Genomic DNA, 243,793 nt, shown 5'->3' with positions numbered 1-243,793 from the left:
GGCTCCTGCAGTTTTAACTTTTGTGATGAAGAGGGAATTTCAGCAGGTGCTGCATGCAGACAAATGACATCTACTGAAATTCCCTTTTCAATACAACTGTTAAAGATACAGGAGCCCTTTCCTCCTTTCCATACGGTCACCCTATCTACAACCACATGAATCCTCTTTTCTCAAACACCTGGGTGAGGTGAAAACTAAACCCTCTTAACTGTCAAATACAGTTCAATACTTATCTTGTGTACAGAAGAGAATTATCTTTTTAAAAAAACAACAACAAACCACCAGATATGCTCTGGTGGAATAAAGAAAAGAAAGACCAGGATAGGGAAGGGAAAAAGAATAAAAGAATAATGGCAATTGGAAATGGAATGGGTAGAAAGAGAGACAGAGACAGAGAGAATATTCCTCAACCCTAGTGGCTTGGCAGATTTGTAAGGGTAGCACATACTTAAATTTACTTTATGTGGTGAGGTGGCATTTTCTTGCTTTTTAAATCTGTAAAACCTATTTAAAAGCCCCAGCATGTCCTGGATTATGACATCACATCTGGAGGGCACCACATTGGAGAAGACGGAACTAAAATAAGTGTGCTTTCTTCTTTTTGCCACTCTGCAAAGTGTTGGATCGCATACAAATGTCTCTTGCAGAAAGGAAGCAAAAGAAACCATGACACTTGCAGACTTGGAGGCCGAGAGCGTATTCGGCCAAAAAGAAACAGAAGGAACTGTGTGGTTTGTTTCATCTGTTCATGTTTCTGCTGTGCTCACCCAGCACTACTTCCCCAGAGTAGCAAATAGACACTTGGGAGTAGAGGAAAGAGGGCAAGCAGCCAGCCTTCACAACACTCTATGTGGATTTTTTCCCCACTCATGGGTACGCAATTGCCAGAGCAAGCCAAACCTCAGCTTTTGATGTTTGTTGTGTTAATTCGGTCAGCGGCAGAAGCTGCTGCTCCCGTCTTTGGAATAATAATAACAGTGGCACTTTTATTTCTGCAGGGACCCTATCCAAGGACGTTTTCCTCTCCCCCCAGGGTGTCCCACACCTGTTGTACATTGTATTCAGTTATCCTACAAGACGCCTGTTGGGCGCCATCTTGATAAGAGTTATGTCAATCAACTAAATGCAAGCGTTTTGCTTTGCAAAAGAAACTGCAAGACTAAAATTCTGCAATCGATCCAGTTCTGTATTTACGGAACGGTTGCTGTTCAGAGCAACACATTCAGAAATATTTACTACTTGCGTAGGTAGTAATAGACAGGACCAAAGGGAAATTGTGCACCTACAGTTGAGTATGTATCAGCCATTGAACTGGTTTTTGCCTCACAAATGTAGCTGCTGTTAAATGCCAGTTGTCTAGGCTGACCATATGAAAAGGAGGACATGGCTCCTGTATCTTTAACAGTTGCATAGAAAAGGGAATTTCAGCAGGTGTCATTTGTATATATGGAGAACCTGGTGAAATTCCCTCTTCATCACAACAGTTAAAGCTGCAGGACTTATACTAGAGTGACCAGATTTAAAAGAGGGCAGGGCACCTGCAGCTTTAACTGCTCTGATGAAGAGGAAATTTCACCAGGTTCCCCATATATACAAATGACACCTGCTGAAATTCCCTTTTCAATACAACTGTTAAAGATACAGGAGCCCTGTCCTCCTTTTCATATGGTCACTCTACAGTTGTCCCACACCTCTGAAAAGCTACCCAAAATGACATGTTGAAAAGTAAAACAAAACAAAATGGCAGACAGGTTGTGTCACAAGTTTTATTGACATAAATGCCACAAAGGCTACTGTACACACAGAACAAACCCAAAGGCTTCTTCTCTGCCTTAGGAAAGTTAATGAGTAAATGGTCCCGTCTTTTTTTTTAATGCAGCGAATGAATAAGCTACATTAAAACTGCCCACAACATAACCCAATTAAATATAAATCCACATACTGCATATAAACATAATTCCATTCTACTCTATGCTTTACAAACACAAAAACATCCACTGGAATAGTTTCTACTTATCTCACGGATGATCATTTCTGTTGCCTCTTTAAATACATATAATTGTTTTCAGTTCAGCAGCCATTCATTAGTTCCAGCTGTCTTCGTCTAAGTAACTAATCTCATGTACATACGTCTTTAAAAACAACTGCATCACTACTTTAATTTAACAGTTATGCTAAAATCTTTGGCAAGTATTCCCTGGAACTTTGTTTCATACGTACTGACTGATCCGGTTTTATTATACATGGTAGCATTAAATACCTTCTCTTGGAGAATTTTCTTCACATTTTTAGACCAACGGAAACCCATGTGCATAACGCTAGAGCGCTATGCAGACTGCTAGAGAAAGTGCCATCGACATAACGGCATTGCACCTGTGCAGGACTGCTCTGATTCAGTCACGTAGAAGTAATAAGGCCCTACATAGTAGGAAAACACTGAGAAGCACATTGTGCAAATTATGCACACGCTCAAAGCTAAGACACAGTACTGTTTTGAGAAAAGCTACATCTGTTAGCATTTTCAAATGTGCTAAACAGAAATTAAGGGGAGTATTTCACACTCGGGTAGAGCAGGGGAAAGAGAGCTGAATAGCCGGCTGAGTGTTGGGATGGCCAGATGAGAGCATTCAAGCGTGGTGGCAGGGCTGAACGTCTCTACATTCTCCAGCCAAGATTTTCAGAGTGGAACCCTTCCAAAGGATAGGACTCCAAGTGTTCCCAATGATACAATTTCTGGATGTGACAGACGGCCCCCGCTCTAGGGATGAGAGGCCAGGCGCTCAGCGATTCAGAAAGTCTTTCCCCAGCCCCCTTACAAAAGGCACTTATGGAGTTAACAAGCATGACTTTGGACAGCCCAGCCTCAGCCTTGCCACCACTTTGTGTGGTCCAAAGACTATCGCCGGCCAACTATCGCTTCTCCAATCCTTCAGCATACTGGCACAGATTCTGCACTGAGGCGTCCAGTGTGATTCATGGGACAGAGAACAGATGATCCAAGAGGATTTGGCAACGTCTCATCCTCTGAACACACACAGAGGGAACTGCCAGAATCACAAGAGGAGGAGACACTAAAGTCAGGGTTGTCTTTACCAGACAGGGTTTTTTTTTGTGGGGGGGGGGGACCAAAAGAAAAAAAAAACCTACCTATGTACAGAATGTTCAAGCTCAAGGAGAAACTGGATGCAATGACAGCAGAATGGTGTGTTTGAATCTTAACCTACTGCAAACCAGGTGGAAAACAGAACTAGAGTGACCATATGGAAAGGAGGTCAGGGCTCCTGTATCTTTAACAGTTGCATAGAAAAGGGAATTTCAGCAGGAGTCATTTGCGCACATGCAGCCCCCGGTGAAATTCCCTTTTCATCACAACAGTTAAAGCTGCAGGAGCCCTCCCCTCTTGACCAGATACAGAAGAGGGCAGGGCTCCTGCAGTTTTAACAGTTGTGATAAAGAGGGAATTTCACCAGGAGCTGCATGCATACAAAGGACACCTGCTGAAATTCCCTTTTCTTTACAACTGTTAAAGATACAGGAGCCCTGTCCTCCTTTCCATATGGTCACCCTAAACAGAACGGGGAGGTCAAGACACACATCTGGCCAAGGTGGGATTTCCTCCCAGCTGTTTACCTGCTTGCAGCAGTGACCCTTCATTTCCAGGTTCAGAGAGGGGAAAGTGGCACGGGGAGGGGGGGTCAATTGCTCATGAACCATCCAGTTCATCAATTGCTCATGAACCATCCAGTTCATCAATTGCTCATGAACTGGAGCGTCTCTGCCCCTCTCTGGTTTTTACATGATTACAGCAGATCAATTAAAAACTCTGCCGCCATCTCATCTGACGCGGCTCTCAACTAAAAAAAAAAAAGTTATTACAGCAATGAGCATCTTCACAAACTTGCTGCAATACAGTTTCTTTGCTTATACATGTTTTAGCATGATATATAATGAAGGGTCTCTTCAAATTACCCTTTGCAACCCAATCAGAGGAAGAGTATATGGGGAGAGGGGGAAAAGAGCTAGAAGTTATACATGATGATGCTTTCATCATGAAGTGGAATATATAAGGAATGAATAGAATGAGTGCCAGTGTCATAGTTGCATAGGCGCATTACATTAAAAGCGCAGAGTATGCATGACTTCGGTTTTATATGCAATTAAGAAAATCTAGGGGCAGCGTATGCACACTACCAAGTCAAGAGGTAAAGTGGCACGGACATAGGAATCCTAATCCACCGTATGTAGTGTGAGCACCGTGTCCGTATACAACTGCACGCACAGCGATCTGATTCTTTCTTCCTGTCTAAAAAGAGGGAAGATGCACATTAATCAAGCCTAATACAGGCAGGAAAAGGGGGCATAGATCCCAGGAGGGAGAAGCAGACCCCCAGTTGGGTTAGGATGTAAACTGGCCCTCAGTGTTGTATGAACTATGGAATTCTATCACGGCTGCTGATGAACATGCAAAGCAAGGGGGAATGATCAGTAATGCAGAACCCCACAACAACATTTCAAGGAGCAAAGGACAAAATCTCCTAAGTTCCTAAAATCTTTCATGGCTTAGTTTGTGAACAGTGCAAAAACCTTGTACGCAAAGATCTGTGTCGGCCTGCTGTTCTACTTGCTTTCGGCCACTTCCCATGGAACGTTCTCCTATTGAAATGAATGGGGACCGCACAAGGGCAGCTCATAATAATTTCAGTGGAGATTCTGCATGGGCAAACTTCCCATAGATGGTGACCAAAAGTAAGCTGACAAACACAGATTTCAGTTCACAAGGTGTGTGTTGTTTTTTTGCACTCTTCACATATTACAGGATGAGTGTTTTTAGGAACGCATTTACATTTAAAGTCCAATTTATTTCAACAGGGTTTAAAATGATAGATTGGATTAAAACTTAGTCATGCTTGGAGTAGACCCTTTGAAATCAATGGGACTGACGTTAGTCGTGATTGAATTAGGTCCCATTGATTTCACTGGACCTACTTTGACTTGAGTCTGGATTCATCCCATTAACTTTTCCAATTACACCTAAAGCATCCACACACTACCAACAGTTGTTTCCTTTAAAAAGTGAATGAAAACATAAAATGAACTGTAACACGTTATTTCCACTTAAAGTGGAATTCTGCAGAAATATATCCTTTGTAATAAACAGTGCTAAAGTACAAATATAGAAGTGCTCTGTAGAGTTAGGAATAAATAGAAAAATACAGCAATTTGCAGATGTAAAGTTGTAATTCCTTATGATGGGGGCGAAATAGCTTGAAAATCTTACGTGGCCACTCAATAATGGCTCTCTTCTTCTAAAAAGAACTAAGTAGATGTTGCATGTGCAAGATCTCATCACTGCTTTTGTTTTTTGTGTCCTGTAAGAAGACCGTAGTGATGAAGACATAACCCCCGAGACATACAACTTTTCAGATATTAGGAGAAATGGTTGACATGTCCATTGTTCCCATCTCTCTCTCTCTCTCTCTCTCATTACCTCCTGCTTTGGATGCTGTAAATTTAGTTACACCACGTTTGGAAGAGCTGTTTTCATCGGGAAAGAAATTGTAGCAAGGGAGCTACCTCAAGACCTGGTAACTTGGAGAGCTGAAGGGGTTTGTATAAAAACTACATCGGTATTTTTTTCCGTAAGTCTTAATTTCTGTGGAAATTACAATGGAGGAGGTCTTGACAGACAGACATTAGTCACACAACTGAAAAGTCGATGGAGGTGACCACCTCGGTTTGAGCCAACTAAACATGATGTCAGGATGGTTTTTTTTGCTTTTTGGTCCCATTTGCAAACGAATACACAGGTGGCCACGATGCTTGGAAAGCGCGCTCTTCCCTGGATGGAGTGCTGAGGAGGTCAAGCGGAATGGAAGGAAGAGAGAGAGAGAGATCTTGGTCTGAGCAGTTTTACATGTTAGACAGGAGTAAGTTTTCAGAAATTCATTCTACCATCTTGAAACCTTCACATTTGGAATCTGTCATCATCATCTTTGGTTCTCAAGTACGTCCATAGTTAAGTAACTCAGGAGAGTCATGGTCTTCCAACATTAATTAGTACCCCTGAGCAAGGGTACTGAAGTATTGAAACAGTCAGTCGTGTCTGTAGCATTAACAGAAGCCATGGCAGTGGGACAAATAATCTCTTCTATGCTCACATATGTGCCGGTTACAAAACCAATCACTCCAAGGGAGGCGATGGAAATATCTTTCAGTATTATCCACGGACTTTGTTTCTCCTTATAAAAAGTGAAGATTTCCACCAACGGCGGCAAGATCAAGGCCAAAGTGCTGCTGCTTACAGCTCCGACTAGGGCAATCACTATATCCAGACGAGGGATAGAAACTGCTAGAGCACCTGGACAGAGAGAGAGAGAGAGAGAAGGCTTGTTATTTCTTTTTTCTTTTCTTTTTTAAATGGTATGTACCTGAAGGGAAGCAAACAAAACTGAATGAGTCTCAATTCCGAGAGCTGGAGGAATCTTGGTGGTCTGAGAAATCACAGCTTATTCACTCGAACTGCATGGCTAGCAAGCCACTGCCTTCAACAGCAGAATACAGGTCAAACTTCAAAAGGTAAAATGGAACCATTCCAGCAACTTGAATAGCAAAAGAACACATAAAACATTAGGCAGGAAATGCATTCAGGTTGAATGAATGTCCAAATTCCTGGGATTCCTTCACACTTCCTGGAAGCTAGCCTAATCAGGAAAAGGAATCACGGGTCCCATTCTTTATTGTTGCCAAAGCTCTTGGGATACAATCCTATGCATGTTTAGACAGAAAAAAGTCCTACAACTCCCAGCATTCCCCAGGCAGCCAGGTTGGCTGGGGGCTGCTGGGAGTTGTAGGATTTTTCCGTCTAAACATGAATAGGATTGTACCCTTAGTGACTTAATTAGTCACTAATGCTTATCATTGCATTCAATGGGATGGAGTGAACTGGCTGCCATCTGGGACCCCACTGAGGAGGTGAGGTGAATCTGCTTCTCCCTCTTGACACTAAGATCAGCATGGGTAGGCTTCAGACAACATTGGTACTGGAGCTAGAATGCATCCCTTACTTTCTTCTGTACAAATGAGTAGCTTCTGTTTGGAGAGAATGTTGGGGAGGAGGGGAACCAGCACTGTATACCATAACCCTGGGCACAACAACAATAATAATAATAATAATAATAATAATAATAATAATAATAATAATAATAATACGTTACCCGCCTTTCCCTCTGGATCGAGGCAGGGTACAACACAAATGCAAACACCATAAAATACATATACCCAATTAAAACATTTAAAACTAATACATTATTAAAAGCAGCACATTATTTAAAAAAAAGCATCTTAAAATTCAACTGGGTAGGCCTGACGGAAGAGATCGATCTTTATGGCTTTCTTAAATTCTGGAAGACTGTTAAGTTGACGAACAGCAAGCCATTCCACAAACTGGGAGCAGCAGAAGAAAAGGTCCTCTGGGTAATAGTTGTCAGCCTTGTTTTTGTGGGCTGGAGTAAATTCTTCCCAGAGGACCTGAGTGTGCGGGGCAGTTTGTACAGGAGAACAACTGTATGGGATTCCACAATTGGCCCTTGTGTTATGTACCCACCTCAACCCACAAACAAGCAGCTATGCTCATCTTTTTGGCTTAAAAAAACCCGACAATGTTTTTCCCCCCATCTTGTCCTACAAACTGGAACTGTCAAAGTGGCCAAGAAAATTAAAAACAAGAATAAAATATTATCTGAAATAATAATGAAAACACAAGTGGGAGAGATGGCAGACGTTGCAACATGGAGTGCTCCTGGTTCAGGGTTCTATCTGGCCAGCCATGTCCTCTTCCAAGATACTAATCCATTCTATTTCCTCTCCCCATTTTCCATTTCTCTTTTTCCAAATGACAGTCAATAAGTGCATGCTATAACGTCATTCGCCTGTTTTATTTGGGAGCAGGGAGGTTGCCACACACACACACACACACACACACACCTTAGATTGTGGTTAAGTGTGGTAAATGTGACTACACACCTTAGGAGCTTTTCATGTAGCCCACGCATCACATCAATCAGGCCCAAGGACTTTTGAGAGGAATGAAGAAGGTTTCGAGATGACAAGCATAACTTCCCAATGGGGTTGTGCACATTCTGACACAGTCATAATACTTTTGCCTAATGCAAAACACAAAGCAGCTCAGGAGGTTCCTACTTAGGTAAAATACCTGAGAAATGTCAGAGACCCAGAGCAGTTAGACAAAACACTAGCAAATTGCTCAGGGAACTTTTTAATCTGCCCTGACAGTGAAGGACATCTTGTTCTCCGTTCTCAGCACTCTGTGACTTCGATTTTTTTGTAGGTTCATCTGTCATGGAGGTGGGAGGACAAGATCATTGGCATGCTTGTTCCTGCCTTGTGGCAGATGGATGCACTGGATGGCCTTTGTATGTTGGTGGCAGGAAGGGAGAAACCTGCCATCTTTATTCTAAGACAGCCTTCCCAACCCTGGTGCCCTCCAGATATTTCACACTAAAACTCCCAGCCTTTGTGACTGGGGCTTGGGATGTTACAAATCAGCAAAACTCACGTTCACTGAATTTCATTTTGAAGTTCGTTCCGACCGGAGTCCTTATCAGACTGAGACTTCCCTCTTTTTTTCCCACACAAAAATCCGTCCATATTTTAGTGCGTAGTTTTGCAAATGTACACGTCACTGTTACGTAGTTTTGAAACGTATGGCTTCCTCTCCCATGGATTAAAGCGTATTTGCGAACATCTTTTCAAAAGCACGCATTTTTTCGTGCACGTGTTTCAAAAGTACACATAACGTTGAACGCATTTTTAAAATCCGAAAATCACATTTCATGCTCAGAAATCTACGGACGTCAACCATAGATTGTGTCCGAGAAAGCGTTCAACCTAAGTTTTACTTAGATTCACTACTACAAGTCCTAATGTTATGTAACCATCGGATATTAAGGCAGATGATTATTGCTGATGTGGAATTTAATGTCATTATAAGTCAAACTGATTTATTAAAGGACTATTTTCCTTTTGTTATGCCCCATATTGTCTAGTATATTTCACACCAGACCATATCCGATACAGTCTTGTTAGCACAGATTGGATAGTATAGACCTAGTGTTTTCTTACAGGATCCATTCCTTGTTTGTTCCTTCAGTGAGGGCTCCTCCCCTTATTTGCAGTGGATGGTGGAAACTGCATAAAATACTGATCAAAAACAAACTGAAATGAATGTCCCATATACTGTATCTCTAGGCCTGGATCTGAAGTCCCAAACACCAAGGGTACCCCACTGGAGAAGACTGTTCTAAGAAACACCACCCCCCAGTCCAGATGTATTAAGCCCCAGGGAGTCAAATGATGTAAAGTCTGCAAAGAAACCACACCGGAAAGTGGTAAATACGCCGATATATTATGCATTTATTTAAACCTCCTACCATATCCCAGATTACCACACTTTAAAAGAGACACAGAGAGAATAAACCAAAGAAAAAGAAATGAAACTCTCAGAAACAATAGCAGGTCCCATGCACACCATGCATCCTACCCCTCACAAAATCTAAATCCCAGCTAACTCATCCCTACGCCTCTGGGAAATTGTCTTGATTCACTGTCTTTGGGCCTGTTCAGACAACACGCCATGCTTAGGCTACTAACCCTTTTGCATCAAATGGTTAGTGAGCCTGTTTAAACCATGGTTATGTACCCCACCATGGTTAGGAATGGTTCACACAACGCGCTAAACCATAATGTTTAGGTCAAAATGCTTAAGGACCGTGGCTTAGCGTGTCATCCAAACAGGGTCTTTGATAAACATTCCTTCCCTTCCCCAACCACCCCTGGAAAAAAAAGAAAAAGAAGGAAAATCTATGATCCAGCATTTTTGTACTCTAATCATTCAGATGTCTATAGCAGGAAGATTATACAATTGTCCCGGTAGGTGAACAGCAATTATGAAGTCATCTCAGCCTCCTTTAATCGGATATGAAATTCAAGTTGTTTTATAAAATAAGAAAAATAATTACAATGCATACTTTACTACTTGGGGCCGTGTGCAGAAATACCTCTTGCATTTTATCTCTCTGCCACCAGGTGAGCCATGACTGAGCTTCAAGGCCAAGTAGCAATTTGAACCCAGATCTCCCCAGTTCCAGTCAAACTCTATCTGCTACACTGCATTGCTTCTTTCCTGCGTATGCTCGTGGCAGTGTCACACAGTACACCTGGTGCATTATTAAAGACTGAACTACTGTATTTCTTCGATTCTAAGACGCCATCGATTGTAAGACGCACACTAATTTCAGTACCACCAACAGAAAAAAAGCTTTGATTCTAAGAAATAATTAACGCACCCGCGATTCTAAGACGCACCCCGTTTTTAGAGATGTTTATATGGGGAAAAAGTGTGTCTTAGAATCGAAGAAGTACGGTAGGTCTCCCTTCTCTAAAAGCACGTATAAAGAAATCCACAATATTGTATTGGAAAAAATTACTATCGTTGCCAAAACAACATTTCGCAAAATTATGCTTGTTGTATTTGCAGAATAGAGAAGGCTGGGTACAATCTTGTAGGTGCCTGATGTTGAGCTACTCAATCCCCTTAGCAATGACAATGCAGGATGTATCCGATCATAAGATCCGAGATATTGTGTTTGGTGAAGATGCCAAAAGAGATTTTGAATACATAAAAAACTGTAAATTTGCTACTTGGTATACGAAAATCAAAACAGATCATAAAAGAGCTACTTATTTGCAAGAATTAACCTTTTTTTCCCCCATTAGGCATAGAATCATAGAATAGCAGAGTTGGAAGGGGCCTACAAGGCCATCGAGTCCAACCCCCTGCTCAATGCAGGAATCCACCCTAAAGCATCCCTGACAGATGGTTGTCCAGCTGCCTCTTGAAGGCCTCTAGTGTGGGAGAGGTTTTTACCCAGCTCAGTTTCAAATGATGCCCACTGAGAATCTGGCTGGAAGATTTTCTAATAGTCCTGTAAAAGAGCGCTTTTGCATATGTGAAGCAGGACATATTGAAGATCTCGTGCACTATATCCTATACTATCCATTATATAATTCGCCCAGGGCTAAATTTATTCTCCCTTTCCAGACTACCTTAAAAGGCCAATCAGACAATTTTAAAATTAGATGGCTGTTGGCTAATGAGGACAAATTCATCAGCTATAGAATAGCTTTATTTGAGCTAGCTGCAAGAAAAATAAGAGCAACCTTTCTAAATCATACCACTGTCAAATCCTAAAGGGGTTAAACAGAAGGAATGTTTTAAATCCTGATCATTTTATTGCATTCTTGTTTTATTGTATCAAATGTTTTTCTGTTTTATACTTGTGTGTTTTTATTGTCATGGCCATTGGCTACAAACAATAAAATCTTGAGTGAGTACATTGCTTCTTACCAATGCCGCAGTACACTTTCTAAGTAGGATACTTACGCTAGAATGCATTTTTAAAACAAAATCAATGCAGCCGTTGTACCCTGCCTTTCGGCCTTAACAAAGTCCCGGAGGCAGCTTACACATAAAACTGAAACATGCACAACTAATACAATAAAATCTGAGCGCATAAAATTTAGCGTGGAAAAACAGGAATTGGCACATTAAATACAAAAGCAGGACCACAGCCAACTGATTGATGTTCATTTGGCCATGGTATGGAGGAAGACCTTCTCTGCTGTGAGGCCCACCGTGTGTAATGATCTCCCCATTGAGAGTAGGCGTGCTCCTAGTGTGGTGTGTTTCTGCCGAAACTAAAGACATACTTGTTTGCCCAGGCATTTCCCTGTTTGCACTGTCAGTTACCCCTAGTTATTTTAGTGAGATATTTTTATTATTATTACTGTTCTATTGATTGATTTTATGGTATTTTATCTTGATATTATCTTGTGAACCACTTTGGGATTATTATTTTTTTTAAAAAAAAGGCAGTACAGAACTTTTCTGAAAACACACACACAGAGCAGGGGAAATCTCCACAGGAAGGATTCAACCAAATGCACTTAGAATCCACCTTCATACTTTCCTGAACATGGGAAAGTTGTAGATGTATCCAGCATGTGCACCTCATTCCCTCTCCATGGGTACAATTCAATAAAACCTGCTGGCCTCCAGATGTGTTGGACTGCAATTCCCATCATTCCCTGGGAACACAACTGGAGGGCTCTGAGCTTTTACAAATCTAAATGTTTTCAATTGCCATGTCTTTATTCAAAATAGGTCATCATAGAATCATAGAATGATGATGATGAGTTGGAAGGGCCTATAAGGCCATCGAGTCCAACCCCCCGCTCAGTGCAGGAATCCACCCATAGAATCATCAAATAGTAGAGTTGGAAGGGGCCTATTAGGCCATCAGACATAGGAAACCAAGCTACCATGACCCTACAAATATCACTCTGGCCATGATACATTTTTCACAGGGAATGCTACTTACAGACTTCAAGCAGTAGCTAATATGCTACACTTGTGAAAGTATGGAGAGCCCGCATGGTGTAGTGGTCAGAGAGTTGGAGCAGGCCTGGGGAAAACACACACACACAGAGAGAGAGAGAGAGAGAGAGACTGCCACATTTACCTCCATAAGAAACACACTCAGCTGATGTTAGGAAAGTGCTGAACTAGCCTTATTACGGGCCATTTTAAAGGCTTAATTAACTAGAAAAGTAATTATATAAACTAGTTTAATATAATTAATTAGAGCTGGGACTTACGGATCCCACTGAGACGACAGAATGAGTCCCAAGTGGCCTCTCCCCTGCCATAACGTCATTAAGTGGAACAGAAATGGACGATTTGCTGCTTAACCATTCAGAGACTAAACTTTTCTGAGGGACTAAATCAGCGTGCTTTCTTCCGTGATCTCTGCCTACGTGGAAAGAACCAGATCTATAACTCTTCTCTGATCTTTTTCTGGATAAAGAACTTGATTTCTAAACCAACCGCTGCTTTTTTTATGGAATGGGAGTGTCTGTGGGTGTTTCTCCTGTGCCCTCATCATAACCTGGACCTGGACCATGGGTTGTTTGTTGAATAGGGTGACCATATGAAAAGAAGGACAGGGCTCCTGTATTTTTAACAGTTGCATAGAAAAGGGAATTTCAGCAGGTGTCATTTGTATATATGGGGAACCTGGTGAAATTCCCTCTTCGTCACAACAGTTAAAGCTGCAGGTGCCCTGCCCTCTTGTAAATCTGGTCACTCTAGTATAGCTCCTGCACCTTTAACTGTTGTGATGAAGCGGGAATTTCACCACGTTCTCCATATATACAAATGACACCTGCTGAAATTCCCTTTTCTATGCAACTGTCCTCCTTTTCATATGGTCACCCTAGGTTAGCATGTTGTGCCAACCTAGTCATAGGGTCACTTGCCTAAGGCTGCCTAGTGAGCTTCATATATGAGCAAAAGAATTTGGATGTCTGTTTTGTACATCCAAAGGCAAAACAAAACACACACACACACACAAAACCGAGTTTTGATCCTCCGGAATACTACATGGAATAGAAATTAGAAAAATTAAAAACAAACTCACACTTGGAGAGTAATAGCCTTGGGCGATGCTTGTTTTACAAACTCTTCAGCATCTCCCACGGCTTGCAAAGAACAAGGTTTTAAAAACAAACTAGACACTTGTTAACTCAAGGGTGCTTTATAAGAAAGGCTAGGTTTACTAATTGCTCCCATGGTCTTGACGACTCGCTCTATATCACCGGTCTTAAAGGAATTGCACTGCCTGACAATACGCTTCCGGTCAGAATTCAAGGTGTTGGTAATGACATTTAAAGCCCTAAACAGCTTGGGACCTCGATACTTGAGGGAGCGCCTCTCCCTATATCTGTCTACCTGAGACCTGAGATCTGTCGGAGGAGCCCTTCTCCATGCCCCACCAAAGCAACATATACACTATGGTGGGATGTGGGGAAGGGCTTTCACTGTTGTGGCACCCTGGTTGTGGAATGCCCTCCCACTGGAGGCCTGATTGGCGCCGGCAATGGCTTTATTCCGGCGCCAGGTTAAAACATGGCTAATTCACCGGTCTACACACTGTTTTGTTTCAATTGGATTTTACTGTTTTAAAATGTCATACTGGTTTTAACCTATTAATGGTTTAATTCATTTTAGAATTGTATATTTATTGTTCTATTTTATATGTATGATTTTATCTGTACACCTCCCTGAGATCCTTGTGATTTAGGGCGGAATATAAATGCATAAGTAAGTAAATAAATAAATAAATAAATAAATACCTTGGTTTAAAAAAAATGTTGCTGAGAAGACCGCAAATTAAGATAATTCACTTTTTTTTTAAAAAAAAAAAAATGACAGCGTTCTATGCATTAAAAAGTATAATGTGCATTAAGATGGTTCTGCTGAGAAGAACATAACTTAGTATTTATCTCCCCCTTGCAGTTACCTCCATTTAACTTACAGTGGGTGGTGGGAGATCTTTTTCTGTTGAGGGCCACATTTCCTCGGGAGGAATCTGTCAGGGCCTGCATGTCAGAGCTGGGTGGGACCAGAGAGAAACGTGAGCAGGGTCACAACTTTCTCTTTCTTCCTCCCCACTCAACATGGTGCTTTTTGCCAAATGTCCATACTGATTAGTTGCAGAAGGCTGCAAGAAAACTAGTCCAAGGACCACAGGACACCCACCCCTTAATGAGTTTAACAGCCTTAACTTCGTTATGTCCATGCAAAGAGTTAAAAGCCAGAAAGGACTCATCTAGGCTTCAAAATAGCCACTTGCCTGTTTGCCTCATGTGGCGCAGAGCGGTAAAGCAGCAGTTTCTGCAGCTGAAACTCTCCCCATGGCCTGAGTTCGATCCCAGCGGAAGCTGGTTTTCAGGCAGCCGACTCAGGTCGACTCAGCCTTCCATCCTCCCGAGGTCAGTAAAATGAGTACCCAGTTAGCTGGGGGAAAGGGAATAAAGGCCGGGGAAGGCAATGGCAAACCACCCCGCTATAAGGCCTGCCAAGAAAACGTCAGCGAAAGCTGGCGTCCCTCCAAGAGTCAGTAATGACTCAGTGCTTGCACGAGAGATTCCTTTCCCTTCCTTTTCCTGTTTGCAAAGAAATAATTGCCTCCAGGGGACGCAGCTAGAGATGCTGACATTGACTGATTTGATTTGTACCCCACATTTTTACCAAGGAAATGGTACTCAAGGCGGCTTATGGTCATAGATAAATGAAAACTTAATTAAAACAAATACAGCAAAACACATTTGCAAACATAGGCATTTGTGGGTTGGTTATTTTGGTGGATATATAAAGTAGATATGCTTCTGTTCTCTCAGAAGCAGAACACAATGAAATGAGGAATGGAGTTTGGGGGACACGGCGTGCAAGATAAACTCTGCTTGCATATTCAAGCAAAAACAAAATAAAACAGTTACAGCTAATATCTTGAAGTAATCATCTCTTGGATGCTGTTCCCAGAGAAAGACAACCTCTTTTATCCTTATCACTGAGTAACAAACAATATCACAAGGGAGACAGAAATAGTCCTAACATGCCCCTACGATGTGTTCTTTCCCAGTGTTTATGACTGTGCTGTTTTAGTTTACCAAAGTAAGCAAAGGGGTCATCCAAAGGAAAGTGGCTTAGAATTGCAATAATTGGATAAAATCCACCAGTCTTCTTGGTTTCTATGCTTGGTCGTGGGAGGGTAAAACTGTGTGAACAAGTGTGTTTCCAAGAGGTGCTTAAAATTTGCCGCTATCTCTGCTTCTCAAACCACAGATGGGAGAGAAGGTTCCAAAGAGCAGGTGCTACCACTGAGCAGGCCCACTTAAGTATCGCTAGCTGGAGACATTCCACTGGCTGTGGAATGTTCAGTGAAGCCTCCTCAGAAGATATTGTGTTGGCTGGGTATATCTAAGAGAAGACACGGTCAGTTAGGTGTCCTGATCCCAAGTTGTTTAGGGCATTTGTTGCATGTCAAGAACTAAATCTTGTAGATGGCTTGGACATCAAAGTCCACTGCCAAAATCACAGTGAAGAGAAAGATTCATACCACAGGCAAGAAGATACTATCATGCAGGTGGATAAAAGAAAAATCCCCCAGCAGAACCTATGTTCTATTTCAAGATAACAGCATTTTTGTTAGATGCCCTTCAAACAGGGTAAATTAATTCAATGTATTCATCTTTAAATATTAACTACTATACATTTATTCCATAAGTGCTGTACATGTGGGGGCAGAACGACGGTGAAAAAACACCTCCAGCAAGAGTTATAATTATGATCATTTATCCCTTAGGCTTCTTACATTATCATTTCATAACCAACATTTTTACATCTCTTCCTATTAGGGGTAATTAAAAAGGAGCAAATGACAAGAGATTTTAAAAAATAAAATCTCTCTTCTAACCAGTTCTCTTCCTAGCAGAGTATTAGAGTAGCCCAAAATGGGATGTTGATAGTTGTGGATAATTTATTTTCTCTAATTGCCACCTTAGGAGTAAAGTATATTTAATAAGAGATTAGGAAGAAGGATTTTTAAAAAATGATGAAATATGAAGGATCTCTCTGGCGTGCTCCTGGCAAGACTGCCCCACTTTCATCATTAATAGTTTTTAACCTTCAAACTGTCCTTGCTGTCAGTCTGTGGCTTCTGTTAAAATGGGGGGGACACGCAGTTCGAGGAATGGGAGATGATAGCACTGAGATTCTTTAACTTATTAAAAAAAATAGAGGTATCAGAGTTTGAAGAGAGAGCCAACCCGAGGAAGAGGAGGAGGAGGGTCTTCAGTTCATACCGAGGGGTAAGAAGAGACAGATTCATTCATTCCCCGCTTCCACATTAACTCAATTCATGCTATGCATGGAAGGCACTCGAATGAGTGCATGGGATTTACTGCTCCTTCCGATATTGGAGCACAGTGAGGGGGGTGGACCTCTCTGCATAACAGTGAATTTTGGAAGCCGGAGGGCCAGGGATGGCCCACAAAGAGCAGTAGCCAAAATATGTCGGCAATGAAGGAAACCTAGAGACAAGTGCCGAAATAAAGGGCATGTGCTAAGGGAAATTGATGGGCCCTGCTTAGTCAGTCTCAGTGTTGGACCGGGATGTATGTGTGTGTGTGGTGTGACTGGGAAAGTGGTCAGAGATGTGGTGTGGCTGGGTGGCACTTTGGCTCTGGTCAGTGTTCAGCTTGCACTGGGACCTACCTCCAACCTTGGCCTAAACTACACCAAGCAGGATATTGCACTATGAAAGTGGTATGAAAGAGGAATATAAAAGGCAGGAGCCACATCAAGCAGGATATAGCACTATGAAAGTGGTATGAAAGTGGTAAATGGTATATTCACACAGCACATGGTTAAATTATAGAACTCACTACCACAAGATGTAGTGATGGCCACCAATTTAGATGGCTACTAGCCCTGATGGCTGTGTGCTATCTCCAGTAATCAAGGGAGTAAGCCTGTGTGCACCAGTTGCTTGGGAGCATGGGTGGGAGGGTGCTGTTGCACCATGTCCTGCTTGTTCATCCCTGGTCAATGGCTGGTTGGCCACTGTGTGAACAGAGTGCTGGACTAGATGGACCCTTGGTCTGACCCAGCATGGCTCTTCTTATGTTCTTATGTCAATGGGCCCCAACAGTTGTTAGTGCACTTCAATATCACTATAAAGCAGTAGTGTGGCTCCTGCCTCTTATACTTTAATTTATTTATTTATGTATTACATTTATTACACCGCTTTCATACTTCTTTCATAGTGCAATATCCTGCTTGTGTAGATTAGGCCCTTGACAACTAATGAGCTGAGCCTGATGGGCTCTTCAGGGCAAGGTGTGAAGGAGAATCTCTTCGTTCTGGTCTGTTCCCAGTTCTATATTGGGTTTTTGGTCTGGACTTTAGTATCACCCACTCTTCCCGCCCTCCCACTCCCTTGCTGGACTGCTCATCACCTCACTCTGACTAAAAGCAGCTTCCAGTGAATGGAGCTGAGAAGACATTTTTACCCACAATCCAAATGGCTTCCAGCCTTCTCAGATGCTTTGGACTACAACTCCCCTCAGCCCCAGCCAGCATGGATAGCTGGTGAATGCTGGGAGTTGTAAGACTTTTTTTCTGTCTCAACGCGCATCGGAATGTACCCTTAAAATACTAAAAACAGAACAAAAAGGTTTTAACAACCAGCCTAAAACCGAACAGAGATGGGGCAGCCTAAGATACTTTGGCTTCAGAGAAGGCCTGATCCTTTGTCCCCACTGGACTTAATCTTGCCCTCCCACAGTGCCCCTGCCCCACGCTGTAGGCATAAGTGAAAACTATACAGACAACACTCAAGCACATTTTGACCTGGCTGAAGCAAAGACTTTTGCTGGTTGGTATGGGAAGGTTCTTCCTACAGAGTTATAAAGCTCCAAGTGAGAAAATTCAGGTTACCCAACGCAACGCTAGCCAGGTTGGTACTTTTAGCCAAAGTAGGGCAACGTTACTCTTGCAATGCACAACCGCAGACGAGAATAGAAGTTGTACCAAACGGGAGGCATTTTATTTATTTTTAAAATAACTTTGAAGAGCTTTCCCTCTGAAAGGAAGAAGTGATGGCTGAGGCAAGGACTGGCACAGCAGCGCTTCCTTTCATCTTACTCTTCTGCTATGCACAGAAGTATCTCCCTTTGACCTCTGCTTGAGGGCAAGAAGGCCCAGAAATGACTCCATTACATTCGGGGAGAAAGGAAGGAAGGAGAGAGAGAAAATGAGAAATGGGCATGTCGTTTTTCTGTTGAAAGATTCTAGGTTATAAGCGGGTCGGCTGACAAAGCAAGACACTTGAAGCAAATAGAGAGTCAACGTTACTTCAGGTTCTGGGAGTAGAACAAGCAAGAGACCACACTGTGCACTCAGAGGGGCACGCAGTACAAACCTATGCATTCAGAAATAAGTCCCATGGTAATCCATTGGGCTTACTCTAGGTAAGTGTGCGCAGGAGGATAGCTTAAAAACACTCTAAATTAGGGAAGACTGACTAGAGGCCCACAGGAATTTTATCTGCCTCCCCCAGCCACACGACCAAACATAAAGTAAAGCTGGTGTAAAAAAATTACCCAACCTTTCAGACAAGTTTTTCCCCCCAGTAGTTGTAAGAGAAAACGGGAAAGTCCTTGCGCTGGATTGCACTTGTGTAACCACTGGTGAGGTATCACGTTTTTGTGGCAACACACGTGTTTAGTGCCAGACCACTGTCTGGGGAACAGAGTGGCAATCTATGCAAAAATTGTTTCCTAGAGTTGTATAAAGCAGGGCCGGCCAAAGTATTATTCTTTCTTATTCACAGAACAAGAACTAAAGCAGAGTTTCTTGACAAGCACCCACCGAGTGTGGCGATGCATCAGTGATGCAGCTTTACAAAGAGTCGTGGATTTATCTAGCCAAGAGTTGCATGCTCCAACTAGCAGAAACTGCAGGGCGTGCAGTTCTGTTGGTGGTGGTGCCAGCCCCGGGCACACAGGATCCACCACGCCTCATAGAAGGGCCGGCCCTGAGACACTACAATATTTTCCTAAGGCCATGAAATTTAGTTGGTCGATCAACTGGATTAAAACACATTGGTTTTAAACAAAGGATCCCTCAATTAAAATTGGTCAACATGGTGATTGCTTAAAAGAGAGTCAGATATCAAGCAGTAACTTTAAAAAGTCATTCTTCTGTATGTCGGGGGGGAGGGAGGGAGAGGAGGAAACCTGAAGCTTGCTGAAATGTAAGTATGCGTGTTTTTTTCCCTTCCACCCATAAAGGTAGCCTAAAATAGATTTAAAATGATTTTTAAACAAGAGCTAAAAATTATTGTTTTTTTCTACTAGCTCCTGCAATTAGTAGACCATGGTTTCATTATGTGGGCAAGATTCCCAATATAGTTAACAATTCCATATACATCCTGCCTTCTTCCAATGGTGTTCAGGGTTGAGTAGGTGGAGTTCCTGGGGAAGACTTCCAGGTACTGACCAGACTAGGGTGACCATTTGAAAAGGAGGACAGGGCTCCTGTATCTTTAACAGTTGCATAGGAAAGGGAATTTCAGCAGGTGTCATTTGTATATATGGAGAACCTGGTGAAATTCCCTCTTCATCGCAACAGTTAAAGCTACAGGAGACCTGCCCTCTTCAGCTAGAGTGACCAGATACAAAAGAGGGCAGGGCTCCTACAGCTTTAACCGTTGTGAAGAATAAAGAATTCCACAGGTGCTGCATGCATACAGATGGCACCTGCTGAAATTCCCTTTTCTATATGACTGTTAAAGATACAGGCGCCCTGTCCTCTTTTCCATATGGTCACCCTAGATCAGACCAAGACCTGCAGCTTCAGTGCAGTTGTTCTTTCAAGTAACTATCTAGGCTTTAGAGGCCTTACTTTCATGTAACCGTAAAATCATTACAGATGTGAGTCTCACCATCCAAGAAAACAGCCAACTATTATAAACCTGAAGTCTATGGTTCTAAGAAAAGATGTGATCACCTTACTGATGCACTCATTTCAGTCTCTGGATATAAATTTCATCTTTGGCCAGGCCACAGGGGGGAACCCTCATGTGTGTACAACCAAGGAACTTGCATAATTAACAATAATACAAAGGAAATCTTGAAAAGCATTTCTAACAGCTACAGTGGAGTTAAAAATGTTTAAACTTTAAATCCGTTCTTTAAAAGGATTTCTTAAAAAATGAAATATCCCACGCAACATCAGAAGACCCCAAAGAGGCAGGTTTTCTGATAAAAATCTTTAATTAAAGTTTAATTTAAATCTAGTATTATATATTTACTTTCCTGAATAATTAATCAATGAACAGACAGTTAAAGGTAATAGGATTTTTCCCCCTTTTCTGCTGATATAAGCCACTCTGCTACTCTGAAGTTCAATGACAACATAAAAGGACATGTTAAAAGGAGACAATTACATCAATGTTTGGCTTCAGTATGGGTGTTCAAAAACTGTGGAAGTATCCGCTAAAAGGGCTCAAGAGTGGCCCAAGATGATTAGCTCTGGGAATCCAGCTGTTACAAAAAGAAAAAGAAAAGAAGAAGCGGGTCGGGGTGACTCACCAGGCCAGAGAATCTACCAGCCACATGGGGCAGCCTGTGAGGTTCTCAGTAATACTTGGGGACGGCTTAATCTATGTTTTAAAGCTAAATAGGGCCCTTTCCCCCCATCACTGCAGCATAAGTGAAACTTGACGGTGAATTTGGCGGTGCGGTGGGGGTAGTGGCGCAGCTCCTAGCGAGTTCTGGACCCCAGAAGTTGCTCCAACTCTGCTGTAATGCAATGCCTTAGAAATTAGGCTGTGAAAGGTGGCAATAAGAACATAAGAAGAGCCATGCCAGATCAGACCAAGGGTACATCCAGTCATAGAATCATAGAATCATAGAATAGTAGAGTTGGAAGGGACCTAAAAGGCCATTAAGTCCAACCCCCTGCTTAATGAAGGAATCCACCCTACAGCATCCCTGACAGATGGTTGTCCAGCTGCCTCTTGAAGGCCTCTAGTGTGGGAGAGCCCACAACCTCCCTAGGTAACTGGTTCCATTGTCGAACTGCTCTAACAGTCAGGAAGTTTTTCCTGATGTCCAGCCAGAATCTGGCTTCCTGTCACTTGAGCCCACAGGACATGAGTCCAACAGCATCCTCCCACCCATGTTCCCCAGCAACTGGTGTATATAGGCTTACTGCCTCTGATACTGGAGGTAGCACATAGCCATCAGGGCTAGAAGTCACTGATACCCTTCTTCTCCAGGAATTTATTCATCATTTCATTGGTTTCAATCTCACCCTTCAAGAAATGATATGTTTCTAAATTCACCAATGCAAACCACCAAAGTAAAAATTTTGCAAGCTTAGGCCTAATCTACACCAAGCAGAATATTACACTATGAGAGAGGTATGAAAGCAGTATATGGTATGTGTCAATGGGCTGCAACAGTTGTCAGTACACTTCAATACCGTGGCTCCTGCCTTTTATATACCACTTTCATAGTGCTATATCCTGCTTGGTGTAGAATAGGCCTTAGTTGCGCCTCACATCTTGCACAGAGATGCACATCTGTCTCTTGTACATCTATCTCTGTAGTAGAGATAGTTCCTCTACTACAGAAACGTTTTTTAAGCTTAGACTTCAGTTCATCCAGATAATCAATCATGCAGATTTTCCCCGGTGGACTATATGGTTGCTGGAATGTTAATACCAACACAGCACTGGGAAATAAAACAAAAATTAAAGCTAGCCAATTTACAATGAACATACAAATCCAATATAATGAACAAATAAAGAAAAAGCTCATTCTGTGGCTCTATGAGGTAACCTGACATGTTTTCAGTACAATCTATTTATTCATCTTTTTTTAAAATGGGAACGTTGCTTATAAGTACTGATTCCATATAGGTACCACCTGTGTTCGAGTGGACTAGACCTGAATCGAAATGCCTGCTGTGTGTTGCACCTCAACATAGTCTACCTCGCAGGGTTGTGGCAGGGTTAAAACTTGGCAAGATCCTTTGAAGAAGAGCAGGACACTCAAATGTTTGGTCATGGGAGGGTAAAACTGTGTGAACAAGTGTGTTTCCAAGAAGTGCTTAAAACTTGCTGCTATCTCTGCCTCTCAAACAACAGATGGAAGAGAATGTTCCAAAGAGCAGGTGCTACCACTAAGAAGGCCCACTTACGTATCACTAGCTGGAGACATTCCACTGGCTGTGGAATGTTCAGTGAAGCCTCCTCAGAAGATATTGTGTTGGCTGGGTATATCTAAGGGAAGACACGGTCAGTTAGGTGTCCTGATCCGAAGTTGTTTAGGGCATTTGTTGCATGTCAAGAACTAAATCTTGTAGATGGCTTGGACATCAAAGTCCGCTGCCAAAATCACAGTGAAGATAAAGATTCATACCACAGGCAAGAAGAGATGACCATGCAGATGGAACACGCTAAGCCATGGTTAGGCCACTAACCCTTTTGTAGCAAATGGTTAGTCAGCGTGTTTAAACTGTGGTTATGTAGCCACCATGGTTAGGAATGGTCCACACGACAGGCTAAACCATAACATTTAGCTCAAATTACTTAACCACCATGGCTTAGCGTGTTGTCTGAACAGGGTCACAGTGGGACAGGGCTATCCAGAAGTTCAATTTTCAGATCGCGGAATGGTAAGTCCCCTTTGTACCATTTACACTTTTGGTCACGGAATATGATCTGGTTTGCAATGCACAGTTCTCTGTAAGATTCTGCAGATGTTTAATGGTTGTGTGCATTCACATGTGCATTCCGAAACATGTACATTCTGACACAAGGAAATTCAAATAACTGAATTATAGGCATGATCTTGTACTGGCCAGTCTGAGAAACTGCAGGGTGCCGAGCCAAGCTGAACAGGGCTCAGGAGTGAGCAGTACAGACTGGGCCACTAATACCAGACCCCGAGTCGCAAGTCCAGACATTAAGACTGCCTTCCCCAATGGGGTGCAATCATCCCCAGCCAGCAAGGGCATTGTCAGTTGGGGATGATAGGTGTAGTAGCCACTACATTTGAAGGGCACCAGGTTGGGCAAGGTTGTAGTAAGGCAAGACATGGGAGAGCTCCCAGGCAAGAAACAGGTTTCAGTCAAGGTTGGACCTACAGCCCAAAGGGCCCCGGCTAAAAATGGGTCTAAAAATTAGCAGGGAGACTTGCGGAGTGGAATTCTCCAGGAGGCAGGCAGCTGACAGTAGACCAAGCTGCAGATTTGGAATTCTTTTTTCAGGAACCAGGACCCCTGAGAAGGGAGTTGAGCCAAAAAACATGCAGGTGAGACATACCTGGCCAGCCATCCTGGATCATGGCCATTATAACCTTGCCGAACTTGACTGGAGAGCTTCAGCAAGAAAACATCACCTTGGTTTAATTTATTTGTGCCACCTCTGGACAGCAAGCAAGCATGGTCTAAATACTGAATAAATTCTTTGCAATAGGGAAGAAACCCCAGCAGGAGTGCATGCGTGCTTCAGGACAAAGGAATTCCTCTCTTGGAGAGGGGACAAAATGCTTTTAGTTAGGGTGACCATATGGAAAGGAGGACAGGGCTCCTGTATCTTTAACAGTTGTATTGAAAAGGGAATTTCAGCAGGTGTCATTTGTATGCATGCAGCACCTGCTGAAATTCCCTCTTCATCACAACAGTTAAAGCTGCAGGAGCTATACTAGCGTGACCAGATTTAAAAGAGGGCAGGGCACCTGCAGTTTTAACTGTTGTGATGAAGAAGAAATTTCACCAGGTGCTTCATGCATACAAATGACACCGCTGAAATTCCCTTTTCAATACAACTATTAAAGATACAGGAGCCCTGTCCTCCTTTTCATATGGTCACTCTATTTTAGTGCAAAACCATTCACATTTTTAGGCTCGACTGCAATACGTTACACACATCAACGGGTTTATAAATAGCTTCCTTTTAAAAAACAAAAATAGATATTTGTAGAGGTAGATACAGCCACAGTCAATATGCTTATTTTCGCCTCTGCTTTCTTGGGTTGTAGCCAGTAATAGCCTAGTTAGTGTAGTTATTTTCAAACAGCTATGACCTCTCCATAACTCCACATAACTTCGAGTCCCTGGCTAGATCACCCAGCTGTTCATACCACAAAATTTAAGAAGGGGGAAATGCCATGTTCTCCCACGCCCCCACCTCTTCACCCAAAGTATTTCTTTAAGAGGCTGAACTACCAGATCTCTTCCTTGGTCCCTGAGTCCTTCCCCCATATATATAGCCAGTCAACCCCTGAGATCTTCCAAGCCTTACTGCGGCCAATGAAATGTTGCAAAGTGACAGCACCTAAGCGGGCCTTCTCGGTGGTGGCACCCTCTCTTGGGAACACTCTCCCACGAAACATTCAAGGGACAGTGACCAGTTTTAAATGCCTCTTAAAAACGCACTTCTTCCTTGCCTTGTGAGGGGCTCTAATGCTACTCTGTTTTACTATTTATGGTGCTGTAATACTTTTACCATTTTAATTTTTTAGTTATGTATTCTCATCTTGTTTTTAAATTGTTATACGGTATTTTTCTTAGGGATTTTAATATACTAAGTGGTATGAAAATATTTAAAGAGATAGATAGATAAATAGACAGACAGAAGTGCAATATTCGCATTGCACCCATGCTTAGGGGCAGTGTTTACCTCAGCAGCCATGGGTCTTAAAAGAGCGCACAAACACCCCTTAAACTATCTGACATACACAATGGTTGGTATTTCAGATAGACAATACTGCCACCTACTGATACTTGGAAGACTTCCAGACTGGAGTTTTCTTGACAGTGGAAGCTATAAATTAAAGCTGAGATCAGCCAACCATTACCTTTTCACTGGAGTGGTTCGCTACAACAAAAACAGGCAGGGGCGAACCCTGGATGATCCCAGGATAAACCTTAGGTCTAGCTGTGGCCACAGTCTCACAAAATCTCCTAGTCAGCTTAGTCTCTTTCGGAATTGTTAAGCAGATGGTTCCAAGATCAGATACTGACCTGGTGCCCACATCACAACAGCCCTGTGGTTTTCTTAAAAAAAAAACTTGGGTTGTTGTGAATGCAGCAGTGTTAGTGCAAGCTGCAACAGTCATGGCAACCCTGGTGTATCATTCTGTATGAACCAGGTTGTAAGGTAGGGAGCTTTTCCCCTGTGTTAAATCCAAGAAAGTATTATTATTTAAGTGAAATAGTTTGAAACTGGCACGTACATCTCTTTATACAGAGTAGGTTTGAGGGATTTTAAAAAAATATTTCTGGGGTATATTATTAATGTAATATTATACGGCTATTGGTAGCTGTATATTATCACTCGTAAGTTTCTGTAGACTCATGCATGTGGAAATGCAATATAATAAATAAAGGGGGGAACTATCTTCACATAGTCTAGTCCACTTGATTTCTCTCAATGATATAGGCATTTTGAGAAAATTCTAAATATTTAATTTTCTGAGTATTTAAATATTAAAACATTTAAGGACTTGTTTTAAATATTTAAATATCCGGAGTCCCCTGCCAAGACTGTCAACAGCTTGGTAGGTGGAAAACTACCACCAACAGGATTTTTACCAGGACCCGTATTTCTTCGATTGTAAGACACCATCGATTGTAAGACGCACATTAATTTCAGTACCACCAACATTAAAAAAAAAAAAAACCTAAGACACACCCGCGATTCTAAGACACACCCCATTTTTAGAGATGTTTATATGGGGGGGGGGGGGAAGTGTGTCTTAGAATCGAAGAAATAGGGTATTTCTGTGGGTCCGCAACTTGGATAGATCCTTTAGAGTTCCAAATGGTTCTGACTGAAACCCAGAGCAGATCCACTGCACCACTGACATCGGAGCCACCAGCCTTCTCTACAATATCCCTAGACTGTAGAATAGGTCTACACAAAGCAGACCATGTGGCAGGTAAAATGAGATTTTGAAGCCTTCACACGCACACACGCACATCAGATAATATTCCTCTCTACGTGTAAAAAGAATGCTAGGTTACCATCCTTTCTCCTGCAGCTAGTTTTCTGAGAGCAAGGAGGAGGCATTCAATCTTGCGATCTCCTCCTTGACGTCCAAAGTGGTACCGTCCAGGAAACGTTGGAACCATATTTGCAGAGACCGGGCCTTCAATGTGCAGGAAGTTTAGCTTAACTTCCCCACTTGAAAGTCTTTGCTGCAGTTCAGCTAAGGTTCCCCATGCAAGCATATGAGAGAAAAATCAAGACAAGGTTTAATTTCCTCCTGCAGCAATATGCAATTAAAAGAAGGAGCAAGGAGGGGAGTATCTGAGGGGGAGTTGCAGAGGCAGCAATATGAAGCTTCTCGACAGGTTGTCAAAGAGTCCACGACTTCAGAATATTGTATCATCTCCTCTGGCTCTATCAAGATGTACGTTTTTCCTCCCAACTTCATTCTAAAAGGGGGTTCTCTGACACCGCACTGCATTCCCTCACAGACACTCCGACTGTGTCCGGATGTCATGATGAGTCATGGCCCATGACCATGGTCTATCAGGATGGGAATGAGCCACTATGAGCCTTGGGTTCATGCACTCACCCGCCCCCAGCCGAAAAGGAAGAGATTCCAGTTTTGATTAACCACAATTTAGTGTTGCATCAAAACCTTAAAGCGACGTGCCCGATTTTTAATATGGGCCTAAATGATAGTAGATAACTAGTTTTTATCAAGGGTTGTTTTTTCTTAGTTAAGAATTTGCTCAGTAGGAGCCAAGACTGACAGATATGCATAATATTGTAGCTACTAGAACAAAAAAATTATATTATCACAGATATCCAAATTTTAATTATATTTGTATGGGTGTTGTTCTTGTTCTTTATCTTTTATATTAAATAATGGTTTTGTAATCTATTTGTTTTAGCTCCTGAGGAAGGATTCCTCTGAATCCGAAACGTCGAGCATTTTCACATCATTACAAAAATAAAAAGTTCGTTGTTTATCTATACAAGGCACCAAAGCTCGTCTGTCTTTCTTCCACCTTCCTACTGGTGCCAATTCCCTTCATCTACCAGTGCCTAATCTACACCTGCCATTCATCCCGGGGTGGTCAAGAGGTCGTCCCTGTGCATCCAAATGACGCACAGCTGATCCGGGGGTGAACCGAGAATGAGCACTCAGTTCTCCCAGGATAGCTGGGACTATTTTTTTCCTGTTTTTTTCCACCGTCTCAGGACCATCCTGAGCTCTGCGGGCGGTGTGGCTCTCCCTCCCGGGGTCCTCCCTCTTTCCCACGAGTAGCAGGGCTCAGGAAATGGGCAAGGAGCTGTGCGGGGGAAGTCCATGGGCATCGGGGGTCATGGGGAGAGCATTTTCGGCATCTTCCAGCCCCGAGTTTGTTGGGTTGTTGGCTATATTTTTTTTAAAAAAATCACCTTCGTGCAGGATTGCGCCTGTGCAATTGCGCAAATGTCTCCTCTTTTTTTTAAAAAAAAAAAAGTCACCCTGGAATGTCCCTCTTTACTTCCAGGATAACTCGCTAGCGTCTGGGCCCTGAGGGACAATCCTGGAGGTGTAAAACTCCGTGATCATCCCTCCCCCTCCCCAAAGGGCTGCAGGTTTAGATGAGCCCACGTTTTGTTGAAACAAGGCAGCCCCCATTACCCGTGGTTTGAAGTTGGCTTGTTTCAAACAGAGTTAAGTTTAACCACCTTTTGTCAAGTTTAGAAAAAAAATGACAAACTGCGGCTAACGAATATATAATTTCTTACATTTATATCCCACCTTTCCTCCAAGGAGCCCAAGGCAGTGTACCTGATCCTCCTCACCTCTGTTTTATCCTCACAACTACCCTGTGAGGTAGGTTATGCTGAGAGGCAGGAACTGGCCCAAAGCGACCTAGTGAGCTCATGGCCAAGTGGTGACTAGAACCCAGATCTCCTGAGTCCCTGTCCGAGATTTTTACTACTATACCACATTGGCTCCACACAATACCAAATTTCCATTTATTTATTTGCACAATTTATGTACCGCTTTGCATCTGATAAAATATTTGAATGGTGAACAATAAGAAGGGAAACAAGAACAACAACGGAAATATAGAATTGAAACCTTTAAAATCAGATTGTGCCAATAAAACTATGGCGGGTTTAAATAAAAACGTCTCCAGCAGGCATGAAAAACACAACAAGAGTTTGACAACCTCTCTGACATCAACAGGAAGTGGAAAGAAAAGCTTGGCTCACTTGGCTCATTCCCAACATGATAAACCATGGTTCCCTGTGATGTCTGAATGCAGCCTTTGTTAGGTAGTGCCATATACCTTGCTCAGATCAATTTGCAGAGCGAGCCGTAATCTGAAGCGACATAAATGCAGCGGCTGCAAAGATGGAACACTACACCAATTTGTGCATTTGACCGTCTCTCTCTCTTCCTCTACTTCTCAGTGGAAGCTCTGAACTATGGACTAAGTGACAAAGAAAAGGAAGGACACATGCCAAGCCCCTCTAATACAAGAGGAAACCAAACCACTAAGTTGATTACCTTTCGAAAGGCAAGCATTGTGGGGAATTACCTATTACAACAAGCATTCAAAAGCGGCAAAGAAAATTTAGAAGTGCTTGTTTCTCTCTCTCTCTCTCTCCTGTTCCCATCATCCTAAAAAGAGTTTTAGCTACGCTGGGAGGGTGTTTCTGACTCTCTGGAGAACAGTATCTAGGTGTTTCAAACCGAAACCAAAAATTGAATCTAACAAGAGCTGACAGCCAATTTAGTATTTCAAGTAATACAAGCTAACAAAATCAAAGGTGACATTGCATTTGCTTGGCACTACAAAAGAGCAACTAAAAATCAAACCAGCAGGGCTGTGAAGCGTTCCTGTTCAGGGCTCCAGGCACCTAGCCAGCCCCGGAAAACCAGGAAGCTTAATTGGCTGCACTCCATGGGAGAAGACGTTCAGGAACAATTGTGTCAATGGCCTGAGCTATTTCTCTATTTCAGAGGACACCCAGGACTTCAGCAGAGCCAAGAGCAATCAGAAAACCATCAGGATCCATCAGTCCCCTGGAGCGGACCATCTTAATGCCACCCCTGCCTCAGCAGAGGTTCCATGTCCGAGAAAGTCTAAACCCCACCAGGTTGTGATCTGTCCATGATAACAGAACTATAGAAAGTTTCTCCACCCACAGATCACCATCATCTAACTCTACACAGAAAACAAAATCCAATGTGTGCCCTGCTGAATGAGTAGGACCAGATACTAATTGGGATGGACTCATGGGTGCCATGGAGGCCATGACATCCTCAGCCTCTCCTGGGCTGGGTTCACACAACACGCTAGCCATTTTGGATTATTGTGTTGCCTAAATGCAGTATGTTTTCAACAGGGTGGGTTATCCTGTTGCCTGAATGCAGTGTGTTTTCTGCAGAGTGACTTGTTAACCATGCAGTGTGGTTTATTTTTCTCAAACAAGCCACCTTGAGTACTCATGGCTTGTTGTTGGTTTGTTCAGCATAGTTAACAAGCCACACTGCATGGCTAGCAAGCCACCCCATGGAAGATGTGTTGCAATCAGACAACAGAATAACCCACGCTGCAGAAAAAACACTGTGTTCCGACAACACAATAACCTACCCTGTGGAAAAAGCGCTGGTTCCGACACCACGATCGTTCAATACAGTGGGTTACCTTGTTGTGTGAACCCAGCCCTAGACTTGCATTAAGCTTAAGGCAGCTACATCTGTTATTCAACACACCCAGTTCCCATGTGAATGCTGGTTGTGCTTTGTGATGACACAAACAGGGCAAAATCCAACAGAAGTCCTACTTAGAGTAAACCCATTAACACAAATGGGAGGTGTTCGCCGTGACTAACTTCAGTTCCATTTATTTCAATAGGACTACTCTAAGTAAGACCAAGGTTGGATGCTCTCCACCATTTGGAAGGGTTGCCCCATAATATGAAGTGTCCAATGAACTTTCAACTGCAGAGGTCTGAAAGGGACATTCTGCTGGATGCATCATGAGAGGTGAGGAACGCCAGCAGGTGCTGAACCGAGGGACCCTTCCTTGTCGAAGTTGTGCAGAGAGCAGAAGTTGTTTGCCTGATGGCAAAGCCGTTCCCATTATTTATTTCTCTGAAGCCTTTTCACCTCGCTCTTCAGCTGAAAAAGGCTTACGTGTGTGTGTGTGTGTGTATATAAAAAGCGCAGATACACACAAGACAGACTATGGCCTCAGGCTTACAATCTCAAAGACATGACACAAAAAGGAAAGAGATTGGGATGGAGATGGGGGGAAACAGACACGGGCACAAGATCTTAGTTACAAAGTTCTTACAGAGACCTTGAGACCTGCCCAAAGTAGCTGGTCTTTCAGCAGAGCCAATGGAGTGGCCCCTCCCTCTGTTGTAGCCTGGTGCAATGGCTCCTGTCTTTCCATATAGCATAGGGAGATGCACACTCTGCAGTGGGGGGCTCCTACTTCTTCTTCTTCCATTGATAGCCCACTTTTTTTCCTCCAAGGAACCCAAGGTGGCTTACCTGATCCTCCTCCTCTCCATTTTTATCTTCTCAGCAACCCTGTGAGGTAGGTTAGTCTGCAAGTCATACAGCGAGCTTTGTGGATATGTGGGGAGTCCCAGCCCAACACTCTAACCGCTACCCTACACTGGCTCTCACACTGCTTAGACTTCTCTCTTCCTCCCATTGCTCAGAACTGAAACTCTCAAGCTGCGTTCCCACTGGCGGAGTGGGGGGGAGGGGAATACAGGGATTAGTCTGTATTCAAGAGGCAGCTGGACAACCATCTGTCAGGTATGCTTTAGGATGGATTCCTGTATTGAATCCGCCCTAAAGACTCGATGGCCTTATAGGCCCCTTCCAGCTCTACAATTCTATGATTCTATCATGTGGACAGGTGGTATCCCAAGTTGTCGTAATACTGGGATCTCCAAAATAGTGCCTGTGGGTATCATTGTGCCCAGAAACACCCTGGCACTCCTGATTTTTATTTTAAGAACATAAGAAGAGCCATGCTGGATCAGTCCAAGGGTCCATCTAGTCCAGCACTCTGCTCACACAGTGTCCAACCAGCTGTCAACCAGGGAACCACAAGCAGGACATGGTGCAACAGCACCCTCCCACCCATGTTCCCCAACAACTAGTGTATACAAGCTTACTGCCTCTGACACTGGTGGTTGCTCTTAGCCATCAGGACTAAGTAGTTTTTAACTGGCAAATGGGGATTTTCCAGAGATAACTATTATTTAAGTACAAATACAAGACATCTCACCACAATGGAGAAGACTAGCTAGGTGACCTGTCCAAATGCTAACCTTTGGTGGATAATTTCAAGGCCTCCCCATCTTCCCTCTTTACACTGCTTTGGCTTGAACTGTATAGATCATTAAATAGAATATACCTTTAAGCAGAGGACTGTCTCCTGCCAGCTCTATAATTTTTTAATTTATTTATTTGAAATATTTCTTGGTCGCCTTTCAGGGCTGACATCAATAAAATACATAAAATCAGTTAAAATATTTAAAGCAATAAAAGCATAAACACAATAAAATAAAAACAATAAAAGCCAACAATAAAAACCAGCAAGAATAACAATGGCAATAGCAGCAGCAACAACAGTACTCCTATCACAGCCTTCCTCAACCTGGGGCGCTCCAGATGTGTTGGACTGCATCTCCCAGAATGCCTCAGCCAGCTGGGGCATTCTGGGAGTTGTAGTCCAACACATCTGGAGCGCCCCAGGTTGAGGAAGGCTGTGATAGGAGTACTGTTGTTGCTGCTGCTGTTGCTGCATGAGAAGGCCACAATAAAATAATAGGCTTCTTAAAAGCCTGCAAGGATGGTGCATGGCAGACCTCCGACAGAAGTTTGTTCAAAAGGTGTGAGGCCACTGTAGAGAAGGGCCTCTCCTGTGTGATCACCCACCTAATTGCTCTCTTGGGTGGGCAAAATGAGAAGGGCCTCTCTTTCTGATCTTACAGTGCGGGGAGGCAGATATGTGTGAAGGCGGTCCTTCAAGTAACTTAGTCCCAACCCATTTAGGGATAAACCGGTTAGACTTCTTTCATGGAATGTTGCCGGATGGCTAAATAAGGTTCAAGATGTTGATTTCCTTACCTACTTACAGTCATACAAGATTAGTTTTTTTACAGGAAATGTGGGTTAAAGATGGAAGTGCAGCTGAATTACAGGGATTTACTTATTTTTCACCAGCACTAAAAGCTGCAAAGTCTGGGAGATCAACTGGAGGACTTACAGTGTTAGTGTCAACATCACTTAATCCTTTTATTCATCACTGTCCATCATTAAGCTCTTCTAATTTCTTGGTATTGTCCATTTCCAACATCTTCTTCAAAACTGTTTACTGCATTTGTGTGTATGTGTCCCAACATTGAAGTCTGGCGTAGAAGAACGTTCTCACTGGGAAAGGCTTGATCAAATATTGGAGGAAATCGATTTTTTATCCCCTAGGTGGTGATCTTAATGAGCGAATTGGTTCTTTCTCTCCAAACAATACAGTCTTTTGGGTTAAGTTTGGAAGATATACCAGAAATTTGCCAACCCATTTAGGGCTTTAAAGGTCAAAAACATCAGTTTGAAAATAAAGGACTATCCTCTGAAAAATATGATATCCGGCCACCCTACCAAAGCGAATAGGGTGCTATTGCTAAAGTAGACAATATCTGCAGATCGCCAGGTTGGGGGAAGACTGCCCTACCACAGATATCAAATAAGGGTTGGGGGGGGGAACCAAAGCAAGAAACCAGGAGAAAAATCAAACCCACAAATCCCCCATCAGTGCAAATCAGACTCTATGCAAAGGGAATATTCTATCCAGGCATAGCCTTCCACCAGCAGGGAATCAACCACTGCAACTTGAAGAGCACGCATTTCTTCCATCCACATTCTGTAAGCAAAAAAGAAAGCAGGGGAACGCCCTCGAGAACAGCTTAAAGAAAATCTAGACATGACAGAATTCACTGCGAAAAGCCTTCTTTGCCACCACATCCCTCTGAAATCCCTTTGGACACCACATCCCTCTGAAATCGCCGTCCTTGTTTAGAAGGCCGGGGGGGGGGGGGGGAGGAAAATCCATTCCAGCTCAGCAGTCTGTAAAACGACACACCGCAACCTTTTCGAAGCTGCTTTAGAAAGCATCCAAAGCCATTTTGCTCTTGCCAGTTTGAGAAGAAGAACCTCATAACAAAGCCAGGCTTGGAGCTGAACTGAGACTTTACTCCTGCTTTGAGAAACCTGCAATCCGAAGACGGAGAAAGCGCCGGCAGCCCGTCCCTCCTGCCCACGTTTTATTGATGCTACTGGGCACCTCTATATTTGGAAGGCATTCCATATACTTAAAGTACAGAGGACCAGCCTCAACCGCTCAACAAGCCATAATCAGCATGTTAAAGGAGTTTCTAGTTGTGCCTGGATCTTTTGTGTGGGGGGGGGATACTACATTTCGAAGCAACAGCTGCATTTCGGTGGGTGGGTGGGGACACAATATAAAGCCATGTGAACAAACTAACATATTCTTTTTTAAAAAAATAAACCATTTCAAGCTTTGGCAAAGCAACTCTGCATTAAAGATAAAAACCAGCTTTGTGGTCATCGAAGTGGGATGCCTCATTGCAGTACAAGAAGCAGTGGACTCCGCGTGAAAAAGGCAGAGGGGCTGTAGCTCAGTGGTAGAGCACCTGCATTGCAGGTAGAAGGTCCCAGGTTCAATCCCTGGCATCTCAAGTTAAAAGTTCAGGAAAAAGGGAATAGGAAATACCTCTGCTGGAAACCCTGGGGAGTGGGATGGGATTGCCCCCCAAAAGGAAAGACATCACCAAAAAAGAGGACAAAGGCACGTAGTTTCATTTTTTGTCTGTCTCTTCTGCCAAGACTCTTGTCCATGCATTGGTTATTTCTCAGTTGGACTACTGCAACCTTCTTCTCACTGGCCTTCCTTCTTCCCACATCAGTCCGTTGGTTTCTGTTCACCACTCTGCTGCTAAGATCATCTTCTTGGCTCGCCGCTCTGACCATGTTACTCCACTTCTGAAATCTCTTCATTGGCTTCCAATTCACTTCAGAATCCAATATAAACTTCTCCTGTTGACCTACAAAACTTTTCACTGTCTAGCTCCTTCCTATCTTTCCTCTCTCATCCCACACTATCGCCCTGCTCGTGCTCTTCGCTCCTCTGATGCCATGTTTCTCGCCTGCCCAAGGGCCTCTACTTCCCTTGCTCGGCTTCGTCCATTTTCTTCTGCTGCCCCTTATGCCTGGAACGCTCTTCCAGAACATTTGAGAACTACAAGTTCAACCGCAGCTTTTAAAGCTCAGCTAAAAACTTTTCTTTTTCCAAAAGCTTTTAAAACTTGATTTTGTTCTGACTTTATACTGTTAGTTTTACCCTACCCAGTGCCTGTTTACCCTACCCTGTGCCTGTTTGCATTCTCTTCCCCTCCTTATTGTTTTATTATGATTTTTAGAATGTAAGCCTATGCGGCAGGGTCTTGCTATTTACTGTTTTACTCTGTACAGCACCATGTACATTGATGGTGCTATATAAATAAATAATAATAATAATAAATAATAATATACAGGGATTCTGGACATTAGTACATAGAAAATTAATGGTTATTACTAGAAAAAAGACTGGATATGATCCAGAATTATTTTTATTATCAATATACAAAGTATCTAATAAAAGTTTGAAATGTAAGGATTCATTATTATTCTTACTAATTGCCGCTCGCCAGACAATTACACAGCAGTGGGGAAAAACTGGATACTTTGAACTTATCGACATGGTACCGAAATATACAGTCAGTGGCAATATCAGAAAAAAATAACTCATGACTTGCTTCTACGTACTGTAATCCAAGGAAAAACAGAACCACTACCTTTTTATGCTATATGGTGGAGATTTATTCGACATGAGTCACAACCAAACTTACAACAAGCTGCTTCAGCTTTGAGAATTTGGACAAGAACAAATGAAGATTATACGGCACACATATTAATTGAAAGTTGAAAGTCTGAAAGTTTATTTGTTGTTTCAACCATTATGGTCATACCAACTTTATAGTTGCAACATATTCATTAATATAGTTGTTTAGTTTTCTCTTTTTCTCTTCCCCCCCCCACCTTTTTCCTCTTTTCTTTCCGTCTTTGTACTGTTTCCCCCCTAAAATTGTATTAATTAATTTTATAGAGCAACTGTTTAGACATCAATTTTTAGGGGGTTGTTCACTCTTTGGTTACAATTAAAAATAAAATCATTAAAAAAAAGAGGACAAAAGCTGGTACCAATTTGCTTATGCACATGTATATGTATAGGTGTAGATTTAGAAATAATAATTATTAAGTAGAAAGACATCTCACGACACTGGAGAAGACTTACTAGGCGACCTCTGTCCCTGCTCATCAGTCTGCTATCCAGATACTAACCACTGGTGGGCAATTTCAAGGCCTCCCTCTGTTTTCCCTCCTTACGGTCCTTTGATCTGAACCCAAACTTGAACGGGGTAGCCCATCAAATAGAAGATATCTTTTAACAGAGGACTGTCTTCTGCCAGCTCTCTAAAATACAGAGTCTATCCTCTGTAAAGTATAGCACAGCCCTTCCAAACAGTTTCTACCAAAGTAAACAGCACTAGATGGTACGACATCAGTATAAGGTAGGCAGATTTGAGGTTCAAGTCCTGGAACTTCCATAGATTCACTATGGTAAATACAGGCCATTGTTTACCAAATGGTAACTTAGCCAGAAAGTTACCCTTAGTTACCATAGAATCATAGAATAGCAGAGTTGGAAGGGGCCTACAAGGCCATTGAGTCCAACCCCCTGCTCAATGCACGAATCCACCCTGCGAGCTGGTGGATTCCATGTAAGCTGGTCATCTGTAACGCCTTGCCAAGACTTTTATCACACGTTTGCACCTGATCAAAACACTGGAGCAGCAAGGGAGTGGTAAAAGCCTCCCTCCAACCCTGAAGGAAAACATGAATTAGTCCCAGTGTGCAAGCTTCGGATGTGCAAAGAGGTATTTTTATGCGCGGGGACATTCAGATATTTGATCCCCACTCCTGCAGCATTCTGGGATGGCATACCCCAAGCAAGAGATACATCAGAAAGGGCTGCTGGGCTGTTTTAGATTTAACTAGTAGTTGCATGCACTGCTTGGCAAAAGGTTGCCTCTGTTTATCCATTGCATTCTCTCTCTCTCTCTCTCTCTCTGTCTGGCTCAGCATCAGGCATTAAAGCAAAATAGCGGTTTACTTATAGGGTCATTGAAAAGGAAATAAGATAAAGTTTGCCACTTCGCAAATTAAAGGTACTGCTAATTTTATATAGCCATCTCACTTAGGGCCAAACTATACATTACATCTAATACACATCATTATCTCTGTTTTTACTTTAAATTAAAGGAAAGGATATATTGGGGGGTGTTTTTCATCTTTGTGAGCTTCAGCTATGGGGCAGCACAGAAATGTAATAAATGAAATGAAAAATGCTTAACCACTGTGACTTAGTATGTCATTTGAACAGGGTCATTGAAAATGGTAAGGATCAATCTAATTCCGTGAACTGTTCAGATGGCACACTAAGTCACAGTGGTTAAGCATTTTGAGCGAAACATTCTAGGTTAGAGTACTGTGTGAACCATTCCTAACCATGGTGGCCACATAACCATGGTTGAAACACGCTCACCAACTATAAGAACCTAAGAAGAGCCATGCTGGATCAGACTGAGGGTCCATCTAGTCCAGCACTCTGTTCACACAGTGGCCAACCAGCTGTCAACCAGGGGCCAACAAAGCAGGACATGGTGCAACAGCACCCTCCCACCCATGTTCCCCAGCAAAAGAGGTAGTGGCTTACCCATGGCTTAGTGTGTTGTCAGAACAGGCCCAAAGAGTACTCTAGAGTAGTGGCGGCCAGAAAATCGTTCTCCAGATGTTTTTGGACTACAAATCCAAGAAGCCACTACCAGCACAGGTAATGGTCAATAATTCTGCGAGTTGAAGTCCAAAACATCTGGAAGTATTCTTTCTACCCACTCTGCTCTAGAGTAGGGTGACCATATGAAAAGGAGGACAGGGCTCCTGTATACAGTTGCATAGAAAAGGGAATTTCAGCATGTGTCATTTGTATATATGGAGAACCTGGTAAAATTCCCTCTTATCACAACAGTTAGCTGCAGGAGCTATACTAGAGTGACCAGATTTAAAAGAGGGCAGGGCACCTGCAGCTTTAACTGTTGTGATGAAGAGGTAATTTCACCAGGTTCCCCATATATACAAATAACACCTGCTGAAATTCCCTTTTCTATGCAACTGTTAAAGGTACAGGAGCCCTGTCCTCCTTTTCATATGGTCACCCTACTCTACAGTACTAAATGTGAAGAATATGGAGCCCTGCTTTGTAATTCCAATAAGGTCTTTCCCTTAATTTTCAATCTATCTGTTTGTCACCAGCTGTGCCAAAGAATAAATTAGCTTGGAGAGTTGCTATATAGTGAGGTGGCTATATACTTCTCCTTCACATTTCCTGTTGACAACATTAACATTTCAGCTAAAGAGTAATGATACAGTTTGTGCCCTGAAGGAAGAGCCAGCTCAACCATAATGGTTAAAGCACAAACAACAATTTGAATGTGCATCCAATTAAGATTCCGTTTCTGAACCTTAATAATAAAAAGCATCCATACATGACTTTTTACTGGGTTTTTTTTACATACGCGGGGAGAAAGAAAAAAGCATAGTAGGAAGATACTTACTCATGTGCAACATGAATTTGCAAACCAAGTTGTATTTTTAAATCTACACTGGTGCTATCACACTCTGTTTTATTATATTTTCATGTATGATTAGGGTTGTAATCCCCCTTTTTAGCCCTGGTGAGGGCTGAGACATGTCACATAATAAATTATATAAAATACAGACTATTAGCTATGGCAGCTGAATCTGACATCTACATTCAGAAATGGGATACTACCCATTCATAGGCATGGAGATCAAGCAACTGGGAATGGCCACCTCTCAGGGGCATCTGCTTGGCCACCATTGACAACAAAATGCTGGACTACGTAGCCCATAGTCTGCTACAACCTAAGCAATAATTATCAGCATTATTATTTAGAGAGCATTTCCATATATTAAGCACTGAACATAAAATCACAATTTGCACCAAAAAACAACCAGGAGACAGCAGGCTTGTCCAACTCAGCACGTTCAGAGTCAAGCCAGCCTGCTCAGGGATCCATGAACTGGAGTTTGAGGGGCAGGCTAGCAAAAATCTGCCATCCTCCACCCCCTCCGACATCCCAAGCTCCAGTTGTTCAATTAATCATGATATTTTTGTCTTGATATGCCAGATTCAGAATCACCAGCACCGAACAGGTTTTCAAATTGTACTAATAAGATGGTTTATTCTTCTGATTAGTTTTCTTCTTCATGAACTACAGCATTAACAAAACATGCACGTGGATTTTTGAATGCTTCATTATTTCACTTTTTAGATAAATTATTTAAAAAATAAAATTTAGGCAGTTTCAACCACAGCAGGTACAGAAACAAAATATTCCCAAATGGGGTGTCTTTTACAGGCTGCTGCCGCCATGCTACGTATTTCCCTTCTATAGTGGAGGACACATGCAGCAGAAATTTCCTCCGGAGTCAGGACTGCATGTCTACATTCTGTTCAGTTTTGGTTTCACTTTCTATTCCCCTCCCCTGTCCCTTGTTTTTGGATTCAGACTCCTCCTCCTTGTTCAGATCTACTCCATCTACCCAAATTCTCTATTCATTTACCTTTTCTGTCTTGGCACTAAGAAAGAAGAAAGGCCTTGAGAGACAGACAGAGACAGAGGGCATGTCTACATGGGGCGATATCCCACATGACATACAGGGAATCCCGGGAGCAGGGAGGGAAGATCCCTGCATTTCCCCGGGATATTGCCCTACACTTTTTTCCTGGTTTTTCCCGTGGTCCTGGGATGATCTCAAGATCACGGGAGGTGCGGGCGGCCATTCCAGTTTGTCCCAGCTCCTAGCAAGTAAACACGAGGAGCCGGGAACCAGGCATGGGGCATAGAGCTCTTCAGGAGCTCCGTGACCATCAGGGGTGGGGGGATGATGATGATGATGATTAAAAACACTCGCTTTTCGATGAAGCGCTCATGAGCTCATTTTCAGTAAAAAACCAAAAAACAAAATGGCGGGTGTGACGTCCTCCTTCCTCCCGGGACGTTGCGCACTGTATGTGGACTGAGGGGGAGGATCTCATGATTAGCATATCATGAGATCCTCCCCCCTCCTTCCCGAAAAGCCGGGAGGTCTAGAAATGCCCAGAGACAGAAAGAGAGAGAGAATGCACTTCTGTACACCATCTGCAGTGCATAATAGGACTGATCAGGTTATCTCCCATCACCATAAACTGCTGTTAACATATTCATAGAATATAATTAGAAGTTGTATAATTTATCTAGACTCTTATTTTACTCATTGTTTTAAGAAAATTTCAAAATCTGATTCAAATTTTAAAAATCCATTTGTATGTTTTTTTAGGAAAAAAACACATTGAATTTTATCACCTGTGGTTCTGAACTTTGTGCAAGAGAGGAATCCAACTGAAGTTATGTCTGCACAAGAACAGTTGCATAAGCAGTTATGCATAATAATAATAATAATAATAATTTATTTATGTATTACCCGCTACATAAAACTGATTAAAACATATAAAAACTAATCCATTATTAAAATAACATAATTAAAATTATGCTTGTGTAACCCGTTTTGCATTACTTTTTTGCAACCCGTAATGCAACAGTTTCGACAAAGCTCCGCTAGCGCTATTTCAGTTTGCGGAATGGCAGCGTTAGATACTGTCCCTTGGAATTTATCTTTTAGACCCAACTTCTTAAGTAATACTTCTAATGCTTTCTCCTCTACTTCCTCTGGATAGCTTCCTGTTTCTTAAAACCAAGCTCTGATAACAACTGACCCTCCTCTTCCCTTGCTTTTCTTACTGCATACTGTATTTCTTCGATTCTAAGACGCACTTCCCCCCCATATAAACATCTCTAAAAATGGGGTGCATCTTAGAATCGCGGCTGCGTTTATTATTTCGTAGAATCAAAGCTTTTTTTCTGTTGGTGGGACTGAAATTAGTGTGCGTCTTACAATTGATGGCGTCTTAGATCGAAGAAATACGGTAGTTTTCGCCCATCAAACTTTGGAAGAGAAAGGCAAAGCCAGCCAGCCAGGCAGAAGGATTTTAAAAAGTGAAAGACCCAAGATTTAGCAATTGAGTCAAAGAGATACAGTCAACAGGTGTCAAAAGATAGGGTTAGCTTCAATTCCTTTCTCCTCACATTCACTTAATTGCTAAACTTTGGCACTTTCATCTTCTTTTAATATCTATTAATTTAATCATTGCATCTCAATTTTGAGAGGTGGGAGAATTATCTCGAAGAAGAAATGAGAGAGACGAAATGAGGCAGCGGGAAGCAGAAGCTCCGTTTTATCAGAGTTCAGGATTATTGTTTTTTTAAAGCAAGAAACCATCAAGGAGAAAATGAAATGAAAACATTAGAAATCTTACTTTAGGAAGAAGGCAGCTGATCTGTCTAAGACCATCTGCACAAGAATGGTTCTGGGGATGAAAAGAACAAATGCAACTAAGAACGACAATAGAGAAAACACAGAAAGTAAAGTGAGAAGACAGTGCCTTTGGAAACACCAACAGGTAGCAGAAAAGAGAAAGAATGTACAGATAGTGGAAGAGAGAGAGAGAGAGAGAGAGAGAGAGAGAGCAGTGTTATGCCCTCACACCACTCTTCAACTACTGTTGTCACACAGAGGAGGGTCAGAATGTCTTCTCGATCATTCCAGAGTGCAGGACACGGAAAAACAGGCTCAAGTTACAGGAACATCAGGCTGGACATCAGGAAAAACTTCCTGACTGTTAGAGTAGTATGACAATGGGACCAATGACATAGGAAGGTATTGGGTTCTCCCACACTAGAGGCATTCAAAAGGCAGGTAGATAGCCATCTGTCAGGGATGCTTTAAGGTGGATTCCTGCATTGAGCAGGGGGTTGGACTCGATGGCCTTATAGGCCCCTTCCAACTCTACTATTCTATGATGCTATGGACATCTAGAAAAATCCATTCCAAGTTCACAGACAGTGCTCTGACTTCAAAAGGGGGAGTTGAAGAACTGCTCCCACCCTGTCCCCTCACAGCCAGCTTGGAAGAAAACCGTGCTGGCTGCCTCTCCGAGGTCCGAAAACCGTCCTTGGAGAAGGGGAAAAGGGGGCATTCTGGTGATCAAGGTGGGGAGGAGACCGGAGAGGCCAGGATACGATTTTTCCTCAGCCTCCTCCAGCCTCCTTTCCTCCTTCTCTAGACAGATGACTTCTTTAGTCTTGTATCCCACTCTGTCTAATAGTCTCAGAGCGTCTTACAGCAGCTGTTCTAATTGTCAATAGTCCCATCTCCTAAGTTTGTTGCAGTGTTGAAGAGGAACAGTCCTTCCTTCCCAAAACTCCCCTCACAAATGCCTCCCATGCTGCAATTAGGCTTTTAAAACACCTAAACGCAGCCTGGAGGAGGAGAAGCATAAAATCTCTTATCTCCCACCAGAGATAAGAGATTGCTTGCCTGTATGAGGAGGGGGGAGGGGGGGCTGAAGTTAGCATTGTCGGAGGCATCCGTTTCGGTGAGGAGCTTGGCAGGTTTTCACCAGTTCAGCCCCCAGACTCTGGCTCAATCATCCATGACTTCGCCAAACTTGGCACGCAACATGGATTTGTGGGGGGCGGGGAGCGTTGCACAAATCACAGCAACAATTTGTGCAACATCGCGGCTCTAAATTGTTTAATTTGCGCAAATTAGGCCATTTTTGACCACGATTTTGCACAAAAACACTGGTAAAGTTCCTGCGTTTTTGGAACTTCCACACCGCCTAGTGTAAGAACTTAAGAAGTGCCATGCTGGATCAGACCAAGGGCCCATCTAGCCCAGCCCTCTGTTCACACACTGGCCAACCAGCTGTTGGCAACAGTGGCCAACCAACAAAGCAGGACATGGTGCAACCACACCCTCCCACCCATGTTCCCCAGCAACTGGTGCACGCAGGCTTACTGCCTCGAATACTGGAAATAGCACACAACCATCAGGGCTAGTAGCCATTGATAGCCTTCTCCTCCAGGTCCATCGCCAGGTCCATCGTGGGGATCTGTTGGACCCAAAAAGAGCTGGACAGCCCCACGACAGACAACCCTACCTGAGGGAGAAGCTGGGGTGTAAGGAGAACGTCGAAGGACCATGTGTGGCCCGTGGGTCAGAGCTTCCCCACCCCTGCTCTAAGGGCTTAAAATCAAAGGTTGTCAAGAAGAGGGGCAAGAAGGATGCAATGATGCTGACACAAAGTGATCTAAACTAGAAGAGAACCGATGCAAAACGTAGAGCCAACATAATCCAGAAAACTGAGGTGGCTTAGTCATGAAATCGTCCAACGTATATTCTTAATTAAGATGCGTGTGGTGCAGGAATATTTAGTTAGCAGTGAAATTCTACAGACAACGAGCCTCAAACAATCTATTCTAAACCCATTAAGAAATTATTTCAAGCAAATTAAACCAAAAACAAAAAGGCAATTGTGTTAGCAGAAATCAACCAAAACAGAAATTGCACAGGATCATATTAGTTCAAGACTTAATTAGCATTAGATGAAAACTTACATTCATCTGTAAATGAAGCAACCACTGTTGAATACATCTGATATTTATTTTATGTTGTATTGTATTTTTAATCCATCCAATAACCACTGTTTTCTAAGCAGAGTAAAACAGCTACAAGAGTACAACGCCACACAGACCAGTGTGGTGTAGTGGCTAAAGTGTTAGTCTGGGAGTCGGGAGATCCGGGTTCTAGTCCCCACTCAGCCATGGAAGCCCACTCAGTGACTTTGGGCCAGTCACAGACTCTCAGCCCAACCTACCTCACAGGGTTGTTGTTGTGAGGATAAAATGGAGAGGAGGAGGATCATGTATGCTGCCTTGGGTTCCTTGGAGGAAAAAAGGCAGGATATAAATGTTTTGGTTTCAAAACATTTTGAAGGCAGATTTAGTAGGTAGCCCCATCTTTTTCTGAACCTTCGGAACAGCAGGGAATCTCAAATTCTTCAAAGCAGACTGCAGAAAGGTTCATAAAGCAGCAAGATGTCTCCCTGGTTCTCGGGTCTCTCTAAGGCTTGGTAGAAGCTTCTAGCAAGATCTCATGCTCTTCTCCAAAGTCCAGACAAAGTAGAAAGCTGTGATTGCCAAGGCCGTAGCTCAGTGGTAGAGCACCTGCTTTGCATGCAGAAGGTCCCAGGTTAGATCCCCGGCATGTCTGGGTAAGGCAGGGAAAACTCCTGCCTGAAACCCTGGAGAGCCACTGCTGCCAGTCAGTGTGGACAATACTGGGCTAGATGGACTTATGGTCTGACTCAGTCTAAGGCAGTTTCCTATGTTCCAAGAATCAAGGCCCAACCAGCACATTTGGACATAGAATCATAGAATAGTAGAGTTGGAAGGGGCCGATAAGGCCATCGAATCCAACCCCCTGCTCTATGCAGGGATCCACCTAACTAAACTGTTGCTCACTCTGCTTTTCAATTATCCGTTGCCCTGCATGCAGTTAACTACTTTAGAAGGAGGAGAAGTTCTGTTAAAGTTACACTGTAACTTTCCCTTCCAGAACGACTAAGTGCTCCGCTATCAGAAATGCACAAGCCACAACAGCCAAACCATAAGCTACATCCATTTTTAAAGCATAATATGTTATTAGGGGCCATCAAAAGTATCCTGACAGTAAGGGAAAATAGCTGGCATGAATTGCCCAGAGAATAGGCACAACCTAAAGGTATCTTCAAGCTTTTGCCTAATGCATTATCTTCTCTAAACAGCTTCCCTACAGGCCAGTTCTGTCTCCTCCAAGGCTAAAATAAATACGTGAAACAGAATTCAAATCCAAATTAACTCCTGGGATAAGCCGACACAGCAACGTGCCAGCAATCTGTAATATTCCCAAAGACATGGGCATTATTCTTACACATGTTCTTGATGCCTGAAATGTTAAAGGGAGCATATCATTAAGTCAAGCTAACTAACTTTTCCACAGCTGCTGGTATTACAGTAGGAGAATTTACAAGGTGACAAATCAAGGAGAAATACAAAGCGAAGTCCTGAAATATCCAGAACCTCTGCCTTCAATTAGCATCTTTTTAAGGAAAAAATATATATATACACCGCACCTCCTTAGCGAATTCCTTTTCAGGGCTGCGTCACATCGTAGATCAGCAATGGGAGACTCCAAAGTCAGGTCTTTTGGGTGCTAACTACTTATCCCCCCCCCCAATCCATCACCAGGTTTTCAACCCAGGGGGGTGTCTTCACAACGCCACTTTGCCCCTCCTTCATACTGAAACCCTGTAGTATCGCTGCTGTGGGGTGGGGTGGGGAAATCCCCACAGCAGAAGGGAGCGCAGACTTCCCACCCCCTGCCCTCTCCATGGTGGCTGCGAGTTGGCAGCTGCGTCGTGTAACTGAGGCAGCACCACTGCGCAGCCACCGCGGGGGCAAATAAGGCGTACAGACAGACAGCCCTCCAGAGAGGAGGGGGTTATCGATGGTGCTTTGGCTCGCAGCTCACCTTAGTCACCCTGGCCCATCATTTTCCATGGACAAATAAAAGGAAGTACTTCTTCACACAGCACATAGTTAAATTATGGAACTACCACAAGACGTAGTGATGTCCACCAATTTGGATGGCTTTAAAAGGGGGTTGTATAAATTCCGGGAGGAGAAGGCTATCAATGGCTACTAGCCCTGATGGTTGTGTGCTATCTACAGTATTTGAGGCAGTAAGCCTGCGTGTACCAGTTGCTGGGGAACATGGTTGGGAGGGTGCTGTTGTACCATGTCCTGCTTGTTCATCCCTGGCCGATGGCTGGTTGGCCACTGTGTGAGCAGAGTGCTGGACTAGATGGACCCTTGGTCTGATCCAGCAGGGCACTTCTTATGTTCTTATCTCCAATAAAATTAGTTGATGACCAGGGTCAGGTGTGCTCCAGATGTGTTGGCCATTGGTCATGCTGCCTGGGGATGATGGGAGTTGTAGCCATTTTGGGACTAGCGGGTTGGGGAGGCTGGTTTAGTTGATGCAGCATGTGTGCCAGATGTTCCACGTGATGCTAAGAGCAGCTTTCCTCAACTGGGCCCCCTCCAGATGTGTTGGATTGGGCATGTTTAGCCTAGAGAAGAGAAGTACTCTTGAAATACTTGAAAGGTTGTCACACAGAGGAGGGCCAGGATCTCTTCTCGATCCTCCCAGAGTGCAGGACACGGAATAAGGGGCTCAAGTTACAGGAAGCCAAATTCCGGCTGGACATCAGGAAAAATTTCCTGACTGTTAGAGCAGTATGACAATGACCTAGGGAGGTGGTGGGCTCTCCTGCACTAGAGGCATGCAATAGGCAGCTGGACAGCCATCTGTCAAGGATGCTTTAATGTTGATTCCTAGATTGAGCGGAGGGTTGGACTCGATGGCCTTATAGGCCCCTTCCAACTCTACTATTCTATGACTATAACTCCCAGCATGCCTGGCTGGGGAGTGCTTGGAGTTGTAGTCCAATACATCTAGAGGGGGTGGGACAGGTGGAAAAGGCTGTTGTGGAGTAAAAGGGCAATAGAATGTGCTTCTTCAGTTAAAATTGCCTTTCATGTCCAGAGCTTTGGAAATGAGCTGTGAATTCCCCATTAGCTCCAGAGAATCAGTTACACACACACACACACACACAGAGAGAGAGAGAGAGAGAGAGAGAGAGAGAGAGAGAGAGAGAGGCAGAGACAGAGAGACAGAGACAGAGAGACAGAGACAGAGAGGAGGATCAGGGTGGCGGTAGATGGATTTCATAGTACCAAGGTTCAGTTTACACAACAGCGGGGAGGGGGGAGAGCTGTCATTTCAATGAGTCAGAGATGTGGAAATTAGCACTAATTCTCCAGCCTTCAAAATGCATCAGGCAATTATACACCTCCCAAGAGTCTTCTGACAAGAAAATAGGTGGTGTAGGCAGAAAGTCACCAACTGAACGTTTTACTTGCTCAGCAATGACCGTCATTTTACCGGACTTGCCAAAGCAATCAAACGTAAGGCCCTCCTCAGGGCACACAAGACAGAGATCAGCCATTTGCCAAACCAAAGTTGCCATGAAGATTTGGGGTAAAGCAGGACTCACCATTCTGAAGAGTAAGTTCAGTCAAAAGTTGGGAACTTGGTCACATTTTCCTTTCATAGTATTGGGAATGTGGGGGAAGAGAGATCTCATTTTGGAGACTTGCAATAAAATCGTTACGTGTAGGATTAGCACACCAAATCCGCTGCCACCACCCCAAAATAGGTGCAGAATAGTGGCTAGGATCAAGGGGGCTTCCCACACTTCCTCCTCGGCATTCAGCACACACACGCACACACACACACACACACACACACACACACAAGCCACTCCAAAATACTAGGACACCTTCCAAAGCAGGTTTTTGTGGAGCATAGGGGGCTGCAGCTGGGGGAGGGGAGAGATCGCCCCACTCCTCTGCCACCATCAGATTGGTCAGCCTCCGCTCCTCCAGCCAGCTGGCCTCTGATCATGAGATCGGCTGGGCTCCACCAGCTGATCTCGCGACCTGAGCCCAACCGATCCAATGGCGCTGGAGGAGCGGGGTGATCTCGGTGGAGGAGGCCTCTGTTCCTGGGCCATGGTAAGTACAGCCCTTCCAGGCACTGCATGCTGGGAGTTGTAGGCTGTATGGGGGCCTAGGGCTCTGCATGAAAATGGAGGATCCGTCATAAAATGGCCATCGAGATTCGAGTATTCGAATCCGACGGCCGGCTTTGCACAGCCCTACTAGGTATAATTGCTAAAAAGCTGCATGCATTAGCGAAAGGGGAAATTCGCACAAATCCCCCACCCTCAAAGTTTGAAAATCAGTCTGCAAAATCCCCAGAAACCGCGTGACTCAGAAAAAGCTGGTCAGCTGTGGAATGCACAGGTTCAGAAGAATCCTTAATGGATTATTCCGATATCCCTAATCCGAACAGATGCAAAACACTGAAAACCGGTACCCAAAGTTCATTTCATTCTCTCAAAATCCTCTGTTTTGTGTCTTCTCAAGCCAGCTACCTACTTGGCCAGTTTCCCTGCTTCCGACGCATTCAAGGAAGACATTTTTTTAACATAGTTTTAATGTTTTTGGCAAGATGGTGCCTCAAACTCTTTTCTCACATGCCCTGTTATCAACGTAACTTCTTTTACAGCTTGTACTCCTTTTCAAAGGATGCCTTTTTGCCCGTTAACCACACTAACCTCTTGCTGGTTAACCACACTGGTATCTGTAATGTATCTTTTTCTGAGCTTCTATTATTATGGCTTTAAATAACCTCTCCAAGACTCCTGGAGAGATTTCATTCCCTTCCCCCTACCTGACTCTCCCTTTCAACTTTCTTTTTAAGAAAATCCCCTAATTTTGAGGAATTTCCACCTTTGATATTAATTAATTTATTTATTTATTACATTTAAATAAATGTAATAAATATTACATTTAATAAATATTAATAAATATTAAACGTGACCACGTTAAGACTTCCTGGGCAGTTTCCCACTTAAATATATATTGCATTCAGTGGCACTATGGCCAGTGGTCCATAGCCCTAGAATACTTACATCATAAAACAGGTCCTAGTAGTAACTACTCCCCTGTAGAAAGCTCAATGACTGTTCCAAGAGAGTTATTTACCACATCAGGAAAATGTATTTGTGTCGTGACCTGAATGTACATTCTGCAATAGTTGAAGCTACTAACCCTCCTTTGCTGAACTCCTCAATTTCTCTTTACTTTTGGGGCCCTAGATAGCCCCCTTCACAGAATTATGGTGAATGGAAATACCAATGATTCTGTGAAAGAGACTGCGCAGAAACGGGCAACCCAAATGATCAAGGGGCTGTCACAACTGTTCTATGAGGAAAAGTTACAACACTGAGGGCTGTTTAGCTTAAGAGAAAAGGTGACTAAGGGGAGACATGATAGAGATGTACAAAATTAAGCATGGTGTGGAAAAAGTGGATAGGGAGACATTTTTCTCCATCTCTCATAATGCTAGAACCCAGGGTCATCCCATGAAGATGACGGGTGAGAGAAAAGAAAAGACCTCTTCACATGGCATATAAACTATGGGCTTCACCTCCACATTGATGGTGCTATATAAATAAATAATAATAATAATAATAATGATGGCCACCAGTTTGGATGGCTTTAAAAGGATAAATTCCTGGAGGAGAAGGCTATCCATGGCTACTAGTCTTCATGGCTATGTGCTACCCCCACTATCAGAGGCAGCAGTATGCCTATGTACACCAGTTGCGGGGAAGCATGGGCAGGAGGTGCTGTTGCACTCAGTTCCCACAAGGAGCTGGCTGGGCACTGTGTGGACAGAACGCTGGACTAGATGAACCCATGGTCGTAAGGCCCTAAAATGGCAGAAAAAATGTTTGTTGAAAGGCTACAGAAATGCTACTATAATTAGTACTTTTTAAAGAACCCTGACCACCTGTTATGATCAATTTCCAACTTCAGTTAAGGGCAAGGGGGAAGAGACAGGATAATGCTTTGCTCTTATTCTATTTAGAACAGTTTCCAGTAAAAACTACCCTCTGTTCCAGCTTAAACATGTCATTCCTGTCTTTCTATCAGCAACACAAAGCCTCAGAGACATGGTTGTGTGTTCAAATATCAGAGACAAAGTTAAAGTTACATAGAAAAGGAAAAAACAAAAAAGAATTTGAAATCAGAATAGTGAGGTGAAATTTAAGTACTATGAACAGTGAGGTTTCTGTAGTCACACGTTAGGGGACTGCTTCTACATAGGCCATCACCATCACAACATTCAAGAATATTCTGGCTATTTAAAATGGCAGGTTCAGCTTCTGTAAGCCATGGTGCTCATTAATTCATTGCATTGATAGGTGAGAAGCCAACAGGAAGTGGCCCACAGCTCTGCAACAGAAAGTTCAAGGCTCAATCCCTGGAATTTCCAGTGAAAGAGATCTGAGGTAGCAAGGCTAGGAAACACCTTGGGAAGCAGGAACTGCAAGACCTGGGAGAACTCCAAGGAAGACCATAGTCAAGCCTAGACTATATACTCCGCGTACAGCCTGATGCCCACCGAAGTCCCAACCTTAAACCAGAAAGGGGCAGCAGTCTGACTTGAAGCTGTTCACTAATACACTGCTGAATAGTATTTGATAGTGTCTTGTCATATGTCATGGGTGGAGAACCCCCAGCCTGTGGTCCTAATCTGGCCCGCCAGGCTCCCTAATTTGGCCTCAGAGTCACCTCCAATCTGGCCTCCAAGTCCTGCCTCCTGGAGGATCTGAACTTTTCCCTCCCTACCCCCCACAGGAGAGAGATCTGCTGTTTTCTCATACCTGAGATCAGAGAAAGCAGTGGAAATTCCCGTGTCCCACATGCTCTCCCAATTGGGAGGACCTCTGAGGACCTTAAGAAGAGCTAACCACCTTGGGTGATTGGTGGATCAGGAAGGCAGAACGCTGCTTTACGCCAGATCAAACCATTGGACCATTGCCATCCATTCCAAGTAGCAGCAACTATCCAGGAACTTAAGCATAGGTCCTTCCCATCACATGCTACCTGATCCTTCACATTGAAGGTGCCAGGGTTTGAACCCAAGATCTTCTGCCTGCAATGCATGTGCTCTTCCACTGAGCCACGGTCCCCTACAGGGAAGCAATCCCACTTTTATTAAAATAGGTGGTTTCTGATATCCTGCCTGAAAGCTCCAAGGTGAATTTGGAGTCTGGTAGCTCTCCCTCTCCCAAAGAGAGAGTATTTGATGGGGAGATTCCAGGCCAAAAGCATCTTGTACAAAGAACAAGTTTTCTATAGATATACTTACTTTACTCGTTTACAGTATCGTGTGGCGCAGAGCGGTAAAGCAGCAGTTTCTGCAGCTGAAACTCTCCCCACGGCCTGAGTTCAATCCCAGCGGAAGCTGGTTTCAGGCAGCCGGCTCGGGTCGACTCAGCCTTCCATCCTCCCGAGGTCGGTAAAATGAGTACCCAGTTAGCTGGGGGAAAGGCAATAACGGCTGGGGAAGGCAACGGCAAACCACCCCGCTATAAGGCCTGCCAAGAAAACGTCAGCGAAAGCTGGCGTCCCTCCAAGAGTCAGCAATGACTCAGTGCTTGCACGAGAGGTTCCTTTCCTTTTCCTTCCTTACAGTATTTATATACTACCCAAAATTCTCTAAGCAGTTTAATATATAAATTAAGACCATCAAGAGTATTAAAACATAAAATCTTAAACCTATATGTTTTGGTGGTATTTTCACTATGGCTGTATTTTGTTGATTCAAAGGTTTTGTACACCACCCAGAGGACCTTGCTAATGGGTGGTATTGAAATCACATAAATAAGTAAAACAAGGTGAAGCCTGCTGAAAAATCAATAGAAAAGTGAAAGCATTGTTATAGATCTCAAGTGAGGTTTGAAACAACCGGGCCGGGGGGGGGGGATATAGAAACTTTTTGGGGGGAAAGCAAATCAGCCAAAGCAAAATAAAAAATAAAAGAAAGAAAAATTATTTATAAACAGGGAAAAGCAAATGTGGTGCCTGGCATTGCTGAATGGGAATTTACAAAGCAGAAAATAAACTATGCAATTACATTGTAATTTTCTCCTATTTTATACAGCAAAATGACTGGGAAGAGAGGGAGTTTTTTTAAAAAAAACAGACTCAAGGGATAAAATCCTGTATAATCAAATGGTAGTTTAAGTTAAATGTCGACTAATTAAACAGGGCTTAATTAAATGGGGCTTAATTCAACTGAGAGTCACAGCGACTTCTTCAGCTTCTGTGCTGTACTTTGTAATCACAGGGAGATTTCTTTCCCAGTGCACAAAAGCTCTACACCTGTGTTTAATTTATTTATTTTATTTATTACATGTATATACTGCCCCATAGCTGAAGCTCACTGAGCAGTTTACAAAAGTTTGGATCCAAGGCGAGGCAGACTGGGTCCGAATTGATCCGAAGCGAATCAGGCTCAATTTGGAAGGTCTGAATCGGGATCCAAAGCGAATTGGGGGAGTCCATGCACAGCCCTACTTAACAGCATTTTATATATGTATAATATAACTATTTCTCCACATGCACATATTAAAAAGACATTTAAAGGAGAATAATTGTTACTTGCTTTGTAGCATCAGAGCAAAATCAGAGAATTTGCTGGGAATGGCTAAAAACCAATGACATCTGACGGCAGTGAATTCTGTAAATTCGTTGTGTGCTGTGTATACGAAAGCATATTTGCTCTGAATCCACTGACGATCAGTTTGACCAAGACTTGACCACGAGGTTTAATATTAACAGAGGGGGGAAATTCTATCAAAACCATTCGTAATTCTATACGCCTCTTATAAAAAGAGAAGAAGCTGTGGGATATTGTTTGTTGCAGACTAACAAAACCAGTGCTATAAACTGGTAGGTCAATGGGCAGATTATTGTCCTGGGGAGGAAGTGGGTGGGGACTGGAATAATTGTTTGGGATCTTCTGTGCAAAGAAAAATGGATTTTTTAACCCTCTGAATGTTAAACTGGATATATCTGCATTCCCTGCCTTTTTTGCATGTAGACCAAGTATAAGAACAAACAGTGCTCCAGTAATACTTTTTTCTCTGCATCAGCATGTGTAGCTAATCCACAGCTTTTGATAGCATTTCTCTCATATTAACCTTAGATAATAAAGCTTTCTAAGCAGAATCTGGCAGGAAGCCAAATGAAACTAGGAAATTGGAGTTGGGGAAAGTAAATCTCCAAAGCAGAAAGAGATTAGAGTAACAAAAATCAGATGAAAACTGTCCAAACTTCACAGGTGCCGTTGTAAACCAGCCAGTTCAAGATTCCAAGTAGCTGGCCACATTATATGCATGCGATCTCACAAAGATGGCCCATTTCGATACAAACTGGGACCCACTTCCTAGCATGGGAATTATCTGAATCTCACTGAAAAGGAGTTTTGAATAAGAGGAGTCGTTTAAAGCATGACATTTGGATTACATGCCCAATTCTAGGCTTATGTTTATTATTATTATTATTATTATTATTATTATTATTATTATTATTATTTATATAGCACCATCAGTGTACATGGTGCTGTACAGAGTAAAACAGTAAATCGCAAGACCCTGCCGCATAGGCTTACAATCTAATAAAATCATAGTAAAGCAATGTACATTGATGGTGCTATATAAATAAATAATAATAATAATAATAAGGAGGGAAAGAGAATGCAAACAAGCACTGGGTAGGGTAAACAGGCACAGGGTAGGGTAGAACTAACAGTATAAAGTCCAAGCAACATCAAGTTTTAAAGGCTTTAGGAAAAAGAAAAGTTTTTAGCTGAGCTTTAAAAGCTGCGATTGAACTTGTGGATCTCAGATGTTCTGGAAGAGCGTTCCAGGCGTAAGGGGCAGCAGAAGAAAATGGACGAAGCCGAGCAAGGGAAGTAGAGACCCTTGGGCAGGCGAGAAACATGGCATTAGAGGAGCGAAGAGCACGAGCGGGGCAATAGTGTGAGATGAGAGAGGAGAGATAGGAAGGAGCTAGTCTGATGCAAGTCTGCCACTTTCTGTGGCAATTAATCCCAAGGAAGTTCGAATACGATTGTAGCTTTTAGATACTGTCCGTGCACTATCCTTGGAATTGGGTAACTTTTTTCAAGAACATAAGAAGAGCCATGCTGGATCAGATCAAAGGTCCATCTAGTCCAGCACACTGTTCTCACAGTGGCCAAACAACTGTTGACCAGGAAATCACAAACAGGACATGGTGCAACAGCACCCACCCACCCATGTTCCCCAACAACTAGTATCTACGGGCTTACTGCCTCTGATAGTGGAGGTTGTGCTTAGCCATTAGGACTAGGAATTTATCCAACCCCTTTTAAAGCCATCCAAATTGGTGGCCATCACCACATCTTGTGGTAGTGAATTCCATAGTTTAACTATGCTCTGTTAAGGGAAGTCCATCTCATCCAAAGCATCAGAGTCAATGGTGGGGAAGTCTGGCCTTCCATATTTTTTGGACCACAAATCCCATCATGCCTGACCACTGGCCATGCTGGGTGGGGTTGATGTGAATTGTAGGCCAACATCATCTCGAGGGCCACAGATTCCCCACTTCTGCGTAAGTGCTAGCCCAAGCAGAAAGCAGTCCTGCATTTCAAAAGACTTTCAGACCCAGTCCTGACATTACATGTACACAAGCACAAAATGTACACACCCCGTCTGTACACTGAAACTGAATGCCCCAAAGGCAGGATTGATCCCAGGTTTCTCCAGTCTTAATCTTTTAGCCTGTTCGTATAATGAACAAATGACTGTGATTTTACGGTTTTAAATTAATGATTGTCGGTATTGTTTCTATTGGGCCTGTGACCGCATAATAAAAATCTATCTATCTATCCAGTCTTAATCAAGCACTCTGGGTGGGATCCAGGCTGATCCACACTTAGAGTGGACCAATTGAAAACAATGAGAACCAACTTAAGTCCCGTTGTTTTCAATAGATCGGCTAAATCTGAATCCAGTCCTGTATTCCCAGTACTACCCTGGCTCTCATTGGGGGAGGAGAGTCTTATCTGCCTCTCTTAAATATCCAAAGATTTTTAAGCGATGGCACTAATGCAGATATTATACATGAATCATGGCTGAGTAGAAAAAGGGGGGGATAAGACTGTATGGTTGGAGGAGGAGGAGGAGAAGGAGAAGGAGAAGGAGAAGGAGGAGAAGGAGAAGGAGGAGGAGAAGGAGGAGAAGGAGAAGGAGATCCAGCATTTCTGAACCTGGTGCCTCCAGGTAGGTCTGATTACAAGTCTCATCATTCTCAGCCACCACAGCCAATATAGTACAATGCTGTACTAGCTGGGGATGATGGGATTTGCAGTTCCAAGCAGCTGGAGGCACCAGAGTGAGGAGGGCTGATCCAACTTATTTGCCACTCTATTTCCTGAGAAGGGATCGCAGGTGGGATTTCTGGACAGTAATCAAAAATTATTTGCTGTTTCAGTGATCTCTCTTCCCCTGCTGTACATATGTGTTGCCTAGCTATATCCTTAAAGCATGCTGCTTCGTGCAATGATTTCATTGTTCACAAACTCAGATCATAATACCCTTCTTTGACATGGGAGCATAGAGCAGGGTGTTCTTGGTTGTGGCACACATTCAATAGATCTCACCACCAAGACAAATATGCCAGAATCCATCCTTGGGACTCTTTTCTGCCAGAAAGTCAATTTACTCCTTTCAGTTCAAATAGTCCTAAAGGCAGTTATTGTAAAGGACTCAGCTGTAGCTCAGTGATAGAGCACATGCTTCACATGCAGATTGCCCCAGGTTCAATCTCTGCTCTGGGTATTTCTAGAAAAGCAGGAGATAAATACATTATTGTGATTTTTTCATTATTAAACATCCCTGGTATCTCTAAGGAGGGCTGGGAAAGAATACACACACACACACGGACAGCACAGCACAAATACCATTTGTGCTAAAAAAAAATTCTACCAAGCCAAAAAGCAGCAATGAATACCTTTCACAGCTTGATAATTCTGCACAACTCACATTGGTTCCAAGGGATGTAAAATTAGTTTAGGTTTGCCTTTCCTCGGGCAATGGTTATTGGATAATTTTTTCTTTATGATGGGCTCACTTCAGAAAACAAAACATTTTTAAAAATCCCTTACCAATTTCTTTTAACATGATTAAGTTCAGGCTTTCAGAACAAAAAACTTTCTCTCCTCACCCCCGCCCTTCCCATTATATGCAAAGTCTGCATCTTTTAAATACCCGTATCTTGAAGTTTGAAGTATTGGGCAGTTTAAAAAAGTTTTTGATTCGTCTTGTTTTAACTAGCTCACTCTTAAAAAATTTTAAAACCAATGTATGGTTTATGAATTTATTGTATTGGTGTCAAACTGTGAGTTCTATATTGTAAGCTGCCTTGGGAACACTGCAGTCTTGAACGGCCGATAAAAACACATTAAAAAATAAATATATTTCATTGGATGATCCAAAGTTCTAGCAACACAGAGAGAGTTGGAGAACAGTCTTCCCCCACACACAGAGTGTGTAATTTTCCAAACTTTACAATCTTCTACCATGCCCACCCATAGTATTTTTTGTACTATAACTAAAAAAACAAAACAAAGAACTCCAGTACGTCAGTCTTTTCACTGTAAAGACAAGGGGTACCCCAAGACACCAACACTTATTTTATTTGTTCCTCAAGTGCGCCTCAGCTTGTCGTGCTGCTAGGAGAGGACAAGAGAGCGACTTTGGGATCGCCTTCCAGTTCCAGCTTCAGCGTTATTATTTTCTTGGCCTCTGGCTTCCTCTAGGCCAGCTTTCCTCAACCTGGGGCGCTCCAGATGTGTTGGACTACAACTCCCAGAATGCCCCAGCCATTCTAGGAGATGCAGTCCAACACATCTGGAGCGCCCCAGGTTGAGGAAGGCTGCTCTAGGCTGATCAGTCACATACAAACGACCAGTATAACTTGACAACCATTCCACCAACCCTGCTGAAGGCCTCCCTCATGGAGGCTCCTCCTCCCTTAACTGTCACCACTAGCAGCCATTCCAGCAGGCTGAGCTTAGGGAGATGAGAGGGAGAGCACAGCTGTTCAACCAGCCCTGCTAAAAGAATTTAGTTTTTTTTCCCCCTCTTCCCTCCCCGTTCCGTTTTCCTTGTGTGTCGTGTCTTTTTAGATTGCGAGCCAGTGGGCAGGGGACATCTTGTTTAATTAGTTAGACGTAAGCCGCTCTGGGAGACCTTTTTGGCTGAGAAGCAGCATAAAAATACTTCAAATCGAGATATCAATCAATCGATTGTCATCTCATTTGCTCATCAGTCCAAGGAGGGCCTCTCAATTACCAGTTCACTCCAGCTTGGGGGGCACAGCGGGGGAAGTCTCAGAGCTGAGCCTCGCTGCGTTCTCCTCTCCACTCAACTATTTGTCATCACACTCACAAATTCTTTTCAGAAAGCATTTCTTGTTTTTTGCATTAAAAACGAGAGGGCTTAATCAATATCAAACAAAAGGAAATAATTTCCGTGCGCGCTGAGACAGCCCACTTCCTCAGTTTGAGGCCAGGCGCAACAGACCGACATGCAAGAGACGAAGAAAAAAAGGGGTAGGCTGAATATTTATTCTCATTCACGTACAAATTTACGTGACGTTAGAGCCTTGCCAATTATTTTATCACTTGCATTCTGTGGGAGGAGAGGTTGTCCCGGAGGATCGATCGTCCACAATGAATTTCAAAGGCCATTGTTACATTCGGGTGATGGCTCTCTGCCCTTTCTGTTACCCAGGCTGCTCTATCAGTGTCACTTATTTCCCCGCATGTCTTGTGGCAGAGTTTAACACAGCAAAACTCCTTCAATTTGCCAAATGGCAGCCACTACTAAGAACAAAAGGGAATGATAAGAGTTTCCCAAGCTCAGAAAATGCAGGCACAAAAGGTAGTCAATGTTCCGACCCATGGATGGCAAGCTGAAAAAGCCAAGGAAGGTCAGTTAGATGTAAAACCCACCTTCAAGGCAATAAGGCTGTATACACCGGTTGCTGGGGATCGTGGGTGGGAGGGTGCTGTTGCACCATGTCCTGCTTTGTTGGTCCCTGTGTGAACAGAGAGCTGGACTAGATGGAGCCTTGTGGTCTGATCCAGCATCGCTCTTCTTATGTTCTTATGAACTGTTTCATTGGGATAGAGTTGGGAATTTGACCCATCAAAAGAAATTGGGTCAATGGACCTGTATCAAATAACGACCAAGTGTTCTAAAAGCACTCCCGTTGTTATAACAACAACAAAAATGACTTTAAGGATCAAAATGTCTGACACTTAAAATGGCAAAAAAAAACCCAAAATTAGTTAATTCAAAAATAAGTTAACTTTAAGTTAGAAGTTGTTGGATTTCAGTCCAATCCCTCACCACACACAAAAAAGTGTTAGGTGGTAAAATTGCAATACCAGTCAAAATACTCAAAAATTATATATGAAATGGAAGGGAAATCCTCACCACCTTCCAGCAGTTGATGAATGACGCTGTGAGAGGGGCCTCTCTCAGAAGGAAGTTCCGGAGCTGCGATGCAACCACCAAAAAGGCCCTCTTTGGGATTTTCGGGACATTCAGGAGAGTCTCTGAAGATTATCATAATAGGTGGGCAGGCTCATATGAGACAAGGCAGCCCTTCAAGACACTCTTTCCAGCATGTTTTAAAGTTCTTCGGTTTTTATTTTTGTTTTTAATTAAGGTTACTGTATTTTCTAGTCAAATAATATATGATGCTACATGAGGTCACATGTGTTGTCTTCGTGCATAACAGTAAGCTATGGTTTATGTTAACCAAGGTTTGTTGATTTAACCATTGCAGAGAAGCACACAAATTGCAACTTGTTTTCGTTTTTTCTGGTTTGGTCGTTTTGCCAGCCTTCAGAGCTGTTTCATTTTCAAGCTGTTCTTTTTGGACACCCCTGCTTCAGGGCAGACAGCATCACAAACAAGCAAGGAATAAGCCATGGTTCTTGGCTTAAACAAGCCAGACTTTATAAGCCAACAACAAACCATGATTTATATTTTTAGTTCATAAGTGGTTAACAAATCAGACACAACAAGCCAGATTTCAACAAACCATGCCATGGCAGGCCTACTACCCAGGTGAATTTCAAACCTAAGAATTTTAAGATGTTGTGATTGTTATTTTAATATTGTATTGGTTTTATATGCCCTTTTAACCAGTTTTATGTATTGTACTGTTGTATTTAATGTTGTCCCCCACCTTTTAACCAGTTTTATGTATTGTACTGTTGTATTTAATGTTGTTCCCCACCTCGATCCAGAGGGAGAGGCGGGTAAGAAATAAAAATATTATTATTATATGGCTTAGTGTTATGTGCAAACCAGTGATTACCTAGGCAAATATAAACATTTGCTACATGCTCCGGTATTGATTATTATTATTATTATTATTATTATTATTATTATTATTATTTATTTATATAGCACCATCGATGTACATGGTGCTGCACAGACCACACAGTAAATAGCAAGACCCTGCCGCATAGGCTTACAATCTAATAAAGTTGTAGTAAACAATAAGGAGGGAAAGAGAATGCAAACAGGCACAGGGAAGTGTAAACAGGCACCGGGTAGGGTGAAGCTAACAGCATAGAGTCAGAACAAACTCAATGTTTAAAAGCTATAGGGAAAAGAAAAGTTTTTAGCTGAGTTTTAAAAGCTGTGATTGAGTTGGTAGTTCTCAAGTGTTCTGGAAGAGTATTCCAGGCATGAGGGGCAGCAGAAGAAAAAGGACGAAGCCGAGTAAGGGAAGTGGAGGTCCTAGGGCAGGCGAGAAGCATGGCATCAGAGGAGCGAAGAGCACGAGCGGGGCAATAGTGTGAGATGAGGCATGATTTTTAAAGCTCTAATTATATTGCACCCTGCTTTATTATTTATACAGCACCACAAGGTGCTTTACACAGAAATATAAGCAAAGAAGGGGTCCCAACAAGCTAAAAAACTTACATGTTGACAGTGAGAGACAGCATACCCCCAAGACAGATTTGCCTTGCTTCACCACATTTACAGACAGCAGATAACTACCCATCCATTTGGGGGTTTTAATCTTTGAATTTCTATGCTACCTTTTCTGCCCTCAAAAGGATCCTCAAAGCAGATTACCATTTAATCAAAAGGCTCTCATATACACATCCACAATTAAACTCAAAATATAAAAGGGCATAGACAAAGAACTTAAAGCCCAATATTTAGAGCAGGGGGAGGCAGCTTGTGGTTTTCCAGATGTTTTGGCCTACAACTTCCATCAGCCTTAGTCAGCACAGCCAATGAGGAGGACTGTATGCTAAAATATCTGGATGGCCACATGTTGACCACTCCCGGGGGGAGAGAGAGAGAGAGAGAGATTCTGGCACCACAGTCTTAATCCATGAAAATAATATCCATGTAATAAAGTAAAAGTCTCTACCCAAATGTATAAATTGCAGTGGATTTGGTGTATTGCGTTGGAAATGTCCCAGGGAGGCAACTCTCGGGAATGACTGATTTCTGAAAGCAATGTTAGGTGTTAGTTGGTCCAGGGAGCTTCCTGTTACATTTAATAGCGGTCTCTTGCCATCTAAATCCATGGAGAATTACTCTCTACCTATGACAGGCACACTCTATTTATTTTTTTTTACATTCTTCAACTGGGCCTTATCATAGAAAACCCTTCCAGGAATAACAATCACAGGCTCAGATTAAGATGTGATATGATTTACAGCAGCAAGGATTTCAGAAAAATAACTTCAGAAAAGTGAGTTTAGCAAGGCATTCTGAATAGACTGAATTATTTTTGATATTCTTGTGGCTTCCTCACACACACACTTTTCTAGGGGAAAAGAGGCTGTCGACCACTTTAGACAAATCTTAGCTCATTTGTTCCCTGCTCTGATTAATCAGTTAAGTTTGCATTTGTAGATTGCATTTGTAGAGGAGGAATATTATATATGCCACCCTGGGTTCCTTGGATGAAAAAAGGTGGGATATAAATGTAATAAATAAATAAATAAATACCTCAGAAGGTTGTTGTTGTGGGGATAAAATATAGAGGAGAAGAATAATGTATGCTACCTTAGGTTCCTTAAGGAGGAAAAAAGGTGGGATATAAACGTGAATCATCATCATCAAATTCGCACTTCCAATTGATATATGAACCAGAACGTTGCTCTCCTTTGATATTTGCAAAGGAGCACATACCAAAACTGGTGTCAGAAAAGCTGCCTATACCAGTGACAACAAGGTACAAAACAGCATGTTAAAGAAAACCGCTCACACAAAAATACAGACATTAGGCAAACTTGCATACAAATATGAAGTCGGGTTTTTGTCCAGGTTTTGTTTAAAGTGGGACACTGATGGAGAAACTAGTTAAGATGAGAGAAATCAACATCGTCATATTCGTCTATACATAGCTAACACTTCATGCACAGAAACTGCAATCCAATTTAAACAAGGAACATTTATTTATTTATTTATTTATTTATTTATTTATTTATTACATTTATATCCTGCCTTTTTTCCTCCAAGGAACCCAAGGCGGCGTACATAATCCTCCTCCTCTCCATGTTATCCTCACAACAATAACCCTGTGAGGTAGGTTGGACTGAGAGTCTGTGACTGGCCCAAAGTCACCCAGTGGGTTTCCATGGCCGAGTGGGGACTAGAACCCGGATCTCCCGACTCCCAGTCCAACACCTTAGCCACTACACCACATCCCTCCACATACATGCCACCCAGCATGTTTAAAACCAGGCCTAACTTTATCATTGCAACTTGCTGAACATGTGAAATTTTGTCCAAGAAGTTTTGGGGCAGTATTTCTCAGCCCAGCCTATGTGTACCTCAGAGCTCTTAACATTCATAAGAGCCACAAAGGTTCAATCGAGTGAGAAAAAGAACTCAATGCTTCCAGAAAATGTTACGTGGAGACAAGAGGGAATTGCAGTGGAAGCGAAGTTTGCATACTTTCTGTGAATGACTCATTGAAAATAAAGTTATTTCAGGGAACGGGTACTTTTAACCTTTTTTCGCGTCTCCATCATGAGACAAGAAATCTGTCAGATTCTTTATGACATTTATATCCTGCCTTTCTGCCATGATGAAAACTAAAGGCAGTGGACAGAATTCCCAGGCTGTCTGACATCCAGGCACTGTCCAGATCTGGATCAGCTGAGATTCAGCATGGTCGCTGCATTTTGTGCATTCAAAGTATGCTCTTATGTCTTTTGTACCAAGTGCAGCCCTATGCGGAGCAGCCTCTGGTGAAACACCGGGAATTCAACTCTTTTTTACTGTGACAAGATAAGAAGTTCTGAGGAGATGGTGAAGAGGAGAGAGGATGGTGAAGAGATGTTCTGAGGAGACTGAGAAGATGATGAAGAAGAAGAGAGACTGGGAGTGAGGTTCTGAGAAGTACTGAGAGACGCTAGGGAAGGACAGTGCCCACAGGAGTAGTCTGTGATTTCCCCACAGTTTTGAGCCACCAAACGTCAGCAACTGAGGCCTACAGCCACTTCCCATCTTGATTGCAAGCCCTCCCTCTGAGATGTGAGACAATAAAGAAGTCTGCCGTGAAATTCACAAAGTTTTATTCGGTAAATAGACACCTCTTCACACCTGAAGGGAGTGTGAATGCTAGGAGTTATCCTCTAAGCTTAATTTGCCTAACAAAGCAAAGCAGTTGCCTATCAACTAAATGGACAGTTTCCTGCAGTGCCCAAAAGGCTTTAACCGAAGCCCTCCCTCAGTGCAGGTCTTCAGTTGTAACCTCTGGCGAGTGGCTAACCTAGCGGACTGCTTCGCACCTCCTCTTAACTTCACCTGTTTGACCCTGCAGGATCTGTCAATTCCAATGTTCCCGCCCCCTCTGACAAAGACTGAGTTCCCATAGGTGGGGAGGATGATCTCTGAGCCTGGGCCTCCTGTCCAATAAGGAGATTCCTGGGAAGATTCCTCCTTGACTCCTGGAGAGCCTTGGAGAATTTCCTCCCCCGCATCCTGTCTTGGCTGGTCTTCTTCAGCCTCCGAGTTGAATTCGGGATACACACCAGGGAGATTCGGCCTGATCCTGACACTTTGGAGCCCAGAACTGCCCAGCCAGAGATGGGTGTTAAGTGACAATCCATCATGGCTTTTCTTCTTATATCCATCTTTGCTCAGTATTGTCTAGGGCAGTGGTCTTCAAGTGGTGCAGACCTGAGACCCACCTCGGACTCCCAACCTGCAACATGGGACCCACTTTCACAATTGCCCAACATGGCGACAACAGCTTTGCTGAGACCCATCTGGGCTAATCTCGTGACTCACTTTTGGGTCACAACCCACCAGTTGGAGTCCGCTGGCCCAGAGTCTACACACTGACTGGCAGTGTGTTGGTCAAGGGTTAGCAGGGACTGAAACAATACTTTTAACAACCATAATTTAGAAGAGGGGATTTCGACAAGTGCAGCTTGTCAGGCCGCCGTTTGAAAAGTGGCAACTGATTAAATTCCTTCCTTTACTTAACTAATAGAAAAGAGTAAGAGAGCCCCATCAACATTCGTTGAGGAGGAAGAATTGGCTAGTAAGAGTTATGCCATTTTGTATTAGCCCAGAGCAGGTAAAACACTGCTTGTATTGTTTCTTGAGTAAGAGCATGACTGATTCATTCATCTGAATTTCACACACATTTGTTTCTGAATGACATTCATCTTGAACTCAAAAATGTCTTATGGTCACAAGCCTATAAAGCAAGATGGTAGGTTACATAATGCCATTAAGCACTGTCTACGCAAGAGTGTTGGGAGACCAACGTCTAGGGGTCAACCCTCCCGCAAACCCAAACAACCTGTGTGTTGTTCTTTTTTATGAGCAAGATAGCCAAATCAGCCCATAAGGACGTAAAACTTTGAGCAGTTGGGTCATGGCTGCGGAAATCAGCCCAATGCAATAATAAAAAAAAGCTTAGCTCGACACCCCAAGTACAAATATCACAACATTACTGCAATAAAAACCAATTCATCAAATTAATCGCTATCATTCAACATTTCAAATTCATTCAAGAGTAAAAACTGACAAGCATGTTTCAATGCAGAATCCATTTCAGCAGCAGCAATCTTTTTAAAAAGTCAGCCCAATTTTTTTTCAGTACAACTCCACCTCCCCCCGCCCCATATTCATTGGCCTGGTTCACACATACTGCCAACCCACAGTTTATTTAACCCATGGTTTGTTGCTCTACTTAGGGTTTGCCTGGCAGATGATCAAACAAATGATAGTTTGTTTTCTCAATTTCTGGCTTACTCTCCTACTTTAACATCTCCCTCCCTGCGTCCCAAATGCCTTGGTAGCACTATAGTACTAGCATGCAGAGTGGCTGTTTTTGTTTTATTAACCACTCTTGCCCACCAACTTTGTAGCCTGGTAAAACAACCCATGGTTCTGGGTTCAGACATAACTACCCATGGTTTAAACAACCCAGAATTCACAACCCAACAACAAAGCATAGGTTCTCTTTCTGTATTGTTCATGGTTAAGAAACTATGGTTTGGCACTGCAGCTGGGTTCACACCCCATGACAACCCAGGATTCAATAACCCATGAGGTAAATAAATCATGGGTGAGCATTATGCGAGGCAATCAGGTCGAAGTTCTTGCTGCACGAAGTTTTAGGGCCAAACTAGACATGATGTTTGTGACTTACTTTGATTTGTTGAAAAAAAAATAGCCTTTATGAGGACCCTGAGCTGGATCAGAAATGGGAGAGGAGCTTTAACCTTTTGCCCCTGATGTGGTCTCAATTGACAATCAAAACAACCCCACCCTTGCTATTCCTAATCGGAGGAAATCTGCCCTCGGTGCCAACTCCAGCTTTACTCCCGTTGTGAATAGCAGGTTCAGAGTCAGGATCCTAGCATGGGAAAAGGATAAAAGTCCTCCTAAAAGTCTTGATCTAACTCAAACTCCCGTGCAACATTTTTTTAATAGTTATGCCAGGGTGAGCTATATGATAAATGTCGTATCTAGCCTGGCCCTTAAATCAGAATTTTAAGGAGTTACAAGCAGAAATGAATGACATTCACCATTTTCTGGGCTGTGTGTGAGAGAGGGGAGGAAGAGAAAGACAGTTGACAATGCTCAGCACTTTTTATTTTTAATAAAATAAATCAGTGCATTTATATCCTGCCTTTTTTCCTCCAAGGAACCCAAGGCAGTGTACATAATCGTCCACCTCTCCATTTTTATCCTCGCAACAACCACCCTGTGAGGTAGGTTGGGCTGAGAGTCTGTGACTGGCTCAAAGTCACCCAGTGGGCTTCTATATCTGAGTGGGGACTAGAACCCAGATCTCCCGGCTCCCAGTCCGACACTTTAGCCACTACACCACACTGGCTCTTCTAAGACCTTAGGATTCTGTCTGCCAACCTTTACTTTCTGTATAAGCTGGGTTCATTTACTACTGGAAGGAAGTCCTCTGTGCATGTTAAGAGGCACTCTGTACTTGTTAAGAGACACTCTCTTCTTTACTACATAGCATTTGCACACAAAGATCTAGAGCTGCAAAGAAGCCTCAGGAGCTGAATCAGAGCAAGCCCTGATTCTACTACACATAGAATCATAGAATCATAGAATAGCAGAGTTGGAAGGGGCCTACAAGGCCATCTAGTCCAACCCCCTGCTCAATGCAGGAATCCACCCTAAATCATCCCTGACAGATGCTTGTCCAGCTGCCTCTTGAATGCCTCTAGTGTGGGAGAGCCCACAACCTCCCTAGGTAACTGATTCCACCATCGCACTGCTCTAACAGTCAGGAAGTTTTTCCTGATGTCCAGCCGGAATCTGGCTTACTTTAACTTGAGCCCGTTATTCCGTGTCTTGCACTCTGGGAGGATCGAGAAGAGATCCTGGCCCTCCTCTGTGTGACAACCTTTTCAAGTATTTGAAGAGCACTATCATGTCTCCCCTCAATCTTCTCTTCTCCAGGCTAAACATGCCCAGTTCTTTCATTCTCTCTTCATAGGGCTTTGTTTCTAGACCCCTGATCATCCTGGTTGCCCTCTTCTGAACACGCTCCAGCTTGTCTGCATCCTTCTTGAATTGTGGAGCCCAGAACTGGACACAATACTCTAGATGAGGCCTAACCAGGGCCGAATAGAGACACAGAGAATACACACACAGAGAATACACACACAGAGAAAGAGTGAACTGAACATTTGCCACATAAAAATCCTGATTTACTGTGGTGTGATGAATTGTTTATAGCAAGTCCCCCCCCCGCCCCAATTTCCCCTCAATGGGAACCTCTGCCTCTAAACTGGTTGTGAGCAGGAGCTCTGCCGCTGTTACGGAAAGCAAACTCTCAGCAGAGCCTGACGTTCCCGTCTTTTTCCCCCCCTCCCCATTTAGGATCATTTTCAGCAAGAACTCTCTGAACCGCTTGCCCAGGTGTCAGTCAAAGTATTACAGAGATAACGGCTTCAGGGTCTGAATACAGAAATCAGAGCACACTGAACTGCATCCAAAGAGCAAATCTACCAAGCAGCCAAAATAAGGCGTACCGTAGGACCACATTCCAACCGTTGCGATCAGAGCGTTTTCAAAGATCTTCAGATTTTAGGGGGAGGGGGTTGTTAGAGGAAGTAACACATCTTGTAGCCCCCTCTAGTGTTTTTACTCTTGTGAACAGAGTGCACCTCGGGCACTTTCATTGACAGAAGCATAGATTATGATGTTTAATGGGTAATTTCAGAATATAAGGGCAGCTGTACTGAGCTGGGCCAAAATCCTATACAGTCAAGCCTTTTGTTCCCATAGTGGCAATCCAGATGTCAACAGAAAGTCTACAGGCAGGACACGAATGCAACAGCACCCTCCTACTTGGGTTCCCCAGCAACAGGTATTAAGAGGCATACTGTCTCCGAGGGAGGTTGTGGGCTCTCCCACACTAGAGGTATTCAAGAGGCAGCTGGATAACTATCTGCTAGAGATGCTTTAGGGTGGATTCCTGCATTGAGCAGGGGGGTTGGACTTGATGGCCTTATAGACTCCTTCCAACTCTACTTTTCTATGGTTCTATGATTCTATGAGACTGGAGGTAATATCTGAGATAGATAGGCTACAGACAAGGTTTTTGAGGACCCTTCTTCAACTCCCAAAGTGTGTCCCTAATTCTGTACTTTTGTTGGAAACCAGGGAAAGGTCTCTGTCGCTTAGGGCTTGGTGGTCTGCCTTAAAATTTTGGATGGAAGTTAGTCTTTTTGGGAGGGGCTCAGGTCTGCTTCTGTGTCTGGCTCAGGACAACTATGTGAACACTGGTCCAAGCTTCTTGCCAGGAAGGCAGCTTCAATCGGTCTCTCCTCTTCCTTCCTCCTTAATCTGGGCTTGAATTTTGCTTTTAAATCTGTTAAACAAAGACTGTGGGACATAGCCTTCTGCGACTTATGCACTCGCTCTTAAGTTTCTTGCTCTCCCAGTGCATTGCACGTTCATTACGTTGGGCCTCTTCAGCTGGCTATTTAAAGAACCTGTCAGTGGCTAAATATCGTATTGCTTTCTCCAAGGCCAGATGCAATGTTTATTCTATTGAATAACTTCGGGGCAGATATTCTGGTGTCCCTTATCAGGAACGACGGTGTCCCTGTAGGAATATGGAAGTGGAGACGATGGAGCATATCATTCTGTCCTGTAGCTTTTATAATCAGGCCCATCATCTTATGATCACCTCATTGTTGAGTAAACTGTCCAGAAGTTCAGATAAATTGTATGTTAAGTTTCTGTTGGAAGATAAATTCTCAAAAGTAACTTTGGTTGTTTTACAGTGGTGGCCAGGATTAGAGCTCTCTGTGTATAGGACGAAAGTTGACAATAGCTCTAACTGTCTGATGTTTCATGTTTGATTCGTTTTTTCATGGATCTATGGATCACAATAAAGATGTATGGTATACATAGCCACCATAATTAGTAGCCACTGATAGACTTATCCTCCATGAATGTATTTAATCCTCTTTTAAAGCTGTCCAAGTTCACTCCATCTTTTGGTAGCGAATTCCATGGTTTAACCATGCACTGTGTGATAAAGAACTTCCTTTTATCTGTTCTGAATCTCCCACCATCAGCATCACTGGATCACCCCAGGTTCTAGTATGGCAGAGGAACTGCTCTCCAGCATAAAAGTCAAGAGTAATTTCTGTAATTCTTCTGTGGTTAACCATTACAAAGCTTTCTAGCAGCGGAAAACTCTGTATGAAAAAATATATGAATGCATGAATCAATACATACACTGGAAATGTGATGGGAATAGTGCAATCTTGTCTGCAGGTTACTGGAAGGGGGCGGTGTTACAGTTAGTTAATTCATGAGAATTTTGATCACAGCTAGCATTAGGTTCTCCATAGCCTACAATATGGTTTTCCTGTGATTTCTTCCATTTGTTTCTCCCCTTCCTTCCCTCTCTCCAACTTCCACCATTGCTGGGAGCACATGTGTTTGCTCCCTTGCTCCTGCCGGTGTAATGGAACACAAAATGGGCTGAACAAACTCTTTTGAAACTCTATGCTGTATCTGCGTTTTACTATTTTCCCTTTCTTCGCCAAAGAAGGACGTGATCTCCTTTTAGATAGCCTGTATGCATGCGAGACTGGTAAACACTCATTCTGTTCTGCCTTTTGCTTTTTCTCTACTCATGGCCTTTCTAACAAGAGACATCATCATTAAATAACCCCATCAAAATGTATGTAGGCTGAGCTCATTTGTGGTTAGTACATATTGAGATTTTTTTTCTATACAGTGCCCAGTTACATGACCACTTGTAAGTTGGAAAAGTTGCTTTGGAGGAAGGTATACTTTGATTACAGGTGGTGTCACTCAGAAATCAGTTTTGGGACCTTGGTATCAGAAGAATCGCCTCTTCCTATATATACTTACCCATGGTTTGAGATCATCGTCTAAGGCCCTTCTTTGAGTGCTACCACCATATAAGATAGTGTGGGTGACTACAAGAAGGTCCTTTCAGCGGTGGCCCCTAAGCCCTTCCCAGAGAAGTCCGCCTGGCATCTTATCGGCAAGCCAAGACCTTGTTGTTTTCCCAGGCCTTTCAAACTTGCTGTGCTGTAGCCTAGCATTATTTCTGCTCTATAATATGTTTTACTTCTTTGCTCCCCATTTGAACAGTTGCAGTGGTGAAGTTTTTTATTATTATTATTATTATTATTATTATTATTATTATTATTATTATCTTCTTGTTTTTAAAGTGACTGGTGTGATTTCTTTTCTTCTTTTTTTAAGGTGCATTTAAATCGCATTTAAGCAATAGCGATTTTATGTCATCGCTTTGCCTTGTACGCAAAATCAGGGAGCCATTTACAAGGGTGACTTATCAAATTGAACCAAACAAAGAAATCTGGTTCCCTTCCCACTTATGCAAGCATGGAGACTTCAGGGAGAATGCGTGGCTTATGCAGAAGCTGCCCTTGATCTTCCTCATTTCTTTGGAAAAGAAAAAAGGGGGGAAAGAAGAGTGCGAGGACAAGTTTGTACGTCATGCCTGAACTCAGGTTGCATCACTGCTGGTTTGGAGAGGCCCTTCACGCATTCCGGTTCATCTGCCAGCGTACGCAGCAGGTAAAGATCTCCCCTGTCATGCTCAGCCTAATCAACCGCTACCTAGGAAATCATCTTGACACATTTGCACACGAAATAATCGAGTTGCGCTGTACAAAACCAGAGCAGTTCTCACTCAAAGTACAAAACATAACAACCTCCAGCAGCACTTCTGCTTCGTTGGGCTTCATAGCTGTGATAACTATGCTCGCCTTCTCCCCACACACAGACACACATGCACACACAATTCCCCCAGCGATCCGGAAGCACCTCGCTGGTCGTAGCAGAGAGGAAAGAGCAATCTGTATCAGGATCGTGCGCATGTGTGCATGCATACAAGTGCAGATGTGGGCCAGAGCTGGCATTACATGTGGCCCTGGGGGTCAAAAAGGTTGAACACCGCTGCTTTAGAAGAGCATAAAAACGTAAGAAAAGTCGTGCAGGATCAGACCAAGGGTCCATCTAGTCCAGCACTCTGTTCACACAGTGGCCAACCAGCTGTCGACCAGGGACCAACAAACCAGGACATGGTGCAACAGCACCCTCCCACCCATGTTCCCCAGCAACTGGGGTAGGCTTACTGCCTCTGAGACTGAAGACAGCACACAACCTTCAGGGCTAGTAGCCATTGATAGCCTTCGCCTCCAGGAATTTATCCAACCCCCTTTTAAAGCCCATCAAATGCCATCACTAAATCTCGCGGTAGGAAATTCCACAGTACGCGCTGTGTGAAGAAGTACTTCCACATTTGAGTGGTACATTTTGTATTGAATCTCATGTTGCTAATTTGGTGGAAGAGAGGGCGTGCATAATGAAATTAAAGTTAAATTAATTAACTTTAATTTCATTAAGGAACCCATTATGCAGAAATAGGAACTTCTCTAGTATCAACATGCAATTTGAAAGCAGGTTTAGTGACACTTCCCATTCTAAAATGGTTTAGGCAGTATCCAACAGTTAGCAACTAGTAATGTAAATTACATTGTGCTAGCGTAGACTACACTAGCACAACACCAATATTATTACCTGGCACACCAATTAAAACGGCGCACCAGCTAACGCTATTGGTGCTGCGCTAGAGAAGTGCCTGCTAACACAACGTAGTTTACGTTACCAGTTGCAAACCAGTGGATACTGCCCTTTATAACTAATCGTTCGGCAATGTTTGTCAAATTCTCTAATAAAACACGTTTTTAGGGGGAAAAACCTCACTATTGTGTTCTATTAGCAGTGCATACAGGAAATTCTGATCATCAATGACTGTGATCAATGGTCAGTCCATATGTTCTGCTTATTCTGTGGAAAGCCTTGGAAACCACCTTGGCTGTAGCTGCCATAAATGTAACACTGAGGGCCTCTCAAAGCATTGAGTGGTTCATATCAAGTGAAAATATAATACTCTAAGAAAAGCCATGCTGCATCAGACCAAAGGCCAATCTAGTCCAGCAATCTGGTCCCACTGTGGCGGAAATAGCACCCTCCCTGCACGTCCTGTAACTCCTCAATTAACAAATTTCCTCCAAATTTGAGTAAAGCTGCTACAGAGGTCCATCTCAGCCACAGCAGGAACTGGAAGCCACATGGAGGCCTTTTCCAATGCATTCCACTTGCAAGGTATCACGTACAGACTGGAACTGCATATTAGGTGAGAAGGTGCTACCAAACACAAAAGCACTGTATTGACTTATGCTCTGCAACATGCAACTCTGTTTGGCCGTGCTGACTCCACCACTGGCAGCCAATTCTTGTATTTGGTAAATGCCTCATGAAATAGATTTCCCCAGGCATTGTGCAGCTCAGTTTAAAACCTGTTGTAAAAAGGTGAAGTGCTGCAAGATGGTGTTCCAAGATGGTCTCTCTCTCTCTCTCTCTCTCTCTCTCTCTCTTGCTTGCGAAAATGTGAGAACTTGATATGGAGGGCACTGTTTAATGGTATCCGTGTCTCCTGTATAACTTAGCTTTGCCCTAAGGCAAGACGGTCAAGGTTAGGGATGGACAGACATACCCTCGTCTGGCTCTGTCGGAGCCTCCATTGTATGTAACAATGGAAGCTCCGGAAATTCTGTATTTCCTAAATGCGTAAATGGTGCCTTCATGGCCACCATTTATGCAGAGTGGGAAATACACAATTTTCCGAGACTCCACTGTTGCACACAATGGAGGTTCCGGACAAGGATGGAGGGATGGAGGGATGGCGGTCGGCCACAGAGCTGCAGGGCATTCGAAGAGCAGACCTGCAAATGTGCCACGGCCCAGCAAGATGGATCTGGGGGAACAGACGCAGGGGCATCCACCAGAGTCCTGGACCCAGTCGGGCACCTGTGACATCCCTAGTCAAGGCAAACTTTGCTACCAAGCAGCCACTGAAATTCTACCAGAATGTCTGCGGAGACTCCTGATTTGGCTATACATGTACTGCTTTAGCAGTTAAAGGGCTGGTCTCTGGCAAGTTTCTGAGTGAGCTTTTGTACAAACTTATTTGGGGGCCAAAAAACCCTCTGGAAACTATTCACCTCTCCTCTGGTTCACCCATATTTTTTTGGGGGGGGGGGAAGCCTCCACTCTTTTACAATAGAAGGGAAGACACCATCGATATTATAGTGCTACTGAAAGCTGCTCAGTGTCAACGTTTACTTAACTGATCAGCAACTTAAGAACTCATTTCCCACACAGTGCATCAAAGTCAACTCAATTTAAACAGCAACCTTTCACAAGTTCAGCCTAAAATTTCCAAAGCCCAACTGGAAGCCAAATCTAATTTGTTGGGTACTTCAACCCCATTTCAAACCTTGGGCTGTCATTTCGAATTCTCTCGTCGATCCCCAATAACCTCCAGCTGAGGCTAACTGATCATTGAGAAGACTGCCTGCGTCAACCACCTACGTCACACCAAAGGAAATGATTGCATTTAGTAAGCTAGAACAAACACACTTCAATCCTTCGCAACACACAGCGAAGTTTATTTTCTATTAACTTTACCTGTTCTGACCTGAATCCAGACTTGGGTCTAAAAACTTCCCACCCACTATCCCTGGACAGGGCAAAGTGAGCCATCACACCTCCAGGAACACCTTAACTGGTTTTCATTGGTCCCATGGGGGGAGGAGGGACATCACCTTATGATTTCTTTATTCTTAGAGTCTACAGAGTTATCCAAGTTTATTTATGTATATACCACACGTAGAAATAAACAGTAAAAAAGGAAGATCAAAAAAGCAAATTAAAATTGTTCAATTTAAAAAGGACCAGTAAAAAACAGTAGCTAATCAGTTGAGGGAGGCTTCTCGAAAGAGAGTTGTTTTCATGAGGTGCCGGAAGCAACCTAATGTTGGTGCCTGCCTGACCTCCAGAGGCAGGGAGTTCCAAAGAGAAGGGGCCACCACACTAAAGGCCCTTCTCCTGGTGGATTCCAAATGGGCCATAGGTCCATGTGGAACCACCAGGAGCATTCGTAAAGGCTCTCGCCCCTTTTGCTTTTCTTATCAAAAATAAATCCAGGAATCTTTGGTTTTAAGGATTGATGCTGGCCTCACTACTGATCACTATTTATTCAACTTATCCTATCATGGAACTTAAGGCAGTGTACATGGAGCTCCCAAGTAGCCTCCCATCTAGGCAGTGAACAGACCAGTAGCTGTGTCATTTGGCTTCGGATTATGCTAAGAAAAGACTTCCCCTGTTTAAATTACTGCGCACGGAAGCTGTTAAGAGCACAAGACCTGATGGTGCTTTCCAGTAGATCAGCAACACTAGCAACTGGTGCAGCTTATAAACTTATTTATTTTATTTATTCATTGCATTTATATCCCAACTTTCTTCCTCCGAGAAACCCAAGGCAGCATACATAATCCACCTCCTCTCCATTTTTATCCTTACAACAAAAACCCTGTGAGGTAGGCTGGGCTGAGAGTCTGTGACTAGCCCAAAGTCACCCAATGAGTTTCATGGCCGAATGGGGACGAGAACCCGGATCTCCCAAATCCCCGTCCAACACTCTAAGTGCTACACCATACTTAAACTTATGGATTAAGAGATCCATTAAGAGAACACTGCTCATTTGTGAGCCTCATCCAGAGATACCTAGACTCCATTTACATGATCCCAGAGGGAGGGAAGGTAAAGTATTCACAGAGCTGGTAGGGGTAGGAGAACCAAGACACATGCACCCAACACACGACCATTACCTCACAGGCTCCCATGGGTTACTTACTCCTCACCACTCCATGGATAAATTCATGACCTCCCGGTGGGTGCTGCAGCACGACTCAGACCACAGCGGCCTCCCCAACCATCAAAAGGGCCACGTGACCATAGAAAAAGTCTGCAGCGGCAAGAGTGTTCTAATATATACAGAGTGCCCAAAGCACACAGCTACAAGACATACATTGAAGGATGGACAGTGATAATTAACCTTGTTTATTCAGAGATGTGATGGTTACAACTGATGCAACCCCTGCATGGCAAAATGACATGGTCCCCATGCAGGGAATGCATCAGTTATAACCATCATATCTGTGAATAAACAAGGTTATCACTGTCCATCCTTGAAAGTATATCTTGTAGTTGTGTGCTTTGGGCACTTTGTATATGTTACATCATTCAACTACTGCCTTCCTTTTTTTTGAGTGGCAAGAGTGTTGCCAGAGGAAATTGCTCTTGCTGGCTGACTCTACGGTCGCTGACATTTTTTTGTAATTTCTCCACCAAAACCAGGCCAAAACGCCGCGGAGTTCCTGCCAGATGACACGAGAACTACTGTGGAACCCCCTAACCATCCTGCAGAAGGTTGGTAGACGTCGTGGATACTTGACCCATCGTAGAGAGGGAAATCTCCCTCCACACAACACGTTAATCCATCGTGTATCATGTTTTTGAGCAATCCAGGGTGGGTTAGTGTGCCGTCTGAACATGCCCCTACTCATTTTCAGTCTATGCCTGCATTGCTTCTAGCACCAACCTGGGTAGCTCACTAAACCCCAGTTCATATACTGGTAGTGCCAGCACCTTCAGCCCTAACAAGCTGAAGGTAAGATTAAGTCCATAGATTAAGTCCATGGTGGCAAGAACATCGCCGGAAGTGGCAGTCACTCTTGCCGGCAGACACTCCAATTGCTGCCATACTTTTTTCTTGTTGAAATGGGCTGGAATACCCGCAGGGATACCGTCAGATGACACAGGGCCCTCAATAAGATGACCACTGTGGGGAGGGAGTTCTCCCACCACACCACAAATTAACCCACTGTGGACCACATTTCTGAGCGATCCATGATGGGTCAGCATGTCGTCTGAATAGGCCCTTAGAGTTCTACATACAAATTTATTTATTTATTTATTTATTTATTTTATTACATTTATATACCGCCCCATAGCTGAAGCTCTCAGGGTGGTTTACAACAGTTAAAAATGGTAAACATTAAAAAGTATACAAAATTTTAAAAACCATCAGAAACATAAAAACAACAGTATAAAAACAACAGTATCCATTTCATAGAATCATAGAATAGCAGAGTTGGAAGGGGCCTACAAGGCCATCGAGTCCAACCCCCTGCTCAATGCAGGAATCCACCCTAAAACATTTAAAAACAACAATTCTGGCGTCCATTAAAAACAAACTTAACGTTGTTAAATGCTGTTAAAATGCTGTTAACATGTTAAAATGCCTGGGAGAAGAGAAAAGTCTTGACCTGGCGTCGAAAAGCTAACAATGTTGGCGCCAGGCAAGCCTCATCGGGGAGATCATTCCACAGTCGGGGAGCCACCACCAAGAAGACCTTCTCCCTTGTTGCCATCCTCCGAGCTTCCTTCGGAGTAGGCACACGGAGGAGGACCTTAGATGTTGAGCGCAGTGTACGGGTAGGTTCATGTCGCAATACCTGTTCCATCAGGTATTGCGGTCCCAAGCCATGTAGGGCTTTATAGGTTAAAACCAGCACCTTGAATTGGGCTCGGAAACGTATAGGCAGCCAATGCAAGCGGACCAGAATCGGTGTTATATGCTCAAACCTCCCAGTTCCAGCTATCAATCTGGCCGCTGCATTTTGCACAAGCTGCAGCTTCTGAACTGTCTTCAAAGGCTGCCCCATGTAGAGGGCATTGCAGTAATCTAATTTGGAGGTTACCAGAGTATGGACAACTGAAGCTAGGTTATCCCTGTCCAGACAGGGGCGTAGCTGGGCCACCAACCAGAGTTAGTAGAAAGCACTCCATGCCACCGAGGCCACCTGAGCCTCAAGTGCAAGAGATGGTTCTAGGAGAACCCCCAAGCTACAAACCTGCTCCTTCAGGGGGAGTGCAACCCCATCCAGAACCGGTTGAACACCCACCATTCGATCAGAAGAACCACCCACCAGCAGCATCTCAGTCTTGTCTGGATTGAGTTTCAGTTTATTAGCCCTCATCCAGTCCAAAGGCTTCCTCACCCCAGACATGGTGGGACCAGGAGGAGCCATGGTGGGACCAGGGCTGGGGGATTGATGGTGTGGCCCCACGGACCCTTTCAATGCCCTCTGCCCCTTCACATGTGATGCTTAAAGCCACAAGACCGGTTTTATGCTGAACTAGTTTAGGCTCAAGAGCCAATTCGTGGGTTGCTCTATAGCGCTGCACAGCATGCAGCAAATGTGACCTACAATACAATGTGCAAGTCTCAGAATGAGAAAGATATTGGCACATCACACAAATTCATATGTTCCTTGGCCAATCCATGGTCACACTATTTGTTCACTTACTTTGTGGACAAAAGGTCAAGCCAAATGCTAGAAAATCCTAAATACAATCCACCTTCTCTCTTCCACCCTGCAGGAACTCCAAGATAGCGTTTGTAAAAGGGATTGCCAAAAAGGAAGCCTCTGTACTTACAGGTTAGGCAGACCAGGAACACCCTCATCATCAGCTCACAGAACAGTTTCAGCTTCTGCTGCACTCTAGCGGCAACAGCTGGCACGATGATCTCAGCTGGAACGTAGAATTGAATCGAATAGGTCACAAAAATCCCAAAGGAATAGAGAATCTTGACCATTTGGTACAGCCTGCGAAAAACCATTTGGACAGAAGCCAGGTTGGTCAAAAGAATACGAGAACAAAGTTTGCTGCGAGGAAAAGGAATTGCATCAAAGCTTATTTGGTGGGTCTCGAAATCTTTTTCTTTTCTTTTCTTTCCCCTGCCTTTTCAGAGAAACATTTTTGCCTTGCTGGATCAAACCAAAAAGGTTTGATTCCTGGACCAGCAATAGGTCTCTGAAAAGCTCACAGGCAAAGCAGGGCATACCTTCACCCATCAGGTCATTTTATGTAGGGAATTGGATGGACACACACCCTTCTCCAAAATAGTTTGAGGCAGGTTACAAGCAAGAACATTAACTAAAATGAGCAATGCATAAAACACTATAGCAGATAAGGAATTAATCAAGGTAAAGTTCCAAAACTTAAAAAGCAAGAGCAAATAAAGAATATCTGGCACCAACAAGCCATAAGAATAATGAGAGGTATGTACTACACCCAAATATGGAAGTAATCTTCCCCCCACCCCCGATTAAGGCTAGAATTAGAATAATTTTAAAAAACATCTATGCTAATCCATGACAACCAACTCCCAATATTCCTGACCACTCGCCATGCTGATGTCTGGAGGGAAGGCTGCCAGAGTGCAATGAATTCCACAAGCTCTGTGAAACATTCTTGGCAAGCAGGTACAGGAGAAACATCAGCTTCCATTGCATGACTCCATGTTTCAGTGTTGCGGAAGTGTGAATGATTTCTCTGTCCCAGGGGTGGGCAACCGAGAGCCCTCCAGGTATTCTTGGACTCCAAGTTCCATCAGCCACAGCCAGCATGGTCAATGGTCAGGGTGATGGGGGTTGCAGTCCAACATTTGGAGGGCAACGGGTTCTGAATTCTAAGCATTCATAATGTTCTTTTTTTAATCATCATCATCATCTTCTTTGCCCAGCCCAATTTTCGTGAGGCAAGGTGCCTATCTCACAGAACGCTACAGGTTGGAGAATTCTAACCCGATTGAAGAAGCAACAAAGTAATGTGACACATGGTCTGCCACATGCTTAATCATTCAACCTACCATGTGCTCAATCATCTTAGTATTTGGTCCATGAGTCCTTATTACCCAGACTACTGACAGGAGGGGGGGGGGACAGTCATTTCAAAGATTGGACTCAGATCTCTACCCTACACGGAAGGGTTCAAAACTAAGGAAAGGAAATCACAAAGAAACTAATGGGTAAAAGATGCAGAGTGGTTGGAGTACTTCAACCATGAAGATGATGATTCATTTGGAGCCGACGTGCGCATTCAGAATCATCACATGGTACAGTCCTATGCAGTGATGGCCAGGGGAGAAGATACATGTGTGAATGTTCTTCTACTTATATTAATATAATTCCTGCACCCTGAGGTCAGGCCTGTCTGAAAGAAGGCTAGCTAGGGCCCTTTCTACACGTAAGGATTATCCCAGGAAAATGGCGGGATCATCCCTGCCTGCTCTCGGGATCCCCTGTGTGTCATTTGGATGCACAGGGATGATCCCGGGATGATCCCGGGGGGGGGGGGGGAGGCAGGTGTAGAAACACCCTAAGTAAAACTCTCCTTCACATGTAAGTTTTCCTGAAGTTGGAGGTTGCCTGAATATGTTATTCTCAGAAAAGGAAAAAGGAGAAAAGACCATTGTCCTTCCATTTTTTTAGGGCTATGTTTAAATCATGCATGCCCACAAATGTTTTTATTCCACTGTTTCGTAGCCAATTTGCAAAACTAAATCGACCTTTTTCCTCTATCTGCAGCATTTTGATTCCAGATTATATTTTGCAAGAGACCCAGGTGACCCAGAGATTTAATAAAGTGAATAAGGTCATAAGCCAACCATTCGTTTTTGCTCCAGCTGTAACAATGTTATTTGAAAAATTAACAGGACTGAACACCCTGGTGTGTGTAAGCAACGTATTGAGAGCCTAATAAGACCTGGGCCTCCAGGAGCCTGGAAAATTTTTTAAGCAGGCTCAGCGTGCACAAAAATCAATGACCGCAATGCAAAATGCCTTTTGCAACATGTTGTTCAGGAAGCAAGTCTTGTAGCATACTCTGTACACAGAGTAATTACAACAGGCATAAGTCTGAAAGGGGAAATATAACCACCAAGTTATGCACCCTGTTTGATAACATCTTCCATTCAACTTTAACAATTCAGCTTTAACAATGACTTTTCGGCAATAATTCAGCCTCTTGATTCAAACTTTTCTTTAAAAGAAAAATGGAAAGTAAAACAGAGACAAGTTTCTAGTCCTTATGACAGCAAAGGGCCATTTGAAATAACATGGGCAATGCAAACTGAACTTTCAGAAACCAGAAGGGTGGCAGAATAAGGTTTCCAGTGCTCAAAGGGTTAGATGTCAGTGCTATCATTAGAAGAGTTATTTAATAATTATTTAAGCAAATTAACTTGATTTGCATACATGTAGGGCTTGTTCAAACAACACGCTAAGCCATTGTTAGGCCGCAAACACTTTTGCAGCATATGGTTAGGGGGCATATTTAAACATGGTTATGTAGCCACCATGGCTACATAATTCACATGACATACTAAGCCATAGTTCAAACTACTTAAACACCACCACGGCTTAGCTTGTCGTCTGAACAGGGTCTTAGACAGGTTGCTGTGTTCAGTTTTTCTTGTAACAAAACCTGGATTACACTGGTGGCGTGCTTGGCTTATTAAAAGCACAGAATCTGCACAGTTTTATAAGTCCATTATCTAGCTTGCCAAAATTAAATTAAATTGTATTTTTAAGAATTGTTGTAAACTGCCCAGAGAGTTTCAGTTATGAGGCGGTATAGATGATGATGATGATGATGATATTATTATTATTATTATTATTATTATTATTATTATTATTCAAAGGATGTTTCCAGCCTGCTCTAATTTGAGGAATCAGGAGCATCTTTGTAGTACGTCCTATTTCAATTGCCCAGGTAGTCAGTCGTAGTCCGGAAAAGTCCACACAGTTAAGCACTGTTACTGTTTTGACAGCAAGGCCACAAAGGGAGCATTATTATTATTATTATTATTATTATTATTATTTATTTATTTCTTACCCGCCTCTCCCTTTGGATCAAGCATATTATCACCACAGTATCCCACCTTAGAGCAAACTGACTTTAATGGGTAAGTGACAGATGTAGGCAGAATATTACAACACAGCTAATGACAAAAAACAGAGCCTCTAAGAGATTATGGTCAATGGCAAAACCCCTTTAGAGCATGTCACACCCAAGAGAGTTTGCCATGGTGAAGGTAGATCTAAGGTTGCTTATAAGAGGTGTTATGGAGATAGTGGAGAAAGACAGAGGGGAAACAGCTTATTAAAAAACTTAACCTAAAAAAGGAATTAATTCAAAAACTTCAAAGCTTAAGATACAAGTTGACTTCAAAGTAAAACAACTCTCCAATCTAACAGAGTAAGCAAGTTTCCAGCATGAATTTTTTTTAAAAAAAAAAATCTCATATTAGCTAACTATTTAAAGAAATAAATCAATTTTACTGTTATTTTATTCGCTTTTTCCAAGCAGGTTAAAATCATCCTTGACTATCTCTTAAAAAAGTGGTGAGGGGAGTCATTTGTGACTTTAACAAAGAATGCTTCTAGTTCCTTAATGTCTTCATTTTAGCTCAGTTGGGTTGCACTGCTGATTTGGGGGGCGAGGGGGGTGATGTATTATAGGCTGTACCGCACCTAGGAAAAATGGGAGGCAGGAAGATATGTATAATTGCTGACACATCTTGTCGTGTCAAACACTGCCTCGGCCATTGGGCAGTATAAAAATGTAATAAATAAATAAATAAATAAATTTTTAAGAAGTTAGAAAAACTCATTAAGTTCAGCAAAACAGACTTATTATTATTATTATTATTATTTATTTATTTATTTATTTATTTATATAGCACCATCAATGTACATGGTGCTGTACAGAGTAAAACAGTAAATGCAAGACCCTGCCGCATAGGCTTACATTCTAATAAAATCATAATAAAACAATAAGGAGGGGAAGAGAATGCACCAAACAGGCACAGGATAGGGTAAACAGGCACTGGGTAGGGTAAAACTAACAGTATAAAGTCAGAACAAAATCAAGTTCCAGCCTGAAATATCAGCTTCACCGAGGACACACAATGCTCAAATCAGCAAAACACACCGCGAACTGTTCCATCTTCCTCAAAAGTCAGATTTCAGCAAGTTTCCGTTAGCGCAGCATAAAAGGGTTAAAAACCTTCAAGCAGCTTTTCAAAATGGCACAACACCATTATAAGTGGCTTGGGAACTTGGTCAATTTATCACCCACCCAATTTTATACCCCACACTTTCTCCGGGTAACAAGAACAGTACAGTAGTGCAAGATTGTATATTATGACAATCTGGTTTTAAAAGTGCCATAAGCTTCCCTGAGTAGAAGGACAGGATAGGAATTTTTCATATGGATAAAGATTAGAGCTGACATTTGACCAGTCCAAAAGAAAAACAAGACACACAAGTTGGGTTCACACAACACTCTAGCCCACCATGGGTTATTGTGCTGTCTGAACATAATGCATTTCTGCACGATGCGTTAACGTGTTGTCTGATGCAGTGTGTTTTCTTGCAGGGTTGGTTATCATGTTGTCTGAATGCACCGCGTTTTTGGCGGGGTGACTTGTTAACCATGTCGTTTGGTTTATTTTTCTCAAACAAGTCACCTTGAGAACCCATGGCTTGTAGTTGGGCTGTTCAGGGTGGTTAACAAGCCACACTGCATGGTTAACGAGCAACTCTGTGGGAAACACGCTGTGTTCAGACAATCCATCCAGTGGAAAATGCACTAGGTTCAGACAAAACAATAACCTACCCTGCGGAAAATGTGTTGCGTTCGGACAACACGATAAGCCACGATTCAACAAGTGTCGTGTAGTGGAGAGCCAATGTAAATGAACCCAGCTTATAAAGAAAGTAAAGGTTGGGCGACAGAGCCCTAAGGTCTTAGAAGAGCCAGTGTGGTATAGTGGCTAAAGTGTCGGACTGGGAGTCGGGAGATGCAGGTTCTAGTCCCCACTCCGCCATGGAAACCCACTGGGTGATTTTGGGCCAGTCACAGACTCTCAGCCCAGCCTATCTCACAGGGTTGTTGTTGAGAGGATAAAATGGAAAGGAGGCAGATCATGTACGCCGCCTTGGGTTCCTTGGAGGTCAAAAAGGCAGGATATAAATGAAATAAATAAATAAACAACAACCCACACCGGATTGGTTAGCGGGTTGTGTGAACCCAACCATAGACATTAATTAATTAGTACTGTCCAGTGCAGGTTCCACTAGAGGGCAAGAAGACTTAAGTGAGAGGTTCTCAGTCCACCTATCTTATCCTCCCCATCACTGTTGCCAGGGCCTACTTACTTGCCTCTAGCTCTTGGCCCAATCCACACCATCTCCCAGAGAGGGAGAGGAGGTTACTGCTCCTTCTCCTCACTCCTCTAGCTGCTTGGTCACTTGGAGAGAACAGGTGAATAGGCTGCAAAGAGGAAAAGCAGCAGGGCTGTAGCTCAGAACACCTGCTTTGCAGGCAGAAGGTCCTAATTCAATCCACTGCTTCTCCAGGTACATCTAAGAAAGAATCTTGACAAAAATCCTGGAAAGCTAACTTTTCTCTTTGGACAGTACAGGGCTAGTTTTGCCACGGCATGTTTGTCTACATCAGCCTTCCTCAACCTGGGGCGCTCCAGATGTGTTGGACTACAACTCCCAGAATGCCCCAGCCAGCTCTGCTGGCTGGGGCATTCTGGGAGATGCAGTCCAACACATCTGGAGCGCCGAAGGTTGAGAAAGGCTGGTCTACATTAACCATGTCTGATGAATGAAAACGTGCCCGAGTCTGTCTTGCCTTTTGCCCTAATGGCCTCCATTAAAGTCACAATGTACTTTTGGGCCGTAGAGCCTATTCAAGATCATCAAGGACACCGAGGTCCGTTAAATCTGGGTTCTACTTACCATTGATCTTGCGGCAGGTTCAGGGTGATGCTGCCTTTGATTTCATCCCCAAAGCGCATATACCCCATGGTGGCCAGTGTGATGTACAAGGTCATCACAATCCCCATGCCAATGTTGAGCGCCAACGGGAAGCGATCGCTTTCTTTCATCCTGTTCTGGAGGGGGAGCACCTGAGAGAAGAGAGGGCAACATGGGCATGCAAGATAAGCAGAAGGAAGGGTCAAAGATGAGCTTTTCGTTAAAGCCTCTTTGCACATGCTTTGAGGAATGGCTTAAGCCATTCAGGCAAAATATCCAAAACAAGAGGCATCATTCTGGAATGACCACTAGCATAATAATAATAATAGTAATAATAATAATAATAATAATACATTTATTTGTTACCCGCCTCTCCCTCTGGATCGAGGTGGGGTACAACACAAATGCAAACACCATATAACTAATTAAAACATTTAAAACTAATACATTATTAAAAGCAGCACATTATTAAAAAGGCATCTTAAAATTCAACTGGGTAGGCCTGCCGGAAGAGATCAGTCTTTATGGCTTTCTTAAATTCCGGAAGGCTGTTAAGTTGACGAATTTCCTCCAGCAGGCCATTCCACAAACTGGGAGCGGCAGTTTGACAAAAATCAAACTTGCCTCCAGCTCTTGGCCCAATCTAGCTGGGTTTAGTTTAAAGATCAATCCTCTGGATAATATTTGTCAGCCTTGTTTTTGTTGGCTGGAGTCCATTCTTCCCAGAGGACCTGAGTGTGTGGGGCGGTTGTACGAGAGAAGGCGATCCCGCAGGTAGCCTGGACCCAAACCATGTAGAGCTTTAAAGGTGATAACCAACACTTTATACTTCGCCCGGAAACTAATTGGCAGCCAGTGAAATAATTTTAAAACTGGTGTAATGTGGTCACCCCAGGTGTACCGGTGACCAACCTGGCTGCCATATTTTGAACTAGTTGTAGTTTCCGAACTAAGCACAAAGGTAGCCCTATGTAAAGCGCATTGCAGAAGTCAAGCCTCGAAGTTACCAGCACGTGCAGTACCGTCTTTAGGTCTTCCGACTCTAAGAGTTGGGGAGGGGGCAAGTCTCATGTCCTCCCCCGCCCCCCAGCCCCACTCAATGCAGAGCTGGAGCATCCTCAATAGATGGCTGTCCAGTGTGTGCTTGAAGGGAAAGTCCACCATTCCATTCTCAAATTGCTCTTACCGTCAAGACATTTCTCCTAATAATTAACTGAAATCTACCCTCTTGTAACCGAAACCCATGAGAACTAGCCCCTAATCTCTGGAAGCAGCAGAGAACAGGCCTTTGACCTCTTCTCTGTAACAGCTCTTCAGATATTTGAAGAGTGCTCTCAAGTGTTCTACCCTAGTTTTCTCTTCTCCAGGCTAAACAAAACCAGTTTCTCGGGTGGGTGTGTTTTCACATAGTAGTTAATCATACTAGTTCACCATTCCTAATAAATTTCCTTCCTCTATTGACCAGCCACAGTTTTTATTGGTAATCTGTTGCTGTCATTGTGTTTAATTTTGAGTATGGTGTTTTATGACTTTTATCTTTTGTTGTTCACTACTCCGGAAACTGTTTAGATCTGGAACAGTATATAAATAAATAAATAAAACAATTAATAAATAAACCATATACCGGTGATCATCTTCATTGTTCTCCTATGAAACTGTTCTGAAGGGTAGTATCCTATTGGAGCCGGCCGTTCACAGGATCCACGGCTCACGCAACCGGGCTTTTGCTATTGTAAAAATAACCCTTGAAAAGAGCAAAAATGCTTGTTTCTGAGATGGAGCAGGTCAGCACAGCTCACAAAAGGGAGCTCCGGTGACTGGTTCTGATCTGGAATCAGCTTAGGCTAATATGCCAACTGCATCCTTATCTGGACAGAGATAGCCTAGCTACAGTTATCCATGCTTTGATACCCTCTTAGGGCTGCCACTGAAAATAGTCCAGAAGTTTCAGCTGATAAATTCCTGGAGGGGAAGGCTATCAATGGCTACTAGTTCTGATGGCTATGTGCTACCTCCAACATCCGAGGCAGTATGCTGGGGAACATGGGTGGGAAAGTGCTGTTCCACTGTGTCATGCTTGTGGATATGGGAAGAAAGAAAGAAAAATAAAGGAGTGTTGTTTGTATAGATCAATATTAAGCTGACCAAAGGGGGAAAATTCCTGACAAGTAGCAGCTTTTAACTTTTAAGCACCAGCATTAATAAGACCATCTGCATCACCCCTCAAGATCCAAGTCAGCAACATTTTGAGGATGATAATCCGTCTTTTAACGATGAGAAGGGAAATCAGTCCTTTAGCCATTTGCGTGCTATATACAAAATATCACGTTCTCTCTGAAAAGCTGAGATATCCCCAATTTTAAAAAGAAGAAAGAGACTTTGAGAAGATATTAGTTTAAAGAAACAGGCTAAGGGGAAGAGAAGCCTCATCTCTCTACTCTCAGTTTCAGATCTAAAAAAAAATGAAATGTTTTCTCTTTGCTTAGCTCATCAGCTCCAAAAAACACCTCCTGGGGGCGGGGAGCAGCCAAAGATTGCAAAACATCACTTTTAAATTGGATACAAGGTTCACCTAGTTTTGTTTTAAAACTATAAATCATCCCCCCCGCAAGTCAGTTTTAGCAATTTTAAGAGCATATCTCAACACCAGCTTACAAGTTAGTAGCAAGGTAGCCATTGCTTTCATACAAAGATGTGTCTAATACATTGCCAGATTAAATTGCATCTGTGCAAAGTTAACATGCAGCAAATTTCCCTTAAAGGCAAACAACTTCTGTAAGCCCAAACCATTTACCAACAGGCACACCCACAGGATTAATTAGTAACGGTTCTTCCTGGGAAATTTTGAAGAACGTAACTATTAACATCTTTTTAAAAAGTAATCTGATCTCATTTGATTCAGTTCAAACACATGGAGTAAAAATTGCCATATCACAGGCAAAGGGTCGAGCCTGATGTACTATGTTTCTACCTGCAGGGTGTATTAAAATATAGAACTCACTGCCACCCGCAGTATGAAATACTCCAGTCCAGGAAAAGTGCTACCACTTGGCTCGGTTGAACAAATCTGGCTTTTGTGTGCTGATGAAGGGGTTGGATCATGCAAATAGAAATGGCCCCAGTTATCAATGGCTGCCATTGAATTCTATTGAATCTTCTCACATTCCTATGAGGGATCCCAGGGATCCCTGGAACGTGCTTTGAAACTTGTGGCATTGTCATTTAGTCTTGGGAAACTGCCAGCATTTTCAACTGCAATGTTGGCCGCTTGTAACAAAACCAGTAAGAAACAGACAGAGAATATTCCTGGCAATTCTTACAGCAACAACTTTTCTGAATCACACTGAACACTCAGAGTGCTAAACAAATGCCAGACCCTCTCTCCACTGAATTTCCTTTCCTTATCACACTGATTTTTTAAAAAAATCTGTTTAGTTTAAATGCTTTTACATAATGGCTCCTGTACACTCATCTTTCTTCTTTAGTTTATCTTAATACTCCTTCCAGAGCTCTGTATTGTCCCCAAACCAAAGATTACATCTCCATCCACTTTCTGAGGCAGCACCTTATCTTTGAGACGCATTGCCTCCATATAGTCAGATGAGTCACTCACTCCCACCCACTTTTTAAGAAAGCTTCAAGACTTAGTTTTGCCAAGCCTTGCCTAATTCATTGAGATTTTAATAGAAAGTGTCTCTACATTAAAGGGGGGGGGGAACTGTATCTTTACCGGGGTTTCTTCTTCTGAAGTCTTTCCCTGTTTAAAACTGGCTCCTTTACACAGCGACCACATGATTTTGAATTGAAAACTTCCCCTCTTGGCAATGATATTCTGTTCAATGAAACAGCGCCATCTAGTGCCAGCTTTACACACTGGGGATATCCTATGATAATTTAAATCCTGTATTATCTCTGATTTTTTTAAAAAAGCAAGGTTACTGGGGGGAAAGCATGGGAGATGTTCTGGAGGCTGATGGCGTTATGTAAAGGAACCACAGACTTCTATGAGTGGCCAATCACGAGCGTGCAATAAATTGCTAATATAAAGAAGCTCTTAGTCACTCTCTTTCTCTACTTTCTTCCTCTTTCTTTTTCCTCATATGTCTGTTTAGATTGGGTCGCATCCAATGTCAGTCCCACTTACATTGAAATGAATGTGACTTCAGTTAGTCATGGTTAACTTAAGACCTATTCATTTCAATGGGTCTACTCTAAGTAGGACTCACATGGGATACAACCCGTTATAAGCTGGCAAGCAGGGTTTTGTGACTGTTAACATTATCTGCTGCATAGAATCATAGAATAGCAGAGTTGGAAGGGGCCTACAAGGCCATCGAGTCCAACCCCCTGCTCAATGCAGGAATCCAACCTAAAGCATCCCTGACAGATGGTTGTCCAGCTGCCTCTTGAATGCCTCTAGTGTGGGAGAGCCCACAACTTCCTTAGGTAACTGATTCCATTGTCACACTGCTCTAGCAGTCAGGAAGTTTTTCCTGATGTCCAGCTGGAATCTGGCTTCCTGTAACTTCAGCCCGTTATTCCGTGTCCTGCACTCTGGGAGGATCGAGAAGAGATCCTGGCCCTCCTCTGTGTGACAACCTTTTTAGTATTTGAAGAGTGCTATCATGTCTCCCCTCAATCTTCTCTTCTCCAGGCTAAACATGTCCAGTTCTTTCAGTCTCTCTTCATAGGGCTTTGTTTCCAGACCCCTGATCATCCTGGTTGCCCTCCTCTGAACACGCTCCAGCAGAGCGCCTTGTTTTCTAGGCACTTACTATTTATTACATTTTTATACCGCCCAATAGCCGAAGCTCACTTTTAAAAAAATTAAAAAGTTACTGAGTGTCTGTAGCGACACAAAAGAGGAGGTGCAAATATAAGGATGCTGAAAGGGGGGGGGGGAGAGAGAATAACAGTTTCCAAACATGGCCGGATTATACTGCATACAAATCCTTTTCTTTCGTTGCTTCCCCCGCCCCCTCCTTGTCCTTCTCACCATTTGTATGCGGCAAATTAAAGAGGACTGACCAGAATGTAGGCCTGCTGTCAGTTCTTCCTGTCAATATCCCCCAAGTCATTAGCAACCTGCTGCCCTGACATTTAAACTTTGCAAGAAGGTTAAGGTCAGCAGGTAACCTGTGCCAGTTGCTCAGTGGTGACTTCCCTCCAGCTGCAACTCGAATAGGAAGGAAACTACAGAAGCCCTAGGGCGCAGCAGCGTCCCATAAACTAGGGTGACCCTATGGAAAGGAGGACAGGACTCCTGTATCTTTAACAGTTGAATCGAAAAGGGAATTTCAGCCGGTGTCATTTGTATGCATGAAGCACCTGGTGAAACTCCCTCTTCATCACAACAGTTAAAGCTCCAGGAGCCCTGCCCTATTTTGTATCTGGTCAAGAGAGCAGGGCTCCTGTGGCTTTAACTGTTGTGATGAAGAGGGAGTTTCACCAGGTGCTGCATGCATACAAATGACACCGGCTAAAATTCCCTTTTCGATACGACTGTTAAAGATACAGGAGCCCTGCCCTGCTTTTCATAGGGTCACCCTACACAAACAGAAACAGTCCATAGCAGGTGCCGCTCTGGCGTTCTATCCCTGGCGCCTCTCTTTTCAGCAATTAAGCTGTGCAATGCAATATGGCCCCAGCGCAAACAGGAACGGGGGCGAGGCTTGTTAAGAAGTCAGTCTCCAAGGCCATGGCGATGCAGAAGGTCAGGGGGGAAGCAATCTGGGCCAGCACCGGTTTCATGTGCCCTCCTAAAGCATTTCTTAGTTTCACGGGCTCTGAAGCCAATCTTAAAATCAGCCTGGGTATGATAGGGTGACCCTATGGAAAGGAGGACAGGGCTCCTGTATCTTTAACAGTTGCACAGAAAAGGGAATTTCAACAGGTGTCATTTGTATGCCTGCAGCACCTGGTGAAATTCCCTCTTCATCACAGCAGTTAAAGCTGCAGGAGCCCTGCCCTCTTTTGTATCCGGTCATATGGTCAACCTAAGGTATGATCTCTGGCATATTTTTTCTAAAAAATAATGTTTTTATTAAAGATTTTCATACATTCAACATATCGCAAACACTATAATATAGTATAATATAATATACCTACCTACCTCGCCCAAATGAACAATAATAATGATGATGACGATGAAAACAAATTAAGAAAACAATGGAGTGAAGCTTATTGCCCTTATTACATTTTTAAAGGCAAAAAATATATATTCTTGCAATGCAAATGTAAAACCCACGTCAAGAATTTACTTTAGGGTTGTCAAAAGTAGAAACAAAACGTAGGTGTAAACTCCATTTCAATTCATGAAATGCGAGGCAGAAATAGGTTTCCAGCACCGGTTGCGGGTTTCTCAGTCTTGAGAGGAAAAGAGCAATTAACCTTTTCCCTGCCTTTAGCTTTTCCTCAGAGACACTTCTCCTCATTCACCCCAATCCAACTCCTTTTATTCACAGCCTGGCTCAGAGAAAAGGTTTCCCAGTCCAGCAAGGAAACATTGCGAAGTAGAATATAAAGTACACATTCCCCTCCCACCTGCTTCTCACCTGCTAATACCCACCCCCAGATCTCCATGTCAGAGGCACACACAGGTCTGGGAATCTCATGTTTCCCAAACATCTAGCTCTGCCATTGCAGTAAACAGGAAGATAAGCTTTTTTAAAATAAATGCCATCACATTTAATATATGTTTAATTCTAAAGCAGGCATAGGGAACCTTTGGCCCCGGGGCCACATTTGGGCCACGGAGGGAGAGGGTGTCTCCATCCAGTCCACTAGTTTCTTCCCCAAACTTGCTCTTCCAGCAAGGAAAAGCACTTGGCTCTGATCAGCAGCTGATCAGAGATAAGAGCTTTTCTCTGTTGGGGGAGAAAGGCTAGGGCTGTTGCGTGATACAGTCCTCCTTACTTCTTAGGCTTGTCCTGCTTACTTCTGAGTAGATTTGGCATTTGGGTTGCTATTTAAAGGCTTGCAGAGTGATTCAGTCCTGCATACTTCTGCGTAGGCATAAAATTGTTAAGAATCACAATGTTGGCCCTGTCGCCCAGAGACCTTTCCCAGATTGGAAGTCTGCCCTTGAACTTACAAAGATTCCCCAGCCCTGTTCAAAAGCAATACTTACCACCCCTATTCCTTCGAAAGCAAATATAGCCGTGCCGAAGAAAAGGGGAAACTTCTTCCAGTGGGCCACCAGAGGCAGTTTTCGAGGATCGGGCAAACCCTGGCAAGAGACGTGTCACAGTGAGGACAGGTACCATCCAGTGCTACCTAGCATTTTGAAGAGTAGCGCCCTCTGCAAGTAAAAGGGGTGCAAGCAACCTCCATAGCTGCCTATTACAGCCAACAAACACAATCACTTATCAAGGGCAGCAAGGTCAAAAGAAAGTCAGAAGAGCCCTGTTGAATCACACCCAAGGCCCATCTAGTCTAGAATCCTGTTTCTAACAGAATGTGTGGGCAGATATTTCCAAAAGCAGGGCTTAAAGTCAACTGCCCACCGCCCCAGCAATTGGGTTTCATCTACTACGGGCACAATCCTATCTTCCCCTTTGCGATTCTCCCACTCTGTATTTTAGCTAGGCAGGCTTTTTCACCTGTCCAGCTGGGGTTCTGCGGAGCGGGAGGGAAAGAGGCTGGGGAGGCCCAAGGATACCTTGTAAGCTGGCCTCGCAGTCCCCTCCCCTCCCCCTGGTATGCTTCCTTTCCCTCCTCTCCAAGGTCTCTTTTGTGAGATCGGAAAAGCAACCAGCAAGGTTTTCTACATGTCGGCTGCGAGGAGGAGAGGGAGAGGGCAGGGAGCTCAGATTCCTAGGTCTGAGGTCAGAGTGCTGTCTCTGACCTCGGATCCAGGAATCTGAAATCTCCTACTGCCCTCCCAGACTCTGTCCAGGGGCCATAGGATTGCTCCCTAATTGTTTCAGGACCTGGAGTTTCTATTTAGCTGCCACGGCTAACAGACACTGATAGACTTATCCTCAATGAACATGCCTTTTCTTCTTGTCAAGACTTCGTTACACCTCCCGGCAGCAAATTCCAGAAGTCAAACATGGATCTTGGCAGAGTTAGGTGCGTACGGAGGAGTCCAATTGCTCTGCCATTTGACCAACTTGCATATCCAGATACATCACCTCTTAACAGGTATGTGAGAAGTGACCAACATGATCAAGAGGCTGGAGCAACTCCTCAACGAGGAAAGGATACAGCATTTGGGGGAACTTTTAGCTTCAAGAACAGTCGGGTAAGGGAGGGACATGATAGAGGTATATAAAATTATGTGTGGTGTGGAGAAAATAACGTTAGAACATGGGTGCATCCAACAAAGCTACAGAGGGATTCGGGATAGATAAATGGAAGCATTCCTTCACGAAGTCGCAGCAGGTTCTTAATTCATTACCAGAAGGCGTAGAGTGATGGCCACCAATTTAAATGGCTTTACAAGGGGATTGGGCAAATTCCTGGAGGAGAAGGCTATCAACAGCCATTAGCCCTGATGGCTATATCCTACTTCCAGTGTCAGAGGCAATATGCCTATGTTAATCAGTTCCCCATTGGGGAAACAGAATCCTGGACTAGTAGGCCTTTAGTCCAATCCAGCACAGCTCTCCATAAGAATACATAACACGAGGCAAGAACCCAAATGCTAATAAAAGTGCACAACTTGCATTGAGGATTGAGGATTCAGCAGTTTGTTCTGTATTCTGTATACACATTGTAATGGATTTATCAACAAAAAGCTTTTCTTTTTCTTTTCTTTTTTAAAAAAAGCATCCACTTTTCAGTAGTATTTCAGAACTGACACGTGGTTGGGTTGTTTGTCCAAAAAGAGAGCAAACAATGTTTTGGCCATATTAGCTGTTGTTCTGTGGGCGTGCATATCCTGGCCTACGTCAAAAACCAAGCTCAAGGCAGCTTACAAGTAAAGATAGAAAAATCAAAACAAAAAATAAACACAAAGCGAACGTAAGATGACACACAAAACAAATAGCAGTAGAAACATCATTTAAAACAGGGGTCCCCAACCCCGGGCCACGGACCGGTACTGGTCCGTGGCCTGTTAGGAACCGGGCCACGCAGGTGAGCTGCATTCACCCCTCCACCCCCACCTCAGCGTACCTCGGCACGGGCCGCCATCTCGCCTGCCCAGCCGAAGTGAAGCCAGGACGCAGGGGTGGGGCGGTTTCGGAACAGCGCTCCCAGCCAAAGCGAAGCCAGGACACTGGAGTGGGGGGGGCGGGGGGCTTCCCAAAACCATCCCCTAAACCCCACCCCCGGTCCGTGGAAAAATTGTCTTCCACGAAACCGGTCCCTGGTGCCAAAAAGGTTGGGGACCGCTGATTTAAAATATATATATCAACGGCTCAACTATAAATCCATGCAAGAATAAAATAGTCTTAAAAGCCCATTCAAAAGCAGGCAAGCTTCTCTCGGGAGGGTATTTCCTCATTTGGGCATCACAACCAAAAAGGCCCTCCTCTCTCTTGTTGTTCCCATGGGCAGAATTAGAACTAATGGGATGAAGTTACAAGAAAGTAGATCGCAGCTAAATAGGAGGATATACAGGGGAACAGTCTGCCTTAGTAGATAATGGGCTCTCCTTCGCTGGACCTATTTCAGCAGAAGTTGGATGGTCATCTGTCAGAGATGTTGTAGCTGCGAGCTTCCTGAACTGAGCCAGCAGGGGTTGAACAAAATCATCCCCTTCCAACCTGGGACGCTCCAGTTGTTTTGGACCACAACCCTCAGCATCCCCATGCATTGGCCATGCTGGCCAGGGCTGTTGGTGTTGAAGTCCAAAACATCTGGAGGGCACCAGCTTGGGAAAGGCTGAACTAGATTATCGCCCCAAGATGCCTTCCAACTCTAAAATATTACTATGCTTCTCCCCACCAACTCTACTTGTTTGCAAAAGGGATAGAGATGAAGGCCTTAATGCAGGGCCAGATCTACACCAAGCAGGATATGACACTTCGAAAATGTTTTGAAAACTGTGTATGGAGTGTGTCCTGGGCCCCAAGAGTTGTCACTACTGTTTAAAACCATTTTAAAGCAGTAGTGTAGATCCTGCCCAAGTGTCAAGTAGCTTCATATGAGAGGAGGTTCCTATGATACACCAGTCCTGGGCTATTAACTGTTTTAAAAACACTTTGGATTGAGCCTGGAAGCAAAGTGGAAGCCAATGAAATTGGAACAAAAATTGATCCAATATGGCTTCACCCAGACATGCCCAGACACAGAAGTTTAGCTGCAGTGTTCAGAACCATCTGAAATGTCTGGACTGTCTTCAGGAGAAGCTCCATGCATGATGCATTGCCAATATCCAAGGGGAAATGACTAAAGCATGAATAACCAAGGAAGGGTGCAGAAGGTAAACCAGATACACCCACTCTTGGCCACATACTTGTGATTAGGCTAGTTGTCTTAGTAAGAAACTCTTGAGTTTCTTGTAAGAAGAAAAGATGGACAACTTGCATCTATCAAGCCATTTGGAATGCCTATAGCATAACCAAATTTCTACAATATACCCATGCCAAAAGTTGGGTTTTGACTGCTCTTCACCGTAGTTAACACAAAGCGCGACACCCAATCATAAAGGGGGTGCGGAAATTCACACACAAGGAGAGGAGCAGGCAATATCACCGCCCAATCTGGATCTCTTAACCCCAGCGAACAGCCAAGCCAGCATGGTCCAGGGCTGGCGGAGGGAAAGGAGCCCAAGGGAAGAGGCAGTTATGATGCATCTCCAAAGTCGTGGAATTTGTGAATCATAATGACCTTTAGACAATAGATGAGTGGATTTGGACAAATCAAGTAAAGGTCATTGTCATTCACCAGTGTTAGTTTTGGCTTCCCACCAGATGCATCATGCAGGACTGTTAGCTTTCTCTCATTACTGCCGTTAATCTCTGCTATGGACATTCCATCGTAGCCTACACAAACGCAACTGGTGGCTGAAAGGTTCAGGATACCTAAAACGAAGGTGGATGGGGAATTAGGTTGAGAACCTTTGACAGCCAACCCAGACCAATAGACAGGCGGAACCTTTCTATCTACGTACATATATACACATCAATGCATGCCAAAATGGGTATCGCCTGGAAGCCAAGATACAACCACCAAATGTAATAATGGAAGGCAAAAAGTAGTAGAGAGCCACGTCCTTACTCACCTGGACAACATATTGATAAATAATGATAAGGCTGACGGCCATAGAAATGTTCGCAATGAATGAGAATACAGACAGGCTCTTAAGGTCGCGGATGAATACCAAGAGGATTATAAAGGGAAGGAAGCACAGCATATATATCCGCAGATCAATGGACCTTTTTTCTGAGGGCCCACTGGTTCCCGTGGCATTCATCGCGGCAGATTTATTTTCAACGTGCCCTTCAAAAACCTACGTGGAAAAAAGATAACATTTTTTAAAAAGAGATTTATTTTTTGAATATTTCAAGCAGTGTTAATTTTCAAACGAGCCTCGTGTGGCGCAGAGCGGTAAAGCAGCAGTTTCTGCAGCTGAAACGCTCCCCACGGCCTGAGTTCGATCCCAGCAGAAGCTGGTTTCGGGCAGCCGGCTCAGGTCGACTCAGCCTTCCATCCTCCCGAGGTCGGTAAAATGAGTACCCAGCTAGTTGGGGAAAAGGTAATAACGGCTGGGGAAGGCAATGGCAAACCACCCCGCTATAAAGCCTGCCAAGAAAACGTCAGCGAAAGCTGGCGTCCCTCCAAGAGTCAGAAATGACTCAGTGCTTGCATGAGAGGTTCCTTTCCTTTTCCCTAATTTTCAAACACACCAACTTCCAAAGCGAGGGAAGATTCCAGGTTGCCTTTATATTTTCAAAGGCATCCAGTTCCTACACCTCCTGCAGAGAGGTAAACAGCAGTTCCCAAAGCTGGAAGTATATCCTGGAATTGAGAGACATGCAGAAAAAAGAGGTCACTAGAATATCAAAATGATCTTCACACCTCCACAGCCAGACATACAAACACCGGCTGTATCTTGGAATTTGACCAGTTTATTCCTCTGAAGAAAGGCTTAACAAACGTCCTATTCAATTTGCATGTTTTGTGGCTTTTCAACATAGGCAATAACAAAGATTTTTCACAACCAACATCCTGTTACTTCTTCCTACCGCTCCCGACATAATAAAACCTGTAGGTGATGGTTGAGAAGTCAGAAGTTCGTTGGGTTTGCATTTTAATGAGAACTTACCAAATACCAACTTCCTGAACCTGTGCATGAACTGCAACGCAGGTATATGTGTCTATTCGCACTTTTCAGCATGTTGCAATGTTGTTCAAAAATTTAAAAATGTACACACAAGTGCTTTTAAGAGGGGAAAGGGCATGCAAAAATGCATTATATGGGGGAAAATATGTGCAGTGTGGGGAAATACGGACTGCCTCCATCCATATCAGCCTGCCTGCACTTTAAGATCACAAAGACCCTTCTCATTTGCCCATCCGTGAAAGCAGTGACAGGAGTGACCACACATGAAAGTGTCTTCTCTGTGGTGGCCCCACACCCCTTGGAACAATTTGCCATAGAGGTCCGCCACTGCAGGATTTTAAGAAGGCCTTGCAAACATATTGTTTTAATTTGGTCTTCTCATGATATGACTGCTGTTGTTGCTATTATTTCCTTTGTCATAAGAACATAGAATCATAGAATCATAGAATAGCAGAGTTGGAAGGGGCCTACAAGGCCATCGAGTCCAACCCCCTGCTCAATGCAGGAATCCACCCTAAAGCATCCCTGACAGATGCTTGTCCAGCTGCCTCTTGAAGGCCTCTAGTGTGGGAGAGCCCACAACCTCCCTAGGCAACTGATTCCATTGTCGCACTGCTCTAACAATCAGGAAGTTTTTCCTGATGTCCAGCTGGAATCTGGCTTCCTTTAACTTGAGCCCGTTATTCCGTGTCCTGCACTCTGGGAGGATCGAGAAGAGATCCTGGCCCTCCTCTGTGTGCCCTGCTGGATCAGACCAAAGGACCATCTAGTCCAGCATTCTGTTTGCACAATAGCCAATCAGATGCCCACAGGAAACCAAAAAGCAGAACATGAGTGCAACAGCACCCACCTGCCTATGTTCCCCAGCAACTGGTGCCTCTGATACTAGAGCCATCAGGAGTAGTAGCCATTGATAGCCTTCTCCTCCAGAAATTTGTCTAATCCCTTTTTAAAGCTGTCGAAAGTAGTGGCCATCACTACATCTGGCGGTAGTGAATTCCATTGTTTAACTATGCGCTGTGTGAATCTCTGAATTTATCTTTCCTGAACCATTTACAACACAATGCTATGCATGTTTAAGTAGGGGAAAAAGTCCTACATCTCCCAGCATTCCCCAGCCAGCATGGTTAGTTGGGAAATTCTGGGAGTTGTAGGACTTTTTTTTCCTATTAAACATGCATAGAATTGTACCCTAAAGGAGGAAAGCCTGCACTGTTTTGAGATGAAATCTGTGTACATCGCACATCTTAGAAAAGGCATACCCTCTTAGGAACATCTAGTCCATCTAGGCTGGTACTGTCGACACTGACTGGCAGCAGCTTGCCCGGGTTTCAGGCATGATTCTTTCCAGTCCTACCTGGAGATACCAAGATCAAACCTGGGACTTCCTGAGTGGAAAACATGAACCTGGGACCCACTGGGCCTGTGCAAATTAAGGCAGGAAAGGCAGGAAACACCTAACCCATTAGGAACTGCTGATGGAAGGCAGAATTTGCATTAAAGAAGATTTATCTTTTAATCTTCTATATAAATAAAAGGAAGAGCTTGTTTGTATGTCCTTGACGGACTCGAATGCTGTACATCCAATTGTTATGAAAGTTTTAGGGTTCGTTCTACCTCTGTCTGGGATGGTCCCAGGCATGGTGAAAATTCCGACTGCCATCTTGAACCAAGAAGGCAGTGAATCAAAATCAGTAAACATATACTGCTTCTATCCCGTTTGATCGATTTCAGCCAAACTTCCCATCATGATTCAGCACTGAGCAAGTAGATTTTAATCATACAACATTGAAGTTTTTCATGTTTTTTAGACTTTAAAAAATAAAATCTCCAAATATTAAAGGGGGAAAACCTGTCAATATATGGGGGGGGGGGGGGAGGACAAGCACGGTTTGGAGCCAGGGAAGATTACTAGGCTGAGTTATAGGCCTGCCCCCTCCCCTCTGCTATGGGGCAGCTCCATCTAAGGGGGATGGAGTGGACAGACCCTTCCCTCAGGGGGCTACAGGGGTGGGCCATGTTAGGGGCCGTGCCTAGGGGTCCCTGCAGGTGTGCCTTCACTCAGGTGGGGCAGGCAAAATGTGTCCAACTGTGACACCTGTGTATGTTTGCTTGAAGGCTTCTCTGTATCAACCTAAAGGTAATTCCAATCCGTGCGAAGCAGGGTCCTTTTGCTAGCATCTAGATAAAAGTATTGCCCAAATAATCAAGGATGCTTTTCAGTGAAGGCTGCAATCCTGCGCACACTTCCCTGGCAGGAATTCCCACTCTATTCAATGGGGCTTACTTCTGAGTCGACACGCACAGGATGGCACAGCAAAAGGTTTTTAAACTCAATTAATCCGACCGATCCGTTGAAAAAGCTTGCGGTTCTCACTTTCTGCTCCCAAATCGAGTCACTCACAGAGCCCAAGTAGCCAAGAACAGAGAGCAAAGCAGTCGCACTTTAAAAACTTCACGAATGGACCTTGCGTCACGCTATCATCTCGGCCTCAGATTTGCCAGTCGCAGCGCAACCGGAACTAAAAAAAGAAAACCAAAAAACCCTGAATAGTTAAACGCAAGACCGGCATAAGAAGTTAACAAAAACAGGAAAGAGCAGCACGCCCCCATTCCCTCCCCCACACATCGTCTGGGGCAGAGCAACAGTTTCCTGCTGATTGCAATAAGATGATCTCTGTAGATGACTCATCTTCTGCCTAACCTACTCTCCTTTGCAGTGTCAGACTTAATATCATCATCAACTCCAGCCACACGGTCACCATCACTTTGAGGCTAGGGCAACCTCCTCCAATGCGTCACTACATGAAAGTCGTGTTGAGGCAGGGTATGGTAAACATTGCCCCCCTCGCCTTCTCCCCCCACCTTTAACTGCCCCAACCACGCTCCCGAAACTAAGCCAGAAGTAACTTAGCAAAAGCAAAGTACCTAAGGTAAAAGTGACTTTGAGCATCTCTGCATTAAGCAAAAAAAAAAAGCCCTGTTTTCTTCTTGCACAGCCATTCTGGGATTACAACGGGCACAAAAAAAAGCATGTCTCCCCCTTTCCTCCACCCACTGTTTTTGGGCGGTTCCCGTGGTGGGGAGTTCCATATGTTCTATTTAAACAGCCAGCAGATGGCATTGCAATGTTACAGGAACATTTCGCTATCCAGGAAATACACCAGCTCTTTCAGAGCAGTGTATATTGGTTACAGGGTTTTCAGCGAGTTAAATCTCAGCGGAATTAACTTCAAAAATGCTGGGAGAAGCACCCGAGGATGATGACGTCATGAAAAGGATCCGAAAGCTTCCATGAGTAACCGATCTTGATAGCACTATACACACTCCATGTGAAGGAGCTCTATATCCATGCTGTTCACAACCACAGTTTAAGAGCGCTTGCCCATTCTCAATCCAGCATAAACCCTTCTCCAAAGAGACTTCCTTTTAAAAATAAAAATTACAGTCAAGACCAATTTTGAAATTTTACACACTGCCTTTCCAGTTGGGTTGCTGTCGTGGTTCCAAGCCCCGCTGCCAATACAAGACAATAAGACCGCCATGTAATCCACAAAGCTTTAGTCAACAAACAACATCTCTTCTCAGCTGAAGGATGTGTGAATACTAGGAGCTATGCTCTAAGCTTAATTTAACTAACAAACCACTGTTTAAGGTGTAGGCATTTCAGAGACCTCAGGGGATGGCGCGCAGCTATGTGAATAGCTATGTGAATGGCCGCGAGATCACATTACACCAGTCCTTTTACAACTTCACTGGCTGCCAGTCCAGGTCCGGGCCCGATTCAAAGTGCTGGTATTGACATTCAAAGCCCTAAACGGTTTGGGGCCAGGTTATTTGAAAGAACGCCTCCTCCCATATGTACCTGCCTGGACCTTAAGTTCATCTACAGGGGCCCTTCTTCGTGAGCCCCTGCCAAAGGAAGTGAGGCAGGTGGGTACTAGGAGGAGGGCCTTCTCCGCTGTGGCCCCCCGGCTGTGGAATGAGCTCCCCAGAGAAGTCCGCCTGGCGCCTACACTGTACTCTTTTCGTCGCCAGCTGAAGACCTTTTTATTCTCTCAGTATTTTAACACTTAATTTTAACTTAAATTTAAATTTTACTGTTCTAACTCTGTATTTTAATCTTATATCAATTTTTGCTGCATGGTTTTATCCTGGTGGTGCTTTTGATACTGTATTTTTTGTATTTGTGTTTTTAACCTGTTGGTTGTTTTATTATGGTTTTAATTTTTGTGAACCGCCCAGAGAACTTCGGCTATTGGGCGGTATAGAAATGTAATAAATAAATAAATAAATAAGCTATGGGGGCGATCACCCAAGTTCTCTGAAATGGCTACACATCCCAGTATGCCTTGCCCAGAGCTGCCCACATCCACTAAGAGCTGCTTCCCTCCACTCCTCAGCGATACTATGGAACTCACTACCACAAGATGTAGTGATGGCCACCAGTTTGGATGACTTTAAAAGCAGATTGGGCAGATACATGGAAGAGAAAGCTATCAATGGCTACTAGTCTTCATAGCTATGTGCTACCTCCAGTATCAGAGGCAGTAAGCCTATATACATCAATTACTGGGGGCAATGGGTGGGAGGATGTTGATGCAGCATGTTCTACTTGCAGGTCCGCAGGTGGCCCCATCCTCTGAGAGGTGCTTCTTCAACAGTTGCTGGGAGTTGTAGGCGTCAGTGTAGGGTTTGTTTTAAATTGTTTAAACATAGTTAAACCGCAAAAAAAAAAATGGTATTTTGGGGGTACATTGCACAGGAAGGCCTATCAGCACCCCAAATTTCAAGTTTGCAGCTCATCATTTCTGGACATACAAACCCACACACTTACATTCAGCTTTATATATAGATAGATAGAGATATAACTGAGAGGCTGGCATGCTGCCATTGCAACTCTATCTTTATTTGGGTTCAAAAGAGTATTTTTGTGTTATGGAGCAGAGATGGCACTTCTCCCTTGTAACATAGGTTCTTGGGCGAGATATTTTTTTTGGAGTCTCAGCAGTTTGCCTTTAGGGAAATGTACATTTTATGAATGGCCATGATGTGTGTAGAGGGGAATTTCATTCTGTGGAATAAGTCTATGTTCCAGGTGAAAGGTTAAGAATTCCCCCCCCCAAACATTCCTTCATGGCGGATTCCATGTGCATCTCAGACAAAGGAAAAACTTTCAACCAATCAGCATCGAATGTAAGCTATGACGTATGAATTATATTCACCTTACCTTGTATTGGCAATGTAACCTAGTTTGATTAACACAGCACGGACCAGTAAAGTCCATTAGGGATAAGCACACTGACCAATAATATTACTAACAAAGTGATGTAATTAGAGTCTATATATTCAAGAGGACCCCTTTGTTCGGAGAACTCTTAATTTGCATTTTGCGCTGGAGTTCCATGTTGCAACATCTATTCATTAATAAACTTTAGCTTGCATTCTCCAACCTGGTGTGTTCATTGGCAAAGTACACATTGAGGGAGCGGACGTACTTGGCTCCCAGTTTCAGGAGCTAACAGCCATGCCCACCATGGCAGCCATTTTATGACTAGGTAAGCCTCCCATGGCAGCCATTTTGGAAGAGTGCCCAACGCACTCACTCAAAATTCCAAACCTGCCAAAGAGGTTGAAGCAAGCAAGCATGGTTACAATCCAAGTGTTTCGGAGAGGAAATTGCTCGGCTTACATACAATATTCTACCCAAGCACATCAACTTCCTCTTGGACCGAGGAGATTTTATGATGGTCCTGTATAGTAGTAAAGTTCTGGCAAGATAAATACGCCCTATTATTATTATTATTATTATTATTATTATTTATTTATTTATTTATATAGCACCATCAATGTACATGGTGCTGTACAGAGTAAAGCAGTAAATAGCAAGGCCCTGCCGCATAGGCTTACAATCTAATAAAATCATAGTAAAACAATAAGGAGGGGAAGAGAATGCCAACAGGCACAGGGTAGGGTAAGCAGGCACAGGGTAGGGTAAAACTAACAGTATAAAGTCCGCACAACATCAAGTTTTAAAAGCTTTAGGAAAAAGAAAAGTTTTTAGTTGAGCTTTAAAAGCTGCGATTGAACTTGTAGTTCTCAAATGTTCTGGAAGAGCGTTCCAGGCGTAAGGGGCAGCAGAAGAAAATGGACGAAGCCGAGCAAGGGAAGTAGAGGCCCTTGGGCAGGCGAGAAACAACAATCTCAAAACATCTTCGGTGTTGTTTATATCTTTCTTCTGACATTATAGGCTCACCAAGGAATTCCTCAGGACCAAGCTCCTGCAGGAAGTAAGTCTCTTCCAGCACACAAATCACAGCGCAGTGGAGGAAGGCATGCATGGTTTTAAACAGAGGTGGAGAGTGAAGATGTAAGAAGAGTTGAACAGTGATTTATAATTTGTAAGCATGGGTAATTGAGTGCGGTTGACATATACGCGCTTCAAAAAAAAGTGTTCCCTCTGAGGAACAGGAAGCTGAAACAATACCAATACCTGTCCCTTTGGCTCCCCCTACAGGTTAAAATTAATATTTAAGTCAGTATCCAAATTCCATAAAAAGCAGATCTTCTATTGCAGCCTTTCTTAACCTGGTTTCTCCAGATATTTTGGGATGCAACTCCCATAACTCCCAGCCAACATGACCAAATTGTTACGGTTAGAGTAGCCGTTTCCCCCTTTTAGAATTGGATTTCCACTCCCCCAACTTAAAATGAACGGTTAACAAAACAAACCATTTGTATTGTCCTTTTACAGCAGAAAGTTCCATTTTTTTTCTTTTCTTTTCTTTTTGTTCCATTTGATACTGTCAAGGGAAGACCCGGAAGCATTTACTGCCACTGCTCAATCCTCTGGATTAAATGTTAACAGGAGAGTTTAACGGGATGGACATCTGAGATCACATGAAGGCTTTTGGTATTAATCTGTGGTGTGAACTGGGTTTTATACATGGGATCCTACATTATCATGGGTGGGCAACCTTTTTTTTTCTGTTGGGGGCCACATGCCCACGTGGGAAATCTGTCGGGGGCCAAAGCCAGCATTGTGCCAAGCCAGAATGGGAGGGGGCGTCACACCTTTCTCTTTCTGCCTCTTCCTTTTCTCTCCCACCTTCTCTCACACCCAGTGGATTGCCAAGAAAAAGATAGATTTCTCTTGCCCGAAGCGTAACTCAATCACAGAGCACTCTTGAAATTAAGAACATGTGAAGAGCCCTGCTGGATCAGACCAAGGGTCCATCTAGTCCAGCACTCTCTTCACACAGCAGCCAACCAGCTGTCGACCAGGGACCCACAAAGAGGACACGGTGCAACAGCACACTCTCACCCATGTTTCCCAGCAACTGGAGTATTTATTTTATTCTAATTTATTGATACCCTTATCCTCCATAAATGTGTCTAAATCCCCTTTGAAAGCCATCCAAATTGGTGGCCATCACTATATCTTCTGTTAGCAAATTCTATAGCTGAACTATCCGCTGTGTGAAGAAGTAATTCCTTCTATTTATCCTAAATCTCCCTGGCCCCACTGGCTTCTAGTATTATGAGAGAGGGGGAAATGTCTCCATATCCCCATTGCAACACTCCACTTATGAGGATAGAGGCTTTTCATAAGAAGAACCGTGTCAAAAGGGATAAAGTACAAGAATATTACACACCAGAATTCTCATTTCTGAACAGGTTGTACTTACCTGTTTCACATTTTCAGCTAAGAACACAATGTAAACGCTACAAAAGCCCAACTGCGTGACCACAAGGAAGAAGTCAACAATACACCTGCAAGAACACAGTAAGAAGGAGAGTAAATCCACCTAAGTAAAAGCTGGTTTGCAGAGAGGCAAGGATTTTGAGGATGCACCAAATTCACTGAAGAAGGCACATGTATTCAAATGAAGCTATTTCTGCAAGACAGCAATTCCCTATCTTATTTCTAGAGCACCTACGTCGACTAAGACATGTACATAAATTCAAAAGCAACAGTGAGTGTCTTTTGAAAGCTTTGCTATCATGCTTACAAACGCCCAGTTCACATGACACAACAGCCCACCATGGGTTATTTAACCCACAGTAAGGCTGTGGTACATGCAGGCCTCATTTTGCATATCGAATGCCTACTCAGAAGTTGTTGTGTCATATGAACCCAGCAAGTTTGGGTTATGGGTGGGTTGAACAACTATCATATAACCCTGGAACAGACCATGGTTGTTTAACCATTGCACAACCTTCACTCATCGGGTCTGCACGACACAACAACCCCCAAGTGAAGGTTGGATATGCAAAACGGCACCCATGAGTGTTGCGGCTCAGCCACAATGAGCCAAACTGTGCCGTCTGACCAGGTCAAAGTCACACACAAGGAAAGAAATAGGAAGAGATCAGTTTGACAGTGCCAGAACAGAGATAAAGAGGCTTGTTTCCCTTAAAAGAGACACTGGGGCTGTTCACACAACATGCTAACCCCCCTCAGTGGTTGAGTGTGGGTTGTTGAACCATGGTTTTTTGTTGAACCATAGTTTAAAGTGTAAACTGTAGCCTAGCTACAGTTACCCATGCTCTGATAACCTCTCATTTGGATTACTGCAATGCGTTATACGTGGGGCTGCCTTTGAAAACGGTCCGGAAGCTTCAGCTGGTACAAAACAGGGCAGCCCGTTTACTAACAGGGACTGGCTGGCGAGATCACATTACGCCAGTCCTTTTACAACTTCATTGGCTGCCAGTCCAGGTCCGGGCCCGATTCAAAGTGCTGGTATTGACATTTAAAGCCCTAAACAGTTTGGGGCCAGGTTATTTGAAGGAACGCCTCCTCCCATATGTACCTTAAGATCATCTACAGGGGCCCTTCTCCGTGAGCCCCTGCCAAAGGAAGTGAGGCAGGTGGCTACTAGGAGGAGGGCTTTCTCCGCTGTGGCACCCCGGTTGTGGAATGAGCTCCCCAGAGAGGTCCGCCTGGCTCCTACACTGTACTCCTTTCGTCGCCAGCTGAAGACCTTTTTATTCACTCAGTATTTTAACACTTAATTTTAACTCAAATTTAAATTATACTGTTTTAACTCTGTATTTTAACCTTATATCAATTGTGCTGCGTGGTTTTATCCTGGTTGTGCTTTTTTATATTGTATTTTGTATTTGTATTTTTAACTTGTTGGTTGTTTTATGATGATTTTAATTTTAGTGAACCGCCCAGAGAGCTTCGGCTATTGGGCGGTATAAAAATGTAATAAATAAATAAATAAATAAATAAATAAATAAAGTGTTGCCTGGACTCAGGACATTTTCGGCAGGGTGGCTTCTTAACCGTGCAGTCTGGCTTATTAGCCATCCTAAATACCCCAACAACAAACCATGTGATCTCAAGGTGGCTTGTTCGATAAAAATAAGCCACACTGCATGCACCATACACTGTGGTGAACCTTTGACAGAAGACGCTTGCACCAGCAACGCATGCACACAGCTCCAAGCAGCTGGGATCTGGGATGTATGGAATGTATGATGAAAACATTCAGAGTCCTCGCCATAAGTATACAAAGGTGCACTAGTTGAGCTAAGGAAATCAACAAGCAGTCATCTATAATGGGGTCAGCTTTCCCACGTCATCTGTTTTAACGTAATTTAAAAAGTACTAATAATTGGAACCTGGGATTTTGACACTTCCCTTGGATTTCTGTAGACCATCACAACAGGCTCGCTTCAGTTCATGCTTAAATAAAGTAACCCTTTGGTTTACAGTCCTCGTCCCACTGCTTCCTGCGTAGATGCACTAGGTCAGTGTTTCCGAAAGTGGGCGGTACTTGGGGGCGGTGGGATTGCATAGGGGGGCGTTAAGTAGCAAGGGGGTGACAGGAGGGGACTAAGAGGCAAAGGGGCGGCAGAGGGGCATTCGAGGTGGTCTTTTCCATACCAGGAGTTTTGGTTACAGAAGGAAATTTCTGATCGCTATCCTGCACTATGGAGAGTGGTTCAGAAGCTCCTGGTTGCATTTCCAGCATAATGTTTGGTGGAATGTGGTTTTAGTGTGGTCTGCCTACCTCTCTCCAAGCAAACAAATCGACTCAAGATTACCAAATGTGGTGATTATAGACTCATGTTAAGTGACTTTAAACCAGATCATCTTCTTGGCTCGCCGCTCCGACCATGTTACTCCGCTTCTGAAATCTCTTCATTGGCTTCCAATTCACTTCAGAATCCAATATAAACTTCTCCTGTTAACCTTCAAAGCTTTTCACGGTCTAGCTCCTTCCTATCTCTCCTCTCTCATCTCACACTATTGCCCCGCTCGTGCTCTTCGCTCCTCTGATGCCATGTTTCTCGCCTGCCCAAGGGCCTCTACTTCCCTTGCTCGGCTTCGTCCATTTTCGTCTGCTGCCCCTTACGCTTGGAACGCTCTTCCAGAACATTTGAGAACTACAAGTTCAACCGCAGCTTTTAAAGCTCAACTAAAAACTTTTCTTTTTCCTAAAGCTTTTAAAACTTGATGTTGTGCAGACTTCTACTGTTACTTTCTACTGTTAGTTTTACCCTACCCTGTGCCTGCTTACCCTACCTGAAAAGGTTTGGGAACCACTGCACTAGGTGAAGAAAGCCACCGCCCCAAGACCATATCCTTTCCAACCTACATGTTAATACAGTGCAGAAAACTGGCAAGCAGCAATAAAGCAAATGGACAGGGATTGCTGAAGAGCCACCAAACACAACCCAACATGCTGAGTCTAAGTGCCATGCATTAGCTTTCATTATTTTGTGGGTTTTCACTTCAATGGTTAGCTTTTTTGGTTCACCCTCCTTCCTCCGAAGCTCTTTGCATTTAAGTTGCAAACCCTTTTACAGGCAAGGATGCGCCTCCTTTTGCGCGTAATGGTTTCCACCTTTCTTGAACGCCACACCCCCACCCCTCCAGTACACAGCAGGCAGCCAGTCTCAAAGACTTTACCTTTTCCTATTTTCCCTGCTGCCTTCCCATTCCAGAGTGGCCCCATTTGGTAATTGGCACAGAGTAAGTATGTCACAGTGGCCCTATTTCAAAACGGTCACATCACCTCTGCTGGATGCTGAACAGAGTTCGCAGTCAGAGTTTATTAACACCAATAAGTTTGACTCTGGTTCATTTTAACAGGCCTAGAATATCCTAGGCATGGTGATCTTGCAGGATTTCTTTTGTGTGTGTGTGTGTGTGGATGCAGAGCCTGGGGGCAGAATTGGGGTGGGGGGGTTACACTTGCATCCCTCATTTAAAAACCAGCAACTCAGTCACCCATTTAATAATTCTCTGTGTTAAAGGCAATTGGATTAATGCAGAAATCAGCTTACCTTCCCCATGACGCTCGTTTCTGTAATGAGTCAAAGGGACCCACTTCCATCGCGTAGCTAACTGTGTCACTATACCCTAAGGAAGTCTTTTTCAATCTAATAAGAAGGGGAGGAGAGAGAGAAAAATAGTAATTATTTCCCCCATGCAGCATTAGCGAACAAGATGCAAGTTTGCAAAATGGGTTTTGCCTCGTTTGAGAACCCCAGAAAGCGGAGTTGGCTTACAGGTATTTCACATTCAGCAATTAAGTGAAATGGGGCCACAGGACTGGATAAAACCAGCTGTCGCATCCGTAAGCCTCCTTCCGAGATCAGAAAGGGCTCAGAGAGAAACTAAAGCCTAGAAATAAACGATGAAATGTGCATGGGGGGGTGGAATGAAGGCAGCTATTTACCACGCAGAAGGAGCCCTGTCATTTAACAACTCACCCGGCAGCCAGGTCTTCTGTGCAGGTGAGCGAGCCCACATGGTTGATATGCTAGTTGCAGAAGATATCAATTCTCTTCCTCCACAGCCAGCATGGAAATGCAGCTGGCTAGATCGCACCATCCCAGCTAGGGAAGTCAGAGGAATCCGGTTTGGGGGTAGAGAATGGCAAGATTTTGCCAGCTCAGCTTCCCGGATGCCAGCTCGCAGATCCCTGAGCTGGCTTGGCTCAGTGCATGCCGAGTTGGGCAAGCTCGCCATTTCCTGTTGCTGCTGTTGTTGTTATTTATTTATTTATTACATTTTTATACCGCCCAATAGCCGAAGCTCTCTGGGCGGTTCACAAAAATTAAAACCACAAAAAACATCCAACAGGTTAAAAACACAATTACGAAATACAGTATAAAAAGCGCAACCAGGATAAAAAAAAATGTTGTTTTTGATTTGTGCAAATCCAGATTTGCACAAAACAAGATTTGTGGAAATTCGTGGCCGAAGCTCTCTTTATCCATGAGCCACAATTCGCGCAATTTGCGGCCAGCAATATTTACAGAAATCTCAATTTGCGCAAAACGTGGCAGTAAACAGCGCGATTTCTGCAAAATTGCTGGCATAAATGGTCCTTTACACCTACAAGTTTATGCAAATCATGCTATTTAAGGCCACGATTTTGCGCAAATCGCGATTGACGTAAATCCCGCTGGCCGCAAATTGCACAAATTGTGGCTCATGGATAAAGAGAGCTTATTGGGTGGTATAAAAATGCAATAAATAAATAAATAAAAGATGCGAGTTTTCGCCGGATGACTGAGGACCATCTGGTGACCCACCCTACACGCCCACCAGGATTGGGTAACCGGCAAGAGTGTGGGGCAGCATGCCCATCCCTATCTCCACCAGTCCACTTTCCACCCACCCAAATTAAAAATCACAACGTTTCATACTGGCTGCAAAGGAGGGGGCTTTCCCTTCTCTAAAGCCAGCGTAGCAATGCTAGCTGTCACAAAGGTCTGCTGGCAAGTCATTATACAAGGCTGCCCAGTGGCCCCTGACAAACTGAATTGGTTCCACACTTACCTTTGAGATAGATACTGGCTGCATTGTACCAAGATGTGCATGCAGTGAATCGACACGATCCCAATGAACACAAGACTGATGGGGCCGAGCTGCAAGGAAGAAGGAACAAAGACACCGTTCGTAATAGCAAGCTTACAAGGAGTTGGGCCCTATCCTGCACTGTGCCTGAAAGCTCAACAAGAACCACCATCTTGGTGTAAGGCAGTATTTAAGCTGCCATTCCCTAGGAATCCGGAACTGGTATTAGGCACAAAATTTAAGAATCAAAGCTCTTATTTAAAAATAAATGGGGGCAGGAGGCAGGGGGCAAGTTCCTAATCCTTATCATTGCAAAGTTACATTGGAGATAGTGGGGCTATCTCCTCTGCGGACCAAGTGCCGCTCCGAATGCAGCTAAAAGGCTTCATCTACAAACAAGAGAGAGGTATTAATGGGGCTGGGGGTTTGCAGAAGTATGAGATATTGTTTAGGGAGGCAAACAAGTTAAGGACGGTGGAGGCTGGTGTCTCTGGGCTTCAGCCAGAACCATTCAGAACTCTAAGGAGAGTCAGTGTGGTGTAGTGGCTAAAGTGTCGGGCTGGGAGTCGGGAGATCTGGGTTCTAATCCCCACTCGGCCATGGAAACCACTGGGTGACTTTGGGCCAGTCGCAGAAACTCAGCCCAACCCACCTCACAGGGTTGTTGTTGTGAGGATAAAATGGAGAGGAGGATTATGAACACCACCTTGGGTTCCTTCGAGGGGAAAAAGGTGGGATATAAATGCAATAATACATACATACATAAAGGAGCTATCCAAGATGCTTAATCCAACTCTCCCCCCACCCCCAAAAAAATAAGTTCAGCCCCTTGGATAGCTTCTTTCGCATTCTGGCTGGTTCTGACTAAACCTGGAACAGATTCACCATCCTGCTGACAACAAAGCCACCAGCCTCCACGGCTTAAGGGGAGGGGGGGAGAAACAGGCCAATGAAGACTGAGCATGCTCAGGGGCCACAGAACGTTCGAGAGGGAAGGAAGCGATGGAGTATCCTGGTAAAGAGCATTGCTGGTAGAACCCTGAGCAGGAGCACTCCATGTTACAACATTTTGTTGCAGCTCCCACTTTCTCGCCCTTCCCCAACCCAGAACAGACGAGCACTTACCGCAAGGCCTGAATTTTTTATTGCAAGTGGGAGCCCTAGAAGTCCAGTTCCAATGTTTCCTTTGAGGAGATGAGTGAGCGTTTGTATAAACCTATAGGGAGGGGACAAAAGAATAGCACTTGTAAACTGGTACCATCCAAACAGCTGGAGCATAAATGTAAGGTGACCATATGGAAAGGAGGATAATGGCTCCTGTATCTTTAACAGTTGCATAGAAAAGGGAATTTCAGCAGGAATTTAATTTGTAAGAATGCAGCACCTGGTGAAATTCCCTCTTCATCACAACAGCTAAAGCTGCAGGAGCCCTGCCCTCTTTTGTATCTGGTCACGCTACGTAGGTCACCTTACATAAATGCCCCAGGAGAAAGATATTCTGCAACAGCAGAGAAAAGCAAAGCGTTGCTTTTATAACGCTTTTTGTTTTGTTACTTCTAAGTGGGAATAAAGTACATACGTAATGCCCTCTTCCTTATCAAGCTGATATTTCTTCTCAGCTGGCAGCAATTCATTTTCATCATCATCAGTGTCTGAATTATCATCTTCTATTAAAGGCTTCATTACTTCCAGGTCTATAAAAAACAAATCAAATTGCCTTTTACCCTTATTGAATGAACAGCACCCAAGATGTTTTGAGATTGCCAGGCCATTTATCCCTCCAGAAAATTACTATTACACAGGAGCATCATAAAATCTCTTGGGTCCAAGAGGAAGTTGATGGGCTTAGATAATTGCATCGAAGCCCAACAATTTGCTCTAAAATATTTGTCCCTTAACCAAAAAAATTACTTTTTTGCTTGCTTGCTTCAATTTTATTATCTATATATCCCTCCCTCTTTCACTATGCTAGGCCCCAATAACCCAATTCTGTTCCCTTTTCAGAAACCAACAAATAACAATCTAGTATCTTTAGTGGTTTTGTAACACTCCCTCTTCTTTCTTTATCCCTACTTTGTACTGTTTTATATAATGGTGTATCTTCTTGTTTTATATTATATTGGTCTGTTGACTGTAAATAAAGAAATACAATACAACTTAGCGTTCCAGATGTCCTTTGGTTTCCAATGCCAGAGCACTTCGGCCTAGTTCACACATACAGCAGGCGAAGCAGGAAATGTCTAGGAATATAGGAAGCTGCCTTATACCGAGTCAAACCATTGGTCCACCCAGCCCAGTATTGTCGACACTGACTGGCAGTGGCTGTCCAGGATTTCAGGCAGGAGTTTTTCCTGCCCTACCTGGAGACATCAGGGATTGGACCTGGGACTTTCTACCGGTTCTGGGATTTATTATTATTATTATTATTATTATTATTATTATTATTATTATTATATTACATTTATATACCATCCCATAGCTGAAGCTCTCTGGGCAGTTTACAAAAGTTAAAAACAGTGAACATTAAAAACAAATATACAAAATTTAAAACCATAAAAAGCATAAAATACAATCAAAAACAGACAATATCCATTTAAAACAACTATTCTGGGGTCAGTTAAAAAACTCAGCATATGCTGTTAAATGCCTGGGAGAAAAGTCTTGACCTGGCACTGAAAAGATAACAATGTTGGCGCCAGGCAAGCCTCATTGGGAAGATCATTCAAAAATTGAGGGGCCGCCACTGAAAAGGCCCTCTCCCTTGCTGCCATCCTCCGAGGCACTCGGAGGAGGCCCTTAGATGTTGACCAGCCAAGAGTCATCCCACTTAGTCTCCAGTGGTGTTGATTAACCTACAAAGCGCTAAACAGCTCGGGACTCAGCAAACTGGAAGAGCCTTCAGTCACATAAGCCTGCCTACGATCATCTTCAGATGATGCAGGGAGTGAGGGAGAGAAGAGAAAACGTGGCTCATTTTAAAATGGTGTATTTATATACTGCTTTTTGGCCCAAAGGCCCCCAAAGAAGTGGGCAGCATTTTTGCACAACAAAAGGTACAACAGAAGCACCACCCGTCCAAACAATACAAAGGGTAAAATCCAAGTCGGTCCTACTAAGAGAAGACCCGTTCAAATGAATGAGACTTTAGACTAACTTGAGCCTCATTTATTTGAATGGGTCTACTCTTAGTAGGACTGGTGTTGGATTTTACCCAAATAAAAAGAAATAAAATCGGAATATCGGGAGACAAGGGGGGGGGGAAGTGAAAGTCTTGAATGGTGTTCGCGCCAGGCTCTATATTTATTTATTATTGCATTTATTTATTCATCAATATCTCACACACTTAGGAGTAAAAACCTGAACAGATAAGGAGAGTAAAAATAAAAATGCTGTAGTCCAACACATATGGAGGGCTCCAGTTTGGGAAAAGCTGAAGTAGGCCTTCATCCCTTATTAAGCTCCCCTGTGCAGCTCACAGCGATAGCAGCTATTTCCAGTTTCTATCCAACCCCTTCCCCGAGTAATTAGGGTTAAATTAATATATATCACACAGAAGTTACTTCCTTATCTCCACGCACACAACACTTGAAGGTTCCAGTGTGACAATGGAATCAGTTACCTAGGGAGGTGGTGGGCTCTCCCACACTAGAGGCCTTCAAGAGGCAGCTGGACAAGCATCTGTCGGGGATGCTTTAGGGTGGATTCCTGCATTGAGCAGGGGGTTGGACACGATGGCCTTGTAGGCCCCTTCCAACTCTGCTATTCTATGATTCTATGTTTTGCTGCCCTCTGTGTACGCTGAATTACATACGGATTCAAACAGGAAGATTAAGTATTTCCTCTTCAGGACCTCTGAAGGCCACATACTAACTGGATGGCGCTTGGCTTGATGAGAATCAAAGGGTTTGGAGCCTTTCTAAGATGGAGACCCGGTAGCTAGTGCTGCTCCTATGGTTACCAGCCTTTGCTTGCAAAAGCACTTGGCTACTCGGGTCAGGGGGCGGAGCTAGGGCAGAATCTAGGGGGCTAGGGGGCGGAGCCTGATGGAACCTTGAGTCCACTGGCTTTTCAGAGCCCAGTTCTGAGGGAACGCTTCTACTGGTTGGCCATTGCAGCTGGGCTCCTCTGGAAGACTGGGCCGGCCCTACCATTAGGCAGAGTGAGGCCGTTGACTCAGGTGGCAGATGCTAAGAGGCGGCAAGAAGGTGTTGGAGGAGAGAGTGGTGCGTTACGTGGTCTGCACTGCGCCCCCTAAGTCAGCCTGCTGCCTTCGGATGTGGTGGAAGACGCTACCCCATTGCCAATGTTGAAGCAAGATTCAACTGCCACTCCAGCTGGCTTTTAAACGTGAAATGCAAGGGGCGCCATCTTGTCCTTTCCTTCAGGCGTCAAAATGTCTTGGGCCAGCCCTGAGGGGCATCCTTTCATCCAAAAACGGAAATCAGCCATAAGCATGATCAGGAACAGTGGCCATATGTCCCACTTTACAGAGGATGGTCCTCTATTTGAAGACATCCTTTATTATTTAGAGGACTGACTGGTCAACATTTGGTCTAAAGACAAAGAATGCTAAGAAGAGAGAGCAACAGGACAACTGGATGTCACACTGAGGAGAAAATTAGCACATTCAAAATTTATGCAAACCTATGTCCTCTTTTTTGGTAATTCAGTAGCAATTTTTGGCAACAGTCAAAAAAACCTCCACCGTTGAGTGGAATTTCCCCGCCAAACAACACATTTCTTAACATCTCAAAACTCCACTGTGGAGTTCTAAAACCTCCGTTTAGAAACGTGTTGTCTGAACTGAGCCAGTGTGTGGCCACCCTGTTGCGGAAACCTACAGGCTAATTGTTTCTTCTAGATCTCCAAGCTCCTGATAGGAGAAGTTTTTGGCAGAAGCAAACGAACTGATCCCTCCATTATGGAAATTTCCTCCAAGGCACCTGCAAGGCCACAGGGGACTCTGAGGCAATCTCTTATTTCTCAATGAGGAGGGTGAGGGAAAGAGTGGAGTGCAACTCCCGTGGGCTCCCTTTAACCTCAGCAATGCTGAAAGAAGCACAAGAGTATTCGTTTATTTGAAGCATTTTTAACACACGCTTCAAACCAAGAAGAGGCTTACAAAGGTCAATAATAAAGCAGTCCCTGCTCTCAGATTTACAACCTGAAGGAGGAGGGGGGAAGTGACAACACAAAAGGAAAACAGGTTGGGAAGGAGAATGAAAAAAATCTGACTCAGGCACTAGTTTAGTGCTTATAAAGGACCCTCTAGGGTGGAAACAGTTCAGGAGAGGAGATGCACCAGAAAAAAGCACCCAAGAGCTGTGGAGTGCAACTTCTGTTCATTTTGGCCCTGCCAGCGCCAACAAGGTCACCGCTGCACGGAAGGAGTTGGGGTCGGGATAAGGAAGGGAACTTTGTTTTGTGAGGACCAATGTTGCCATGGTCACATGCTTGTCTGGGGCCCACAAGAATCTGGAGCCAGACTCTGTTCCAGCTTTCCCTAATCCAGCACCCTTCCTGATGTGTTGGACAACTACTCCCATCATCCCCATCCATCATGCGCAGCCCACTGACACTCTTCCACTGTTTGGGGCTGCAGCTGCTCAAGCATATCTATTCAGACAAGTGAATGGTTGGAAAAGCCAGGGTAAACAAGTACGTTTTTAATAAGCATCGAAAGCACATGATCATCTGTGCCTGACATATTCATTTATTTATTTATTTATTTATTTATTTAAAACATTTATATCCCGCCCTATATCATTAAGATCTCAGAGCGGCGTACAGATAAAAACATACAGTATAAAACAATAAATATGCACAGTTAAAAACAAATCAAACCATGATCCATGTTAAAACAATATATAATTTAAAAGCATATCACAGGGGGGAGGTCATTCCAGTGGGAGGGTGCTACCACAGAGAAGGCCCATTACCATGTTGCTGTCAGGTGGAACTCTGTAGGATGTGCTTTGGATAAGCAAGGCCTCTCCTGAAGATCGTAGCAATCTAATGGGTCTACATTAGAGAAGCCCTCCTCCACGTCCCACCAACGCGAGACATCCGCTATGGTGGGACATGGGAGAGGGCTTTTTCTGTTGTGGCACCCCGACTGTGGAATGCCTTCCCCTTGGAGGCCCAACTGGCACCAATGCTGACTTTATTCCGGCGCCAAGTAAAGACATGGCTTTTTAATAAAGCTTTTGATGGCTAAATTCACCAAGCTTGTACACTGTTTTAACTGTTTTAATTGGTTTTACTGCTTTTAAATTCTATACTGGTTTTAGCTTGATTAATGCTTCAATTTGTTTTTCGGTGAGTATATTTATTGTTTTATATTGTTGTATAATTTTATACTGAGATCCTGGCAATATAGGGCGGGATACAAATGTTTTAATAAATAAAATACATACATACATATGGGGAGATGATCTCTCAGGTACCCTGGTCCTAAGTTTTCTGAGTGCTTTATATATTGGTTGTGTCCCTACAGCTAATCAGCATCCATTAAGCTATTGCACTTTAGGCTATTCATGCACACAAAAGGACCGCTGGAGTTCTGTAAGCTTCCAAGGGGTCAAATTGACTCCTTCAGACAAAAAGCACCTGAAGCCATGTTTCTTTGAGATGATACTAATCTAAGGCTGCAGATTTACAGAGGTAAATACAAAGACACTTTGTCATGCAATGCCCTAATTAACTTAGAGCTGCCGGGTCAAGTTAACTACTTTGATCTTGCAGACATAACGCTTTCATCCCGTCTTGGGACTATGCACAGCGGTCTCCAAATTTTGGCTAGGCTTCAGCCCACTGCATACAGACGGCACTTCTGCTCTGAGAACTGTGGGAGAAGCGAGGCCAAGCAACGTTTATCCAGTACATTTGTGGTATCTTCACCAATTACTGGTTCTTTGAATCATCGAATAGTAGAGTTGGAAGGGGCCTATAAGGCCACCGAGTCCAACCCCCTGCTCAATGCAGGAATCTACCTTAAAGCATCCCTGACAGATGGCTGTCCAGCTGCCTCTTGAATGCCTCTAGTATGGGAGAGCACACAACCTCCCTAGGTAATTGGTTCCATTGTTGTACTGCTCTTAACAGTCAGGAAGTTTTTCCTGATGTCCAGCCAGACTCTGGCTTCCTGTAACTTGAGCCCATTATTCCGTGTCCTGCACTCTGGGAGGATCGAGAAGAGATCCTGGCCCTCCTCTGTGTGAAAACCTTTAAAGTATTTGAAGAGTGCTATCATGTCTCCCCTCAATCTTCTCTTCTCCAGGCTAAACATGCCCAGTCTCTCCTCATAGGGCTTTGTTTCCAGACCCCTGGAACAAGGAGGTTCGAACATATAACACCGATTCTGGCCCGCTTGCATTGGCTGCCTATACGTTTCCGAGCCCAATTCAAGGTGCTGGTTTTAACCTATAAAGCCCTACATGGCTTGGGACCACAATACCTGATGGAACGCCTCTCCCAACATGAACCTACCTGTAGGTAGGTTCAACATCTAAGGTCCTCCTCCGTGTGCCTACTCCGAGGGAAGCTCGGAGGATGGCAACAAGGGAGAGAGCCTTTTCGGTGGAATGACTGTGGAATAATCTCCCCGATGAGGCTTGCTTGGCACCAACACTGTTATCTTTCAGGCTCCAGGTCAAGATTTTTCTCTCCTCCCAACCATTTAACAGCATTTAACAACGCTAAGTTTGTTTTTTAACGGACCCCCAGAACTGTTGTTTTTAAATGAATACTGTTGTTTTTATACTGCTGTTTTTATGTTTTTGAGGGTTTAAATTTTTGTATACTTTTTTACTGTTTACAGTTTTTAGCTTTTGTAAACCGCCCAGAGAGCTTCGGCTATGGGGCGGTATATAAATTTAATAAATAAATAAATCATCCTTGTTGCCCTCCTCTGAACATGCCCCAGCTTGTCTGCATCCTTCTTGAAGTGTGGTGCCCAAAACTAGACGCAATACTCAAGATGAGGCCTAACCAGGGCCAGCTAGAGGGGAACTAGTACCTCACGCAATTTGGAAGCTATACTTCTTTTAATGCAGCCCAAAATAGCATTTGCTTTTTTTTTTGCAGCCACACCACACTATTGGCTCATATTCATCTGGTTCTCTTTCAGCAAACAACTGCCCCGCAGCAATAATTACAAATTATTCCCGTTTCTTGCCATCTCTTGGCCCTCAGATCGGTGACAGCTTTGCAGCTCTTGTCTGATTCCCGCAGCCAACACGGAACAAACGTCAGTCTCTAAACCTGGTTGGGGTCCATTTGGCATCCTGAAGCCAAAATAAGCTCTTGATTTCTCAATTTGTCACTGGGTCAGATTTTCTCTGCTGCAGATACCAAACTCCCTCGTCTCGTTCGCTCAGAACAGTTGTTCCCAAACAATGCTGTTCCTAAGAAACCTCAGATGCTTTAGAAGTTTATCCTTGGATGAAATCAATAAACGGTAGGTGAAGCGTTCCCAACTAGCACCTTTTCCAAAACTCTCCTGTGGCTTCAGGTGGCAGGAGAAGGCTTGGCGCGTTCCAGGAAGTGATCAGTACATGTCATACAACAACAGAACTTACATAAGAACATAAGAAGAGCCCTGCTGGATCAGACGAAGGGTCCACCTTGTCCAACATTCTGTCTACCCATTGGCCAACCAGCTGCCCATGGGAAACCACAAGCCAGACAGGAGTGCAACAGCACCCTCCCATCCATGTTCCCCAGCAACTGGTGTACATAGGCAGACTGCCTCTGATACTGGTGGTAGCATATAGCCATCAGGACTAGTAGCCATGGATAACCTTCTCCTCCAGGAATTTATCCACCCCCCTTTTAAAGCCATCCAAACTGGGGGACATCACTACATCTCGTGGTAGCAAATGCCACAGTTTAACTACGTGCTGTGCAAAGAAGGACTTCCTTTTATCTGTCCTGAATCTTCCAACAATCAGCTTCATGGAATGACTCTGGATTCTAGAATTGGTGGAGAGGGTTAAAATGTCTCCCTATCCACTTTCTACCATCCCCTGCCAGCATGGTCAGCCATATTGAAGGGTGCCAGTTGAGGAAGATTGTTAAGAACCTAAGAACTGCTGTGCTGGATCAGACCAAGGTCCATCTAGAAAGCATTCTGTTCACATAGTGGACAATCGGTCACCTGCAGGATACCCAAATGACACGAGAGCAAAAGCACCCTCTTGCCCATGTTCCCCAGCAACTGGTTTACATAGGCATACTGCCTGTGATACTGGAGGTAGCATAGAGCCATCAGGCTACTAGCCATTGATAGTCTTCTCCAGGAATTTGTCCAATCTACTTTCAAAGCAGTCCAAATTGGGGGCCATCACTTAATAGGCCTGGACACCACTCTGTATAAAAGCCATCCAAATTGGGGGCCATCATTTAATAGGCCTGGACACCACTCTGTATAAAAGCCATCCAAATTGGGGGCCATCACTAGATCTTGTGGTAGCAAATTCCATAGTTTAAACACACACACAAGTTCACATTCTGGTGCAATACTTCCGGAACCTAACCAAGCAGCCCCTGGCTAGAAGGCTGGTGATATCATTTCTCCCAGTAAAGGTTTCAGCAATAGTAGTGGTTACAATCCAACAGGTAAAGCAAGGCAGAGAAAAGCTGGCCAATGGTGATAGCAGCAGCATTTGGTCAGTACTGAGCCACAAGCCTTCCCAGGAATATCTGAATTCTTGTGAAGATGTCAGGGTCAGGCCATTGACCAGGGTCAGGCCAACCCAGGGTCAGGCCATTGACCAGCACCATCTACTCTGATAGCATCTTTCTAAGGAGAGAAATTCCCTAGATCTACTATGGCCCCTATAGACTTCAGCAGTGAAACGTATGCTTTGTTTGCAGAAAGTCCGAGGTTCAAATCCCACCATCTCTAGTTTTCTTCCACACAGACACACACACACCATGATCTCAGGTAGCAGGTTAGGAGAGTTTTCTGCCTAGGATCCTGGAATCTCATCACCATCCAGAATAGAAAGTACTTGTTATATGGGCCAATGGTGCCACTCAGAAAGCAGCTTTGCACTTTTCCCATCCTGTTTTGCCAACACTATTTTGCATGTAACAGAAATATGCTTCTAATCACTCTGGTTAGATATGGAACTTTTCCCCATAGAGAGCTAAAACTAAACTAAACTTTCTCATTGATCCAAATATCTATCACCTATGAGATTTGGACACATTTTCCCCAGGTCTACTTTACTTCCAGTTCCTCCTTCTGCTTTTCATTCTTCTTCCCTAACAAAGTGCTCTCATCTCCTTAAGTTGACGGGCAAGAAGCTTTTCCCCCAGCGAAAGGAATTGTTTCCTAGTAAATTGTAAGAAAGTATTTCCACTTTGCAAAAGCCGCAAAAAGAGTCACACAATTGTTCTGTTAAAAAAAAAAGAAAGGCATTTCTCCATGTGAAATCAATGGAAATTACATCTCTACAATTTGATCCCAAATTATAGTTGCCAAACTTAACTGACTCACTTTACCCATTAGACAAGTAAATCTTAACCATAAATGCAAAACTTAGTAGATTTCAAAAGAAGTGATTCAAGCACTGAATTTGATTTCAGGGGTGGGAGTAAGAGAAGCTGTTTAGGACTCAACTGGAAACAGATTTGAGGAGGAGGAGAAGGAGAAGTGTCTCCAGGCACAGAGGTGAGATCAAGGCAAGATTTCTGCATCATGTAGCTCAGCCTTCCTCAACCTGGGGCGCTCCAGATGTGTTGGACTGCATCTCCCAGAATGAAATAAAAGAAGGCCGTAGGTTGCACGGCCTGGGGAGAAGAGTATACTCTTCTACAGCTTTATCCCTTCGTGTGCATAATTACCAAGCCACAATGGCAAAACGTAAGCTCTTTTTATGGGGGAAGATTACATCTCTCTCCGGATTCTTGCCAGATGACCAAAGGGAACTGGCAGATGGTTTTGTATTGAGGCTATGAGACTTTCTCGACAATAGCTTAATACAGCACGCCACGCTACGGACTGCGCCTCAAAGCCATGGTAGTTTCCATTGCGCTACGAAGGCATGCGTAGCTGAGGTCCGCAGGGCTGTCCCAGCAGGCACGCACCTGCATAGAGGATCTGCCGTTCGATGGAAGCCAGATCTAACCACTACTGTTAGAGTCCCTATGGCTGGCCTCCTCGGTAGCAATAATAACTAGGTTATTATTAGTACGCTGAAGCCTCTCGATACCGAGACTTGCAACAATATAATTAGCTTCTTCAGTGCCTAGCCTGTGACCTCTCGGTACCTAGATTGAAGCCTCTCAGTACCGTGACTTGCAACAATATAACTAGCTTCTTCAGTGCCTAGCATGTGACCTCTCGGTACCTAGACTGCTCTCAATACCGAGAAACAATATAACTAGCTTCTTCAGTGCGGAACCTGAAGCCTCTCGATACCAAGTCTGGCAACAATATAACTAGTTTCTTCAGTACCGAGAATGAATCCCTCAATGCCGAGACCGGCAACAATGTAGCTTCTTCGGTACAGACTGGAGCCCTCGATACCAACAGTGGCAATTACATAACTAGCATCTACAATGCAGACGCTGGAGTTCTCTATGCTGACACTGGCAATGATGCCACTAGAAGCCAGTTGTCTAAATATAGGTAGACTTTCACCCTGTGTAGGCAATGAACTGCCATATATTTTGCAAACATTCGGTGGGCTGTGCTTAGGTCCATAGACGCACCCAAACTGGGACATATCGGTACCTATGATAAACCCAAGGTACCTCTGGCGAGTGTTCTGAATGGCTATATGCACAGGGCAGAACCTCCTTTGGAGGACTTATACCACTTCCCGGTCATTGAGGATGACCAGGCTTGGTATTGAGACACATAACTAGGAAAATAAAGTGCAGGATTTTGTATCTCATGCTGTATGTACTGAGAAGCCAACTCCAGTGTCGATATTTTTCCTCCCAGCACTGCTTCTGACAGTTAAACATTCCTGGAAGGCCCTTCTTTGATGGCTCTGACATTGGAAAGTGCAGAATCTTTAAAGTGCAGTAATGGACATGGGTTTTTTTCTTTATGCACCCGTGTTCCAATTCTATATTAGTTCTGGGAGTTGTAGTCCAACACATCTGGAGCGCCCCAGGTTGAGGAAGGCTGAGTAGCTAGCTGATCATCGTCCACTGGCCTTCAATTAGTGGATTGAAACAATGGTGCTGTTTTGTTTTTTATTTGTGCTGTTGTTTATTTCCTGGGGATGCACCACATTTTGACACCAATGAATATTTTGACCCATTTCCCCTTTTTCGTTTGTTTTTGGTACACTGATCAGCAGCTGTTCACTGCTGCTTCTTTGCCCAACATGCCGCTTTGGCACCTTTTAAAATACAGGTTTTTATCACTGAGGGATTTCATCAGCATTGTGATGCAAACAATTATATTTGGCATTAGCATAAAGCCAGTTCAGAGTAAAGGCAAGAAGCACTGCCCTAACTCTGAACAGGCTTGCTGATGATGCCATATAGCTAAACAAACATGGCTGCTCGATGACCTTAACTAGGCCACGTCAGAGCGAGGGCAATACTTCTGCCCTCATTTTGAAAGGGCAACGTTGTTTGGCCTTTCGTTTGAAGGGTGGGGTTTCACAAAACATGCTCCCATTCTGACTCAGCCCTATGGTTCTCCTCTTTAGTACATACTGTTCAAAAATAAATTGGGGGGGGAAACGCGGAATTTAAAATGGCTGCAGCTAAACACTTTTATCAGCAGTTGCTGGCTGAGTAGGAAAGTGAAGAACGATGGTTAGAAATAGGTCTCCCTAAAAAAGAGAGAAGCCAAATGGAATCTCCAGTTGTGGGGGGCGGGGAGTCTAAGGAGGCTGCAGGACAGGGACCAGACTCCATCGTAAAAGGAAAGGTTACAACATTTGACTATATATATTAAGAGTGCCCCAACTGGTTCAACAAGTGAACCATAATCAGAGCTGGACTCACTTGCTAAACCAGTTAATTGCTCATGGACCATTGCCAGCACCTACCTTACAGAGATGCACAGCAGGTTTAAAAGAATGTGCCTAGAAGAAACTGGACAATGCTAAAGCAAATAAGAGTTTGAAAGAGTATATTTCACCACAGAGATGAGGAATAACTGTTTATTTGATGAAACGTGCGTCAGTGACACCCAGCTTTTAAACACAGTTGAAGGCAGCGGAAATCTTTATTGCTGGGAATGAAGGACAACTCCAATCCACAGGCCATGATGCACCCATCACAATGTAGCCTAGAGGCAGTGTGGTGTAGTGGCTGGAGTGTAGGACTAAGGAGTGGCAAGACCCAGATTCAGAACCGCACCCACGTCACACACTCTGCCACTGGGTGACCTTGGGCCACTCTCCCTCAGCCTAGCCTCACTCACAGGGTCGTTGTGAGTGTAAAATGGGTAGGGGGAAACCATGTATGCCCGTCCTTGGAGGAAGGGTGGGATAAACATGTAACAAAGAAGGAAGAGACGAAGGTAGCTACATGACGAAGTAACAATGCTGCAATGAAGGTGGAAGCAGGAATGAACACTAAGTAGTAACCTCATCTCTAGATAGCCAGTGTGGTGTAGTGGCTAGAGTGTCAGACTGGGAGTCGGGAGATCCGGGTTCTAGTCCCCACTCGGCCATGGAAACCCACTGGGTGACTTTGGGCCAGTCACAGGCTCTCAGCCCAACCTACCTCACAGGGTTGTTGTTGTGAGGATAAAATGGAGAGGAGGAGGAGTGTTATGTACGCCGCCTTGGGTTCCTTGCAGGAAAAAAGGTGGGATATAAATGTAATAATAATAATAATAATAATAATAATAATAATAATAATAATAATAGCTCTGCTTAGATCATCGTCATATCCTAAGTAGAGCTTCCCACCACTCTCCATATCCAATATTCAATCTCTCTGCTCTCTTTCGCTCCTCAGTCACCCTATCGCCATGTTGCTTCTTCCCGTACAACATAATATCTACCTCTCCATCTGAAATGCTAAAATTCTAGTGAATTGCTTTAGCCTTACTCTTGTGAGTCCACAGTCCTCTCATCTCTATCCAGAACTCCACTGCCAAATCATTTGCCTCTTTTGACCATTGGACTATGTGAATCACCTCCTCAGACCTTTACAATGGGTTCCCATCTGCTTCTACCATCCGGCACGATCTCCGTGCCCTTATCTATAGCACTCTCTGTGGATTTGCCTCACTTTCTTGGTATGACCCATGATATTTGCTCCTTCAATGCTCTCCCCCACACATAGTTCAAGAGGCAGAAACTGTGGTAAGCTGCAAATGCCTCCTGAAGTGCCTTCTTCACACAGGCTTTCCCCTGGCCTGCAATGGATTCTGTCACTGCCCAGTTTTATTGTCATTTTTTCTGAAATGAGTTTAATAATTTCTTATTTTGTATTATATTATAAATACGCATTTTAATGGGAACAGTTTGGGGGGGTTGTGTGTTTTTTTTAAGTATTATATATAATATATAGAAGTACAGAAGTATTATAAATAAATAAATAAAGTTCTACCATCCTCAGCCACCCTCAAAATCTTAGGACAGACTAAGGGAAGTGAATAGAGTGCACTTTGGGGGGGGGGGAGTCACATGATTAAATCGAGTCTTTCTGAGTAGTGATTTAAATTGATTTAAATCACATCCACCCTGCCTACAACCCCCAGCATTCCCTAGCAAAACTGACTGGAGAATTCCAGGAGTTGTAGGGCTTTCTTTTCTGTCTAAACATGCATAGGACTGTGTCCTTAATCAAATCCTGCTGTAAAATGGATACCCGTGAATCTAAGAGCAGAATGAAACCACATTTTTAGCATCTTAAATCAATGTTTGTATTCTTATATCTAAAGGAATACATCAGAAACATTGCAAATAAGTAGAACATTTTACTAATTCATTAATCAAATGTAGAAGCCAAGTGTTTCCATAGGCCATTAAACTGGAACGATCTTGGCAGGAACTCAAGTACAAGATCCTGTTGACTTGGTTTATAATCTCCCCAGGGCCCAACTCACTGGATTACATAGGGAGGGAAGCTTCTTTTGATATATCAGCTCTACAATTAAGCATTTGTGCCTCCATTTAGAACCCAAAGCACATGACAGTGTTTTGGTTAATCCGAAGATGAGAGGTCTATGCCTATACAACAGCAGCTCATTGTCTTGCATTCAGCTTCTGCACATGAAGAAATCAATGCTGTTCAGACCAAGAGATTGAAATGATTTAGGAAAGGTGAGGGAATAGGGCTCTAGCTCAGAGGTCGCCAATCATTCAGGGCTGGTGGGCACATTTGGAATGTTGACAAAACGTCCTGGGCACCATCACAAAATGACTGACATGGCAGGCACAGCCAGTCACAAAACACCCGTTTCACCAGAAGTGAAACTGATGAAGCTGAAAGACCACTACAGTGCTCAAGAAACTGACTACATGGCAGAAGTTGGATCTAAGCCCCGAAAACACCAACCCACTCCTTTGAACCCATAGTTCCCTCTCTCATTTAGGATCAATACACACACACACACACACCTCACTCTCTCACTTCATACTCCCAGTACACAAGATCCAGTCACTAATTTTTCTCTCTTTCAGAATCACCACTGTAAACGTACACACCCAACACATATACTCCCTGCTTTTTCCTCCCTGCTAAGTAGTCCCACAGGCCAGCAGAAGCTGATGGCTCCAATTTCAGAGAGCCTGTGAATCCATTCCGGGTTTCAGTCAGAACCAGCCAGAAATCTAAAGGAGATATCCAAGGTGCTGAACCTATTTTGGGCCCAGCACCTATGATAGCTCCTGTAGAGTTCTGGCTGGTTCTGTCTCAAACCCAAAATGGATTAACAGTCCCATTGAAATCTGGGACCACCAGCCTCCACTGTTTCCTCCCACATTTTGGGTGCCCCCCAGCAATTCCCATCTAGCCCTCAGTCTCTCCCACTCCATCAGGTCACCCCAAAGCCCTCCCCTAGTTTCTCTGCTACCATCCTCAAGACTTTCCCTTACCCGCAGCAACAAGGCGTCTGTCCTTTTCTTCCTGGAGAGGGGGGAAGCACTTCAAAATGAAGCTCTGGTCACCAGTCTCATTCCATCTTTGCTTCCTGAGAATGCCTTTGGGTCCATAGGAGGCCCAGAGCCATTCTGAGAAATAAAGATGGCAGAACACTAGAGTCCAAAATTTCTCTTTGAAGCACTCCCAGCCACTTGGTTTGTTTGTTTTTAAAAAACCATTTTTAAAAAAATAAAATAAAAAACCAAAATGTATTAACAAATTGCACTTTGCAAGGGGAAGGTGCCTGTGGGCATCATATTTCCTATCCCTAGGTAAATAGGGGTAGAGTTGGCTCATATTCAGCTTGTGTTGTAGATCGCAAACTGAATATGAGCCAACAGTGTGATGTGGCTGCAAAAAAAGCAAATGCTATTTTGGGCTGCATTAATAGAAGTATAGCTTCCAAATCGAACAAGGTCCTGGTTCCCCTCTATTTGGCCCTGCTTAGGCCTCATCTTGAGTACTGCATCCAGTTCTGGGCGCCACACTTCAAGAAGGACGCAGACAAGCTGGAGTGTGTTCAGAGGATGGCAAGGAAGATGATCAGGGGTCTGGAAACAAAGCCCTATGAGGAGAGACTGAAAGAACTGGGCATGTTTAGCCTGGAGAAGAGAAGATTGAGGGGAGACATGATAGCACTCTTCAAATACTTAAAAGGTTGTCACACAGAGGAGGGCCAGGATCTCTTCTCAATCCTCCCAGAGTGCAGGACACGGAATAATGGGCTGAAGTCACACAGATTTGGGCTAGGATCTTTTCTCGATCATGATTCTATGATTCTATGACTATGCTGGCTAAGACTGATGGCGGCCACAGGTCAAAACACCTGGAGGGCCACACATGCTCCCCCACTCTTGCAGTAGATGTTAGCCAAAATGAGAGAATGGGCCTGATCAGTCAACATGCTAAGCCGTTAACCCTTTTACAGCAAATGCTTAGTCAGTATGCTTAAGCCGTGGTTATGTAGGCACCATGGTTAGGAAAAGACACATGATACGCTAGGGCACAATGTTTAGTTCAAAATGCTTAACCACCTTGGCTTAGCATGTCATCTGAACAGGGTCGATCGCTACTGGAATCAGCCAGTTGATTTATGGCCTGGGACCAGGCTAACTGAAGGACTGCTATCTCACTACAAACCTGCCCTTCACCAGGATCATCCAAGTTATAACCATGATTTGTTATATTTTACTACTGTTGATAGTATTTGCATTGGAGTTTGTATGGTGCTTAATTCATGTTATTCTAATTAACATTGTGAGCCATCTTACCAAGCTTGAGGTGGAAAGGCAGGATCCAAACAATTTAGGCCACAATCCAATCTACTGAGCTCTCAATTACTGTAAGCCCTCAAACTTAGGGTGACCATATGAAAAGGAGGACAGGGCTCCTGTATCTTTAAAAGTTGCATAGAAAAGGGAATTTCAGCAGGTGTCATTTGTATATATGGAGAACCTGGTGAAATTCCCTCTTCATCACAACAGTTAAAACTGCAGGAGCTATACTGCAGCTATACTGTGACCAGATTTAAAAGAGGGCAGGGCACCTGCACCTTTAACTGTTGTGATGAAGAGGAAATTTCACCAGGTTCTCCATATATACAAATGACACCTGCTGAAATTTTCTTTTGAATACAACTGTTAAAGATACAGGAGCCCTGTCCTCCTTTTCATATGGTCACCCTACTCAAACTCAAAGGCTTCTGATCAGGGCGGGAGGAGTGGCAGAGGGAATTTTCATCTCCCCATCCTTCCACCCTGCATTTTTCATCTAGCAAAGGCATTTCAAAGGCAGAAGGAAGGAGGTTGGCAGAGGATCAGGATACCTCATCGCTGGCCTCTCCAGTTTCTCTCCTCGGCGCCCACTAAAATGCCCCCTTTTCCAAGGCTGGAAACTTGCCGGAGGGCCATAGGATTGCTTCCTTAAACAAATTAAAGTTGCAACCCTGGACACACTTACTTGAAAGAAAGACCTTTTGGACCCAGTGGGACCCATAAGACACTTAATTTTATAAGTTGTAATACAGAGGAGGGCCAGAATATCTTCTTGATCACCCCAGAGTGCAGGATATGGAATAATGGGCTCAAGTTACAGGAAGCCAGATTCCAGCTGGACATCAGGAAAAACTTCCTGACTGTAAGAGCAGTACGACAATGGAACCAATTGCATAGGGAGGTTGTGGGCTCCCCCAATTAGAGGCCATCAAGTTGCAGCTGGACAGCCTTCTTTCAGGTATGCTTTAAGGTGGATTCCTGCATTCAGCAGGGGGTTGCAGTCGATGGCCTTATAGGCCCCTTCCAACTCTACTATTCTATGATCCATGCATGCATAGGATAATGCTTCACCTAAATAAATTGGGGGTAATTGGGCTCATTGTTCAAGTTAAAGTTGATTCCTTGCAGCAATAGCCAATCAAGTGTAGAATTCCACTACCACCCGCTTCTACCCAATATGGAATGACAAGGCCCAAGGACGGCCAGCGTTACTAGCACCTCAGGGCTATAAATATTTTCTTGCAAGTTAACCCAACATATTTTACTTCCATATTAAACATGCTTAGGGCAGCTGTCCTAGTACTTGTCGTGTGACTCACCCCCTGACTCAACCCACTGGAAAGTTACAGAATTCCAGGAAAACTTTGGTTAGTTAAGACAGAAGTGATAAGGTAGAGTTATGAAGTGATAGGGTAGAGTTAGCACAGTGCCTGTACATGTGAACACGCTTGCACATTGCATACGAGAGGCAAGATCCATCACCGCAGGTCATTCCTCTGATTGCCCCATACCCAAAGTGATTCTGAGAGCTGACGACCAGTGCTAATATCCACAAAAAACAGTACTACCACATCAAAATACAAGATATGCAGACAGCCCTTTAAGGCGGCCTCACTTCTCAGCCTCAGGACACAACTTCCTCTACTGCTTGGTCTGAATTTATCCACCCACTGGATTGCCAAATGTCCAGTTTTTAACAGCTACCACCCTGATCAACCCTCATCCTGTCACTGTGCTGTTTAAGAAAGAAAGAAAAATCACAAACTTCAGCCACCAATATTAAAAACTCAGCCACACAAAAAGGAAAAAAAACATATTTTTTTAAGCTATCATTTTTTATCCATCCTGCCTGTCTTTCTTAACTCTTCTGCCTTACTTGGTCCATCTCCACTGCCAGCACAGAGCAAGAGCAACACCTTTTGCACCTGTGTCTTTAGTCAGAGAAACAGAAAGCCCAGAACTTCCAAGAGCTGGCAGTTAGGTTGGGCAGAGCCACCATCCTCACGAGTTGGAAAATAGAAAAGAATAATGCCTACGTTTTGATGGGCAGGAAACTTTATTTTTATGAGATTGTAAGTGCAGGATTGGCGTCTTTATAATGAGATTTAACTACTTTTTTTTTTAAGGGCGAGAGAAACTTAGTGTTTCATTATTACAAATACAAAATCCGATTTGATTTTCGATTTTTTAAAATTGGAGGGGGATCAGCTCTACATCGTCCATTTAAATCCACATTCTTCTATCTACCTTAGGGTGACCATATGAAAAGGAGGACAGGGCTCTTGTATCTTTAACAGTTGTATTGAAAAGGGAATTTCAGCAGGTGTCATTTGTATATATGGAGAACCTGGTGAAATTCCCTCTTCATCACAACAGTTAAAGCTGCAGGTGCCCTGCCCCCTTTTAAATCTGGTCACTCTAGTATAGCTCCTGCACTTTAACTGTTGTGATGAAGAGGAAATTTCACCAGGTTCTCCATGTATACAAATGACACCTGCTGAAATTCCCTTTTCTATGCAACTCTTAAAGATACAGGAGCCCTGTCCTCCTTTTCGTATGGTCACCCTAATCTACCTAGTCTCCTTTTTTCTTTTACTTTCTTTCTTTCTTTTTTTTTCTTTTGCAAGTGATCAATGCATATATTTTGCAGCGATAGTCAGCCTTAAAGCCGGCTCGGCTTTGCAAACGCTGAGGGAGCCTCGACGCACCTGCCTTGATCTTGCTACACCTGCGGCGGAGACTGCAGGATGCCGCAGGGTCCGCAGCTTCTAGCAAGCAAGAGCTGTGAGGAAGGGGCTAGGATCTTGCTTCCAATCAACCTCCCCCTCCCTGGAAGATGGTTTTTCCGACTCCGTGGATACGGTAAACCCAACGGGACAAACCATGACCCGTTTTAGGGGGGGAGGATGAGAAGAGGGGAGATACTCATCCAATCCCCCCGCCTTAAGCCTACGTCCAATACCCAAAAGAGCTACTCCCACCACCCCCACTTTAAAGCCTGTGTCCGTTCAGACATCCCTCTCCGCACATCCTTTTCCAGAAAACGGTACCTAGTTCTTCTCTTGCCGCCGTCTCCATCTCTCCTTCTCTCTCTCTTTCTCTCTATGGTTCCCTCCGCTCCCTTTTCCGCCAATGTGGAGCCCGAGCACCGCAAGGAGCCACTGCGCGTGCGCACTCAGAGGCTGCCCGTTTCTTCTGCCCCTTGCCGGCCTCGCGTACCATAGACAAGCTACAAGGTGCTAGACGGGACACAGGAGGCGGCCATCTTTATGTGGGGATCCGCCGAGCGGCCATCGCTCTGTTGGGGTGAAGGGAGGAGGAGGGAGGAGGAGGAGGAGGGACGGGGAGGGAGGAATTCCACAGTGAGCCTCTGAAGCAGTGGCGGCTGGTGGCTCCAGTGTCAGTGGGGCTGCGAATCCCAACTGGGTCTCAGTCAGATCCAATCAAACTCTGAAGGAGCTATCTAAGGTGCTGAACCAATGGGTTCAGCACCTTGGATAGCTCCTTCAGAGTTCTGCCTGAAACCCAGAGCCGGTTCACTGCCCCACTGACATCAGAGCCACCAGCCTCCAATGCTCTGTAATAAACTTTCCAGGGTTTAAGATTGTTGCACAAAAGAACATTGTTCTCTTTCGAAAAGTTCGTAAATTTCAAGAATCCTAACCATTTCTTCTCCAATGTCTGTTCTCTTACATACATTTTATAAACAAATAACTTATAAGTGCACAATCCTATGCATGTTTAGATGGGGGGTGGGGGAGTCCTTCAACTCGCAGAACTCCCCAGGTGCTCATTCTGGCTGTGTAATGCTGGGGGTTTAAGTATTTTTTTCTGTATAAACATGCACAGGATTGCTCCATAAATATATAATCTCTTACTTTCTCTGCCTACATCGCTCAGAGAGTTTGCAGCTAAGAACTTTTTTCTGTCTAAACATGCACAGGATTGCACCCTAAATATATAACCTCTTACATTCTCTGCCTACATCGTACTGAGACATTACAATTAAATTTAGCAGGAGAACTAAATTTAAGAGACAATTCTAAGTATGTTTAGACAAAAATGTTCTGTAACTCCCAGTATTCCCCAGCCAGCAAGTTGTAGGACTTCTTTCTGCTTAAACATACATAGGATTGCTGCCTTAGAAACAATAGCTTCTAATATTTATTGGTCACTCTTCAGCCATGGTTCATACACCAGCTCTTAGAGTAGCTTGCAGTTAAGACTTATAAAATCCTAAAACCATATTTGTGAACTCTAACAGCCAGCAGCCAGCTCAAACGTATCATAAATATCTGGTCAAGCAATAAACAAGCTGTTCAACATTCTCCAAGCCAGCATATTCCTAGTCAACTAAAATTCCTTTTGATTGTTTAAAGTTTTGTGTGTGTGTTTTATGAAATAAAAAGACTTCATTAGGCAGCAGCAAGACAGTAAGCAGCAGCCATGTCAGCCCGTATTTGTATAGATGTGAGCCGGGTTTTGGGGTGTGGGGAGAGAGTAAGGATTTTTTTTCAATTTTCAAAATATCCCTGGTTAAAAAGGGGGGAAAGTCTCCCCACTTTCATTTTTTCCCAGCCTTCAGATCTGTAGAGTTGATAAAGAAAAAGGGTGCCCCAGATAGAGGACTCTTCGCACTAGCTCTATTAGTCAAAACGCATTCTGCAGCTATACTGATTTTGGGGTGGGGAGAGAAGCAGTGGGAAAACACGGGAAGGTTACCAATAAAAGACTGTGTCTGGACCCTCAGTAAAATTCTTTGAATGAGCCAGAATATTTGCATGATAAAAGCTAATCTAGAAGTACCCATACACTGCGCCCAGTGCTAAAAAAAATCCCCTGCTCAGCACCCTATCTAATCGCCAGTCCATATTTTGTGCAACTGAAAACAGGGATTCACTCCCAGATCGAAAGGGAAGAACTAGTGTGCCTTTTAAAACATTTATTTGCATCCCACTTTCATACAAATACAAAGTTAGCAGACACCAAAAATCGAAAACAATAATATCACACACGTTTACCCAAAATCCAATTTAAAATACAAACAAACATAGCTGAAAGCAATTTAGGCTGCAATCCTACACCCAGCTCCCTGAGGGTAAGCCCCATTGAGTTCAGTGGGATTTACTCTTATTTATTTATTTATTTATTTATTTATTTATTACATTTCTATACCGCCCAATAGCTGGAGCTCTCTGGGCGGTTCACAAAACCGCCCAGAGAGAAGACACATATGGGATTGCTCTGTAAATTCAGACAGGAAGTTGTGGACAACACGTTATCAAATCACTGGGAGAATAAAATAATTTTGACTTAATCCTAAAGTCACCTCCAGGGGAACCACTCCAGGGAGGATGTTCCCTAAACCAGGTGCCACCCTAGAAGTACTCTTATTCCCAGTTGCCACCAACACCACGTCCGATAGGTAGAGACAAGCAGAACATTGCCTCAGAAGACTATTATAGGATTCATATGGGAGAAGGCAGTCCTTCAGATGCCATCATTGGAGCTTTGTACTTTAAACAATCACTTTGAATTGTGCCCATAAACAAGCTGGAAGCCAGTCAAGATCTTAATATCATTGAGTGGTCCTCAGCTTAGTTTGTTGTTTATTCGTTCAGTCGTTTCCAACTCTTCGTGACTTCATGGACCAGCCCACGCCAGAGCTTTCTGTCGGCTGTCGCCACCCCCAGCTTCCCCAAGGTCAAGTCTGTCACCTCCAGAATATCATCCATCCATCTCGCCCTTGGTCGGCCCCTTTTCCTTTTGCCTTCCACTTTCCCTAGCATCAGGGAAAAAATTCCCGAAAAATCAATGGATGAACGGATCTGTTTCAAACTTGGTGTGGCTAAAGCTCTACCTAAATCCTTTCATGGTGCAAAGTTTCATCTCTTTATCTTTTAAAATGACGATTTAAAAAATAATAATGTTAAAACCTCAATTTTTAAAAAAATCCTAAAAAATCAATGGATGAACGGATCTGTTTCAAATTTGGTATGACTAAAGCCCTTCCAAAGAGCTACCATTGTGCCAAGTTTCATGTCTTTATCTTAAAAAACGACGGAGTTATAAGCATTTTTGTTAATTCCCATTAGATCTGCTCTTTTTAAAAAATCTGGATTTCCCCTCCCCCTCCCGGATTTGGCATCAAAAAAACCCGGGCAAATCCGGTCATATGGCCACCCTACAGTAAACGAAGCTGACACTAACAGGGCTCACAATCCACCGTGGCTTATCGTGAAGTGTGGACCCAGTCACTGACTGGCATTGGCTGTGCAGGGTTTCAGGCAGGGGTTTTTCCAGCCCTACCTGGAGATGCCTGGGACCTCAAAGCAGGTGGTCTACCACTGAGCTACAGTTCTATATAGGCATCCTGGCTCACATAGGCCTCTTTTGTTCCAATGATTTGTCCAATCCCTCTTTAAAGCCACCAAAGCTAGTGACCATTAACACACCTTGTGCCTCTGAATTCCATAAATGAATGATGTGTTATGTGAAAAACTATTTTCTCTTGCCTGTCCCAAATCTCCTGCCGGTTGATTTGATCAGATAACCCCAAATTTAGTGTTATGGGTGAGCAATAAGAATGCCTCTCGCACCACGTTTTCTACACCAGCCTTCCCCATTCTGAAGCTCTCCAGACGTTTAGGACTACAACTCCCATGAGCCCCAGCCAGCATGGCCAATTGTCAAGGCTTGTGGGAACTGTAGTCTACTGTAAAGCAGCTGCGGGTTGTAGCCCGAACATCTAGAAGGCACCACATTGGGGGAAGGCTGTTCTATTCTATGCATTAATTGTAACCATAGGCAAGAGATTGACCAGCATTACAGAGCAATTACATTACCCTGTAATTAGCAAGCTAAAACAAAATATATTAAATTCTGACATGCTAATGAATCTGTTCACCCCACAGCTTTGGTTTTCAGTGGTCTGCGGTGTTTGCACTTGAATGTCAGTTACATAAAGGCGTGCGTGGCAACCCACAGGAGCAAGTCTCTTAGCTGAACAAAAGGAGAAGCTGACATCTATTGTCTTACTTCTGGAATATTTATCAGCTTTCATCACTTTATTCATCAGTACAGTGTGCCACCTCTACTGCCTTTAAAAAAAAAAAAGTCTTATTTTCTTAAAAGCTTCCCAAAGCACTGATGGGGATAATCCAAATATCTGTGTGAATTTTGCTGTTGCCCTGTGTTTTGCAGAACTGTAAATAGTAATTAGGGTATGTCTAATACTTAAAACTAGACTCAACTCTGGACTATTTCTAAAAAGAAAAGAAAGAGACATGTAGGAAAAGATGATTCACTTTTCCTTATTATTCAGATGATATACTAACAACCCCTGCTTATAGTCTTCTGCTAGTGTTCAACCCAAGGCATTACCCTCCTGTGAATGGCAATGAACGAGGGAAATCCTGCATCGTTTCTGACCTGCTAAGCCAAGGGGTTGAACCTCTTTCAGCCCAAGGTCTGAATTCAGTTTCGGAGAAGTTTTTAGGGCAGTACTACAAATGAGAAGGATCTTGGAATTGTTGTAGATCACAAGCTGAATATGAGCCAACAGTGCGATATGGCTGCAAGAAAGGCAAATGCTATTTTGGGCTGCATTCCAAATCATGTGAGGTACTGGTTCCTCTCTATTCAGCCCTGGTTAGGCCTCATCTAGAGTATTGCGTCCAGTTCTGGGCTCCACAATTCAAGAAGGACGCAGACAAGCTGGAGCGTGTTCCGAGGAGGGCAACCAGGATGATCAGGGGTCTAGAAACAAAGCCCTATGAAGAGAGACTGAAAGAACTGGGCATGTTTAGCCTGGAGAAGAGGAGATTGAGGGGAGACATGATAGCACTCTTCAAATACTTAAAAGGTTGTCACACAGAGGAGGGCCAGGATCTCTTCTCAATCCTCCCAGAGTGCAGGACACGAAATAACAGGCTCAAGTTAAAGGAAGCCAGATTCCAGCTGGACATCAGGAAAAACTTCCTGACTGTTAGAGCAGTACGACAATGGAATCAGTTACCTGGGGAGGTCTTGGGCTCTCCCACACTAGAGGCATTCAAAAGGCAGCTGGACAACCATCTGTCAGGGATGCTTTAGGGTGGATCACTGCATTAAGCAGGGGGTTGGACTCGATGGCCTTGTAGGCCCCTTCCAACCCTGCTATTCTATGATTCTATAATTCTGTGTCAGTGAGGCAGTGAACCTGCTCTGGGTTTAGAGTTTCTCCACACAAGCAATGTATTGCACACTCAAAACTGGTCACTTACGGAAGTTTACGGGTCCTTTTCTTGACGTCGTCAACCTCCGATGCCTCTCCCACCGTTTTCAAGAGAGAATCTGTCATTTTATAAAACTGTGAAAATATAGTAATAAATGGGAAATGTGCTATAAGACATCGCCATCTGCTGGTAGTAGAATTGAAACATTTGGGAAGGAATTGGCAAAAATAAGAGGGAGAGCGCGTGTATTGTGCTGATTGTTAAACCCACAAAGATTCCAGAAGACAAAGCCCCGGTAAGGATGCGGGATTTTGGATGAATGTGGAGAAGCCCTGAATCAGAACTCTAAAGGAGCAATCCAAGGTTAGAAGGTTCCAAGGTCACCTCTACCTACCAAAGAACCTGTGTTTCATTCAAGGTTTGAGACAGATTTCTGGTTAATTACTTTTATAGTTCCAAAAATTGGGAAGCAGCCATGATGTGTCTCCTGGTCCCCGCAATGCTAGATGTAATCTGAACCCTACATAACAGCATACCTAGCGGAGCCTAATTTTATTTTTATTTTAATCACATCTGCCTGCACTCCATTTTAAGACTTCGACCGAATATAGACTTTTCTGCTTTGCAGCTCGACCCACCCCCTCCACCTCTACTTCCCTGCACAAGCTTTGGCTAACATCCAACCTGATGAAGCATTTTCAAGAACTCAAAAGCTTGCTCCCAATTTTGTTTGTTTTGCTTGAGTCCTAATAAAGGTATTGCCTAATCATTGTGGATTTTGGAATTGTTCTTATGGGACAAAGCCTTTTGTTTTGTTTTCCAGTATTATGTGATATGTACACATGATCAAATTCATAGCCGTCACCAACATCCTTCTGCCTGGCATTGCCTCTTCTCAGTTCTCTCATATGTCTAGAGAAAGGATTCATATGATGGCCATCTGTCACATGACTCAGGTCACATGACTAAATGGAGCACTGCAGAATCAGTGTTAACAATCAACCTATTAGAATAATTTGTCTCCAGCTGATCTGCATAGAACGTGGCACAACTGGAGTCTATAGTTTTCAGTAAAGCAACCTACTTAAAGGATCCCTGTGTTCATACACTGTTTCTTTTTTCTTGGGAGGATTCCATTTTGATATGGTTCAGCACAATCAGGGCTACTTTTTGTAGATGTGTAAAAGACCCCTTAGACACAGTTTGCATGTTGCAAAATGCCTGACAGGGAAAAACCTGGAACCTACATCTAAATGATCAGGGCTGGCCCTGCCATTAGGCAGTGTGAGGCAACTGGCTCAGGTGGCAGATGTTTATTCTCCCAGTATTTTAACAGTCTATAAATAAATTTTAACTTGGTGTTTTAAATTTGTAATTTTGCATTGCTGCTGTTTTTATCTGGTTGAGCTTTTATATTGTATTTTGTACTATGGTTTTATACTGTTGTTTTATACTTCGAATGTTTTTAATTTTTGTGAACCACCCAGAGAGCTCCGGCTATTGGGCGGTATAGAAATGTAATAAATAAATAAATAGGGGGCAGCAGCAATGCTCTCATCTGTTCCTTTTGAGCCCCCTGCCCCAGCCATTCCCATCTGTTGGGAGGCAAAGTTCTGTGTGCCACATGGCCTGTCCTGGGTCCCCTAAACTAGCCTGTTAACTGCTGGTCCTCCAGGGCCTCTCCTGTGCTCTTCAACCATTTTAGCAGGGGGTGGGGTTCTAACATGGAAAGTCTGGTATTATTTGTGAATGGCGGGATAAAGCCTAATGCGATCACACAAATCCGCTATGCCACAGTGCCACCTAGTGCTTGTGTAATGGAACATAAAGGAAGAGAAAGAAAAACATAGGGGGGGGGGACACACATGCAAGACCATCGGAGCCAGTGGAGGCTGGTGGCTCCAATTTCAGTGGGGCTGTGAATACATTCATCCAGAATTTTAAAGGAAAATATACAAGATGCCTGAACCCACTAAAAGTAACGATAGGGGCTGGTGGCTCTGATTCCTGTGGGGCTGTGAATCCATTCTGGATTTCAGTCAGAACCAGCCAGAACTTTAAAGGGGCTATCCAGCACTTAGGATCGCTCCTTTAGAGTTCTGGCTGATTTGGACCGAAACCCAGAATGGATTCACAGCCCCAGCAAGATCGGAGCCACCAACCTCCTCTAGTCAGAGGAAAAAGAGAAGACTCTAGATTGGATAGCAGGGCTTACTATATCCACTTCCCAGTGGCTTTCAAGATAATGGCTGAGCCACATCTCCCTTTAGAGAACAGGAAAGGGGATCCCTCTTCCATTCACAAAAAGGTTGCTTTGCTGTTTCATTTTCCTCATCAGAGATTTCTGCAGCTGTCATGCTGCATGACAGCTGCAGAAAGAAGCACTGCTTTTGGAGAGAATATTTAAATATAAAAACAAAAGTTTCTCAACTAAATATTTACAGGCATTCATTGAGCGACTGCATTCAGCAGCGGCCTTTTATCTACTCCTTAGAACGTTTTCAAGCCATTAAGGGAAGGAGATACCCGCTACCAGTCAAGAATGGCCATCTGAGCTTGCTTAATGAGGGAGCCCTCAGGAGTCCTCCATTCCATCAGAGGTTGCAGTTCTGTTCTTCTTACTGATGTAAGAACCTGGGGTCATCCCATGAAGCTGATCGGTTGGAGATTTAGGACAAATAAATAAATAATGTCTTGCCCGCCTCTCCATTTTGATCAAGGCGGGGAACAACAATAAATGATAAAATAAATAATAATTAAAACATAATATACATTGTTAAAAACTTCCTAAAAAACATCCTGAAAACATTTTAAAAACATGATGGGATCTGAGCTGGCGATGACCAACCGAGAAAGAGATCTTGGGGTTGTGGTGGACAGCTCAATGAAAGGAAGTCCTTCTTCACACAGCGCATAGTTAAGCCATGGCATTCACTTCCACAAGATGTAGCGATGGCCACCAATTTGGATGGCCTTAAAAGGGGGTTGGATAAATTCCTGGAGTAGGTCATCAATGGCTATTAGCCCTGATGGTTTTGTACTACCTCCAGTATCCGAGGCAGTAAGCCTGTGTGCACCAGTTGCTGGGGAACATGGGTGGGAGGGTGCTGTTTCACCATGTCCTGCTTTGTTTGTCCCTGGTCGACAGCTGATTGGCCACTGTGTGAACAAAGTGCTGCTGGACTAGATGGACCCTCGTCTGATCCAGCTTGGCAGTTCTTATGTTGTTTAGAGATACTTTCAGTTGGCACCTTGTGTAGCAACCACAACAAATGCCCACTGGTTTTATTTAAGCTCAGTGTAACTTCCAGCAAACAAACTAGTGTCAGATAGTAAGTCAAATAATAAGTGTTCCTCAGTGTGGCATTCGAATTCCCTTCCTCTAAGGTGTTTCTCACTCCAAGCAGGAACCTCCTTCTCTCACAAACGTTCGGTTTCACCGCCACCAGGACCTTTAAGGTTCAGGCCCAACTCTTACTCAATCCCCTCTCTGTGAGGACACACAGACTTCAATGCTTCAACCTTATATTCTCCCTTTATTACCTCCCCCTTACGCAGCCACAAGCAGGAGGCATAGGATTTTATAAACAAATGTTAGAAATGGATAGATATGTTACTTTTTCATATATTGTAATGTTTATCATAAAGAGAAATATAATTAATGCATTATTAAATGTATTATTAAAAGCTTCAGAATACAGTCGGCTCAAAGGCCCGGTTATAACTGAAGCTTTATAAAAAAACAAGAAAGCATAGCAAGTGTAGGGCTTCGGTTGAAATAGTAAGAAGTTGTGGTCAGGCTTGTGGTAAGAAGAGGTGATAAATAGAACAAAACTGAAACACACATCTGTTGTTTCTGAACTCATGACCTTGTGGTTACATGATAGGAGGGGAGAATAATAAAGAGTGATTAAGAAAGTATGCTCAGAGGAATCAAAACCAAATATGGACATAAGTAAATAAGAGTGGGTAGAATATCAAATGAAGGAAGCAGGGAAGTAAACAGGGGAGGGGCCAGCAGGCGTACCGGAATAGGCTGTAACCCCTTGAGTCTCTAACCAATGGAGTGATAGGGGAGGGACCACTTCGGCCGGGCTAAGGTATAAAATGGTTTTGCTCTAACTGGTAGGTGTGCCTACCTGCCTAGGCACCCAGACTTGCAAGTTTGCTCAATAAAACAGAGTGTTTAAACTTTCACCATTTGTCCTTGAATCTTCATTTCAAAACGTGTTTCTAACACAAAGAAAGCTTTATTAATTACAATAACAAATTGTTGAATAATAAATAAGTAATTCTTAAATGGCTCTATCTATATAGGCTCTCTCATACACAATACTCTAAAATCAGTCTAAACATTCCTTGCACAATCACCACAGTCCCCCCTCTCTCTAACTATCTATCTCTCAGTTCTCAAACCTAATATCCTATCTCTGATGTAAGCCCTCATATATTAATTCCCTACAAAAATGAATTAGAACCTATACAGAATAACTTTTTGCGCATTCTCTTGGCAGTGGCACATAATATCCCTGGAGCACTATTAAGAACAGAAATAGGCCTCCCCTCCCTGAGAGCTGATGTACATAAATCTGTCATTCTTTATATGAAAAAGCTCTGAGCAACACCTGGCAAAAATGTGCTTTTTGGACCTACAGGATAGGGAGGCATGGGTGCGTACTGGTAGAAGTTTAATGACATCCTATTCACCTCTCTCAGACACAACCTTACACGGCCTACCTGCTCGCCAAATCCGTGATATAATATTCAGTAATGATATTGGGATCAACCTTGAACAGGTTAGGAAATGTAAGTTGGCCATCTGGTATCCTAAGTTCAAGCAGGACCACAAAATGGCTTCATATCTTAAGGAATTAACCTTTTTCCCTGTCAGGCAAGCGTTTACGAAATTAAGATTTCAACAGATGCCTACGGAACTCCTGAAGGGGAGCTATGGTAACTGTCCCGTAAGTGAGCGTTTATGCATATGCGGAGCAGGCCAGGTTGAGGACTTGGCTCATTATGTTCTTCACTGCCACTTATATAAATCACCACGGACCAAAATCCATCCTCCCCTTTCTAAACTTTCTTGAAGGCCACACGCAAGAGTTCAAAATCAGGTGGTTGTTGGCAGATACGGACAACTTTGTAAGCTACAGGGTGGCCCTATTTGCCGTAGCAGCATTAAAGTTAAGGAGAGCTTTTGTGGCGGGTCTGGATTCTGACCTTGGGCAAGGTAGATAATAACACAAAGAGTATGGCATTGATTCAAGATAACATGTTTTATTGCTGTTCTACTTTGCTTAATGTGTTAACTTGTTTTACTGTTTCAACGGTTTTAATCAGATTAATGTTTTAATGTTTTATGATGTTGTGGTAGCCATTGGCTACAAACAATAAATGAATGAATGAATGAATGAATGAATGAATGAATTCCCTTTCTCTGTTCTAAACCACCTCTCATCAAATCCCTTACTGCCTCACACAGGCACAGCACCTACACTTCACCTCCTTCTCACTCTCAGCCAATCAGCTCACACATGCAAATCCACCATTTTTACCCTAGAGATACTTACCAGGCCATAGATCTATAACAAGAATACACAGAAATAAACATAAATTCAGTATGGACAGATGTGCAATGTCACACTCAGCAACTGTACTGGGTGCTTCCAGCAGCTATTCCATTTTTCTCTCCTTAACAGGTTTTTTATTTAAAGAAAGAAAACTGATGGGCAAAGCAGTAGGAGAACATGAGAGGTTTCCAAGTGGAAGACTATGTAATCTGGACGCCCTGTAAAAATGCCATTAATGGGTGTAGTGGAAATTCACTATGATCAATAAAAAGGTTGATTTACTAAAAGAAGTTCACCCTGTGTTGGACAGGCAAAAGTAGAATGTGCAAAGTTGGCTGTCTCTGATGACCAAGAATATGGTGCAAAGGGAAATGTATGGTCAGCTATTTCTTAAGACTGAGACATGTGAAGGATGAGAGCCAAAGGGAGATACAGCTACTTTCCATGTAACCAGGCAACAAGTTATGTCATGCTTAAAACACTGTAGGCTTTGTGATTGGACAACTGACCTCTGCAATAAGGCATGCTCTAATTACATATGTAGGCTGTAGAAATCTATAAGAATGTTAGACTTCAGGGTGGTGGCTAGTTCTCTTAGTCGGCGTGCTAGGGGACTCCATTGCAACGTGTGGCCTCTGTGTTGTTGAATAAAGCAATTGGTGAGCAAATGCTACCCGAGTCGTGACCTGTCTCTTGACCATGTACAGAATTCCATGACATGGGGCAGGACAATTGCATGAAAAACCTCATCTGGAAGTACCCATTGGTTCTTGTCCACTCACACTAACCCCTCCTCCTCTGCCATCTTAAGAAGTCCTACCTAGCAGAATTCTTTTTTTCTTGTAACAAGAGTGGAATTATATAGGCTTGCAAAATAATAAGAAGAACTTTATTGCTGCTCCCAGACTATGGAATGGCCTGCCGGAGGAGATTCATCCTTGACAGTCTTTTAGAATTTAAAAAAGCAATAAAGACTGATCTATTCCGGCAGGCCTGTCCAGTGAAATTTTACAATGTTTTCAGGATGTTTTCAGGATGTTTTAATCATATATGGTATGTTTTTAATCGGTTTTCAGTGTGTATTTTATATCATGTTTTCATACTGTTTGTTTTATACTTTGAACGGTTTTAGTTTTTGTGAACCGCCCAGGGAGCTTTGGCTATTGGGCGGTATAAAAATGCAATAAAGAAAGAAAGAAAGAACAAAAACGATCATTGCAGGGTCATTATAATTTCAGTGGTTTTATCACTGCAAGTATTTTATTATCTAAACAGCGGTTGCGCATTCTGAGGTGAGGGAACGAGGCCTTCACCCAACTAGCCTTTATAAAGGGTTCTATGGTCATGGTACTCCAAGGAAGGGTGAGGGGTCATTCCACGAAGAAATGTGTCTATTCTAAAATGGTTGTAAATTCACTATATGGAGGTGTATAACAGAGCTTCTCCTTGGTGTCATTCAGGAAGAAGAGGTAAGGCGCTGAAGATTCTGTTGGCACAAATCCATCCATTTTTACCCCTCTCGGTATCCAGAAGTTTTCTTCTTCTTTTGTTCTGCATTCCCTGAACTTCACAGTCCTTGTCAAGTTTTTAGCTTCCTACACTATACATGAATGTCAGCAATCAGGTTAGCTTGCTTACGTACGGTTGCTAAATGTCAGTTATATAAGCTTGGGGGGGTGTAAGCAGAGGGGAGACTTTTTTTTACCCTTCCCCCACCTACAGCTGTATTTACAGCTGTATCCCCACAACCCCTTTTCATCGAAAATAGTCAACCTCCTCCTCTCCAGCGTAACACACAGCACTTAGAAAGCATGACGCCAGCCACTTTGTAAGAAGCAGCGCTGTGAAGTTAACGATTTAATGCCTCAGGAAAGTGTGCTGTTATTATTGGTGTGTGTGTTTTACTTCACAGCTTTGTTCGATGTAAAGCTATGACAGAAGCTGTTACAGAAATGTAAAAAGATTCAGTGCGGGGAGCGTCTCTTTTTTAAAAAATGAAATAAATACCAGAAGTCCTGATTTATATGCATACCTGGGGCTCACTTATACTTACAAACCTCCTCCCCTTGACAAAATTGTTTCACGGGTGGCATTGTTGTCTTTTGGAAAACTGACACATCTGCTCAATTCCAACTCAACCCCAGACAAAAAAAAAAAAGCAACAGAAATCTGGACCCTCAACAGCTGGGGAGACTTGGGCAACTTTCAAGGGCCTAGGCACGTTGCAAGGTATTTTGCTGCCTGAGGGAAAGATGGCACTCCCTCCTCCAATTCCAAGTACAGAAGCAAACTGGAATGAGAGTTGAGTTTTATTTCAGCATGGGGACATGTCCTCCACCTCACTGAGAACATCTGGCTGGTTTAGGGGGTGCAGGATGAGCGGCCGATGTGGCACTCAGAGCTCTGTCCTCCAGTAAAGAGGGGTAGCTGGGGAACTGCCACTGCTGCTTCCCCAACACCTGCCGCCTGAGGCAGCTGCCTCATTCTGCCCAATAGTACAGCCGGCCCTGCCAAGGAGCCAGAACCCACTGCTGATACCTGCCCTGAGCCCCCCTTAATTTTATTTCATAGAAGCATAGAATAGTAGAGTTGGAAGGAGCTTATAAGGCCATCAAGTCCAAACCGCTGCTCAATGCAGGAATCCACCTTAAAGCATCCCTGGCAGGTGGCTGTCCAGCTGCCTCTTGAAGGCCTCTAGTGTGGGAGAGCCCACAACCTCCCTAGGTAACTGATTCCATTGTCGTACTGCTCTAACAGTCAGGAAGTTTTTCCTGATGTCCAGCCGGAATCTGGCTTCCTGTAGCTTGAGCCCGTTATTCCGTGTCCTGCACTCTGGGACGATCGAGAAGAGATCCTGGCTCTCCTCTGTGGGACAACCTTTCAAGTATTTAAAGAGTGCTATCATGTCTCCTCTCAATCTTCTCTTCTCCAGGCTGAACATGCGCAGTTCTTTTAGTCTCTCTTCATATGGCTTTGTTTTCAGACCCCCAATTGTCCTTGTTGCACTGCTCTGAACATGCTCCAGCTTGTCTGCATCCTTCTTGGTGCCCAGAACTGGACACATTACTCAAGATGAAGCCTAACCAGGGCTGAATAGAGGGGAGCAAGTACCTCGCGCGATTTGAAACCTCACCCAGGTGTCTGGTTCTAGCCACCGTTTTAATTTCCCACTGTCATGCTTGCCCTACTTCTTCAAGCAGAGAGAAGTTTCAGGACGCAGGCCTGAAAGGATTTGGGTTTGCTTTGGGTTTGATTTGGAAAGAGTTTATTGCAGTCTTATTGACCTTTTGTAATATTTGATTATATTTACAAATATGCAGGCTGACCTGTATGTTTAAAGCCCTGATTTAAAGTAACACCATAGTATGTGTGCATACACCGTGCCCCTCGTTGCCACCGCTGGTATATCTCATGGCTTGTGTACAGATGTACGGACATAGCGCCAGTAGAGGCTGGTGGTTCTGATTTCATTGGGGCTGTGAATCCATTCTCGATTTCAGTCACAACCAGCCAGAACTCTAACAGAACTAGCCAAAGTGCTGAACACTATCCCCAAAATAGAGGAGCCGGTGTAGTGGCTAGAGAGTTGGACTGGGAGTCAGGAGATCCAAGTTCTAGTCCCCACTCGGCCATGGAAGCTCACTGAGTGCCTTTGGGCCAGTCACAGACTCTCAGCCCAGCCTACCTCATAGGGTTGTTGTTGGGAGGATAGAAATGGAGAGAAGGATTGTGTATGCCACCTTGAGTTCCTTGGAGGAAAAAAGATGGGATATAAATGCTATCAATCAATCATTAGACAATTCAGACTGATCTGTGCAATCTTGAGCACCTTCGAACAGCTAAAAAAATCAACCAGCATCTAAATACGGTGGTCTCTGCTTTTTCCGCTGATCAGCTTTCAGACCGTTGTGAATTCCACTCAGCCAAATCCACTGGGCTAATGCTCATTCTCGGAAACCTGAAGATCTGTAGAAAGCATCAGACGTGCCTCTTGCATCGACGGAATTTTGTAGCCACCATCCAAGACTCCGACTTGCTAACCCTTGTCAGCCAATGACAGCAAAAAGATGCTTGTGCCTAAGTGCAGATACAAGCACCGTCAGAAGATGACAGCCCTGACGGGCTTCTATCTATGCAGTCTTGCCCATATTTCCCTGCTGGTCTCGCTCATTCTCAAATCCTTGACCTCTGTCAGGATGGCCTCTGTCAGGCCACTTTGAACTCTTTAAAACACTCCACCAAATAACCAGAGATTTCTGGTGGTAGACACATGAAGAAAGACACACCGTGTTATGTTACCTCCTGTGAATTGTGTGTTCATGTGAAGGATCACTCTGGGAAAGCAGAGGGCCTGGTACCTCCTGTGTCAACTCCAGATGGACCCTGGGAAACAGTGACCCTAGACGTTCATACAGAGCTACCTAAGCCTCAATAACACACAGTCAACCTAGTGGTAGTTGATGCCTTTATTTTGTACCATGCACAGGCTCTTCTACACTAGAGGGAAAAGAACAACTCTATTTCCAACTAATATTTTCATAAGACCTCCTGGACCAGCTGGTGTATTTTTCAGTCATTGGCTATAAGACAGTTCTCCTCTGCTCATCATCCTCCAACAGATAGGCAGATGGAATAGACAAATCAACCTCTGGAACCGCATCTGCGTTGATATACGACTGATCCACATGATAACTGAGCCTCACCAACTCATTCAACCCATGAATGAGTTGGCCTACAACAATGCTGTCCTTGCATCTATGCAGTGAAGCTCATTCTTCTCAAATGATGACTTCCATGCCCAGTATTTCCCCAATCCCTGCCTACATCCTACTGGACCAGCAGATGACCAATTCCTAGAAGAGTTTCACGTGTCCAGAAGGGCCATAGAGAAGAATGGGAACAAGCAGAATAGTCGTATAAAGCCCAGGCTGAAAAGAAGCAAACCCCAGACCAACCCTGAAAAATCAGAGATAAAGTTTGGCTCTCCACTAAGTATCCCAAAATTGTTCATCCCTGTTGAAAGCTGGATCATCACATCCTGGGACTTTCCCCCATAATCCAGATCATCATTCCTGTGGCTTTCGATCTCCACCTTCCCAGTTCCTTCAACATTCATCCAGTGTTCCATCTTTCCTTATTCCCTTCACAGCTGACTCAGACCCACATCAGTATCAAGCCCCGCACCTCCAATACAAATCAATAGAGAAGAAGAGTTTGAGATCCAGGATATTCTGGACTCCTGGGTACAGTGGACTGACTCCAATAGCTGGTTGACTGCAAGGGTTATGGACTAGAAGCACAGTCATGTGAGCCTCCCTGTATGTCCAAGGAAATCAACACATCCAGAAAGTTCATGAATGATATCATCAAAGCCTGGATCAAGTCAATCCAGATGGGGTCTGCCTAGAAGGGAGTGCCTGGTCCCCTCCTTTTGAGGCTCAACAACACCCTGAGGATGACTCAGATAAAATAGACAGCATGCAATTCCAGCTTGGGAGGAATCCTGAGCACCCCCTTCTATATCTGTTCTTCAGCCACCAAGAGCATGAGAACACGGAAATTGAAGCCAGTCCATTAAAAACTGCAGTTAGTATGCAAACCGGCTGCAGCCATTGAAGGATCTGCCTCAGCCAGTTTTCTTAAGGCCCATCTTGACTGCAGGACTTCATCCAGTTCATGGGAACACCTCCATCCTCCCCCCTCAACTCTACGTCCAAGTGGCACAAAGACAGGTGCTTGGACTGGGAATCTGCTGAGCCTGCAACACGGGACAGACAGGGGAAGTCAAGTGAGTACTGGAAAAAGGCCATCTCACATCAAACTCATTCTCCTCTGCACAAGGCTCCTCCAGCATTCTTCTGGCTTCTCTTGACTGCAGACCTTTGCCTGAAGAACAGCTCAGAGAGGAACGTCAGCCATTACTTCCAGCTCTCCAAGGCCCTGCCCTGCCTCGAGCGTGAGCTGATGTGGATGCTGCCCTGCTGAGAGTAACAGAAGAGACAGGGGTCACTGTGTGATGACCACTTCCTTGGGGCCTGGACTGGAGCTTCAGGGGAAGGATTCAAGGCAAATGCCTCCTCCCCTTCATCCGGTTCATGGGAACACCTCCATCCCCCTCAGTCAACTCTTGAGTCCAAGTGGCACAAAGACAGCTGCTTGGACTGGGAATCTGGTGAGCCTGCAATGGGAGGCGGAGAGTCGAGGTCAAGTGAGTATTGAAAAAGGCCACCTCACATCAAACTCGAAACCCACCATGCGCCCATCCCATAGTCAGGTGGTTTAGCCCCGCCTCTGCCAGAAGCCCCACCCCATCCCCGGAAGCCCCACCCAGATGGAGGCATCTCCTGACGGGGGCCATGTGCCTCTTCTAACAGATTTGTCCCTTTAGCCCCCTGCCATACAAGTGGGAGGATGGAAGCACTTAGATATAGGCGTTAGGGATGTCCAAGTCGAGATTTGTGTGAATTCGGCTATAAATTGCACATATTTGCATAAAATTAGCAGAAATGCTTTGTGCACCAAAAAAACACAAAATTGCAGAACTTCCACCAGCTGGCCTGTCTTCTTGCCACAGCTGGTAGAAGAGGGAACAGAGTCTGGGGAGCGGAGCTGACAAGAACATGTGGAGCTCCACCCCCCCAACTGGATCCCTCCAACATCCCTAATGGGTTCAGGCTAAGGTAGGAGGGGTCGACACAGCAGTCAGAGGGCAAAACACAGCCAAGCAGTCACACACATTACACAGCCCAGAAGCAGAGTCACAAAGTTTCCACGTGCCAGTAGAAATTAGCAACAGCAACAGGGCAAGGTCCGGGAGGGAAGGCAGCAGACCCTGGATCATCCCCCACCCCATTTCAAGACGTCCCAGTTACAAAAGTCCTTCCCTGGATGGACGGCATCCCTGATGGGGTGACCTGACCCCTCTGTGACCTCCTCATGCTCTTGTGGCTGAAGAGGAAGAGGCCGCATGATGGGTTTGTAGACAGGTCACCTGACCTCATCGGGTGATCCCTCCCTCCAGAGTAGGACTTCTTGGCATGGGGTTGGAAATGACCCATATGGGGTCACTTCCAGTCCCCCACATGTACAGCAGGGGTCTACGGCCTCATCCCATTGGTCCATGGGGTTATGATGAGTTTGTTGAGGAGTCACATGACCCCCATCTGGTGATCTCTCCTTCCGGGGCAGGACTCCGGATGTGGGACTTGCGGGGATGGGATCGGACTTCCGGCAGGGGCAGAGTTAACCACCTCTCAAATTAAAATAAGGCGCAGGGTTTCCAGTTTGATGCGATGTCGCCTTTTCCCCTCCTCTCATGTGTTTGGTGTCCAATGTGTGGGGGAGAAGAGACCTCTCTCTGCCCCATTGCAGGCTCAACCGGCCACAGAGATGGTGACCCGAAAGGGGAGAAAATACCACAGGAGTGCAACTCCTGGGATGCCCCTCTGAGCCATCTCTTCTAGCACTGGAGGAAGGTTTGGAGCTTGGGAAGGCAGCCGTTGCTGGAAGAGGCAGTCTATCATGGAGGAGTCCTCAGAGGCTGATGCGCCAGAGAAGGGAAGGAAGGAAGCTTTGGTGATCCAGCAATTCCAAATCTTCTGCAAAAAGTGCAACAGTGATTTTTTATTATATTAATAGACGTTCCATACTCCCCTGCGTAAGTCAGACTTCACTTTAGAAACTGTCCAGATTTGGCACCACCCTTGAAGAAAGCTTGAGATAAATTGAAATAAGCTCAGCGAAGGACAACAACAAGGATCAGGGACTGGAACCTGAGTCCTACAAGGAAAGATGGAAAGAATGGGTAATATTTAGCCTTCCGAAGGTGGATATGATGGCACTTTCCAAGTATCTAAATGGTTGTCCTGCAAAAGAGGTCTGCAACCTATCCTTTTCTCATCCAAGGCAAGAAATAACAGGCTTAACTTAGAAGAAGGCAGACTTCAGTTGAAACTCAAGAAAACATCCCTAATGGTCACAGCCATCGGAAGATGGAACGAGATGCCTATGGAGGTGCTGGGCTCTTCGTCACTGAAAGTATTCAAGCAGAGACCAGGCATCCGTCTATCATGGATGCTTGAAACTGCATCCTTGCGTTAAGCAGGGGATTGGCCTCAACAGCCCCCTCCTTGTCTACGATGCTACGATTCCTGATTCTACCATCAAGGCACGGAAGAATTTTACTCACAAGAGAATGGCCATGGATGGGTCTAGCGGTGTCTGAACGCTAGAAGGGATGGTCGTTATGCAGGGGTTTCATGGGCACCGTAGACCTGCCCCAGTTCCCAAGACCCATTGGAGGGTGTCATCAGTGACATGCAGACTTCCATCTTGCCATGACAGGAGAAGAAGCAGAATGACTTCTTCCAACACAAACAGTTGTTGGTCTATCTTATTTGTTTTTTTATTGGCTATTTTATAGATTTTCTTGTTTTAATAATTTCATGTGAACTGCTTTGTGAGGTCAGTCTGTAAAGCAATGAATAAACACCCTTCATAACTCAATACCCAGTTGCTCACTGCGTGAATGATGTCATGGCTAGTTTTGCCCTTAGATTGAAAGTTTCTGGAAGGCCCTTGTAGCTGCAGTAAATCTAATCACTGGGCTTTCTCTCCAATGTAATCCCACTTTCCCTACCTACAATCCTGTGAGGTGGTGGAAGTTATGGGACCTCCATTCATACAGGGGTGAAATGGGTGAGGGAGAAAATTGCTGACCCCAAACCAGACTGAGCAACCCCTCTAAGAGGAAGGGACATTAAATAGAGGACTGTCCTCTGAGGGACCTTCAAATAGAGGACTATCTTCAGTAAAATAGCACTTGACCTAGCGTTTGGAGGTGTTTAAGAAAGGTTTGAAAACCTTTCCTTTCGAATAGAGGGGGCTGACTGGTTGTTTCTGAGATAAAGCATGCTGGTGGTTTTTATGGTGGCCACGAGCCATTTTATATGGGTTTTTAAAAAGGTTTTATTGTTATATTCTTTTATTTTCAGTTAAGGTCTTTTATTAGAATTATCGTATTTATTCCATTTTTGTAAAGTCCAGACCTATTTTATCTCATGTACAGTTTTAGAAAGTGCCAGAAAATGCCAGGTATCGAACTTGGGACCTTCTGCATGCAAATCAGATGCTCTACCACTGAGCCACAGCCCCTCCCCTATTTGTAAACAGACATTACTAAGGTAGAAGGCATCCACAAAGAACCCTTCATATTGTTCCTGTGGGGAAGATAAAACTCTAAGGCTAAAGCTCTATTCCTCCATGGTCGATCTGGAAGGAGGTTTTTGACAGCTCCCCACTAATTATATTGGGCGGGGAGAATAAAGCCACCTACGCTTAGGGGCGGGGGAAGTCGATGTGACACCACAACACTTTAAAAGCATTTTTTTAAAAACCCTATTTCCATCATGGTAATTATTCGTTTGGGTGGACAATTTGGCCCTCAGGACTTTGGGAGGGAGGCAGAGGGCTGGTAGATACGAATACAGCTTTGGCTTGGCAAGAAAATTATACACTGGGCAAGACTAATATAGGTTGCATTGGGTCTCCATGGCTGCACTGTTTTTAAACATTTGTCAGATGTTCACTTCAAACGACAAAATCTCTCATTTTCAAGCAGAATGGAGCTGAGTTTCTGATGCTATGTTTTAACTGAGAGACGAGCAAAAGAAGGGAAATGAAATGACGCAGTTGAAAAGAAACAAAAGCATTGTGTTTCTACTTTTCATCCTTTCATTTTATTTATTATGTGGATATCCCACTTTTTTTCAATGGCAGACACAAGTAAATGATGGGGTCTCCAATGTGGTGTGTGTGGGCACCAATGGGCCCATAAGAACATAAGAAGAGCCCTGATGGGTCAGACCAAGGGTCCATCTAGTCCAGCACTCTGTTCACACAGTGGTCAACCAGCTATCGACCAGGAACCCACAAGGACATGAGTGCAACAGCACCCATGGACACACTCTTAGCACCTAAAAGGATCCCTGCTCCTCCTGATTTTTTATTCCATTTCTTTAAACCAGGAGGTTGGATTGCTGCAAAGTGAAGCATTACCCTCCAGTGACATTTTTATTTGGGGTCAAAATAATTTCTTTTTTGGTGTTTGGAGCTCAAGCACCACCTCTGCTTTAGAATCATAAGCCCGGTTTGCACATAATGAAAAGCCACAATGGATGGATTTCCTTGTAGGAGTTTTCGTTGTGTCAGCAGTCGCCATTTTGAATATTCGGGGCACAGTGGGGGCATGTCGTAGCTTCTCATTATGTGCAATGGGGGTGGGTTGTTGGGGTGATTGACAAGTTACCCACAACCCTAAAGCAGCCCATGGATTCTGGATGACTTATCAACCACCTGAACAACCCACCATCACCCCCACTATGCCCAGAATATTAAAATTAGCCACCACAATGAGAAGCCCTGAGGGGAAATTCATCCATGCTGGCTTTTTATTACATGAGAACTGGGCCACTGTGTTTTAAAAGTTAAAGCCATTCCCCTCTGTGGGAGGACAGAGATGTGTGTGCCTCAAAGTCTCCCCCCACTTAAACTGGCTTCCTACTTTCAGGTGTGGTAGAGGACACTGTCCCATCACCAAGGTTAAAGTAAAATTGACCTGCCAGTTAAGTTGGCTTCTGTACATGGATTCAGGTGGGGAGGCATCATCTTTGCCTTAGATTTTATTAGTGGTTTGAGTCCCTAGTTCCAGGTTTTGAGGAACCATGGACAGGGTGTTCTCACTGCGGTCCCCTCCTTGAAAGCCCCTCTTTCTCTTCCTTGCCACTGTTGCCACTGCCTGTTCACTTGCCTCCCCCTCTGGACCCAATCCCCACTGTCTCCTAAATGTTGGGTTATTTTGCTAGAACTTTTATCTCTCTGGAACTCTGTTTGTGCTCAGAAACAAACACACATCACGCAGGTCTTATACAGCAGAGCTGGTTTATTTCCTTCAGGCTTCTGTGCAGTTCAATTCAGATCAGTTCAGATCAGCACACTGAGGCATACACAGAGAGCAGTGATCAGAGAGCAGTGATCAGTAAGCAGTGATCAGTTCCATTTTACACAAGTGAGAAACTATATACAGATCTACACAATTCTTATCTACATTACATACAGCTGTGATGAGGCTAACTTAGAATCTTGGCAAGGTTCCCAGAACAGCCTCTATCTCAAGGTAATTGCTCACAGATATACTTTCTCTGTTTAACTCTGAGATAGCCATACACACACAATTTTAATGACTAAGCAAGTATTTCTTTTCATATACTTAACAGTTTTCTTCTTGCGCATGTTGTTTAAATTGTGTTACAATCTGAGACCCAGCTTTAAAAGCATCTCTTTGTGTTTTATCATTGATATTGGTTTTGTGAATAAATCAGCTAACATCATTTCAGATGGACAATATTCAAGTTTAATCTAGCTCTTCTGAATTATATCTTTCACATGAGAATAACGAACATCCACATGTTTAGTTCTTGGTTTACACTTTTCAGATGTAGCTATACTAATACATGCCTGATTATTTTCAAATATGGTTACTGGTGTCTCAATTTCTAATTTTAGATCAGCAAATAATTGTTTATACTACTCAATCTCATTACAAGCTAGAGATAAGCTGATATATTCTGCTTCTGCACTAGAGGTTGCTACACAATTTTGTTTTCTTGTATACCAATCAATCAAGGATTGATTGTAAAAGAATGCTGCTCTACTGGTAGACTTTCTATCAATTGCGTTAGCCCAGTCAGCATCTGCATAAACACAGAAATTTCTATCTTTGTGTGTAGATATTTCTAATTTGTGATTGATTGTATTTTTTAGATATCTCAATACACGTTTTATAGCTGTCCAATCAGTTACAGAAGGTTTTGTCATTTTTCTGCTTAAAAGATTTACAGCAAATGTAATATCTGGTCTACTTAGGTTTGCTAGATAAAGTAAACTTCTAATCACACTCTGATATTTCTGTATGTCTTCTATTTCAGTACTGTCTGTCTGATTTTGAAAATCAGTGACCATAGGAGTGGCAACAATTTTACAATTCTCTATGCTGTGTTTTTCTAGCAATTTTTTAATTTTGCCACTTTGTTCAATCAGAAATGACTTTGTGTTAGAATCTTTTGAAATTTGCATTCTTAAATAACTTTTCACTGAACTAAGGTCTTTTAACTCAAAATGTCTTTGCAGCTGGTTTATAAATGTGTTTTTTTGTTCTTCTTCATTAAAAACCAGTAACAAATCATCTACATAAATCAGCAAATACACTACATTTGAACCATCTTGTTTTGTGTACAAACAATGATCAGCTTTGCTTTGTTTAAAACCTATTTTGATCAATACATTGTCTAGTTTCTTATTCTAACACCTTGCTGCTTGCCTCAAACCATATATGGATTTTTTCAATTTACAAACTAACTCTGGATTTTTAACAAAACCTTTTGGTTGAGTCATGTAAATTTCTTCTGTTAAATCTTCATATAAGAAAGCTGTTTTGATGTCAAAATGAAATACATTCAATTGTTTTTCTGCTGCAATTTTTAACAAAAGTTTTACACTTGAGTATTTTGTTGTAGGTGCATAAACTTCTTCAAAATCTATTAGATATTTTTGAGCAAATCTTCTTGCTACCAATCTTGCTCTGTAACGTTCTACCTGTCCTTTCTCATTTTGTTTTATTTTGAATACCCATTTACAGGTAATGGCTTTACGACCTTCAGGTAAAGGTACTAGCTCCTACGTTTCATTTTTTTCTATTGCTCTGATTTCCTCTGACATTGCTTCATGCCAGCCCTGAGCTTCTGTAGGTTCCATTTCCTGAATTTCTTCAAATGAAGTAGGTTCATAGGCTATTAGTAAAGCTCTATGAGAAACCTGTTTGCTTTGGTATTCATCTGAGTAACGAATTGGAGCTTTGCGTTTTCTTTTTGATCGTCTTGGCATAGTTACAGGCATAGTTTCTTCCTCTACAGTTTCTTCTCCCTCCCTCTCTTGCTGAGATTGTTCAGGAATTTCTTCTGTTTCTATAGCTTTTTGTTCTACAGGCAAACTTACATATTGTTTTGTTTCCTGCATTTGTTCATGAAAAACTACATCTCTGCTCACAATTACACTTTTGTGATATGGAGACCACAAACGATAGCCTTTTGTTTGTGTATCATATCCCAACAGTTTACATTCCAAACCTCTCTGAGCTAGTTTTTTTGGTCTGTTTTCTTTCTGAATATGAGCAAAACATTTACTTCTAAAAACCCTTATATGTGACACTCTAGGTTTTCTTTTGTAAAACATTTCATATGGAGTTTTTTCATGTACAGAGTGGTAAAGCCTGTTTAACAAATAATTTGAGGTGGACAAAGCTTCTGCCCAGAACAGGTTAGACAATCCTGACTTTTTCAATAGAGCTCTTAACATGTTCTGCAAGGTTCTGTTTTTCTTTTCTGCAACTCCATTTTGAAATGGTGAATATGGAGCAGTAAGGTCATGTTGTATACCCTCATCACTGAGGAATTTTTTAAATTGGTTGCTGAGAAATTCACCTCCCCGGTCCGTTCTTAGATTAGCTATAGGTTCTTTAAATCTATTTTTATTCTACTTAACAAACGCTTTAAACTTTCCAAAAGTTTCACTCTTCTGTTTTAACACATACACAAATCTAAATCTACTGTAATCATTAACAATAGACAAGAAAAATCTGTTTCCTCTTTGACTTGTCTCAAAAGGACCTGCAAGATCTGCATGTATTAATTCAAAAATTCTTTTTGTTGTTCTCTCACTATGTTTTGGAATGTTTGACTTATGACACTTGGTTTCACTGCATACATTACATTCTATATAGTTAGAACATGGTTTGATTTTCACCCCTTCACACAATTCTGGAATCTTAGAAATTGTTTTATAGTTAGCATGACTAAACCTTTTATGAGTTAAATGGATGCACTCTTGGTGTGGTTTGCAATTGGCTATTGTTTTTGTTGTGACTTTGCTGGCTACAACTTCATTTTTTGTACAAGTATTAATCACATACAAAGAATCTTTCATTATTCTCTGCACACACACCTTGTTTCTTTGTTTTATAGTACAATTTTCTTCAGTAAAACAAACCTCATACCCCATTTCTGTTAACTGAAACACACTTAGAAGGTTTGTTTCTAATTCTGGTACATATAAAACACTTTGTAGTTCAACTCCTAGACAATCAAAATATACATTACTCACACCACAAATCTGGATTTTTGTTCCATTTGCAAGGGTAACACACTTTTGTTTTGAAGTAGAAGTTTCTAAGGTTACAAATGAAAGTTTGTCTTTTGCCATACTTATTGAAGCCCCAGAGTCCAAAAACTAAGGATTCATTGTTTCTTTGACTCTTGCTAGAAGACACTTCTTTGTTGATTCAGCTTCATTCATTTTGTTTTCTTCTCTCTACTTTGCTGTTGACTGCTTTTTCTTCTTCTTGTTGTTGCAATCCCGCCGTAAATGTTCCGTGGAACCACAATTAAAGCATTTCTTTGCCTTTAATGCAGCCACCACATCAGAAGATTTATGGCTTTGTTGAAATTCAGCTACAGGATGTTTAAGGCTCTGTTGTTTTGAAGCTTGTCTTCTTTCATAGGTTTCCAGTAGTTTTCTAGCTACATACTCAAGGGTTAAATTTTTCTCTTCTTGACTTTCCATCATGGTGACAACCGCATCGTACGATGAATCAAGACTTGACAAAATCACATAGACTTGGTGTATAGTTGTAAACTCCATCCCTCGTGCCCTGAGTTGATTGAAGATTTCTCTCATGCTTTTCAAATGGTTTGACATAGACTCCCCTGGTTTCAGCTTCATTCCATACAGTTTCCGGGTTAGAATTACTTTACTGCCCGCTGTTTCTCTTTGATATACAGCTTGTAGCGCATTCCAGCACTCTTTTGATGTATTCAAAAACTGAATGAAGGAAATTTGAGAGTCTTCTACAGCTAATGCAATAACTGCCATTGCTTTTGCATCGTCCTTAAACCATTTAGCATTCTGTGGATCTGCTCTATCTGGTGGATCCTCTGTGACTACATACCACAGTTCAGCCTGAATCAGATACATTTGCATTTTGTAAGACCATAATGCATAGTTAGAGTCATTCAGCTTTTCTAACAATTGATGCAAACCAGACATATTAGCTCTTGCCATTCCCTCTGCTTTAGGAATTGGTATCTCACCGTCCTCCTGCTCAGAGTCCTCCTCAGAGTCAGCCGACTGAGATTTTTCTTCACTTTGCAGCACTGGCTTTAGCTTGATGTCTTCCTCCATCAACAGTTTTCTGTTTTAGCAGACTCCTGGTTCTGATACTGCACCGTTCCCATCAAGTTCTGGTTCTTCTGCCTGGGTTAGGCTGGCGTAGACTTGCCTGGACTGGACTGGGCCCATAACCTTTGTTGGGTTATTTTGCTAGAACTTTTATCTCTCTGGAACTCTGTTTGTGCTCAGAAACAAACACACATCACGCAGGTCTTATACAGCAGAGCTGGTTTATTTCCTTCAGGCTTCTGTGCAGTTCAATTCAGATCAGTTCAGATCAGCACACTGAGGCATACACAGAGAGCAGTGATCAGAGAGCAGTGATCAGTAAGCAGTGATCAGTTCCATTTTACACAAGTGAGAAACTATATACAGATCTACACAATTCTTATCTACATTACATACAGCTGTGATGAGGCTAACTTAGAATCTTGGCAAGGTTCCCAGAACAGCCTCTATCTCAAGGTAATTGCTCACAGATATACTTTCTCTGTTTAACTCTGAGATAGCCATACACACACAATTTTAATGACTAAGCAAGTATTTCTTTTCATATACTTAACACTAAAGACAGAAAAAGAGAGAGTGGACAAGGAGAACTGGCAGCAATAATGGCAAAGTAGAGGAGCCATTTGAGAGAGGAGGCTGTAAAGATGGGCAGTAGGCCTCTACTGGTACATCGGCAGGTACCCAAAAGTGTCAACCCTTTTGATGCCACCTCTGGTTGGTTGGTTTGATGGTTGGTTTTGGATGTCACTTTTTTATGATGGAGTTTTTAACCCAAGTATTAGCTCCTTTGAGTATATATAATATTTCCTGGGAGCATGATTACGGATTCTCCTTGGGGCATGAACTCTCGCACTTCAGATTTTATCACCATAGCACTGACAGACAATATTGAGGCCCATGGACCAATGGGCGGCCTTCTAGGAGATGAGTGAGTACAGTACAGCATGTGAAATTACACCTGCATAGTACCGACTACAGCTCTGCTAAAAAACATTACCTTCAGTCAAAGTCTCCTTTACAAATATAAGAAGCCACAAGCTATTCTCTCCTGCTTCTCTATCAGCTCCTCCTCCCTCCTTCTGTAAACCACAAGTGAGGGTCAAAAGGGATGCCATTGCTGCTTAGATGTGGAACTCAAGTGCCGCTGTTCCTGTACAAACAACAAGCCAAGTGTCCTTGTGAACTGGCTGCTGTCTCGAAAATTGAGGCCTACCTTCGTTCTAATAATGGCTTCCATACACAGTTCCCTTTCTAACAATAGGCTGGGATTCCTTTTATTGCAACTAGTGTCAGTGCTATGAAACGACAATTGAGACAGAATAAGTGAGCTAGTAGAAAAACGCTGAGGGTCTCTAAATATACCATCATCTGAGTACTTGTTAAATTACTGAACTATCATCTTTGGAGCTTACAATCAGCACACACTTTTCTGTTCTTCTGGGTATGTCTCTTCTTTTGCTTTCTGTTCTAAACATTATTATTTACATCGGGACTGGAAAGTTGTAGCCCTCCAGTTATCATTGGACTACAACTAGGGTGGCCTCTTATGAATCACACAAAAAGAGGAAATGAATCACCCACCCCAAAAGATGGATTTGCACAAAATGTGCATATGCTGATTGATATGTATGTATGCACATTTAGAAAGACTTACTATAATTTAGTTAGAAATACAGTACTTCTCACCATAGTGTGGATGACTGTATTGTTGTTGTTGTTGTTATTATTATTATTATTATTATTATTATTATTATTATTATTATTATTTATTGCATTTGTATACCGCCCCATAACTGAAGCTCACAGGGCGGTTCACATAGGTGAACAGGTGACCTCCGTCCCTGCCCGTACAGATGCTAAGTGTTGATGGACATTGTTTATTATGGTTCTTTCTCTTTAAAACAAAACTGGACCACACACAGACCTTCAAATAGAGGACACACAGGACCACACACAGACCTTCAAATATGCTTTCAAATAGAGGACAGTCCTCTGACAGTACTTTAAAAAAAGGATATATGACCTCCCTGGGCCAATGTGGGCCATGCTGGATTGGGTAGGTGGACGTTGGAGGACCATATCTATCCCTGATATACATGGTCATGAAATTTTCTCTCTTCTCTTCTCCGCACGCAGTTCTCATTGAATTAAAGCAATTTGGATGGCTTTAAAAGGGGGTTGGATAAATTCCTGGAGGCGAAGGCTATCAATGGCTACTAGCCCTGACGGCTGTGTGCTATCTCCAGTATTTGAGACAGTGTGCACCTGTTGCTGGGGAACATGGGTGGGAGGGTGCTGTTGCACCATGTCCTGCTTGTTCATTCCTGGCTGATGGCTGGTTGGCCACTGGGTGAACAGAGTGCTGGACTAGATGGACCCTTGGTCTGATCCAGCATGGGCCTTCTTATGTTCTTAATTGCAAAACCTACAAAGCAGGTATGACATCTTAAGGAGAGGAAAATTGCAAAATAATGTGGAATGTGTGTGATAGCAAAGGCATTCCCATTAAAACACTGCTAATAATAATCTGCTATTGCATTCTTTTCTTTTCCTCCTCTCCTCTCAAGGCCTGAGCTGTTAGCGGGAGGGCACCGCTGACTCTTCTTTAGAGCTGGCTGCTTCCGATATTTTTTTTAAAAAAAGCCAGCCATATGGGAGAAATGACAACACACAGGGTAGACAGGTCCTGCTTGAACATTCAGGTCTGAATCACAGTTGAGCAGCTTTATTCAACATCAAGATGGCTACGTTGGAAAGACATCATGAGCCTCTGGGCCACAACTCATTTGCTCTTTTAGTTGCACATAATTGACAAGCCCCATGTGTCATTTTTATAAACCCAGCAGATGCTAAACTAAAGCTGGTGAATATTATATTGCATTCACTCACGCTTATGTTGGTTGGAAATGGTTACTTTCCAATATGAAGGACTTCAGTCCAGAGTGGGGGTGATAGATATATAGACTTTGAAACAATGTTTCTTTATTTCCTGCCACTTTTGCTTTCATATTTACAAATTTGCCCCATGGGTTGAACCCTGGGTAAGTTTACTCAGAAGTAAACACTACTAGGTTCTTTGGAACTTGCCTGCAAGTAACTACATAAAACTACTGTAACACAGAACCATTCTATGCATATTTCAGCTGTGTCCAATGGAGCTTTCTTCCAGGCAAGCGTTATAGGATTGCAGCCTAAAATCTCTCTTTTCTTAAAAAAAATAAAAATAAAAAGTAAAACAAGAACCATGTATTTTTGCCCTAAACAACATAACTGAATCTGTGCTTCCTTTTTTGCTTGTTTCCACTTTTTGCCATCAAATTTTCAGTATCGTCCCAGCAGCTACAAGGGATTTATCATTAACTCTTTTCTCACTGGTGGCATTTTTTCTAGATGAACATGACAGGCTTTGCCAAGCCATGCTGCCTCTTACTGAATTAGAAATTTCCTGACTATTAAACATATTATTATTATTATTATTATTATTATTATTATTATTTTACACAAACAGAAATAACAGTTGGATCTATTTGTTTCCCATCAGTGAGGCAGATCCAGCTCCTGATGCAACTTTAGCGAGCTCGGTACAAATTTTAATCAACGTGTGGTCTAAAAACATTGCTCATGCTCTCATTGAAAAGAAATACACCACAGCCTACCTGTGAATTCTGTATGAATTTGATTATCTTGTTTCAAGCTCAGCTGCATTCTGAGAAGACAGGGGACCCCTTGCCTGCCTCTCGATGCCCTCTTCACTCATAGTTAATGACCACATAACATCATCCAAACACATGCTCTCCATCTTGTGAAGCCCATGGCCAACTCTATTCTAGAATCTCATCATCTGTGAGGGGCAGATTGCTCTAGCCTAGCGCCTCCACGTGTTTTGGACTACAGCTCCCATCAGCCCCATCCAGTATGACCAATGTTTGGGGCTGGTGGGAGTTGCAATCCCAAACATCTGGAAGGGTCCAGGTTGGAGAAGGGTGGTCTGGAGGATACCCTGACAGTACTGAGATTCTCCTTCTATTCAATCAATGCTAAAGATGCAGGAGAAAGAAATTCACACATACACACACCTACATCACGTCTGTTAGTGCAGGGATAAGGACCTCAGGCTTGCAGGCCAAATCTGGTATCCCTGCTTTCCCAATCCTGCAATATCCCCCAGTGGGCCATACCCCCCTTCCCCAGCTGCCTATCATTGATGGTTTTCCAGCTTTTACTAGGTTGTTATTGAACATGTTTATACCATGGTTATGTAGCCACCATGGTTCACATGGCATGCTAAGTCATAGTTCTCACGATACACTAAGCCATAATGTTTAGCTCAAAATGCTTAACCACTACAGTTTAACATGTCATCTGAACAGGCTCAATCCATTCCTGCTTACCTCTGAGGCTTACCCTGCTTACTTCTGAGTAGACATGCTACTCATTCTTGCTTCTAGGTGAACATGCTGGTCCTGCTGATTTCTGTGATGTTATTTGAGATGCTATGCTGCTGAGTGATTCAGTCCTCCTTACTTCTGAGTAGACATGCAGAGGCTTGCCCTGCTTACTTCTGAGTAGAGTAAATCGCTAAGGGTACAATCCAGGGCTCCAACCTTGGTTCCCAGAAACTGGGCTTCTCTCCCCCTCATAGCTGGCAGGATTCTTGCCGGTCACAAGGGCAAAAAGCGGATGGCTGGAGGGGTCAATGGAAGAGCCAATTCAGTTCTGGTGTTTGAAACACATCTCACTTCATTCCATAAAATCCAGTTCATTAAAATGCCTTCACAAATAAAAACGTGTCATCTTGGCACCTAAACAATAATAAAGTTGTGTTAGGTACTGTTTGTTATTTTATTGGTTGAAGTGCAATGTCATCAATGAAGTGACATATTTCAGTTTTCCATTTTAATCTTTTTTTAAAAAAAAGTTTGTTGTCTCATTGCCATGGACTTTGCTGCCACCATGTGGAATGCCAAATAATTTCTACTTGCATTAGACAGCATTTGTCATAGATTGCTGCTATAGTAATGTTGGATTCGAAGAAACATACTAGTTTAGCATGCCAAGGTGGGGAAGGGGGATCTGGGCTTGTGACTCAGCAAATATTTTCAAAATTCAAAGGCTGTTCAAGAAAGGCAGTGTAGCGTAGTGGTTAGAACGTTGGGCTAAGACTGGAGAGAACCAGGTTCGAGTCAGTGGTAGAGCACATGCTTTGGATGCAGGATGTACCAGGTTTGATCCCCAGCACTTCCAGATAGGTCTGGAATAAAACTGCCTGCAATAATGGTGAGCCATTGCTGCCAGTCCGTGTCAGCAGTACTGGGCTACATGACGCAGTATAAGGCAGCTTCCTGTGTTCCTATGTTTCTAAATCCTCACTCTGCCATCAAGTTCGATGGACAACCACAGGCCAGTTACTATCTGTGTAGTCTAACATACTTCATAGGGTTGCAGTGAAGATAATATGGAGGGGTTTAGAGGGCAACTAAAATGGAGCATCTCCCCTGTGAGGCTGGAACTTCTCCCCTATGAGGGAAGGTAACAACAGCTGGGATTGTTTAGCTTGGGGGTGGGGAGAGTAAGGGAAGACATGATAGAGGTGTACAAAATTATGCATGGTGTGGAGAATGTGGACAGGGAGACATTTTTCTCCCTCTCTCAAAATACTAGAACCCGGGGTCATCCCATGAAGCTGATTGGTGGGAGGTTCAGGACAAATAAAAGGAAGGACTTCTTCACACAGCGTATAGTTAAACCATGGAATTCACTACCACAAGATGTAGTGATGGCCACCAATTTGGATGGCTTTAAAAGGGGTTGGATACATTCCGGGAGGAGGAGGCTACAATAGCAACTAGTCCTGATGGCAATGTGCTACCTCCAGTATCAGAGACAATAAGCCTATATATACCATTTGTTGGGGAATATGGGTAGAAGGGTGCTGTTGCACCATGTCCTGCTTGTAGGTCCCTGGTTGACATCTAGTTGGCCACTGCATGAACAGAGCACTTGACTAGATGGACTCTTTGTCTGATCCAGCATGGCTCTTCTTATGTTCTTATATTCTTGACCATGGACAACCTATTAGGAACATAGAAATGCTGCATTAAAGTGAATCAGACAGTTGGTCCATCTAGCCCAGTATTGTCAACACTGACTGGCAGCAGTGGCTCTCCACGGCTTCAGGTCAGTTTCTTTCCTAGCCCTTTTTGGAGAAGCCAGGAATCGAACCTGGAACCTTCTGCATGCAAAGCATGTGCTCTACCCATGAGCTACGGCCCTTGCCTGTTTTGTGCTTCTTAGGTGAATAAAGGTATAAATGAAAACAAAATGATGAAGTGGCTTCCTCCCCATCACTGACCTACACCGCAACATTACAAATTATAAGTAATGTTGGATTTAGCAATGTTAAGGAGGAAATAATTTCTTTTTTGTGAATCCATCAGACTATTCTTTTTCTAGTAAAATAATATAGTTGCCCATAAGTCATTGGGCTCAGCAATAACCCACAATATAAAGTACAAAAATGTACACTAATAGTAAGTAGGGTGTAACAAACCCGCCATTTTTCAAACATTGAGCAATTATCCTAGCATATAATATGGTTATAACAGAAGTGCGAGTATAACAATTAGGGTGACCATATGAAAAGGAGGACAGGGCTTCTGTATCTTTAACAGTTGTATTGAAAAGGGAATTTCAGCAGGTGTCATTTGTGTATATCGAGAACTTGGGCAGGATCTACACTACTGCTTTAAAGCGCTTTATAACAGTTATAAAGCGCTTTAACTGCTTTTAAGCGCTATAAAACTGTTATAAAGCGCTTTAAAGCAGTAGTGTAGATCCGGCCCTGGTGAAATTTCCCCTTCATCACACCTGTTAAAGCTGCAGGTACTCTACCCTCTTTTAAATCTGGTCACTCTAGTATAGCTCTTGCACCTTTAACTGTGGTGATGAAGAGGAAATTTCACCAGGTTCTCCATATATACAAATTACACCTGCTGAAATTCACTTTTCTATGCAACTGTTAAAGATACAGGAGCTCTGTCCTTCTTTTCATATGGTCACCCTATAACAATGCAATCATCATGAGTTGTGAATTAGTGGTAACAACAACACATCTCACAGACCTTGCAACTACTGAACATGCTACCTGAGCAGAAGTGGCAGATTTCAGAACTGTCTGAGTAGGCTAGATAAAATAGTTACATGCAGCACATCATGGTCGCCATTTTGTTTTTATCATTTTGGCCCCACCCCATTTGACTTCAGCCCTGTCCACCCATGGAATGCAGCCCAGAGACCTTCTCTAAAAAGGAATTTGGCCCATGGGGTGAAAGAGATTCAAAACCCCTGGATTACACTATCCTGTCTTCTTGGTGCCAACAGTGGCAGGCCCTACCAATTCTTCAGGTGCATCTCTTGACATCTCAGGCTAGGTGGCTACATGACAAGACTCAACACAAGGTTTGATCAATTCTAAATTATTATTATTATTATTATTATTAATTGCATTTTTATACTGCCCAACAGCTGAAGCTCCCTGGGCGGTTCACAAAAACTAAAACCATTCAGAGTATAAAACAAACAGATCCCAAAAGATACAATTTTGGGGGATGTTCACAGCACTGTGGGTTGTTCAGCTTCCCAACAATATAGGTATTTAGCCAGGCAATGTCCAATAGAAAGATGTAAACAGGGGGTCCCCCAAGGATTTCTATTGGATTGAGTACTTTTTTTACTTTGGAGCAAAGAGCTCCAAAATGATTTCTCCAAACTGGGGGAAAGGGCATTATAATTGCAAATATGGTTCAGTGTAGGCAAGTGAAAAGTGAAGCATATTGGCGCAACTCCACCCACCTACCCCAAATCCTAATCACAAAGATGACCATATGAAAAGGAGGACAGGGCTCCTGAACCTTTAACAGTTGTACTGAAAAAGGAATTTCAGCAGATGTCATTTGTATAGATGGGGAACCTGGTCACTCTAGTATAGCTCCTGCAGCTTTAACTGCTGTGATAAAGAGGGGATTTCACCAGATTCTCCATATATACAAATGATACTTGCTGAAATTCCCTTTTCTATGCAACTATTAAAGATACAGGAGCCCTGTCCTCCTTTTCATATGGTCACACTACATATACACTGGCAATGCTGGTGACTGACCAAGAAGGAAATCTTGGGGTTCTGGTGGTTAGCGAATGAAAACCTTGACCTCAAGTGTAACTTCTGTGAAAAGGGCAAATTCCATTTGGGGATCATTAAGAAAGGAATTGAAAATAACATTGTCTGTCTAAGAATGCCACTTGGAATACTGTGTACAGTTCTTTAAAAGGTTATTGTAAAGCAGGAAAAGGTGCAGAAAGGGCAACTGAAAATGGCCAAGGGTCTGGAGCAACTCCCCTATGAGGAAAAATTACAATGCTTGAGGTGTTTAGCATAGAGAAAAAGTAAGCCAGGCAGGGAGGGGGACACAAGGCAGAGGTGTATGAAATTATGCATTGTGAGGAGAGAAAGTGGATAGGTAGGGTGACCATATGGAAAGGAGGACAGGGCTCCTGTATCTTTAACACTTACACAGAAAAGAGAATTTCAGTAGGTGTCTTTTGCATGCATGCAGCACCTAATGAAATTCCCTCTTCACAACAGTTAAAGCTGCAGCAGCCCTGCCCTCTTAACCAGATACAAAGGAGGGCATGGCTCCTGCAGCGTTAGCTGCTGTGATGAAGAGGGCATTTCATCAGGTGCTGCATGCATACAAAGGACATATTCTGAAATTTCCTTTTCTATACAACTGTTAAAGATACAGGAGCCCTGTCCTCCTTTTGGTACGGTCGCCTTACGGATAGGGCTAATCCCTCATAATACCAGAAACAGGGGCATGAAGCTAAACGGTGGGAGATGCAGGACAGATAAAAGCAAGAATTTCTTCACATAGCACATAGTTCACATGGAATTCATTGGCACAAACAACGTTCCCAACACAGATCTTTCTGTGAACCCATTGTTTACAACCCTACATTGAAGGAATTGACCATTTATTCTGACTTTCTGCTTTCTGTTCATTCACCAGTTACTGATCCACACAAGGGCCTTTCCTCATATTCCATGATGGCTAAGTTTTCTCAGGATTCTTTGATGAGGGAGATTATCTCTTGCTTTGCCTCAGATGGAACAGGTCCTCTGAGGCAGCTCTTAACACATGGCCCCGAATGATGTGGAAGGACTGTCATCATACCTGCATAGACCTATTTTCAGGATAAAACTGCTGACCCAGAAATGGCTGTATTTTTAACTCTGCACCCAGTGCACCAGATCTGGGACATCAGAGTTTCCTTCAAACTTTGGTGGTCAAAAAAGAGTGATTTACACCTCATAGATTCTTCTCACGGCTTCCCTCGTCTGCTTTTATAAATGTTTCTTTTAATGAAAAAGTGATGTCGCTGGTTGCCATGGTATGCAACCTCCAGGTCACTTACGGTTCCACACTTTCTTTTGAGCCATCTTCATCGCAGATTAATTGCATGTGTAGGTGGCTATTTCAATTGCCTTTCAAAAACGTGGAAAATAAAATGTGCCTTTGTATAATAGTACAGTGTTTCAAACATACAGATGCATGCATATCTTAAAATGGAGAGTTTATGTTCCTGTATTAAGGGATAAAATGTGCTTATGTTACATAATGAGAAAAACAAATGAGACTATACAATCTCTTGAATAGCTTAGATGCTGTTTGTTTTAAAAGTAGTGGATAAGAACGATAGCGAGTAAACGGTAAAGAGGGGAGGATTTTATAGCCATTGTGTCCCAGGCTAATATGAAGCCTCTGAATTAAATAAGCAGGCTAGTACAACCTTCCCCTATCTGGTGCCCCTCAGATGTGTTGGACTACAACCCATGGGGTTGTAGTCCAACACATGTGGATGGGAAGCCTGGGCTAGTGAATATGTCTTGTTTTGTGCCTGACCAGATGTTCAGCAGAGACTTAGGCCTTAGCTAGACCTAAGGTTTATCCCGGGATCGTTCCGGGGTCATTCCTGCCTGCTCCTGGGATCCCGTGTGTCGTTTGCATGAACAGGGACGATCCCGGCATAAACCTTAGGTCTAGCTAAGGCCTTAGTTTTGCCCAAGTTTAAAAAGTGGTGTGGGAGAGTGTAATTTAAAAGGGAGAAGTGGTTGGTAGGGTAGGAATGTTTGACCCTTCTTGTGCTCCCTGCTTTTTCCCTACACTCACCTCCACCTGCTGCTTTCCTCCCAGCTGGAATTATGTAATGGCCATCGGGGAAAGGTATCAAAATCCAGTCTATGAGCTATTCTACATGAGGCTGTTAATCTGTTGTATCTACTTTTGGTTTTGTCATAGAACTGAAATTTGAGCACTAGACAAATATCATTTCCTTTCCTGCTTTTGCACCACATAACCTCTAGCTGGCACTGTGGTAGAATGGAATAGAGCAAATACACCAGAGGAAATTGCACTTTCTTTCAGTTTCACAGTTGAATGCTGCATTTTCCCTTCTCTAAAAAAAAAAAAAAAATACCACTTCATCAAAAGTGCTCATTAGAAGCAAAACTGAAGGGTCATGATAGTGTCTAAAAAAAACCCATAATAATCATGATTAGGAAATGATGAGTGCACTATAAATGCCTTGCTACGAAAAGCCCTATAAGAAGTTGTGCTTATTGCAGGGAGTGGGAGATCTCTGAAGTTTGTTATGGTGTCATAGGGTAAAAAAAAAAAAAGATAATTTTTAAATCTGTCAAAGACTTCCTTCCCCTGGAATTGATAGAATCTTTTATCAGAGATTAGCAAATTCAGTGAAATGGCAATAGACAAGAAAACAGCATGATGTCTGGAAACAAGAACGAACCAAATCCCAAGTCTTGAGCTCGTCTCCCTTTGCTGCTGTCATCAGTGCTTTCTTTTAAAGACCTCAGCGCAACGAGATAAAAATAATCTTTGTCAGTTGCTAAATAATTAGGATGCCCTGGGGTTCTGGCAGCCTGGACCATTCAAGTTCAATATCTTTTTATTTTGTCAGCAAGTAATTCAAGAGCTAGAATTCACAACTGACAGAGAACCACAGCCGTTTTGCCACAGATCCTATCAAACACCTTCACTCCTTTACCTCTAAACAAGATGATACAAATCACCTATCTGTCCTGGAGTATAAGCTTTTCTACATTAGTCTTTAATCAGCTGTTAATCGGCTGTATCTAGTTTCGGTGTCATTGAAGAATTGAGATCTAAGTACTGCACAAAGAGTGTTGCCTTTCCAGTTTTTTTCATTATGTAGCTTCTAGGTGGCACTGTGGTACAGCAGATTAGTGCAAATACACAAGTTTAAAAAGTTGTTTCTTTCACTTTCACAATTAAATACCTCACTTTCCTGCTCTAAAATCTCACCAAAAGTGCTCTCTAGACACAGCAGCGAAACTGGACGTTCACGACGTCATCCAAAAAACCTGTAACTTTTGGCGAGTTTTCTTTTGCCCTAATGACAAGAGCACAAAAATGCCTTGTGTAGAAAAGCCCTAAGATCATTCAGCCTGGGGCAGTTTTGTCATCATCACTCTAGCAGTGAACCCAGGTGACCAGTGCCTGCCAACAGGAATGAGGCCACTGAGAAACCACAAGAAGGTATCTGTATGCTTGGAGACGCGCTGAAGTTTTCAGCAACTCCCATTAAAAAATAGTCAGCCCAGTGTTATCTGAGCATGCTGAGTATCCACAGAATGCTGAGTATCCATGGGAAAAGAAATCTGATGTATGAGGGAGAAAAGGGAATGGAATATCCTGGAGGGTGGTGCCGGTGGCTAGCTGGAACCCTGAACAAGAGGACTTTTCTTAGGAGGAACGAATGCATTGCAACGTTTTGTTGCAGGTCCCACTTGTTCCCTCTAATAGTGAACTGGGGTTGTTAAGTGACTATTGGTTTGGAAGTGAAATGGGGTCACCCCAAAATAAGGGAGTGGTTTCTACATACCCAGGTGTGTTCCTAGGTACACAGATGTATAAAAACTTGTAAATGAAAAAAAAAATGAATTCATCCTGAAATGGCCTGTGAGCTTGTGAGCTTCCAAGCAATATGGAACATCGTGGTGTCAGCTGAAGAGAAAAAGAAGAAGAAAAGAAACTAGGGCCTTAGCTAGACCCACCTGCTATCCTGCAACGGAGGAGGGAAGATCTCACGTTCTGTTTAGCGCGAGATCCCTCATCCGTTTACACGCAATGCGTGACGACCTCAGAAGGAGAGGTGTTGCGCCCGCCTTTTTTTTTTTTTAAGGGAGAGCAGCGCATGAACGCTCATGCACAAAAGGTAAGTGTTCTTTTTTTAAAAAAAAATATTTTCCCTACCCTACCACCGATGGCTGCAGCACTCCTGAGGAGTGCTGCGCCCCACACGTGGCTCCTCGCGAGGAATTGAGTGGAGCTGGGTCAACCTGCGGCAACCGGCCACTTTATTTATTTATTTATTTATTTATTACATTTTTATACCGCCCAATAGCCGAAGCTCTCTGGGCGGTTCACAAAAATTAAAACCATCATAAAACAACCAAATATTCTGCGGGCTTGGGCTCAGCCAGGGACCGTGGAAAAACCGGGGCCAAAGGGGAGGGCAAAGGAGGGATGATCCCCTGTGCGTCCTGGGATACAGCCCCGTCTAGCTATGGACTAGAAGTGGTAGGGAAAAGAAGAGGGAATTTGCTTGTTCAAGCCCTAACAACATATAGTAAGAATTGGGGGGGGAGGGGGGTTGATTAGGATTGGGGTAAGTATATTTATTTATGTGTTTGTTTCATTTTTGTACCACCCATTAGCTGAAGCTCTCTGGACGGTTCACAAAACAAAATTAAAAACTAGTAAAACATAATATGAAAACCATAAGTTTAAAACAGTATATGCATTTTATTGCTGTAAGCCGCCTTGGGAGGGCTTCTGCCGTGAAAGGCAAACAAGAAATATTTTTAATAAATTAAATAAATAAATAAATCAGAATAAACCAAGATAAAAGCCGGCAGCAGTGCAAAGATCTAAAAATGCCCTACGGGCACAATCCTATGCAAGTTTAGACAGGAAAAAAAAGACCTACAGCTCTCAGCATGCCCCAGCCAGTGTACGCTAGGAGTTATAGGCCTTTTTTCGATCTAAACTTGCATAGGATTTTGCCTTTACACAATTTTTAAGCTTCAGCTATGGGGCGGTATATAAATGTAACAAATAATAATAATAAAATGACAATAAAAGCCTAGGAAAATAAAAAGACCACAATGTAGGCATCAGGCGAGGCTCTCTGGGAACCTCATTCAACAGCTAAGTTGCCACAGTAGAACAGGTTCTCTCCTTTGTAGCCAAATATGCTATGGGTTAAATAAATAAATAAATAAATAAATAAAACCTCCTCTCCCTTCTTCTTTTAGGAAAAAGGAAAGAGGGAAAAATACATCTTTTCCCTTTCCTATTCTCCAGAATGACAATGTCCCCCCCCACACACACACGGGAGGGGTTAGTGTGGCTAGAATGATGGGGTGGACACAGGATGCTTTTTATAAATATTTATTTATTCATTCATTCATTAGTAATATCTCTATGCCGCTTACTATTACAAAATCCCTAAGCAACTTACATAGAATTATTTTTTAAAACCACTGTTAAAATACAGATATAATATGTAACAACAAAGGTAAAATAAAAAGAAACCATAAAATAGAGCAGCGATATGATGATCAATTATAAGCCATGGAATTTTTGCATAAACTAGTATGTTTTCAGGAGAGTTCTGGGTTCAGGAATGCAGTGAGTATGTGGTTTTCGGCTTTGGTCCCAAACACCACTGGCCTGCGGCCCTCAGAAGGTTACCCCTGAGGTGATGAGACCTTTGGGATGAAAACAGTTCCCCACCTATGCTCAAGGGTCTCAAATAGAGGCCTTTCACATCACCTGTTATCTGCTTATTTTAGCACAGCAGGGAAAGGCTTGGGGACCTGGGAAGAAAAATATCCTCTTTTTTGCTCCCATTCCTGAACCCATGCCCCTCCACAAAGCCTGATCAGGACTACTAAGGTGACCGAAAGCCTGAACGAAAGCGTTCCTCTTGGGGCCTGGGGAAATCTGCTGCAACATTTTGTTGCAGGTCACATAGATAAAAACTCTAACACCAGCTCCTCACATCCTGAAGGATGATACCTATTAACCACCCAGAGGGAAGCAAAAAGAATATTCTGAGGTCTTCTCTTTGCAAGAAAACATTTCATGCCAGCTTTTCACAAAGTTCTGCACTTTTAAGTTATAGGCAAATCTTTACTTCAAAAGTTAGATTTCTATCCCTCTCAGGCTTTTTATCTGAAAGACTGAAAAGAATTCCCAGTAGGTACTATTTCTATGGTGCTATTTCTACATTTCTCATCTCTGTCCTGTTTTCATCGGCTGGAAAAAAAATCCTTAGCTACAAGGGCTGGGGAACAGTTCCTTGAAACATCCTGAGGTAGCAAATGGGGGTTCAAGCTTTTGCTCAAAAATGTCACGCTTTTATCAAGAACAGGACCTCTTTGAATTGTGCTAAGATTTGGGTACCTTGGGGGACAGTTATAATGAGTGCCAGTGTGACCTACTGGGTAAAAAACTGAAGTGAAAGTCAAACATCCTAATCCTATTTGCCATATTGGAGCTGCAGCACCAAGTCATTTCACTGTGGTAGACCTCCTTGCTGAGGACTAACAAATTTCTACCGTCTAAGCCAATGTGGGGAAGGAGAAAGAGTAAGGGGTGTGCAGACTTTTTGAGACTTGGGTCCCCAGTTGGTGTTGCTCTACAAATCCCATCATCCATTACCACTGACCATTTGACTGGGGATGATGGAAGTTGTGTTCCGATGGCATCTGGTGACCAAAGGCTGGATTAAAGTTCACTATCACCATGCAGTGTGGCTTGTTAAGCACCTTGAACAACCCAACAACAAACCTTGAGTTCTCAAGGTGACTTGTTCGAGAAAAATAAGCCACACTGCATGGTTAACAAGCCATCCTGTAGGAAACACGCTGCATTCAGACAACACCATGGTACAACTTCAGATAACATGTTGTTTGAACATAGTCACTTTGTGGTTTTTTAGCGTTTCCTCAAAACTTGTAGCCTGAGGAAGGACTTGTCTCTTAGTAAACTTGGAGGGGAGGGGATTTTCCATTGAAAACAATGGGAAGATTGGGCCCCAAATCTTTTAAGATCCTAGCAACACCCCTGCTCCCAAATAAGTGCCCATAGGACAGCGGTCTTAATTCTGAGTAAACATTCATTGGATTGCACTGCCTGGTTGCAACGCAATGCACACTTACCTTGTAGTAAACCCTGTTGAAGTCAATGAGACTTACTTCTGAGTAAATAGGCATAGGATTATGCAGTAAAGGTGTACAGAGACTGTGTAAGTGTGGAGGTTAGAGTGTCAGACTAGGACTGGGGAGACCCAGGTTTGGATCTCCAGTCAGCCCAGAAAGCTTCCTTGATGATCTTATGCCAGTCATGCTTAGCCTAACCCTGCCTGATAAAGTTGTTGTGAGGATAAAAAGGATGGGTGTGTTGGTTGAAGAAGTATATATGTCACCTTCAGCTTTGGGATATCAATGTAATAAAATATAAGAAAACACTAACCAATAGACACAGCTGGATAGTTTGTAAATGATATAGTAACAAATAGCCTGTTATTTAACTTGTTGGTTGTTTTATTATGGTTTTAATTTTTGTGAACCGCCCAGAGAGCTTCAGCTATTGGGCGGTATAAAAATGTAATAAATAAATAGGGGAAGCTGGATAGCGTACAATAATTACACGTATTGTTAGGTCCATTGCAGCCTTCTTCAACCCGCCAGATGTGTTGGACTACAACTCCCATCATCCCCTAGCCAGCTATGATTATGGGAGTTGCAGTCCAATACATCTGGAGGAAAACAGGTTGGGGAAAGCTTGTAAGTATTGAAAAATAGCACAGGAAGTTTGTGATGTGTAGGAATAACCGTCAAACAGAGGTGGAGAAATCTGTGGGACGCCCCCTGCTCAGCACCCCCACCCGCTCCTCAAGTTGAGGCCCGGCCTCGCCTAGCAAGCGCCCTTCTTCCAGGCCTCCCCGTTCCCCTGGCAACGGGAGAAGCCTGCAGGCCCCTCCTGCAACCGCCGCCCGGCCAATGCGGGTGGGGATGAGGAAAGGCGGTAGTCGCGGCGGGAGGGCTGGGGGGTGACCGGGCTGGCAGGCTCCTCCCCTGCCGGAGTGAGCAGAGTCGCCGCGTGCAACGGCTGGGGAGAAGAGCCCACCCAGGTAACCCCCTTGCCCTTCACCTCTTCTTCCATGCCTCGTTTCAAAAAGGAGAGGCTCCGGGGCTCACGCCTTCCTGGAAGGCTCTCGCAATGCTCTGAATCTCAGGTGTGTGGGGGTGCTGGCAGCAGTTCATCAGTTGTGAGACAGTCTTCAAGAGAAAGGGACCTCTGCTTATGCTCAGAGGCCCTCTTTCTCCATTCTCCCCCCCCCCCGCACGCATTTCTTCCACCCCTCTTTTTGCACATTCTCTAGAGCAGAACACTGAGAGCATCTGGAGAAAGCCACTCTACCTATACTCAGAGACACTCTTCCCCCTCACATGCTTCAGAGCAGTGTACTGAATGTGTCTGGGGAAATCCTCTCTGCTTAGGCTCAGAGGCCCTCTTTCTCCATTCTCCCCCCCCCCCGGCACGCATTTCTTCCACCCCTCTTTTTGCACATTCTCTAGAGCAGAGCACTGAGAGCATCTGGAGAAAGCCACTCTATCTATACTCAGAGACACTCTTCCCCCTCACATGCTTCAGAGCAGTGTACTGAATGTGTCTGGGGAAATCCTCTCTGCCTATGCTCAGAGGCACTCTTCCCCCCTTTTTGTGCATGCTCCAGAGCAGAATATTGAAAGAGTTTGCAAACAGCCCCTCTGAATATGCCTCTGCTTTTAATTATGGGTCTTCTGTACAATGTTTCTCTCCCCCCCCCCTTCATTTTAATAGACTGGATAAAAGTTAAAATGGAGAAGAAGCTAGAGGTGCTGCAGGAACAAATGACTAGGTAGGTTGATGATCAATAATCTTTTGGCAGTTCTTGATATGTGTGCATGTTAATTAAGATGTAGAACATAGATCCTTACATTTCAGGATGGCAAAGTTCTTTGGTCTTTCACCTTTGCTGCCTTGGTTCTGTCATAAAGAACTCCTAGCCTGGACCACTTAGGGAGCTGCTGTCTAGAGCAGAAATGGACTGTTTCTGCTTTCTCAGGGGACTTCTGCTTTATTCTTTGGTGAGTGGATTGGGAGCCAGAAGAATATTTTACCATGCAACCAAGTGCCCTCTCAGTTTATCAGGTTTTGTAACAAAGTCGGCAACATGCAGCACAAAGAACTTTGCTGCATAAAGTAGATGCATTTAGGTGATATAAGGTCACCTGTTGGGAGATGGTGTGTGGATGTCCTTCACAAAAGATCCCAAGGAGTGGATGTTCTTCACAAAAGATTCCCTCAAGAGGGAAACTAGCAGTTTTTCTTTCCCATACCCTAACATGCATCAGACAGCAATACAATAGAACTAAGAGAGTGAACTATAAATCTGGAAGTCCCAGTTAGAATCTCACTTGGTGGCTTTGGGCAAGCTATTCTCTCTCAGCTTCACGCCCACCCCTTCAATATGGGGAACAATAATACCAGCTTACCTTAACAGGGTTGTTGAAAGGATTACAGCTGGATAATGCATGCGAAGCCACTTGTCAGCACTATACAAATATTAAATTTTATTATTAAAATTTTATATGAAATACATGAGCTGTTCCATTGCTTCTCTGAATGTTTATTTGCAATGGCATTACAATCAAAATCTGAAAAGATCTCTCAACATTTTTGAATACAATTCTTTGACAAGTAAAACTGGGAGGAGGAAGGTGGAAATTTGACCATACATTGATTGAAATTATTTATTTATTTAAAACATTTATATCCCGCCCTATATCATTAAGATCTCAGAGCAGCGTACAGATAAAAACATACAGTATAAAACAATAAATATACACAGTTAAAAACAAATTAAACCATGATCCAAGTTAAAACATTAAAAGCAGTTAAAACAATGTGCCAGTGAGTTTAACCATCAAAGTCTTTGTTAAAAAGCCATGTTTTTACCTGGCGTCAAAATAAAATCAATGGTTTATGTTTCATAATTTATGAAAATTCTGTTTTCAGGGACCAGATAAAATTGCTTTGTAGGTCAGATTTGGCTCGCTGGCCTCTTGTTGGCCATCCTTGGTCTAGACTCAAGCAGTGGTAGGAACCACTGGTCCTCCAAATGTTGGACTCCAGCTCCCATCAGCCCTAGCCACCATGGCCAGTAGACAGGGATTTTGGGAGTTGTAGTTCCAACAACTTCTTAAGGAAGTTATACAAGTTCTCCACATTTGGTCTAGACCCTCAAATTTATGGAGTATGCAGTATAGCTAAATGTTAGTCTCTTTCCTAACAGTTTTTCTTCTTACAGCCTATACTCAAGCTCCTACCAACTCCAGCAAGTAGCCTGTAGAGAGTGTTGGATGGTTAGGGAGAACATATTGTTGTTATCTAGCAACTAATGTCGGTTTACTAGCCAGAATCTTAAACTATGGTTTGTTCCTGGTTTTGATCCTGATTAGTAAACCAATACCAAACCGGGGGGGGGGCACCCCCTATTTCAGATGTAATGGGGAACTCTGGTTTTAACAGACCACGACTGAAGTACTGGAGCTGGCACCTGAAGGGTGAAGGCAAGAGAGGAGCACAATGGTTTACCACTTATTCCCAATTTGCTAGGTCATAGTTTAACAAGTCAGGATTGTTATATCCAAAGGGTTCAATGGGGATTACTCCCAGATAAATTGTGCAAAGGATCGCAGCCATAGTATTATGAAATACTTTCCTGAAGAAGTTACCATACATTACCTCATTCTTACACCAGCCCTGTAAGACTCTTATCATATTATAGATTTGGGGTGGGGCACTGAGGTTGGGAGCTAACGGTTTGCCTTTAAACCCTCCATGTGTTTATGGTTGAGCTGAGATTTGAGCTGGCTCTTAGCCTATGCTTTCAGCCATGACTGTTCTGGTAACTACAGTCGCCAGTGACCATTCAATTTATTCCACTTTTCTCTAAATAGGATGCAATATTGGAAAATCTCTCTGTAGACTAAGCATGAAGGTTGGATAAAATCAAATATGCAGAGCTATATTGATTACTCTAAACTGTGGGTTTTTTCGTGATCTGAAATCTTATTAACCTCAGTGGCATTGCATATCCTTAACTGTGAGAAAAACTAAATAGGAACAAAGGAGAAAAGAATGTGAAATAGCCTTATGTATATACCCTACGCAGCCCCCTAGGATTGTGGGAGATTCTAGAGATTTAGAAAGAAAGTATATTGTGCCACTGTTACAAATAGATAACTGAAATAAATCTGTTAGCTGTAGCCACCATGTTTCACACAGATCAGTTTAAGATTTCAATTGTTAGGCAAACCATGAAGCAGTAATGTGACTGACTGCTTTTAATAAAGTGTGCATCCTTAATTGACCCACAGTTCTTGTTGAAATTACTTTTCAGGCCTGGTCAGAGCAGGAGAGACTTCTGTTTAAAACCTTTGGCATGTATAACCTTCCTAATTAGGAAATGTTATGATCTGGAAATTGCACTGTAAAACTCTCACCCTCTGTCAAAAGAATCCTATTGAGAAGAATTTTTTTTAATCATCACCTAATTAGAGTACTTCAGAAGCCCTAATGTAAATGGAATAAGATTAGTGTATCATAAAGAAGATATTTGCTGATGCCCAAGAATTAAAAACGGGGGGGGGGAAATCACAATTCTATAGAGGTGAAGCCACTGACCTACTTAAGGTTTCTTTTTCTTTTTTTAAAAAATGGAAATGTTTGTAGCTGTACAATCCTATGTTTGTTTACGCAGAAGTAAATCCTACTCAGAAGTAAGTCCTGATCTGGGTGAAATTTACTCCCACGTAAATAGGACCACTGTCTTATAGTAATATAGTCCAATTAGAGGCCTAAAGTCAAGGATTTGGCTGATGATTTGCAAATTAATCTGTGCAAACAGCATTCCTGATCTTTGCAGCTCCAGATCATGCGCAGTTCACCTCTTTGCCTATTCTCTCTCCCAGTTTCCCTTCCTCACATGGACACTTCCTGTTGGCTTCCTCCTAAGAATTTAGAAAGCTGCCTTTTATCCAGCCATACTAGTCCATCTAGCCCAGTATTGTCTATTCTGACTGGTAGTGGCTGTCCTGGCATCAGACAGAGATCGTTTACATCACCTGCTACCTGGTCCTTTTTTTAACTGAAGATGCCAAAGACTACATGTGGGACCTTTGGTGCAAAGCACATGATCTACCACTGAGCTATGATTTCCTCTGATTCCTCTGTACCACTCTCCTTTCCTAGCTACTCCAGATTTCTTTGTCCTGCTACATCCTCCTTTCCTAAGACTTTACTTCTTCTGTGCACCACTTTTCCTGGACCCTTCTGCCTGCCCTGTCCCTACTCCCTCTAAAGTTGTTTCCAGATGAGGGAGGCTTTTCTGTGCTTCATTCACACAAGTGTATGTGGGATCCAGATGTTGCCGTCTTTATTCGTGACCATCCTATGTTTTCTTACTGCTTCTTCCATCTCTTTCCTTAACACAAGGGGGTAAAGACAGAACAGCTGCAAAATGCCTTCTTATTGCTAGCAATGGGAGCCTTCCCTCTGTAAGCACCCTATGACCTGAGCAGCTCAACCAAGGACAGCCAGAGCTCTTTCTGCCTGCGTTGCCTCTCTTTAACAATAGGATAGCTTAGCCAATCTCTACCAGAAGATTCAGCACCACCACCAATTCTCTTGATACATAACAAATAACATATTTGCCTATTCCTCCCTAACCTGCTCTAAGAAAATAAGAAGTCATGCTAAATTAGACCAATGGTCCATCCAGTCCAGCCCTCCATTCTCACAGTGGCCAACCAGCTGTTGAACAGAAACCCACAGATGCAACAGCACCCTCCCACCCATGTTCCCTTGTAACTGGCGTACATAGGCTTACTGCCTCTGATACTGATGGTAGCCATCAAGACTAGTAGCCATTGATAGCCTTCTCCTTCAGGAATTTATCCAACTTCCTTTTAATGCCATCCAAGGGGCTATCTTGATGCCACTGAGATGGCGCCATGCTCCCCCCAAACCCCGCACTTTTGCTCCTCCGGGATTGCACCAGATAATCCCCACGCTAAGGAGTAAGCATGGCGTTTACAGCAGTCATCCACACCCTCCCACTTCCCTCCCTGAGACAAGAAAAGAGACAAGAAAAGGCATAGGGTGAGAAGGAGGTAGCAGCAGCTTGGGGAAAGAAAATAGTTTATTTGAGGAGGTGGCTGCAGCTCAGGGGAAGAAAATAATTTATTTTCCTAAACTCTTCTCCTCACAGCAAAGCAGCGCGGGGTGTTCCGGCGGCCATTCCCTTCACCAGCAGAGGGTGACCAATCAGGGGTCATCATCTGCTGGGAATGCCCCCGGAGCAGCTCCTGAGCAACCACAGACCTGTAGAAGTGCTGGGCTGCCCTCGCTCTGGCTGGTAAAGTCGGGGTAAGTCCAGTGTGGCTTTGAATCTGCAGCTGCATCACCTAACCGACGCCACGCAGATTCGGAGTCACCCCGGGACAAAGAAGCCGTAAAAAAAGCCCCCAAATTGGTAGCCAACACTACGTCTTTTGGTAGCTCTAGCTCCATAAGAACATATTACTCTAGCTCATAAGAACTCATTGTCCAAATCCAAAAGCTGAACAAGTACAAATAGAAAGACAAGTTATGTCACTGATGTAGAAACTGGTGCAACAAATCATGCCCATCTTCAGCTCTGCCCATGGATTAGTTTTCTTCCTTAAAAAAATTACTCCTCCAAGGCCACAGAAGTAGGATAGTTTTAGCAACTAACCTTTTTCCCCTGGGAAGGGTTATTTCCTTCTTTTTTTCTTTCCTTCTTTAGCATACTTGGCTGCTTTAATTCATTTCCTTTAGCAATTTTGTGCTGTCAGATTTTCACAGCAGGTCATGGCTGTGCACAGCTTGCCATCTGACCTGGTGTGCAAACAGAGCCCCGCTGTGGCTGTTGAAAGCATAATTCAGGAGCACTGAGGAAAAGATGCCAAAAGGAGAGTTGGTGCAAGGACACACAGCCCTGTTTCATTCTGCTTTTAATTGCAGAGCTCTCAGACGGACGGTGTCAGGCCTATTAATCGGGAGGTGCAGTCAAGGCACAAGGCTGATTGCCAGCATGCAGCAGGCTGAGGAAGGGGACGTTGGCTGGGCAAGCAGAGAAGCGGTTGGGTACTTGTAAGCTGGCAAACGGCTTGGTCTCTTCTCTAAAGGCAAATTGTTCAAGCCAGCGTTGGAGACTTTACAGGGACAGGTGAAATCTCATTGGCTGTGTGGCACCTAACAGTCTCTTGGTCAGCAAGCCTCAGTGTTTCCTTCTGGTTTTCTGCAGTAGTGGCACCCAAGGGCTCTGGGTAACAGTAGACTACAGACTCTCCCTCCCAGCAAGCTGCTATAGTGATGCAAAGAATAGGGGTCTTTAAATTTATTGATTACATTGTTATCCTGCTGTTTCTTCAAGGAACTCAGTGTGGCATATATGGTTTTTCCCTCTGCCTGTTTCATCCTGACAGCAACCCTGTGAGGGGGATAGCAGCTAACTATATTAGCAGGCTAAAATTTGTTTGTAGCAGGCTAAAACTTGTTTGTTCCAGCAGGCCTTTGGAGAATAATCTGTCCCTCCATCTATGTTAATTGACTTATAATTTAGTTGTGTATTTTAAACATTTTTTTTTCCTTTTTTCCTTTTCAATGTATGTTTTAAACTTTGTAAGGCCGCCTTGAGGCCCAATATTGGGCAAAAGGCGGGATACAAATAATAATAATAATAATAATAATAATAATAAAAAAATAGCCTTTCCGAGAGATCATCAGCTTTCTCCAAGGACTTCGGGTACATATTGATCTGGTTCCTATTTAATGAGAAGTCACGGTGGTTGAATTTCCTGCGGAGAGTTTCGTTGCAGTGGTTGCTGCCATTTTGAATATTCAAGCCACAGTCGGGGCAGGCCGTAATTTGTTATTATGTGCAAACCCAGCGAGGGTGGGTTATTGGAGTGTTTATCAAGCCACCCAGAACCCATGGGCTGTTTTAGGGTTGCGTGTGAGTTGTTAAGCACCCCAACAACCCACCCTAGTTAGGTTCACATGTAGCAACAAGCTACAGTGTGCCCCCACCTCACCTTGAACGTTCAAAATGGCCAGCACAACAAGACGCTCCCTGGAGAAATTCACCTACAGTGGATCCTCATTACATATGAATCGGGCCATAGACTGAGTTACCATGATTGACAGACCGTTAACAAGCCACGGTGTCTTGTCAGCTACACTGCACGTGCTGGTTTCATGCCAGGGGAATTGGCATAATTCCCCTTGCAGCGTGGCTTGTCATGCCGTACCCACGGCAACAAGCCAACCAGGCCATCTATGAAAGAAAAATAATGGGATCTTTCACATTAAAACTTCAATGGTAAACATTATTTCTGAACTAAATGGGGGAAAGGTTACTTTAAACCTACACCACAGAAGGGGAGATTAGTTTTAATTTTGAAAAATATTAATTTGTGGTTAGAATTTCTTTTCTTTTTCTACTATTAGGCATCCCGTACATAAATAATAATTTAAGTTCTCCTGCATGTCAGATGTTTCTTTCCCCTTTCCCCTCAGTGGACTGGTCTGTTGGCATCTTGAAGAGTATGTCAATAGCTGCAAAATGTGTGTCAATAGCTGCAAAATGTGTGTCAATAGCTGCAAAATGTATGTCAATAGCTGCAAAATGTATGTCAATGGTTGCAAAATTTGTTGCCTCAAGAGCTGCATCTAAGCCGAAGATGAAGTACAAAGATGATCATATATGAATGTAAGTGTATATACGTGAAAAGTGCCTTCCCTTCAAGTAATGACAGGAGTCCAGCAATGTGGGGATGGGGAGGTGGTTGGGTGGCGAGTTCCTTGTTTGGAGAGGCACTTGTTCCCCACCCCCACTAATGCTGCCCCTACAAATAACTTCAGTTTATTGGCCGTCATACAGCCCACCACTGCCTACAGGCACTGGCACAGCCTCACCTGATTCAGATAGAATGGAGTGATAGAGCCGGGTGTCATCCGCATATTGGTGCCACCAGGCTCCAAATCCCCAGATGACACCGCCAGTGATTTCATATAGATGTTAAATAGCATGGGAGACGTGGTGCAATTTTGGAAGAACCCACAACATAGCTGCCTGGAGCTGAGCAGAAGACTCCCAGTGCTACTCTCTGGTAACAGCCCCGTACTTAAGAGCAGAACCCCTGTAATATAGTGCCTCTTACTCCCACCCCACTGAACATTCTGTCTATCTGTAGAACAGACCATTTTGTCTATTCTATTGTAATTCCTGCTTCCTTTTATTATGTTGATGTAGTTTTGGTGTCTGTTGTATAATGTATTGTTTGTATTAGACTTGTATGCCATCCTAGTATCCACAACAATGAAGGACAGTTTTAAAATACTAATGCTAATAATAACAAGTGGCCGAAGGCTAAGAACATAAGAAGTGCCGTGCTGGATCAGACCGAGGGTCCAGCTAGTTTAGCACAGTGGTCAACCAGCTGTTGACCAGGGCCCAACAAAGCAGGACATGGTGCAACAGCACCTTCCAACCCATGTTCCCCAGCAACTGGTGCACACAGTGCATACTGGAAGTTCATGACTGAGTGGCAATTTGAACCTAGCTCTTCCCAGTCCTAGTCCAACTGTCTCTCTTTGCCCCTTTGTTTGTGAAACTGCTATTTGCTGGAAATAGCAGCCGGTGGGGAGATGATTTTCAGTGGGAAAATGGCACTGGGGGAAGGGGTTAAATCCTCTCTCTTGTATCGCAGTCTTGAATGGGATCAGGATCCCTCATGGCTGCTTTTGGTTTAAAAAAAAAATGAGGAGGGGAATCCCAAGTGTGGGATTCAAGGATGTATTTAAGGTAATACCTTTTTTATCCTATGGCACTTCTAGAGTCCCTGGTTTAAAACCCCTGGTGCCGCAGATGCAGATCCATCAAGCATCCAGCAGATCCATATTCTACTATACCTATGGAGAAATGAGAAGAGACGAAGACCCAGTACACATAACATTAAACTTTAGTTTGGTTTAACGTTGGTTTGTTGACTAAGCCAGGATCCATCTCGCAGATATTGTTTTAAAAGACAGCTATCATTTCCTTTATGGCCCTTTGTTGTTGTCATCACCCCAATGCCTTTGTGAATACCCAGCTGGCATCCCAAAGCCAGAGGGCTGGAAAGGCATTGCAACGTCTCCAGCTTTCTTACCATTGGCCAACTGCAGAAATAGGTCTGGGAAAGTGAATGCTTGGCAGAGCCAGCGCTGTCATGAGCCATCATGACCAAAGTGGCTCAGGCAGTGGATCAGTAAGGGGGCGTAGATTGTGTCCCCCAATCCTACACCCACAGGGCTGCCCATAGCTGATTCCACTGCCAACCAGTCAGTTGTGGACTAAATCTCCCAGCATTCCTGGCCATTGGCCATGCAGGGTGGGGCTAAAGGGAGTTGAAATCCAAGAAGGTACCAGATTGGGGAAGCCTAGTTCAGTTAAACCATGGTTTAGCATTACATCTGAACTGGGCAAAAGAAACTTAAGAAAAAACATTCAAATAAGTGATCCAATTACGCTGAAGTAAAAGTTAAACTTGTTTTAGAAAAATGTCATGACCTAGATAAAAACATTTTTCTTTGCTCTATACTTTTTTTTTTAAAAAAAATGAATGAACTTGTTTTCAGATCTGTGCCTTGTGATGCTGAGCTTCAAGAACTAATGCATCAAATTGATATAATGGTAAACAACAGGAAACTAGAATGGGAAAAGAAGATGCAAATATTAGAAGCAAGAATGAATATTCGGGATCAGGAATTAGCAAGTGCCCAAAACAAGTTAGATCAGAAAGGCCAAGAGGTATGGTATACAAATCTCTTTTGATGATACAGCATTGAATTGACGGAGCTACTTAATAGTTTGCTTTATGAATATACTCATTCAGTACACATATCAAAGGCCACAATCCAGTACCCAATAATGCATTCAGTTTATTCCCCTGGAACCTGTATGCATGATGAGATCAGAATCAAGTGCCTGGCTCTTGTGCGTTCTCCATATGTGTAGAACGTAATTTCTCAACTGGTAGATACAATTATTTGAAGGTGGGATCTCCCCAGCTATGCAATGCAGTTCATGTCTGAATCCAGTGATATGCCTGAGATCAGCTCCGTGCATAGAGTGTTGGGTGGGAGGAATTATGTGGAGCAGCGTGTTTCATGTGCATATCTTCCTGTTCCCAGCATTTTGTCACTCTCTAATGTTACCAAAACCCAGGACAGAAGCAGGCTTTATTTTCAGTGCCTTGGGTCACCAAAGATGTCCTCGCATGCACTTGGGGACACTTGCAGTGAGGGCAGAACTAATGGTCTGGCCCTTACTGACTGGAATCCTGGAGAGGATCCACTCAGTTTTGGGGGGAATCTTTGGGTGCTTCCAGAGATCCTGCTCCTAGTGATACCAATCAAAATAGATTGTGCAGCTACTCCATCTTTTCTTCTTTAACGGATTTCCTGCAATAAGAAAAATGTTGGAAGATGTGGTGGGAAAACACGGGAGGGTTATTAGTGGATAACAGTATTCTCTCCCCCACCCCCCTCCAAAATTCTGTGAATGAGGCCAGGGCCTTATCTGGAAGCACTCTTCCTGATGCAGTTGCCAGATATTGTTCTGCCTTTCCCCACACTTCTTCTATTCCTTTTGAGAACTCAGAAATATGACTTTTTTGAAGGAACAGCAGCGCACTCTCTGCAGGTGAACACTGCTTTTAAATTTCTCTTTGAAGACAAATTCACTTTCCCATTGATGTTCTGCAGAAAATCTGACATCACATGGAATAACAGTTCCTTTTCAAGCAGGAGACAGGACGCCGGTCTCCTGCTTGAAATGGAAGCCTCTCCAGCTGACATACCTGCTGCCTCCCATGCAGCTTTGCCATCTGGGAAGGGCTCCATATAAAGTAACAGTCTCCAGTAAAGAACATCAGCAGAATGTTCTGAATTAGAAGGAAGGGGGATAGTTGTCCCCTTCCTCCCAGGAAGGACTGCATTTGGGGTGCATGCACCCTCAGAGCCTTAAGAGAGACATCTCTTAAGATCTTCCTTGTGCATTATATAGCCATGTATTATTTGAGGATTTGATTTGCATATAGCTGGTGCCTGCAAACATTGGCTTTAAGTCCAGAACTTTGTGGGCACACTTAGGGCCAAACTACAGGCTCCATCACACCAGCGTTGTAGCCCGCTGTCAATGTGGGTTGTGTGCAAAGGACTCAGATGACGTCGTCCATGTCTTGCCCTGACCTCACTTCCCCCCTGCCCCTTAGCACTGTTTTTTGGCGCAGGGAAAGTCTGGTTCTTCCGGTAAATCAAAAGGACAACGTGCTACCCTCAACTTGTATTTTCATCCATCGTTTTCAATCTGATGTTCTGTGGGCGTGTTTTCAAGGGGCGTAGAGGGGCATGCCTTTTCTCCAGCGGGCATTTTCACCTTAAAAGAAATGTGGAAAATGCAACCTCCTTGCTGCGCCCTCTTTTTTAAAGATAAAGAGATCAAAATTGACACAGTGTTAGCTCTTAAGGAGGGCTTTCAGCATGCCAAGTTTGAATCAGACTGGGTCATCCTTTGATTTTTTAAATGATTTTTTAAATCCCCCCCAAACCCTTTTCCTGGCAGTGTACAAGATCGAAGGATCAATCTTCCATGTCTTTGATTATGTGAAGCTGTGCATCTTCAAGTTCATAAACTACAGATCTGCTGGTTCACTTACTCAGAAGTAAATCCCATTGATTTCAACTGCATTTACATCCTGCTCATACTAATGCATGTTTACCTTTGAGTAAACCCCATTGAATAGAGAGAGACTGACTTCTGGGTAAACACATATAGAACTGACTTTTAATAGTGTGGTCACTTGGAAGCTTTCTTTTTTAAGTCTTAAAACAGCAAACTGGAAAGAAGTGCTCTGCAACCCCATGCTTCTGAGGTCTTACTTCTGTTTACTCAGAAGGAAGTCTCTCTCTGTTCAATGGGGATTACTCAAAGGTAAGAAGCCTCCATCTGATTTTACTATGTTCATGCTCCAAAGCCTCCAGGCAGGGTGAGGGTAACGGGCGTAGCCTAGGCAATAGGAAATAACTGTGTAGGAAGGGAGGGCGCCGTGTCCAACTACCACCAACCAATGAACTGTAGGGCGAGGCACAAAGGAGATCTGGGGGGGATGTGCCTTTTAATTGAACAGTGATACGCTGGTGCGCACGAGAGGAGAGGTGTAAAGATGAATGAAACAAAAGCGCAAAGGTGTAAGTTGATCAGGCTTTCACACGCTATGGAAACGAGGGTTCATAATTCAAGGGTAAACCAGGGCAAACGTGCAGGTGTGATGGAGCTCTACATATGATGCTAAAAGTTGCATGAATGTTTTAGCAATTGCAAATAGCAGCCACTTGGGGCCTGGCCATGATTGGGTTCACAAGAATGGGGAGGAAGAGATTAATCTTTTCCCTTCTGCAACAGCCCTGACAAAAATCCACAGACCCCTGAAGCTACTATTTTTACTACAGTTAAAATTCACAATATTTTTATAGTCGCATAAAAAGAAGAAATAAGGTATTTATTAAATTGTGACCCTACTTGCCATTCATATAATCTTAGTTGCACTCGTATATCTTCTCAATGTATCCCTATATACCTTTCGAAACCATTTATTATGAAGCAGCCTCTTTATATGTGGTTGGACAGCTTCAGAGTAAGACATTTAATGAGTTCAGCTTTAATCAAATGTAAAAGCTTTGTACAAAAAAAAATCCAGCCTTTGGAAGATTTACAGTTGCCTTTTATGATCAAAAGGTAGTAAAATTCTCACAGTTACACTCCAGAAAATGGGATAAGAATATATTCGCTGCTCAGTGGTAGACCTACATGTTCATATGACTGTACCCCAAATAAATCAAAATTTTATACACAAAATAAACAAAACACATATTTTGCACAATTGATCTTGCTTCAAAGTTACAGGTTCTTACCAGATTGCATGAAATTACTGCCAGGCAGGGTACTCATGGTCTGCTGTAGAGTAAAGAATTCTTCCTTCCATAACCTTTCAAGAAATTAAATCCAAACACTTACATGCATTAAGTTTCTATGGTTTGTACATCCCAACATAATGGTGGCGGAAGATGGTTCTTTGGCTTGTTTTTAATAAATTTAATTATTTCTGTTAATAACATACTGTTTATTATTGTTCAGTGGTGTTATCTTTGCACTTTTTTAATTACTTTGGCTTTTGAAGCTCTTTGGATACTCAAAACAATGCCCATTTCAAATGCAGGTTGGGTTACTAAGACAGAAGCTGGACAGCTTGCAAAAGACAAAACATGAGATGGCTCAGAGCTATGATTCTCAGCTTCAAGCCCTGAAAACTCAAGTAAGGAAAAAAGTCAGATTCCTATTTTACAGTGCTTGCAATATTTCAAGGTTAGTTTAGTAGGTCGTTGACTGCTTTGTGTCTTAACTTTATTAACTGTTTCTGTCGTGATGCATTAAGGGCGTGATCCTATGGCTTGCGGGGCTTTCCGAGCTGCAGGGGCTCAAGCCATAGGATTGCGCCCTTGCTACTTGGAAACCCCCGAACTCAAAGGCTTCCAAGATTCCTGTGCCATGCAGGACTGAAGCCAGCAGGACGGGTGGAGTGGCGAAGGTGGTGTTTACCTCCATGTCCTCCGTTCTTTGCTTCTCAGTACAAAGATCTTTTCAGCCGGTCTAGCAAGAGTGATTCTGAGGGGGAGGGAAGGAGGCTGGGGGAGACCGAGAATAAGTTGTATCTTGGCTTCTCAGAGCTCCTTCCCTCTCGCTCACCAGAACGTCCCCTTTTGCCTCCTCCAAGATTGAGTTTCCGACCACGGAGAGACAGCCATCGTGGGGCTGGGGATCTCCAACTCCCCTTTCTGGGTTTTATTTATTCATTTATTTTATTTACAATATTTGTACACTGCTTCCTATCCAAGGATTTCAGAGCGGTGCACGAATGGGATAAAAGAATAAAAACAATAAAAACATCATTAAAATTTTCATTTTAAAAGAACAGGTACAGATTCAACCAAAGCCGGTCATTCTGAGAAAGCTTCTTGGAACAATAACCTTTCCAGGAGGTGCTGAAAACGACACAGGTTTGGCGCCACCTGCCTGATCTCCAGGGGCAGGGAGTTCCATAAGAAGGGGCCACCACATTGAAGGCTAGTCTCCTGGTGGATCCCAGTTCGACCATAGGTCTATGTGGAACCACCTGGAACATGACCTCCATGGCCAGGTTTGGAGCACTATCTCAGTGGGCTTTGCCTGTCCCTCACCTTTCCTGATTGGGAAAGATGAGGGGTGGGCAAAACCAGGTGTTCATGTATGTATGTAAATGGAGTGTGTGAATGTATATATGTGTGAATGGTGTGTAGCGGATCTGGTACATGCAACATCAGTTGTTCCTGGATTAAATCCTCCAAAACAAACTGCTGTAAATGGACCCTTAGGCAAGGCATTGTCCTTCAGCTTTAGCCATCACACCAGCAATATGAGAACAATAATATTGACCTACATTATAGGGCTGTTGTAAGGATTAATAAGAGACAGTATGTGAGAAGTGCTATATATACATGTGAGGTCTAGTATCTGCTGGAGTCATATAAATCTTCTGGAGAAGCCCTTCTTTCAGTTCCACCATCTTCACAGGCGCGCTTGGTGGGAACATGGGAGAGGGCCGTCTCAGTGGCTGCTCCAGTGCTTTGGAACTCACTCCCTGGGGAAGCTAGACTGGCTCCCTCCTTGATGGGCTTTCGGAAGCAGGCTAAAACTTTTTTGTTCCAGCAGGCCTTTGGAGAATAATCTGGCCCTCCATCTATGTTATTGTCTTATAATTTTGTTGTGTATTTTAAGCGTTTATGGTTTTGTTCCCCCCCCCCCCAATGTATGTTTTAAACTTTGTAAGGCCGCCTTGAGCCCCAGCATTGGGCAAAAGGCGGGATACAAATAAATATAAAAATAATAACAACAATAACAACAACAACAACAATAATAATAATAATAATAATAATATAAATACACCAAAACAGCACTATGAGAATTAAGAAAAATTAAACCAAGTTTGAGTGTTGAGAGTAGAACACACATTAACTACTAGGAAAACCCAATTTAAACATACATAGAATCATAGAATAGCAGAGTTGGAAGGGCCCTACAAGGCCATCGAGTCCAACCCCCTGCTCAATGCAGGAATCCACCCTAAAGCATCCCTGACAGATGGTTGTCCAGCTGCCTCTTGAAGGCCTCTAGTGTGGGAGAGCCCACCACCTCCCTAGGTAACTGGCTCCATTGTCATAGTGCTCTAACAGTCAGGAAGTTTTTCCTGATGTCCAGCTGGAATCCGGCTTCCTGTAACTTGAGCCCGTTATTCTGTGTCCTGCACTCTGGGAGGATCGAAAAGAGATCCTGGCCCACCTCTGTGTGACAACTTTTTAAGTATTTGAAGAGTGCTCTCATGTCTCCCCTCAATCTTCTCTTCTCCAGGCTAAACATGCCCAGTTCTTTCAATCTCTCTTCATAGGGCTTTGTTTCCAGACCCCTGATCATCCTGGTTGCCCTCCTCTGAACACATTCCAGCTTGTCTGCGTCCTTCTTGAATTGTGGAGCCCAGAACTGGACGCAATACTCTAGATGAGGCCTAACCAGGGCCGAATAGAGAGGAACCAGTACCTCACGTGATTTGGAAGCTATACTTCTATTAATGCAGCCCAAAATAGCATTTGCCTTTCTTGCAGCCATATCGCACTGTTGGCTCATATTCAGCTTGTGATCTACAACAATTCCAAGATCCTTCTCGTTTGTAGTATTGCTGAGCCAAGTATCCCCCATCTTGTAACTGTGCCTTTGGTTTCTATTTCCTAAATGTAGAACTTGGCATTTATCCCTATTAAATTTCATTCTGTCGTTTTCAGCCCAGCACTCCAGCCTATCAAGATCACGTTGAAGTTTGTTTCTGTCTTCCAGGGTATTAGCTATCCCACCCAATTTTGTGTCATCTGCAAATTTGATCAGCGTTCCCTGCACCTCCTCGTCCAAATCATTAATAAAAATGTTGAAGAGCACTGGGCCCAGGACTGAGCCCTGCGGCACCCCACTCGTTGCCTCTCCCCAGTTTGAGAAGGTTCCATTGATAAGTACTCTTTGAGTCCGATTCTGTAGCCAACTGTGGATCCACCTAACAGTTGTTCCATCTAGCCCACTTTTAGCTAGTTTGTTAATCAGAATATCATGGGGCACTTCGTCAAAAGCTTTGCTGAAGTCAAGATATAGGACATCCACAGCGTTCCCACGGTCCACAAGGGAGGTTACCTTATCAAAAAATGAGATCAAATTTGTCTGACAGGACTTGTTCTTGACAAATCCATGTTGGCTTCTAGTGATCACCGCATTGACTTTTAAACCTTTTAAAAAGAAAAAAAGCCAGCAGCAGTGGTGTACGGCACAAAGTAGCAGGAAGGGGTTTCCATAATTGACGATATTAAAAGAACACCAGGCAGCTGTTCCTTGCCCCGGCCAGCCTCCTCTTCCAATCCCACCCCTTGGCAGTATTTCTCCCGGTCACTTCCGGTAGTATTAAAACCTTGAAAAATCTTGCTGCAAAAGTTAATAGTCACTGATGGCACATGAGCCCCAAATCAACTTTTTCACATATGTCAGATGTATTTATTTTTTAAAAAAAATAAATTTATACATTGCTTACCACATTTAAAAAACAAACAAACCCGTTGTACGGTACCTTTCCTCTAATATTGTCAAAATTTTCATTCTAATTGAAATTCTGTTCTTAATCTTCATGACGTTTGCACATATGTCAAAAATCACATGTTAAATGTTTGATAGCATTTAACATGTCTGGTTGTTGTGGTTGTTGTTGTTTTAAATAGCAGCCACAGAGTGGGGCTGCTCTGGATTAGACCTGCTGTTAACCCTCCCACTTCATGTTGTGGTTCTGGCAAAAAATTGCTGTTTCCTGCAGGAGGGAAGCTGCTATTGGCACCAGCTTGTTATTGGATTAAGTAGTTAATCCAACAATCCAATTCTGAAGAACCATTAAAACTGTCAACACAAGATGGCACTAAACAAATGCAAAACAATTCATACAAACGCTTGGGCAAGAATTCCTTTTCATGGCAGTATCAAACAACTATCAAGCCAATATGTGCTTAATAGTGTAGTTAATTAACACCACAAGCTATGTGAAAACTCAAGCTTGTTCATCCTTAAAACTCTTTCATTGAAATAACTGGTAAAAATTTTTTTTACAGAGATTGTCTAATTAGAATGTTTAAGCTTAACTGTCTTTGGCAATTAATGCTTCAGTATTCAGAAAGAAATAAGTTGTTCCTGACATTCATTTCATTTTTAGTTTGCCAAGCTGACACAAAGCTACGAAAAGCTACAGCTGCACCAGTTGAAACAAAATAAAGCTCATGGTATGGAAAAATGTACAGAAAACCCAGAGGGTCCTTTTCAACTGAGCAGTTTAAACCAGAAATTGGAGGTAAGTATATCCATCTGAAGGAGTCACTGCTCCTGTGTATTCCTCCCTGATGCCAAATGACCTCTGTGGGAAGAGAGGCAGGGAGAGCGCAACCCTGTTGATACTCCTTGATCTCTTTTGATGGCGTCAGCTAAACCAGTGTGAAGATTTGGTAATGGGCTAGATGAGAGTCAATACTGACGCTGAATCCCAAAAAGATAGAGTTCTTGTGGATAGGTGGTTCTTGTGTCCAGGAACAAGGCATGTAATCTATTCCAGATCGAGTTGCATTTGCCTTTAAAGAGCAGGGTCGTAGCTTGAAGGTTCTACGTAACTATGATGGCTAATATCTATTGAAATACCTATTTGCCTATATATACAGATGAATAGATGCTTTACGTGCTCCCACATTTTACCTGAAACTTAAAATTATTTTATTTACATGGGACGCATGGTGGTCTCTCATCCAAGAGACCGATTAGATCTTCACCTGCTTGGTTCCAACAATACTGCAGTACCAATGGTTTCAGATCGTTCACTGTGCCTCATTCTCATGAATTTGTCTGGGCCCTTTGAAAGCCGCCAAAGGCCATTTCCTCTTACTTGGGGCTCCCAGTAATCTCCCATCCAGTTTACTGAGCAGGTCCACAGCCACTTAACTTTAGCATGAGGTGTTCTCAGACCATTCACTGGGCCCATGGATCCGCTCTTACAATTTTGTACACCACTAGGGAAGGTTACGTACTGACATCACAGCAATGCCCAGCTGCCCTGTGAGATCCACAGCATGAAACTAAGTGCGTCATTCCCCCCCCCGCTTTTGTCCCTCATTACTTCCTCTTTCTGCCCAGAGGGGAAAGAGGAAGTAAACAAAGACCACGTGGCGCATTCAGGGGCTGTTTGTATCGCACCTCTTTTCCTGCATTCAGCAGGAGATCGCAGCACATTCTGTTTTTTTAAAGAAGTCGGATTAAATGGGATCTGTTTTGTGATGGAAAAATGAGCAGGAGGTGTGCGGGAGGCGGACATCGTCTTTTAAAGGATGCCCGCACATCCGTAAGTACGCAGTAGTGAGTGCGATAAAACGCTAATCTGATGAACCTCAAAGCCCGAGGAATTGCAGCCCAGCATTGTTCCTCAGGGCTAATTTATATGAGATGTGGGACATGTAAAAAAACCCCACCTGTACGGAGGGCCCCCATGTGGCCCAAAGTCATTTAAAGGGCTCATGGGGGAGGGGCCATAGCTCACTGGTAGAGTAAATTTTTTGCATGCAATGCGTTCTGAATACTTCTATGCTAAATATAAATATTATCAATGGTTGGCAAAGAGCTTTGCACCTGGCAAGTACTAATATGTAATGCAAGAAATTTAAGTGTTCCCAAGTTTTACCTGACTAGTAACTAACATTTATCACATTTTTCAAGTTCTCAGTTTTGCATTTTACCATGTATGTTTATTCCCCAAGCAACCAAGATTTGTTATTAATTATCAGAAGGGGCTTTAAATTGCACCATTCATTCTTTTTCAGGGTGTATAAAGAGAATGTAGACAGTCTGTAATGTGACTAATTTCTTTATTCTGCTTTTAAAATAATTTTCCAGGAATTTAGAGCAAAATCCAGAGAGTGGGATAAACAAGAAATACTCTATCAGAACCATCTAGTTTCTTTAGATGCTCAGCGAAAATTATTGTCTGAGAAATGTAATCTGTTTCAGGTACTGTTCTTTCTATTTTCAAAGAAGAATTGGAACTAAATGAACCATGAGATCCAGATAAATACTTAACTAAAACCACACATTTTCGAAACCTTCAAAATGACTGTACGGATATCATTGCAAATAATGTTTGAAAATTTCCTCAATGTAGTATTATTAAATGATTTTCTTATATAAGTAGACAAACTATTTACAATATGCTATATAAAAATGAAAGTGTCCCAATCTCCAGTGCAGGAGGTGTGAGCTTGAAGATTTTTCAATGCTCAGTGGTGTCCTTGTAACAAGAACCATTTTGGCAGGACAGGGGAAGCTGATGATGTTTCTGCAAAGCACATATATTTCACTGATTTACCTTCAGAACGGCAAATTAGAGGTGATTTGGGTGATCAGTGATCAGAACTCCTGACATTTTTTTCTAAATACCTATATGTTTTTCCCTTTGTAGCTAATAGCAGCTTCAAAGGGAGAGGGGGATTTGCATCAGGGATTTGGCAGGTGAAGATAACTAATCCACACCCCTCTCCTGTGCCAAAGCTCTGATACATACAGTATAGGGTATGTCTACACAAACCCTATATCCCGGGATCGTCCCGGGATCATTCCTGTGCATCCAAATGCCACACAGGGGATCCCGGGAGCTGGCAGGGACGATCCCTCCATTTTCCTGGGATAACCCCTTAGGTGTAGAAAGGGCCACAGAGATCCCCTGTATTGATTTAGGAAAAGCAAAAGGCCCTGGGAGATGAAATCAGGGATCTCTGACATTACGTGTAGTTGAACCCTAAGGCATGCAGAAGGGGTAGAAGAAGAAGGAGTTCCTTGGAACAGGGAACAAGTGTTTTAAGGGGTGAGTATGTGCATGTGTACTTCCCCTTCCTGCAAGGAAGGATAGGCTACAGATGCTCTTTACTCCTGGGTATCTCTGCCACCGTCCATGTATTAATTTCTTAGTCTGAACATGTGAGCAATTCAGAGTTACAGACCCAGTTCACGTGTAACGGCAAACCATGGATTGTAGGGACTGTGCAGGAATGGGCATGTGCACTCTGCATCCAGTTCAGAAAACAACTCAGGAGCCATTTCTGGGTGTTTGGCATGATGTGCAAACCTGGAGCTCTGAGTTGTTGAGGAGGAAACAAACCCATGGTTTGTTTTGGGGTTAAGACTCTGGGTTATTTCCCCCTTAACAACTCCGGATGCCGAGCAGAAGCGGCCAGGAGGCACAGCCCCAACCGACCATGGGTTAATTAATGGTTGGTCATTAGGAGAACCAGGTCTCAGTTTGCACCTTTGTACAGGTTTCCTTTAAGCTCTGTGAAACCCTTAGAACTAGTTAGCATGTGTGAAGTGGCCAAAATGTGTGAGTAAGGCCAGCTCCAGTGACAATGCAAAGATATGTAATCAGCTTCAGAGCTTCACTTAAAGTATTATTAAAGAACAAATACAGAGAGGGGTTGAGAAATGGGAGATCGTTTATAAAACAAAATGAAATGTAGAATTAAAGAATGCAGAATACACTTACTTATCAGGAAGCCTAACATCCTTATAATAACTTACATATCAGAGCAGCACTTATGGGCAGGAAAGCCTGGCTTCCATGAGCAGGAAGAAGGCAGACAACATTCCTCTGAGCCAGCAAGCATGAAGACCAAGGAAAATTAACCAAAGCATGGTATTTCTATAGGGGAGGGGGGAGAGACAAAGGTCCACTCCGAAAGCAGTCTGAACATACCATGATTTTGCCAGGTGCTTACTGTGTGCACTTTAGTTAACATTCGGATGAATCATGGATTGATGACATGGAAGAGCTTATCTTCTCAGACCCTCAGATGTGCATCAATACACACTTTAAAGGTTCAGGGCCCTAGGGAAAATCTGCATATGCTAATTTATATGTATATGTGCAAATTTAGAAATAATTACTAGAATTAATTTAAATTTTACAGGAGGCAAACCCAGCCAATTAATTCCTCATCCAAATAAGCTCAAATAAAATAAATTCTTCAATTTATTTGCATCCTGACCCACATCATCCTAAACCAATGAGCTTCGGCTATGGGGCAGTATATAAATAAAATCAATAAATAAATGAAGTGTGTGTGTTTTTCTCAGCTTAATTGCCATGCAGGGAAAGATGTGTGTGTGTGGGGGGGTTAATCTTTTCCTCCCCAGCTGCAACCCCCTATGAAAACATTCCCTGTATTGCAATTAAGCTGAGGGGGGAAAATCTTCCATTGGCACCAATGGTCACTCAGGGCTCTGTGAAATAGATCTGGGGCAGTGGGAATAGATCCCAGTGGGCTGAGACTTAGCATCACTCCTAGTGGAGTGATGCAGATTTTTGTGACTACAGATGGCTGGGCATGACTTTTTGCCACAAGCCTATTATGGAAGGGAAGAGGTGAGGCTGGCTCATATTTTTGTCACATAAGGTTACCCTAGAAAGTGTTTAGGGTCAGCAGGAGCCAGTGAACCGGGATGGTCTGTGATAGAACTTAGCAGAAGGTAGCCAAAAGAGAAGAGCATTCTCCAAGAGTCAATCACTACCCTAATATTTATTTATTTAAAATACTTATATGCTGTCCTATTTCCATGTTCACAGGGTGGCTTTCAAAATTAAAAATGAACATATGTTCAATAAACCAATGAAACATTTATTTTTATTTTTATTTTAAAAAAAATCAGCTTACCATAGTCCAGATAAAACTGGGTTAAAGCAGAAACAGATTTTAAAGCCCTGAAAAATAAAAAGGTCTTTGTGCGGTGTTTGAAATGACGTCAAGGCAGTGTGAGGTAAGCTTTTCTTGGGAAGGGATTCCGTAGTCAGGGTGCCACCATTGAACATGCCATTTCCCTAGTAGCCACCTCAACTGGGCCTCAGAAGAAGATCTTAAGGACTGGATGTTCACGATGGGCAAGTCCTGACAGAAAAACTGAGTTTTTCACACAAAGCTCTAAAAATGCTGGCTGTATTACACTGATAGTGATTTAGGATTTGATCTGTTCTAGAAAGAACAAGAAGTATAAGTGTCTGACACCATCTCCTCTGAGTTGTTTTGTATTAAGTTGTCCCATCTTATGCAGCCAGTAAAAGTGGAAAAGCTTGTGTTTCAGACAAGACAGTGAGACACTCGCGGCTTTTTGTTCACTCCATAGCACTTCATATCGAAAGCCATTCACGATTGTCTTACTGCTTGCATTTTGGGTTCCTCTGCGTGATAATTTCTTGTGTTTCCAGTTAGTTGTGATAATCAGAACCTGAGGGAGAAAAAGAAATGATGCCTTGCATTTGGATGATGGGAGTATCACATCACTTATTTCCTTCCACCTGAAGAGAGCATGCCTGCTGCATTCTTTGAATGATCCATTGCTCTGGCACTTTCCTCCTTCTCATCAACATCTTTCTGCCCCATCTCTCTGTCCAGAGATACAGCAGAAATAGAGAGGCAAGTCCAGAAGAGGGACTCATGCAAAAACAGAGGAGATGGGCACCTCTAAGGGCAGGTAGTTTTTGCTCTTACACACTCAGAAAGTTAAACCTTTTGCACTGAAAGTGAAACCTGCCTCCAGTTTTAATTCAACTGGGAAAGTGTGTCAGAAATTTGGGAAAGGCTAGCACGGGTTCTATCAGGTTTATTGCGTAAGAACATTAGGTGAAAACAGCTCAGGCAGACATGCTCTTTGAACCCTCTTAAAATGTCTTTATATGTGACCTGGGGCAAGTCTACACAGCGTTCCGAAGGCGCCCCGAAGCCCCTTGAGGGTGCCCCGAAAACGCTCGTGTAGTATGTACCTTAATTGTCCCCAGAAGAGGAGGAGGAGGAGGCATGCTTCGGCAGCGTAGACTGCGGGCGGGCTGCTCCAGGCTCCGTTTCCCTTTAGCCAGCAGGCCATGCGAGAGCTCCCAGCAGCGGGGCTGGGTCGTGGGAGGGAAGAGAACGGACGGGCGAGGAAAGGGGAGGGTGCCTCCCACGCCCCCGGGAAGTTGTGTAAATCAGGAGAAATCCTGCTGGCTAAAGGGAAACGGAGCCTGCAGCAGCCCGCCCACAGTCTGCGCTGCCGAAGCACGCCTCCTCCTCCGCCTCTTCTGGGGACGATTAAGGTACATACTACACGAGCGTTTTCGGGGCGCCTTCAGAACGCTGTGTAGACTTGCCCCTGGGCTCAATTAGCTCTCATGCTCCCCCCCTCCCACACACAACAACCAGTAGGGATTACTGAATTGTGAAATACTACATTAGAAGAACAAGCTAAAGAATAATGGGCTGGGTCACTCACATTTTCATATTTTGTGTGATGTAATTGACTCTGTCTTTGATATGAAGAAGGCAGATGTCCAGTGTTCTCAGAGAAGCATAATTACCATAGTAACATCATTTTTTTTTTGCGTCTGGTTTGTTGGGTATTAATCAGCTCATCACTAGTGCGTTTTCCTCTTCAAAAGCACGTAAGCCACTCTTGGTGAAATCAATAGAACGCAGTCAAAACAAAACAAGGTAGCAGATGACCCAGAATTTATTTTTATATAGCTAAATTATATACCTGTGTTATGCTATGTATTTGACTATATATCAGCATACGCTTTTGTCACATTTGCGTTAGAATTCTCCTATTACTTGTTATTAACTGCATGTTAGCCTTCCCCCATACCTGGCAGCAGTGGCAGATGTAAGTGTTCTGAGGATGTGGTTAGACAAGATGGCAGCATGATCCAGCCCAGTTTGTGCCAAATTTCTACGAAGTGAGAGGAGGGGGATATCTAAAGCACAGCAGGGAAGAGCTTGCCTAGTTTAGAGTGTCATGTTGCCTTTAACTCTCTCCTGATTTACACAACTTCCCATAGCTGCTGTGGCTGTTTAGAGGTGCAGCCTGTGAGACAATTGAAATTCACTTATGTTCTTGCCATCATCGCTGGTAGCAAAATACTGTTGTGTATATTCAGTCTGCTTTTTTAAACGTGTCTGAATTTTTTTTTACAGAAAAAAACCTGCCCTCAGTTCTCTCTTGCTTTCTTTTTACAATCTCCTCCCATGTCACTTTGCTGTTATCTTGGATAATTTTATATTTTTTTGTGAACCGCCCAGAGAGCTTCGGCTATTGGGCGGAATAAAAATGTAATAAATAAAATAAATAAATAAAAAGGTGGGGAAGCTAAAACTTATCCTTGGCCCAAATTTCTGTCCCTGAAACTGCTCCTCCTCAGCCACTTTTCTTTTGGCTGCGGTTACTTCTGGTCCAAAGAGCTGCACTGGGAGAAAAATGGCTGGGGAGAAGAGACCGGGGAGGAATTGCATCAGACATCGCTTTAAATCTCCAACCCATCCTCACTTCATAGCAGGAGTGTCAAATCTCTTTCAGTCCGAGAGCCGAAATCAATTTCCAAGAAGTTCTCTTAGGGCGCATTCCGCTGGTGGGTGTGGCAAAGAGGGTGGAGCCAAAAATCAAATGAGTTGTGGTAAAAAGTATTTAAAATGCCAGCATATCTGAGCATGGCCAGGGCGTGGAGGCTGCCTCCTGACTGGCTTCTCCTGCTGCAACTTTCCTCCCACTTCTCCTGCAGGAGGGGTTTGAGCCAAGAGAGGTGAGGAGGAGGAGGCATTCCCCCGATGCTGTTGCAGCAACTGGCCAGGGCAATGCCTCTCATATGTCATTTGTACTTGGTCTAAGAAGGGCGGAGCTCCATGCAGGGTAGTCACATGGTCCCAGGAATGGGATGGAAAGAAAGAAAAGAAAAGAAGAAATTATAAACTGGTGAAGAGATGAAGCATTTAAAAATTCCCAAGGAACTAATAGCAATATTCTTGAACATAGCAGAAAATGAGGCTGTGGATGTCTTTAATAGAATGCAGCTAAAACAGGAAGACAGCATTTAACAACGCCAAGTTTGTTTTCTAATGGACCCCAGAACTGTTGCTTTTAAATGGATACTGTTGTTTTTATACTGTTGTTTTTATGTTTCTGATGGTTTTTAAATTTTGTATACTTTTTAAATGTTTACTGTTTTTAACTTTTGTAAACCGCCCAGAAAGCTCCGGCTATGGGGCAGTATATAAATGTAATAAATAAATAAATAAATAAATAAATAAAAATAAAGTCTTAGTGCCAGCAAAGAAAGCCTTAGCAGAGGCATTTAACCTTTTAGAAAGGGGGCAGGGGGAACCGTGCAAAAGCCAGGTCTGCCACCCTCATGTGTAGTTTGTCTCCATATGATCAGGTATTAGGGGACGATTGGGCCTGTGGCACGATCTTTTACATAGTGGGGGCCAGGACTAGGCAGAGTGTGTGCATGTCCAGTACCACATAAATGACGTCTTAGGTGAGCCTGCTAATAGAAACTTAATAGATAAAATCTCAATTTGTCAAGTGTCAAAACAGAATAAGATATATTTTTTTCTTACCCACCTCTCCATCTGAATCGAGGCGGGGAACAACATTAAATACAAAATCACAATAAAATGCATTAAACTGATACAATATTAAAATAATAATTGGACATGTTAAAAAAACATCTGGGTAGGCCTGCTGCAAATGATCAATCTTTATGGCTTTATAGTCAGCAAGACTATTAAGTAAGTAATTGTATCAGAATATAAAACATCTGCAAAGAAGTGTGTTCATGCAGATTCACAGAAGAGAAGTCCTGCTTCTTCCCAAAGAGATGGGTTACATGAAACCGTTCCTTCGTTTTGCAGAAACAAGCACAGAATTGCCAAATCCAGATGTGCTGCCAGAAGCCCAAACAGGGGAAAGCAGGTGCTTGTAGCCACTGCAACACTGAGCACCTGAGCATTCCGCATGGCGTTTTCCCTGAACCTGCTGACAAGGGTGAATGCTACATGGAAAAACTGAAGTCAACAGTGAGCGAAATAGCAGTGAGCAGGAACAAGTTGCAAGAGGACAACCTGAAGCTTCAGCAGGAAGTGAAAATGTACCAAAGAAAGTGCCAGGTAAAAAGCCAGCAACTGTAGTAGTTGCTGTCCACAAGTAAGTTGCTTTGGAATATTGGGATGTGAATAATGTGTAACACAGCTGCCCAGAGTGGCTTATGAAATCTTTGGTGTGGCTTGTGAGTGCTGGCAATTAACGGGGATAGGAGGGGCATGCAGTTGTTGGACTGTATATGAATGTGGCTGGCAGTGTCCAAAGGAAGATGGAAAAGAAAGAGCTTGGTACCTCTTAGTTGCTTCTCACCGGTGATTCTCATGCACCGCTCCCCATTCCCCTTGAAAGCTTAACCACAGAGTAAAAAGACTTGGCGAAAATGATACATTTCGAATGTGAAATATATCCAGATTTTGCAAGAAGGATCTGTGAGCAGATACAGACGGAAAACTAATCTCCTGCTAGATTCTGCAGTTCTTTCCAGTGGAGCCATGCTGGCTTTGCAATGCAAGATAAAAGGCTTTTCATATGTATTCTTCTTTGGAGGAAAATAGACATGTTGGAACCGGCCTGCTGTGAGGATGCCCCTGGTTAAAGCTGGGTTAAAAAAAAAAAAGTCTCTGTCCCGTGTTACTCTTGCCATGTCCCTGATTTATACCATCTGTCTCTTTTCTTCAGTTATTTCTGCAATTGTGTAAAATGTATACCAAAGTCAGCTGTGCCTCCTGCCAGGTTTACAGCAAAAGGGTCTTTGCTCAGCTGTTTTGTGTCTGTTGGGGAGGGGAGGGGGTTGCACTTTGATACAATAGAAAGAGCAACAGAGGAGGGAGAAGCAATAGCAACTGCCCAACACTGTCTGGGTACAGGTGGTGGGAGAGGCTGAGCCTGCAACTAGGTTATTATGACCGGCTGCCAAAAATAGCTATACTTCTCTTCTTCATTTCCTGTCCCTAATAATGTCTAGGGATACAAAACAGGACAGGACAGGACATATCACCGCGTTGCAAATTCCCCCACTTCACTTTATTGGCTGCTGCTCCCAAGGTGGAAAAAGCTCACATAGCAGTAGCATTGTGTCATGTGTTTTGTATCGATAAACAATATCAGGGAGAAGTGAGACTGCTGTAATACCTTGCTCCAGCTTCAGAGATGAGTCCTCAATTCCTTACGTTGCAACCAACCAATTCTGCCAATATTCCCTGCCGTTCTCGCCGTTTAGGGTGGGAAATGTGCAGCCCTCCAGCTGTTGGTGGACTACAACTCCTATCAGCCGGCTTAGCCCATGGTAAGGAATGATGGGAGTTGCACACCTTAACCGTTCCTATTTTAGAAGCACCGCTTTCCCACAAAAGGCCCATATTTCAAGATATTATATCCCTGATTGTGCCTCACATATAGGGCTTAACAACCCATACCATGGAGCAGCGTTATATGCAATATAGGGCAATGCCTTTGATTGGTAGCTTGGACCTATCTGTCTGGAAGGACGCTAAGATTGAGGAGAATCCAGACATATCCCTTCAAGAAAGCAGCATGGATCCATTTTAGGCAGTGGTACATTCATAAATGGTTAAAATAAATACCAAAATCTCATTTTCCTATCACTCAAAACACATTATCACTGCTGTTGTCATAATTTGTACTGTGCAAATGTCACTATTAACCTCTGTCTGCGATATTGACAAGCAGAGGATCTTCCCCCAACCATGCCGGCATCATTTTATAATCTTTTAAAAAGTATATGCTAGCTTTTATTCATTCAGAGGCCAAGCACCCATGCTGTGTACCACAGACAGCCTTTTAAAAACAAAGTGGCAAATACAGGCAGAGCTACCCCCCATCCCAAGTTTTTATTTTCATCTGTGAATAGGAAGGAATTAATTTTTTTACAAGATTAGAAAGTAAGCTACAACTTCCACATTTGACTTCAGAAGCAGACACTAGCATTTCAAATACTGCAAGGTATAAGATGCAACCAAAACCACTAGTCGAACCATACTGACGCTCTCATAGGGTGGGATGTCCTGGAGTAGTAGTATTCCAAGAAAAATATGTAAGGAGAACATGGTCCCACCTTGAAACAACATAACCTGCAGCCTGCTTTCCTGATGGCATCCCATTTTCCTCCATTCCGTACATTTGGAACAAAGAAAAGAGGTTGGAATTGGGAAAATCCTTGAAGGAGGAACCTCTGCCTTCCACATACACTAAGTTGAAGCAGGGGGGTAATTTTTTCTTATGACAGCAAAATAGCTTGAACTGGCCTTACTGATAGGTATGATCAGACAAAGTTATTCGATTCTATCTATGGAGAGTTCAGAGATGGGCCTTGGGTTTATGTGCGCCTTCCTTCCTCTCACAGTGGGAAGACATGGACAACCAGGCTAGAGCATTCCACCTTTATATAATCTCCCATGTCCTTGAGAAATTAATCCCCCTTTAAAGTGGTGTGGGTATTCCATTAAAAACCATTTTAGCTGTCTTAAAATTGTTTTTAAAATTTTACTTGTTAAGCTTTTATATTATGTTTTCGTTGTACTGTATTTTGGGGGTGTAATTTTTGTGAACCGCCAAGAAAGCTTTGGCTATTGGGCACTATAGAGATGGAAGAAATGAAATGAAGTGAATCATGGGTAGGATGTCCGGATGAAAAAGAGGACAGGGTTCCTGCACCTTTAATAGTTGTGTAGTGGATGGAATTTCAGCAGGTGTAGCTTCCCTCTTCTTCACAAATATTAAAGCTGTGGGAGCCCTGTCCTCTTTTTCACCTGGCCAATCCTACAAGGGATGGAGTTTCCTGAGTCCCACTTCTGTGCAGGTCCCTTATGTTTGAGTGGGGCTTGGCCTCCTAGTGTGGAAGCTCCATTGAACTGTACAAGGCCAGGGGTCAGTGGATTGTACCTTCATTAATTTGCATGATGGATGCATAGTGGGTTCATTCAGTGTAGTTAATTCCTTCCACCTTCAGCCAGAGAGAGCATTCCATAATTTTCAAGACAGATCTCCAAAAAGTCTCTCTTTCTCAAGGCACTTGTTTTCAATGTTTGTAGTGGATTGTTTTTGGAGTTATGAGTCACCACCACCAATTTGGGAGCTTTTAGAAGCTTGGCATTTAAGTATGAAATGTACTCAAATAAATGGAAGCAATAACTCCCACACTAGCATATTCTGAACTTCTGATACTGAAATCTACAACCTTTATTTATTTTATGTTGATGGATGATGGTATCATTTTGTTTGTTACTATCGTATGGTATGGCTTACATTGTGGATACTGCTGTTGTCACGTACAGCAACATAATACCACGTGTGCTGGACCCCTTGCTGGACCCCTTTCCCTTCCTGGCTTATAAAGATCCTGGCTGAGTGGGTAAGGGTAGTGGTAAATGCCTCTTTATGGCAAGGTGTGATTCCATCTTAGCTAAAATAGGTGGTGGTAAGATATTTGTTAAAACAAAATAAAAATAAAAAACCCACTGTGTTGGATAACTCCTGGCCTGTCTCCAATATTTCATTCTTGGGCAAGGTTCTGGAGCATGTGGCAGCTTCTCAGCTCCAGGAATTTCTGGATGACATGGATTATCTACATTTCTATCTGCCTTTTGGCCTAGTTACATGACAGAGACTGTTTTGGTCACCTTGGTGGATGATCTCCACTGGAACTGGACAGGGGGAGTGTTTTCCTGCTGGTTCTGCTGGACCTCTTGGCAGCTTTCGATACCATCAACCATGGTATCCATCTGGGGCATCTGTCTGAGATGGGACTGGGAGGCAATATTATACCATGGCTTCAGTCCTTCTTGGAGGGGTAATTTCAGAAGGTGGTCCTGGGGGATTCCTGTTTAATGCCACTGCTGCTGGCATGTGGTGTCCTTCAGGGTTCCATCTTACCCCCTATGCATTTAACATACACATATTCTGTTCCACCAGTATGCTGATGACACCCAACTCTATCTCTCCTTTCCTTCTAAATCCAAAGAAGCTGTTCTAGTTCTAAATCGGTGTCTGGTGTTAGTAATGGACTTGATGAGGTCAAACAAAACTGAAGCTTAATCCAGACAAGACATAAGTGTTTATGGTCAGTCAAAAGGCAGATCAGGGAATGGTGACTTAACCTGTACTAGATGGTGTTATACTCCCCCATAAGACTGGGGCTCAAAGTTTGGGTGTACTTCTAGAGTCATTCTTGAACCTGGATGCCCAGGTTTTCGCAGTGGCCAGGAGTGTGTTTGCCCAGCTGAGGTTTCAGTACCAACTGTTCTAGAGATGTCTGATCAGGCCATGGTTACGCATAGGCCTCATCTAGAGTATTGCGTCCAGTTCTGGACTCCACAATTCAAGAAGGACGCAGACAAGCTGGAGCATGTTCAGAGGAGGGCAACCAGGATGATCAGGGGTCTGGAAACAAAGCCCTATGAAGAGAGACTGAAAGAACTGGGCATGAGCCTGGAGAAGAGAAGATTGAGAGGAGACATGATAGCACTCTTCAAATACTTAAAAGGTTGTCACACAGAGGAGGGCCAGGATCTCTTCTTGATCCTCCCAGAGTGCAGGACTCGGAATAACGGGCTCAAGTTACAGGAAGCTGGATTCCAGCTGGACATCAGGAAAAACTTCCTGACTGTTAGAGCAGTACGACAAGGGAATCAGTTACCTAGGGAGGTTGTGGCCTCTCCCACACTAGAGGCCTTCAAGAGGCAGCTGGACAACCATCTGTCAGGGATGCTTTAGGGTGGATTCCTGCATTGAGCAGGGGGTTGGACTCGATGGCCTTGTAGGCCCCTTCCAGCTCTGCTATTCTATGATTCTATGACTTAGTTACATCTCGGTTGGACTACTATAATGCACTCTACATGAGGCTGCCTTTGAAAACTGTTGAAAAACCATTTGGTCGAGAAAGCTGCATCCAGACTAGTGGTTGGGGCTGGTTATAGGGATCATGTCCAGTTCACAGCCAGGACTTGGGGCAAGTAAGTATGAAATGATTCCAGTCAAGCAGGAGTCAGACAGACAGGAAATAGCACACCACAGAGAGCTCTGAGAGATGCTGGGGCTGGAAGCTCGACAAGCTTGTGTGCATGTTGCTCCAACAAGCAGCAGATTGTGACTGACCTTTAAGTATGGTTTTGTCTTTCTTTAGGCTGGATAGCTCCACCTCCCTATTGACGGAGGTCTTCTCTCTTAAAGGGGCCTAGTCTATTTCAGCTGCTTAGGGCTGCAATGTCACTTAGTATCTCTGGACACAGGAGCTGGTCCCTGGGTCCTTCTTCAAGAATTACGTCCTAAAGAGGTGGGAACTTCACAACTCTCTTCTATAACCATGCCCTTTCCCTGATCTGTTAATTCAGGGTCTCTTCTTCTGAGGATGAGCGATCAGGGTCCTGGACCATGTCAGTGAGGGAGGACTAGGGATTTCTAGCAGAGAATTCTCAACTCCCTCACCAAAATGTAATTTAACTAGGATTATTGGGGGGAAGTCATGACAGTTAAACTTGTTTTAAACCAAGATACATTTGTAGTGTAAATATGCGAGTTGAGTGTTGAATGTAATGGATGAGAAGTAATTGTTTCGAGAAACTTCTCAGATCCTGAGTTTAATTCTGCCTGGATTGTGGCCAATGACTGTGCTTGTTAGCCCCTTCCTGAAAACAAGTGTTTTTATGGTCATGACCCAGGGTTTTTAATGCCACACTGTTCTAACAGCCCAATCCTGTATGAACTGTCTCAGAAGTAAGTCCTATTTCATCCAATGGGATTTATTTCCAAGTGAATGTGCACAGGACTGCATACTTAATTGTTTTATTTCCATGCGACATTTCAGCTGAACGAGGCTTGCAAGTGAAAATCTTATCCAAAAATGTGAAGAGTGGGATGAAATTTAGAGCTGTTGTTCAAATACATGAAGCTTCTTACATTCCATGGTATATATCAGAATTAGTATACACGGCAGAGTTCTTAACGAATCTATAGAACCGTGGATTATCAAGCTATCGTTGAATAAGCTATTTTGAATATGCTCTTTGGGTTTGTTTAGAATATCGAAGCCCGGCTTATAGAAGTGAAGAATGAACTGCAGTCACGCGAGGATCTCTTGAATATGGTAGAACTGGAATGCCAACAGTTGCGTAAAGAAGTAGCCAGGATGGAAGAGTATAAAAATAAGGAAGAAAATCAAGTGAAGTATGTATTGGAAATATAGGTCTGGACTGTGGGAGTTGATGACTTGTGAGTTGATGTACAATCAGCATGTCAGTAAATGTCCCTCAGTCCAATGTTATTTACACAGAAGTAATTATGTATTCCAGCCTTAGCTACTGTTTCTCTGCTTCAGGTAGATCCGAAGTGTGAGCCAGAGAAATGTTAAGTGCAGTATTAAAGTTACTGAAATAAATAAAAGCAAGCTACATTGACTCCTGCGGGATTTTTCTCTTGCTGAACTTCACCTTTGGTGTATTAAGTAATATTCTAGAATAGAATTTCAGTGTATTTTCCATCTTTGGAGCAATATTTCAAATTATATGAAAAGCAGGGGATACACTTGGTTTGCATGCGGAAAGTCCCAGCTTCTGTCTCTGGCATCTCCAGTAAAGACAAGGCTGGGGAAAAAGACAGTGCTTGAAATACTGGGTGAGTGATTCTCTACCAGAATAGACAATAGTGAGTTGGATGTACCAACCATCTGATTCAGTTTAAGCCAGCTACATAGGTCTAAAAATTAACAACAGCAAAGTCTATTTTCTTTTATTTATATAATAGCTATGGCACAATCCAGTGGGAAGTTCATGCCCTGTTGAATTGGATGGGAAACTCCACTGAAGTGAATGGGAGGTGCAGCGCAGTAATGGGAACAAGAGAATTTCATAATGGATTGTTCCCGTTTTTTTTATTCCCATACTTTTTAATTAAAAAGGACCAGCTAACCTTTATTTATAGTATGATTTCAAATATAGGGTTGGGGAGGTTTCATCAAAAGAGTCCTTGAACGTTGTGTTTATAGGCGGTCAAATAAATCTATTTATATCAGATATGTTATTAGATAATATGTGAGACAATGGATCATTTGAGGAGTTTGATATCATGCAGATAACTGGGGTCTTCATGAATTCAGTCTTAAAATAATGCACTGCTGACCAGTGCTATTTAATTTTGCCTTTTGTGCTCACATCAAGACTGTTGCTGCCTGTTGAGCTGTCCTCTCCAAATATATTATGGAGCAAGGAGAAGGTGTAGAAGGCACATCTTTTCTTTCCCACATCTGCTAGACTGTGCTGCCAATTGGGCCAATGCGGAGAGGGTAAATGAATGGGTGACAGTGAGGAAGGTGTGGGGCCATTGAGGGCTTCCCAAGGACTTACCAATATCAGGAAGCTTTCTGAAGTGTGTTGCAAAGCTTTATTTAAGCCAAGCAGGTGTTACAAAGTGTGCAGTACAATCCTCTGCGTGTCGACTTGGAAGTAAGTCCTACTGTGCTCATGGGACTTACAGCGCAATCCTATGCATGTTTACTCAGAAGTAAGTCTCACTGGGTTCAGTAGGGCTTTTCCCCTAATTGTTGAGTTTTGAATCCTTAGTCCCAGGTATGCATGAATCAGATTGCAGCCTTATTTTTTTTTACCCATCATCACCTCTAATATTTTGTTTCTAAAATTTAAACAATACACCTTAGCCTAGTGATTCCAAAACCACTGATGACCAAAACACACTTTCTGAATTAGAATGGGGACAGGTGGGACTTTTTTTTTAACACCCAAAATTTATTTTATTTATTTATTTATTGCATTTATTTTTCACCCCATAGCTGAAGCTAAAATGGTTTAGCACAGTAAAATTATCACCTTCAGAGGCAGGAGTCCATTGATTTGGGTGTGGCTCCTGCCCTGACTGGAAAGAGTGCCTTGCAGGAGCCTGTCATTGTTTCCAATTAATTTAATTCTCATAGCATGTGCCAACACAGAAATTACTGCCCTAGTCCGAAAGACTTGTGTAGTGGTTTGCAAATGTAACATAATATATTCCATACAATGAAGAATAAAATAGCCCTTAAACCCATTAAATGAAACTTGCATCTTAAAAACAGAATAGCTACTGAGTTTTAGCATTCACTGTCCCAAGTCAGATTTGTTTTCTCTTATATAACACAAACCATTAGATGTACTTCTGCATTATGGGTTCAGTCCCATGATATATCAAATAAGTGAGAAGGAAGATTCTGAAAGGAAATCTGAAGCATCGCAACTACTCTAGGAGAAAGCATGGAGCTGACTATACGCGGGGAAAGCCCCGCGGTGGCTGTGGATCTGCACCGCGTCAGTTAGATGACGCAGACGCAGCTTTACGGCCACTGTGGGGCTTCCCTGCGATGCTGCGTTTTGAAAAAATCGGGGATTTACCCTGACTTTTTCAAACAGAGTGACGTCAGCACAGCACTTCCGCCATGTAACGTCACTCTGTGGCTGATCTGGGGTCAATCCAGAGGTGGAGCCTGGTGGAAGGCAACCAGCGATTGGTCGCCTTCCACCAGGAAGAGGTTGGGGGTGGCTCTGGACCTGAATGGCCACCCAGAAACCCCATGCTCCCTCTTCAGCGTTGGGATTACCTGATACCGCCTCAGGAGAGGGAAAGCACAGGGCTGAGAGGAGGAGGTGCCAACCTGGCGCCATGAAGACAGCCCTATGTCTGCCTTAATCTCAAAACTGGAGGTTATAAGGACAGCTCCTAGTTGAATTAATTAAGAAGGGGAGGTTCCCTAGATTTTCTATCTTTCTATAAGGTAGATACTCTGTATCTTGCTATTTCTGTCCACTTGGTCTTATTTGGACTTTTTTAAATGGGAAAACCTGGGCTTGTAATATTTTAATTATTCTTTTTTTAAAGGCTTCATTTGGCTTATGCACAATGCATTAAGGTCTTGGAAGTAAAGAAAGCTCAAATAGTTGTTTTGGAACAACAGCAGGAAGATCAACAGAAAGAGCTCAATCAGGTATTATCTGTTACAAATATTTCTGATAATTACAAATCTTCTTTTAAGGGACACTGTTAAAGCAAAATTATGACCCAGGCTATGGAAGCACACTGAAGCATGTTGTAGTAAACAGGGAAGCAATATCTGGTTGTTTCAGTTGCACGTGCTTAGAGCTTGTGGGATCTCAGGAGTGTTGAGCTAAAGGCATCGCAGAAAAAAGCGGGTTTGGGGGAGAGATTGGAAGGAGGGAAGAGCGGTGGCATCGTGCAGGAGTTCTGGGAGGCAGTTTTGAGCGTACGGAGCAACAAAGACCAAATCATGTGAGGGAGCGGGAGCTTTTTGGATGGTGGAGAAGTGAAGGTCACAGGCAGGGATATTTCCAGATGTTAGAGAGAAGAGGTAAGGGAGCTAAGGCTATGGAACGATTTGAAGGTAAAGTGGCCGTCATTTGGTCCCCAGAGGTCATGATGGGAGAATGATCCTGAAAGTGCATCCACCAAGAACCAGCTTTGCTCCACGCAGTCCTTCCATTGGAGAAGCCGTTTGAAATGCCTCTTGCCTCGTCAGAAGATGCAGGGCTGGCAAAGGCGGAACAGTTTAACCTGGTAGCTGGAGGAACATCTTTCCAGCTGCCTGGTAAGTCCGGCGGCTTCACCAACATGTCACCTTCCTCAGTGGCTTGCAGAAGCTGCTGCACAGGTGAAGCATCCTGGACTGAGCTGGCGGCTGGAAGACTGGAAGACATTTTAAATCTATCTGCTATTGCTAGTTTGGTTGGAAGCGTTGCTGTATTGGAAACAGAGCCCCTAAAGTCAGTGGTAGGTGAAAAATGATACAATCTGAAATGCCGGCTCTCATTCTTTTCTTTTTGGGCCACATTTGCTGCAGATAAGAGACCATCTTTATCGGGAAGAGCAGTCCCATCGCTCTGAGGTGGAAAGAATGAGGACAGAAATCTCTGACCTGACAGAAGAGCTTCATCAGAAGGAGATTACTATAGCAACTATCATGGAAAAAGCTGCTCTACTGGAAAGGCAGTTACAAATGGAGTCAGAGATAAAAGAGAAAATGTTAGGAAAACAACAGGTATGCAAACAGAATAAAAAGTGGCACAGGTCATTTGGCCATTAAAGAGTTTAGCACCTATTGACGTCTAAGAAAGCTGTTACCTCGCAGAATACATGTGGGGGGGAGCAACCTTAGGGCAGGAAATAAGAGAATTTGGAATAACACTAATCTTACCAAATCATACAGGACCAAATAATCTGAGCTTTATATTATTACACTTCATGAGAAACTTCCTAACAATCCTGCCTATGTTTCTTCCTATATCTGTGATTCCTTAACTTTCCTAAAGTTCACGTTAAGCTTATTTGGGCACATTACCAAAACGACATGTTGTTAACATTATAATAATACAGTAAGTAGTTGTTAAAATGTTCCAGTCATTCCTGAAGCTCACCATTTGAAATTGTGGGGAGGAGAAGGGGGCATTAAATGTTTGAATGCCCCCCTATGTAAAAAAAAAAAATGTGGGGGGAAGACTTCACAGAAAGCTTGTTCTTCGTGGAAAAGGTTAAAAGCTCCATCCGACAAGCGTTTATTGCACACTCATTACCGGGCACTCACCGAGTTTGCTCAGGTCCCTCACATGACATCATCTACCTCTCGCGCACCTTCCGACCCTTCTGGTGTTCCTTGCGCCACAAGAAAAAACCCTCATTAACTCCGATGTTTTTTTAAACTCGGAATCGCTGCTCTCTCCTGCTGTGTGCAGGAGAAGCAGCGCCATTAGAACAGCGGACTCGGTGGGCCTCATGCTCATTGTTTACTTCCTCTTTTGAAAGAGGAAGTAACTGAGGAATGAAAACACGAGCGGAGAAGCGACATTAGGGAGCATGTTTCCCCCTGGTGTGATGGAGCTTTAAATCCTTCCCAACGGACATGGTGGTTTTCCATGGGGAGAGGGGTTATTTTGCACTGGTCAACATTTCAATGGGATTTCCCAAATGCACTCTGAAGTGCTATTTTGGCACATTTGAGATGCCCCTCACAGGCATGTTTGGCAAGATGGGAGCTGCTACAGCATAGTGTGATCCCACACTGCAGGAGCACATGTATCAGGGTACTTCCAGACAGAGGGCTCCTAGCACTAGCAGCCAGAAGGCGCTATGCAGCTGTTACAACTTTTTGCCCTTCACATTTTTTCTGGATTAAGGAAAAAGATGAAAGAAGTAGTTAAAAAACAAAAACAACATGGGAGGGGCTTGAGTGGAAGGTGATGGTATCTGGACTGCCCATAAACTTCTGTGAATGCAGCAGGCTGATGGTGCCATAAAAGCGTTGTCTAGAAGCACCCTAAAAAAACCTGATCACATTATTCACACACACTGCGCTCCGCAGTGAGAGATTACAGCATGCTGAAGCAGCTCTCGTGTGTGGACAGCACCCGAATCCATTCCAGAATAGCTGTTTTATAAGGATACTGTTGTTTTTATGCTTTTTATGTTTTTAAACTTTGTATATTTGTTTTTAATGTTTATGTTTTTAACTTTTGTAAACCACCCAGAGAGCTTCGGCTATGGGGCGGTATATAAATGCAATAAATAAATAAAAAAGGGACAGGAAATTAGAACGTATAGGATACAGGGCATCTTATACTTTTTTTATGTTTCTGGTTCTTTAAATTACATCTTATAAGTTCTTTATGTTTATAATATAGGCAAGGGTGCTTTGTAAAGTAATGGCAAAATAGCCCCTCATGCTGTCTAGCAAAAATTGCTGTTTCTTTGCACACCAGCCTATATTGGGATGTTTCTTGTTTAGAAATTACAGTATGTCTGAGGCTGAAGATGTTTCCACTTGATACTTTTATGCTGATTATTTCATGTCTCCTTAGAAAATATAAGGTGTAGCAATATGGTTCTTGATCTCGAAGCAATAAATTAGTTTGTTAGAATGATGTACTCCAGAGGATAGTTAAAATTGCTTAGTAAGGCCTCCAGCTGAAGCTTTTGAAATCTCTCTCTCTTAAACTTCTTCACATTCCATCTTTAGTCACAAATACCAAATTCTATGATTGGTATCTTTTTTTGCAATTTGGGCAGCTTACATAATTATATTTCATTTGCATGCATCCATAATGCAAACATTATTACTTTGGGTATTTCTCTCCCAGAATTTGGAATGTTGCGTTTGTACTTTTTGGGGGTGGGTTGTTAAGGGTCTCCTTAACGATCGTAAGATTGTAAGAATTTACTGAAAGGCCATTAAGTTCAACCCTTCTGTGGCAGATGGGGGTGAAGTTGCCCCTACAGATCAACCTGTGCAATCCATACCACATTAGCAGCGGAAAAGATAAGACCAATTGTCCATCTATCCAGAATTCTATTTCCCACAGTGGCTAACCAGACGCAGTGGCTGAGCAAAGCTCACAAGCAGTCCATGAAAGTAATAGCCTTCTCCCATTATTGATCCGGGCAACTGGCAGTCAGAGGCTATCAAAGATGAGCTGTAGGCAGCTGTCAGAGGTGATTCAGGAACCAGGAAACAAGCCAAGGAGTCAGAGCCGAGAGACCAAGCCAGGGGTCAGAGCCGAGGGAAGCTATTCCAAGCTGCAGTTCGGATATCTCGCCACCTGCAGCCACCACACACAGAACCAAACGTTCCCAGCTATAGCCCCGTTCTGGTCATCTTTTTTTGAAACTAAAAACAAGTGGAAATGAATAAACAGCCTGAGTTCCACTGAGCAAAACAAATTGCTCCTGTTCAGTTATTCCCAAACCGTTATGGGTCAAGCCCAATCGTTTTATAAAGTTTGCTTGGCTCAATGGCCTTAATCGCTTGGTACCAACCCTCTCTTCTGCCAATCTCCTCCCCACCTTTCTCACACTTCCCCAAAATTACTGAGTAGCAAGTGAGAGGAGAAACAGATGAACATAAGAGCCCTCTGGACCCCAGAGCAAAGGTCCATCCAGTCAAGTATCCCACAAACCACAGTAGCCAAATAGATGCCTCCAAGAAACTGTCTTCCCCGTACAATGCATAATTTTATCATATTCACCCCACTACTTAGTTGTCTCACACAGCCAAGAAATCTAATCTTTTGCTTAGGCCACAGCTAGACCTAAGGTTTATCCCTGGATCGTCCAGGGGCCAAACCTGTTCATCTAGGTGACACACAGGGGATCCAGTGCTCAGGCAGGGGCAAACCCTGGATGATCCCAGGATAAACCTTAGGTCTAGCTGTGGCCTTAGTCTCTGCAATGTAGACGTCTGAGTATTGCGGATGTAAATGCTTGCAAGAGTAATTTTGAAATTAAAAACAGTTATAGTTTCCAGAGATCCTATTGGCAATGGAAGCTCTGCACATGCTTAGGAGATGTCTTTACAGAGAGTGTGGATCAGTAGTGCACTGTAGAAAGATTTCTGCCAGCTCTGTTGTTATTTTCTCACCCCTCTTGCAATTTTGTAAAGCTATGGATTCTGTTCTTAGATTTCCGTGATTAGAGCTATTACTGTGGGTTTGTTTGATCTAATACCTACAAAAAAGAACCCTAAAGGCAACCACCATAGAAACAAATTCAACACATTGAATTAAATAGTCATTCAAACATTTGTTTTTTGGGATATTCAGGTGATATTCAGGTGATGTTCCTCCATGGGAGTTAATATTGCTTTGTGGCACAAAGAAGGGAGTAGGGAGCATAGACAGCCAGTGTAGTGTAGTGGCTAAGGTGTTGGACTGGGAGTCGGCAGATCCGGGTTCTAATCCCCACTCGGCCATGGAAACCCACTGGGTGACTTTGGGCCAGTCACAAACTCTCAGCCCAACCTACCTGACCTCACAGGGTTGTTGTTGTGAGGATAAAATGGAGAGGAGGAGGAGGATTAAGTACGCCGCTTTGAGTTCCTTGGAGGAAAAAAAGGCGGGATATAAATGCAATAATAAAGAAATAAAGAAATAAAATAAAATAATGTAATCTAGGAGTACCTTTTCACTGAAAATTGTCCCCCCAAAGCTTGGAAGAACCAAGCCCATTCCAGTTTGGGGTGGACGGGCTTGACCTAGAACTGTACTACAGTGGTCCACAAATGAAGAATAGGTACACCACACAGATAAGTGTCCACTGGACAAATAGCATAAGATAGCTTATAGAAACAAGTAAAACTGCACATGGTAGAGGAAGACAAAAAATATCTACTCTAGACGGGGCTGGTGTCAAGGGTAGGCATGGTCGGACACCTGCTGAGGGTCCACACCTCAGCAGGGACCCATGGACAACAGCCCCCTGGATTTGCTCTTCCTCTTCATCATTGCAACCTTCTTATTCACCTATCTCACTCTGGCCCAGGCTACCATGGTGGTCAGATGGAGGGGTAGTAGACGACACTGCTTACCTGCTCACTAGCTCTCTGCTTGTCGAGCAAGGAAGTGAGAGCAATAATGAGAAACAGGATGAAGAGCATGGGAGATGGTGACTCTCGTGGTGAGAAGGTAGACTCACTCAGGGAGGTGACCCAATGAAGATGTCATGCCCATGGGCCTCAAAAACCTGAAGCCAGCACTGACTCTAGGTTTTTCATAGCTTTGGTGATATGGCAAATGGTTCATAGATTTCCAATGTTTTCTTCAGAACCATAAAGGCAAGGTGGAGGGGGGGAGAAGGGAAAGGGAGATGATTCTATTAGATTCTATGATTCTATTAGAGCAGTACGACAATGGAATCAGTTACCTAGGGAGGTTGTGGGCTCTCCCACACTAGAGGCATTCAAGAGGCAGCTGGACAACCATCTGTCAGGGATGCTTTAGGGTGGATTCCTGCATTGAGCAGGGGGTTGGACTCGATGGCCTTGTAGGCCCCTTCCAACTCTGCTATTCTATGATTCTAAGTAATAGAGTTTCCCTGGATTGTGATCAAGCAACTGGATCATCACATAGAGGGTGTATGTATTCTGCAGACTTAAACTGGACTGAAAGAAGAAGATGCGAGGGAGACTGGAGCAGGCAGGCACCATCAGAGCCTGCTTCAGTTGGAACCCCCCCCCCCCAAGAGCTAACTGCCATCTTCACCCTGTGGGGAAGAAAATGTGAGGGAGACTGGAGCAGGCAGGCACCATCAGAGCCTGCTTCAATTGGACCCCCCCCCCCCAGGGCTAACATCTTCACCTTGTGGGGAAGAAGGAGCTGTTGGTTTGCCCCTCCATTGGGAGATGAGAGGACGGAGCAGGGCCTTCCCACCAGCCTAAGCAGTCTCCTTAATTTCTGTTTATTTTCTCCCTCTTCCCTCCCCATACACTTTTCCTTGTGTGTCATGTCTTTTTTTTAGAATGTAAGCCTGAGGGTAGGGACTGTCTTCTTTATTGATACATTGTAAGCCACTCCGAGAGCCTTTCGGCTGAGGTGTGGGATAAAAATACTATAAATAAATAAATAAAGCAATTCCCTCACCTGAAGGAACCTTGGGAATTTGTTGCTTATGGGGGTGTGTGAGCAGGGTGGGAATAGGAGTGAGGGTGGGCAAAGGATTAAGAACTCTCTCAGCCCAGAGAATTCTCAGCACTCTCTCCAAACTACAATTCCCACAATTCTTTGGTACAAGTCATGGCCCTATAAACCCAGAAAAATTCTGAGTGAACTTTTGCCCCTGCACCATTAGATGGCCATTATGGCCATACATGGTTTCTTAACTCGCATTACAGAATGGTTTCATGCAGCCAATTTTATGAGTTGTCAAACTACCCATTGTCAGTGAGGCCTCTCCAAAACAAACAATGGTAGATTGCTACGACCATTGTTTGAAATAGAATACTGTAGCTTAGAATAGACATTTTACTGGGCCTGCCTATACAAATTGCAGCTTTTCAACTTGGAAAAGAAAAGTAGACTCTAAAAAAAAATAGGTTTGTCCTTAACAGCCAGTAATAGAGCTGTGGACAGCACACTGGCATTCATGTTTTTGTCTATCATCAGATAAAGTGCAAGAACCTGCAAAAAAAAAATTATCTGAAGTGCTTTTTCCCTGTTAAAATAACAAGTGTTGCGCTCATTCTGTAAGAAGTGAAAAAATGGACAAGCCCATAATGGGGAGGCTTTGGATTGGAAGTAATTAAGGCTGCAATCCTAAACATACTTCCTGTTGAACTTGGGGACTTATTTCTGAACAAACATGCTTAGGTCTGCACTGTAAATTCTAATCAGTTCATATCAGTTTATATTCCGATATTCCAGTTTAGGTTCATGCTGGATTAGGCTGTTATACAAAGTGCTCCAAGTTCAAAGCCACCATTTTTATCGCAATGGAATGATAATAGATTATGTGAGAACAGAAGTCTGAGCTATTTTGTCTTTACCTCCCACTGAGGTGTGAGCAGTTGATTGCATTGCAAAATAAATGCATCAGTATGTACAATCGTTATTTTTTATCCCATCCTGTGAAAAATGATACTAGCGCCTAGCGACATTACAAACTTCCTATTTAACTGACATGTCTTCCTCCCACTTCAAAAAGGCTGAATTCTAGTTTGTTGAAGGTGCTGAGAATTCTTTAATGAAGATCTTTATCCCTTCCCCTTCTCAGAACTACAGTTCCCAGGGAATCATTAAACCAGTTAAGAACATAAGAAGAGCCATGCTGAATCAGACCAAGGGTCCATCTGGTTATTATTATTAGTGGCCAACCAGTTGCCTACAGGATTCTCACAAGCAGGACATAAGTGCAACAGCACCCTCCCACCCAATTTCCCCAGCGACTGGTGTACATAAGCATACTGGAGGTAGCATGTAGCATATAGTTGAAGGAGATATCCCTCTAGACACAAAGGGCTGTTACAGACACACAGCTGGGAATCTCTTAAACATGATTAAAAGAGTAGGGGTGAGCCACAAGCTCACACGTCCCCTCTTCCGCTGCCCCTCCCTTCTCTGGTGCATGTTTTCTTTACCCTTTCGCACAGAAACCTTAATTGTGGTTCAGCATTACATCAGCACCAACGTCAACCATGGCTTAATGCTAAGTAGCTTCTCTCGGTACCAGAGTTTGCTAACAAGTTGCAAGTCCTGATTTCATATCCTGCACAGTGGGAGTTGGCAACTTGTAGCACTCCAGATGTTTTGGTGATCCCTCGCTATTGGCTATGCTGGCTCGGAGGATGGGAGTTCCAAAGCATCTGGAGGTCCACAGGTTGCGTCCTCCTGCTGTACTGCCAGTTCAGTTGAAAGTCATTTCTTTATTATTCCTCTCTGCATTGAATTGAGGAGGATTCTCGTGCATAAAGGGAGTTACAGCTGACCCTACCTTTGAAAAAGGCATTTCTACCTCAGCTCACAAATGGAGGAGTTATACCTGTCTCCAAGCCAAATCCACCTTTGCCTTTAAAAAAAAAGACTAAGATCTCACACCTAAATCCCACTAGCCCTTGTGTTACCACACCTGTATCTCTCATCTAACGTACCTAATCTACAATAAATAAGCAAATGAGGTAACAGGTTTTGTCTTCAAGGATGTTAATCTCTTAATCCAGAACCACATTCTTTAAGGTGTTAAGCAGCTCATGTTAGGTTCTAGTTACCCAGTGAAGTGAGGTTGTTCTAAGAGCAATATTCTGTATATTTGTTCAGTTTTCCATTCTTCCTTTCGTTACCTCAAATTCTAAAAATATATCATGATTGCTCACTTAACAGTTAGTAATATTCACAGCAGCTCCAGCATCAAACTGGAGTTTCCCTGGTTCACAATGGAAGGAGCCAATTGTTGTAGGCATTCCTTTGTGCAATGGAAGAAGCCAATTAATGTGGGTATTCCTTCGCACAAGTAGATCTGTTTCTTCCATAGAAATGAATGGGGGACACTCTGTCCATGCAGGAGCTCTTCACAGAGTGATGAGTACTTATATGCTGCTGATTTCAGTTGGTCTTAAATGTGTGGGATGCAGCAGAGCGTTGAAATCTTAGATTCTAAAACAGGCAATTGCTCATACAATAGATTTCATTCAGCTGACTTCTGAATGTGAGATTAGAACTGGATTTTAGTTCTTGCTGACTTTCCCTTCCCACCTTTTGAAAGCCAGGAAAACCCTGAACATAAACCAGCTAAAATGAAGGATTTTTAATTTCTGAAAGGGGCAACCAAAATGATTAAAGGGCTGGAGTAAGCCCTACGAGGAAAAGATACAACGTTCGGGGCTTTTTAGCTTTGAAAAAAGGCAAGAAAAGAGGGGGATTGAATTGTATAAAAGTTATATGGTTTGTAATTCTAAAAGTCATCCAATGAAGCTCAGTGGTGGGAGATTCAGGACAGATAAAAGGTAGTACTTCTTCACATAGTGCATAGTCAAACTGCAGAATTATCTACCACTAGATGTAGTGATGAACACTGACTTGGACAGCTTTGAAGGAAGATTAAACAAATATTCCCTCCAGTATCAGAGGCAGTGTCCCTCTGAATACCAGTTGCTGGGGAACACGAGAAGGAGTGTGCTGTTGTGCTCATGTCCTGCTTCTGGGCTTATGATAACTCATCTGATTGGCCACTGTGGAAACGGAGTGCTTGGACTAGATAAGCCTTTGGTATGAACCAGCAGGGATGCTCTTATGTTCTTAAGTCCCATTGTTTTTTATGGGAGAGAGAAGCAATTAGACATAGTGGCCTGGTTCAGACAACACGCTAAACCATACTGCTTAACCACAAAATGGTTAATAGAATGCATTAACCTTAATGCCCTCCCTTAACCATTTTGTGGTTAAGCAGCATGGTTTAGCGTGTTGTCTGAACCAGGCCACTGGGTGTAAACCCACTGATATCCATAGGACTTGTTAGTCATGACTAACATAAGTCCTATTGACTACAATGTCTCTAGTCTGATGTGGTCTGCATGACACAACAATCCATGATGGATTTTCAGCCTTGTTTGTTTCAGGGTGGCTTGTCATGACATCTGAACCTGACATAATTTCCTCAGCATCGTGTGTTAACCATGGCTTGTTTTCAGCGTGGCTTGTCATGACGTGTGAACACGCTATGATGGGTTGTGTGTGGCTTGTCAGAAAGGGCTACGGAGCTGCCTAGCAAGACCAGCAAAAAAAACCCAGTCACTCCTCATGATCTTGCAAATAATATCCCCTCTCTATTATGTCTTGAAATGACATTAGTCAATTAACTCTTCTACTTCGTGATCTCCCTAGACAGCGATAACTTTTTTTTAACCTTCAGGGAGATTTGTGCGAATTTAATGTGTGTAAAAAAAATTCTCCTTCAGGAGATTTACGTGTATTTAACATTTTCCCCACCTTTGGGGAGATTTGCACAAATTTAACTTTATATATTTTAACTTTAGGGGAGATTTGCGCAAATTCACAGTCACTACTGCACTTTGGCAAACTTGCATAAAACTCTCCAAAAGTTAAAAAAATAAAAAAATAAAGTTAAATTTGTGCAAATCTCAAGGGTAGGGGGGAAATGTTAGATATGCACAAATCTCCCCAAAGGTGGTGGTGGTGGTGAAATCTACAAAATAAATTCTCCTCCTCTTAGGGCCTTGCTAGATGTGCCGGGATAAGCCGGCAGGGAGGCGGGGCGACGGCGTGCTAACTTTAGAGCGCGCCGCCCTGCCTCCTAGACGGCCGACGCGCAGGGACTACGGAAGCCCTGCAGCGTCGGCCTTTTTTTTTTTGGTTAAAGGGGCCACGTGCGGCCCGAAGGCAAGGTAAGTACCTTTTTTTAAGAATTAAGCCCCCTCCGCTCCTGATCCCCCCCCCCGCCATCCCAGATGCTCCCTGGCCACTCTCTCCCCGCTCGCCCTCTCTCGCCCCAATGCCTGCGTCGCCCATCCTCTCTCTCCCTGATGCCATCCCGGTGCCCGGCCTTCTCCCCCCCCTCTCCTGCCAGGTCCGGCTTCCCCCCCCCCCCTGGCTGGGATCCCCTCCCCTGGCCCGATGGGCACAGCGCGCTGTGCCCAGTCCATGGCTTTTCCCGGCTACTCGCAAGTAAGCAAGTAGCCACAAAAAGCCACGGACCTTGCTAGACGTTCCGCAGCCCCGGCCTGAGGGGCTGCGGAAAAGGCGCGCCATAAGCGACTTCGCTTATGGCGCGTTAAGGGAGGCTTCGGTGCAGCCTGGGCCCGGATTCCCCTGTGCGTCATGTGGACGCACAGCAGGGAAACCAGGCCTCAAAGCACGCTAAGGCTTCGTCTAGCAAGGCCCTTAGAAGTGCATTTGCACTCCTTAGTGGAGTAGGTTGCTGAGGTTGTGCTGCCAAAGCCCGTGGGATACATTCCAGGAGCAAGTGGGAGTACTAGGGGAAGCAAACCATGGAACACCGCAGAGCACCTGATCATCTGTTAGGAGTAACGTGAGCTAGCAAGTGAATAACCCACCCACCATGACTTATTTTCAGGGTGGCATATCATGACATGTAGTACCGGCCCTCTACGAATGATTATATCTGGATGGATATATGCGCCTGTTCCATTTACATCAGTGGAATCTAACTTTGGCTGGACCAGCAGCCTCGTTTGATTTTTAAAATACATTTTTCTCTTCGCTACTAGTATATTGTAATTTTATGCATATATAAGTTTTCAGAGAATAACATAGCAATGACTTCAGTATTTTTCTTTGTTTTCCTCATGTGAAAACATGACTTCAGGGAGCATTGTAATGAAAATATTTACAACTCTGTCAGCTAAGGATCACAATGGTGACTCTTTAAGCCTTCAGAGGCAAGTAATTCAAATATGTTGAGTGATTTAAAAAAAAATGGTTGCTGCCTTGAACAATTGTAATATGATATGTTTATGTTGTAAAGGCGATTAACATTTCTACCCATTCCTCTCATTTGCTGTTTCTGGAAGCAATACTACTGGCATTATCATTTACTATAAATGCTGTATGTTTACAGATGGTAAATATGTATAAAAAATATTGCCTTGTGCCCATTTCTTTTTTGTTTTGTATGAATTCAATTATGATGAGGTTGTAAATAAACTGTTGGTTTTTTTAAAAAAATCCTTCAACAGATGATAGATTTGTCTAATAAGGAACGCAAGAACTATTTGGAATCCACTGATGTGCTCGAGCATAAGGATGAAAGGTTACAGAATGAACTTGTTAAATTGCCAAGGAACACAGAAATACCTTTGCTGGTGAAGCCCTTTACATACTACGGAACAAATCGTGCCAACCAGACTTCAGTAAAAATGCAAGAGAAGGGAGAGAGGTAGGTACATGACTGTGCACGAATAGCTCTATTTTATCTCTTCTTAGATATTTTTTCCCCTGGTGTCTTCATGGGGAGCAGCAGAAATGAATTCTATGATTTAACATAAGAACTGTCTTGCTGGATACAGCCAATCAGTCAGCCTGGTCCTCTAGGAAAATCACAAGCAGGGAATGAAAGCAACAGCCCTCTCATCTTGTTTGATTCCAGAATCTGATACTCAGAGACATACTGCCACTAAATATGTGGAGGTGTCTTATTTATTTCTTATTTATTTAAAGCATCTTCACCCTGCACTTCCTTTGAAAAGGCTCCCAGAGTGGTTTACAGAACAATAAAAGACAAGATAGCCCTTCACTCAAGCTCCAAATCTAAAAGATGTATCATAAAAGGAAGAAGGTTTGTGGAGGAAGGAGGGGGGAAAGAAACCAGTCAAACATCCAGTACTGGTTATAACCTATAAAGCCCTATACGGCTCGGGTCCAGGTTATCTGAAAGACCGTATTCTCCCTTACAAGCTTTCCTGAGCTTTGAGATCTTTAGGGGAAGCCCTTCTTTCAGTCCCACCATCTTCACAGGCGCTCCTGGTGGGAACACAGGAGAGGGCCTTCTCGGTGGCTGCTCCAGGGCTCTGGAACTCCCTTCCCAGGGAAGCTAGACTGCCTCCCTCCTTGATGTGCTTTCAGATGCAGGCAAAATCTTTTTTGTTCCAGCAGGCCTTTAGCGAATAGTCTGGATCTCCTTCTATGCATAGGACTCTTAAAATTGTTACGTATTTTAAAAGTTTTAAATGTTTTAATATTGAAGTGTACCTAAATTATATTTTTAATTTTTGTATATATCTATTTATAGGTTTTAACTATATATGTTTTAATTTTGTAAAGCCACCTTGAGGCTGAGCATAGGGCAAAAGGCAGGATGGAAGAAATAATTATTATTATTATTATTATTATTATTATTATTATTATTATTATTATTACAATGACCTTCTGGGATGGAAACAGTTGCCATTGCTAGGTGACTGTTGAGGTAGAGCCAGAGGCAGCTTGTCTCTCATAAGAGCTGATGAAATAGCCCTGTTTCCCTTCTCTCCCTCTGCTGCAGCCTGGTGGAACTTTTATTCATAATTATTTTATTTTATTGCATTTTAATACTGTCCAATGGCTGAAGTTCTCCGGTCAGTTCGCGACAATTAAAACCATAAAATACAAGATTTAAAAATACAGACTATAAAATACAATAGGAAATTTTAAAAGTTTAAATCTACAATATAAAAATAAAATAAACATGAGCTAGCAGCAGTGCAAAAATTTAAAACACAACACCAGACATAAAACAAACTGAAAATCTAAAATGCCTGGAAGAAGAATAATTAAAAAAAGGACTTCACCTGGTGCCATGAACAATGTAGGCAACAAGTGAGCTTCTCTGGGAAGCTCGTTCCACAACTGGGGTGCCACAGCAGAAAAGGCTGCTGGGTGATTCAGCCTGGCTTATTTATTTATATTTATTTATTTATTTATTTATTTATTTATTTATTTATGTATTACATTTATATACCGCCCCGTAGCCAAAGTTCTCTGGGCGGTTTACAAAAGTTAAAATCAGTAAACATTAAAAAAGTATACAAAATTTATATATAGCTTAGCTATGGGTAGAAAAGGGTCCCCTACCCTGCTTGTGGAGCCTCGTGTGGCGCAGAGCGGTAAAGCAGCAGTTTCTCTCCCCACGGCCTGAGTTCGATCCCAGCGGAAGCTGGTTTCAGGCAGCCTTCCATCCTCCCGAGGTCGGTAAAATAAGTACCCAGTTAGCTGGGGGAAAGGTAATAATGACCGGGGAAGGCAACGGCAAACCACCCCGCTATAAGGCCTGCCAAGAAAACGTCAGCGAAAGCTGGCGTCCCTCCAAGAGTCAGTAATGATTCAGTGCTTGCACAAGAGGTTCCTTTCCTTCCTTCCTCCGACCCTGCTTGTGGTGGCAGAGAAACTACACACCCTGCTAGTGGTGGTGGTGTGAGTGTGTGTGTGTGTGTGTGTATGTATGTGCATACACACACACACGTGCAGCCCTCCAGCAGAAAAGCTTTTGCACCCTTGCTATAAACTATCCCTCCTAGCGCCTTTTGAAGTTGTGTTGTTTACAGTTATTTTTCTTTTAATGCTCAAGCTTGCATACTTCTGTTTACCTGTTGAGTCCCCCGAGTTTGCAGACACCACTCCCCGATTTTTAGTGTCCCCTTTTCACTTCCAAACTGATAGGCACTCAACCCCCTGATTTCACTGTTGGAGGGAATGATATTCAGAGAGATAAGAAACTATTGCTTCATCCGGGCCCTTAATTGTGGGGCAGAGTCTTCTCCAATTTGTAGACTGCCTATTGCAACGAGATATTATAATGACTTTGCAACAAGTCTGATTTTACTGTTTTCAAACCCTCCCTGTAGCTCTGCAAATGGCTGCATATTGAAAGTGAGCGTGCCCTCATTTGTTCTTCTGTAATGACACTTTACGTCACTGTAGTTTATTGGAGGCTGTCTCTGATGATGTGGTTGGAATTATATCAATTATAGCAGGGGGCAAACCAATGAAGCTTAGCACACAGCTATTCGTTATGTTATGACCAAGGAAGCAGGCCATTCCATAATAGTCACAGTGCAATTATAATGCAACCGTAATAGGTTTCATGGCCTGAAAGAAAATGCATCTTTGATGGGATTGCTCAGTCAAGGCCTCTGCCAAGGAGAAAACGTGGCCTTGCCCCTATTAAACTGCTTTTCAGTAATGGTCTTCTTCCAGAGCAGATAGTGTACAAAATTGCAAACACGTGTAAAAGAGAGTGTACGAATTCCACAACAATTGCATTAATACTGCCTTGCACACTGTTATCGTTTTCACAACTCCATCAGGGTTGGATACGTAGTAGGTAATCTTTATAGGAACCAGTTAATAATGTAGGGTGGAAGCACACCTCTGAGTTCTAGACATAAACTTGTAGATGAGGAAGTTTTGAGAAAATGGTATATATAAACCAATCTATAAAACTCTTCGGCTACCTCGTTATGAAATATATTGGGACGTGTTCTATTTTCATTAAATTGCCTTTGTGTTCTTAAACATCTGCTATTTCTTGATTTTAAGGCATTCTGTTAGGGCTTATTTTAAATAATAATAAATTTGCCTTACTTCTGAAACAGTGTCGCCCTCGGTACAGATCATACAGCAACCCTAGCCGCTTGAGGCTCAGATGTGTTGTGTGGGATGACAGGTTTTGTGGCATCGTTCCAAGCAGTTTCTTAACTTAGGGCAATACATACATGTAAGCTTTCCTGATGCTGAAAATATTTAGTAAAAAATCAGTTTGCCTTTCTCTCCCAGAACAGTAATTTTCCATCTCTACATGGAAGTACCAGGGGGTATTTAGGGAAACTAATAACAATGCAGACATTAGAAACATAAATGCAAGCCTGGGCTTATTAATAAGGCGTGGATAATTGCTCCTCCCAAGCTTTTTACCCAGACGTTTCTGTGTTCTGATTCGCTCAGGAGGTTTGGTGCTCACCACTGGCTGTATTGATGAACAAAGCTAGGGCCATTTGATGCAATCCTATATTTTTGACACTTTCTGTTTCTTAGTCAGAAACATAGCTATCCTGCAATGCTTTCTGTCTTGCTCCTTTTCTTTTCCTTAAATTGTCCTTTTTCAAGACCTGGGATGAGGGAGAATACCACTAGACCAACTACCCATTTTTACTATGGATTTATTAACCTAACTCCAGCTTCTCAATGACTTGAGGATCATCATTAAAGAGATTTTTATTTTTTTATTTATTGCATTTTTATACCGCCCAATAGCCGAAGCTCCCTGGGCAGTTCACAAAAATTAAAACCATTCAAAGCATAAACTGAACAGCATAAAAATAAGATATAAAATACAATATAAAAGCACAACCAGGATAAAATCAGCAGCAGTGCAGAAATACAAATTTAAAATTCAAATTTAAAACAGCAAAGTTAAAATTAAATTTATAGACTGTTAAAATGCTGAGAGAATAAAAAGGTTGTCACCTGGTGTCTGAAAGAGCATAGTGTAGGTGCCAGGCGAACCTCCTTAGGGAGCTCATTCCACAGCCGGGGTGCCACAGCAGAGAAGGCCCTCCTCCTGGTAGCCACCTTAAATAGAATCTATTTAACCACAACCTTAAATAGAATTCTATTTAAGAACAATTTTAAATAAAATCTTATCTGTAACTTCATATGCTCTATAAAACTGTATAATGATGCAGTCCTATGGTCACAAAAAGGATTCCCCAGAGGTGAATCAGATACTGCAGTCCATCTGCAGAGGTCCTCCCTTGATGGTGCTAGAACTTCCATTACTATGTCTGCCCTACTGGCAATGCTGCACCAGTGCTAAAGACAAAAATACTGTTCTTCTTCGTGGTCTCTATGCATCACACATATGGGCTTTGCGCCTGCGCAGAGACCAGACCGGAACCTTCTCTAGCTGAGTGGAACGTTTTTGGCGGGAACCCCTCCCCCACGCTACTGCGCATGTCCATGGGGTTCCCGCCCTTACCTCAGTTCTTCGTCGTCCGCCATCGTGCCTAGACCAAAAGACTGAACCTCTAGCGTTTCTCTGCTTAAATCTGTTTAAAAATATTTTCTACTTACCTTTTTCTTCAGCTTTCTTCAGCTTTCTTCTTTTTCGCCCTTTTTCTCTTTTCATCTATAAAAAAAAAAAAAAAAATTTATTATTATATTCTTGTAGATAGTTTATCTTAGCGACTACGGTCGCGACTGCCGCATGGCAGTAAAGGCCCCGTTCCGCAAGTGTGTCAAGTGCGGAGCCAAACTACCTCCTACGGACGGACACTCCCTCTGTGTCCTTTGTTTGGGCGAAGGCCATATTGTACAGGCGTGCCACCATTGCATGTCCTTTACGAAGCAGACCAGAAAGAACAGGGCAGACCGCCTTCGCTCGATACTTTGGGAGAAAGCCCTCAAAGCTACAGAAGCTCCAATGGATAAAACGGCAACTGATAAGTCCGTTTCTGACCGAAGCACAGGGACGAATGTGCAAGCCAGAGCAATTGATAGGGCACAGATACCCCTGACGCCTGGCCGGTCTTTGGCAAGTTCTGCAGCCAAAAAGATTGCTAAAAAGGCCAGAACGCCAAAATCTTCCTCCGAAATGGAGAAGAAAAAGAAAAAGAAGAAGAAATCTGCGGAGAAAACCTCTCATGGCTCTCCCAGACTATCTGAGCCCCCTCGAGGGCAAACAACTCCTCCTACCGCTGTTACGGTATCGAGGCATGTCTCGACCCCGAGACCTCAGTCGATACCGAGGAAGACGGTACCGACACACCCTCCTAGTCTATCAGAGGGTGAGTTACGAGACTCCGCATCAGCAGCTTCGGCTCGGGAGCTCACAAGACCTCAAACATCCCAGAATGTAATCCCTCTGCAGGTGTCGCCTAGACTAACACCGAGGCGTGATTGGGACAGAGTCTCCCGGTATTCTGAGCCCCAAGACAGGCAGAGTTTCTATGATTGGGATCGATACCGTACCCAAAGATACTATGATACAGATCAAGCCTATCATTATCCGCAGGAGGAATGTTTTCCTCAACCTCCTCCTACCACTAGGGTCTGCCAATTACCGCTACGGCCTCCATCAGCATATCAATCTCCATCTCGACGTCGAAGCCACCCTTCGACACCAGCTGCTGCAGCTGCCACGGTACCGACGGAGCGGGATCCTATGCAACTGGTTACCGTATCATCCCCAGAGGGTGACTACCCATCTGATTCGGACTCAATACATACTGTAGCAGCATCGGTACCGTCACCTAATGATGACGTACATGGAGAGGACCCTTCATCACCTTCGGATGATATGGTGAGGTTTTCGGACCATATGTTAAGGATGGCCCGTGCACTCGGCTTAGACCTGGAACAAGCGGTCGAACCGGAGGTCGATCCCATCTACGATGTCTTTCAAACAAAGACTAGTCTGTCAATTGCGATCCCTTTTCCACCGGCACTCAAACAGACAGCACAACTCGCATGGGAGACACCATCGGTAACACAACCAGCTTCAAAGAGATTAGAATCTCTTTATAGGATTCAGGAACGGGATGCTGGATTTTTAATTAAGCACCCAAAACCGAATTCCATTGTGGTTGAATCAGCCCAGGGTCATTCTCAAAGAGCTCATGCTGCTCCCGTTGACAAGGAGGGTAGGAAGTTGGATTTGGCAGGCAGAAAGATCTACGCGGCATCCTCCCTCGGTATCAAAGCTTCAACGTACGAAGCAACAATGGCACGGTACCAGCTCTTCCTCTGGGAGAAAGTGGGGTCACTATGTGACTACCTCCCAGAGGATAAAAGAGACTTAGCGAGGGTCTTCCAAACGGAGGCTTCGGCGATTGCGAGGCAACAATTGTCAACTGCGAGGCATCAAGTCGATTGCCATTCAAAGAATATGATGGGGGCCATTTCTTTGAGGAGGCATGCCTGGCTACGATCAGCCAACCTCCCTACCGAGACAAAAGCCAGAATCGAAAGCATGCCCTTCGATGGCGAAGGGTTGTTTAATTCAAAAACTGACGAGACCTTAGATTCCATCTATAAGGCTCGTACGACTGCTAAAAAGATGGGTTTTTCTGCCCCTCCTGTACAATACAAACCTAGAAGATGGACAAGGCCTCCCCCACAACAACAATACCAGCAGCGGCCTCAATACCAGCAACCAAGGCAGCAGCAGCAACAACTTCAAAGGAAACGGCCTTATCAGAGTCGTTTCCAGCAGGAAAAACGTCAGCCCGACTTCTCTAAAAAGCAGCGGGTTTGACTCTTCGGCCCCAGATCCACTCCCTTTTGCGAACCGCCTAGCACCCCATTACCATCAATGGGAGTCAATAACATCAGACTCCTGGGTGCTCACTATCATCAACTCGGGCTATGCCATCGAGCTCGATGCCCTTCCTCCTTTTTCCGGCGTGAAAGTAACGACTCCATCCCCTCCTCTGCTACTCGAGGTACAGACCTTGCTATCGAAAGGAGCCATCTCTCCCGTACCTACAGAGGAAATCAACCAAGGTTTTTTCTCCCGTTACTTCACGGTCCCGAAGAAAGATGGAGGTCTTCGACCGATCATGGACTTAAGACAACTGAACAAGTTCATCACCCCGAAGAAGTTCCGTATGACAACGGTTACTTCAATTTTGCAGCTTCTACAAAAAGGAGTTTGGTTCGCAGTGGTGGATCTGAAGGATGCGTACTTCCATATCTCCATCAGGAAGTCGCATCAAGCTTACCTGCGGTTTTCGATCGGTGCATCCCAGTACCAGTTCACCGTTCTTCCGTTCGGGTTGGCCACGGCACCGAGAGTCTTCACGAAGGTCATGGCGGTGGTATGCGCCCACCTAAGGCAGAAAGGCATTTATGTTTATCCGTACCTGGACGATTGGCTTCTCGTAGCGGACAGCAGCGAGGCGCTCCAGTCGGATATACTAACCACCCTCAACCTGTTGGACTCGTTGGGGCTGTGGGTCAACCACGAAAAGTCCATTTTGACTCCACAGCAGAGATTGGACTTCATAGGGGTAACCCTATCCTCTCGAGACGGGAGAGCATACTTACCTTCAACCAGGGCAAACACCTTGCAGCAGTTAGCCATCGACATCGAAAGTCGTCGGAAAGTATCGGCTTGGACAGTCCAGAGACTATTAGGCCTGATGGCAGCCACTACGGCAGTCATCAGGTTTGCAAGACTCAGAATGAGGGTATTGCAGGCCTGGTTTTTAAGGACTTTCGATCTCAGGCTCAATGCTCGACGAACTTACCTTTCGTTACCGAAGCAAGTCAGGGCATCGCTGAAATGGTGGTTCTCGATGTCGACTCTTCTCGAAGGCGTTCCATTCCAACAACAGGCGCCTTCGGTAACGATCACGACGGATGCATCCTTAGAAGGATGGGGAGCTCATTGCGACTCCCTTACTGCTCAAGGTCGGTGGCCTCGATCACAGAGAGAACAGCACATCAATCACCTCGAACTCATGGCTGTAGAAAATGCAATAAGAGCATTTGCACAGTTGATCGAGGGCAAGAATGTCTTGATCGCGACGGACAATACTACCGTGGTGGCATACATCAACAGGCAGGGTGGAACAAGATCGCACCCTCTGAACCGTTCTGCACTCAGGATATGGAACTGGTGCATAAAGAGAAGGACTTACCTGACTGCGATCCATGTAGCCGGCAAGGAAAACGTCATTGCGGACTCTCTCAGCAGATCCTTCCATGTCGACCACGAGTGGGAGCTCGACGTCGAAGTGCGGGAAAGCCTTTTTCGGTACTGGGGCCGCCCTGTTGTCGATGTCTTCGCTACCGAGGACAACGCGGTCTGCGCCAAGTTTTGCAGCAGGGCAGGAAAAGGAAAGCGCTCTCTAGGAGATGCCTTCACCAGGACTTGGAGAGGAAATCTCCTGTACATATTTCCACCCTTCCCACTATTGACAAGGGTGTTAGCCAAGATCCAGATGGACAACTCCAATTGCATCCTGATCACGCCGTGGTGGCCTCGACAGACGTGGTTCTCACACGCTCTTCGGTTATCGAGAGGGGATTACATCAGGCTCCCGTCGACACCGAAGCTACTGTCTCGACACCAGGGCAGGGTTCGACACGCAGATCTGTCGACCCTCAAGATGACTGCATGGAGGATAACAACCACTCCTCTTCTGCAACTAGAACTTTGACTGTGGATCACATTATATTGGCAGCACTAAAGCCTTCCACAAGAAAGACTTATGCGGCAAAGTGGCAAAGATTTCAGAACTTTGCTTCAAAAGATGGTCAAATACCAGAATCTTGCCATTTGTCTTTCATCCTCAATTATTTATTGACACTCTTCCAGCAAGGACTTAAGCTAGCATCCATCAGGGTTCACCTTGCTGCGATTACATCTTTTCACCAAGGTATAGATGGGTTTACACCTTTTACCCATCCAACAACCAAGAAATTTCTGAAAGGTCTGAAGAACACGATACCGACTGTGAAGAGTATCGTGCCACCATGGAGCCTGTCAGTTGTGCTGCAAGCACTGACACGCAAGCCCTTCGAGCCCATGGCGTCGACAGACCTTAGGCTACTTACTTTAAAGACTGTCTTTCTAGTAGCCATTACATCGGCAAGACGGGCAAGTGAGCTTAGAGCTCTTAGGATAGATGTCCCATACACTATCTTTCATAAGGATAAGGTTGTGCTACGCACAGATCCAGCCTTCCTACCTAAGGTAGTGTCAACTTTTCATCTGTCCCAGCACATTACTTTGCCTGCTTTCTTTCCTAATCCATCTACACCTCTTGAGTCTGCCTTGCATACTCTCGATGTAAGAAGGGCTCTTGCTTTTTACAAGGACAGAACGGACAATTTTAGGAAGACAAAACAGTTGTTTATTTGTTATGGGGAGCCTTCTAAGGGACTCCCTGTCTCCTGCCAACGACTGTCACGTTGGATAGTGGAGGCAATTGAATTGGCCTACTCTATTTCTAAAATGGAGTTAGTGAAACCTGTGACAGCTCATTCCACCAGAGCTGTTTCAACTTCGGTGGCCTTCACCAGAGGTGTTCCCTTGGCAGAAGTCTGTAGAGCCGCAACGTGGTCCACTCCATCCACGTTTGTCAAGCACTACAGTTTGGACACCCGTGCGAGGCAGGACTGCTCGTTTGGAAGGACAGTGCTCTCGGAGATCTTCAGATGATGCACCAACCCACCTCCAAAGGTATGTCAGCTTGCTATTCGCCCATATGTGTGATGCATAGAGACCACGAAGAAGAAATGCAGGTTGCTTACCTGTAACTGTAGTTCTTCGAGTGGTCATCTATGCATTCACACAACCCACCCACCATCCCCACTTGGTGGTGTGAGACTTACAAATGACACAGTTATATGTGGAATGTACTTTATTTAAATTACACTCAGGTTTATGGGGGCACGATGTCGGACTCCTGTAAACTGAGGTAAGGGCGGGAACCCCATGGACATGCGCAGTAGCGTGGGGGAGGGGTTCCCGCCAAAAACGTTCCACTCAGCTAGAGAAGGTTCCGGTCTGGTCTCTGCGCAGGCGCAAAGCCCATATGTGTGAATGCATAGATGACCACTCGAAGAACTACAGTTACAGGTAAGCAACCTGCATTTTTTATACTGTTTTTTATGTTTTTGATGGTTTTTAAATTTTGTATACTTTTAATGTTTACTATTTTTAATTGTTGTAAACTGCCCAGAGAGCTTCGGCTATGGGGCGGTATATAAATGTAATAAAATAAATAGATAAAACAAATAATAAATAAATAAATAAAAAGGGCTAATTCTATTTGGGCATTAGGAGCAGATTAGAGTTGTTTTCGATCCGCTGACTGCTTATTCCACAGAAAACATCCTCAGAATGGGGAGGGGGGAACTACAGGAGACTTGAAGCATTTAGGAAGTGGTGGTTCTTCTACCATGTATTCTCTTTCCCCTGCCCTCATACATTGCTCTATTAGTTATACAGTTTTTACTTATTGTAAAGTTAAGGGAAACAATGGATTACCCAGTTCAGACTTTCTGACATAGAATATCCTATAATGTGTGTGTGTGTGTGTGTGTGTGTGTAAGTTCCACAACCTCCCTAATTGTATCTTACATGCTGAATTTGCTCATAGAGCCATTTTCTAGGGGTTATCAGGGCATTTCAGTAGGGTCTTTAGTACTGAGTCAAGTTGTCTTGTGTCTTTCCAAATTTTTGAAAGATGTTCCTGTTAATGCAGCCTTTTGTGCTGTAGTACCACATTTTGGTTTGCCTCTTGCTATTCATTTAACAAACCATACAGAATATGTTAATACCATCTTTAAAAAAAAAAGTACATGGGGACCAGAGAAAGCAATATGTGGTGTAAACTGCTCAGCAGATTATTTTAATAAGCAGTTTGAACTACACCTTGCATCTCATCTCTTTCTCTCCTGCTACTTCCAATTTTCAAAAGTTTCATTAAAAGTGTTTCAGTTCTTTTTTGTGATTTTTCTGTGTGTTCTTCAATGAATAAATATCACATTAAATTCAAATCTGAGGGGGAAGAACAGTACAAAATATAAAGATATCCTTCACTAAATAGAAAGAAATAATGTGCAAATATATCTCTGGCTCCCACTCATTTTTAGCCTGTCACATAATAAATTACCTCAAATATATCCTAAACACTGACACAGAATGTTTAAAAATAATCTTCAACCACTTCCTGAAAATGGCAGAGAACCAGATCCAGTTCAGGTTAAATGAAATATTTTAAATGGTAGCTTGAAGAGCTCATGCATTGACACATTTAGACAGTTCTGGGAAGCAGTTCTTTGGATGTAGTCCAAACATTTTATCATTGTTATTTTGGTACCCACAAATTTACCTTCCGAGTTGACTAGAGCTTGATTCAAAGATAGAAGATTATTAAGTTAAACACTAATCTGAACTTCGCCTCCTGTTCATTTATTTATTTACAATATCTGTATACCGCTCTCCTCTCTATTTAAAATTTCGGAGCGGTGTACAAGATAAAATAAAATAAAAACAGAATAAAACACTTTAAATGGATTTTAAAAGAAGCAAAATGTACAGTGAACCATGGCTGGTCATTAAGAAAAGGCTTCCTGGAATAATGACGTTTTCAGGAGGCGCCAAAAGGAATACAAAGTTGGCGCCTGCCTGACCTCCAGAGGCAGGGAATTCCACAGGAGGGAGGCTACCATGCTGAAGGCTCTTGAAACCTCCAATCGAAGGTTAGGTCTATGTGGAACCACCAGGAGCAGGCCCTCGGATGACCTCAGTGACCGGGCAGGTTGGTAGGGGAGAAGGCGCTCTCTCAGGTATCCTGGTCCCAAGTTGTTTAGGGCTTTCTACACAAGAACCTTAAACCTGGCCCGGTAGCAAATAGGCAGCCAGTGCAGTTCCCTCAGCAGAGGAGTTACATGCTGGAAAAGGGCAGGTCCAGACAACAGCCGAGCTGCAGCATTCTGCACTAGCTCCAGCTTCCGGAGCAGCTTTAAGGGCAGCCCCACATAGAGTGCATTGCAGTAATCCAATCTTCATTTGCTACATATGGTTATATGCTTTAAGGACCAAGCTTCTTGTTGTGGAGGAGAACTGTGATCAGATCTCCTGAGACTTTGATTTTCATTTAAAGCAGCTATGGGGGCCCCTCAGTTGGACAGACATAGCAGCAGTGGGGGAGGGGATGATTAATCATTTCCCCCTCATTTAAATCATACACACACTTACATCCTCTGGCAAGAACAGACTAGAGAAGAGGTGACATTTCTCAGAAGACGTTTTTCTGAGAACATCTCTGAGATGTTTTCTTTTTCCCACCCTCCAATCCCAGAAGAAGAAGGCCACTTTGCAGGATTTTCTCAGAATATTTGTCAGGAGGGTGAAGTGTTTCACTTCCACAGAGCATGCACAGAGTGCAAATAACGCAAGCTGAACCAGAGGATCCAGGTAACAAATGAATGGTTCAATGAAGAAGGAAGACTCAGACACAGTAGCTTTTAACTACTTATCTAAGTTTACTGTACAAGTAACGCTCCAGCAAAAACTCTTCTGCCTTTCCAACAAACTCTCCACACTGATTCATTATCAATAACATATTTATACAGATGAGAACCAATCACAGTGTTCTCATGCAATGTGAACACTGGATTGCATCAGCTAGTTTGCTGTTCTGCCCAGATACCCTTCACCTGCGTATCCTGGCCTCTTTCCAAGGCCTTGAGATGAGTATCCCAATTAACTCTTCTTAGGACTCTAGTTCCAGTAAAAACTTACACAGGCTAAAAACCTGACAATATTCTGCACCATTTTTATGGTAGCCACGCTTTTCCCCCACAGTACTATGGAATGACAAGGATCTCTGGGGCAATATGGAGGATGCAAAATGGTGGCCAACCTGCCAACACAATTGCTGTCACATGTAGCAGTATCGCATATATACACACTTAAGAAAAAGAAGGAAACTGATGAAGAATGGAGGAATTTTCTTCTTCTCCAGAAAAATATATATGGTTAAATGGTCCACCACCACCCCAATTTATCTGCCCACAAATCACATGAAGAATTTTGAGATGCCATTTCCACACAGCTGCATAAAAAGTATATTTTCCCTAGTTAGTCCAGTCACTGACCATAAGACCTGTAGGAATTTTGAAGTGGACAAGTTTTCTCTTCAAATGCTGTTATAATATATTTGTACATCAATATGAATATATATATATATATATATATATATATATATATATATATATATATCTTTTTTCAGCAAATAACTAGATAAAAAATTTAAAAATGGTTTTAATACTAGCAAAATAGAGTCAAAATGTTCACATTCAAATGTCCTAGAGGAGTAAAAAATAGTCTTATCTAATAGGAAATTGTATAAGGAATCCAAAAAACATGTCATATTTAGTATAGGTATACTGACAAGAACACAATATTTCGAAGTTCAGTATTAGCTACTGCGCGTATAGAATAAAGGAGAATTATTTTAAAATTTTATGGAGGTGGTACCTAACCCCGGTTAGATTGAACAAGATAAGTGATCAACATTCAGCAAATTGTTGGAGAGGATGTGGGGAAAAAGGAACGTATTTACATATGTGGTGGCAATGCAAATATGTACAAAGATTATGGAAGATGGTGTTCTCAGAAATTGAAGAAATAGTGGGAATGAAAATAGAACAAACACCAAAAATAGCATTGCTGTCACTATTTGAAGATATAAAGTGTGGAAAAGGAACTATAGAGCTGATATCGAGTTTGTTGGTTGCAGCACGATTGATGATAGCTAGGAACTGGAAGATCCAAGGGGAATATTCTATTGAGGAGTGGTATAAAGTAGTATGGGATATAGCCATTAATGATAAACTGACATGTAATATTAAGTGGAGAAAAGGCGTAACTAAAATAAATGAGTTCGAAGGAATTTGGAAACAGTTCCTAGTGTTCGTGTTTACTAAGGGAAATGGGAAACCACCATCAGAAGAAACGATTAGATTTTGGACTCAAGAATGATCCCGAGGTGGGGGGTGCACTTTTATGTTAAGAATGAAAATGTTGTAGTGTGATAAGGCATATGTAATAGTTTTTGATATTTGTACTCAACAATTATTCAATATGTATGAAGCAGATATTTGATGTATTTCTTTTTCTTATTGTGTTTGTTTCAATTATATTTTGGAAATGTTCATTTATGTTTATATAGTGTTGAAAATGAATAAAAATTATTAAAAAAAAAAAAAAAAAAAAAAAAAAAAAAAGGTGTGCAGAAGGCTTCCCCACTTTCCTCTGCACATTCCGTCAGATGCTCTGATGTGTGCAATTGCATGAATTTAGAACCGATTCAGGAAAGTGAAAAACTAACCCAGCCCTGCTGTTCTGATGAGGGTTGAAAGCATGAGGAAAGCATGGGAACTAGCACTGGTGCTGTGAGGGACAAAACGAAAAGCAGCAAAAGTGTTTATGCGGACAGACCCCCAAGCCTGAGACATACCAGAGTGACAGATGCTCGGTTCAGGATTTGTTAACACATAAAAGCTTCTACTGAGTGTTGAGTTTCTTGGGCAGATAATTGACTTTGCAATTGCTCCTGAGTTGAGCCTTACTCCCACAGATCCTCTGATGGCTGTTGTCAGACTTCAGGGTTGTCTTTCCCTCCAAAGTTGCATGAATTCCTGGTCCTCATGCCACAGAGCCTTCTAAACCCACTGATTGATTTGTCAATTCCTATTACACTTTACACCATTATGCAGAATCAAGCTGATACTTGTCTTCCAAATGCAAATTGAAACCCAGCAAATCTTACTGGAACTCTGGGATGCCACCACCTCACACACAAGGCTTTGACGCGCACACCTCCCTCAGGCTAAGCACCACCACTTAAATACCTGAGGAAGGGTAAAAAGAAAAGTGTAACCTTTCCCTTATAGCAGAGGGGAAAGGTAAGGAGATTTGGGAAAAGGCTTTTCTGTGAATATAGCAGGCTGAAGGTTTAATGTAATGGGTTTATTTATGAACTATTAGAGCAGGAGACACAGCCAAACTGACACGGGGTTTTATGTTAGCAAAATAAAGAAAATGTTTATTGTTGTTTACAGTTCTTAGTTCCTTCGAATTCTATTCCAATCCTGCCTATTCTTAAGAATACTGGTAGTAACTAATCTAACAATAACAATCTTTAGTCCCTATGATCTTATTTTCACTCACTCCTCACACAACTCCTCAGCTAAATACATCTACCCTCCAAACCCAATCACCAACTGAACACCTCAAACCACTCAGTTCCCCCATATATAGACTCCTCCCCCCTTTCCACAGCATCACCAGCCACGCCCACTCAGTCCAACATTCCGCACTCTCTAGACATACTCAACCTCCAGACATACCTAAGGCAATAGAAATGTGGGTAACACCACAAATTCCTTTAACTTTACTTGAGATTCCCACTTGTGAGCCACCAGAACCGGCTCCTCAAAACTGGCAAAACAAAATATGTTGACTGGCTGTCAAAAACAGCCACACTTCAGCATCTTCTAGTTCCTTGTTCACTGTAAAACTAGAAAGGATACATTGGAGCTAGGTTGATTGGTAAGCCAAATTGCTATGATAGGATCTCGTACCTGGACCATTACTTTCCTCCCTTTGATCCAGGGATAGCAAAATATTTTGACTGGTTGTCAAGAATGATTTATGTTTTGGATCTCCTAAATGAGACTACTATCCCCTTCACTATTCCATATACTGTTATGTGTACGTAGAGAACATAAGAAGAGCCATGCTGGATCAGACGAAGGGTCCAGCTAGAACAGCATTCTGTTCTCACAGCAGCCAACCAGCTGTTGACCAGGAGCTGTCTGAAGTTTCAGAGTTTGACTTTGAGAACATGCTGTCATGTAAATATGGATCCATGACTGGAATTGTTCATGAAGTACACATTCTGGACTTGTTAAAACCACATCATAGGCTACTGGGCAAACGTGAATGTGAATTGGTATAGTGCAGGTATGTAGCCCTAATACAGATTATGCACAAATTGTAATGTCTCAACATGAAAACAAATGTGTCATTCCAGAAATTATGGGAATTGAGTCCATTGTGGGATGCTGATTTTGACTTTGCAAAGTGTAAAAGGCACCAACGTTTTCCCAGCAAACCTCTGTTATATTATCAAACATCAGACAGAAGCAGACGCACCAAGCTATTGTTGCTAGCTTATTTTCACTCTAGGGCATATTTTATTTTATTGTGAACATAAACCATGTTTTTCTATTTTAATTTGCTTTTCTGTTTCCATGGCAATTATGCCAAGGAATGAAGGGCAAAAAGATGTCTTTGAGACAGTAAAAATAGAAAAAATGTGGCAGGGTTTGGAGGCGTGGGGGTCGATAATTGGCAATTTCCAGATGCCATGCTAATGTGTTTGTTCTATTTATGTTCATGCTTCTTGGTAATGTTTGCCCAGTGGAAAACCAAAAGACACCAAATAAATGCAAGTAACGTCATTAACTGTGTTTGCTTCAGATTGTGGCTGCTTAGAATATAAAGTGTATATCCTCCAAGGAAGCCCCAGTATGAGATGTATAAGCTGACTTTGCTGAAGGCCTCTTCTCACCTAGTGAAACTGAATGGCAAGAGATTCAGGAAAGACGAGAGAAAGTATTCCTTGACACAACAGAATTAATGTATGGATTTCATTGCAACAAGATGTGATGGACAAATAAATGGAGGATCAGCCTGTCAATGGCCACTAGCCAGGATAAGTTAAATAGGACTTCCGTGTAAGAGGCAATATATCTCTGACCATCTGGTGATGAGGACAAACAGGAGAGAGCTATAACCTTCTACTTGTGAACAGAGGCATCCAATGGCCCGACACTAAAGATAGAATGTCGGACTAGACGGCCCTTTGGTCTGACCTAGTAGGAGTTTTCTTACATTCTTATATTACATTATATTACATTGCATCTTTAAGACAAAGCTACGTGGTGCTGAAATCCACTCACATGTGAAAATGTACTACAAAAATGCTATTATAAGCAACTAGCACAGACAGGAGCCTTGAGTACGTTTTGGATCATGAGTAAGGCAACACTTGTGGCCTTCATTATGCCCACACGTCATTAGAACATCAGACCCATTCCTTTGACTGAGAATTCATTTCTTTATAGCACCCCCCTCCTAACCTTTTCAATTATTGCCAGTAATGTGATCTCTACATATTGGAGAGCGAATAACTTGATCACAAGGAAAGTCCTGAAAAGGGAGCGGGGAGTTAAGGAAAACATTGACTTGCTACTCACTAGCAACATAAACCATTGTAAAGCAACTAATCTTCCAACATAAACTGTTCTCTCCCCCCCCCCAGTCACTTGTTTCCAATTCCTAACCTTTTCAACTTTGCCAATTAAAATACAGACTTGGTGTTTGGCAGTTCATTATAAAAGATTCCCCCCCCTCAATTTTTACATACGTATCTTCAAAACTTATATTTTTTCATGCATAAGATTCCAGGATCTGAGGTCTGAAAAGCTGGGGAAGACTTATTATTATTTATTATTATTATTTATTTATATAGCGCCATCAATGTACATGGTGCTGTACAGAGTAAAACAATAAAATAGCAAAACCCTGCCGCATAGGCTTACATTCTAATAGAATCATAATAAAACAATAGGAAGGGGAAGAGAATGCACCAAACAGGCACAGGGTAGAGTAAAACTAACAGTATAAAAGTCAGAGCAAAATCAAGTTTTAAAAGCTTTAGGAAAAAGAAAAGTTTTTAGCTGAGCTTTAAAAGCTGCGATTTGTAGTTCTCAAATGTTCTGGAAGAGCGTTCTAGGTGTAAGGGGCAGCAGAAGAAAATGGACGAAGCCGAGCAAGAGAAGTAGAGACCCTTGGGCAGGTGAGAAACAAGGCATTAGAGGAGCGAAAAGCACGAGCGGGGCAATAGTGTGAGATGAGAGAGGAAAGATAGGATTCTGCCTGTGTTTCTGGGAAACCATTGCCCTTTACTATGGGCAGTACTACAGGAAGAATCCAACAGGGCGCTTACTCCCCCACCAGTTCCCTTCCACAATCAGTGGGTCCAGCTGATTACATTATGCAAATGGGACCCACCACTCATGAAAGGGTGATTTAGCACTTCCTAGAGGAAGCTCCCAAATGAGCAGTGCTTCTTCTTACAAGCTCCCGTAATTATAAGCTTACATAAGCTCCATTACGTGAGCTCCAACGATCTGCCTCCTTCAAGAAATGAGTGTTTCCACCTGTTTCGACTTATTCTGGAAACGCTAACTCACTACTGCACAAGCGCTGGGGGCCACTTCCGGAAGTGTACGCAAATTGGCGGGGGCATAGACGCCCCATTAGATTCTGCCCTGGGTTACATAACTCTGACTTCATAATGTGGTTTTATAGGACTTTCTGAGCAATTTTCCTCTCAAATGTGGTGTTTGATAACTTGCCTGTGGAATACTTTCGAGTGTGAATGAGTCCAAAGTTGGGCTGAGTTTCAAAGCTGGATGTTTTCTTCACCACCGGCAGCCCAAATGGAGGTGTCACTAAAGTTCTGTGAAACGGTTGCATGGTCAATTTGGAGCAGCATATTTCACCTGTTAGCCATATTTAATGGCATTGACTGGCCACCATAGCTTGCAACCCTTTTAATTGATCTTCTAGACCTGTGCAGAATGAAAGTGAATGGGCACCACAATCTGCAACGCATGAAAACCATGGACGCTACGGAATGCAAAATCCTGCTTGGCATGGCCAAGGCGATATTGTCAGCATTGAAAGCAGCTCCAGTTTGCCTCCTCAAAGACCAAGCAGAGACCGTGAACCCCTGGCAGATGGTAGATCAACCTCTCCACCAGAGCACCATTACATCACCTACTTTCCTGAAAGGAAAAAGTTTGATATGTTACTGAACCATGTCTATGTTGTGGAAGAAAATCGGGTGGTAAGTATCTATTGGTTTTGTTTAATCAAAGAGAGAGGTCAAATCTCACTCTTCCAGCTAGTATTTCCCTTACTTCCCTGTGTGAAATACTGGTTTGCACCCAAAGGTTACACAAGTGGAAGTCTGTTTGTGTGGTGGAGGGTTCCTGTCCACCTCCCCGGTGCAGTCCCTGTGCCTGCTGCAAACCTACTCCTGGATGCTGGGGGATCCTCAAGAAAGACCTAGTATGGAGCATGGAAGGTTGCAGTGGTCAGGGACAATGAAGAAAATGTCTTATGCGCAGCCTCCACAAATGGGAGCTAGAGAAAGCCTCACTGCATGAGCAGCATTTTCCTTGCACATCTGTGGCTCTGTTAACTTGGAACCCACCCACCCCCAGCCTAGAATCTTTTCCGAACTTATGCCAAAGTTTTGTGCTAGTTTTGGGCCGCAAACCCCGAGTTTTGGGCCGCCACCAACAGCTGTGTATTGATACTTCAAGCAGGGCTTTGTAGTTGGATGTAATCCATTTGTTGGATGTAATCCATTTATACTCCTCTCCCTACAATCTGCCCAAGTCATAGTGCAGTGCAAAGCAGCAAACTTTTAACACAGACTGCTGGCTGACTACTATTGCAAGATGCACCAGCCATCTTGCACGGTTATGCTATGGATCCTTAGGTCTAGTTCCCCCTTAAGAGTTGCGATCCAGAGCAAATGCCACAAATTGCAAGCTTGAAGCCAGTGCAGAACCACCTCACTTCAAAGTGCTGAATGTCAGTGTGTCCCAACACTTAAATTGAAGGAGTTTTATTCTCTCTGTGTCTGGGCGATAATAAGTAGCTTTAGAATTTATGCAGTAATTGTAGGCTTGTACAGTTCAATTGATTTCGCTTTTAAAGGTAGCCAAAGCTTTAGTCACAGACTACATTTGCATAGCCACACTGGCTGCACTGACACTCGCCTCCTGTTGTGCCAAATTTGTTGGGGAAAATAAAGTCAAAGATGGCCTCCAGATTCTCTTCAAAGCTAGTTAATTTTTCAGGAAAAGCAACTATGACCATGATCAGAACATTTTACTTTATTTTTTGCATGTAACTGGCACTGCACAAGTGTGTGTGTGTGTGTGTGTGTGTGTGTGTGTGTGTGTGTCTTCCCAGCCATATCAGAAGATGGATGGGAAGGTATATTGTTGTTTACTAGGCAATGCCAATGAGTCTGGCATGCACCTCTTCATCATAATGTGCTTGCACATCCAATCCCCACATACAGCGACTTCCCTTGCAAAACAGACGGACATGAAAAGTGGATCCCTGGATCCTTCCATTCTTCTTGTGTGCAGCATTGCACACCGAACTACTGTATTAACTGTGCACAACTCTGGCTGGCTATATTATGACTTACTTTTTTAATTCCTTCAGTAAAGACCATAGACAATGGAAGCTGACATAGTTTGGTCGAAGTTAATGTCAGCGTATCTTTTAAAATTGGATTTTCCATAAGACTGATGATATTTGAACTTGCCCATATTTCAAACCATATTGCTCTGACGCCCTTCTGTCATAGGGGGTTATTCAGTATTTCAGATAAAGTGATGAAACTGAAAATAATAAATATGCTTTTTCCTTCTTATAAAGTGTGCAGTAGCTGTTACTGATTTTTGTTTAAAGTTCAATTAAAGCAGTTTTACTACAATCTTCAGCCAAAAAACAACTCCCAGAGCAGAGCAGCATACAAAAAGAAGTAATAAGATCCTCTCTGCCCGCAGGCTTACAATCTAAAAGACATAACACAAAAGGAAAAGAGATTAGGAGGAAGGAGGAAAATAGCAAACTTTGGAAGTAGTTCCCTTCCCTTCCCTCAAGATGGTGGCTATATTTCAGTTTTGATAATAGGAATATTTCTTTAATAGTTTTAATCAGTTAAAAGCCAGACGGTTGATCAGTGAGGAAATCTGTAATCAACCCACATTGGAAGCCTCTTGTAAGCACTAAAGTAATTAATTCAATTTATGGAACTGTTTAACTGTATTAAAATATTCCATTGATATATCCTATAATTTCAAGTAGAGGGTAGCTTGTATATCTTTTGTTGCTTAGAAGTCTACAAATATATTCACTTCATATGATCTCTCATCACTGCAAGACTCTCAACCAAATGCAGGAACTGTCTCTGTTGAAAAGTATTGTGTTGGAGGTGACAAATGATTTAAACATCTTAGCTAGTGAATACTTTGTAATGACTCACCTATACATATGAGTCATCATTTGATGCTACAGTAAAAGATGATAAATATGCATTAGTGAACTAGCCCTTAGCTTCAAGACTAAGGGGAGAAATGATACAGGGGTACAAAATTATGCATGATGTGGAGACATTTTTCTCCCTCTCTCATAATACTGGAACCCAGTGTCATCACATGAAGCTGATTGGTGAGAGATTCAGGACAGCTCAGAGGAAGTACTTCTTCACCCAGTGCATAGTTAAACTCTGGAATTCACTACCACAATATAGTGATGTCCACCAATTCGGATGGCTTTAAAAGGGGGTGGGATAAATTCCTGGAGGAGAAGCCTATCAATGGCTACCAGTCTTGATGGCTATATGCTACCTCCAGTATCAGAGGTGGTAAGTCTGTATACACTAGTTGCTGGGGAACATGGGCAGGAAAGTGCTGTTGCACCCATGTCCTGCTTGTCAGTCCCTGGTCAACAGCTGGTTGGCCACTGTGAACAGCATGTTGGACCAGATGGAGCCTTGGTCTGATCCAGTGTTGCTCTTCTTATGTTCTTAAGACCCAATGGGGTGGGGTGGGGACACAACATTAAAGCAGTGCAGAAGGTATTATTTTCCAGGATAAAAATAACATAAACCATATGTTAAAATTTAAGATTAACATGCTGTACTTGTACTTTTATAGTAAGGGTACTTACATCATGGATACATCCAAGCGTTGTTACTATAGTGTTGTGGGGTGTGTGTGTTTTTTTAAAAAAAAAGTTTATTTAAAATATTTCTTGGCCGCCTTTCAGGCCATGTTTTGTTTCTTCAGTATCTGAATATAAACCTGGACTCACTCCACTGGGACGTGATATCACTGGGGACGCTCAGAGCTTTGCAGAACAGAATACATATATGAGCAAAAGAGGAGATCATTCCAGCAGTGGAATAATATCACCAGTGCAGTGACTAATAAGAAAAGCTGGCTAATTATACCCGTCCTCATTGTGCCAATTCTTTGTGTCATTTAGCCTTCCCCAGAGACTCTGTTTCTTGCAACTGCAACAGAGAAGTTCCTACAAGAGGAAGAGAAGCGAGCAAGAGACTTTGAACAGGTCTTAAACTCTCACATTGAAGAACTGCAAAGGCAGTCAGAGAACACCCTGAAGAAAAATGCCAGTCTCAAGCAAACCCGACCCAGGTGAGCCAAAAACTAAAATGTAGTGATAATCCCAGCATCAATCATCAGCTACCGTTTAAACAAACAAAATTGGCCTTATACAAAGAAGTGTTTGTAACGTGAGATTTTGTATATAGTTTGGCTGTGGATTTCATTTCAATATGAATTTGGAATATTGTGTATTGCAGAGGTCTAAAAAAAAATCTGGAAATTAAATATGAAACCTTTTTAAATATTAATGCATACCCGATGTCGATACATTGTACTCTTATTTAAAACGCACCCTTTTAACAAAACTCAACCTGCTATAACGGACACTTAAATATCCATCACACATAATTTTTTCCCCTGCTTTGTCTCCGTGTTTTTTACCTCTGATGCTCTTTCGCTTGTTTCATCTTCCACTCCACCCCGCCCCTTCTCTTTCTCCCTCTAGTTTATTGATTGCTCCCCCCTTTAACAAGATAGGTCCTGTCAGGTGAGTGCTTCAACCAGACCGCCTTTATGCCTGGCAAAAATGGAACAATCCTTTAGTCTGGGTCCCTGGGGGCATCGGGGGAGTACAATCCTGTCTCTGCAGAGATTTGGGCATTGCACGATTTAAAAAAAAACGCTTTCGAGACTGGGATGCAAGACTTGGGTTTTATATTGAGGCTTGGAGCCAGCTGCTGGAAGAGATCACTTTTCCCTGTCAGGACCTGATGCAATCCAATCAAGCCAACAGCAAGGCTCCTGTCACAGCACACACACCCAGCAAAGGAAAACACGCTTAGGGGAAATCATCCAGACTTTTGGCGTTCTAGGAAAAGATGGAACAGGCTGGGGAAGAGGCGGGACGTCAGCAGGACAGGCATGGTATCATGTGAGCACCGTGCTGCAAATCCGCACACCACGCATGGCAAGAGTGCACTAAATCGCTGGTGTGATGGAGCTCGAAGAGGGAGAAAAAGCCACCCGTTTCATGGGGGTGGGAGGAGAGGAGGAGTATCTCTATCTTATATTTTTTTCCCCTCCATACCGATAATGACCTGGTTCACACCTCATGACTACTCATGGTTGTTTAAACCCTGGGTAGTTATGAATGAGCAGGAATGAGTGAGCATCCTGGCTCCTGGCCTGCTGCCTGTTCCTGCTCAACTGAACAACCCTGGGACACTCTGTCCTGGGGGTTGTTTAGTGTGACATCCAAACCTGGAATTATGGGTTGCTGGGGGAGGGACAACCCAGAGCTGGAAGCTTTGATTTGTTCAGGGGGAGCAGTGAAGCAGGAGCCAGTGCGGGAGTGGGTTGGAGGGAGGTCATTCATGACTACTCCAGATTTAAAAAGGCCAATGAGTTGTTGTGATGAGCAAAGCAAACCAATAGTTTGGCTGGGCTGGGGTGTGTGGATTTAGATCATGGAACAGATACACCCTCCTCTCCCAGAGCACTATTCCCCCAATATTTAAAGCTAATTAGGGTGCAATTCTGTGCATGTTTCAACAGAAAAAAGTCCTTCCCACAACATCCCCTGGCCAGGACTTTGCAGAGAGTTTTCTCTATTATTATTATTATTATTTATTTATTTATATAGCACCATCAATGTACATGGTGCTGTACAGAGTAAAACAGTAAATAGCAAGACTCTGCCGCATAGGCTTACAATCTAATAAAATCATAGTAAAACAATAAGGAGGGGAAGAGAAGGCAAACAGGCACAGGGTAGGGTAAGCAGGCACAGGGTAGGGTAAAACTAACAGTATAAAGTCTGCACAACATCAAGTTTTAAAAGCTTTAGGAAAAAGAAAAGTTTTTAGTTGAGCTTTAAAAGCTGCGATTGAACGTAGTTCTCAAATGTTCTGGAAGAGCGTTCCAGGCGTAAGGGGCAGCAGAACATGTCTAAACATGCATAGGATGGCACCCTTAGTTAGTTAACTGGGGCAGTTAGTTAGTTTAAGTCAGATATCCATGGGTAGGTTCTTTTGTATCACATCTGCTTTGGCCCTTATTTATTGATTTAAAACATTTCTGTGCTGCCCATCTGTTTGTCAAAATTCCCAGGGAGCTCGTAACAGCGTAAGACAATACCAGCGCACCAATTAAAACTATATATATAATAGTAGAATAGTAGCAGCAGAATCAGTAAGGACAGATGAGAGCACGAAAAACTGGCAAAAATTCAATAAAAACCATCCCTTAAAACCAGCTCAGATGACATGCTGGAAGTTCTGAGCAACTTGAAAAATCTCTTTGCCAGGCAGTGAAAGAATATCCAATTATTGATTTATTTACAATAGTTATATACCACTCCGCATCCAAAAGGTTTCGGAGCAGTGAAAAACAAAGAGAATAAAAGAATAAAAAACACCATATTAAAAAATACAATGATAAAAAAAACCACCATTCTGGTAAAACTGCAGCCTGTCATTCACAGAAAGCTTCCTGAACAAATGTTTTCAAGAGGCGCCAGAAGCAATACAGCGTTGGCGCCTGCTTGACGTTGGCGCCAAATCTGGCAGCAGGCAAGTCTCAGCCGTGGGCCCGTTTGGAGTGTTGGGGCCCTGGCAGCTGCCCAATAATACCAGGTGTTGTTGCAAACCCTGCATAAGTGTGTGTGCTAAGCATTATTACAGCTATCTTAGGGTGACCATATGAAAAGGAGGACAGGGCTCCTGTATCTTTAACAGTTGTATTGAAAAGGGAATTTCAGCAGGTGTTATTTGTATATATGGGGAACCTGGTGAAATTTCCTCTTCATTGCAACAGTTAAAGCTGCAGGTGCCCTGCCCTCTTTTAAATCTGGTCACTCTAGTATAGCTCCTGCAGCTTTAACTGGTGCAATGAAGAGGAAATTTCACCAGGTTCTTCAAATATACAAATGACACATGCTGAAAACCCCTTTTCTATGCAACTAGTAAAGATATAGGAGCCCTGTCCTCCTTTTCATATGGTCACCCTAGCAGCTATCTTAATATTTGCAGCAGCAGCAGCATTATGTTGGCAGGTTTTCACTGAAAGAGGACAAGAAATGGGAACCTTAAAATGGCAGACCAACTTCTGGGCATTAAAGGAGAAATGCGGCTTTTTTGCCACCACAGTGCCAAATTTCAGCAGCACTGGTGGGGGTCGCAGGGGCTACAAAAACAAAACCAGGAAGCTGCATCTTGCCCATCCTTCGTCTATGCTGACTGGTAGCGGGTATCCAGCGTTTCAGACAGGTTCAGACTGAGGACTGAACCTGGATCCTTCTGCACGCAAAGCAGATGGTCTGCCTCGGAGCTCTGGCCTTCTCCCTGTATTTCCATCTGCACTTACGATTTTGCCATGTGTTCCAAGTTCCTTGCAAACACCGGGGAAGTTTCAGCTCTGCTTCATTTTGCACAAGATGAATTATCGTAATGAAGACATCAAAGAGTCACATTCAGGAAAGCTCCAGCAGATAATCAGTAACCCCTGGAGAGAAGAACAGAAGTCCAAGGGAAAGAAAATGAACAAGTATCTGAACATTGTCAAGCCAAAAATCTTCATATGGAGGCATGATACATCTGGGAGTTTTTAGTGAACCAGCACAGAAGTGTAGGAACACTTTCAGTAAATTAGGAGAAGAGTCTGGATTTAAGTAAAAAAAAAATGCATTCGCGTCCAACATTTTTTTTTTAAAGAGCAGGAGAACGGGGGGGGGGGGGGAGCATGACAAGCAATTATTCCATTGTACTAGTGATTTATTTTTGAAAGCAAGCTTTTCAGCCAACCAAGTTCCTTTTTCATTACTTCAGGATATATATTATCTGGTTACATGCAAGGTGACCACCTGGCATGGCTCCAGTGCCTAAAATACCACCTCTCCACCCCGCCCTGCAGGATCTCCACACTTTCAAAACCTGTACAGCAGAAAATAGTTCAACTGCTGTCCTCATGGATGCTTCATCTGTTGATTTTCTGCCTGTCAGGCAGCTATTATTGCAGCAGGTGACACCGGCAGTGAGAACGTAGAATCCCTGAGGGGGTGGACCTTGAGGGTGTCTTGTTAAGGGCCCTCAAAAGTTTGGAGCTGTCATGGGGAGGAGGGGGCGGGGAAGTCACACAGGTTGTCACACAGATGAGGGCCAGGATCTCTTCTCGATCATCCCAGAGTGCAAGACATGGAATAATGGGTTCAAGTTACAGGAAGACAGATTCCAGTTGCACATCAGGAAAAACTTCCTGACTGTTAGAGCAGTACAGCAATGGAACCAATTACCTAGGGAGGTCGTGGGCTTTCCCATACTAGAGGCCTTCAAGAGGCAGTTGGACAGCCGTCTGTCAGGTATTCTTTAAGGTGGATTCCTGCAATGAGGAGGGGGTTGGACTCGATGGCCTTGTAGGCCCCTTCCAACTCTACTGTTTTATGATTCTAAGTCGATTCCATCAGCTCAATTTCACCTGCCTAAATCTGAATGCAACTCAGATCCTTACAGGATTTAAAAACCCTTTTGGACGTGCAAAGGGCAGGCC

At 43.3% G+C, this 243,793-nt stretch overlaps 2 protein-coding genes across 2 annotated transcripts; one reads left to right on the top strand and one right to left on the bottom strand.

Annotated features, from left to right (window-relative positions):
* Window positions 1-5,911: 5,911 nt before the first annotated feature.
* Window positions 5,912-127,353, bottom strand: SLC36A4 (solute carrier family 36 member 4). The gene is made up of 11 exons (XM_063127851.1): window positions 127,309-127,353; window positions 108,490-108,604; window positions 108,036-108,126; window positions 106,893-106,981; window positions 105,389-105,484; window positions 101,773-101,857; window positions 93,023-93,250; window positions 88,979-89,077; window positions 81,832-82,001; window positions 75,671-75,840; window positions 5,912-6,358 (listed from the first exon to the last, which is right to left on the bottom strand). Exons 1-11 carry the CDS (start codon window positions 127,334-127,336, stop codon window positions 6,051-6,053), a joined length of 1,479 nt encoding a protein of 492 aa, XP_062983921.1. The 5' UTR covers window positions 127,337-127,353; the 3' UTR covers window positions 5,912-6,050.
* Window positions 127,354-170,364: 43,011 nt separating this feature from the next.
* DEUP1 (deuterosome assembly protein 1) lies at window positions 170,365-239,345 on the top strand. The gene is made up of 11 exons (XM_063127150.1): window positions 170,365-170,405; window positions 179,258-179,429; window positions 182,899-182,994; window positions 187,006-187,140; window positions 195,533-195,787; window positions 201,757-201,902; window positions 204,597-204,702; window positions 205,573-205,770; window positions 216,700-216,899; window positions 235,662-235,941; window positions 239,172-239,345. Exons 1-11 carry the CDS (start codon window positions 170,365-170,367, stop codon window positions 239,343-239,345), a joined length of 1,803 nt encoding a protein of 600 aa, XP_062983220.1.
* The last annotated feature ends 4,448 nt before the right edge of the window (window positions 239,346-243,793 follow it).

Source organism: Elgaria multicarinata, chromosome 5, assembly GCF_023053635.1.
Source record: "Elgaria multicarinata webbii isolate HBS135686 ecotype San Diego chromosome 5, rElgMul1.1.pri, whole genome shotgun sequence".
NCBI lineage: Eukaryota > Metazoa > Chordata > Lepidosauria > Squamata > Anguidae > Elgaria > Elgaria multicarinata.
This window is presented reverse-complemented; position numbering and strand designations above follow the sequence as displayed.

Bases quoted from the DNA above. Each gene is read 5' to 3' on its own strand.
- SLC36A4 (XM_063127851.1), bottom strand. From the start codon at position 127,336: ATGGAGACGGCGGCAAGAGAAGAACTAG. The intron at 108,605-127,308 runs GTACCGTTTTCT...TGTTTTTTATAG, and splicing joins GGCGGCAAGAGAAGAACTAG to ACCTGGAAGTAATGAAGCCT. The intron at 75,841-81,831 runs GTAAGTAGAACC...GGTTTTTCGCAG, and splicing joins AACCTGCCGCAAGATCAATG to GCTGTACCAAATGGTCAAGA.
- DEUP1 (XM_063127150.1), top strand. From the start codon at position 170,365: ATGGAGAAGAAGCTAGAGGTGCTGCAGGAACAAATGACTAG. The intron at 201,903-204,596 runs GTATGTATTGGA...CTTTTTTTAAAG, and splicing joins AAGGAAGAAAATCAAGTGAA to GCTTCATTTGGCTTATGCAC. The intron at 216,900-235,661 runs GTAGGTACATGA...TTGATCTTCTAG, and splicing joins ATGCAAGAGAAGGGAGAGAG to ACCTGTGCAGAATGAAAGTG.